The 288,358-nt window shown below is 41.1% G+C and overlaps 4 protein-coding genes, 1 long non-coding RNA gene, 1 other non-coding gene and 1 pseudogene across 11 annotated transcripts; 3 read left to right on the plus strand and 4 right to left on the minus strand.

The window, feature by feature from the left end:
- Nucleotides 1–16,821: 16,821 nt before the first annotated feature.
- Nucleotides 16,822–34,069, minus strand: MSMO1 (methylsterol monooxygenase 1). Of its 4 annotated transcripts, none has more exons than XM_066386964.1 (7): nucleotides 33,944–34,069; nucleotides 30,984–31,039; nucleotides 28,674–28,959; nucleotides 23,726–23,874; nucleotides 22,472–22,598; nucleotides 20,344–20,498; nucleotides 16,822–17,926 (listed from the first exon to the last, which is right to left on the minus strand). In XM_066386964.1, the coding sequence occupies exons 3-7, from the start codon at nucleotides 28,926–28,928 to the stop codon at nucleotides 17,734–17,736; spliced, it is 879 nt and encodes a 292-aa protein (XP_066243061.1). In that variant the 5' UTR covers nucleotides 28,929–28,959; nucleotides 30,984–31,039; nucleotides 33,944–34,069; the 3' UTR covers nucleotides 16,822–17,733. The 4 variants fall into 4 exon arrangements, with proteins under 4 accessions (XP_066243061.1, XP_066243069.1, XP_066243084.1 ...); XM_066386972.1 differs by having other exon boundaries at nucleotides 33,952–34,065; XM_066386987.1 differs by lacking the exon at nucleotides 33,944–34,069 and adding an exon at nucleotides 33,623–33,705.
- A 342-nt stretch (nucleotides 34,070–34,411) lies between these two features.
- LOC136389147 (uncharacterized) lies at nucleotides 34,412–39,064 on the plus strand. The gene is made up of 4 exons (XR_010748277.1): nucleotides 34,412–34,693; nucleotides 34,815–34,855; nucleotides 37,886–38,088; nucleotides 38,941–39,064. It is a non-coding gene; the product is annotated as an uncharacterized lncRNA (long non-coding RNA).
- A 722-nt stretch (nucleotides 39,065–39,786) lies between these two features.
- On the minus strand, nucleotides 39,787–150,055 carry KLHL2 (kelch like family member 2). 3 transcript variants are annotated; one of them, XM_066386999.1, is made up of 15 exons: nucleotides 149,731–150,055; nucleotides 133,053–133,178; nucleotides 120,896–121,002; nucleotides 114,936–115,057; nucleotides 80,596–80,758; nucleotides 72,140–72,249; nucleotides 67,538–67,654; nucleotides 66,248–66,397; nucleotides 60,676–60,793; nucleotides 49,369–49,566; nucleotides 48,816–48,917; nucleotides 47,066–47,194; nucleotides 45,901–46,041; nucleotides 42,151–42,294; nucleotides 39,787–40,903 (listed from the first exon to the last, which is right to left on the minus strand). In XM_066386999.1, the coding sequence occupies exons 1-15, from the start codon at nucleotides 149,754–149,756 to the stop codon at nucleotides 40,875–40,877; spliced, it is 1,782 nt and encodes a 593-aa protein (XP_066243096.1). In that variant the 5' UTR covers nucleotides 149,757–150,055; the 3' UTR covers nucleotides 39,787–40,874. The 3 variants fall into 3 exon arrangements, with proteins under 3 accessions (XP_066243096.1, XP_066243106.1, XP_066243116.1); XM_066387009.1 differs by lacking the exons at nucleotides 114,936–115,057; nucleotides 120,896–121,002; nucleotides 133,053–133,178; nucleotides 149,731–150,055 and adding an exon at nucleotides 113,738–113,775; XM_066387019.1 differs by lacking the exons at nucleotides 114,936–115,057; nucleotides 120,896–121,002; nucleotides 133,053–133,178; nucleotides 149,731–150,055 and adding an exon at nucleotides 104,487–104,530.
- On the plus strand, nucleotides 65,652–65,728 carry TRNAS-AGA (transfer RNA serine (anticodon AGA)). The gene has a single exon. It is a non-coding gene; the product is annotated as a tRNA-Ser (tRNA).
- Nucleotides 150,056–219,709: 69,654 nt separating the features above from the next.
- TMEM192 (transmembrane protein 192) lies at nucleotides 219,710–248,348 on the plus strand. Its single transcript, XM_066387046.1, has 6 exons — nucleotides 219,710–219,851; nucleotides 234,622–234,768; nucleotides 238,001–238,265; nucleotides 241,219–241,353; nucleotides 246,429–246,531; nucleotides 246,873–248,348. The coding sequence occupies exons 1-6, from the start codon at nucleotides 219,825–219,827 to the stop codon at nucleotides 247,009–247,011; spliced, it is 816 nt and encodes a 271-aa protein (XP_066243143.1). The 5' UTR covers nucleotides 219,710–219,824; the 3' UTR covers nucleotides 247,012–248,348.
- Nucleotides 248,349–249,190: 842 nt separating this feature from the next.
- Nucleotides 249,191–251,113, minus strand: LOC136406820 (tripartite motif-containing protein 75-like). The gene has a single exon (XM_066387034.1). The coding sequence runs from the start codon at nucleotides 250,603–250,605 to the stop codon at nucleotides 249,199–249,201; it is 1,407 nt and encodes a 468-aa protein (XP_066243131.1). The 5' UTR covers nucleotides 250,606–251,113; the 3' UTR covers nucleotides 249,191–249,198.
- An 8,745-nt stretch (nucleotides 251,114–259,858) lies between these two features.
- Nucleotides 259,859–261,251, minus strand: LOC136388221 (tripartite motif-containing protein 75-like; annotated as a pseudogene).
- Between the last annotated feature and the right edge of the window lie 27,107 nt (nucleotides 261,252–288,358).

Below are 288,358 nucleotides of genomic sequence, written 5' to 3' on the forward strand. Positions count from 1 at the left end.
TTTGGATTCAAGAATAGCACAAATCTAAATAAATAAGTAATCCGTTGAGCATTTCCACCAAGCAGAAAAACTGGACACTGTGTACGTAATTTTTCATGTTAGACTTTTTTTTTTCTTAATTTGCTCTTTCTCCACCTAATAATGCATTGCACTGAATTAAAAAACAACAAAAAATAAAAAACATTTTCTCCTAGTATAGGACTAAATTAAATAATTTCATTGGATTAAAAAAAAAAGTCTGGTTTCCCAGTCCCTCTGAGTATCTACATTTCCCCCAACTTCACTGATTTTCTTTTTTGGATATTTTGGGGAAAGCTTCCACTATAAAGAAACGCTATGCAGTTGAATTTGAATCTAACCATGTTCCTTGTCAATGTAGGCAGAGCTAAGAATTGTATATTTTCCACTATGCCCAGTCTGTGTTTATTACATGGTCCAAAAGTTTGAAACCATAGTTATAATTATGCTTCTAAAATCAAGCCCAAAAGAGCAACCTTGGAAACCTAGAAAAAGAAAACAGACTAGCTAAAAACCAGTAACTGCAGAAGTGGAAGTTTAAGATTTCATGTTAGCAGTTTAAGGTGACCACATTCAATTGTGGCTAGGTGGGGCATATCAACTAGCAACTAACTGCACATGTAAACAACATAGTCTTCACTGAAGTCCTGTGCTGCCCTCATCTCTCTCTTTAAACAGAGGGACTGTTTTCTACTTCTTCTCAAATCTCAATTTTTGGGGTCATTTTTTATGTTGTTTTTTAATGGGTGGAATCCTATTAGCTATGTGGTCTCATGTGAGGGGTATCTCTTTGTACCTTAAAAGCTTGGTTCTCTTTTCTATAAAATGAAAGGTTCGAACTGGACTATTCATTTGTGCAATGTGCAAGTTCCCAAGCTCTCAACAATGCAGTAGGTCTGAGATGGGTTCTTGGTACTAACAAGGTTCTAGGTTTTAACATTAACACCAGGAATTTCTGACTTTGATGTTCGATTAACAAACATACTTCTAAGAAAAACTGTCTTGTGTTTTCTCAAGTCTCTTTCTGATCTAAAATGCTATGATTTTGCAAGTTTTCTCTTTGAAAAAAATTCCTGTTCATCTGGTAGGTGATAGAGCTTCCTCATTTACTACTGGGCATGCCACATACACCAAAGAATCATTTCAAAGGAATTAAAACTTGGTCTTTGAATGTCTGCGCTATTTTAGGAGTAGGTCAGCTTCACTGGAGTGTATAGTACTGTTTGTGATTTCCTAGGCAATTTTGTAAAAGGTTATATGACCATTCTGATAGCTAGATAGGAAATCTTGCATATCAATCTCTAATGCATTTAACTCTGTATACCCACAGTTAAATCTAGTAGGCAATCCATATTTTAAATTGTGCATCTGTAAGAAAGAGATCTTTTTTTCATGTCACTTCTGAACATCTGTCTGGGCATATTAAGCTCTCCAATCCTCCACTTCCTACATTACCTCTATTATTTTCAAATCCAGAAACTGGGTCTTTCTGTATCTCAAACCTTTTATTCTCTCCTTCCAAAGCCCTCTCTAAAATTCATCCACGCCACAAAAGTTCTGTAAACACATAGCTCTATATCCAGTGGTGTGCTGGTAAATATTTAACATTCAGCTTTCTGGAGGGGAGGGGGGGATACTCGATTTAGAGCATTTGCTGATTTCCATGGTGTAAATACTCCTACCATGACTGATTTCAAATTAACAATGTGGCATCGCTGAATATGGCATTGGTATGGGGGTGCATACAAATGCTTGATACTCCTCTTTTTCAAGAGGGGTGCTTGATTCTCTCCCTTTCACTTGAGTGCGGGCAAACCTTAGTGACTCGTTTCTAATGAACATAATACAGCAGCAGTGTTGGGATATATCTAACAAAATTAGGTTATAAAACGACTGCAGCTTCTATCTCCCCCTCTCTCCCTCCCTCCCTCCCTTCCTCCCTTCCCTCCTCCCTCTCCTTCTCTTACCACTTGTCCTTGGAAAGAAGTTGGCTGCCACATTGTAGAGAAGCCCATACACAGCAAAAATCTGAGACAGGCTTTTATCCAACAGCCTGAGAGGGACTGACATCCTAGTCCAGTGGTAGTCAACCTGGTCCCTACCGCCCACTAGGGGGCGTTCCAGCTTTTATGGTGGGCGGTAATGAAGTAACCAAAGTATAAATAAAAAGATTTAACTATAGTAAGTTGTTTTATAAAGATTTATTCTGCCAAACTTAGCGAAAATCTGCCATAAAGTACTTGGTAAGTAACTATTATTATATGTTTTAACTTGCTATAACTCTGCTTTATAAATTTTATAAAGTAAAGTTACTTCCCTACTTTATAAATCACCATTACTGTGGAACCGGTGGGTGGTTAGAAAATTTTACTACTAACAGAGATACAAAAGTGGGCGGTAGGTATAAAAAGGTTGACTGCCCCTGTCCTAGTCCAACAGCCTGTGATTTACTGAGGCCTGTCAACAACCATGTGAGCAGGCCTGGAAGACAATCCTTCAGCCTCAGCTTATCCTTGAGATGGCTGCATCTCTAACAGCTTGACTTATAGAGTCACTGAGGCAGAACCACCCAGCTAAGCAGCAACCAGATTCCAGAACTACAGAAACTGTTGCTTTTAGCTGCTGTGGGATAATTTGTTATGCAGCAGTAGATAACTAACACATATAGCATCTCAATAGACACAAATAATCCCAGGAACATCAACCACAATAAATAGTGGCAACATAATTAAGAAGTAATGAATTTTTTGTATTTATTGCCTTTATTCTTCATATAATTTAATTGCAAGTTTATAAAAATTTTTTATAAATAAGGCTGTATTTAACAAGTGATTCATAAAATTCCTTCAGTTTTAATAATTGGCACTTACAGGTCGGTATGAGCTGGCTCCAGCAACCCACTATATCCTTCTCTGGGCTCTGTTTCTCGTCAGCATTAGTACCTCCCTTGCGGCGTAGCCCTCCTCTGTGGTCCCATGTAGGGGCAATATTGCACTGTCATTCAGTTCTCATGAACCTTCTACTGCAGAATCAGCAGGCCAGCATGGCCACATTCCAGACCAATTGAATTCAATTTTCTGGGGATAGGGCTTGGAAATCTGCATTTGAGTAAGTTTTCCTCACACACACGCACACACCCATGGTCATTCTGAGGCACAATAACATTGGAGGAACATTGGTGGAAGAGACTGGTTTTGAAGTTTGACAGAACAATGTTTTAAGTCCAGCTGTGTTGTTTCCTGATATTGCTCAGTACGGTAACTTCTTCTGAAAATGCAGGATACTACGAGCATTCTATGAAATAGTGTCTGCATGCGGCGGGCAATGGAGAAGGGCTCAGTAGACAGAAGACATCTGTGTCCTTTTACTCCTTGCTGGGACAGACTCCTCAATCACTGTACCTCGTACTGGCCACTGCAGTGCCCACCCAGGCAGTCCTGCTTCCGATTCCTTCCTCCTGCCTTCTGAACTCAAACACCAATGCCCGCCATTCCTTGTTAGCATGGAAGAAATTCTGTCAGCCAGCCTGTATTAACTGTCTCTCTGTTCACACTCTGACGCGCACTCACAACGCCCATGTACCTGCCCAAGGCCGCGTCCACTCCCACTCACATCGCCCTCATTTCTCTCATCGTTGGGTTGTGTGCACACCAAGAATCAGTTGGGAGTGTCACCAAATTGTTCGTGCCGAACAACTTGTAGTTATGTAATTTAAAATTAGGTAAACTGACGAATACAGAATAGAAAAAAAGTTGAATGCCTTTGTAAACACTTGAATTTTTTAAATGGAATTAGGTATAGATGAGAAAACAGTGAAGGACTGAGAAAAACTCATGAAAGTCTCTCAAGATTCTGTTCTAGATTGGTTCAGAAATCCATCCCTCTACTTTAAAGAAACTGAAACTGTTATTGGTAGAAAATACATTTCGGTAAAAAATAAATTTTTTTTGGCCCTGGCCGGTTGGCTCAGTGGTAGAGCATCGGCCTGGCGTGCGGGAGTCCTGGGTTCGATTCCCGGCCAGGGCACACAGGAGAGGCGCCCATCTGCTTCTCTACTCCTCCCCCTCTCTTTCCTCTCTGTCTCTCTCTTCCCCTCCCGCAGCCAAGGCTCCACTAGAGCAAGGTTTGCCTGGGCGCTGAGGATGGCTCTGTGGCCTCTGCTTCAGGCGCTAGAATGGCTCTGATTGCGGCAGAGCGACCCCCCAAGAGCACCCCCCCCCCCGGTGGGCATGCCGGGTGGATCCCGGTCAGGTGCATGCGGGAGTCTGACTGCCTCCCCGTTTCCAGCTTTGGAAAAATACAAAAAAATAAAAAATAAAATAAAATAAAAAATAAAAAATTTTTTAAAGGCCCTGTTCTTACAACTAACCACCAACCAATGGATGAGTATATGCTTATGGTTTAAGTTCAAATAAATTATTAAAATTGTGCTTAGATAGTCCATGTTTTTTTATTCTCTTGTTTTCACTGATTTTTTTCATTAACCAACCCCACTACCTCTTCTAATTATATCAGTTAAGAAGAGGGTGAATATCTACCATAGTAGACAGGTAAATGCTATACATTTACCTGTACCAATACTCTGTATCCCAGTGGCCACCCCATTCTTACTAGCTTTCCAGCCATACTGTCCAACAGAAATATAACATAACTCATATATTTAATTGAAAATTTTGTAATAGCTATGTTAAAAAAGTAAAAAGGAACAGGTAAAATTAATTTTAATAATAAATCTGGCTTAACCCAATATATCCCCTAAATATTATTATTTTAACTTGTGATCAATATAAAATGTATTCATAGAATATCTTTTTATGCAAAGTCTTTAAAATATCTGTTGTGTGACATACATCATAATACATCGGCACAGTTCAGACTAGCCATATTTCAAGTGCTCAACAGACACTGGTGACTAGTGACAACTGTATTGGACAGCTAACAAATCTTGCTGTTCTTATATTCCTATTTTTGAAATGGTTCCTTCTGCTTTATCTTCACAGTTAGTACCTTAGTCCAGGCGCTAGTTATCTCTTGCCCGGACTATGGCAACATCTTGCCCTGGAGATTACTCCTCTCTATCACTGGTTAAAACCACCTTCTCCAACATTCACCTTCATTACACTGTCTACCTTCCTGTGATGTCCATCATTGAATGGATCCAAACCAGAGCCATGATCCTCTTCTTCAGAGAATTTCATTAGCGAGCCTTAGGGAATCTTACTTCTTGTATCTCTTCCTGCTTCTTTCACAAGGCCACGGACACCTTGCCCAGGGCAGCCAGATTCACCCTGGCCATCTGACTCCCAAGCTTTATTTGTCCCGAGTCCAGGACCTGAGAGGTCAAGCGATTTCTTCAAATTTCTGTACCCCCATTCCCCAAACTACAGCCATGTTCATGTCTATGTGATCCTTACCTCCTAAGCTGTCTTTCCTCTTCCCAAGGCCACTCTTACTCCCTCCACCCTATTCCTATGCTCCTTTTCTCCACCCAGCAGTCTTACTCTCTCCTACACTTTCAGGTTGTCTTTCTCTTCTTGCATTCCTCCCTTGGCACAATTCTGTCTTACTATTTTGTTTGTTTGTTGGTATTTTTCTGAAATGAGAATCAAAGAGAGAGAGAGACAGACTCCCGCATGCACCCGACCAGGATCCACCTGGCATGCCCACCAGGGGGCGTGCTCTGCCCATCTGGGCTGTTGCTTGGTTGCAACTGAAACCATTCTAGCACCTGAGGCGGAGGCCATGGAGCCAGCCTCAGCGCCCGGGCCAACTTTGCTCCAATAGAGCCTTGGCTGTGGGCGGGTAAGAGAGAGATAGAGAGAAAAGGGAGAGGGGGAAGGGTGGAGAAGCAGATGGGTGCTTCTCCTGTGTGCCCTGACCAAGAATCGAACGCAGGACATCCAACACCAGGCCGACGCTCTACCACTGAGCCAACCGGCAAGGGCCTCTCCTACCATCATGATAAATAAAACAGAAATTCTCACTTGAGTTCACTTTCCTCATTAGTTATCATCCAAACACCTCAACTTTCTCACCTCTCATTCACTATTTTACTCAACTTTTACGCTATAGATTCTACTCATTGACCTTTCTGGGGCTTCTTCAGGGCCCTATACTTGGCCTTTAGTTCTACTCCATCCTCATATTTTGGCTCACAGTTTCAATTATTACCTCTCTGCTCCATGTCTGCAGCTCCCAAGATTCAGAGTCCTATACACGTCCATCCCACTGAGAGAGAGCAGCCTGACCTGTGTGTTTGCCTCCATAGCCTGGCACAGTGAGAGGCACAGCTAGTCCTATGGGTTCAATGAGCTTGCAGATGAATGAATGAATCAGTAAGATCTGCTACCAACTCCTTTCTAACCGTGGCACTGACTTTTCCCCATGTTTCTAATGCTCTGTTTCCTCAACAAGCTCCTCTGCTCCCACAGTCTCCTGCAGGACCCCTTTCCCAACAGGACGCAACACCACTTTCCTCTTCACTCATCAACCACATCTGCCAAGCTGCTTGCATGTAATATAAGCCCCTTGCCAAGTTTCTTATTTTATCTGTGTAATTATTCAATGTAGTTCCTATTTCTGTCTACATATTTTGTCTGTATTATAATTTTAAGTCTACCATGCCACAAATACAATATTCAGAAGTGGATTTTCTATTATGCTCTGACCTTGAGAAATTAAATTACTGAAATGAAAATCAAATTGCCAATTTCCATTACATAAACACCTCAAAGAATGATTGGTTTTCCCTTCAGCTACTGGAAGTTGACCAACACAGACAATGCATAACAACTTTATGATATAAAACTCTAACAATTTATAGTGCTCAGGAATATTAAATATTTTGTAGATGTACAAAATAGCACAGAAATCTTTCATTATAAAAGATAAGCATACCTTGGGCCTGGCCAGTTGGCTCAGTAGTAGAGAGTCGGCCCTGTGTGTGGAAGTCTCGTGTTTCATTCCCAGCCAGGGCACACAGGAGAGGGACCCATCTGCTTCTCCACCCTTCTGCCTTTCCCTTCTCGCTCTCTCTCTCTCTCTCTTCCCCTCTTGCAGCCAAGGCTCCATTGGAGCCAAGTTGGCCCCGGGGCTGAGGATGGCTCCAAGGCCTCCGCCTTAGGCACTAGAATGGCTCAGATTGCTGAGGAGCAACACCCCAGATGGGCAGAGCATCGCCCCCTGGTGGGCATGCCGGGTGGATCCCAGTCGGGTACATGTGGGGAGTCTGTCTCTCTGTCTCCCTGCTTCTTACTTCAGAAAAATACAACAAAACAAAACAAAATCCTTATCTATTATGTTACTTTTTCCTGGGGAGTTTTTCTTTTTAACTTATTCATTTTACAGAGGAGAGAGAGAAGTGGGGGAAGAGAAAGAAACATCAACTCCCATATGTGCCTTGACCGGGCTAGCCCAGGGTTTCGAACCAGTGACCTCAGCATTCCAGGTTGATGCTTTATCCACTGGCACCACCACAGATCAGGCTTATGTTACTTTTCAACCTGTGATCTTTCTTGTACCTTTTTTAATCTCAAGTGTCCAAGAAAGAAAGCTATTTTATATAACCTACAAGACATCAAAGTGAAAATCTCTTATTTGTAAAAGCTGCTCATTTCCTTGTAAGGTTACAAAAAGATATATGTATGTAAATTCATTGTGTTCACACGTATGTGTTCAAGGGTGTCCTGCCTTGACCAACACTTTGGAAGCCTCTCTGCTTCTAGATGGACTGGCTAAGGTGCTGGTGAGATCAAAATTAAGGTTAATTAATAATTAATGTACATAAAGTAGTGATGAGGATGTAAAGTACAGCATAGGGAATATAGTCAATAATACTGTAATAACTATGTATAGTGCCAGGTGGGTACTATATAGAATTATTGGGGCAATCACTTTGTAAGTTATATAATTATCTAATCACTATGCTATATACCTAAAACCAATATAATATAATATTGAAAATCAAGGCTACTGCCACGACCCTAATCTAAGCTACCACCTTTTTCTCACATGGACCATTGCAATCGCCTCCTAACTCATCTCCCTGCTTATACACCTGCCCACCTAGACTTTATTCACACAGCAACCCATTTTCAAAATGTAAATCAGACTATATCACTCCTCTGCTTAAAACTTTCTAGCAGCTTTTCAGTGTTCACAGAATGAAGTCACAAATTCTCACTGTGGCTTTCACAGTCCTGTAGAATATGTCCCTGCCTGCCTCTCCCATCTCTCCAAGCGCCACTCTCTCAGGCTCTCAGATGCACTCCCGTGTACCAGCTGTCACAGCTCCTGCTCATTTCCTTCCTCACACTCATCACGGAATGCTGGTTCTTTACTTGTGTTGCTTTCTTTTCCTTCTAGAAAGTGAGCAACTTGAGGGTAACATATGAGATTCAGTAACTACTTGTTAAAATAATGAGATATATGTCCTAACATTTTTAAGACCACATGAATTTTATGCCTTTTAAAGATTTTAAGAAAATAACCAATATATGTCTAAAATTAAAAGAATATCATTGCTAATAGTATTAATATCTAAAATCTTTGAATGAGGCACTGTACTAACTATTGGCTTTAACTTTCCACCCTCTGACCACAGTTTATAAGTAAGAGTACTAATATTGCCCTGGCCAAATAGCTCGTTTAGTTAAAGTGTCATTCCCAAGCTCAGAGATTGCTAGTTTGATCCCCGGTCAGGGCACATACAGAAACAGGTTGATGTTCCTCTTTCTCTCTCTCTCTATCTCTGTCCCTTCCTCTCTCTCTAAAATCAATAAATAGAAAATTTTTTCAGAATCTTTTAAAAAAATTGATTCCCAGTCAGGGCACATAAAAGAATCAACCAATGAATGCATAAATAAGTGGAACAACAAATCAATGTCTATCTGCCTTCCACTCTCTCTAAAATCAATTTTAAAAATTTTAAGAAAAAAATATTTAAAGAATACCAAAATTTAGAGAGGTTAAATAGTTAATACAATTTATATGACACACAGCATTATTTCCATGGTATATTGTCAATTCATTTAGTCATTCAACAAACTTTTATTTAGCACCTACCTTATGCCAGGTACTTGGTAGTTACTTGGTGGAATGTGGTCGGCAAGGAATATAACATTGATTAGAATATACTGGTATTTCCTGCCTGACCTGTGGTGGCGCAGTGGATAAAGCGTTGACCTGGAAATGCTGAGGTCACCAGTTCGAAACCCTGGGCTTGCCTGGTCAAGGCACATATGGGAGTTGATGCTTCCAGCTCCCCCCCCCCCTTCTGTCTCTCCTCTGTCTCTCCCTCTCCTCTCTAAAATGAATAAAAATAAATAAAAAAGAATATACTGGTATTTCCTGCCAGAGAGGAGTTCAGAGCTCACTCTCCAGTATACTCAAGATTGCCCTGTCCAATGATAAGTATGTTCTTTGGCTGGAACCAATCATCGTGCATAGGAAGGTTTATTTCAATTGGGATTTAGCAGAATCGAAGTCTGGAAAAGACATGTGTTGTTGAGAAGTAACTGGTTGAGTACTTTAAAAACTTTGAAGAAATATGCAATAAACATCCTCTAACAATGGATTAAGTAATTAATTATTTCACAGATTCAGAACACACCCCACCTAGCTCCTTGTGGCAGGAAGTGTTACCAAACACACTGAGTCATTAACTCTTCCTGCTTGTGTGAAGAATTTAGGTGGGGCTGCCACACTACTCAACATTCTCATGAAGGATTCTTCCAAGTGTCCAAGTTGTTCTGTCTGGTTCCATGCCTCAACTAATATTTCGATTCTTTGACTTTGCTTCTATTTAATGTAATACCTGCAGAAACCCTAACAGCCGAACTTCTGTCCCTTCTTTAACCTAGTTTTATCTCTTCATAAGAACTGGTTTCTTATCTCCTTATCTTCTCCGAGCTGCCTCCCAACGCCTCTGCTATTTCATTGATCACTGAACTCATCTACCCTTGGATGTCTATGACTAAGCTGTGCTTGGCTGGACAGCTGGACAGCCAATAGGGCCCATGGCAACAGCACCACATAGAAAAGAGGTTCAAACGGTATCTCAAAGTGATGGGATTGTTTAGGAGAGGAAATAGAGAGCAAGTGATAGTTTATCACGAGTTCTTTGATGGAAAATAAGGCACAAATCCCCGTGATCTTCCATTCTTCCACTTCGGCTTGCCTCTCGTGCTTACCTCAGAGTTGGGCAAGCTCCCTCGTCTAAAATGCTTCAGAAATATGCCTGACCTGTGGAGGTGCTGCGGATAAAATGTCAACCTGGACGCTGAGGTTGCCGGTTCAGAACCCTGGGCTTGCCTGGTCAAGACACATATGGAAGTTGATGCTTCCTGCTCCCCCTTCTCTGTCTCCTCACTAAAATAAATAAATAAAAATAAATAAAAATAAAATGCTTCAAAAACAAACTCCAAAACCCATCATGAGCTAGCTTTATTTCTCCAACTTCTGTCACCATGGCCCCCATGGCTCCCACTCATGCAGAATGTGCGGCATTCCATACTCTTACCACCAGGTCGCATGCGGTTCCCTTTACTTGGACTACTCTTCCCTGTCTGCCCTCCTCTCCATTTCTGGGTCACTTTTGCTGTCAAGGTCTCAGATTAAACATAACTTCTTACAAGAACCTTCCCTAACATTCTCCATCAAATAAGAAAGATCCTGCTGCTATGTGATCCCAAACTCCCTTGGGCCTCTAGTCCCTTCTCAGAGCTTTTTAATAATTACTTATTTAATCAATCAAAAATCTCCCACATGCTATACATTTTGAGGGCAAGAATCATGTCTCTCATGCCCCCTAGTGTAACCTTGTGCCAAGCAGAGTTCATATACAGCTAGTGCTCGACTACGACCACAACTGGTTCCGACAGATCGGTCGTAACAGACCGGTCGTAACATGATTTGGTCGTAAGTTGAGTAGGCTATATGTACAGTACTGTGAAATGATGTTATAAAAATCTTTAAGGCATATTTTATCATAATTTCCTTTCATTATTGTTATATATCATAATTTTCTTTGTTCATTTTTTGCCATTTGTATCATCTCTACACCATTTTGTTTCTTTGTTATAACTGCTGATTGCATGGGTGCAGAACCCTTCACAGCTTCACGAATTCTTTATCTTTCAAAATCGTCAACACAGTCGAGTGTGATAACTTCGTATCACATGCGATCACATTCACTTTCTTTCTTCCTTCGTACTGCTTAATTATCTTCATTTTCGTGTCGAGATCGATGGCCTTTCTTTCCTTCTTGGCAGGCTGAGGCATAGACAAAGACAATTTCCTCTTGGTAGACATCTTGGGAGGGGTTTGATGAAAAATATCCAAGACAAAACACAAATTGCTGTATCGAGTCTGGGATAACAGTTGAAATGGTGCACGCGGAGATGGTAGTGCTGCCAGAAGCTGGTCTGCACTGTCGTATGCCCAGCTGGGCAACGCTTGCGCTGCCAGACGCAGAGCAGTCGTGGCTAACGATTGTGGTCGTAAAGTCGAATGGTTGTAAATTGCATAGGTCATAAGTCAATCAATACCTGTATAACTGAAACTAAGTAAATATTTATTGACTGAATGAATATGTAAATTTTTAAAGAGATCAAGCCATGCCCCTCAGTTGACATCTGATACTCCACCATTTAAGTGGAGCCTCAACAATTCAAACATAACTTGCTCAACATCTACGTTCCTTCAGCTGCAGTCATTTCCATAACTACAGGAAACAGCTCATGGTTATGGATGCGTGCCATTCTGAGACAAGTATTGTTCTGAGCTTGGGGAAGAACCCATCACCACTGCCTAAGTCTGTCAGTTCCCATGAAAATATACCTTGTAACCAAAGAAAACCTGGAATATAGCTGTACTGATTTTGAAGTCCTGAGTAGGTGAACTATATAGTTAGGATTTGCTTTGTTGCAACTGAACTAAATTCAAAATGGTATAATAAGAAGGAAGAATAGGGAGGGAGGGAGGATACTTATGAATTCACATAAAGAGAGCTGGCTTCTTTCTCAGTCCTTCCCAGGACTCTACCAGCCTTAGGAATCTCCAACTGTCTAGCCATCCAATCTGTGTTTGCCTCTATTCTCTTCAGTGAGAGGGACGTTTCCAGGGTCTTCTGAAGACCCTCCAGCACTCTCCCTCTCAATATTTATACATAAAATCCCAAAGAAAGATTTTGGCGTCAGCCTGGAGGACTTGCGGCAGGTGTCTATTCTCAAACTAATCACTAGAGATAAGAAAATGGGGCACTATGGTAGATTACACCTAAAAATTGAGATCCAATAGACAAGAACAAGTCAAACCTCAAACAGAATATCTATAAAGACTAGAAACACAGGTAAAGATACATTATTTCCCCAAGCACATACTCAGTGTGTAAGAAAAATATTATCTGTGTTTCCAGACTTTATAGAGTTCTTAATATACTTCTGAGACTAGAGCTGTGCTCTTAAATCATGTTTATTATATAAGTAAAGCTCAAGTATTTCTGTGTGTGTGATTTATTTTTATCTTGTCCCTTGTTTTGGAAAAGAATCACTTTGCTCAATCACCCCTTGGAAAGAATTAAACGTTAATCATTGCCAAATTCTCAGTCTGGGACTGTTCAGGCTGTAAGCAAAGCTGTAGAGTTCACAGGCCGCCATATTAAAAGGAAATATTTCTTCACAGTGAAGTCTCAAAATACTGTTGCTCCACTGACTTAATGCTTTCAGAAACAATAGTTGATACACAGTGTAAGAAATTCTAATACATAAGCTTTGTGGCTAGAAACAACATTTGGACTAACTGGTAAAATAAATTGGAATAAAATGAACATAACTTAGGAAGACCATTCACTTTGGTAAATGAAATTACCTGAAGGAAAGGCCACCTGGACAGTCAAGTTCCGGAGTGATTTTCTACTTTCAACCCAGCAGAGAAGTTCTCAGAACAGGAAAATCACTTTTAAGAGATGTTATAAAAGATGCTGCAAAGTAAAACAGGATTCATTTGGACTAAATAAAAGAGCTGACAAAATGGCTGATAAACACCATTCTAATGTAAAATTTCCAATCAAATTGAAATCATTTTAAGTTTTTGTTCTTAATAAATCTGTTAAGTTATAGTACTGTGAACTAATAGCTGTTTTAAGTTTAAATGTGCATTTGACGTTTATATTCATTTATTTTATTATCTGTATGCACTTACAGAAAAATATTTGTAAAAGCTGTGTATATCACTGGTATGTACATGGAAAAATAAGCTTCCAAGGAAATGAATAAATATCCTTTTCAAATTTTTCATTTCCTTGATAGTCCATTTGATAAAACAATAGTAATTTATTTAGAAAAAATCAAACCTCAGTTGCCTTCTTTAATTTCCAGCCTTTTGTTGCTATTGTTTCTGTTACGTGAGGTACTTTGCCTGTTTGTTTGTTTTTTGGTTTTTGTTTTTGTATTTTTCTGAAGTTGGAAACGGGGAGGCAGTCAGACAGACTCCTGCATGCAGGATCCACCCGGCATGCCCACCAGGGGGCAATGCTCTGCCCATCTGGGGCGTTGCTCTGTTGCGACCAGAGCCATTCCAGCACCTGAGGCAGAGGCCACAGAGCCATCCTCAGCGCCTGGGCTAACTTTGCTCCAATGGAGCCTTGGCTGCGGGAAGGGAAGAGAGAGACAGAGAGGAAGGAGAGGGAGAGGGGTGGAGAAGCAGATGGGCGCTTCTCCTGTGTGCCCTGGCTGGGAATCGAACCTGGGACTCCTGCACGCCAGGCCAACGCTCTACCTCTGAGCCAACTGGCCAGGGCTGCCTGTTTGTTTTTTATAGCTGTGTTTAATCCTTGAAACCTTGCAAGGTAGGCATTTATATCCCGTCTTACAAACAAGGCAACATAGTCTCAGTTAAGCATCCAGTCCAAGGTCACAAAGCCAGTCCATGTGACCAACAGCAGAGTCTAGCTCCAAACTGAGGTCTATGAAATTCATGTGCTGTTTCCTTGGGCCTCACAAAATCAAGCAAATGTCATGAGTTGGCAATTACCGTATTTCCCCATGTCTAAGACGCACCCTTTCCCCAAAAATTTGGAGTCTATAAAAACTGGATGCATCTCATACAATGGTTGTAGATTTTACGTGCATCTCCCACTTTTTCACCCTTGTTTTTGCACTCATTGTTGAAGACAGCGATTTGTCACCAGACACAGATGAGGACAAGCTAATGGACAGTGATGAGGAGTTGTGTGAATTTTATGATGAATAAAACTTGAATTCAATAACTTTATGTATATGTAATACCTGTTTTTCAAAGTTCAGGCCCCAAAATTAAGGTGCATATTATATACGGGAGCATCTTATACATGGGGAAATACAGTAGCTACTACAGCATGGTGAATTTGCTTTCCAGTGGTCTTAGCCTGAAGCCCCTTTTCGTGTGTATCATAGAAAGGAGATTCAAGTCTAGGTAGATGATAACTTTTAAGGTCCTTGACACAGAAACATTTTGAAATTTCAACAACTCTGGAAAACTTCTACTTCTTCCAAGTATCCAAGCTAACAGCAGGTAGAAAAATATCTCTCTGTATTACTGTCTTCTTTTTTTATTATTATTCATTTTAGAGGAGAGAGAGAGAGAGAGAGAGAGAGAGAGAGAGAAGTGGGGGAGGAGCAGGAAGCATCAACTCCCATATGTGCCTTGACCGGGCAAGCCCAGGGTTTCGAACCAGCAACTTCAGCATTCCAGGTCAACGCTTTATCCACTGCGCCACCACAGGTCAGGCTGTATTACTGTCTTAAAGTCTCTTAAAGTGTTAGGGAGAGAATGTGGTTTTTATTTTTTAGATTTTTTTTTTTTTTTTAGAAATAATCAAGATTCTAGCATCCTGGTCTTCTAAACAAAAAATTCTTTTTTTTTAATTTTTTACAGAGACAGAGAGTGAGTCAGAGAGAGGGATAGACAGGGACAGACAGACAGGAACGAAGAGAGATGAGAAGCATCAATCATTAGTTTTTCAATTGCACGTTGCAACACCTTACTTAGTTGTTCATTGATTGCTTTCTCATATGTGCCTTGACCATGAGCCTTCAGCAGACCGAGTAACCCCTTGCTGGAGCCAGCGACCTTGGGTTCAAGCTGGTGGGTTTTTGCTCAAACCAGATGAGCTCACACTCAAGCTGGCGACCTCGGGGTCTCGAACCTGGGTCCTCCACATCCCAGTCCAATGCTCTATCCACTGCACCATCGCCTGGCCAGGCCATACTGTTTCTTAAGGGTTGGAATGTGTTTCTCCAAAAGACAGTTAAGTCCTACATATAGCCAGCTACTATCATATTTAGTAGAGCTGCTCTACACTGGGCCTCTATGTTAAACTATTTTTGGTCACTACTAGGATTTTAACCATTTCTGGTTACTCTCTTAAATATTAGTCAAAATAGGGCTTTTCCATGTGCAACCAACAAAGCAGAGTAAAATGAGATCATTAACTTCTCTGCAATTTAGGTTTGCCAATAATTCAGCTCAAGATTATCTAACCCTTTGGGTATTAGTAGTCTACTAAAATTCTCCCGTTTTTCAGATCTATGTTGCTATTAATCCAGGTCTATAACTGTCATCCGCCATTTGTGCAGCTGAACTTTAAATGAAGACAAATTTGTTGAATCTTGGTTCTGTCATAGAACAAAGTGTTAGCTTTTTCTCCCTTTGCCTTAATCATAAATTTTATAAGCTTGCCTTCAATGGCATTATCCAAATCTGTAGTATGTCTAGAACAAGGCCATAGGCAAAGCCTTATGTCACTACACGAAACTCATTACAAGTTTAGCTAGGTTCAGTTGTTAAACCAGCTAAGAATTTAACTTTATTCCTGGTTAAAAGTATAATATATTCCTGATCAAAAGTGATCAAGGTATTCAACTTCTTAATCCGGATAGTAACTACATGGTTGTGATCAGTTATCAGTCTGTTTTTCTTTGTAAAAAAATGCACCTCAGTTAAAAATTTCTAACATAGTATTGCAAAATATTGAAAACCAGTATTGCACTCGTTCAAAACTGTGTGCAGTCGTTAGGTCACAAGTCCTTTCCCCTAATTTGCATGGCCACCCCTCCCATGGCAGATTTCTTCTTTAGAGAAACTGAACAGGAATTGAACAGAAGAGGTTCAGGACTCTCCAGATATGAGGGAAGCCCTGGGTAAGGTGGACATAAATCTGAGAACAGTGGGATTTTGGGAAAGGGCACCTACTCAACTTTGCATACTTGATTCCCAGAAACATGGCATCTGGGCATATTCTTCCCCAAACAGAAATAGGAAGCTTCTTCTCTGGAGAATCTGAACCTGAATCCAACCTACAAAAAAAGAGTCTATTGAAATGACTGACTTCCTGCCTGACCATCTAAAATGGTGTCAGTCACATTTGCAAATTCTTTCCCTCCTCAGCAATGCAATTCATTTGAACTTGGAAATAGGAGTCACTTGAGTAACAGACACCTCTCTAATTAGGAGTTTCCTTTTAACAACAGAACTATTTTAGTTCCTGTTCAAAAAGAGAAATTGATCAGAAAATGGCTCCATATTTTAAAACAATTCAGTACTACCCACATATACTAAGTTAGAACTATCAATTCCAATTTGAACTAGAATCTTGATATTTGAGAATAAGTAAGCCCTAACAGATTTAGCACTATTCTTCCATACCTTTTCTAAGCAGAGGGAAGAGCTGCTTCAATACCCTCCACCAATATAGGTCAACACAATTCCCACCACAGGCGGCCTGATAGACACACACTGAAACTGTAAAAAAGTTTAGCCAATGAAGCACTTACAAAAAATTATTTCTTTTATTACAAAACAAAATCATTTAACAATTCCTGTGCTCTTCTTATACAAATAAAAGGTGATAGCTGATGTTCAAAACTGGAAATCAGGTAATCAGACAAAAAAAAAAAACACAACAAACACCACATTTATTTTAATAGCTCAAAGTGCAAACACAAGTCAGTTCACAAAGTTTTAAGATACAATGTTAAGTGTAATAAAAACTTGATTCTCAAAAATTAAGGGGTAAATAGCAGAAATAAAGCTTCATTTTAAGAAAATTTCAAGAAACATGAAAACCTTTAGACTAAAATATTCCACTTACATCAATTTAGAAAAACCCTAATTTATAGATGCCAGTAGTACATGGGAATCCAAAGAACTTCTCAAAAAAAACCACCCCAAACCGGTCAGCTCCAGACAAGATTAGAAATTCCTGGTGCTGGCTGGTCCTGATTTTACAGCCTCGTTCACTGTATTAATTGATGTCATTCAATCTATGATATTTTGATCTTTACGCGAACTCTAAAAAATGTTTAAAGTTCAATATGAAGCTAACATCCACTTATTAAGAGTTTTTAAAATGGTAACAATATATTTAAAAGATTTAAAGACCAATTTCAACTTCAGGCTTATGGTGTTACTGGGGGAAAAGATATAGATTAATACTTCCATTACTTAAAACCTTTCTGCAAGGTTAGCTACATGGCCTTCAAAATGTCCTGTCTTATTTCTACACATACAAAACTTGAATGGAAAGCTGAAAACATTCCCACTAGGAAGAGAAAGGTTGTTATATTTTTTTAATCACTCAGCAGACAAGATCCATTTATTGCTGTTCCCCAGATGCAATGTTAGCTACTAGTTTTAATTCAGGAAAATGTGTCTCTTCAGGAAGACTTTCATAAATATTCATTCATTTTTTTTCTCAGTCTTCATCTTTTCAGTATAGGCAATAAACTGAGAGTCTGTTCCAAAAAGTCTATCCCACCACGTAAATGTTGAAGCATAGTTTCCAACGAAGTTCATGTGGTGAAAATCGTGATGCCGAGAACCAGCATAGAAAGGGATGAGGTTTAAAGGGTTGAGAGGAATATAATAACCACTGAAAGAAAAAGAACAAAAGGTTATGAAGGAATAATTTGCATTTTCACTGACAGTCATATGTTTGTCAACTAATTTCAAACATTCCACTTTACCTAAGTCACTTTATTTCTAATGTACTGCTCACAAAAATTAGGGGATATTTCAAAATGAATGAAGTGATAAAATATCCCCTAATTTTTGTGAGCAGTATATACTGACTAAAGACAAAAACTTTACAGAAAATGGTGCATATTCCAAAAAACACGTTAAGAAATTAAAAAAACTTTTAAAAGGTCTATGGAAATTATATATTATACTATCAGGGGAAGAAAGAGGGGTTATAGTAATGAATGGAGTTTGCATGAATTATTTTCCTCTTCTGTTTTAGAGGCGCTTTCTCGCCACAGCCTCTAAAGCCTATATAATGCCATATGTCTTGGAGGAAAAGTTAGATGAAATTTGTATCAAACATTAGGAAGGTTAGATCTGAGAATCACTGTGGTGCAATTTCTTTTACTTTAATCAATGACAAGTCAGAATTAAATGTACTAGAATTAATTAAAATAACAGTGTGCTTTCTGTAGTTGGAGGAAAACATATGATGTTTAAAAGAATACCATTTAGAGTATCCTCCACTATTTCTAACATATACTGTATTTCCTCAGGTATAAGACGCTCCGATGTATAAGAGGCATCTTAATTTGGGGGCCCAAAATTTGAAGAAAAAAAAATTACATAAAGTTATTAAATTCAAGTTTTAGTCATCATAAAATTCATACAACTCCTCATCACTGTCAAAACTCCCATCCATTAGCTTGTTTTCAACAATGAGCGCAAAAACAAATGCGAGAAAGTGGGAAATGCAAGTAGAAATATCTACAACCACTGTATGAGACACACCCAGTTTTAGACCCCAAATTTTCGAAAGTGTGCATCTTATACATGGGGAAATACGGTAGCTATAATCAGAATTATACCAGTGGGAATCACCTCCAGCTCTCCCTCCCTTTAGAAAGCTGAGAGGGAAAGAGGGAGAAAAGAATAATCAAAGGAAAAAAAGAATGAAAGAAACATCACTTAGAATTTATCTACAGGAGAATATTCTCTGCCTAGAATCAGAAGCATTATCTAGCTACTTAAGTGCTTTAAAAATAATTCTTAGAATTTAATATTCTGCTTTCACAGGTATAGTAAAAGTTCCAAGTCAAAATGCAATGGACATATAATTTTAAAATAATGAAAACTTAGGCCGTTAGGCATTTTAGAAGGGATTACATATAAGTAATTTACCACAAAATATCTTCCAATCAACAGAAAAGAAGCAGGTAAAATATGCATAAATATTTCTTTTATTTTTAATGTTACTTTATTGATTTTTTTTTTTAAGAGAAAGAGATACAGGAACATCTATCTGTTCCTGTATGTGCCTTGGCTGGGGATCAAATTGGCAACCTCTGTGCTTTGAGACGATGCTCCAACCAACCAAGCTATCTGTCCAGGGCTCGTAAATATTTCAAGTAGTGATTTCATCAGTGCTGGGCAGTGAGACCAGAGATAATCTTATTCTGTGAGGACTAAATGATTCAATGTCTTTTTCAAGTAAAAGTTAGGCTTAGCTTCATTACAGAAGGGTAAAGGAATTGCTCTTCCTGAATTATGGTATTGAACCAGGTCTTTAAGAATAAAGTCCACAAATAGTTTCATTTGAACAGTGTTTCGGGAAGACCTAAGCAAGGTATGAAACCCAAGAGCCATATAAATGACTGATTTTACTACAGGAAAATTAAAAACTTCAGTACTAAAAAAGAACCATCAAGAGTTAAAATTCAAATGACAAACGAAGAGAAAATATCCAGAATATTTAACAAAGAATTAGAATATGTAACAAACAAAGCTTACACAAACCAATAGCTTTTGAGACAACATCTAACAGAAAAATGGGCAAAGAACATAAAAAGGTCATTTAAAAAAGAAAAAATACCACTGGTCCATTAGCACACAAAGCGACGCAGGGCCTCCCTAGGTCCCTGGAGAAATGCACACGGATCCAGCACTGAAAACTGCACCCGCTTACTGACAAAGATGAACAAGACTGTACTACCCAGGTGTGGGGCTTGTTGGGGGAGGGAAAACATTCTTCCATATTTCTGCTGGGAATGTAAACAGGGACCCTTCTGGAAGGCAGTTTTGAGGTACCTATTAAAATTTTATTTCATTTAACCAAAATAACTTATTCTCCCTGTAAAAATAACAGCCATAGACAGGTATATAAAAATACCTGTTATTTGAACTTTTATGCAACAATTATGCTCTCTTGATTTCTCAAAAATAGCAAGATTAACTTTTCCTGTTAGTTTATTTAGATATAAAGATAATCTTATGATCATGACAATAAATTTTAAGATACCTCATACCAGAACAGAAACTATAACTCACCTGTGGACATCAATAGTTTCCATCAAACGAATGGTCACCCACGCCCAGAGAAGAACTACATGATCACATAAAAGCACGATTCCAATGAAAAATCCAGTTCCAAGAATTAGGGTTTCCAGGGGGTGTGCATATTCAGCTTCCATTCCAAATGGAGCCTAAAATAAATAGTAAGAATTCCTTAATACATTGTGATGGTTAATTTTATGCATCAGCTTGGCCAGGCTATACTGCCCAGTGGCTTGGGCAATCAGTCTGGATATTGCTGTGAAAGTATTCTTTGTTTTTTCAGATGTGGCTAACATTTAAATCAGTACACTCTGAGAAAAGGAGATTACCCTTCAATATGCCACTAGGCTTCATCCAATAGTTGAAGGCCTTGAAAGCAAAGACTAACGTTTGAGAAGGCATTCTCAAGACTGCAACATAGAAGCCATGCCTGAATTTCCAGCCTCCTGCCCTGTAGAAGCCAGACCCAACTTGATAACATCAACTTGACCTCAGTTTCCAACCTTCAGACTTGCCAGCCCCCACAATCATATGACCCAATTCCTTAAAATAAATTTGTGTGTGTGTATGTGTATCCCTTACTCTTTCTTTTTTTTCTGGAGAACCATAATACATAGATATTCTAACTTATTTATGAATCTAGTTTTATAAAATTGTATTTCTATATGTAATGACAATATATTTAACCATACAGATGTAAACATTAAAAGTAATTCTCAGTAAAAAATATCTTTTAGTTCCTACCAAACATCAAAAGGTCAAATAAGGATGTCCTTAAAAATATCTTAATGTCTTTGATAGTTTAAGATAAAGGCACTGAATTGACTTGAACTCGAATTTTGGTTTATACATCTGAATTTGTTCTGCTAGGGAAGGGATGCTTGATTTAGAATCCCATGTAATCAGGATCAATGAAGAACATAGAACCAATCTGACAAATCTACATCAAAAGCAGTCTGATAAAAAGTTTCTAAGACTCATAAATACAGAGAACAAACTGCTAGTTGCCAGAGGGGAGGGGGTTAGGAAACTGGGTGAAAAAAATGAAGGGACTGAGAAGTACAGACTGGTAGTTACAGAATAGCCATGGCGTTATGAAGCACAGCATAGGGAATATACCCAATCACACTGTACTAATGATATGGTACCAGCTGGGCACTGGAAACATCAGGGAGGACACTTTGTGAAGTATGTGATTGTCTAACCACTGCTCAGTATACCAAAAACTAATACAAAATAATATTAAATGTAAACTATAATTAAAAATAATTTTTTTTAAATCAGTACTTTTGTGGGAGTCAGCAATGTGGTGGAAATGTTAAAACTAAGTTGATAACTGTTGTAGAAGTTTAAGGACTAAAGGTTTATTGGTTTGAAAGTTCCATTTAAACAACGTTAAAACCACTATAGTTTCTATCAAACTGCCAGTAATCAACTCTGTCAGGATAGTGCTCTAGCCACAAAGATGAGAGTCTGAACTATTTCATGTAATATTTTTCTTTCAGGTCTCAATTTGCCTCAAAATTAAGATACAAAAGAAAATCTTTAGAACTAGCTATGTGTGCGTAGGTGTGTAAGAAATGTTCTTAATAATCATACCAAAGGAAAAAGAAGTAAGTATCACCAATTATTTTAAATGCCCTGGAGATTAAAATTGACATTCTGCCTCTAATAGAAAAAAGAAATAGGGCCCTGGCCGGTTGGCTCAGCGGTAGAGCGTCGGCCTAGCGTGCGGAGGACCCGGGTTCGATTCCCGGCCAGGGCACACAGGAGAAGCGCCCATTTGCTTCTCCACCCCTCCGCCGCGCTTTCCTCTCTGTCTCTCTCTTCCCCTCCCGCAGCCAAGGCTCCATTGGAGCAAAGATGGCCCGGGCGCTGGGGATGGCTCTGTGGCCTCTGCCCCAGGCGCTAGAGTGGCTCTGGTCGCAATATGGCGACACCCAGGATGGGCAGAGCATCACCCCCTGGTGGGCAGAGCGTCGCCCCATGGTGGGCGTGCCGGGTGGATCCCGGTCGGGCGCATGCGGGAGTCTGTCTGACTGTCTCTCCCCGTTTCCAGCTTCAGAAAAATGAAAAAAAAAAAAAAAAGAAAAAAGAAAAAAGAAATAGAATTCTAACTTACCTGAAACTCATGATGAACTTTGTGAATATATTTATATATTTTTCTGTGGTGTAAGAGCCTATGTAGGAAATAGTGCCAGGTATCCTCTATCACCGCACAACCAAAGCATCTTGCCAAGAGCATGTACCTTTAAGAGGAAAATACTGTCGTGAGTATAAAACGCAGTCTAGACTTTTACTTGGGATCACTGCTTGAGACATTACATAAAAAACCAAGTATCTCAACACTGCTAGATACAAGGTGGTCATATGGTACCACCCAGAAGAAAAGTTGAATATATTGACCACTATATCAATTCCAACTTTTTTTTTCTTTGATTCACTCATAGGTATAAAATCAGAGTTAAGAAACAAAATTTAAAACCTCTAAAAAAAGAATAATATTGATGAAAAACTTGAATTAAGATTAATAATAGTCAGTGGTAGAGCGTTGGCCAATGTGTGAAAGTCCCGGGTTTGATTCCAGGCTAGGGCACTCAGGAGAAGCGCCCATCTGCTTCTCCAACCTTCCCCCTCTTCTTTCTATCTCGCTCCCCCTCCCCCCCCCCCCTGCAGCCAAGGCTCCATGGGAGCAAAGCTAGCCCGGGCACTGAGGATGGCTCCATGGCCTCTATCTCAGGCGCTAGAATGGCTCCGATTGCAGCAGGGCAACAGCCCAAATGAGCCGAGCACTGCCCCCTGGGGGGCATGCCGAGTGGATCCTGGTTGGGGCACATGCAGGAGTCTGTCTGTCTGCCCCCCCTTCTCACTTTGGAAAAATACAAAAATAAAAAGATTAATAATAGTAAAATCACTTTTTTCTGCCAAAGGTTAAATGTAAGTGCAATGGACAGAAAATATTCTGTTCACAAATAAACACATATACAGAAACTCTTCTATATGTTGAATATTATATATTATAAGGTACATATGTATATATTGATGTTTGTATTTAAGTCAGGAACACATAGTTGAATACAAATATTATTGAATACAAATACCTATGCTTAGAAAATATATATTTGTATCTAAATAGACACAATTTTTATAAACCTCACAAATGAGTCTCTCATTGTTTTCTAATATAAAGTATTACACTAAAATAGAGAAAGACCTAAAAATTGGACCATTTTAAATTTATCCTATGGTTTACATCTCTACATTTTATTTACTTCCAAAGTTTAGAACAAATATACATTAATCAAATGAAGGAAAAAGATAAACATTAAGGATATTTTAAGTGCTTAGCAAATCATGACTGATTTAATCTACATACCATCTTGGCATTCTTTCCCAACCATAAGGAATATTGAAATACTCTGTAAAATAGTAAGTTCCACAAATCAAAGGAAGCTGGATACAAAAGTGATTAAAGAGAAGTACTTTAAAGCATTTCCATTGGTTTTCCAATGTTTCTGTTTTATCCTATGGAGAAAAAGCACAAATACTTAGTATTATTCTGTTATCAGTAGGTTAGCCGGATATTCAGAAGTCCCTAATTTTTTACTGATGTTTAATGAGACCTTAATTCTATGTTACTTAATTCTGCTTTGTGAATTCTATATTCATTACCATGTTACAGTAACTAAGGCCCAGGAATCACAACATTCTCCCCTTCTAAATTCTTGACAACTACCATCATGAATTTAGAAGAAATCGTTAACAGAAAAAAACCCCGGCAAAACACAAACATAAGATCTCAAACCAAAGAAGCACCACAGAATGAATAGCTCTCCAGTCTTGCTGCCCAGAGGTCATTCATTTCTTTTATCAGAAATGTCAGAGAAGAAATGTGTTAGTGAAGATTACAAGCTGGATCTCCAACTCTTGAAGCAGTTGTCTCAGCAGCATTGGAGGCCTTCATTACACAGGTAAATCAATGCTCCCAAATATTTTGCAGTATTTATTCCTAGAAATTAGTGCATTTTTGTCCATATACAATAACAGAATTATAAACTCTCTGAGCTGAAGAACTTCAGAGATGTGTCTGGTGGTTCCCAAAGAACAGAGAGCTAGTACCCACAGTTCAGAGACTAAAGTCAAAATGAGCAAAGTGAGATAGATGAAGGTAGTTAAATGTTCATTTACACTGCATCAGAATACCAACTAGCTTAGCAAGCCATATTTAAAAAAGCTAAACTTACTCAATTTAAAGTGCTATCCTTATATAAGAAAAAATGTTTTGGGTTTTATAAAAAGATGGTGATAATAAATAAATAATTATTGCTTTTTGTTAAATGTTCTTACTTAAAAATTTAGAAATCTGGCCTGACCTGTGGTGGTGCAGTGGATAAAGTGTCGACCTGGAAATGCTGAGGTCGCCGGTTCGAAACCCTGGCCTTGCCTGGTCAAGGCACATATGGGAGTTGATGCTTCCAGCTCCTCCCTCCCTTCTCTCTCTCTGTCTCTCTCTCCTCTCTAAAATGAATAAATAAAATAAAAAAATAAAAATAAAAAGAAGTAATTAAAAAAAAATTTAGAAATCTGATGAAATTTCTTCAACTGAACCACACTATCTCAAGTATGGGAACTACCACAACAGAAGCCCAAAGAGGTTCACTACCTTACGCAGAATCACAGTTAGTAGCAGAACTGGGACTAAGATCTAGGCCTCCAGTGCTGTTCCTTAAATTCTTTAATAAGAGTAATCTTACTAAACCAAAAAAAAAAAAAAAAAAAAAAAAAAAAGGAAAAGCATTAAATAGAATCAATCCAAAGACAGGCAGTCTCTGATAACAGGGATACCACTAACACATAAAATGGGGAAATCAAATAATTTATAACTATCTTTTCTTTTTTGTATTTTTCTGAAGTGAGAAGCAGGGAGGCAGCGAGACAGACTCCGCCATGTGCCCAACCAGGATCCACCTGCATGCCCACTAGCAGGTGGTGCTTGGCCCCTCTGGGGCATTGCTCTGCTGCAATTGGAGCCATCCTCAGCGCCCAGGCCAACTTTGCTCCAATGGAGCCTTGGCTGCAGGAGGCGAAGAGACAGAGAGGAAGGAGAGGGGGAAGGGTGGAGAAGCAGATGGGCACTTCTTCTGTGTGCCCTGACCAGGAATCGAACCGGACACTTCCACACGCCAGGCCAACGCTCTACCACTGAGCCAACCAGCCAGGGCCTATCTTTCTATTTCTATTTTGAGCATTATCACTCTAATCCTCCAAAACTTTCAGTCTGTGATTAGGGACAAAATAAATGAGATTCTGGCTTGGGCCAGCAACGGCATGGCTTCCCACAGAGACTACGTTTAACACACTTTCAATATCCTTGCTAGAATCTGATTCCTATGAAGCGCAGAAATTAACACAAAAATTAGTCAGCTATAATTAATAAAGTCACATGCTATACTGTTTTAAGTGTACACAAATTAGTTTAAAAGATGTTAATCAAAACTCATACCTAGAGTAACAGCCAAGTTTACCATTTTACTTTTATATATAACTGCATCCTCATATGAAGGAATACCATTATTAGGCCATAGACTTGAGAAAAAATGTTTTTGATAGATGATAGCTAGATAGAGATACACCTTTAAGGAAAATTCCTAAAGAATTATTGAGACCTTGTAAAATGAAATGGTACCTACAATGTCTACTTTATTACTAGCTTATGCCTATAAATTTCCCCCATCAGTATGCATGTGCATTAACTGTGCACTCTCTACTCTCTTTGAAAGCAGACAGTCTTTAGTGCTATCTCATCACCAACAGCAACTTCTGCCTGTACCCACAATGTTGCAGGGTATCTGCCTTCAAAATTCATAAACCTGTAATTACTTGCAGTGACTTCTTTACTTGTTTTTAAATCCCTATATATTATAAAAACTTGTACTGATTTACCATTACAATTTATTTTTGTATCAACAAGTTCAAAGCAAAACCTTTAATAGGTTGTAAAACTCAAAGGAAGACATGCAGTGGATAGTCTTGAAACCACACTACCCAGCCCTTTAATCTGTTTATAAATAACTACAAGTAACTATGTAGGTAATTGCTTGTCCTTTCTTTCGCAGTAACTATGTAGGTGATTGCTTGTCCTTTCTTTCGCAGTAACTATGTAGGTGATTGCTTGTCCTTTCTTTCGCAGTAACTATGTAAATGACTGCTTGTCCTTTCTTTCGCAGTAACTATGTAGGTGACTGCTTGTCCTTTCTTTCGCAGTAACTATGTAGGTGATTGCTTGTCCTTTCTTTCGCAGTAACTATGTAGGTGATTGCTTGTCCTTTCTTTCGCAGTAACTATGTAAATGACTGCTTGTCCTTTCTTTCGCAGTAACTATGTAGGTGATTGCTTGTCCTTTCTTTCGCAGTAACTATGTAGGTGATTGCTTGTCCTTTCTTTCGCAGTAACTATGTAGGTGATTGCTTGTCCTTTCTTTCGCAGTAACTATGTAGGTGATTGCTTGTCCTTTCTTTAGCAGTAACTATGTAAATGACTGCTTGTCCTTTCTTTCACAGTAACTATGTAGATGACTGCTTGTCCTTCATGATACTATACTTTATTTTCAAACCACTCATACAACACTGACTTAAAAAAAGATCCCCCTCTCTTTGAAAAGCTTAACACCTCTGACCAATGATTTGACCACAGAGGGCAGAGGACAAGAATACTCTGGTCTGGCCAACTATACAATGAATCAGCCATATAAGCAAATCAGTGGGTGACACAGGGCAGCCTAAATCAACCCAAACACGTATGAGAATTTAAGACACCCAAACGGAATTGTCCCTTTCAAGGCAGTGCCTTTTATGCAAAGCATTTTAGAACTTGTGTCCTTAATTTAGGGTAACAGGATACTCTCTTTTGGGCCTCATTCTTTTATTCCCTCCCCCTTTCCCCTTTGTCTTTCCCTCCTTTGGCTTGGAAGTCCAAGGCACCTGACCCTCTGTGCACTATCCCCAGAGAAGATCAGTCCTGGCTTCAAGGGAGGCTCACTGGGAGAGAGCCGAGATTGTGAGAGAGGAAGTGTGTCCTGACTGCCACACGCCAGAGACTTAGTGCAAATTAGTCTCCATAGATGAACACTCAAGATGTCTACTTTCTGCCAAGGCTGTGTGTACTCGAGCTTGGTTTGGCATGACTTTTAGAATAGTAAACAGTAAGCATTAGAAACCACCACGGCTGCACCAGCTGCGATAAATCCTCTCTCTCAAATAAGCTAGTCCAGATTCTTTCCTGGGAGCTATCAAACTCCTAGTAGAGGTCACTATTTTCCCTATGTTCAAACTAAGAGGCACTGCACAAACCTCTATACTTTGTCATGCATAGTGGGCTGTCAAAGAACATTTAGTGCTCTGAAAAAAACACCTAGGAAAAAGGAGCATCGTCAGGAGCTGAACTGAACTACAATAATAGTACCCACAAAACCCCATAACTTTCCTTTCCAATTAGTTTAAAAATTAAACTTACAAACCCAAATTAGAGAAACATCACATCTACTTAAAGCAAACTTAACAAATTATTCTTGAAACATTATCAATAATGATCAAAGAGTGTGCTATCCAATACTGTAGCAACTAGCAGCAAGTGACTACTGAATACTGTAAATATGGCTAATCTAAATTGAGATGGGCTAAAATTAGTGTAAAATACACACTGGATTTTAAAGACATGATGAAAATAACATAAAATGCCTCATTAAAGACGTTTGTTTTTGTTTTCTTAAGTGAGAAAAGGAAAGAGAGAAACAGACAGGAAGGGAGATGGAAAGCATCAATTCTTCGATCCAGCACCTTAGTTGTTCATTGATTGCTTTCTCATATGTGCCTTGAGGCTCAAGCTAACAACCACAGGATCATGTCAATGATCATGCTCAAGCAGGTGACCCCACGCTCAAGCTAGTGAGCCTGTGCTCAGGCCAGCGGACCTTGGGGTTTTGAACCTGGGTCCTTAGCATCCCAGGTTGACACTACTACTGCACTACCACTGGTCTGGCTCTCATTAAGTACTTTTTAATTCTGATTAAGTACTTCAATTCTGATTACTTGTTGAAATGGTAACAGTGAAGATTTACTGTGTTAAGTAAAATATATTATAAAATTAATTTTCCTATTTCTTTTAACCTTTTTATGTATTCTACTAGAAAATTTAAAGTTACATATGTGGCTTAATTATATTTCTGTTGACAGCCCTTACACAAAGTCTCTCAAAACAAAGTAACAATTACTCTAAAAATATACAACACTAATGATAATATTCCATTGAGAGTCCATCATACTCACCTTTTGAATTTTGTACTTTTTCATGTAAGGTATAAACTGAAACAAAAATCCAGGTAGAGAGAACAAGAAATAAATGGCCTCGTGAACTATCAGAGATCCCCATGTTGCAATCTGAAACTTTGTATAATTGTCCAACATATAGTTCCAGGCATTCTTAAGTGGTTCTTGCAGAGGATTCTCGGGTAAAAGTGAATCTACATACTCCACAGCCAAGGATGCGGAACTAAAGATGCTGACACTCTCGTTTGTTGCCATTTTTCAAATCTCTGAACAGGGCTTTATAGTTCTGTAAACATAAATAAGTACATAAATAAATAGGCAAGAATGCAAGCTAAACAAAGAAATAGTTTTAAAATACATCTTTGATCATTTTAAAAATAAAAATTACTGAAGGAGCACCAATATCTCAAGTCTTAAACATGTAGTTAAAAAAATTTACTGGGTATTATCACTGCATCCATTTGTAGATTCTAATTTTAAAGCCACATGTTAACTTTCAAGAGCAGGATCAAAGAGAACAGTGGATAAAGAATTTCATGCTATCCTTAAGAGACTTTTCAGTGTGGTCTCCAAGGAAAAACTTATCATTTCAATGAGCAATAATGAAGTTTAAAAGTGTCTCTTAACACAAAAAAAACTTGCAAAGAAAGAGCCTGCCAAATATGACTACATAAAAATTAAATACTTCTGACTGGGGATGGAAAAAATAATTAAAAATAAAGTCAAAAATTAAATGAAAAACTGGAAAAATATTTCTAATACTTATGACAGAGGACTACAAAGTGTGCTGTGGGAAAAGCCTAAAAACCCAACAGTAGAATGACAAAGGCCAGTCATACTTGATTCACAGAAAAATAAATGCAAATGCTCACTAAACAAATAAGCAGTTCAATTTGACTCATTAATAAAACACACCCTAAAACAAGTCTTTATGTTCCACCCAATATTAGTAAGGATAACAGTTTGGAGAAACAGGTATCGTCATACATTGTTGATGGGGCAGAAAGGGGGGTGGAGAAGGGGGGTGGGTCGGGGTGAGGAAGAAATTAGTACTTCTTCAAGGGGAAAAAAAATCACAGTATCTATCACAATTCAAAATAAATATGCCTTTTGACCCAGTAATTTTCTCACTGAAGTAAGTGTACAAAGACAGATACATCAAGACTAAGAAGAAAGCACTGATTACAAAACAATGATTAGAAACAATCAACTAATTAGAAAACAAAGAAGAAGAAATATAAAAGTAAACAGAAAATCACAAGAAATGAGTTAATAAATTCTAAGTCCTTCCACAGAAAATTACACAGACACCCATACAGATACACACACACATACACACACACACACACACACAGAGGGAGAAAATGCACGGAAGGATACACAGGAAACAATTTAGAGAGGTGTTTAGGAAAAGGGATCAAGAGGTAAGGGGGTCTGTGTGCACGCCCATATGCACACACAGTGAGGGGTTGTTATGAATGAGAGGAGAAAATTTTACTTATGTTATACCTTCTTACAATTTTTTTCATGAGCATGTTTTACCTATATAATAAATGAGTATAAGATACCAAATCAGAAAATACAGAAACTTATGAAGAATCTCTCCTAAAAATGTTCGCTGCTGCTTCTGATCTATGAATTACAATGGATTGACCACTCAAAAAACAAGTATTTGAAGCCTCAAAAGCAATGCTTCCCCTACTTCAATTTACCTGTTAAACCATTCCTCATAGAGAGTAATATTGGGCAGCTTAGCCAACTTCCTCAGGTCTAAATTTGCTTTGCATCCTTATTCTTTTGTCTGACTAATTCTCAAATGAGTCACACCATGGAGACTACGTAAGGTGTTACATCTGTGCATCCTCAAAATGTCTCTTCACTCACTACTCATGCTCGTCTCTAAGACTGAGTAGGCCTGTGTTCTTACCTTACCTCATTGACAACTGTCCATTATTCACTTTACTTTTCTTACCTCTTCTTTCCCTCTTCACTGAGTCTATCCTCCCTCAAGTTTAAAAACATAAGTCAAGTCTTCCCCTCCGGAAGAAAGCTTTTCTAACCTCTATCACCTGCCCCCCAAGCCACTGTCCCATTTCTCTTTCTTTGAACCAACCAACTTCTTTCTCTAAGAGATCAATATAAAGCCTGACTGCTTAACTCGCACCCACACAACTCACTCAACTACCTGCAATCTACCTTCCCATTCACACGATCTTCAAAGATTTTCTAAATTACAAAGTAAGTTATCCCTATCCTCACCTTTCATGAGATCATTAACAAATTTGATAATGTTAAACCAAAACCACTTACCAGCTGTGTGACCTTGAGCAAGTTATTTAACTTCTCGGAACTTCAGTTTTTATCATCTGCAAAATATAAAGAACAATAGTAACTAGATCAGGGGTCGGGAACCTATGGCTCACGAGCCAGATGTGGCTCTTTTGATAGCTGCATCTGGCTTGCAGACACATCTTTAATAACAAAAATAATAACGTTAAAAATATAAAACATTCTTATGTATTACAATCCATTCATTTCCTACCGCTCATGTTCATGGTTGCGGGTGGCTGGAGCCAATCACAGCTGTCCTCCAGGAAAACACCAAATTTTTATTGGATAATGCGTAATGTACACGGGTCGTTGTATGGTTCTCATGGAATTACATTTTAAAATATGTGGCATTCATGGCTCTCTCAGCCAAAAAGGTTCCCGACTCCTGCACTAGATAGTGGGAATCTTTTCCCAATGTCAAATCACCACTATGTACACTTTAAATATCTTATAGTTTTATCTGTCAATTATACCTCAGTAATACTGAAAAAGATAAAAAGAGTTAACAACAGTTTTTCCAATGAGTCCAAGAAAAAATGTATATGAAGCATTTAACACAGGACCTGACACACAGAATTCTAAGAAGCTAACAACTATTGAGCATTTTCTATGTGCCAGGAACTGGATTCTAAGTGTGCTACATGCTCTCTCTGCTATAGACTTTAGTCCTTACCACACTTTCACGAGATAGGTACTTTTTAAAAATATACATTTCATAACCTCAACCAACATAGGTTCTTCTATTTTTTTATTATTTTTTTATTTATTTTTATTTTTTTACAGGGACAGAGGGAGAGTCAGAGAGAGGGATAGATAGGGACAGACAGATAGAAACGGAGAGAGATGAGAATCATCAATCATCAGTTTTTCGTTGCAACACCTTAGTTGTTCATTGATTGCTTTTTCACATGTGCCTTGACCGTGGGGCTACAGCAGACCAAGCAACCCCTTGCTCGAGCCAGCGACCTTGGGTCCAAGCTGGTGAGCTTTTTGCTTAAGCCAGATGAGCCTGCGCTCAAGCTGGTGACCTCCAGGTCTCGAACCTGGGTCCTCCATATCACAGTCTGACGCTCTATCCACTGCGCCACTGCCTGGTCAGGCAAGGTAGGTACTTTTATTATCCCCATTTTCTAAATGAAAAACTCAGGTTTAGAAAGAGCACACAACTTTCCCAAGTTACAAAAATGCTAAGGGGGAAGTCTATGCTCTCAGCCATTATGCTATACTTTAATCATAAATACTAACGCACACAATAAATATTATAGTAAGAGAAGAACAATTCCTACAGTTTGCCCAAGACTCCGGAAAAAGTATTCTATACCTTTTCATATTTTCTATTTACTCTCCAGTAACTACACTCAGCTTTCTATTCTCATCACCACACTGAATTTACTCTTACTAAAATCACTAAGGACTTCCTAACTGCCAAATCCAACAAACATTCTTTTGCATTTATTTTACTTAGCCAATCTGAAAGATTTGATACTTCTCTCCTTGAAATACTTTCCTTCTTTGGTTCCTGTACCTCACATGAATTCACTCTTGACCTAATCTGTGCTACCAGCTGCAGCCACCATGCTAGCTAGCTTCTGCCCTCACCCGACTTCAAAAAACATAAAATCCAGAAGGAATACAAAGAAGCAACCAGACTATCAAAAAAGTATGTAATGAGAACAATAAAGGGTTGGAAACAGAGTGCTTTGAGAACAAAGAGGACCAGAAAGAAATCCTAGAGAAAGAAACTATCTAAACTGGACCTGGAACATGATGGGAGAAAACCAGATTAAAAGAGAGTAAAGTAGGGTGTGGTGGGAGGAATACAAGGATGTTGTGAGTAGAGGGGACTTCAGATCTAAAGACTCAACCAGGACATGAGAAAGGATACAGTACTCTCTAATTTAGTATGTCTGTGGTAAAGCTATTAAGAAATAAAGACCTCACAGTTGAAGCTAGAGTTTGCCAATGATGCTGTCTTTACTTTTTTTCTAGTAATCTGGCAATTCCAGATTACCTTGGGTGTTCTTAACTATTTCCTGTTTTTAAAATCTGTTTAATGTTCACAATCTGTATTTCCAGCCCTCTCCCCTAAACTCCGGGTTCTAATTATCTACTGGCTAGCTCCAATTAGTTCAGAAGCACATAAAACTCAACATGCCCAAAAGTTCACCAACTGCTCCTCACAATCCTGCCCAAATACTCCCTACCTCCTTTAATACCTAATTTTGTGAACTGCACTTTCTCCTTAGACATCTTTAAGGAATGTTTTCAGTCTCTCCTACCTCTGCTAACTTGGTAGCCTTCCAACTCTCAATGGAGATACACCTGGTTTAATGAAGATTCAGGACTTGACTCTCCATACACAAGGGAGGGAAATGGGCAAATTGCTGCCAATTGAACAAAAGCAAAAAGTAGAAAATAAAGAGGGGGGGAAGGCAAAGCAGTGAATTTTCTTCTGTTTTTCTCCTCCACGGACAACCTGATTTAAACACCTGCTGCCTAGTCTCTGCCCGCGGACACAGCATCCCCTTGCCGGCCCTGTCCTCCTCTAACTCCTACCCATCCTTCAGAAGCCTCCCCTTAGACGCCCCTCCCAACACCACTACCCCCACCGCACATACACAATAGATCTGATCTCCCCTGTAACGCTCCTCTTTTGTAAAACTTTCATCACTCTATCATCCTGTGCTGTAACTATCGTCCAATACGTCCAGCGTCCAGATGGCTGTAAATTTAAAAGACAAGAAACAAGCCCGGACCCAGTCCCATCACTAAAGAATGCACAGCCTTTTCCCTCCCGCCGCTCGCCGTCCTCACGCTGGGTAAGGGTGCCCCCATCCGGCCCCGAGCGCACATCCACGCCCGACCCCGCTCCCCTGAACCCCGCCGCCCTCAATCCTGCGGAGCTCGGGGCCGAAGCCCGCACGCTGCCCCTTCCTCACCTACGAACCTGTCCTCCGGCCCCTTCACCGGGACGCTCGGACGGAGACTACCGCTCACCGTAACACAAAAACTAAGCCAGGTGACGCGACCTGGGAACCCACTTCTCTTGGCTCGAGGGAGATGAAGCCGGCTTCTTCTGTTGTTATTGGCTTACGAGGGCTCCCGCCCCGCCTTCTCGGCTCTGTGATTGGTCTGTGTGGCGCCGTGAGACTTGCACAACCGAATCACCGGCGGTGCCAGCCATTGGCTCCCCGGATGGAGTGAGGATAGTGAGACCGAGACGACCAGTCAGTGATTGGTTCCGCAGCGCACCTGGGGGCGGGGCAGCGAGATGGAGCGTGATGTCGTGACGGGGCGCGGACGGATCCCTCTACGCTGTGCGTGAGGAGTCAGTGGCCTTGGAGAAACTTGGGTTCTTCTTGGACTTTGGCTGGCACAGGCACCAGCACCATCGAGGGAAAAAAAAAAAGAGTACCAGGGTACATACAGCCCGTGCTTTTAAGATGTAGACCTGGGAGCACATACATGGTCAAAACCCGGGGAGATAATAGTATGAGTTTTAAAATCTGTTCTGATGGTCTTTGTTTACGTGCAGACAGACAGCCTTCCTCTGGTCTACCCTGGATGTAGGTCATTCTCCTGTGCTCCAGCAGTGGTGGGGTTCGCGGGTTCCCACCGGTTGGGCAGGACCGATATTGTTCCGCAAACCCATTGTAAAAATGGCACTTGTAATCAGAGTTCTCTCCAAGGTGGGTACCTGGGAGTTGCCCGGTGTGGAAACCACAAATTTACACCCCTTACTCCTTTTTAATGTTCATCTGTGCAACAGCGTATTCTAAGCACTCGTGGTAATGTTCATTCCGTCCATAGGTGAAGAGTTGCAAGTGAGGACACCAATCAAGAAGCAATATGTAAATATCTTAAATAACAGATATTTTATTGTATTTTGTCAGGTATTATTTTTTCATTACTATTTTAAACCATAACAATCTAGTTTTCTGTACCTTTTTTTTTTATGTAAGTATTAAATGCATGTAATAATAAACTACGTTTCAGCCCTGGCGGCCTAGCTCAGCAGTAGAGTCCGCCGGTGTGTAGAGGTCCCAGGTTCCATCCCAGTGAGGGCACACAGGAGAAGCGCCCATCTGCTTCTCCACCCTTCCCCCTCTCCTTCCTCTCTGTCTCTCTCTTCCCCTCCCGCAGCCAAGGCTCCATTGAAGCAAAGTTGGCCCAGGTGCTAAGGATGGCTCCATGGCCTCCACCTCAGGCACCAGAATGGCTCCGGTTGCTCCCAACGCCCAAGATGGGCAAAGCATCGCCCCCTGGTGGGCATGCCAGGTGAATCCCGGTTTGGTGCATGCAGGAGTCTCTCTGCCTCCCCGCTTCTGACTTCAGAAAAGTACAAATAATAATAATAAAAAACTACCTTTCAGTATAAATATTTTCAGTACTTAAAATGGTCATTAGGGCCTAGAACTGGTTGTTAAATTATTTGAATCTCACCACTGGTCCCCAGCCCAAGTATCATAAACCCCTAAATATGAAAGATGGAGAATTTCAAACACAGCCTATCTGCTGCAACAATCCAGAGTGAGTTACTGTTACCCCCATCTGGCGGGTGAGAAAGCCCATCTCAGGTTTGGAAAGTGATCTGACAGCAACCAGTGGCTGCTCCTGTCCCTGGAGGTTGCCATCCCTGCATAGGACAGCAAGCTCCAGGGGAGGGGGCAGGGGGTTGGAATACTTTTAATTTTGTCTACAGCTCTAGCCTCATCTCAGCCTTCTCTCAATTCTAAAATACTGCATTCTAGGGTATAACAGTAGTGTGCAGATGGTGTGATAGATCTGAACTTAAACTTTCACTTCAAGAGTGCCTTCTTAAAATTCGCACAAGGACACCATTTGGGCTGTATATAGAATTACAGTATAATAAAATAATGTTCCTCTCCCAGTATGGTCAAACTGGCTCTTCTGCCTGAAATAACCATCTCCTCTGCTACCCCTTAATCCAGGTACCATCTACTTGAGGAAGTTCTCTCTTGAGAGATGTCTGTCCTTAGGTACAGTGACCTCTAATCACTCTTTTTACTGCCCCGTGTCTAAAAGCCACATTCTCTGTAAAGTTCCACTACAGAACGGCCACATCAAATGAAGAGAAACGGGATCTGTCCCTCAGGTGATCAGCAGAGCCCTGTTTTTAGGAGGCCTATGCATAGGGAAGGCGAGTCCTGGTGGACACTGTGCTGCACCAACTTGGTCCCCTGCTTCAGGACTCAAGTACATGTGCAGTTGCTGATTGTTAGCAAAGAGTCACCTATCCCCATGGCCACACCCCCTTTCTGGGCCAGCCTGAGTCCAGTGATAGGCTGGTTGAAGTTGGAGTATCGAGGCCCAGCCCCTCCCCCCCAGTTCAGGACTACTGCTCAAGGCCAGTCCAGCTCCACACTCCCCCCACCATTGACTGGGGTTGTGGGTACAATTGCACTGCCGCTCACTTTTCCCTGTGCCCAAACCTCGTGCCCTTTGTCAAGTAGTGTTAAAAGCATGCACTGTGGAGTCAGACTTACCAGGCTTTGTCACTTAGCAGTATACTCCTGAATAAGATACTTCTCAAAGTCTTACCTAATTTTCAGTAAAACAGCTATTATAGTACCTACATTTCAATTATTGTGTTATGACAATTAAATATGATCATGTACTAAGGCCCTTTGCGCCGTATCTGGAATACAAGAAGTGCTCAGTAAATGCTGCTGATTATTTCTGGCTTAGACTCCTACCACAGTAGATACATTTTCTAAATCAGAGCAGGTATATGTATGGGGAGGGGTCAAATTACTTTAAGTCTTGGAGATTGAGAGCTGAGAGGAAATAGAGATATGGCAGCTCAACTCACTTATTTCCCTACAATGAAGAAATAGGAGGTTCAGAAACAACCATAGAGGTAATTTACTGAGGGTCCTCTATTTCGAACACATTAATATACATATCTTTCAGACTCCACAATAAATTTTTGACATAGATACTAGTGTTACTTTACAGAAGACAAAATAAGGGACAGAGGTTAAGTAATGTGTTTCAAGTTACAATAAACAGGTGATACAGAGTGAAATGTGGAGTCGGAGTTATCTGATTCCTGTACCCATGTACTTTCCAATAGGTCACACGGCTTTGTTTTTCCCTTAAGAGTCCTGAAGCCAGGATTAGAAATTTAGAATCTTGATTCAAAGTGTGACTCTGTTCTTCCCTATAGACTGCTCTCAAAAATGAGACAGTGGCAGCCATACAGGTCAGTAGGAGGTAAAGTAAGAGTCTTATTAGCAAATCTCTATGTAAGATTACACTATCCTTTTACCTAATAAAATAAGTCTCACACAAACATTAAGTTGAGATGATAAATATCTGGGTGCTCATGTTATCTATTCAATATAAAGGATGATAATGAACAGCAGGGATCATAGGCCAGAGTTCATAAACAATGAGATGAGAGCTGAAAGTATCCTGGCAGCATACACACTACCCACTATAACCCTCTCCACCACTGCTTTCAGCCAAGTTTCTTCATGATGCAGGTACTTGGATCTAGCCTTGAACTCTGCTCAAATCCGGTGCTGTTTCCTTGCCAGGATGTCTAAGACAACTCTTTGCTTTAACTTCTGACCTCTTTTTGTGTGCAGTAACAGAAGTCAGGAATGCTTTTAAATACCTTTAAAACAAAAACAAACCTAAGCTGTTTCAAACTGGAAAGACACAGGCTGGTGCAGGGCAAGGGGGTATATTCGTAGCTGCTGAAATCATAGAATCCAGCTAATGACAAGTCTTAGCAAACTATTTTATCCTATAGCTATTAAAGCTTGAAAGAAAAAGAGGTATTTGACATGCTTAGTATTTGAGACTTTGGTACCTGAATGGATCCTATTTTAAGAAAACCTTAAATTTTTTAGCTACATCTTTGGTTCACGGAGAGTTGTATGGCACATTCATTCATGTTTTGGAAGTGATCAGGAAAGATAACACCGGACACTTTTCTCAGTGTGCCTATCAAACAGCTAGCAGGGCTCCAAGTTCATCAGATCCTCAACATGTCTGCTGATATCAATGGACATGCCTGGAGCCACACGACAGGAGAAGTTCATGTTTTCATAAGGTGAGCGTAGGCGTTTTTCATTTTCTGATTACATTCTTCACATTTCCACATACAGTGGAAAAGTCAACAAAATATTAAATGTGGTTCCATGTTAATTGAAAATAAATTAGCGGTTACCTAGGGCTGCTGGTTTGGGGGTAAATAGGGAGTAAGCACTGAGGAGTATGGGGTTTCTCGGAGGGATGATGAAATGTTCTAAAATCAACTGTGGTCGCAGTTCTGGAATACACCAAAACCACTGAACTGTACACCTTAAATGGATGAACTGTATGGTATGTGAATTATATCTCAATAAAGCTATTGTAATTTTTTTTAATGGCCCAAATAAAAAAATTAGAGGAAAAATTTAATGTACTGTAGTTGAGGTGGTAAGGATTATGAGTGATCAAATTCTACTTTCCTGTATTTTCCAGTTATGGTGTGTGTATTACTTTTATAAGGAGAAAATAAACCTGTTTTAAAAGCAAAAAACAAAAAAAAGATATAACCTCAGATAATTAGTTGACCTGCTGAATTATTTAGTATTATCTAAGTGGTACTGAAATTTTTATGTGGAAAATGAAGATCTGGGTCTTGGCATACTTGATATTGGTTTGTGAATATCTGAAACAATTGATCAACAGGTTATTTCTTGTGGTCTCAGGTCAGTAACAGAGGAGAGAATTTTTGCATTCTTGTCAATTGTGCTAGGTTCTAGTTCAGACTGTGTAGGTGTGCTTAAAGGTGAGGGAGCTTTGGAACAGTTGTAATTAAGTTCCTTTGGGGGTTAGAATATGTTCTGTGAAGCACTCCTCTCTTCCTACTCCAAACACCTCTGTAATTGACTGAATGTTAATGTCTCCCCAAATTTAGGCATAATCCCCAAGGCAACAGTATGAGGAAGTGGGATCCCATGAATGGGATTAGTGCTCTTATGAAAGTGACCACAGAGAGACCCATCAGCCGTGTGAAGCAGTGAAAAGGCAGTCTATGAAACAGGAAGCAGGTTCTCACTAGACACTGAATCTGCTGGTCCTTGATCCTGAAATTCTCAGCTTCCAAAAACTGTGAGAAATAAAATTTGTGTTGTTATATAAAAAATAAAATAAATATGGCTCTACCTTAAGTGTGAATAGTCTATATTAAATAGGAATTGTATCAGAGGTATAATTCCTCCAATGGTTCTGGCAACAGCTCATGCTTTTCAATGCCTCTCCTGAGGAACAGCCACCGTATCCCGTCACCTCCTGTCCTCCTCCTTCCCTTCTCTGCCCATCTTGTGTCCAGCATCTCAGCTGTCCTTACTCCCAACTCCCATTTCCTCAATTCCTGTTATTTTGTAATCACAATTTTATTTCTCAGTTGCTTTAGAGGAGATATGTTTTTCTTTGACTTACTTTTTGGTCCCGTGATATCTGTGTTATCTTTATCTTGTGTACTGTCCATATTAGGGACAGAGGATTATATATACTCTTTGTATTTCACCAATCCTTGGGAGATTTTCCTCGATGGAGGAGGTAACTTTTTCTTGGAGAACAATGTTCAGTGACTTCAGTTATTGATTTAATAAGCCTGCCTTAGAAGTTACTTTGGCAGCAAATTAAAAATATTGATTTGTGAAGTTAGAAAATGAAAATTTTAAAAAAGAACAGAAAAACTGAACAGGCAACTTTCTTAATATCAAACTAAATAGATAAAAATCAAGGATAATGTAAAACAAATAATATACAAACTTTTATTCAAAGATAATTCCAGAAAGACATGTTTTGGTCATTTTTAAAGTGAGATTAATTAAAAATCTCAGAAAAATTTTATCTGATCAACGCACATGTATACTCACAGAAAGTTCTCTCTTCTGTAATAGCAGCTAAATTTATACACACAGGAAAAATTCTTAAGACCATGCAAATTCAGTTGAATTCCATACATTCATTATATTCATCAAAAACCTGCAGTAATGATCATGCCAAGTGTTACTTTAAGAAAAAATTAAAAATACACACCAAAACATAACCAAGATTAAACCAAAGGAAATAATAAATAAGCATAATTTACAATTTATTTTAAAAAGTTTGGCATCACACATATTCAAGTGTGTTACACCATGTTCATTCCTCTGAAGTGGCATTTTAAAGTGTTAAGTAAGCATTGTTAAATATCAAAAAATACAACTCTTTACAATGTAGTACTGGCATAATTCAAAGTACTGTGCCAATTATAAATAGTATAATCAAGTTTCAAACATCTTTTCAAACATATTTAAAGGAAAGCATATAGACACACAGTTATATGCACACCATTTATTATACTCATGTAATCAAAGATATTTTATAAAAGCAAACAGTTTTATCCCTCAACTAGTTCATATACTTACATAGAATTTAATACCTGTTCAAAGATTTTCAGTTCCCATGTATACAGATTTTCAGAAGAAGGAATAAAGATAAAATTTAATCTTACAACAACACATTACTTTATCCTCCTTCACAAAATAATTCATAATCATTCAAGGCTGATAACTAGTCTTTGTGAAAGCAATTGTAGTCTAAAGACTACAGAGTAGGTACTGCAGTCCAAGTTTCTTATTAAAATTCAGTCAGCTGCTGCTCATTGCAGAAAAAGCCTACATGGTGCTTCTACCAAAAATAATCTTCGGAATCTGAGGCCTATAAAGGCAGACAATCTTATCTTCTGCGGAGACTTAAAGTGCAGCTGCAAGTGGAGAAGTGCTAGATTCTCAGTCACTTCAGAAATACTTGTTGAAGTCTGTTTCTCATGTATAAATACGCTAAAAATGTCCTTTAGGCTCATAATGGTTTATCAATAACTGTGACCCCTGAGCAAAGAAATGAAGAAATAAAACAAGTTATAGCCAGCATTCTGTATATCTGAGAAAATACTGAATTCTTTATTTTATTACTGAAGCAATAGGCACTGAATGAATCATGCTGTATCAAAAGTAGCATCATTTTAACTAAATGACAGTGAAATGCGTTTAGTTATAGACCAAAATATCAGACTGTTTAATCCAGAATTACCCTTTTGGTCTTTGCAATTACAATGAAGGAATAATAATTTTACTCAGGAAATACTAAAATCCACCTAATACTCAAAGGGGCCCAGAGAAACTTTTATGGGAGATATTTTCATTATCATGATTGTGATGATGATTTCATGGGTTTGTACAAATTTCAAAACTAATAAAATTATATGCTTAAATGTATGCTATTTATTTCATGTCAGTTATATCAATGAAACTGCTAAAAAAAACTTCTGCCCTGGCCCTGGCCGGTTGGCTCAGTGGTAGAGCGTTGACCTGGCGTGCGGGAGTCCCAGGTTCGATTCCCCGCCAGGGCACACAGGAGAAGCGCCCATCTGCTTCTCCACCCCTCCCCCTCTCCTTCCTCTCTGTCTCTCCCACAACCAAGGCTCCATAGGAGCAAAGTTAGCTCGGGTGCTAAGGATGGCTCTGTGGCCTCTGCCTCAGGCACTAGAATGGCTCTGGTTGCAACAGAGCGAGGCCCCAGATGGGCAGAGCATCGCCCCCTGGTGGGCGTGCCGGGTGGATCCCGGTTGGGCGCATGCGGGTGTCTGTCTGACTGCCTCCCCGTTTCCAACTTCAGAAAAATACCAAAAAAAAAAACTTTTGCCCTCATTTTCAGCCATGTTATTCCTGGATTCTATTGAATATAGTCCTATTAGATGTTGTTGGATGATACATAAACAATAGTGATGGTTAATTAGTATGCACTTCTTTTTTCTTCATAATTAGATCAATAGTAGAATGCTATTAAAACATTCTAATATTTAAAGCAATATAAATATCTATTGTCATAATAATATGTAACATACACTTTTAAAAACTCATCATTATTTTTATTAAAGAGAATTACCATTTCCCTTACTAGGAGGATAGACCTAGATATTGATATTTCCCTTACTAGGAGGATAGACCTAGATATTGATAATGATATTTTATAATTCAACCAGTGCTATGCTTAAGTAAGAAAAGTTATAACAGAAAAACATTCTTGATGTAAAAATCATAATGCTGTAAGACTAAGAAAATCAGACAACTATTACCTGCATAACTTCTCCCTGTGCTCATGCAAGATGACACAACTGTCCATTTATCAGTTGTTGGGTTATAATATTCTACTGACGCCAAGTTACAGGAACCATCATCTCCTCCAACTACATATAACAGACCATTGACGGAACAAACTCCTTCAAAAAAATCAGAGAGATAAACAATTGTTTTAAATATGTGGATGACTATGAATATCCCTACACATATTTGGTGAGGTGATCCAGAGACACTTCCTTGAAGGGGACAAGAATAGACAGTAAACAGGGAAGGAATTCTTTTTTATATGTGAGAGTCTAATATCACTTCTAAACTCCTACTGGTGTCACTATGCAGTAGTTGTTTTACTTATTTTTTTTTAGATTTTTTTTTTTTTTTACTTACTGATTTTTGGAGAGAGGGGAGACACACAGAGAGAAAGGGAAACTGAGAAAGAGGAGGGGGAGAAGCGGAAAGCATCTATTCATATCATAGTAGTTACTTCCTGTATGTGCCTTGACTAGACAAGCCTGAGGATTCGAACCGGTGACCTCACAGTTCCAGGTTGATGCTTCATCCACGGTGCCACCATAGGCCAGGCAGTAGTTGCTTTATTTTTGCATTACTTTATTAAATCTTCACAACAACCTTACTTTATAGGTTAACTATCTTAATCTTTATTTTATTTTTAAAAAAATAGAAAAATTAAAGGTCAAATAAGTTTAATAACTCTCCCAAAGTCAACTTCTTAGGGAAACCTAAGAAAAACGATATTTTAATAGAAGACAAAAATGATTCTGAATTTTAATTATTATACTAACTGGTTCACTATTTTATCTCCTTCAAAAGGGGAGAATAATATTATTTCATTATTATTAGAGTAATGACTGTTTCTTTTGCAAAAATTCAAACAATCTAGAAAAGTGTGAAGAAGAAAAGATCACCTCTAATCCTATATTGCTTAGAATAATGACAATGAAATTGTGATCTCTACTCCTGCTATTTTCTATGGATATATACTCAGACACTTCTTTTTTAACCCCAAAGGAGCTCATAATACACATGCAATTTTATCACTCACCCACTCCTACCAAACAATATACCTTGGACATCTCCCCTAGCTCATATAGATCTACATAATTTTAACCAACTGCATAGTATTCCATGTATAATACCATAATTTATTAAGTGTCTTTGATGGACATCAGAGTAATTTTTTTACTTATATTGTTATTTTTAGGTTTTATCAATGCAAAAATTTCTTAGTGTATATGTGTGTGAGAGAGGAGGGGAGGCAGAAAAAGACTCCTGCATGCACCCTGACTGGGATCCACCCAGCAAACCCACTAAGGGGTGATGCTCTGCCTATCTGGGGCATTGCTCCATTGCTCAGCAACCCAGCTCTTCTATCAATGCTCTTATCAATGATGTTGAAATGAACAAGGATACCGCTTTCATATTTTTTGCATACTTGCGAAACTATTAATATAAACTTTTACCAAAAAATGCTGAGTTAAAAGATAAACATTTATTTCTATATTTTTATAAAAGCATATTTAATAATTTTAAACAAAATTCAGAGCTATTATGAATTAGTATTAGAGGACATCAAAAAATCCAAAAGGATGCTGTCACACACTGATCTCTATAGTTTGTTGATAGTTTTATTGGCATAATTAACAGATGTTTGCAGATTTTTAACAGAACAAAATAATGAGCCAACTCTATACTCTATATACAGAATTACTTTTTATTGATTGATTTTTAAAAGACAGAGAGGAAGTGGGTGGAGGAAAGGGAGAGGGAGAGAAGGGGGAGAGGTGAGGGAGGGGTAGAGGGGGAAAGGAAGGAGAGGGGGGAGAGAGAGAGACAGACATCATTTGCTCTTCCACTTAGTTATGTACTCATTGGTTGCTTCTTGTATGTGCCCTGACCACTAGGGATGAGGGATCAAATCCACAACCTTGGCATTTCAGCAGCACTTATTTATTTTTTAAAGATTTTATTTATTGATTTTAGAGAGAGGAGAAAGAGAGAAAAAGGGGGGGAGGTGGAGGAGCAGGAAGCATCAACTCGTAGTACTTGCTTCTTGTATGTGCTTTGACCGGGCAAGTACAGGGTTTTGAACTGGGGACCTCAGCACTCCAGGTCAATGCTCTATTTACTGTGTTACCATAGGTCAAGTGCTATATACAGCAATTAAAAGTGCATTAGCAATAGTATCTTCTATGCAAAAGGAGTGGGTCTTCCCTATTCAAACTCAACTGTGTTACTATTCTAGTCTCTTGACAAGGAGCAAATTCATACCATTTTAAAGTAGTTCAAATACTTGAAAAGCAAGAGCAGGGCAATGCTTGCTCTCTCTATATAAATTAACTCTTTATTCTTCTAGCAGCAATCAACTTATTTTTACCTGAAAATAAAACATGATAGAAGAAAAAAATAAAGTTTTCCCCATCTTCAGGAAAATAATAATGAAAGTTCAAACTGCAAGCCAATTTCCTAATGCAGGGAAGGCACACGCACATATTACTGTGACTTTTCTAACTTGATATGTATGTACCAAGCTCAAGTGTGCATTCTATGGGGGCCCAGATTTGTGGGTTTTACAATGCTTCCGGACTGTGTATAACTGAGAGGTTTCTAGGACTTCACCAATGCAACTGACTGACTGAGGTGCAAGTTCACGAAGAATTAATTATAAATTCTGTTCTGGTCTAATACATTCCTTGCAGTCCAATGTATTTAGTTTCCTGAACAGATTAAAAAGAGCATTTGGGGGGACATGGGGCATGCATCTTGCAACATCACCCAATGGTGTACAGAGATTGTAAGAATTACCAGGAACTTACTTTGGACTATGGGAAATGGCATGAAGATAATGGCATTTTAAAGAAGAAAAACACTTCCTGAAAGACTACACTGCTTACAAAAATTGGGAGATATTTCAAAGTGAATATAAAGTGATAAAAAAAGAAGCATTTGATTTCTTTTTAATTAAACAAGAACATCAGAAAAGCAAACAAGTCAAGGAAAGTTGTTTGATTATGCTAATGAGATGCAAAACCAAGTTTTATTTCACTGATGAAATGCACTATACAAAAGGCTTAAAGTACTGGAGGATCTGCACGTTCCCTGATCTCTTCATTTTTGTGAGCAGTGTAATTAGCTATCATGAATCTACTTTCAATTCCCATTTCCCTTCCATGGATCTTCTTTTCAAGTAGTTAGTGTCCTAATCTTGAAGACCTCAGCTTTCTTAAAATTCTTTGTTGTTTCCGCTTTTCTATTTCCTAGAAATCCTGAACTGGATTACATGAGGGTTAGCTTCTTTGGGCTTCCCCTCCAGATTCAGATAAACACTAGCTTTTTAATCTGGTATAAATATTTACTCAATTTGATTAAATTTCCTAAAAACTAGGATCTCTAGTACATGATATATGGTAAGCACTTAAAAAGATTTATGGTAAGAATGAATTAATTCAAGTATCAAATAAAAAGGGCTCTTCTAGTTTAGTTTCTACATTCATCACCCAAGACAGCCACTAGGAGAAACTGTACAGTAACTGACGTATCCCAACAACCTGCTATGTTCCAGACACTATACTAAGCATTCACTGTGGAGGATTATTATATGAGATTCTGCCTTTAAAGATCTGGTCTATTAGAGAACATAGAACAGTAAAAGAACAAAGGAAATACACAGTGATACATAAAACTGTATATACAATTCATATAAATGTTACAACTGTAAACTAGACAGATACCTGCATTTCTTCTGCACATGTTCATATCTGCCACCTGCCTCCAGGTATTGGTGGTGGGATCATAGACTTCAACACTTTTTCGTACTAAAGGGCCATCATGACCCCCTACAGCATACAGTAAGTTGTTTAACACACCAACGCCTATAAAACAAAGAACCAAACTATAGCAGAGTAAAAGGGACAAAGATCTTATACTAGGGTTTATTCAAACAAACTTGTAACTAAAACTTTTGAAATTATTATTCACTGTAAAAGTAAGTGTATATATTTTTAATATAAGAAAGTGGATATTAATGTGTAGAATCTAAGAAAGGGAAATGAATAGAACAGACAAATGAGAATCTCAGTAAGAACTATTATTCTGAAAAAAAAAAAGGTAGGTCAAATAGAATAAAAGTAATGAGCAGGTAAAACACATAGAGAGGGAAGGCCATTAACATGATCCTTTTGCAAACAACTTTCATAAAAGCAAGCCAGTACTGTGGAGGAGAGACTGCTCCCTGATGTGACTGATTCTGGGCCTTCCAGCCAGAACAGAGATTACTTCTTCTAAATTCCCTCAGGGACTACTGACCCTCCCACCACCCCAAGTGTGTGGGCTGCTGGGACAGTCTTCTCCCTACCCCAGGCAAGCAGGTTAGGCATTTTCTCCTTATCTGGGCGGTCACGCCCCAGTGCTGCCCTGTCCTATACCACCCCTTAGTGCCTGCCATGTGGCAGGAGGGACCCCGTCCTCTTGCTGCAGCTCGAGACACAGCTGGTATGTAAGCTCCCTCAATAAACTCATAATGTAATGCTGAAGTTTGCAGCCTCTTTCTTTGGTCTCTCAACCCTGGGAAATTTTACTAAGTATTAAAGCACAAAATTTCTAAGAAATGAATATGAAGAGATGTGATTATTAAGCAAGTTCCTCAATTAGCACTAAAAACAAAAAACAGGGGTGTCAAACAATGTAAGTAACTAAATGAAACAGAGAAGTCTTTATGTACAGCACTTAGAAATTTTACCAAGTGGAATTAGTGCAGCTACCAACCACTACCCGAGTAATTCAAAAAACATTTTAATAGTGTTGTTAGAGTCAGTACGTATTTTCTGAGAACATAAAGGGATATCATTCCTTTCTGTCATTTTCATACTTCAATTGCTAGATGAGATTCCTATTCACCTGCTCCACTCCGCCTGGTACTCATTTCTGCTATATAGGTCCACTCGTTCGTTGTAGCGTTATAGCATTCCACCGTGCTCAGACACTGACGTGAAGCTCCGTCATAGCCCCCTACAGCATACAGCAAGCCTGAACATGGAACCACAAAGCCACATTCAGAAAAAGCTAGTTTTTCAAGACAGAACATAATATATTTTCCTCCATGGTAGCAGTTTCCCTTTAAAGTGTTACTGATTTTTACACACTATTAAAATCTTGGCTAATGGTGATATATAGAGTTACCAAATCACATTATGAAGATTGGCAGGGTATATGTGATGATATTAATTTAACATTTGCGTCAATAATCTGCCTGACAGAACAGAAAGTACATTCATTATATCTTTGGATAACTCTATTGGTAAGTGAACAACACCCTGGAAGAAAAAAATTAAATATTAAAGTTATCCTAATACACTTTTTTAAAAAGTTAAACCAATTAGTAACTGTACAATGAAATAATATTTGCCAATAAAAAGAAATTAGTTACCAGTAAATGCTACAGCAAAAATGAACCCTGAAAACATTATGCTAAGTCTAGAAGCCAGTCACAAAGGACCACATACTGTATAATTTCATAAATATGAAATGTCAAGAAATGTAAAACTTATATAGAGAAAGAAAGTAGAGCAGTGCTTGCTGATGGCTAAGGGGAGCAGACCTGCTTTTTTAGGATAATAATGTTCTAAATTGAATTCTAATGGATGCAGGCTGAATTGTACACTATAAATGGATAAATTGTATGACATGTAATTTATCTTTCAAGAAAACTGTTAAAGAAAAAAGTTAGTGTAGAGAATTATACCCACAGTGGGGAGGGCAGGGAAATCCACAAATTTACCCAAACAAAAAAAGGAAAAAGGAAAAAAAAAAATCATACCAAAAATACTTATAGCCTTTCTTAAAACTCTGCTAGGGGACAAAATAGAATATAAATAAATAATTATTGCAACCTATCCCTTCAATGTTAAACAGCCCTTCACCAAATATAAAATTTTGTGTATATGCCATCTAATTTGTTCCCCAAACAACTGCTTTAATATTGGTTAACAGTTTTATATAGTTTACACATGCAGAGAGAGAAAGGAGGAAAGAAGACAGGAGAGAAGGAGGGAGAGAAAGAGTAAGAGAAGGGGAGAGGTCCTGGCTGGCTGGATCAATGGTAGAGTGTCTGCCTACGTATGGACATCCCAGGTTCAATTCCCAGTCAGGGCACGAGGAAAAGCAACCATCTGCTTCTCCACTCCTGTCCTTCTCCTTTCTGTCTCTCTCTTCCCCTTCTGCAGCCATGGCTCGGTTGGAGCAAGTTGGCCCCGGGAGCTGAGGATGGCTCCATGGCCTCGCCTCGGACGCTAAATAGCTCAGTTGCTGAGCAATGGAGCAACAGCCCCAGATTGGCAGAGCATTGCCCAGTAGGAGGCTTGCCAGGTGGATCTTGGTCAGGGCGCATGCAGGAGTCTGTCTCTGCCTCCCCTCTTCTCACTTAAGAAAAAAAAGGGGGGGGGGATAGAGTGAGAGAAGGAGGGCCTTATATGGGTTAGTTTATATAGACAAGCTAATTTTTTAAAGAGATTAATAACTACTACATTCCCTTTTTAAATGGTCACTTGCCCATTTAGAAAACTCGTGTTTAGATTACTAGAAGAACCACTCCTAACAAGCAGCTACATGTACCTAGAAATGTTCACCTGCAGGAATCATCAGCACCTACCTCCAACAACACCAACTCCAACACTGCTCCTCCTCGTATTCATGGGAGCCACGTGAAACCACTCATTAGACTTTATGTTATATGCTTCCACAGATGATAAACCTGTAATGAAGCACAAAGCTCTTCATTTCCTCCTCCAGAAAAAAATGTAAGCTGATTGTTCCTCTACATATATATATATATATATATATATATATATATTAACAGCAAACAATACTTCAGGTGTGTTAAAATTATGAGAAAAATGATAGAATGTAAACACATTGATTAAGTGCAATAGGAATAATTTCTTTTCCAGAGGGCTCCTATCCAAGCACTGACACATACTAGCTTTCTAAATTTAGTAAGATGATGGATGCTGCTGCTTAAGAAGGAAAATTTATATACTTACCACTCTTATATCACTTAAAAGGAATTCTTGATGGAATTTTATTTATCTTTTTACCTATTAAAACACTGATGTGTCCCCTAATAGTACCAAGATTTGTTCTAGAAACATGATCACTATGTTAATTCTAACAGCAATGTGAAAAATAAATGATAAGGAAATCACCTGTACTCCCATCAAAGCCTCCCACAGCATATAATAGTCCATTTAATACAGCAGCCCCCAAAGTGCTTCTCCGGTCTCGCATGTTAGCAACGCTGGTCCACTGATCTTTCACGGGGTCGTAGGAATCTACAGTGCGGACTCGTAAGGAACCATTAAAGCCACCAACAGCAAAGACTAGCCCGGCCATATAGACCATCCCTGCAAAAGAAAGACAGCAGTTAATGACGAATATAAGACCAAATTACCACCATTACCTAAAGACTGCTTTCCAATATGTCTACAGCTGTTGTCATTACATACGGTATTCTTAAGAGAATCCTAACTGAACAGGTCCTAAGTCATTAGCACGACTGTAATGACTCAACTGTCCTCCTTTCTAAGATTATTAAAAAACGCAGTGGCATGAGCTGAAGTCCTGTTTTGACTCTGGGCTTCTTCAAAGACTTATTCACAGAATTAAATAGTGAGCCAACTCCTCTAATCCATGTATTACTGCCCTGGCTTTCAATTTTGAATCTTCTACTCTACATGTTTCTATTTAATTTGCATAACGTGTTCCCAGTTTGTCGTTTTAGTGGGCTATCCCAGGAGTCAGTAAAGTACATCCTGCAGGCTGTTTTTATAGAAAATGTGAGTTAAGAATGGTTTTTACATTTAAGTGGTTATAAAACAATAAAAATTTTTAAAAAAGGAATGTTATGTGACACACAAAAAGTTAAATGAAATTCAAATTTCAGCATCCATAAATAAAGTTTTATTAGAACACAGCCCCATCCATTTATTTGTGTAGTGTCTCTGGCCATTTTCATAGCACAGTGGCATTTTAGTAAGTGTAACAGAGACCATATAACCCACAAAGCCTTAAACTATTTACTCTCTGATTCTTTAAGAAAAAGTGTGCTGACCCCAAGGCAAATGAGATGTCAGGTGATCCCCAGACAGAGAAATACATTGCTAGACTAAGGTTTCAACCACCTTTTCAGTTTCCAGTTGTCCTGGGAGAAGCTCATCTCCCCATCCACTCTGCTTTCACGTTTCCAGCCCCAGTGAAAGTGCACATTCTCTACGAGGCCTTCCCCAAACCACTTTTGCCTGAAGGGATTATCTGTAGCACCTGAACCCCTAGAGCAAATATAACTATTTTAAGATTAATAAATCTTATATGGTCTGCAATATCATTGCTTTAAATTGTTCAAGTTTTTGTTGTCTTAAATTCTGTCACGTTTCTGTTCCTGGCCCAGCTTGAGCGCAGGCACGGGCCTCACAGTTCTCTGAGTCCCGGTGGAGAACCCAGGAATCACAGCTCAAAGTGTTGGACCAGCTTGGTGTTTCCCCTCCTGTCAACAGGCAGGGTGTGTGCCACTACCCCTCCTGTCTTACACTCTGATGCTTATCCCCCAGCCCCAGCTGTTCATATGGACAGCATCAAGACTCTTTCCAGGCCCAGTGGAGCTGCCTGTGTTGGCAGCTTCCTGTCAGGGAAGGGAATGACTTTTAGTCCCTGGTTCGATCAGGAAATGAATCCTTAGGCTGTTTCTGGTCGTTTGAGAGTGTCTGCCTACGTAAATTGGGCAATGCGCAATTTACGTAGGCAGAGAACTAGCAAATGTTTAAGGATAACCAGTTGACTTCCTGAGCACCCCCAAAAGCAGGAAGTGTGGTAGATCTCTCGGGAGAGCCTGGGGCCAATGAGCAGTGATGTAACAAGCAGCATATTTCAGCACAAAAATGTTCTAGATCCAAAATCATAGTAACCCTGGGGAATGTTCACTGTGGAATCTGAGGCACTGAAATGTTCGTTTTATTTTCTCTACAAACAAAACAAAAATCTATCACATCTTGGTGACAGTATGGTATGTTTACCAAGTGACAAGGAAGAAGAAAATAAATTAATGTATGATGTGAGATTTCCCCAGAAACACTCTGGATGGAGAACGGTTTCAACTAAATGAAGTGATCACTCCCCAAACTTACAGGAAACCAAAGCTCCCAGAAGTTAGAGTGGTTTGGCCAAGATTGCAGTTAGCTAAAGGACAGCAGCTACAATATAAAGCGGGTGGAATGTGAAGGTATCTTTATTCATGAAAAGTGCAGTTTGGAATGGATCTAGTTCAATGACTTATGGTGCGATAAAAAAGAAATAGATTCCTGAAACCAAGAATCAGATTGAATTAATAAACCACTTATAACTACCAGGAAAGATTCCACAGCCAACAGTAAGCATAAAGATAAAATATGTAAGAATAAACTTACCAAGAAACATACAGAACCATATGAAGAAATAAAATACATGAGTGCTATGACTACTAGTCCTATAACTAATCCCATCACATATCCAAAACATATTATAAAGCACAGTAATTAAAACTATTCTGGGCCCTGGCTGGTTGGCTCAGCGGTAGAGCATCAGTCCGGTGTGTGGAAGTCCCAGGTTCGATTTCTGGCCAGGGCACACAGGAGAAGCTCCCATCTGCTACTCCACCCTTGCCTTCTCCTATCTCTCTAACTCTCTCTTCCCCTCCCACAGCCAGGGCTCCATTGGAGCAAAGTTGGCCCCCGGCGCTGAGGATAGCTGCATGACCTCCATCTCAGGCATTAGAATGGCTCTGATTGCAGTGGAGCAACAGCCTAGAGGGGCAGAGCATCGCCCCCTGGTGGGCATTCTGGGTGGATTCCAGTTGGGTGCATGTGGGAGTCTGTCTGCCTCCCTGCTGCTTCTCACTTTGGAAAAATACAAAAAAAAACCCCACAAAAATAAACTGTTCTGTTTTGATGCATGAGGCAAAACAAACCAATAGAACAGGACAGAAAATTTAGAATAAAACCAAGCAAATGTAGAAATTTATTATATGATAAAGACAGCATTTCAAACGAGTGAAGGGAGGCAGACTAGCTTAGTCAACAAAAAGTGTTGGGACAACTGACTCATTATTAAAAAATAAAATCCCCATCTTACTTCTTATGTCAAAATAAGGTCCAGATATTTTTGACATAAATATAAAAAAATACAACTGTAAAGATAGTAAAAAACTCATATTTTTAATGAATTTTAATGGTATGGGGGAGAAACCTGGCAGATACTACTTTAACCAAATAATCAAGATTAACATCGAGGAATTCCAAGATGGCAGTGGAGTAAGCAGACATACAAACTGCCACCTCTCAGGACCAAATTGGATTACAAATTAATTTAAAAACAATCATCGTGAAAAACCAACTTTGGATTAAAAGAACAGGACTCCAAAACCAAGGAACACAGAAGAAACCACACCGAGACCGGAAGGAAGTATGGGGATGCAGTGGGTGTTGCCTTGCTCCCAGGAGGGAGGGGCAGCTGAGGGCCCAGAGAAACTCTCATGGTGGGATGAGAGACCCTGAGAGGCGGGGGTCCTCAGCCCCAGGACCGGAGCCCCAGCCTAGAGACCCAGAAACTATAAGAGACAACCTGACAGCATTGAGTGGGGAAAAGAGCAGGATTTCTGTCTACGGGAAACAGCTTGCATAGAAACAGAAGCAGCCTTAAAGGGCCAGAGCAGAAAATCTCATTCAGAGCCACTTACTTGGGGCTCCGGGGGTGAGGAGAACTGAGATGACTGATCTTGCATAAGTAGAGTGGGAGGATTGAGGCACAGGGACACAAATGGTGATGGAGAAAATACCTGTACTGAGTCATTCTCCAAAACTGAAGTGGCCATGTGTAGGGGGAGGAGCACCCCCTCCATCGAGCACAAGCCTAGCAAAAGGCCAACTGACCCACCCCCAGAAACCTCTCCAGCTCCAATCAGTGCAAAAGGCCTTTTGGAAAAGAGGAAGTAAAGAGGAGGGGCAGTGACTCAGGTTTCTGGAGAGACCTGAGCTACACCACCCCCTTCTGATATGGAGAACATGCCCCACCCCTGGAAAGTACCTGGGCAGACCACACCTTCTGGTTCTCAGAGGTCACGCCTACCGCATTCCTGTGGACTTACCATACAGAAAAAAAAAGGCCTTCACAGAGTTTTAATGGGGGCCAAAGAGCAAGATACGCCCACTACCTTCTTCCTAATCACAGAAGTTCTCTGCTGGGCTCAGCAAACAAACAGTAGGGTAATTAAGACTTTTATGCAGCTCACCTTGTTAGGGAGAATTAAAATCCGAGCAACCAGCAGAAGCTGAGGGATTAAGCCCTGGAGGAGGGGTCGCATTCCATATACTAACCTCAGCTGCCCTAACCCAACAAGCTTGCAATCAGCACACAGAAAAAATGGGAAGACAGAGAAATGCAATCCAAATGAATCAACAAGAGAAATCCCCAGAAAAATAACTGAATGAGATGGAAGTAACTAAATTACAAAATGCAGAGTTTAAAATAATGATTGTTAGGATGCTTAAGGATCTTAGAGCTACAACGAATGGACATAATGAGCACTTAAAGAAAGAAATAGCAAACATCAAAAAGGACACTGAAATTATAAAAAAGAATCAATCAGAAATGACAATTACAATATCAGAAATTAAGACTATACTAGAAGGAATCAACAGCAGGCTGGATGAAGCAGAGGATCAAATCAGCGACTTAGAGGACAGGATCAATGAAAACACAGAAACAGAGCAGCAAAAAGAAAAGAGGATCAAAGAGTCTGAGAAAGTCTAAGAGGGTTCTGTGACAACATGAAGATAAATAACATCCGCATCATAGGGGTTCCTAAAGGAGAAGAGAAAGAACAAGGGATAGAGAACCTGACTGAAGAAATCATAGCTGAAAACTTCCCTAAATTGATGAAGGAAAAAGTCACACAAGTTCAAGAAGCACAGACAATCCCATTTAAAGAGGAACCCAAAGAGACCTACACCTTCACATCATAATTAAATACCAAAGTTAAGAGATAAAGAAAAAATACTAAAAGCTACAAGAGAAAAGCAGTCAACCACTACAAAGGAGCCCTCATAAGGATGACATCTGACTTCTCAATAGAAACACTTGAATCCAGAAGGGAATGCAAGAAATAATCAAAGTCATGCAAAACAAAAGCCTACAAACAAGACTTCTTAATTCAGCAAGGCTATCGTTTAAAATTGAAGGAGAAATAAAAAGCTTTCCAGACCCCCCCCAAAAAAAACACTCAAGGAATTCATTACAACCAAACCAATGATGCAAGAAATGTTAAGGGGCCTGTCATAAAGAGAACAAAAGAAAAAAAATCTAGAACAAGAGAAATGTAAATTTAAGAAATAAAATGGTAATAACCAACTACATATCAATAATCACCTTAAATGTAAATGGATTAAATGCTCCAATCAAAAGACATAGAGTAGCTGTGTGGATAAGAAAACAGGACCTATATATATGCTGTTTACAAGAGGCCCACCTCAAAACAAAAGATACACATAGACTGAAAGTGAAGATATGGAAAAAAATATTTCATGAAAATGGAAATGAAAAAAAAGCTGGGGTAGCAATACTTAATCTGCCAAAATAGACTTTAAAACAAAGGCTATATAGTAAGAGATAAAGAAGGTCACTACATAATGATAAAGGGAGCAACCCAAAAGGAAGATATAAACATTATAAATATCTATGCACCTAATATAGGAGCACCTAAATATATAAAGCAGATTTTGATGGACATAAAGGGCGAGATCAACAATACTATAATAGAAGGGGATTTTAATACCCCACTAACATCAATGGGTAGATTCTCAAGAAAGAAAATCAACAAAGAAACAGCAGCCTTAAAGGACATACTAGATAACTAGATTTAGTAGATATCTTCAGAACCTTTCACCCTAAAGCAGTAGAATATACATTCTTTTCAAGTGCTCATGGTACATTCTCTAGGATAGACCACATGTTAGGACACAAAACAAGTCTCAAATTTAAGAAGATTGAAATCATATCAAGCATATTCTCTGATCACAATGGCATGAAACTAGAAATCAACTACAATAGAAAAACTGAAAAATACTCAAACACTTGGAAACTAAATAGCATGTTATTAAATAACAAATGGGTTAACAATGAGATCAAGAAAGAAATAAAAAATTTTCTTGAAACAGATGAAAATGAACATACAACTCAAAATTTATGGGACACAGCAAAAGTAGCCCTAAGAGGGAAAGATCATAGCATTACAGCATACCTTAAGAAGAAAAAGCTCAAATAAACAACTTAACCCTGCATCTAAAAGAACTAGAAAAAGAACAGCAAGTAAAGGCCAGAGGAAGTAGAAGGAAGGACATAATAAAGATCAGAGCAAAAATAAATGACACAGAGGCTAAAAAAACCAATACAGAAGATCAGTGAAACCAAGAGCTGGTTCTTTGAAAAGGTAAACAAGATTGATGAACCTTTAACCAGACTCACCAAGGAAAGAAGGGAGAGGACTCAAATAAAATTAGAAATGAGAGTGGAGAAGTAACACTGACACAGCAGAAATACAAAGGATTGTAAGAAAATACTATGAAGAACTATATGCCAAAAAATTAGACAACCTAAATGAAATGGACAAATTGACTTGAAACATATAATCTTTCAAAAATCAATCTGGAAGAATCAGAAAACCTAAATAGACCGATTAAAACAAATGAGATTGAAACAGTTATCAAAAAACTCCCAACCAGCAAAAGTCCTGAGCCAGATGACTTCACAGGTGAATTCTACCAAATATTCAAAGAACTAACTCCTAGCCTTCTCAAGTTATTTCAAAAAATTCAAGAGGAAGGAAGACTTCCAAGCTGCTCTGATGAGGCGAGCATAATCCTCATTCCAAAGCCAAGCAAAGACACTACAAAAAAAGAAAACTATAGGTGAATATCCCTGATGAACTTAGATGCTAAAATTCTCAACAAAATATTAGCAAACCAAATCCAGCAATACATGAACAAAATCATATATCATAATCAAGTAGGATTTATTCTGGGGAGGCAAGGCTGGTACAATATTCACAAATCAGTCAATGTGATTCATCACATAAACAAAAGGAAGGAGGCCCTGGCCGGTTGGCTCAGTGGTAGAGCGTCAGCCTAGCGTGCAGAGGACCCGGGTTCGATTCCCGGCCAGGGCACACAGGAGAAGCGCCCATTTGCTTCTCCACCCCTCCGCCGCGCTTTCCTCTCTGTCTCTCTCTTCCCCTCCCGCAGCTAAGGCTCCATTGGAGCAAAGATGGCCTGGGCGCTGGGGATGGCTCTGTGACCTCTGCCTCAGGCACTAGAGTGGCTCTGGTCGCAACATGGCGACGCCCCGGAGGGGCAGAGCATCGCCCCCTGGTGGGCAGAGCGTCGCCCCATGGTGGGCGTGCCGGGTGGATCCCGGTCGGGCACATGCGGGAGTCTGTCTGACTGTCTCTCCCTGTTTCCAGCTTCAGAAAAATGAAAAAAAACAAACAAAAGGAAGGAGAAAAATTCCATGATAATATAATCAGATGCAGAAAAAGCATTTGATAAAATCCAGCACCCAATTATGATCAAAACTCCCAGCAAAGTGGGAATACAGGGAACATACCTCAACATGATAAAGGCCATCTATGACAAACCCACAGCCAATATCATAATCAATGGGCAAAAATTAAAAGCAATTCCTTTAAGATCAGGAACAAGGCAGGGTGCCCCCTTTCATCACTCTTATTCAACATAGTTCTGGAAGTCCTAGCCATAGCAATCTGACAAGAATAAAAAATAAAAGGCATCCAAATTGAAAAAGTAGTAAAACTATCATTATTTGCTGATGATATGATACTGTACATGGGAAACCCTGAAGTCTCAGTCAAAAAACTACGGGACCTGATAAATGAAATCAGCAAGGTGGCAGGATATAAAATTAATACTCAGAAATCAGAGGCATTTTTATACACCAACAATGAACTGTCTGAAAGAGAAATTAAGAAAACAACCCCATTCACTATTGCAACACAAAAAAAATAAAGTACCTAAGAATAAATTTAACCAAAGAGGTTAAAGACTTGTGCTCAGAAAATTATAAAAGATTGAAAAAAGAAATCAAGGAAGATACAAACAAGTGGAAGCATATATCGTGTTCATGGATAGGAAGAATAAACATCATCAAAATGTCTATATTACCCAAAGCAATTTATAAATTCAATGCAATTCCTATTAAAATACCAATGGCATACATCAAAAATATAGAACAAAATTCCAAAAATTTATATGGAACCAAAACAGAACATGAATAGCCTCAGCAATCTTAAAAAAGAAGAATAAAGTGGGTGGTGTCAAACTTCCTGATATCAAGTTATACTACAAGGCCATTGCACTCAAAACAGTTTGGTACTGGCATAAGAACAGGCATATAGATCAATGGAACAGAACCCAGAAATAAACCACCTTTATGGACAACTGGTATTTGACAATGGAGATAAGAGCATACAATGGAGTAAAGACAGTCTCTTTAACAATTGGTGTTGGGAAAACTGGACAGGTCCTTGCAAAAAGAAGAAACTAGACCACCAACTTACACCATTCACAAAAATAAACTCAAAATGGATAAAAGACTTAAATATAAGTCGTGAAACCATAATCATATTGGAAGAAAACATAGGCAGTAAGCTCTCCAACATCTCTCACAGCAGTATATTTGCTGATTTATCTCCACAGGCAAGTGAAATAAAGGACAGGATGAACAAATGGGACTATATCTAATTAAAAAGCTTTTGCACAGCTAAAGACAATATGAACAAAATAAAAAGACAAACTACACAATGGGAGAACATATTCGACAATACGTCTGATAAGGGGTTAGCCAAAATTTATAAAGAACTTGTAATACTCAACACCAGGAAGGTAAACAATCCAATCAAAAAATGGGCAAAAGAAATGAATAGATACTTCTCCAAAGAGGACATACAGGTGGCCAATAGGCAGATGAAAAAATGTTCAACATCACTAATTATTAGAGAAATGCAAATTAAAACCACAATGAGATATCACCTCACACCAGTCAGAATGGTGCTCATTAACAAAACAACACAGAGTAAGTGCTGGCGAGGATGTGGAGAAAAGGGAACCCTCCTGCACTGCTGGTGGGAAGGCAGACTGGTGTAGCCACTGTGGAAAACAGTATGGAGATTCCTCAAAAAATTAAAAATCAAACTGCCTTTTGACCCAGCCATCCCACTTTTAGGAATATATCCTAAGAACACCATAGCACTGATCCAAAAGAAGAAATGCACCCCCATGTTTATGGCAGCATTGTTCACAATAGCCAAGACATGGAAGTAGCCCAAGTGTCCGTCAGTGGACGAGTGGATTAAAAGGCTGTGGTACATATTCACAATGGAATACTACACGGCTGTGAAAAAGAAGGCAATCTTACCTTTTGTGACAACATAGATGGGCCTGGAAACTATTATGTTAAGTGAAATAAGCCAGACAGAGAAAGAAAAAATATCATATGACCTCACTCATTTGAGGAATCCAATGAACAATGTGAACTGAGGAACAGAATAGAGGCAGAGGCGGGATCAAAGGGACCAGAGGGAAAGCGGTCAGAGGGAAAGGGGATGAGAGGATGGGATCAGAGAAGGGAAAGAGATTAGTGAAATTATATATACATAACACAGTGTTATAGAGAACAGGACAGCAAATCCTGGAGGGAAGGGGGGAAGGTGTTGGGGGGAGGGGACAAGAAGGTGTCGAGGGGAACATAGGGGTGTGGGGGGATATAATCAGTGGGACATTTGAATCTATGTAAACACAATAAATTAAAATCAATAAAAAAAAAAAAGATCAACATCACCAGAAATAATCATAATAATCTCAGCCTAATCATAAGAAACTACCAAACCCCAAATTGAAAGACATTCTTCGAAATACCAGACCAAGTACTATTCAAAAGAATCAAGGGCATGAACAAGGAAAGACTGAGACAGTGTCATAGATCAGAAGAGACTAAGAAAATAAGACCACAAAATGCAATGTGAGATCCTCAAACAATATGAACATGTAAAATATGAAGTCTATAGTTTAGTTAACAGTAATATACCAGTACTGATTTCTTAGTTTTGATAACTGTTTCATATTTAGTAAGACAAGGTAAGTGTACCAGAACTCAATGTACTATCTTTACAACTCTTCTGTAAGTGTAAAATCACTTCAACATAAAAAGTTTTTTAAAACATGTTTTTAAAAAACACAAATAATTTTGGAGTAAGGCTTTTCTACACAAGAAATAAATCCTTAAGTCTAAAGACAAAATTCTGATGTATTGGGCTTCATAAAATGATAAAAATTTTTACAAGGCAAAAATAACAAGGCACAAGAAAAAAGGTTAATACAAATAAATATTCACAGCACATATGACAAACAAAAAGGCTACTTTTCTTAACATATAAATATATGTCAAAGCAGTTAAGACGATATAACAAAAAAGGCAAAGATCATGAGCTAACAATTCAGAAAGATGTTTAACTTTCATCAAAATAAAAGAAGTACAAAGTAGAATGAAATCACATTTTTAATCTACCAGATTGGCGAGACTCAAAATATTTAATTACAAGGTGTTGGGAATGTACGGAAACTGGCATCTTCATATTTTAATGTTAATATAGTAACTGGTGTATCCTCTTAGGATATATTTTAAATTACTAATTCCAGTTACAGAGTTGTATTATAATGTATTAGAATATCTACACAATAACATATGTATAAGAAATTCATATGTAGCACTGTAACATATTTGAAACAATTCTGATGTTCAACTAAAAACCAATAACAATTTTACTACATACAGACCCCCTCAAAAAAAATATTAGCCAGCTCTTAAAGAATGAGGTAACTCTATGCTAAGCTAAAATGCAACAATCTCCAAGATGTATTGTTAAAATACTACCATGATAGAAATGTTCCATTATACTTAGAACTCATTTTGCCATGGGAGCTATATATAATGAACAGACCCAAGTTTGAGCCCCAGGAAGAATTCTTAAGAGTTTGCAATTGCCTTTTTCTGATTGCAGTTTTGCTAAATAAGGTCTATTTTAACAAATGTTTATTAAATGGATGCCTGAAAGAAGGCAACTGTGGCTTACAGCTAAGTTTGGGATCTTAGAACTAAAGGTCCCAACCTAAATTAATTAAGGTCGGTAAAAGTAATCAAGAAAATATTCAGCAAATATCTCTTAAACTAGAGAATCAGAAAGATCTATAACGATTAAGACAGCAGTTCTCCCCATCAATGAGTTATACGAAGCTCCTGAATCACTCTTTAACGACCTAGCCAGTTTATCAAAGCTTTTCTAATAAAGATTCTTCTAATTAGTACAGTAAGACCTGAGAGAGAAGATCCCAATGACCCAGCTGCCGGGAACTGCTTACCTGCCCTGCATCTCCTGGAAGGCAGTTCTGCTACTTGGTGCCACCTTTCTTCTTTAAAGTCGTAGCATTCCACACTTCTGATAGCCTTTGGTGCTTGGCCCCCAACCACCACCATCAACTGGAAGGGCAGAAATGGAAGCACTTGAACAAATGACCATGCACATTCAGGGATTTAAAATGTCTCACAAGGACAGTGATGTGGAGAGTGTTAGGATGACGATGGGAGGGCGAGCTGGGGGTAGACAACCACCCAACCAACACTTAATAAACATCAACAAAGGGGGCACAGGTTAGAACTACAATTCTATTCTGTAGCACATTTAGTCAAAAATAAGGATTTCAGAAACTAAAATAAGTTTCTGATCCTTCAAGCAAAAGCAATATTTAAGCCAAAAAACAGCAGGCAGTCAGCACTGGCAAGGCTGCAGTATGTCACAGGGCTTGCTATAAACCAGGTCCTGGCTTTGTAATGATCAGGGATTAGATTTCCACAATTTAGGAGAACACACACAGAAGGGAAATTTATGTTAGTGTGTAGGTGAGGTGAAAAAAGACAATAAGGTATTAAAAACAAAGATCAAAGAAGGGAAAAAAGCTATTGAAAAGGGAGGAGAAAATGAACTGCAATTCACAAGAGAGCACAGATTCCTGGATGACAAGTAAAGACACCTCCCTTGATGCCCACAAATAAATTGAAAGGACAGATAATGGAGATACTAGAAATCATAATGAATGAATGCACAACAGTCTAGTACTAAGAATAAATGAGGTCTGCACATTTCTTCAATTCAACTAGTCCAATAACAATTTACTCAGGGCCTATCATCTCTACTTGTCCAGAACTGTGCTAGGTGTTATACACAAGAAATGTAAGACATGTTCTCTACCCCCAGCAGAGCTTACAGATCTCAGGAAACAAGCAAGACCCAAAAAGTAATTCAAGAACAATACACAATTATATATGACCAAAAAGCTACATGATTACTATAGACAGTAATTGCTACTTCTGATCAGAAAATGAAATCTTGCCATCCTTCAGTGAAAGCTTCCAGGAGGGGGTGGAACCTTGTGAGACGGATAGAATTTAGTAGTTAATGTCTTTGTCCTTTACTGAGTACAAAAAGGCACTCTTTGGCAACACTGAGAACACAGCCTTCAAATCAAAACACAAAAGTTAATGATGTCATGTATGGAATGTTGTAAAGAATGGCAGAGGACCTTGGGGAAAAGATAAGGTGATGATAAAAAGAACAGGTGTTCAAAAGAAACAAAAAAATACAAACAGAAGATGAAATCACTCACGCACGCAAAAAAGGGAGGTTTGCAACCTTAACTGAGCAATGACCTACCTGAACTTAGAACTACAGAAAGATGTGTAAATAGAAAACATCATTCCCAAATCAGAGTAAATCCCAAGTTTCCTAAAAAAGCAGCCTATTTTAGTCATTTATTAACTGGAGAATAGAAGGAATTTTAAAGATCTTAAAAGGAAGACTGAACATAGACCAATTATATGATCCCCCGCCCATATCTGCCACATTCCTGTGTTGAATGAAAGTAAATAAAAGAATTAACAAAGAAAATCTACAACACCCTCCCATCCTGTCACCAAAAGGAAAAGAAAAATCACAGAAGTAAAATGCACAGTAAGACAAACCCTGTTTCTAGGGATTTACTAAGATCTATCTGTATTTAAACTTCTAACCTCTGCCTGGTGGTAAGACAGCTGACGAGACTTGGTCAACATCTCTGAAGATCAACTAAAAAGAAATTCTGAAGGGAAAACTTTTCAAAATAATTCTTGAAATATAATATTGCTTGATTAGAATACATGATTCTCAAGCTTTCAGTCTCATGATTCCCATGTAACAGTTCACTTTTGCAACATCAAAACGAGGATGGAAGGGGAAATGTGCTACCTCAGTCCAGAGGATGGTAGTCATACCTGCTCTTAAGAGAAGAAAACTGAGGCAGGGGCCTCCAGGCATCAGAGATAACGGGGACAAGAAGAGTGTTTAACGGGAAGACAGGAAAGCAGGGATATTTGCATGAGATCAAGAACTGCTAAAAACCACTGTTCTACTACCATCAAGAGGTTATCATGACTCTGACACCCCAATTATTTGTAAAATACACCTGATCTTATTGAAAAGCAACAGACTAATTATGCTAATATAAAGGAATAGAAAACTTGGAAGACCTTTCATATGGAAAAGTTAAATGTGACCTATTTAAGGAAGGCAAGGGGTGAGGAGTTAAATTCAAGTGACTATCCTGAAATGTAGGTTAATTAAACTTTATTCTTTTGTTTTCTTCACCTAGTAAATATTAGTTTTAAAATTCCCCCCTAAAAAAATTCAAATTCCATAATTTTCCAATTGCAAATCTCAATATTCTCAGTAAAACATAATAAATATATACACATAAATAATATAATAACATTTGTAAAAATACAGATTCTAAAGATAAAAAGCTAATAATAAAGTACAGTAGCAAAACATAGTTTTTCATCATAATGCCCAAATCCAAAGAATGCCTTCTACAATCCCAACACTGTCTACTGAAGATGCAAAACTAATGTTTGAGATGTAAAAAGAATCATTCATGCAAATTAGTAGGTGTTCACAGAATTAGAGCCTAATGCGAAAAGTACTAAGTCATTGTTGTGGTAGAAATATTATCAAAATGCTGTAACACTTTCCTCAGCACTAAGGCCACATTTTATCTAATCCAACTTATCATTACTATGAAAAAATGCATTACTATGAAATATGAAAGCCTAAGAAATTAATCTTTGTTTCATTCTTACCTACATACTTAGAATCACTCTTGAATATAACCCTCTAAAATGACAAACAGTGCTGTTCAAAGAGCACCTAATACAGGCACCTTTTCAAAAGTGTGTGTAGACAAATGAACTTTGAGAAGGATCCTGCAAATGCAACGTCACAGCAACAGCATGGTTCGCTATTCACTGCCACTCTGCTGCTCCTGTCCCCAGCCACCCTGACAGAGCAGAACAAAGAGACCCTTCATGGAGGAGCATCCCCACCACAGATCTAAGCTGCAGAACTGAGAAATCCACGGGTATAATACAGCTGACAGCTGCAAGGGCCACTTCAAAGCTACAACCAAAGAAGCCCAGAAATGACATCAACTTAACAGATGATCCTCACTCTATGAAGGAGAAAATAAAATAACCTGATAAGATTTTTCCAAGAACTTTAGAGGGTTAGAAGAACTTCAGAAGTGACACATTTATTCTAGAAATTAAAAAAGAATTGGTTTTCACCCCAAAGTCTCTGCAGCATAGCTAACAATAGATTAGCTAAAGATTCCAGAAGAGGGAATATGTAAGATTCTTGAGACCTTTTACAAAGATGAACTGTTTAAAGTAGTAAAAATAAAACAAACTATTTAGAAGGAAGTTGAAAAGACTAGTATATAAAAGAAATGGTCATTTAAATAAACTAAGACTATGAACACTTTTTATAAATTTATTTTTTGTAAGAGCAAAAACTGACACCAAATAATGTGGACAAATATGAAGCAATGAAGACTTATAAAGATGGCTATTTATAAAAGCAGGTAAAAGGGTATTTGGAAAATGTAAACATTTATTAAATCAGCAGACCCAGATGGCATGCAGACTAAGGTGTTAAGGGAACTAGCTAATGTACTTACTGAGCCACTTACAATTATTTTTGAAAAATCTTGGAGAACTGAGGAGAGATCAGAAAATTTAAAAAACGCAAATACCAATTTTCGAAATGGTAGGAAGTGAATGCCTTGTAAATACCTTTAAAAGTGATAATAGTAAAAATTTAGAATATTTTGAAAAAAGCATTCGAACTTCTAGGATCCAACAAAATGGTGAGTAGCACACAGAGGGATGTTTTAAAAAATCATGCCAAATTAGGATCTATTTCATCCTGAAGTTCATCAGACATTATTTGCCAAATCACTTCTTTTTGGCTTAGGTAATAAACATAATCATATGGACTGAAATTTTCTATAAATGGACTGTCAGTGAGTGGATATTTCTAATGCAATGTCACCAGGGAAAGTGTTGAGGTCCATTCTAAATTAAAGTATTCACTAATTATCTAGAAAAAGGAGTAAATAGCACACTGGCAAAATATGCTGTTAGTTCTAAATTGAGAACTGTTGTTAACACTGGGAAAACGGGGAAAAACACACATAGTGATATAGATCTGAAGTAATTAAAAATGTAGATCCAAAAATAAAACTTGAAAACAAACACTAAATAAAAACATTAAAGTGAAAGAATTCAAAAGACACAATTTAATGGAAAGGCTCGAGTAATAACTAAAGATGAGGTAAGAAAACAATGGATAACAGAGTAATTCTTATTTCTTAATCCATCATTGCCCCCAACACATACAAGAGCTAAAAATAAATATATAAATAAAAGCATTATCATGGATCATTCTGATTAGACCATACACAACATGGACCTTAGAGTGTTGGCCTTCTAACACCGCAAAAAAGAGAAGGAATTGCAAACAGCGAGACAGAAATGAGGTATTATTCCACAAGGAAAATTAAAACAGTAAAACATGAATGTCTTCAACTAAAAATATAAAAGTAGAATATGAATACTTCCACAAAAAAAATATGAACAGTGGAGATCTGGAAAAAGTCATATGGGAATTCCACACTTAAATGGCTGTATATGATGTGTGGATGAACCATCAAATAGCACACCACAGGGCACAGGACAGAACTAAACTAAACAAGCCAGTTTATCATATTTACTTCTAATATGTAATTCTGTGAAATTACTTGGTTTTACGAATTATCCAACCCACATAGCTTACAGAGAAATCTTTCTACCTAACCTGCTTTTCCGTTCTACTACAACCAGAGCTAACAAAACTGAGAAGGGACAAATATCAGCTGCCTTCTAGTGCAGAAGAGTGACATCATGTGGCTTATAAAAAAAAGAAAAAATGGCCCTGGCTGGTTGGCTCAGTGGTAGAGCGTCGGCCTAGAGTGCAAGGAGTCCCGGGTTCGATTCCCGGCCAGGGCACACAGGAGAGGCGCCCATCTGCTTCTCCACCCCTCCCCCTCTCCTTCCTCTCTGTCTCTCTCTTCCCCTCCCGCAGCGAGGCTCCATTGGAGCAAAGATGGCCCGGGTGCTGGGGATGGCTCCTTGGCCTCTGCCCCGGGCGCTAGAGTGGCTCTGGTTGCAACGGAGCGATGCCCCGGAGGGGCAGAGCATCGCCCCCTGGTGGGCGTGCCAGGTGGATCCCGGTCGGGAGCATGCGGAAGTCTGTCTGACTGTCTCTCCCGGTTTCCAGTTTCGGAAAAATACAAAAACAAAAAAAAAAAGAGTTGAAATGAAAAAAAAAGAAAAAATCCCACCCTCTCAGAGACAAAATTAATAGAGAAGTTGAATTATCTATACAGAAATGAATTCCTAGGTACAATGCCTGTTGCAAGGAAACTAAAACAGTAAAGCATGGACATTCAAATGAGTAAAAATATTAACAGTCTCACTAAGAGCCTTTCAGATGAGGTAATAACAAGTATGAACAACAGATCCTACTTTGGGAAGGTTCATGGGTGTCCTCAGTCGGGTCCGTACACTCTTCATTAATATACGCTGCTCTGTTGGCAGCAAATGATACTTCATGGCTTCAATGAGGTAATCTTTGCAAGCACTGCTGTTCTTGACCAATGCTTCCTCTTCCACCCTCTGTGAGAAGAAATCACACAACCCCATAAGGGGACAGCTATTTGGTAATAAAACTGACAAGAAACAGTAGTAAAGAGGAGGACAAAAGAGGGAACTATCCTCTCTAATTCAGCCTAAAAGTTATAGTTAGAATATCACTGAGAGAAAAATAGGCCCTGGCCAGTTGGCTCAGTGGTAGAGCATTGGCCCGGTGTATGGAAGTCCCGGGTTTGATTCCCAGTCAGGGCACACAGGAGAAGCGTCCATCTGCTTCTCCACCCTTCTCCCTCTCCTTTCTCTCTATCTCTCTCTTCCCATCCTGCAGCCAAGGTTCCATTGGAGCAAAGTTGGCCTGGGCACTGAGGATGGCTCCATGGCCTCCGCCTCAGGCGCTAGAATGGCTCCAGCCACAATGAAGCAATATCCCAGATGGGCAGAGCATCGCCCCCTGGTGGGCATACCAGGTGAATCTTGGTCAGGCGAATGCGGGAGTTTGTCTGCCTCCCTGCTTCTAACTTCCAAAAAAAATACAAAAAATAAAATAAAATAAAAATAAAAAGAATATCACTGAGAGAAAAATAAATGGAGCCAAAAAAATGCTCAAGTATCTGGCCTGCAGAGAAAAACATATATAAGTAATAAAGAACTGTGATGAAAATTATATACTTCAATATCAGCTATAGAATAAACTTTAGATGTTATATCCACCCATTTCTTATCTTTAAACATAAAGCCAAGTAGTAGAAAAACAAGAAAATTAATTTAAACAAGTCCTTCAGGGGTTTGGAACGGAAGCAATTCTAATAAATTAGAGACAACCTTTTTCAACCTGAAGATGACAAAATATCCAAAAATTAAATTCAAAATATACTGTGCCTACACCACAAGGTCTTGTCATGCAGGCACTGAAATGACCACAAATACCACCTTGCTGGGCTCTGGGACTTGCTTAGTAAGAAATAAGGGGAAACAAATATCCTAGAATGGGGACAGCCTAACAGAGAACAGCTGCCAAGGACGGCAGGTGCCTTTGCTGCCCTCTGCCCCGTGTCCCATGGGTCTGTATCCTGTAACTCTGACCATTTTGTAACAGAACTCTACATGTGGTTAGCCCAGTGACATGGTACTGTGTGTATTCACACGTTCTGCGTATGCTTTTACCTGAACTAAATATTCCCGTGGGAGCAAAGGTAACCGTACATGTTCCATCAGCCGAGCCATAAATTCCTGCCTTACATCCTTGTCATGGTTCACCCAAGCTATTACTGCTTCAAATACCTTGTGGAAAATATGGGGAAAAGGAAAATAAGTAATGAGTTATGTACCAAGGCAACTGAATAAAATATGATGAGACTGTATCTCATAACATAACTTTTGCAAAACATCTAATACAACCCATGGCTCAATTTTTTTCAACATTTTGACTTGTGATACACAGGTAGTGTCTGGGTTATGAATGAGATAGGTTCTGTAGGTTTAAAAATGCTTAAGTATTTATATGCACAAAAGGTAAAAATACTATGTTAAAACAAGTATTGTCTGAGTTGAATTTAATAGGTAAATGTACCTGTTCCAACTTACATACGAAAGCAACTTAAGAGCAAACCTACAGAACCGATTGGATTTGCAACCTGGGTCTGTTCTGAAAAAGCCATTCACTCAATCTCTTTCCTTTTTTCATTTGGCATTTTGTAAATATTTTATTTTCTGAGATATAATTGACAGGTGACAACTGTATAAATTTAAAGTATACAATCTTAAGGTATTGATTTGATATCTTTATATATTGCAAAATGATTACCACCATAGCTCTTAGTTCTCTATCATGTCACATAATTAGCCTATCTTTTTTGTGGTGAGAACATTCAAGATATACTCTCTTAGAAACTTTCAAGTATATAATACAGTATTGTTAACTATAATTACCATGTTGTAAATTAGATCCCCAGAACTTTTTGTTTTATGAATGAAGTTTGTACACTTTAAGCAACATCTCCTCATTTCACCTCCCACCCCAACCCCTTGTAACCTTCCTCTACTATTTCTATGAGTTAAGTTGCGTAGTATTTAGATTTAGCCCTGGCTGGTTGGCTCAGTGGTAGAGTGTCAGCCTGGCAGTGGAAGTCCCAGGTTCAGTTCCCAGTCAGGGCACACAAGAGAAGAGACCACCTGCTTCTCCACCCCTTCCCCCACGCCCCCACAGCCATAGCTCGACTGGTTTGAGTGCATCAGCCCAAAGCACCAAGGATGGCTCCACAGAGCCACCACCTCAGGCACTAAAAACAGCTCAGTTGCGAACATGGCCCCAGATGGGCAGAGCATTGGCCCCAGACAGGGGTTGCCAAGGTAGGTCCTGGTCAGGGTGCATGTGGGAGTCTGTCTCTCTATCTCCCCTCCTCTCACTTTGAAAAGAGAAAAAAAATATTTAGATTACATATACAAGTAATATCATACAGTGTTCATCTTTCTCTGTGTGATTTATTTCACTTAGCATAACATTCTCAAGGTCCATCCATGTTGTTACAAAAGGCAGTATTTCCTTTTTTCTCATTGTTAAACAATATTCCATTGTAATATATACACCACATCTTCTTTATCCATTCATTTGCTGATGGACAAGTTGTTCCCATTATCTTGGCTATTATGGATAATGCTTCAGTGAATATCGGAGTGCAAATAACCCTTCAAGATCCTGCTTCGTTTCCTTTTGCTATGTACCCAGAAGTGGGATTGCCGAACCATATGGTAGTTCTACTTCTAATTTCATAGGTACTTTAACAGCACTTTTAGTACTTTTATAGATTTAGTGAGTACTTTTTATTTGGTATCTACTAAACATTTCACCAAGTACATTATCTTATCTTCCAGAATTTGAGTGGTAGCTGTGATAATCTGATGATGTATGATCTAATTCACTGTTGATAACCTTTCTAAATTGAACTTGGTTCTATTTGCCTAGATTTAAAACTCAATTCCCTTTAGAATAAAGCACCCAAAATAATAAATCAAAGTGATATTCTGGGATGAAAAATATGTATCCTTATAAACAACTCAACTTTGACTTTTTCTCTAAGTTTACAAACAAATGTTGGACCATACGCTTCTAAATTGACAGTCTGCAGAATAGATTAAAACTCCCTTTCTCACAATAGCAGAATATATTAAAATGTATTATTTTGAATTTTTTAAAAAAGGCATCCAACTTACAACATATACCAATGAAAAAGCTAATAAACTAATATTAAGACAGGATTTGACTACATAATTTCCTTCCAGACTGATGAATATATAACCAAATAATCTTCAAAGAGTTGTAGAAAATGTCTGATATATAAATGGTTACTGGAAGCAAAAAATAGGTTATTTTGATGCAGGGATAGAGCAAAAAACTAAAAGCAATCTACATTATAATTAACATGGGCTGCCTTTACTTTACTTCATTCAGTCAACAAATATTACCAAGTAGCTCTATGTGCCAGATGCAGGAATGAAGAGGAGCCTGTCAATTCTATCTACTGTTTCTTGGCTCCATCTTTTCTTCTCCACCCATTTCTACCATCCTCTGTCAGATCCTATTGCTCAGGATATGACTTCAACATCCTCCTACTTTACCACCACCCCACTTTCAGTCCATTCTGCACACCGCCACTGTGACAGCTAGTCTCCACAGATGGCCCCCTAATAAACGACATCTCCTGGTACCCACACCTTATGAGGTAACCTCTCACAGGGAATCTAAGCTGGCCTTGTACAACCAATAGAATGTGGTGAAAGTGGTATTGTGTAACTTCTGACCTTTTGGTTTTCACTCTGCTCTCTTGAAATGCTCACTTGAGGGAAGCCAGATATTACATAAGAAGTTTGATTATTTGAGATCACTGTACTACAAGAAATCCAACCTCTTCACAGAGCAAAAGAAGCGTGGAGGGAGAGAAGAGGGGAAGAGGGAAAGACAGAGAGAGATACCAACTAACCCCCAGCCCAGGAACCACACAAGTGAGTGAAAGAGCCTCCCTGGATATTCCAGACACAAGTCACAAAGTACAGAAGGGCTAAAGCCTCAGATATATGGCTCCAGTAGAATCATGCCATTCAAACCAGCCCAGTTAAAGCCCCCGACAATGTAGAGGAGGGACAATCTGTCCCTATACGCCCTGCATGAATTGTGCCACTGAGTTGTGAGCATAATGGTTACTGTTTAATGTCACTACATTATAGGGTGGCTTATTATGCAGCAACAGAAAATGAGAAGAGCCTTCATGACATTTCTATAATGCAGGTATGATGATGGTATTCTCCTATTGCTTAAAAGCTTTTAGAGGTTCTTCAACACTAGGATGAAGTCAATTTTCTTTAATATGGCCAAGGAGACATTTACATTTTATTGTTATCTTCCTCTTATCTCCTAGCACTCTGTCAAACATAGTCTAAACTCTAATCACACTGAACTAACTCCATGCAAGTATTCTTTCGCCCCTCTTCAGACCTACATGTTCCATTCTCTCCACCTGAAATGCACTTCCCATTCCCACTCATCCCTATTTCCATGGCAAACTTATACTCATTTTTTTTTAAAACCTGGGTCATGTATCTGGGCCAACCTAAACTCCCATTCCCATCCCCATCACAGGAATGATTAAATGCTCCTACAGTATCCTCTACAGCAGTGTTTTTCAACCACTGGTCCGCAAAAGAGTTAACCACCCTGTTGTATGAAGATTATAGACCCAATGATCAGAGTTGAATTCACTTATGCTCAGGGTGATTTCTGCCTTAGAGGTCCACAAAATAATTCTCTTTATTTTCTCTAGTCCCCAAGTGTAAAAAGGTTGAAGCCACTGCTCTACAGCATTCTATACTCATTTATCCTACTGGTTGCCCCTCTAATCTATGAGTAAAGGATTCTCTTCTATTAATGTCCTTGTGCCTAAGCCTCTATGGCAGTGTCTGGTATACAGTAGGCACTCAATACATGTCTATTAAACATGAACAGAAATGCCTTCCTTTCCTCTGCATTTCTAGAGTGCCAAGATCTTCTAGAGTGTCAAGATTATACATCTCATAACCAATTTTCAGACTTTTCATATGGTAAGTATTAGAGTAAATATGCCTTTCTGTCCTCAGGTGGAATGAAAATCCTTAAGGAACAGAACTAAAGTTTACACAACTTTACGTGCCAAGTACACAAAGGAGAAACTCCAGCTTTATTTCCTCCCAAAGTTTTTCCCCCTTATTCTCATGGGCTACAAAACCTACCCGAAGGGGAAAAACCCACTAAGAGAAGCTGCTCCCTTCACCTCTGTGAAAGGTGCAGGCGGCTGACAAAGGCTGCCCAAAGCATGGAGAGACCGAAGGAGAGAAGCAGCTGAAGCAGCCACACAGCACTGTGAAGGGAGGGCAGAGCCCTGGTGCAGCTGGGTGTGAGGAACAGGAGACCAGTCTAAAGGAAGAGGTGACCAAACACGTTCAGTCTGGAAGCAGCCGAACTTTGCTGCCCAGGGTGTGCAATTTCTTGCTGTGGAGGTCAAGTGCAAAACTCTGATGTCTAACAGTTTATGAAACCTCCTACGGGAGTGAAGAAACAGTCATTTACAGCCAATCAACAAGTCAACAACTTCCAGACCAAAGATCACTGGCTGGCACTACAAATACAGAATCACAAAGTTACAAAACAAAGTGAAATAAAGTGAAGAGAAATACTACATCACTGTACACTGGGGAATACACACACACACACACACACACACACACACACACACTTACCTTCTCTTCTGAGGATATGGTAAGTTTGTCACTTGAGATTAAGCTGCACACTTGCTCAATGCCGAGATTGAGAAATTCTTCACTAAGTACGACGTCTGCAAAATGTTGCTCTGTGTGGGGTTAAAAAGAAAATCGATTAATACCAACATCCCATTATCACAGATTCAAACTGCTTTGCTTAAAAAAAAAAGAGACTTTTCTTAATCTAACCCAATAATATGAAAAAGAACTGTACTTCCTCAAGGCAAATGATCTCATGATGGGTGCCAAGCCCCTTCAATGAGAAGCGGATAGTCTCTTCAACAAGTAATGTTGGGAAAACTGGATATCTACATGCAAAAGAATGGAGGAGGGCTCTTAACTTGATTTTAACTGATGACCTATGAACTTCATGAACTTGAATATCCTAACCTCTTCCCAGATTCAGGAAGTTGTCAACCATTACTTCTTTAAATAAGCTTTGTGCCCCCCTTCTATTTGTAGAACTCAGTGATTCACAAATTGGTCCTTTTGATGGGATCCCATAGGTCTTGTAGGCTTTCTTACTGTTTTTCCATCATTTTTCTTTGTTTGCTCTGACTGCATAGTTTCATAGTTCCTGTCTTCAACCAAAGCAATTTTTTGCATCATCCAGTCTGCAACTGATGCTCTCTAGGGCATCTTTATTTCACTCACTGAATTCTTCAGCTCCAGCTGAAGAAACTGTTGGGTTCCTTTTTTATGATTTCTTGTCTTTGTTAAACTTCTCTTTTTGTTCATGTATTGTTTTTCTAATTTTGTTAAACTGTCTTTCTATGTTTTCTTGTAGTTCACTGAATTTCCATAAAATAGCTACTTTGAATTCTTTATTGGGGAAATCATAGATCTCCTCATCTTTGGGTGCAGTTACTGGAATATTATGGTGATCATGTTGTGTTATACATCCTTCATTTATGCTCCTTGAAGTTTTGCAATGCTGTATTTGCATTTAAAGTAGAGGTCACCTCCTCCAGTCTTCACTAACTGCCTTCGGCAGAGAGGTGCCTTCCAACAGCCTTGCAAGAGGTGCTAAAACGTTCCTCTGGGATTCAGTTCATTCATCTCTCTCAAAACGTGGAACCTGAAAATGAGCTCAATTTCCATAGATATGGCCTGATCTGGGCAGAACAAAATGTGATAATCACTATACCTCTTTTGGGACACAATTACATTATTGATTTCTGTTAAATATACTATCAACTAAAACCTGAACATCTTTGGATTGGTTTGGGCAATAGAAGCCTAATACTTGTCACAAAGCTGAGATAAGAAATTCTTCCCTTTCAGTGAATGAACTCTTATTCAGCTTACCATACAGTCAAAATTAGCAGCTACTGCCTAGAGGAAATAAATACACACACTAAAATGTACCTACAAAGCAATGACCTAAAATGTAATGCTAACAGTCAGGTCATCTTGGCATTAGTCTGTTCTACTTAACACCAGGGTCAATCCCCACATCCACAATCTTGCTTCAGTCAACCCCTATCTTCCTTACCCCAGTTCTCACTCTGTTACAACCTCATTGTAAAACAATCTATTGTTTCCACTCCTTTCAATCATGTTAACAGCATGAGTTTCTAGCACAGAACTCTCACTGTGACATTAGCAATTGGCCTTTAATGGTTTACAGCTGCCACTGAGTAAAGCCAACCTAGTCTACTGGCATTCAACTATCAGTTCCATCTCTCTGAATAAGTCCCATAACTGCAATAGGACATAATTCCCAGTGGCACAGACTGTGCCATAAATGCATTAAACACAGAGATTGTACATATATATAATATACATATCCATTCTTCCTTATGTTTCTCTTTACTCTCTAGAGCTGTTGAACTTTCCTGTTTGCTTCCCTCCTATAAATAAAATAAGCTTATCAAGTAATGAAAGACAATCACTAAGATTTCTCACATCAAGTCTAGAGATCATGTCTCTCATTCCAAATTAAGCCCAATGAATTCAACAACAGAAGTCCAAAATTTTGCTTGTTCTGTTTTCTTTATACCACGTGAAAAGGTACAAATACTCTATTTGATTTCTAAGCAACAAGCACCTTTTGATCAAATTAAATGTCAGATAGGATCCCTATAATTCCTCTGTACTCCACCTAGATTCCTATCTGAAAGGTGAGGGTAAGTGAATAAATAACAGTATTTTGTATTTTAGACCTACAAACAGTTCACCTTTGAGAGACCAAATATTTTTGGAAAAATAAAAATATCTCTGGGTCTTCATTTTCCTAATTAATAAAATGGAATGTCAGACTAAATAAATGCTAAGGTTCCCTACAAGTGCTACCACTATAATTCTTTGATTCTGAATGTTGTTAGTTTCTAGGGGGAAAGATTTCCATATATATCTCCAGCAGTTCCATCAGCACAGACAATTTTGGTGAAACCTGAAAACAGCTCACTCATCTCAGCTGGGAAAGCTGTCAACAAAGAAGATCAGAGAGATTGCATACAGTCTGCTAGGGCATAAAGGAGGACTATAATGAATGCAGAATATAAAAATGATTAATTCTTTTAAAAAGTGTCATTTAAGTTGGCATGAATTCAACCAAGAAGTGCTATACATCAAATGCTTTCACAATTCTCCACAGAAAGAACTTTCTGTATCAGTCAATTAACATTGCAAGAGAGCCTTGAATAATCAGCATCTATTTATTCTTTGGTATGCACATCACATAGTCAAGACTAGTAATATTATTAAAACCACTCTTTCAACACAAGCTTCTTTTGAGAGGGCAGCTTTCAAAATCATGAGCTTGTTTTGACAGATGTTTACCTCCAGCAATGATTCCTAGCCTGTTATAGAAAGTGGGCGAATGATTGAAGTAAACTGATTGCAGAAGAAAGTGTTATGAGAACTGCTTTTAGAGAGAATAAGGCATAATCTGAACACACCAAATTTGGATGTGAGTTGACTACTGCTAGTCTGTCAAGACCCTGTAAGCAGAGGTTAACTTGTATGGAGCCTGTTATCACCCGCAGCAGTTCGGGCAATGCCAGGCACGTAAGAAGGTAGCTCTGAAATGACCGAGCACTGGGCCTCGGCTGAGCGGCCGAGAGATAAGCTAGAAAAACTGGCATCAGAGAGCACAGATTTAGGAAGAAACACAAGCACAGGTGAAGGCAGGAATACAGTCAGTGTAAAAGATCAGACCAAATACCAACAAGGTTCTTCGTGCCCTGGAATTGTGGCCTAAGGTGGCAAGCGGGTTTACGGAGGAAACGGTGGTTACAAGGAACTCTGAAAGGGGGTGGAAGGGGGTCTCAAGGGAGCCAACAGTTCAGATTTGGAAGCTGCTGGTGGCAGGGGAAATCAATGTAGCAGCGAAAGGCAATCCAAGTGTCAAAGACAGAAGTACGTCGGAGGCCTTGACAGAAAATGGGCTGCAGAGGGAACGGGGCAGACTGAGAACCAGCCAGCCAGCACAGAAGCGAGGACGGGGACAATGACAGAACAAAAATCTGGAAGAGACACCCTTGTACCCACCTGTCCAGTGAGTCAAGGGGAATGGTCCCTTAAAGAAGTTTGCCCCCAACAGGCAGGTTTGGGGGGAAAACAAAGTTTCATTTTAACGCAAAGGGAAAGACCGCACATAAAATGCGATCAGTGTGCAAGCAGAGGAGAGTCCAGAACAGAGCAGTGTGGAGCGCCAGGACAGGCCTGGGGTGTACAGACAGACAGCGGGGCTAGAGCAAGAAGAGCACGGGAAGTAAGCTGGAAGCACGCGGGAGGGACGGAGAAGAGGACTTCCTCGCAGGGAGCTGTCCGAGGAACGCTGAGCGTCTGCCAGCCCCACGTTCTCTTCACTTGGAGAGCTCAGAACTCTGAGAACTCCAGCTGGAAAATGATGCTACAAATTTCTCCAAAGGTCAACTAGATCTGACACTGAGTAGCTTATCAAATTTTAGTGTGGAGAGTGGTGAGATACAGGAATGACTAAGAATCTGAAACTATTATTTCCTTTAAATTTATCTGAAATTCTTACAATTCAACCCTTGGCAACTTTTGTTTGTCAATGAGGCAAGTTAAAGAAAACTCATATTTCAAGTCAAAATTAAAATCTAACTTTGCAAAGAGTTTTTGCTGAGACAAGTAAATGCATCTAACCTGTTAAGTTCAGTTTTTAGCTATTTTTAGCCTGGTGAAATGCTAAAAATAAAAACAAATACCTTAATGATTTGGGAAATGGTTAAAAGATGTATGTCACCCAAAACACAGAAGTAAGAGTCCACACACCAGCTTTCTCCAAACAAGTCCATGGTGTTAAGGTATGATAATTTCAGTTTCAGGTATGAAGCAAAAAATCATTCCATACAGCTTTTTAGCTAAGAAAATAATCACTCAAGAGCATAGCAAAGGTTAACTATAGTTCAGGACAGCATGCCTCCATGCAGGTCATTTCCCCGGCTGGCCTGGCAGCCCAGGGGGGCACGGGAATCAGCTGCTCAGGGCACATGCCCTGGCTGGGCCGCACGTGGTGGGAAAGGCTGGGACTGTCAGCAGGAGTCTGAAGCCACAAGAGCTCATCAGAATGGGCAGCACAGGTTCCACATTCTCCCTGCTCAGACTTTCTACCCTCCTCCCTCAGTCTCTCCAATTTTTACTTTATCTAAAGATGGTGTATTATGAAAACGAAGCATGGATTCAGAGATTTCCACAGAATACCTTTATTCTTTCCTCACACTTCTCCAATTTAATTATAACGAATAGCAGAAAGCTCATTTCCAATCTGCGAGAGAAAGGAAGCACAGCCAGAATCTGCCGTGAGTTTTCGGAGGTTGAGGAGAGCTCCAGGCCCCGCGTACAGTTGCATGTGGGCTCAGAGAGGAAGCAGCCTGAGGCGACACAGGCTCTTTTCTTTCCGTCGTGTTGGTCCCTCAGCTCCCTTCTCTTCCCCTCTCTCCCTGTCTGTAGGTATGTATGAACTCTTATCTTGCTCTTTAGTTCTTCCTTCCCTTCTTTCTTGCCTAGACACACCTGTCACAGGCTCTACTTAGCTGACCGCCTGTGACAGGGAAAAGAAAAAAAAATTAACTTTCTGTATTGCCACCGTCCCCCTTCACTCTCCCAGATCTTGTTACATGCTCTATGATTTGAAGTTGAGAGTAATTTAGGAGTCTGGGTAGATTTTCTAAACACATCATGTGCCTGGATTGTAAAAAGAAAGGAAGGAGGGAAGCAGGGAACGAAAAGAGAAAGGAGGAAGAGAGGGAGAGAGGGGGGAAGGGGCGAAGGGACTAAAACACAATTATTTGTTTATGGCAGAAAAAGAGAATCACAGACATTTTCCTGCATGCTCTCTTCACCTCTCCATCTCTTATTTGCTTAAGATATAAACAATAATCAGACACTTTCACTATGAAGAACTGGCTTTTAATATTATAGGGGTTATTTATTTTAGAAAGTCTGCTGAACTAGTTATCAATAAACCAAAGATACAGAAATATTAATAGATTCGTTATATACAGTTGGTCACTGAAATTTTACGTGTTTAAAATTATAAGGATGAAATATACAGATGAAACAGTACAACAGAATTCCTTGAAAATGATACGAGGATGCAAAAACTCATCCTGCTGTAGACTTATGATTTGTGCCCTTTTCCCATATGTATATTAGATTTCATTTAAAAGTTTACATATGAAAAAGCAGTAACAGAGGAGGAAAATGTAAAGAGGGGTGTAGAGGAGAGATTATCCATGAGTTGACAACTCAAAATTGGATGATGAGTATTTTTTGTGTTCTAATTTCTCATAACAAAAGAAATGATAAAATATTGCTTGTAAATTTAAGAAACTCAAGCAAATTTAAGATTCAGAAGCATGGTATAATAGCAGTACATCCTTTAAGACTAGACTTTGATTTAAAAGAGTACAATTAAAAATGAAAAACCAATATTCCTTATAATTTTACTGAAAGTGACAATAATTTTTCCACGATAAATTCTTTCCATAATTACAAAGAAGAACTCTACAAACTAAGATATGGAGGCATTCTAACTTTGGTGGAAAATTGTTCATATTTTGTAGTATACTATAATAATCTCAGATTTTAAATAAAAGAAATAACAAAATCTAATCATTTCCTAAAAGCACAGTAAATGAGCTATTTCTGATAGTGTAACACTATGAGTTCTAGTAGATCATGTAAACTATGAATGGATATCTTTTGCATTAATCCTGCTTTATTTATCCTCTTTCCAGTCTCTCTCCCTATCTCTTAAGAGTCTGTAACATTTATCAAGCACTTTGGAGACAACTAGCAGCCCCCCAAAAATATAACGTTAAATAATGAATGCTTTATGCAGAAAATAACTATCAAAACATACATACTCTTCCTTGGTTTTCCTAATATAAATTATTTAAAACCGGCACATTATGTCTAGCAGTTAATGGATCTTAGGGATTTAGAAGAAATATTTTCTGTTTAGCTGAAGAACAGAATTGGTTGTGTAGGAACACATCAATGGATTCAAATTTGGCTTTGTTTTTTCTTAAAATGCTTCATTCTACTCAAAAAAGATTACATGAGGATCATTACACATTATAGGCATACTTAAACTTACTAAAGGGTTTGTGTTCTCAAAGTTCATCCATAAATAAGCTTTCTGGAACTCATCACATTTTCCTACTGAAACAATTTTATAAAGGGGAGTTAGGCCAATCGGGCCACCCTATAGAAATCTATAAAGCTCAAATTCACTGAGCCTATTATTTTACTACAGCACTGTGTTTTTTTAGTTTTTGTTTTCAACTAACCACCTGATACCACTGTTTCTTTGATAAGTACGACAAATTCTGAGAAGACTTCTTCCAATGGTCTGCATGCACATGCATACACCTTTCCCCAGGTTTATGTGCCAAACTGTCCCTCGCTCATCAGAGCAAACACAATGGGACAAAGTTTAAACAAAGGGCTCTTCTATTTGAGGCTGAAAGAAGTAAGGTTACAGAGTTTATTAAGGGACAGTGGACAAGGAAGGTCCTATAGTCATTGTCCCTAGTGGGTCTCACAGACACAGAGGACTTACGGTGGACTGTAACTTCCACATGGTTTACCTTCCAGAAAGATGGTCTTTAAAAAATAGAAACTTCCTAATAGTCACTTTTAACACATTGAGTAGTATGAACATTCATGTACATCCTTGAAGGTTCAAGAAAAAACTCACTACTCAAGGGTTAATATATATTTTTAATGTTTATAAACTCAAAGCAAAATAAATTTTTGGTTACTTTTGTGTACTTCCGCTATATCCAAAGTTATAACAAGAGTCTCTCCATCACAGCTGGAGAGATGGGGTCCTACAGAGCAACCAAGTTATGGTTTCCTTGACAACAACATACATGGAGAGGATGCCAGGACAAGATCCTGGAAATCACTGCCTAAGGAGAAGACTGCCTATATTAGATCATCTTTTCTACTCCACCCCAAAGCATCTAGATTTCAAGATTGTTTTCATGAATTCAAGAGAAGGGTATAAAAAGTAACAGAGATGTCTGACCACGTCGTGGTGCAGTAGATAGAGAGCATCCAACTGGAACACAGAGGACCCAGGGTCGAAACCCCGAGGTTACTGGCTTGAGTAGAGGCTCAGCAGCTTGAGCACGGGGTTATCAGCTTGAGAGTAGAATCATAGACATGACCCCATGGTTGCTGGCCTGAGCCCAAAGGTTGCTGGCTTGAAGCCCAAGGTCACTGGCTTGAGCAAGGAGTCACTCGCTCTACTGTAGCCCCCTAGTCAAGGCACATCTGAGAAAGCAATCAGTGAACAATGAAGGTACCACAACGAAGAATTGATACTTCTCATCTCTCTCCCTTCCTGTCTGTCTGTCCCTGTCTGTACACTCCCTCTCTCTTGCTAAAAAAAAAAAAAAAAAAAAAAAAAAAAAAAAAAATCACAGAGATAAAATGACTTCATTTCATAAGCAAACACTTTCTTATATGACTATTTTTTAAAATTTTTACTTACTGATTTGAGAGAGAAAGAAAAACATCAATTTGTTATTCCATTTATTTATGCATTCCTTGGTTCATTCCTATATGTGCCCTGACTGGGGATTGAACCTGTGGCCTTGTAGTATCGGGATGTTGCGCTAATCAACTGAGTTGCCTAGCCAGGACCCTTACATGATTATTAATTTGAAAATCTGAAATAAAAATAACATGGATTCAATACTTGCATAAGTCTAGCTATTCTATTAGGCCCAATACCAATTTATAGTTGCTGTTTTTTAAGATCATTATTTTATAAGCAAGCTTCAATTATACAGTGCTACCATTATAACCTTTTAAAAGTACTGTATATTTATAAAGTCCAAATGCAGAAACAGGACATTACTTCCCAGAAATCACCATTGATTCATTTCAGAACCCAAGATTTCCAGATCCCTCCTGGTCTCTAATTCAGCAGAGGTCTATTAACTTGCCTGCATAGGTGTTGGCCTTGTTCAGCAGGTCAGTACACGCATGCATATCAGCAAAAGCCCGGATTCCTAAGCAGTTGACAGGGTGAAGCTGAGATTCCAAAAATTCACAGCAAGTCTTCTTCACATCCTGCAACTGTAATAGACCAGCGGCTGGGAGAAGCACCTGCAACACACAAGCAAGCATGGTCAGGCAACACTGGAAAAACACTGTCACTGTTGCTTCTACGCAGGGCACAAGAGGTCCAGCCAAGCCCACGATCGGCCTCTGGACCCTCACATAGAAAAGTAATGCAACAATTATTTGCAAAAGAGAGTGATGTCTTTTCACATTCCCCATAATTTCTATGGAACCTTTCAAAGGTCACTTCTTAGTCATAAGAGTATAAGAGAAATTAGATATTAGATTTAATGGTTCTTTCGATAAGCATAAAGAAAATGTTCCTTTGAATTTTAAAATTGTAAGTTGTTAGGATGCTAGGGGGTGCTATAGTTGAGTGAAAATGATTGGCTCCCTCAGTCTGAGCAGTCATAAGCTGCAGTGTCTTGTGGAGCAGCGGTGAGTCCAGAGTGATACATACTGTAACAAAGTCTCGTTTTATTCTTCCACTGTTTGAACAACACAACAAACTGCTTTCCTTTGGGGATAGAACAGTTATAAATTCAACAGTCATTAGCTATAAGCAGAGAAGTGTCTCTAGAATGTAATACACGTGCTAAAAAGGAAATCATAAAAAATAATTGCCTAATAACTTTTTTAATTTGTGTTCTTATTTGAATAACTCTAAGACATTTCCTTTAATTACAGGTTATTCTATGGGATTTAGCCAGTATGTTCACTATAAATACTACATCCAACACTACAACTGCTTCCCAAATAGGTCAATAATAAAAACATTTTTCCTTGTAAGTGAATTAGTACAGTGCTATGTGTTCTTTTTGTTTTGGGGTTTTTTTTAAGCAAGAGAGACAGAGAGAGGGACAGATAGGGACAGAGATAAAAAAAGGGAGAGACATGAGAAGCACCAATTCTTCGATGCAGCACCTTAGTTGTTCATTGATTGCTTTCTCATATGTGCCTTGACCAGCAGGCTACAGTCAAGTCAGTGATCCCTTGCTCAAGCCAGCGACCTTGGGTTCAAGCCAGCGACCTTTGGGCTCAAGCCAGCAACCATGGGGTCATGTCTATGATCCCATGCTCAAGCCAGTGACCCTGCACTCAAGCTGGTGAGCCCGCACTCACGCCAGATGAGCCTGCACTCAGGCTGGTGACATCAGAGTTTCAAACCTGGGTCCTCTGTGTCTCAGGCCAACGCTCTATCCACTGTGCCACCACCTGGTCAGGCGTACATGGCTATGTTAAGGGCCAAAGTTGAAAATCAAATTTAGGAGGAACACTTTATAAAAAGAAGTTCTCAAATATCTGCTATTCTTTTATAAAAGCCAAAACAAAAAAAAAAAGAAGTCTCAACTATTAGAACAATGGTCAATTTGAGAAAAGAGCATGTTAGTATAAAAAAAAAAAACAGGCCCTGGCCAGTAGGCTCAGTGGTAGAGCGTCAGCCTGGCGTGCAGGAGTCCCGGGTTCGATTCCCGGCCAGGGCACACAAGAGAGGCGCCCATCTGCTTCTCTACCCCTCCCCCTTTCCTTCCTCTCTGTCTCTCTCTTCCCCTCCCACAGCCAGGGCTCCACTGGAGCAAGGCTGGCCTGGGCGCTGAGGATGGCTCTATGGCCTCTGCCTCAGGCGCTAGAATGGCTCTGGTCGCAACCGAGCAACGCCCCAGATGGGCAGATGGGCAGAGCATCGCCCCCTGGTGGGCATGCCGGGTGGATCCCGGTCGGGCGCATGCGGGAGTCTGTCTGACTCCCCGTTTCCAACTTCAGAAAAATACAAAAAAAAAAAACCCAGAAAACCTGAGTTCCTTTAGTAGTTAACTTTCATATAGGTCAATCTGTAGCCCAAAGAGAGTAAAGAAGTAGTAGTTTTGAATCTTTTACAATTTGTTAAATCTATGTAAGAAGTCCTAAATGAGGATGGGAAAGCGCATCGTGTTTTTCTGTAACACAACAACTCTATTTCCTTAAAGAAATCACAGACACTTTCACTCTCAGAGCCACAGGCTGTGCACATGTCAATATTACAATCATATGGTCATGAAGTAAGCACAAAGAGGATAATTTGTGTTTCAGTCCAATGTCAGGAACTAATTTTATTTCTTTAACATAGAAACAGTACCTAGAGATAATGCCTTTTCCTTCTGAAATTAATAAAAATAAAGTACAAATAACGCTGTTCACAACCAAACATATTGTATAATATGTATAATGTGTTTCATTATACATTTAGTATAATATGTATAGTGTGTTTCATTATGTTATGAGAATGAATCTCCATGGAAGACTTTAGTTGCAAATTGGAGGATATTCTACACTGGTATAATTGTGCTCTGAAGCAACATAAAGTACATTCCACGATGCAGCCATTTAATTCAGCAAATGAAGACTGTTAAGAAAGTGGTCTTCAGTGTAAGATTCAATCTCTGCACAAATAGTGATGACTGCCCACCTAATCAGCATTTTCCCAGAGACAACACCGTGCAGTAGTGTAGGACTCAAATTGTTTGGTAATCCATAAAGACAGATAGAGGGAAACATGTAGCTGCTGCAGACCAGCGAGGTTCGTAATTCTAGGTCTTGAGTGAGAACGGTGCGGAATTAAGAAAACAGACTCATTAAGAAAAAAGGATGGGATCAGGAGGCCTCTTCAATGCTGCCGGCAATATCCAAGTGCCCCTAGCCCCAGTTTGCTTTATTATATAGCCATGTGCAAATCAAGAAAGTCCTTGATAGGAAGTTACACATCTGAGGCAAAAAACAGGAATTCTCCCAAGGCATAGACAGGAATCCTCCCACCATGCATAAGCCAAATCAACCAACCTCTGAACAAACAAAGAGTGAGAGGAAGGGCAGCATGTAAATTGCTTCCAGCAACTTAAGCAAGCAAGTGAAGTGAGTGCAAATACTCAGCATCATAGCCAGTATGGAGGGGGAGGGGGAGAACTTGGCCTTTTGCTAAGCCTCAAATTTACAAAGGCTTTTGGCCACTTGCAGTCTACAACATATCTCCCTTTTCTTTTTTATTTTTAATTTGTGTGCTGAGATTTGCACTCATCTGATTTCCTAGTTTCCCAGATTCTAATTTGAAGACAGACTAAAAAAATACAGAATAAACACAAAATTAGTATAGCCAAAGCTAACAGATACCCAAACATGTATTTTAATACATTACAGGGATTAAAGCTTTTAAGGAAATTCTTAGCCAATATAACAGGATCTATAAAAGAGTCTTTGCTGTTTTGAATGTCCTTAACATGTTTACCAAGTCCATGCTGACACATCATCATTCTGCATTCCCTGCAAATGCAACCCAACCCCAGTTCAGTCCATTAAGAGCTGTCACAAGGAGCAGGAGTCCAGAAAAAGTCCGCATGGCTCTGGAATTGTTGTCACATTTCTGTACTTTGCAGCTTGCATCCAAGTCCCAATAACCGCTGCTTCTAGCTAGTAATGATTCAGGTCGACTGGAAAAGCCATCTACAGATATGTATGGAGATGGAGCTTCCGTTTTCTTCAAAACTGGAGAGATGAACCCAGGGGGCCTTTCCTTGGAGCTTTACAGCCGTGGGGTGGTGAGGAGAACCTTGGGATACACTAAGCTGGGTGGCAGAGGTAAATTCGTAACAGAAGTTGGCAAAAAAAGGAGAAAAAGAGCTCTAAATTAGGAGTAGGTCCCAGCCTAAAATATGAATGTGGCATTGAGGCAAGAGGAGTAAAGGAGATAAACAAAGCAGCAGAAAATTGGACTAACAACACCCACAACAGAGGTGTTCAAGGGATGAATAAAAACCTGAATATTCAGGCAAGACATAGTAAGTGGTCCTTGGGTCCATAAGAAATGAGATCAGTTACCTGCTACTTGGAAGAAATACCCTAGGCTCGTCCACAGTGATGTGAGATGGGGCCAACAGCACTGGGCACCTTCAGCCTTCAGTAGCAAGTCCCAGCAGGCTGAGCAAGGTTAGGTCACAGGTGGCTGGAGCAGGACTGGAAGAGACTGAACCCTCCCTTAGAGGATTGAGGGGGCAGTTTAACTTCTAGTGTCCCTTTTTCCCCACAGCAAAGGCATGTAAGCCTAGCAGGCTTTAGCTCAATGACCTTCCTTTCCACTATTGAAGCAGGCCCCAGATGGAGTCCTAGGAGGCACCTTCGGGGCACTGGAGCCTTTAAGGGCATATACCAAGAGCTGGTATTTCACCTGATCTCTTTTGGGCTTTTGTCTGCCTCTTGGTCATTATAGACCTTAAAAGCTAGGCTCAGGCCCTGGCCGGTTGGCAAAGCGGTAGAGCGTCGGCCTGGCGTGCGGGGGACCCGGGTTCGATTCCCGGCCAGGGCGCATAGGAGAAGCGCCCATTTGCTTCTCCACCCCCCCCCCTCCTTCCTCTCTGTCTCTCTCTTCCCCTCCCGCAGCCAAGGCTCCATTGGAGCAAAGATGGCCCAGGTGCAGGGGATGGCTCCTTGGCCTCTGCCCCAGGCGCTAGAGTGGCTTTGGTCGCGGCAGAGCGACGCCCCGGAGGGGCAGAGCATCGCCCCCTGGTGGGCAGAGCATCGCCCCTGGTGGGCGTGCCAGGTGGATCCCGGTCGGGCGCATGCGGGAGTCTGTCTGACTGTCTCTCCCTGTTTCCAGCTTCAGAAAAGAAAAAAAAAAAAAAAAAAAAAAGCCATGCTCAGAAGATCTCGCTGAAGGGTTTGAGGGTTCTCATCCACCTATATAAACTTTTTCCATATATCTGGAACTATTTAGAAAAAGACAAAACAGTGTTTTAGCTAGATCAAATAAAAGAGGGTAGAAGTTTGCAGGAGAAAGAGGTTTGGTGTCTCTTGTACATCAGCATTCAAAAGAAATTTTTTAAAGTAAAAAGAGCATGATAAGGTAGATTTGCAGGAGTTCCAGGATATGACTCCCCCTTTTATATATTTTTTTAAATTGACCTTAAATATTTGCTGGGTACACTTTAATAATACCTTGTCTTTAAAGATTATAAGAAATAACTGTTAATTTGAAAGGTTTGACAAAATATAGTAAATGCTTTTCCTACATATGTAGAAGTATTGTCAGTTTTAATCAGTTTAGGAAGTCCAATAATAGAAAATAGAAAATGCATACAGACAATGAGCTATAACATGCTTAGCAGCCTCTCCTGTTCTGACAGAGGCTACTATAAATCCAGAATAAGTATCCACTGTAACATGGACAAAGGACTGTTTGCAAAATGAAGGTATATGAGTAACATCCATTTGCCAAAGTTGTCCTGGTAGAAGTCCTTGAGGGTTAACTCCAAACGAAGGGACAGATTGTAGTATAGGACACTATGGACAGGATTTAACATTCTGCCGTGCTTCTTCCCAAGAAAGTTGAAACTGTTTACACAGGACTGCAGCGTTCTGGTGATGAATAGTATGAGACTGGATTGCTTGATCTGTCATGGTTGCTCCAAAAATTTTCTTTTGGGTAGCTTGATCAACAAGGGCATTCCCTTGTGCTAAAGCTCCAGGGAGCATGGAGTGAGCTCGAGTATGTCCTACAAAACATGGAGCTCTATGTTGACATACAAGTCTTTGAAGAAGGAGGAACTGCTGAAATAGTTCCTCATCAGCAGCTGTCCCTAAGACAGCAGTCTCTATAGTGGAAACAACCATAAGTAAATTATTTGCTGTCTGTATACAGATTAAAGGAGGAACATGGCAAATGCTGAAAAACCATGATAATGGCATGTAATTCTACTCTTTGAGCTGATTTTAAGGCAACTGTCTCAGTATAACCTTGTCCATCAATTATTAAGCCTGCTATTCCTGAGCTGGACACATCAGTAAAGACTGTATAGGTGCTTCAGAAATGGGCTCATTAACAATTGTTTTAGGAAAGACAAATGAAGTAATGAAAATTGAACTATATTATCAGCTGGGTAGTAAGTCAATTTGGCCTGTAAAATCTGCAAAAGCAATTTGCCATTTAGTGGAAGTTTCCCAGAGCCATTGTTGTTGCTTCTTTGAAAAAGGAACAACAATAATTTGAGGCTCAAAACCTGTAAGCTGTAAGAGTAGCCTATGCCCCTTGATAATCAAGGAGGCGACAAGATCAAAATACAGAGATAAAACTTTCTTAGGAGTAACAGCTAAATGAATGCATTCAATAGGATCCCGTTGGAGTATATAACTCGAGGGACAAATTAGTAAGGCAATTGATTCTTCAGGATTTATGTGTTTTAGTTGTGCTTGTTGCAAGGCTTTTTCTACAAGCCTTAAAGCTTGCTGTCCCGCAGCTATAAGTAGCCAACGAGAAGCTGGTTCAGCCAAGCCTCTAAGAATATCAAAAAGTGGCTTCAGTTCCCGGTAGTTAATTTCCAGGAAGGTCTGTCTAAGCCAATTAATATCTCCTAATAATTTCTGGAAATTGTTTAAAATTTGCAAATAATCTGTCCTGATTTCTAATTTTTGTGGGCGAATCTATTGTCCCTCAATAATCTGTCCTAAATAAGAGAAAGGTAAAGATTGCTGTACCTTTTCAGGAGCTATATAAAGTCCTGATTCTTCTTTATCTGGATGAGCAATAAGAATATTATCCATGCCCTGGCTGGTTGGCTCAGTGGTAGAGCGTCAGCCTGGCGTGCAGGAGTCCCAGGTTCGATTCCTGGCCAGGGCACACAGGAGAAGTGCCCATCTGCTTCTCCACCCCTCCCCCTCTCCTTCCTCTCTTCCCCTCCCGCAGCCAAGGCTCCATTGGAGCAAAGTTTGCCTGGGCGCTGAGGATGGCTCTGTGGCCTCTGCCTCAGGCGCTAGAATGGCTCTAATTGTGGCAGAGCGATGCCCCAGATAGGCAGAGCATCGCCCCCTGGTGGGCATGCCGGGTGAATCCCGGTCGGGCACATGCGTGAGCCTGTCTGACTGCCTCCCCGTTTCCAACTTCAGAAAAATACAAAAAAAAAAAAAAAAGAATATCATCCATATAATGAATTATGTATGCCTTAAGTTGAGCAACATATTTTTGGCACAAGATAGGACTGTTAGCCATACCTGAGGCAAAACTCTCCACTGGTATCACTCCACTGGAGCCTGGAAATTAAGTGAAGGAACACTGAATGCAAAACACTTGCAATCAAATTAGTACAACCACTATGGAAGAAAGTATGGTGGTTCCTCAAAAATTGAAAATAGAACTACCATATGACCCAGCAATCCCTCTACTGGGTATATACCCACATAATTCAAAAACACTGGATGTAAAGACACATGCAGCCCCATGTTCATTGCACTGTGTGGCCAAGACAGGGAAACAATCAAAAAGCCCTTCAATAGATGGCTGGATAAAGAAGATGTGGTACATATATACTATGGAATACTACTCAGCCATAAGAAATGATGACATCGGATCATTCACAACAAAATGGATGGATCTTGATAACATTATACAGAGTGAAATAAGTGAATCAGAAAAACCTTAAGAACTGCATGACTCCATACTTAGGTGGGACATAAAAACGAGACTAAGAGACATGGACAAGAGTGTGGTGGTTACGGGGGTGGGGGGGAGGGAAGAAGAGGGGGGAGGGGAAGGGCACAAAGAAAACCAGATAGAAGGTGACAGAGGACAATTTTACTTTGGGTTATGGGTATGCAACATAATTGAATGACAAGATAACCTGGAGATGTTTGAACATATGTACCCTGATTCATTAATGTCACCCCATTAAAATTAATTTTAAAAAACCACTTGCAATCATGAGGGCTTAAAGGAATAGTAAAAAAGCAATCCTTCAAGTCAATAATTACAAGGTGAAAATTCCATGGAATGGCAGTAGGAGAAGGGAGTCCTAGCTGGAGAGGACCCATAATTTTCATAGTCTTATTTATTGCTCTCAAATCTTGTAATAGCCTCCAGTTTCCTGATTTCTTTTTAATAACAAATATAGGCGTATTCCATGGGCGTATTAGAAGGTTCAATGTGCCTAAGCTGTAACAACTCTTGTACCAATCGAGCAGCTGCCTTAAAGTTTCTCTTGAGAAAGGGGCCATTGGTCTACTCATACAGGATTATCTGATTTCCAAGTAATTGGGTCTGCACAATGCATTATTGGGGTAGCAGAGCTACCAAGGCCCCTATGCTAAATTTTGATATCCTAATCCACGCCTTCTGGTATTGGGTGCCACTTCTATGGAGGTGAGAATTCCCCGCTGTTCTTTCCCTAATCCCTTAATGGGCAAAAATCCCTGATCAAGCATCTGAGTACTGACTAAACTATCATATTAGGACTGACAAGCAACACTCCCATATTTTTCAAAACACCTCTACTCCACAAATTAACTGGCAATCCAGGGAGCACATAAGGTTGAAAAAGTCCAGAATGACCTTCTTTATCTTCCCACTGTAGAAAACTAGAGCTTTGTTGAGGGGATTTACTCTGCCCTATACCTTGTAATTCTGTGGCTGCTGCATAAGTGGGCCAGGAAGGAGGCCAATGTAGCTTAGCAATAACAGATACATCAGCTCCAGTATCTAATAGTCCTTTAAATTTATGCCCATGTATTGTTAGTTCCATTTCAGGGTGTTCCTGACATAATTTTTGAATCCAATTGGCAAAATCAGTGGAGCTGAATCCTCGATTTTCTCGGGGTCCTTTTTGCAAGGTTTGGCCTGAGAAGCAGAATTAGCATTCTTATATTATTCTTCTAACTGCCTGAAGCAGCCTGAGATAAATCCTTGAAATGACTTATTAGGGCCCTCCTTAATTTTGCTCAATTCCTTTGTTTTACCTACCTGAGTATAGCCTTACACATAAACAAGACAATTTTTGCACAAAAACACAAGTATAACATATAACTTTGATTAATCCTAATACTTGAATTGCTATTTGGCTCCTAACTCTGAACACACCTCATAATGCACTCACCAAATTAGTAAGTCTTAAGGATCTACATTCTATTCTATTTAAATTTAAATGAGCGCTCCTTAAAAGTTCTAAAATCACTTTATTTTTTCAATATTAAAGCCAGCATTTCCCATCTTTGCATGCAAGAAATCAATTCAGGACTCAAAAATACACATTTAGACATTAAACAAAGACTTCACATACAGTCATACAAATCAAGAGTGAAAGCCGGGATTTTAGAGATTAGAACGTGGCCTGCTTGATCTTACATAGGGCTATTTTAAAAAGGATAAATACTAAACAGAAATCTCTCTCGAAAAATCTCAAGATGGCCGTATGAGATTTCTGTTTGGCAATCATCCAAACAGGCGCCCCCTTTGCCCTCTTTCCAGGCAAAGAATAAGAAAGAAACAAAATGATAGTTCAGAAGATTGTAGTTAAAACATTAAAGAAAATCAGACCATAACAGGAAAAGCTGTAACTTTCCTAACACCTGAGTCTCCTATCCATTCTCAAATTCTATAGTTGCTGTAACTGGTGGCTCAGGTTGACTATGCTGAGATTTCTCCCCTACCCAAACTTCAGCTGAGCGGCAGACTAAGCAGCCGGAGAGAACCAAAGACAGCCACACTGTCCTGTGTTCCCCGGCCCTCAAGTCCCTGTTTGGGTGCCACTTGCCGCGACCAGCGTGGTTCATAATTCTGGGTCTTGAGTGAAAATGGTGCAGAATTAAGAAAACAGACTCATTAAGAAAAAAGGATATGATCAGGAGGCCTCTTCAATGCTGCTGGCAATATCCGAGTGCCTCATAGCCCCAGTTTGCTTTATTATATAACCATATGCAAATCCTTGATATGAAGTTACACATCTGAGGCAAAAAACAGGAACTCTCCCAAGAAATAAACAGGAATCCCCCTACCATGCATAGCCAAATCAACCAACATCTGAACAAAGAGTGAGAGGAAGGGCATGTAAATTGCTTCCAGCAACTTAAGCAAGCAAGTGAAGTGGGTGCAAATACTCAGCATCAAAGCCAATATGGAGGTGGAGGGGGGAGAACTTAGCCTTTTGCTAAGCCTCAAATTTACGAAGGCTTTTTGCCACTTGCAGTCTACAACAGTGGCTGAGCAGAAACAGGTTCATTCATGCATTGTTGGTGGGAGTGTACACAGGAGTAGGCAAAAGTAGGTTTACAGTGCTGATAGGAAAGTTTATCCTTGAATTTTTATTTTTTTTTGTTTTATTTTCCATACAAATTGTAAACCTACTTTTCCCATCCCATATTGGTTCAACCTCCATGAAGAGCAATCTGTCTATTTCAAAATGACAAATACCCATACCCTCCGACCCAGCAACCTGAGTTATAGATACACTAATATATGCGCAAAATCTCACATGTACAAGACAATCATTATCGCATTATTGTAGGTAATAGAAGTCAGAAAAAAGCTTAAATGTCTATCATAAAGATACTGCTTATAATAATCTATTCAGTGGACTGACTACTCTGCAGTCATTAAAAAGACTAAGAAAACTATATGAATGGGATAATTTCTAAGAGATTCTTAAGTGAAAAAAATCAGTGATCAGTTCATACTATACACATACACATATTCCATCTAAAAAAAAGCAGCTTTAACTGGCTTTACAATTTCTTATTTTGCTTAATATCAATTTTATCACTGCCAAATCCAGATCTACCTTATCAAAAGACTGAGTTGTTGGTTTTTTTCTTCTTTTTTCCAAGTGAGAGGAGAAGAGATAGACAGGCTCCCACATGCGCCTGACCGGGATCCACCCGGCAACCCCCGTCTGGAGCTGATCTTCTGCCCATGTAGGGCAATGCTCACAACTGAACTATTCTCAGCACCTGGGGCCCATGTGATAGAGAAGGAGAAGGGAAAGGAGGGAGGGGGAAGGGTTAAGAAGCAGACGGTAGCTTCTCCTGTGTGCCTTGACCGGGAATTGAACCTGGGACATCCACACACCAGGCTCTCTCTCTCTCTCTCTACCACTGAGTCAACTGGCCAGGGCCTAAATTTCATAAAATTGTAGACTCTCAGATCTGGAAAGGATAAAACAAGTCAGGTAATCCAGGAATATAAGCTATTTTAACTGTAGTTGACACAGCTAGAAATTCATATAATTTTTACTGATGAAAATGATGAGTCAAGCACTCCATGCTTGGCAAACATACATTAAATATACCTTAAATCAGGGGTCCCCAAACTTTTTACACAGGGGGCCAGTTCACTGTCCCTCAGACAGTTGGAGAGCCGGACTATAAAAAAACTATGAACAAATCCCTATGCACACTGCACATATCTTATTTTAAAGTAAAAAAACAAAACGGGAACAAATACAATATTTAAAATAAAGAACAAGTAAATTTAAATCAACAAACTGACCAATATTTCAGTGGGAACTATGCTCCTCTCACTGACCACCAATGAAAGAGGTACCCTTCCAGAAGTGCGGGGGCCGGATAAATGGCCTAAGGGGGCCGCATGTGGCCCGCGGGCCATAGTTTGGGGACCCCTGCCTTAAATGTTAGTCAAATGTATAAAAACAAATTTATTCATTGTTTTCTATTGTCACTAAATCCTTCAAAGATGCCCCAGTTTTATGATGCAAATTTACTATCACTAAACTTCAACAGCTTGTAATTATGAAATTAATTATATACATCTTCAAAAACAACTAATAATTGGCCCAGGCTTACTAACTTGACCCCTGGTGACCATCGGTCACTTATGATGAAAACAGGAAAGCAGAAAGGGCTACACCAACTTTCTAGATTATTGTGTGTATTATTGGATAGCCAGCTTAAATAAAAAAGTAAAAAATGCTCCAAATTCAAGATGACCCATATCCCACAATCAGAACCACTCAAAACAGCTGGAAGTCTATGAGCTGGATGCCTTGGGTTCCAATCAAATCAAACCTCCTAACTGTATGATGAAGAAACCAAACACTACAGGGACAAAAGACTTGACCAACTTATATAGCAGGTCAGTGGAAAGCTAGGGCTATAATCAAATTCACTAACTCTTTGTTCTATTATTTGTTTCATTATCTTGAGTCCCTTCTCAAGATGCAGAAAAAAAGAAATGCTGTCTGAGTTCTAAATCTCCAATATTGTTCTTTCAGCAAAAATAATCAAGATAATAATCACTTCAACAACACATTCTTATAGTTGTTTCCATTTACCGAGTAATTACGGTGTCAGGCAGTGTGTGAAGCACTTGACAGGTCATAATATCTCAATATTCCCACTATATACAAGTGAATACAGAGGTTTGCAGCAGTTGGGTAATTTGCCCATGGTCACATACGTGGTATGGGACAGGTAGAGTCTGCCATGAGCACAGTATTAACCAAAGTGGACACGATGCTCTTAGATGACACACAGACATCCTTATGTTAATAGGGATGTTTTTACAGTTGCCTTCTATTTATTTTAACAATATAAATTATTTCTTAAGCAAATTAAGCAAAAATTGAGTCATTGCAAAGCAAAACATTATTTAATAATATCAACAGTAGAGAATATAGCAAAATCATGGAGGTAACATACAAATACTGAACTTTAGAAAGGCCTGATTTGGGAGATCAGATTTAGTATTCTAATCTTTCAGTATCTGATCTCATTCAGATTCCTGTGGTTTTTACATATCACTGACCAGAAAAAATGGGCTTGACTCTGGGGCTAACCCCGTCCCTTACTTTGTCCAAAGTGGATAAACTGCACGATTAGTGACAAATGTAGGAAATGCCTCACAACGTAAAGAGGTGGTTTCTTAATTTTCTATTTAGGTCACAAAAAATATCTTAGCATTGTAACCAAGAGGTCTAAACAATAAAAAAAAATTTTTTAAGAGGTCCAAAGAATAAATTTATGTCTTTAAAACTAATTTTTCTGAGTTCTTTAGAGCAAAGAAGCAGTTGAAAATGTGCTGCTTCTTATCTGAGGTAGAATTATACTGATACTATACTATAAACACCCAACCACACAGCATTATGACCTAATGGAAAATTTCTGTTGGCTTCATTTTCCATACGCTTCACTGGTATTAACCCTGAGACTGATGAAAACTGCTTAAGGCACTCTACAATACTGAAGTGTATTCCAAACCATCAAAAGAAAAGCAATTCTATGTGCTATATATTCTGAGTGTTAATGACATATTCTAAGAATTTCAAAGTGATTGATCCCACATAATGTGCATACTGAGGGAGGGCCACATTCCAAAAGCTAAAACATACCCTTGGGTTTGTTGAGCCCAGAGCGAAAACATAAAGCAAGCTGTCTGTCTTAGGCCCTGCTGTCACCTCTGCTTCCTGCAGCCTCCTCCCTACATGGTTCTTCTTTAGTTCTACTCCATGGCCCAAGAGCCTCCACTAGGCCCTGCTGTTCTCACCATGGCCTCGGACCCTGCCTGGTCACTGCTGACAGCATTGCTCCTCCTCGCTGTGCTCCATACACCTACCGCTGTCAGAGCTGCTCTTACGCACTGCTGTCAGAGCTGCTCTTACGCATTTGCTCCCAGGTTTACTGCCTCTCTCCCTGCAGAATATCTGCTCCGGGACAGCAGGCTCACATCTTTTACTCCCTGTTGCATCCTCAGGTACTAGACAAATATCCAGGTGCCTAAGAAACAAATCAACTTGAGTATAAATTAAATGTTACTCTCATGAATGTTTGTATCTTAAGAGATACAATTTTGGATGTCCTTTGACCCAGAAGCACAGATTCCTAAAATGTATCCGTACCAGACTCTGTGTCCTACTGCAAAACTGCTCACAGATGCACATAAACAGAGAAAGTATTAGAAAAAATACTGCAATTGTTAATAGGGATTATCTATGGATAGTGGTAGGATAAGGCTTTCTATTTACTTATTTTTTTTCTAAATTTTCTATACTGAATGCATACAATTTGAATGATCACATATTATTTAAAAGAAAGTCAAGAAGAAAGGAAAGGAATGCCATTCTGGAGCTCTAGAATTCTAAACACAGAAACGGGTAAGGGGAGCTATTCACTCAGAGACCACCACTCACCATGCACCAGACTGCCTCAGCGGGGCCTGCCCTCTGAGTACTATGAGTCTCAACTGCCTTTGATCATCAAGCTAGCTTTATAGAATAAGTAAGCTCTACACATTACTCTTCTTGTTCATGTGAATAGTAATATCTCAAATACTTGGAGAAACATGAAGTAAAAGAACATGGCCAGCTAATTAAACTCAAATGCTATCATTTTGTAAAATAAAAATTATAAGTTTTCATTTAGATTTCCAACAGAAGGAGGCACATAAAAGCCTGAAAATTTTATTCTGTGGAGATGTTTTCTGCAGTGAACAATGGAGTAGAGGAAAGCTACCGATGACCAGTGAAGACAAGCAGAACACTAGACATGTAAGACACTAGAGCCAAACAAACAGCACCCGGATGACACGTTTAGACCAGCTGCATTTTAAAGCAAGATGCTTTCATCCTACTTCATGTTGTTTGACAAGCCAAATTACACATAAGATGCTTCACTTAGACAAGTACATTCCTTCTCCTTGGCTATTAGGATCAGCAGTTTATTTTCAGCTTGAGTATTTACCCCATTGGGGGAAATAATTTATACAGTAAGTCTTTTAAGTCCTGAGTCATTAGCAGTGTGTTTAGGAGAAGATGTGACCAATGGGTCTGATTGCTCCATATATAAGATTTCCAGATGTCTATGAAAACATGCAAATGTGAAACTTACAACTCACTCACTGTTAATTTAGCAGTAAGTGTGCTGCTAAAGAGAAGATTTTTATTAATTTCCAAGCTATTTTATATTCATATCAGAAGCATCAGTTTATTTAAAGGGGAAAGGCCTTGCATGTCAGTAAGGACCAGAAAAGAAACAAGGAAATAAATGCCCAAAAGGCATGAGCAAAGGGAAGAAATTATCCCCACACTTAAGCTACAATCGTCCCTTGCCATATCACAGTTGACTTTTTGCGGTCTCACTGTTTCGCGGATTTTTAAATTGCATGTATCTAATTTTGTATTGCGGATTTTTCACTATATCGTGGGATTTTGCAGTATGTGTTATATAGATATTTGTATATATTTATTATTTTAATTATTTTTGTGGTAAAAATAAGTGTGGGAAATAACAGTGTGGGAAAGGTTTATTAAAGTGTAGGGAGGGTTTATAAAGCCTTAAAATATATATAAATGAGAAAATAAATACAAGGTCGCTACTTCGTGGATTTTCGCCTATTGCGGGGGGTTCTGGAACCAAACCCCATGATAGACGAGGGGCCACTGCATTTGCTGTTGAAAAGTCGCATTATGAAATATAACCTACAACTTTCATTAGCATACATCTAAAATCTGTATTAGGCCCCCCATTTATTTTTTCTTTTTTTTTTAAGATTTTAATTTATTCATTTTAGAAAGAAGGGGCGAAGAGGAGCAGGAATCATGAACTTCCATATGTGCCTTGACCAGGCAAGCCCAGGTGACCCCAGCATTCCAGGTCAACACTTTATCCACTGCTCCACCACTGGTCAAGCTAGTCCCCAATTTATAAGTAAGTCATGTTTCATAAGTTTATTTTCTCAATTGGCTGCTTGATATTCATTACATTTACTCACAGAAACAGTATTAAAAATAGTTATAAATCACAGCATCAAGGAATAAAGTATTACTATTTGACTGCTGTGACCTCGGGGGGTACTGGGTGCAGGGAAGAAGAAAGAAGAAGGCTTCCTTCCTCTTTCTGGAATGGAGGCCTGGCTGAGTGCAGTTTTGAAACAGGAAGTGCCTGTCCTTGGCAACCTGCCACCCCATGCGCACTTCTACATCTCAGAGCCCTAACCCTTGGCCACCAAGGGCCAGCCCTCTGCTCTATGCACTCAGCTCTGATTCTCTACCCAGATCTGCCTTTTCTAATTGCTTCACATCCTCTAAACCAGTGATTTTCAACCTTTTTTGAGCCGTGGCACATTTTTTACATTTACAAAATCCTGGGGCACACCACCTACCAAAATGACACAAATGACACTCTAACACAGTACATATTAAACATATAGTTAATAATATAGTTTCTAAATGTACTTATACTCACTTAGTGTGAAACCTGGGCCTGTTTCAATGAACACAAAAGGGATATCCTGGCAGGAATGCTAGAAAGACACACACGAAGCTCTTCCTCAACAGTTCTCAGTCTCTCTCTGTTTTTAGTTTTTATCGCAGTCAAGCTTGAGAAGCTCAGCTCACATAGATATGTGGTTGAAAACAGGAGCAATGTCAAAATAGCTTTGTTGGCCAGAATGGGGAACTCCTTGGCAACAGATAACCAAAAACTGTCCAAAGGAAGATCAGCAAACTTTAGCTTTAAAGTTCGATAACATTGTGATGCATTGTATATCACTCTCTGCGGGGCCTCTTTTAAAAAGAAAAAGGTCAAATATCTATATACACCATCAGGATAGACATAACCAGCTGAGGCTGAGGCTTCATCTAGTGGTGGCAACATTTACCTCCAGTCCTGACCAGGATTAGAAATCGGGACCATGGGGAGGAGTAGCAGCTTCAACTACTCGCCATAGCCACACAATGACAAGTACTGGGCAGCCTGAGCGGGGACCTTCCTGGGTGTGGATGAGAGGCGGCCTACTATTGGTTTATCGCTAGTGGTCGGGATGAATCCTAGAAGGTGATTGGTCAGTGAGTGTTCCCTGTGCCTCCACTCTTCCTGTCACTGATAGCTGGAGGGATTGTGAGGGGAATGTTTATGTTCGGATGGAGGCAGCTGGCGGCAGGCCGGATAAATAGCCTCCGTGGGTCGTATCCGGCACGCAGGCCATAGTTTGGGGATCCATGTTTAATTTCCCCATGGCACACCTGACCATATCTCACGGCACACTAGTGTGCCGTGGCACACTGGTTGAAAAACACTGCTCTAAACACACCTACTTCCCCACCACCTCCCCACACTCCCCTATCCAAAGTTCATCCCTTAGGACAGCTACTGACAGCAGGGTCAAAAGGAACGCCATCTTATTAGTCACTCATATTAATGGTTAATAACACACCATCTTCCAGGACAAATCTCATCCAGAGGTAAAGTTTTAAGAGAAGCTCACTCTTAAACAGAATACATGTGTATTTAATGTCACTTCCAATGGTATAATAAATGGAGGGAAAAAGCAAAAACAGTATGAAAAATAAAATGGGGGGGGGGGGTGCCTGAAAAGCTACCTCTCCTATACTACTTTTATACAGCAGAGAAAGTGACCCCTTGCTCAAGCCAGCAACCTTGGCCTCAAGCCACCATTCTTTGGGCTCAAGCCAGTGAGCATGGGGTCATGTCTATGATCCCATGCTGAAGCCAGCAATCCTGTGCTCAAGCTGGATGAGCCTTTACTCAAGCCGGCAACCTCGGGGTTTTGAACCTGGGTCTTCTGTGTCCTAGTCTGATGCTCTATCCACTGCACCACTGCCTGGTCAGGCAATGCTCAATATCTTGATTTAGGTGTGGGTTAATGGGTGCATGCACTTATTAAAACTTAGTAAGTGAAATGATTATAATCTATGGTATGTAAATTATACCCCACTAGGGGGGAAAAACTGAGTGCTTTAAGCCCTCACTAAGAAATTAACCAGAGGCCAGTGGAAGGCATTTATATATTATGAAACAAAATATTTAAATGAGAAATAATCTTATTTGATAGAGTCCAAAATAAAAAAGTAAACAAAATCAAATGTACTTACATAACCAAATTTCTATAGTAATATTCATCAAGTTAATTTAAAATAGCAGCTTATGAATATGTTATAAACTTATATGTTACATAGCTATAGTTGTTTTGTACAAAAAATAAAGTTTTCATAAGTTCTGTATTCTAGATAAAGGCATAAGTACACTTAAACCAGATGATCTACAGGAGCACATTAATTTTATTAACCTGACAACAGGATTAAGACATCAAGGTCCAGCCTGACCAAGCAGTGGCACAGTGGATGGAGTGTCAGCCTGGGATGCAGAGGACCCAGGCTCGAAACCCCGAGGTTGCCAGCTTGAGCGCGGGCTCATCTGGTTTGAGCATGGCTCACCAGCTTAAGCCCAAGGTCACTGGTTTGAGCAAGGGGTTACTCGGTCTGCTGTAGACCTTCCCCATCCCCCACCCCCATCAAGGCACATAGAAAAAAGCAGTCAATGAACAACTAAGATGCTGCAACAAAGAATGGATGCTTTTCATCTCTCTCCCTTCCTGTCTGTCCCTATCTGTCCCTCTCTGTCTTATTGTCTCTCTCTCTTAAAAAAAAAGGACATCAAGGTCCAAAGGTAATAATATTTTTACAAATTGTCAAGAATGCTACTAGCATTTACAAAGCCTTTGGCTGATCTTAAAACAAATATGCAAGAACCACAGATCATTTAACAAATCTAGACTCTCATCACCTAAACAGGTTTGGAGAGGGGGATTTCGAACACTGACAAGAAGCCCGATGACACAAACACGCTATCCCTCTCCGGCGCCATACCTAAACAATATCAAGAGCAAAGATCCAGAAAAAAACCCACCTAATAAAGACTTTGGTGTATTTCTTCCCTCACCCCTGCTCTACTCACTGCCATGTTGCTATAATATGTCATAATCAGGATAGGCATTTTTTTATTCAGCAAGATGACTTTTTTTTTTTTTCATTTTTCCGAAGCTGGAAACGGGGAGGCAGTCAGACAGACTCCCGCATGCGCCCGACTGGGATCCACCTGGCATGCCCACCAGGGGGCGATGCCCTGCCCCTCTGGGGTGTCGCTCTGTTGCATCCAGAGCCATTCTAGCACCTGAGGCAGAGGCCACAGAGCCATCCCCAGCGCCCGGGCCATCTTTGCTCCAATGGAGCCTCGCTGCGGGAGGGGAAGAGAGAGACAGAGAGGAAGGAGAGGGGGAGGGTGGAGAAGCAAATGGGCACCTCTCCTGTGTGCCCTGGCCGGGAATCGAACCCGGGACTCCTGCACGCCAGGCCGATGCTCTACCGCTGAGCCAACTGGCCAGGGCTTCAGCAAGATGACTTTTATGTACCACATAAACCTACTTAAAACGTGAATTGCAAAACTGACTCAACTGTGTGAACATCTTCAAGATTACACATTCAAACAATATAAAACCTCAAGTAACTTAATTACTAATGCTTCTGAAGTACCTAGCTTTCCTTTAAACATAAATTCAAAAAACCATTTCAAGTTTGATGACCATCAAGTTTAATAAGCTTCTAGATTTTCTTAAACTAGCTGACCTCAATGACATCTTCCATACTACATTTTAAGTAACAAGATATTCATATGTTCTGTACTCCTACCTTATATAGAGTAAAAGATCATTTACCTGGCATGACTGGAGAATGAAAGTTCTAGTCAAATACATATTTTGATTCAAATTATTAGGCTTACAACCATTAACATCACACAACAAGGAGACTCAGTTGCCCCTGCAGGACCTTATCAAACCTGAATTTGTCACTCATCCTTGAACATTTTACTTTGAACTGCATGCTACCCTCAGTTTTAAAAATATTGATTGTTTACTCCTTGTATCGGTCCTCCTTTTCTGGCCCCATTTATTTCTGACTCAGCCTCAATCACAGACAGGTCCTACCGTGTCTCACCTCTTCATAAACGAGTTATCTAATGAGCGATGTTCCAAAAGTTCCTACATAAGAGAAAACAGAATTAACCCTTTTATACAGACAACAAAATGAGGCCCAGAGTTCAGGAATTTGGACAAAGACACATGGTGTTTAACTAGCAAAGCCAAGATTCAAAACCAGTCTAAGTCTATACTCTATGTATACACTCTGTTCCTCATTTGTTTGTTTTTATAGCATGAGGACCTAGCATAGGATTTAGCAGATACTTCACCAATGTCTATTTAACTGATAAGGTGACTTCAAAATCCATTTTTCAGATAAGTATCCATCCAATAGGAATCTCATGTCAGTGTTTAGGTAGATGATGCAAAAACGCAGGAAGCAAAAGCACTCTTTGCCAGTCTCTGCTCACCTGATCACCCGATTAACCAGCTCTCCCCATGCTGCCTGTACAGCGCGCGCTCTAATATGCTGGCGCACTGCTGCCCTCCACCTGAGTCGCACTTTACCAACTCATACGTGTTGGATTGGCTCCCTAATCTGTTTATGACACTTGCACTTGTTATTGAAATTACATAATTTAAATAAATATGTGTAACACAATAAAATGTGAGTAGTAAAAGAGCTGTTTCTATGAAGACTAAATTGATTACTTTAGAATCACTTGACCAATATTTTTTTAATTTTATTTATTCATTTTTAGAGAGGAGAGAGAGAGACAGAGAGGGAGAGAGAGGAGAGAGAGACAGAGAGAGAGAAGGGGGGAGGAACTGGAAGCATCAACTCCCATATGTGCCTTGACCAGGCAAGTCCAGAGTTTCGAACCGGTGACCTCAGCATTTCCAGGTCGACGCTTTATCCACTGCGCCACCACAGGTCAGGCTTGACCAATTTATTAATGCAAGAAAATTTTTTCTTCAAATTAGATGAGGGAAGAATAAAAGAGAAATTGTATAATTTGAAGATGACTTCGCACTGAGATTTCTTTTTAAGTGTCTCAGTTCTTGCTGTACTTAAAAAAAAAACAACTGGAGGCCCTGGCCGGTTGGCTCAGTGGTAGAGTGTCGGCCTGGTGTGCAGAAGTCCCGGGTTCGATTCCCGGCCAGGGCACACAGGAGAGGCGCCCATCTGCTTCTCCACCCTCCCCCTCTCCTTCCTCTCTGTCTCTCTCTTCCCCTCCCGCAGCCAAGGCTACACTGGAGCAAGGACAGCCCGGGCGCTGGGGAATGCTCCTTGGCCTCTGCCCCAGGCGCTGGAGTGGCTCTGGTTGCAACAGAGCGACGCCCCAGAGGGGCAGAGCATAGCCCCTGGTGGGCGTGCCGGGTGGATCCCGGTCGGGCGCATGCGGGAGTCTGTCTGACTGTCTCTCCCCGTTTCCAGCTTCACAAAAAAAAAAAAAAACAACCAAAAAAAAAACCTGGAAAATGAGAATTGATGCGTCATAATAACATATGTGCAAGAAAGAGCACGTGGCTCTCCAAGCAGCTGACCATGCTTAGTTTTACAACAAAAGACTGGATACAATTGTATGATTACATGTTTTAGGCTAAATAAAATATTTAGAGTGTACAATACATATATTCTTTTTAATGGCTTCTTCACTTTAACAGCCTCTTTTGATTAAGTGGTCAATCATATAAATAAGCCTTCTACCATGGAAGCTCCACCCTGTGATGCCTCATTTTAGGAATGACTCATGGGTAGAATACTTTACAACTACATACTGCTAGCACTTCCTGTCTAAAGCAACAACAAAAATCCCTGTCCTACACCATAAAATGGATACCTTCTGTTGAATTTTCTAATGCACTGAGATTGTGTTAAACATTGTTGTGTGTTATCAAAAATTAATTTTAGGCCCTGGCTGGTTGGCTCAGCGGTAGAGCGTCGGCCTGGCGTGCAGGGGACCCGGGTTCGATTCCCGGCCAGGGCACACAGGAGACACGCCCATTTGCTTCTCCACCACCCCCCTCCTTCCTCTCTGTCTCTCTCTTCCCCTCCCGCAGCCAAGGCTCCATTGGAGCAAAGATGGCCCGGGTGCTGGGGATGGCTCCTTGGCCTCTGCCCCAGGCACTAGAGTAGCTCTGGTCGCGGCAGAGCGACGCCCCGGAGGGGCAGAGCATCGCCCCCTGGTGGGCAGAGCATCGCCCCTGGTGGGTGTGCCGGGTGGATCCCGGTCGGGCGCATGCGTGAGTCTGTCTGACTGTCTCTCCCCGTTTCCAGCTTCAGAAAAATACAAAAAAAAAAATAATAATTTTAAAGGTCTCTTAAAAATTCTCATTTAAATTCTGTTCCTTTTCTAAAAGGATGAGATTTTCTATCTCAAATTTCAATTTATGTAACACATAAGTTTCATCCATTCAGAATTATTAGATGCTTATTAAAATATTCTGAGATGACAAAAGTTCTAATGATAGAACCAGAGGCTGAAGACTGCTAACATTTAGGAATAAGAGCATCTCCTTACATTTGTCATTGTCTAGTAACATCTTTACCTTTGTTTTTCATACTGACATCAAGTGAAATGCTCTTCCCTACTTTTAGCAAGCCAAAACAAATACCCAAAAGCTGAGAAGTAAAAATGTATGCAACAAAACACAGATTTAGCAATAAAGTAAACATTTTAAAAACATACAAGCTCCTTTAGGCTTTCCCAAAAATGTTAATTAGCACATCAAATGAAGAAGAGTAAATCTTCAATAATTTCTGGATAATATAAATACTTTTTATAAACTCTTTTTAAGCAACACTAGTTAATTACAACTTAATAGTTGATGTGTAATGTTGAACTAATTGCTTCACCTTTCTGAGCTTCCTCATTTGCAAAATGGAGTAATACCTCTCTAATTTCATAGTGAATATGTAAAACTGTCTAGCACATGGTTGAAAATAAAGCCATGGGAAACCCCCTCCTATGTACATAAAGCCAAGTACTCTTAATAGTTGGAGAAGTGAAGAAACAACAAGGTACATAAATTCAAAGTGAATGCACAGCTTGTATACGCCTACCTGCACTTGACTCTGGAGAGGATGCAGTTTTTCGTCAGATTCTCAAAGGAGTTCATAACCCCAGCAAGTGTTTGGCTTTATTTTCTCTGTTCCCAGATTCATAAAGTTTATAAAATTTGACTGCAAACTCTAGACATAAGCTAAATTTAAATTACTCAAGAACAACAAGGAAAAGTTCCATTAAAAGCATGGTTATGGTGAGGGATGGATTCGGGGCGACACTAGAATCTTTGTAAACACAATAAATGAAAATCAATAAAAAATATAAAAAAAATAAAAGCATGGTTATGGTAAGGTAGATATACTCTTTTTATTTCTCTTTAAAAAAAATAAACAAACAAATTCACTTGGTTCAAATTATTTCCCAGCCTTGCTGGAAATAAAATACCTAAGTTCAAAACCAAAGTTTAAAAACCTAAACAACAGCAACACACACACACAAACAGGGAAACCTTAACAGCCAAGAATTAAAAAGCCCAATTACCATATTTTTCACTACATAAGACACACCTGACCATAATACGCATCTAGGGTTTTAAGAAGGAAAATAAGAAAAAAAAAAATTCTGAACAAAATGGTGTATTAAAATATTTAACAAAATATACCACAGTAATATTTCAACCATGTAAACTCAACAACAGTATTAACAACCATTAGCACCGTTATTAACAAATGAGAAGAGACTTTAATGTTCAAATACTCTTCTAGTTGTCCGGGAACCCGTAGCAGCTAAAAAAAAGTGAGATTCGCTCCATAAGACGCATGGGCATTCTCCCCTCTAATTTTGGGGGAAAAAGGTGTGTCTTATGGAGCAAAAAATACTGTACTTCTGTAATACAGTAACAACTGTTCATTCTTTGGAGTTAATTTTTCAAATTACTTCATTCCCTCATTCTCATTCTGACTCAAAGTTAACAACCTTCACTTCAAACAGGGGGTATACACACATACTTGAATGTGTAAAATGAGGACTGTAAGGTATCATGGAGGGACCCTGAACGAGGAATCAGGAAAGCGGCGTTGTGGTCCTGCTCTGTCACTGACTGACTCTCACACAGCTGGACCTCAGCATGCTGCGGTGCTATAATTCCACATAAAAACAGAGAATCCCAAAGTAAAGGACTAAGACACCTGCTATCCTAAAACTGTACTTTATTATTAAAACAAACTTACAAAAGAGAGATCACCTGACAAGAGATTTGATCCTAGAGCTAATGAGAAACTATATCTAAAATGATAAAGCTTTGACTTACAGCCAGTTCTGCCCCCACTGTCAGCACACTCAAGGCAGAAGTACTCAGAGCTGGCCTTCCGCTGGGGCCAATCCAAACTGCAGCTTAATACGAATAAGACTGCAGATACCTCCCACCACACTGCTCCTTTCCTTAAGGTGAACAGCATTTACAAAAAAGATTTATAGAGAGATGAACATATTGATAGATAAATCCTTATTTGTATTTCATTGAAAAATACTTGTTATGGAAAAAGCAGCTTGATTTATTGATTTTGTTTCCAAACTGCCTTTTCCAAAACAAGTACTTTTTTCAATACAATATAAAATAATGCTTTACATACCAAGAACCCCTATGCTGAAGAGACATTCCTTTTCCTAACAACATAAAATTATATTACTGTTAAGTAGAGCAAATGCAACTCTTTAAATGTATTCCTGTAACAGTTACACAGTATACACAAAAGGAGATTAGCATAGCAAGTTTTCTGAAAGGGTATGATGACTAACTAGTATTTCAGGACTAGAACGTGACACTTATTAAAAGAAACATGGGAGGCATCTTCCACCACAACTACTACAAACAGCATTCAGGGCTGAATTATCACCATCTAGTCTACTAGGCCTACAGCATCCTCTCCAATGCCCCCCATGCAGTATACTGCGTGAATGAAAGAAACCAATCAGTAATTCATTTGTTAAAGGTCAGATATAGAACACAATGAGCCTGAATACGTGGTGGCACAGTGGATAGAGCATCAGACTGGGACATGGAGGATCCAGGTACAAAACCCTGAGGTCACTGGCTTGAGCACAGGTTCATCCGGCTTGAGCGTGGGCTCACCAGATTGAGCGCGGGGTCGCTGGTTTGAGTATGGGATCATAGACATGACCCCATGGTCACTGGCTTGAAGCCCAAAGTCACTGGCTTGAGCCCAAGGTTGCTGGCTTTAGCACGGGGTCACTCACTCTGCTGCAGCCCCCCTACCCATCAAGGCACATATGAGAAAGCAATCAATGAACAACTAAGGTGCCACAAAGAACTGATGTTTCTCATCTCTTTCCCTTCCTGTCTGTCCCTCTCTCTGACTCTCTGTCAAAAAAATACAACACAATGAGGCCCATGCACTCAAATTACTAAAAAGGAGGAGCAAAAATAAACCGAACATAAGGTCTTGCTGAAAATACACCATAGAATCCAGCAAATTGCGTAACTATACAGAAAAGATCAGACTGATATGACACGTCAGTACCACCATTACATGACGTGTACCAAAAACTTTCCCATGTTAAAAAATATGTTGGAGATGACGTCAGAGTAATGGCGGGGTAGGAAGCGATACCGATAATCTCCCCCAAAACTCAACAAGATCTTCAACCAGAAACAGAAAAACCTATACTTGGAGCTTCCAGATGCTTCGCAATACACCCAAAGGTATGATTGAGTGAAAAATTGGCTAAATATATAACCAAACCCCGAAGGAAATAGGGAGTAAGAAATGCTCCGCCTTCCTCACTAACCTAAACAGGGCGGCTTTCTCTGGTAACTGTGAATATAGAAACTGAGGCGGGCAAAGGGGGTGAATACAAACGGCCGAACCAGGCCGTGGCACGGAGATCCAAGCCGAGGAAAATCTGATCCTGTGGCAACCCGGGCAATACAAGCTAACACTCGCGCCAAACCCAAACAAAGAAAGACAAGCGGCGCGGCCATTTTACCCGGTCTCCTGGCTGGTGCGCAGTTAGTGGGCGAGAGATTTCTTCCTAGGCCCCGGGAGTCAGTGCCCGTGTTGCCCCACGGAGAGGCAGGGTCAGAGGCCTTTCTGTGGGCCGAGGGCAGAGTCTCTGGGCAGCCCCAGCGCCCTGGGAAAGCCACGCACGGGAGGGAGTGAGAACTAATTCCAATGGTGGAGATTTTCCTTGCCGAGGGTGTTTCACTCAGAGGGAAAGCGGCCGGCCTCATATCCTGGTTTGCGCGCGCAGATAAGGAGTGAGCGATTCCTCCGAGTGCCTCGGCAGTGCGCGCCCGTGTCATCGCACAGAGGAGCAGAGTCAGGGACCTTTGTGTGGGCCAAAGCGGAATCTCGGGCCGCCCCAGCGCCTTGCAAAAGCCGCGCACGGGGACGGAGTGAGACTCAATTCCAACGCTGCAACTTTTCCCTGCGGTCGGGGGTTTCACTCAGAGCGTGAGACTGCTGGCCGGATATCCTGGTCTGCGCGCGCAGCCAGTGAGTGAGAGTTTTCTCCAAGCGCCCCGGAAGTGGGCACCCGCTTGTGTTACCGGACAGAGTGGCAGAGCCAGAGGTCTGTGAGTGGGTGGAAAGCCCACCTGATTATGCTAGCAGCTCTGACTGACTGAGCCTTACCCAGAGCCCTGTGCTGAGTGGAAATAGAGTGGGGAGTTGCCAGCTCTTTGAGCCTCTTACTATCCAGGCAGAGGCAGCAGCAACCCCATAGCTGGATTATCAGGCTACTAATTGAGGAAGGAAAGACTAGGAGAAAGGCTCCAGGAACACGGACTCTCTCACTGTCGGAGCCTATAAATGCTAATAGCCTCGACTGCCAACGAGACTAAAGCACAATACATGACATTGCCATAGAGACTTATCAACTGCAAACCTCCACCTGAGCGTGCCAAAGGGGCAAAACCCGGGGTACAGAGTCACCGACCAGGAAGAGGGAGAGAAAAGAAAAAGCAAGAAGATAACCTCTCAAAATCAAGAATAATCTGCAGACTTTATAACCTATCCCATTTTATTATATTTGTTCGTTTGTTTCTCTTATCTTCATTCTTGATACTTTTTTTTTTCCTCCTCCAATTTGGCCGATTAACTCTCTACCGGTCTTACTCTCTCCTCTCCTTGAACTACACTACCCATAAGTGTTACATGTCCCATTATCTTTTCTCTTCTCTTCCTTTCTCTCTATGAGGGTTGCACTCCAAAACCCTTAACTCTCTCTCTCTTTCTCTCCTTTCTTTTTTATTCTTTTAGTGGTTCCCTCTTTTTTTTTCTCTCTCTCTCTCTCTTTCTTTTCTCCCTCTATATTAGTTTCTTCCTTTTTCCTTTACATCTCCTCTCATTCAAACCTCAATAACAAACAAATTATCTTATCTGGGACTCAAACTTATGTTTGTGGCATTTTGGGGGTTTTTTACTTCACCTTTTTAACTCACTAGCAGTGCTCCCATCCCTGGCTCTCCATATTATCTAGTTCTTGTTCCACTAAATACAATAGTAATTTTTTAATTTGTCCCCCCATTTTTCCGTTTTCCTCTTAATCCTCTCATCATAACTCTTAGACAACCAACACCTAAAAGCAAATCATTTTATTCTTGACCCAAATTTTTTCCTTATTTGCTTTTTGTGGGTCCATACGCTCTTTTTTTTTCTTTTTTCTTTCTTTTTTTTTTTTTTTTTTTTTTTTTGCCCCTTTATTACTTTTCCCCAATTCAGGCCCTCCATCACAGGCATTGTTTGTTATAATTCACAGTCCACCACAAGATTTTATCAAGAAAGAGGGGAGAGGAGAGGAGAGGAAAAAAGGAGGGGGGGAATAATTTCCTTTTTTTTTTTTTTTTTTTTTTTTTTAAATTTTTATTTTATTTTTTATTTTATTAATTATTAATTTTTTTTTAAAAAAAAAAATCTTTTCGATTTTTTTTTTATTATTTTTTTAAACTTTTTATTCTTTATTAAATCTCATTAATACTATCAACAAAACCACCCTCAGATGCCATTAAGGAAGAGAAAATCGAATATCATGGATACAAAAGAAAGAGAGGTAACACAGCTAGATGAGGAAAAATCTATGGAGAAAAAATTTAATATATTGGAAACCTTGGAGCTAAATGACAGAGAATTCAAGATAGAAATCCTAAAAATCCTCCGAGATATACAAGAAAACACAGAAAGGCAATTTAGGGAGCTCAGAAAACAACTCAATGAACACAAAGAATATATGTCCAAGGAAATTGAAACTATAAAAACAAATCAAACAGAGATGAAAAACTCAATTCACGAGCTGAAAAACGAAGTAACAAGCTTAGCTAATAGAACAGGTCAGATAGAAGAGAGGATTAGTGAAATAGAAGACAAGCAACTTGAGGCACAACAGAAAGAAGAAGAAAGAGACTCAAAAATTAAAAAAAATGAGATAGCCCTACAAGAATTATCTGACTCCATCAAAAAGAATAACATAAGAATAATAGGTATATCAGAGGGAGAAGAGAGAGAAAATGGAATGGAGAACATACTCAAACAAATAATAGATGAGAACTTCCCAAGCCTGTGGAAAGAACTAAAGCCTCAAGTTCAAGAAGCAAACAGAACTCCAAGTTTTCTTAACCCTAACAAACCTACTCCAAGGCATATCATAATGAAATTGACACAAACCAACAGCAAAGAAAAAATTCTCAAGGCAGCCAGGGAAAAGAAGAATACAACATATAAAGGAAGGCCCATTAGATTATCATCAGATTTCTCAGCAGAAACTCTACAAGCTAGAAGAGAGTGGACCCCAATATTTAAAGTCCTGAAAGAGAGGAACTTTCAGCCACGAATACTATACCCATCAAAGCTATCCTTCAAATATGAAGGAGAAATAAAAACATTCACAGATACAGAAAAGATGAGGGAATTTATCATCAGAAAACCCCCACTCCAGGAATTACTAAAGGGGGTTCTCCAATCAGATACAAAGAACAAAAAAAAAACAGAGCCACAAGTAAAAGCTCCAAGAAGAACACAATAAAACCAAATTTAAACTGTGACAACAACAAAAAGAAAGAGGGGGAGAAGATGGAGATTAACAGTAGCAAAGGACGATGGAGTGCAAAAGTACTCACAAAATAGTTTGCTACAATGAACAGGGTAGGGACCCTTTTCATTACTCAAAGGTAACCACCATTGAAAAAACCACCACAGAAGCACATGAGATAAAAAAGATAGCAACAGAGGAAAGATGTATGGAATACAACCAAATAAAAACAAAAGATAGAAAAACAAAAGAGAAGGATCAAACAAGACACAAAACTAACAGAAAGCAAGATATAAAATGGCAATAGGGAACTCACAAGTATCAATAATTACACTAAATGTAAACGGATTAAACTCACCAATAAAAAGGCACAGAGTAGCAGAATGGATTAAAAAAGAAAATCCAACTGTATGCTGCCTACAGGAAACTCATCTAAGTAACAAGGATAAAAACAAATTCAAAGTGAAAGGCTGGAAAACAATACTCCAAGCAAATAACATCCAAAAAAAAGCAGGTGTAGCAATACTCATATCGGATAATGCTGACTACAAGACAGCAAAAGTACTCAGAGACAAAAATGGCCATTTCATAATGGCTAAGGGGACACTGAATCAAGAAGACATAACAATTCTTAATATATATGCACCAAACCAAGGAGCACCAAAATATATAAGACAGCTACTTATTGATCTTAAAACAAAAACTGACAAAAATACAATCATACTTGGAGACCTCAATACACCGCTGACGGCTCTAGATCGGTCATCCAAACAGAGAATCAACAAAGACATAGTGGCCTTAAACAAAACACTAGAGCACCTGGATATGATAGACATCTACAGGACATTTCATCCCAAAGTGACTGAGTATACATTTTTCTCCAGTGTACATGGATCATTCTCAAGAATTGACCATATGTTGGGCCACAAAAACAACATCAGCAAATTCAGAAAAATTGAAGTTGTACCAAGCATATTTTCTGATCATAAAGCCTTGAAACTAGAATTCAACTGCAAAAAAGAGGAAAAAAATCCCAAAAAAATGTGGAAACTAAACAACATACTTTTAAAAAATGAATGGGTCAAAGAAGAAATAAGTGCAGAGATCAAAAGATATATACAGACTAATGAAAATGACAATACGACATATCAGAATCTATGGGATGCAGCAAAAGCAGTGATAAGAGGGAAGTTCATATCACTTCAGGCATATATGAACAAACAAGAGAGAGCCCAAGTGAACCACTTAACTTCCCACCTTAAGGAACTAGAAAAAGAAGAACAAAGACAACCCAAAACCAGCCGAAGAAAGGAGATAATAAAAATCAGAGCAGAAATAAATGAATTAGAGAACAGAAAAACTATAGAAAAAATTAATAGAACAAGGAGCTGGTTCTTTGAAAAGATCAACAAAATTGACAAACCCTTGGCAAGACTTACCAAGGAAAAAAGAGAAAGAACTCATATAAACAAAATCCAAAATGAAAGAGGAGAAATCACCACGGACACCGTAGATATACAAAGAATTATTGTAGAATACTATGAAAAACTTTATGCTACTAAATTCAACAACCTAGAAGAAATGGATAAATTCCTAGAAAAATACAACCTTCCTAGACTGAGTCAAGAAGAAGCAGAAAGCCTAAACAGACCTATCAGTAGAGAAGAAATAGAAAAAACCATTAAAAACCTCCCCAAAAATAAAAGTCCAGGCCCTGACGGCTATACCAGCGAATTTTATCAAACATTCAAAGAAGACTTGGTTCCTATTCTACTCAAAGTCTTCCAAAAAATTGAAGAAGAAGCAATACTTCCAAACACATTTTACGAAGCCAACATAACCCTCATACCAAAACCGGGAAAGGATGGCACAAAAAAAGAAAACTACAGACCAATATCTCTAATGAATACAGATGCTAAAATACTAAACAAAATACTAGCAAATCGAATACAACAACATATTAAAAAAATAATACATCATGATCAAGTGGGATTCATCCCAGAATCTCAAGGATGGTTCAACATACGTAAAACGGTTAATGTAATACACCATATCAACAAAACAAAGAACAAAAACCACATGATCTTATCAATAGACGCAGAAAAGGCTTTCGATAAAATACAACACAATTTTATGTTTAAGACTCTCAACAAAATGGGTATAGAAGGAAAATATCTCAACATGATAAAGGCCATATATGATAAACCGTCAGCTAACATCATATTAAATGGCACTAAACTGAAGGCTTTCCCCCTTAAATCAGGAACAAGACAGGGTTGTCCACTCTCTCCACTCTTATTTAATGTGGTACTAGAGGTTCTAGCCAGAGCAATCAGACAAGACAAAGAAATAAAAGGCATCCATATCGGAAAAGAAGAAGTAAAGGTATCACTTTTTGCAGATGATATGATACTATACATCGAAAACCCCAAAGAATCCACAAAAAGACTACTAGAAACAATAAACCAATACAGTAAGGTCGCAGGATACAAAATTAACATACAGAAGTCAATAGCCTTTCTATATACCAACAATGAAACAACTGAGAAGGAACTCAAAAGAATAATCCCCTTCACGATTGCAACAAAAAAAATAAAATACTTAGGAATAAACATAACAAAGAATGTAAAGGACTTATATAATGAAAACTATAAACCATTGTTAAGGGAAATCGAAAAAGATATAATTAGATGGAAGAATATACCTTGTTCTTGGCTAGGAAGAATAAATATAATCAAGATGGCTATATTACCCAAAGCAATTTACAAATTTAATGCAATTCCCATCAAACTTCCAATGACATTTTTTAAAGAAATAGAGCAAAAAATCATCAGATTTATATGGAACTATAAAAAACCCCGAATAGCCAAAGCAATTCTAAAGAAAAAGAATGAAGCTGGGGGCATTTCAATACCTGACTTCAAACTCTATTATAGGGCCACGACAATCAAAACAGCATGGTATTGGCAGAAAAATAGACACTCAGACCAATGGAACAGAATAGAAAGTCCAGAAATAAAACCACATATATATAGTCAAATAATTTTTGATAAAGGGGCCAACAACACAGAATGGAGAAAAGAAAGCCTCTTCAATAAATGGTGCTGGGAAAACTGGAAAGCCACATGCAAAAGAATGAAACTGGACTACAGTCTCTCCCCCTGTACAAAAATTAACTCAAAATGGATCAAAGATCTAAACATAAGACCTGAAACAATTAAGTACATAGAAGAAGACATAGGTACTCAACTCAGGGACCTGGGTTTTAAAGAGCATTTTATGAATTTGACTCCAATGGCAAGAGAAGTGAAGGCAAAAATTAATGAATGGGACTACATCAGACTAAGAAGTTTTTGCTCAGCAAGAGAAACTGATAACAAAATAAACAGAAAGCCAACTAAATGGGAAATGATTTTTTCAAACAACAGCTCAGATAAGGGCCTAATATCCAAAATATACAAAGAACTCATAAAACTCAACAACAAACAAACAAACAATCCAATAAAAAAATGGGAAGAGGATATGAATAGACACTTCTCCCAGGAAGAAATACAAATGGCCAACAGATATATGAAAAGATGCTCATCTTCTTTAGCTATTAGAGAAATGCAAATCAAAACGGCAATGAGATACCACCTCACACCTGTTCGATTAGCTGTTATTAGCAAGTCAGGTAACAGCAAATGTTGGAGAGGCTGTGGAGAAAAAGGAACCCTCATACACTGTTGGTGGGAATGTAAAGTAGTACAACCATTATGGAAGAAAGTATGGTGGTTCCTCAAAAAACTGAAAATAGAACTACCTTATGACCCAGCAATCCCTCTACTGGGTATATATCCCAAAAACTCAGAAACATTGATACGTAAAGACACATGCAGCCCCATGTTTATTGCAGCATTGTTCACAGTGGCCAGGACATGGAAACAACCAAAAAGCCCATCAATAGATGACTGGATAAAGAAGATGTGGCACATATACACTATGGAATACTACTCAGCCATAAGAAATGATGACATCGGAACATTTACAGCAAAATGGTGGGATCTTGATAACATGATACGAAGCGAAATAAGTAAATCAGAAAAAAACAGGAACTGTATTATTCCATACGTAGGTGGGACATAATAGTGAAACTAAGAGACATTTATAAGAGTGTGGTGGTTACGGGGGGGAGGGGGGAATGGCAGAGGGATAGGGGGTGGGGAGGGGCACAAAGAAAACAAGATAGAAGGTGACAGAGGACAATCTGACTTTGGGTGGTGGGTATGCAACATAATTGAACGACAAGATAACCTGGACTTGTTATCTTTGAATATATGTATCCTGATTTATTGATGTCACCCCATTAAAAAAATAAAATTATAAAAAAAATAAAAAAAAAAATAAAAAAATAAAAAAAAAGAAAGTGCTATCTAAAAAAAAAAAAAAAAAAAAAAAAAAATATGTTCACCTAGCACCTGATTCACAATTTTATACGTGACTTCAATATCAACCAAGGTTTTTCAAATGCCTTACCTCACAAGCAACACTTCCAGGCAAAGGTTAATGAGGCCATCTGGGAAAGATTAGCACTGCTAATATTTCAGCTCTAATAATAGCAGGTCTTAAGTCCAAGTGCAAAGATTCAGTCCCCACATTCAAATAGGTTCTAGCACATTTCAACTAATTACAAGAGAAAAGATTGAACCTATATTCTTCTATCTGTGCAAGTAGAATTTAGAGATTATTTCTTAAGAAGTTAGTCCTAAATCTTTTTGTGGTCCTTAAAACACAGTTTGCCTGCTGGAAGGAGTATAAATAAAAACTTTTAGGTGGCAATTTGGCGTAGCCCTCAAAAATTAAAATACTTATGTACCCTTTGCCCCATCAATTACATCTTGAAAATCTATCCCATGAAATTTTTGGATGCAAATGTAAAAACGTTGATGCACTTCAGCACTTTGTAATGGTGAAAAATTGTATATGCTGATGAACACACAGGGTACCACACAAAGGAGTGAGCTGGACCCCTATTGTATCGATGTGTAAAGAACTCGAAGACACTTCATTCAGGGAAAAAAGCAAGTGGCACAACAACAGGTATAGCAAAAATATACTTATGTCAAGAAAACAGTGTGTGTGTGTGTGTCAGGCTACCCTCCAAGGAAAGAGAGGATCAATGTGTGTGGGTTGGGCCAGGTGTGAAGGGAAGGGCAATTTTAAAGACAAACCTTCACTTTATACTCCATATACGTTATGTATTACTGAAACATTTATAGCATGTAGATAAACATTTGTTCTTTATAGAAAGAAAGATGCAATGTCTAATTTTAGTTAAACTCTAGAAGCACTCAAAGAGAATGCTAAAATGATAAAAGAAATAAAGGCTATTCGTAGTCACAGACGTCCTTTGTAGACTTGAGCCTTTAAGGGAATAAAGACAAACGTGGGCAGCATCAATCAGTAGTTCTAAGTGAGTATGACAGTGTTTTCATAAAAGAACACGCATATGTAGAGAATGAAAGGATGTTTATCTTAGAAATAGAAGAATATAAACATACTGAAATCAAAAACACTATTAAAAAGATATAATCATTCCAAATGTCTCTTAGAAATACAGTTTTAACAACAAATTCTATTACTTCAATACAAAATGTATTCTGGATGGCTATATGCTTTTGACTTAAATGCTGGAACGTATGAAGTGCTAAAGGGTGTGCGGTGTTCATCTTACCTGTACATTTTCTTCTGTAACCTGGATTTCTGCAGTGTAAACATAATCAATCAGCATCCTCAGGGTCCAGCCATCTACCTCTTTTATTCGAACTCTCTTTGCTCGGCTCTCACTCATCTCACCTGAAACACAAAGGAGTAGGGTTGATGCTACAGCAAGACACAGTTGCAGAAATATCAATGCCAAGTGAGACAAATCCATTCTCTTACCACTCAGTGTTCTCCGTAGGCAACTGATCAGCCCCTTTTTGCAGGCTTAAAACATTCCCCTACCTGCCCAAAAAGCTTACCTGAGCAAACCTTAAAATGTACTTTTGTCACCACTTGTACCTGAAAAGTCACATTCCAGCAATGAACATGTCATAGGTACAACTCATGACCCTGTCATAGGTTCAGCACCTGGTGCTGTCCATGGTTTTTTGGGTTTTGTTTTCATTTTCCCATTCTGAGCAGTTGTTTTCTTTTTGGATTTCTATTCATGACCAGAAGAGTAACAATGCTACCCCTCTGGGCTAATAGCAATGAGTACTTGCTAAGGAGGACCATTCAGTTAGCAACGTCTCTCCAATAAGCACACCAGTGTGTGGGTTGGGAAGGGAAGGGCAATTTTAAAGACGAACCTTCACTTTCTACTCTATATACGTTATGTATTACTGAAAAACTCACCTACAGGTTATGGGAGATTAAAAACAAGGGCCAAGAAAGATCCTCTGCATATTCCCTATTTTCTTTCCTTTTTTTTAGCACTTTATTTTTTTTAATTTTTAATTTTTTAAATTTTATTGATTTTTTAGTTAGAGGGGGAAGAGAGAAGGGGGAGAAGCAGGAAGCATAAACTTGTAGTAATCCTGTAATTGCCTTGACCAGACAAGCCCAGGGTTTAGAACTGGTGATCTCAGTGCTCCAGGTCAACAGTATATCCCCTACACCACAGGTCAGACATTCCCCATTTTGTAAGAGATGATCATGGGGAAACAAGAGTAGGGTTGCCCTGTGACACTGTAACCCCTTCCGGCTATCCACTGAGCAAGAGGATATAAATAACCATGGTATAGGGCAGAATGGAAATATGCAATGGTCTACTTGTTGGCCTTCACTATATATATATATATATATATATATATATATATATATATATATATATATATATATATTTATTTTTTTTTTGTAATTTTCTGAAGCCGGAAACGGGGAGGCAGTCAGACAGACTCCTGCATGCGCCCGACCGGGATCCACCCGGCATGCCTACCAGGGGGCGATGCTCTGCCCATCTGGGGTGTTGCTCTGTCGCAACCAGAGCCATTCTAGCACCTGAGGCAGAGGCCACAGAGCCATCCTCAGCGCCCGGGTCAACTTTGCTCCAATGGAGCCTTGGCTGCGGGAAGGGAAGAGAGAGACAAAGAGGAAGGAGAAGGGGAGGGGTGGAGAAGCAGATGGGCGCTTCCCCTGTGTGCCCTGGCTGGGAATCGAACCCGGGACTCCTGCACGCCAGGCCGACGCTCTACCACTGAGCCAACTGGCTAGGGCCCCCTTCACTATATATATATATTTTTTTGTATTTTTCTGAAGCTGGAAACGGGGAGAGACAGTCAGACAGACTCCCGCATGCACCCAACCGGGTTCCACCTGGCACGCCCACCAGGGGTGACGCTCTGCCCACCAGGGGGCGATGCTCTGCCCCTCCGGGGCGTCGCTCTGCCGCGACCAGAGCCACTCTAGCGCCTGGAGCAGAGGCCATGGAGCCATCCCCAGCGCCCGGGCCATCTTTGCTCCAATGGAGCCTTGGCTGCGGGAGGGGAAGAGAGAGACAGAGAGGAAGGAGGGGGTGGGGGTGGAGAAGCAAATGGGCGCTTCTCCTATGTGCCCTGGCCGGGTATCGAACCCGGGTCCCCTGCACGCCAGGCCGACGCTCTACCGCTGAGCCAACCGGCCAGGGCTATATTTTTTATAATAAACTTTCACAGGGCTTCAGACCAAGAAAACAGACAATGGAACTCATATTCCAGCAAATCTTAAATGAATATAGTATGTACACTAAACCATCCCAGTGGTTGGCAAACTTATTAGTCAGCAGAGCCAAATATCAATAGTACAACGATTGAAATTTCTTTTGAGAGCCAAAGTTTTTAAACTTAAACTATATAGGTAGGTACATTCCTTATCGAGATAGCTCCTGCACGTGGTATTTTGTGGAAGAGCCACACTCAAGGGGCCAAAGAGCTGCATGTGGCTCACGAGCCACAGTTTGCCAACCACTGAACCATATTCTCTTTATCTAATCTCTGCTAAACTGTTGACTATTAAACGTATTCAGAAGAAAACATATAAAGGTTATCAGATAGATAAACAGCATCTATTACTGGAGAACCATAGAAGTCTTGCATGTTGAAAAGATGCTCAACATCATTAGTTAATAGGGAAGCGTAAATTAAAACTATAAGAAATGTGGCCCTGGCCTATTGGCTCAGTGGTAGAGTGTTGGCCTGGCATTTGAATATCCCAGGTTCTATTCCCGATCAGGGCACACAGGAGAAGTGCCCATCTTCTTCTCCACCCCTCCCCCTCTTACTGCTCTCTCTCTCTCTCCCCCCTCTCCTCCTCTCCTGCAGCCAAGACTGGATCAGAGCAAGTTGGCCCCAGGCACTGAGGATGGCACTATGGCCTCCACCTTAGGCACTAAAAAATGGCTCCAGTTGCAATGGACCAAGGGCCTCAGATGGGCAGAGCATTGCCCCCTAGTGGGCTTGTTGAGTAGATCCTGGTCAGGGTGCATGTGGGAGTCTGTCTCTGCCTCTCACTAAATAAAAAAATAAAATAATAAAATAAAATAAACTATAAGAAATGCCATTTCATACCCATTAAAATGACTACAATAAAAAAAATAAAAAAAAAAGACTGAGCCTGACCAGGCAGTGGTGCAGTGGATAGAGCGCTAGACTGGGATGTGAAGGACCTAGGTTTGAGACCCTGAGGTCACCAGCTTGAGCACAGGTTCATCTGGTTTGAGCAGGACTCATCAGCCTGAGCCCAAGGTTGCTGGCTCAAGCAAGGAGTCACTCCGTCTGCTGTAGCCCCCTCCCCCCGTCAAGGCACATATGAGAAACCAATCAATGAACAACTAAGGAACTGCAACGAAGAATTGTTTCTCATCTCTCTCCCTTCCTGTCTCTCTGTCCCTATCTGTCCCTCTCTCTGACTCTCTCTGTCTCTGCCACCAAAAAAAAAAAAAAAAAGACTGAGAGTAACAAGTGTAAGCAAGAAAGTTTGAGAAATGGGAACCCTTGTGTACTGTCGGTCAGAAAATAAACTGGTACTACGACCATTATAAACAAAAGGACAGCAGTTTTCTTAAAAGTTAAATATAAATTTACTGTATGACACAGCAATCCTACTCCTATATATCTACCCCCATGAGAAATAAAAATATTTGTCCAAAGAACTACACAAAGGTTCACAGCAATGTTATTCCTAACAGCCAGAACCTGGCAACTATCCAAATGTCCATCAACTAGCAAATGGATAGTCAAAATGTGATATATTCACACCATGGAGCCTATTTAGCAATGAACTGATGGTACATACTGTGACAGGAATAAACTTCAAAAATATTATGTAGAAATAAAAATAAATTGATTTATGGTGATGATAGTACCATTCAGTAAATTTACTAAAAGTGATTAAACTCTATGCTTGAAATGGGTAAATTTTATTTTATGTAAAATATACCTTAATACAATTGTAAAACAAAAGAAAAACACACACACACACACACAATAGAGGTTCTCAATTCACATTTTATGTGTGCCAGAAAATAACAACACAGTGTCCTTATTATTTTGCATTGACGTTAGCACATGGCAATCTAAAATTTGACCAAGTATTCTCAGGCAGAAACAGGCTGAACTGCAAGAAGTACCCCCTGCCAGTTAACTGAGACACACTAGGGATGCTTGTAGACTCAAAATGTCTTCAGGGTCTGCCACTCATGTTGTGAGGCAAAGCTCACATATTCGGAAACTGTATGTCAGCTAATACATGAAGAGTTGAGCCCCAGTGAACAAAGAAACAAAAAAGAGGGAAACTGAAGATCAGATTATAAAGGAAACAGAAGAAAGAAGAAAATATAAGAACTCCCAACTCTAGCAACTATGTCTCTGGATATCAAAGGCTCAGAAAGTATTGCCTTTTGAGGAAAAAGGAAAGTAACCTTAAGTTAATCACTTCATTTTTATAGTGTGGAAAATAATATATCAAAAAAGTCTAGTCTAAGACTTTCTCAGTCTTCTATTCTTACAGAATATAAAGACATTTAGGAATTGAGAGTAAAAATATTAATAACCATGATAATTACTGCCAACATTAACTGAGCACTTTCCACGTGCCGAGTAAAGTGCTAAGAAATTCACATACATGATCTCATTTAATCTCTACAAAAATCGTAAGAAATGAGTGATATCATCAAGATTTTGCAGATGGAGAACCTGAGCACAGATTGATAAAGTTATACAGTGTAAAGCACAGACTGACAAAGTGATTGATGATTCCAAAGGTCCAGTAATTCTGACAGGGAAGTAGCACTAGCAGTGTCATCTGAAGCAAGGCCACTCATAGAGGACAGCACTTTACTAGGGAATTCCTAAATTAAGTGAACACATTCCAAATCAAATCTTCTTACACCTGAAGATTCTGCTCAGAAATGTATTCAGGAGTAACAAATAAGATGTAAACCAAGAGACTGAAGGAACCCCAAAACAGAAAAGTCTAACTAGTCCACTTTATTAGTACTGCCTTCTCAAATCACCCAGTGAAGGTATCTTCCCATATCACTATCCAGCCTGCCTCACAGCCCCTCTGCACTCTGGATTATTCTGGCTAATCCAACAGTCCGGATTATTTAACTCAGTTCAGGAACAGCAAGACTGCAAAAGCCTGAAAAGGAGGTGACCTCGAGATTGCTACTCCCAAAACACTGAGTCCATTCTCTCCACCTGGCCTCCTGCACTTGTCTTCATCTATGTAAACGCTTTATACCCCCAGTTTTCAGGAAACATCCGATCTCCCTCTCAGTACTGCCCATCACAGTCCTCCCCAACTGTATCACTGCTCTGGGCACCCAGGTCTTCCATACACTATTACGTATTTAACTGTGCACGGCCCATCTCCCCAACACACAACAGCTACTGGCGCAGAGAGCACTCTCACGTTGCTCTGTATCCTTGCAAGTATACAGCAAAATGTTAACCACAGGAATTAAGTAATGGTTTCTAAAGCTTGAATAATTTTATATTTGTGCTTTTTTGTACAACGACATTTGTATTTATAAGTATTTTATTTTTCCTACCAGTACTCTAAGATTATAAACTCACTATTTAAACAGATTAACTTTATTTCTCTGTAGTGTGTTATATGTTTAAAGGCTTTTTTAAGAATGAGGCTAAAGACTTCAACTGTGGCAGATACAAATTACTTTTTTCCAGAAGTACTAATACTATTCTATTAAGTTTTTATAGTTACCTAAGTATACACCCTATTTTCATATACGTAGCTCCAAATCAAAGATTAAATAAACATCTCTTTGTTCACTGTAAACACCTAAGACTAATGTAAAAATCATTTGAAAAAAACGTAACACAGTACAAGCTTTTCTTTTGCCAAAATAATGAAGTACCAAAATCTGCTATAAATGGCAAGAAGGTAAACTAAATCAATATATGCAAATACAAATGTAAAGGGGACAATGGAGTATAAAATTGTTGGTATGTGTATGCAATATACACATACACGCAACATGATTGCAACAATGAAAACAAAGATGAGAAATCTGGAATGAAGTAAGAGAGTTTCCTTGCATTACAATGCTTAATTTCATAAAAGTAAAATATTAATTAGAAAACACAGGAAGAAAGGCTCAAATCTGTATACATTAAAAAAAAACACACCCATAACTAAAATACTTCATACCTGTAAACATGGCATGAAAATAAGGACTGCAGGAGGCCAGCACCACTCTATGAGCAGAGATCTCCATGTCTTCAGCCACAATTGTGACGTCACACAGCAAATTCTGACTGATTATGAAGCAGAGAGAAAAGATATGTTAATCGTACCAATAATAAATATCCTGAGCATTTTAAGCAAAAATATTACAGTAGAAGCTCCCTTTTTTCTAAAGTTAAGACTAAAAACTACCACCCTTTAGAACAGGATTCCTAAACAAAAAGTACTTAGAAATGTCATGACAAAGGCCCACCATGCCTGGACCCTTACTCAGAATCTCACCTTCGTTTAGCAGAAAAATATTTCCAACCTTGATTACTGATTTCTCAACCTAAAGGAAATTACTGGCAGCAATTATAGTCTATCAATGGGCTGCACGAGGAGAGGGTGCCTGAATTAAGAATAGCAGAAATGGCAAACGGCGGTATGACATTAAGATGAAAACAGGATAAAACATATGCAGAAACCTAAACTGGGTTGAAGTAACAAAAAAATAGATATTTAAAATAACCGTGGGTCATCAAATAAAAGTGAAATTATATTCAATTTCATGCACTACTTAAAAACATTTAGGCATTTGAAGCTTAACTTAATTCTATTATTTTACCAATGTGAAATATTTCATTCCTCAAGGCCAGAAAATACTTCCACATATAAAATTAAAAAGCATTTTTTTACCCTAAACCATTATTTTACCTTAAACAAACCATTATTCAGTAAACAAACCTCCAATTCTAAACTATCCATTTTGAATCATTCATAAATACATGGGAAACATTTTTACATGCTATGCAAGCTGCTAGGTGAGATTCTCCAGTTAAATAAAAATGTGTTTTTGGCAAAAAAAAAAAAAAAAGAGGTTGTTGATGCTTATTCCAGTACAAAGCAAGAAGGTGCTGACTCTAAACTGACCTCCCACAGTCAGGTCATCGATGGCGGAAACAGGTGTGGTGAAACCAAGTCCTTTCAACACACTTCAAATACCCGAACACTGAATGTACGTGTATAGCATACATAGGCCACACGTGGCCCTGCCTCTACTACTCTGCCTACTTCCTCCAAGAGTGGTCTGACTGCTTCTGTAAGTTTCTAGTAAGTTATAAGCAACATTTTCACAAGAGTTGAACCAAGTCCTGGAAGTTCTCCACTTTTCCACACTGCTTATAAACTTCTTTCTATGGAGTTCATACCAAAACTTTTCCAAGATCCTGCTGGCATCTATTTTCCCTCCAGCCTAAGAGACACTGTAAGAAACATCACTGCACTCCAGTGCCGGTGAGGGCTGCAGGCCTGGGCCTCCCTGGAGATGAGCTTGCTATGCCCCTTATACTGCAGCGCCGCTCCTGCATGGTGCCCACCTAACGGCTCACGATGCTGTGAGAGACATCAGGCAGGCCCCACGTTAGAGTCATAAGAAGTGGCACGATGCTTCATTAATCTGTCATTTCTCCACATCACTACCTTGTGATTCCTCTGTCAGTGAAAAGAACTGACAATGTCTACCATCTGCTCTGAGAACATAAAACCACTCTGCAATTCTATGAATTCCATGGGTTCACAAATAACCAGGGTGAGAAAAGTCAGCAGTTTTCAGGAGGGTACTACTATGCTTCCCCCAAAATAAGACAGTGTCTTATATTAATTTTTTGCTCCTAAAGACGCAGTAGGTCTTATTTTCAGGGGATGTCTTATTTTTCTGTGAACAAGAATTCACATTTATTCTTGGACCAAAAAAAATCAACATTTATTAATATACTGTAGTCATTGCATCACAAGTATCAGCATAACCAGCCAAACTCTGAATTCCATCAAAAGAATTTCTTGTGACTCTATTTCCATGTACAACAATCTACCCTGTTTCCCCGAAAAGAAGACAGTGTCTTATATTAATTTTTGCTTCTAAAGACATGCTAGGTTTTATTTTCAGGGGAGGTCTTATATTTCTAAGCTTGAAAAAAATCGCACTAGGTCTTATTTTCGGGGATGTCTTATTTTGGGGGAAACAGGGTATGCAATAGCTTTACTTGCATGTATTATCTTATTTAGACCCCACCACGATCTTATGAGATAAGTACGATTGTGATTTTTTTGTCCCAAAAATGTACAGTTGGGGAAGCCAATGTTACAGAGAAATAACTAGCCTAAAGACCCTGCATGTAGCAACCGCAGGATTCAAATCCACAGTCTAGCTCCAAAGGTCTGTTAACCACTATACAAAACCATCTAAATTTGTGTGGTTTTAAAAAACAGGAAATAGAAAGTGTAAATTATAACTGGATAAACTATAAGTAACAACAATGTATTATTTCAGTGGTCCCCAACCCCCAGACCACAGACCGGTACCAGTCCATTGGCCATTTGGTACCGGTCCGCAGAGAAAGAATAAATAACTTACATTATTGCCGTTTTATTTATATTTAAGTTTGAATGATGTTTTATTTTTAAAAAATGACCAGATTCCCTCTGTTACATCTGTCTAAGACTCACTCTTGACACTTGTCTCGGTCACGTGATACATTTATCCATCCCACCCTAAAGGCCAGTCTGACCGTGAAAATATTTTCTGACATTAAACCGGTATTTTCTGACATTAAACCGGTCCATGGCCCAAAAAAGGTTGGGGACCACTGTATTATTTGTCATTACTATATACTAAAAACTATTCTTTAAAGTTCTGTATATAGTTATAAAATGCTGAATTTTAGTGGGTTTTTAGCAGTATCTCTACAAGAATATTTAGAAAAAAGTTTATCTGCTTATTCAACTGGCACTGCAGGATCATCTCTGCCCAAGGTGACTAGCAGAAAGGACTAACGATCAAATATTACAGTATCAAATGGAAAATGCCACTGTAAACATGCTATTGGAATAGGAGAGCATATACATTAGACTGGGGAGGGGGTCAGAGAAGGCTTTCTGCACCTGCTGAATGTAAGTTGAGTTCTAAAAACAAGTAAATGTTACTGAACGAGAGCACTCCAAACAGATAGAACAGAATGTGCTGTCGCATGGAGACCTGTGGAACAAGAAGTATGGTGTGACAGAGGGCGTGAGCACGGGAGAGAAGGGGGACGGGATGGCTTTTGGCAGAGCTGCACAAGTCTCCCGAGAGAGTCATCTGCATATTCCCCCTGTGACCAGAGGATCTGGACACAACTCAAACACAGTCAAGTGCATCTTCATGCCTGTTTTCCTTTTGTCAGTAATCTCTCTTAGCGCTCTAGTTTCAAGATGGAACTTAAGTGGAATTACACTGAAACACCTCAAAATCACATAATTAATTATATTCAGCTTCAATTACAACTACTCATTGATCCAAACCTTGTAGTATAACGCCTGCTGGGTGTCATATAATTAACTTGGTCTTACTGGCTTATTAGCTGACGTTAGTTAACTAACAAAGTAAAAGCATTTCCAAACTAGTAGCTCTGACCTGGGCGAGGTCACATGGAGCCTAAGAGCCACACTGCAAATCAAAGGCATACTTAGTCTTAGTGTTCAGTTTTTTTTATCTTTTTGTCTCCAGTTAATAGCAGATTTTAAAAGAGCACTCAAAGACCAGAGAGATCTGACCAACCTTCTTATCTTTCAGCTAGTTTGTGTCTACCAAGTCTAGCCCTGACTTCTTTCCAAATGCGCATACTCATAAGCTGAATGACTTCGGGGTGAGAAGAAAGGGGATAAAAACAAAAAGTCTGGCAATAAAAATAAGAGAAAAGTTGTTCTTATTTTTCTCGGCCCATACCGATCTATATGGTAAGGTTTTGAGTTGATGTTCCTGTTACTTGAGATCTGATGAGGGAATGGCCTGCAGAAGGAAAAGACTTTAAGAATAATGAGATAGCCTGACCTGTAGGGGTACTGTAGATAAAGCCTCGACCTGGAATGCTGAGGTCACTAGTTCGAAGCCCTGGGCTTGCTTGGTCAAGGCACATGCAAAAAACTATCAATGAACAACTAAAGTAAAGCAACTATGAGTTGATACTTCTCACTCTCCCCCTCCCCCCTCCGCCCTCTAAAATTAATAAATAAAATCTAAAAGAAAAGAGAGAGAATAATGAGACAAAGTGCATTTATTCATTCATTCACTTAGTAAATATCCAGAGTAGCTATTATATGGCAAGCACTATGTCTGTCAGTTTACCACAATAAACAAGACAGCCCTTGACAGCAAGGAATTTACAGTCAAACAGGGAAAAAAGATGTGCTAACAGGAAACCACAACATGGACCTATGACTATTAAGATGGCGCAAGTGTGGGCTGCTTGGGAACACACAGAGAGGCCAAGCCTAACTTTACGGAGGCTTTGGAAAGAAGATGCTTCTAAGCTCAAATCTGATGAACAGGAGTTACACAGACCTTATGTAAAACTCAGATGGCACAGGAAATGAATAGGCACCCCATCACCTAAATGAAATGACATCACGACAATGGGTCCTTCGCAGGAAAAAAACTACTTTGAAAATTAATAAATCATGCCTGAACATACCGAGACATTCTTTGGTTTTCTGATATAAAATGAATGAATTCTTAAGACTGGAAAAACTGTTGCTGTTGTGTATGTATCTTCATAAAGTAGAAATGTGCCACCAGCCTCCGGATATCAAAAATAATTAGAAGTCACATGAAACAAGAATTTACTTTCTCCTAGAAGTGGGGGTGGTGGGCAGATGACAATGGCGTCTGTCCGCCTTTCTTCCTTGGGCGCCAGGGAAAATCTGGAGGCACTTCCTGCCACATGGCGTGGAATTGAAGTCATAACTGATGTGCCAGACTGGTGAGATGCGCTGTGAGTCAGAGTCCACAGGGCAAACACAAGCCACCGCCTAGGAATGGGCCCAAGGCATCTTAGAACAGCCTCAGATGTTAGGACAAAGAAATAAGGCAAGATACTAAAAAGGGGGGGCTGGCAAGAGGTCAGAAGCCAAGGAAATTAAAATTAAAAGCTGATCATGAAGGAGAAGTGAGCCAGATGTGGTGCTGCTGTTCAGGACACAGAGCATCATCAAGTACTGGCCCCGAGGCGGGGTACTTACTGCTGACTTAAATCAGTCATAGTTAACCAAACCTCCTATAACTGACAATGTCTTTTACCAGACAATGCAGATGCAACCTGGCTAAAATATCAATTATCTTGAAGAACAGAACTCAGCAGGCACATATGGGAGTTGATGTTTCCCTGCTCCTCCCTCCTTCTCTCTCTCTCTAAAATGAATAAAGTCTAAAAAAAAAAAAGGAGCCTGACCTGTGGTGGCACAGTGGATAAAGCGTTGACCTGGAAATGCTGAGGTCGCCGGTTCAAAACCCAGGGCTTGCCTGGTCAAGGCACATATGGGAGTTGATGCTTCCAGCTCCTCCCCCCTTCTCTCTCTCCTCTCTCTCCCTTTCTGTCTCTCTCTCTCTCTCTCCTCTCTAAAAATGAATAAATAAAATTAAAAAAAAAAAAGGAACAGAATTCCAGGACAAGTGCCACAACTGTCTTCCTTCGTTTTCTTAAAACCATGATGGTTTGAATTTGAATTTCGGTGGCAGTTCAGCACAAGGAAAACCCAGATGTTTGGTTTAAAAAGATCCACTACACTAAGAGTCTTGAAGAACAGCACAGCCTCAAAAAATCTGCACCCACTGAGACTTTCAAACAGGAAGCAGGAAACAGTGACAGTCAACTGAGAAAGTTGCAGGAAAACCTACTCCAGTAGATGACTGAGAAACTGCTGTAGACTAGTAAAGGGCCCCAGAATAAAGAACCTAGCATTCTTTCCAGATGGAATCAAAACAGCAGAATAACAGTGAAAATTGACAAAACGGCCCGGCCAGGCGGTGGCGCAGTTGACTGCGCATCGGACTGGGACAAGAAGGACCCAGGTTCAAAACCTTGAATTCATAGGCTTGAGCACAAGCTCATCCGCTTGAGCGTGAGCTCACCAGATTCAGCTTGAGCGTGGGGTCGCTGGCTTGAGCAACAGGGTCTCTGGCTTGATCAACAGGGTCACTCCCTCAGCTGGAGGCCCCCCCCCGCCCAATCAAGGCACAGATGAGAAAGCAATCAATGAACAACTAAGGAGTTGCAATAAAGAATTGATGCTTCTCATCTCTCTCTCTTCCTGTTTGTCCCTATCTCAGATAGACAGGGAGGCAGACAGAGAGGGAGGCAGACAGGGAGGGAGGGAGGGAGGAAATTGACAAAAAAAAAGCCACAAGAAGACCTGGGGGAAAACTTGTTTTTGACTATCTGTATAAAAGGGAAGGTAACAGCTCCTGATTGGAGTACTTGCTGACAGGAGAAAATGAAAAGAGTTTTTAGAAATAAAGTGAAAGGAGATATTAGGGACAGAAAAAAGATGATGGGGAGGGAACAGAGTAGAGAGGTGAGAAAGTTAAAAAATTTGAAGGGAAACTAATGCAGAGGTGAGTTCCTAAACATGTGAGCAGAAAGCAGGACGACCTGGTAGAAAATGTAGAATATGTACAAAGGAAACCCTCATTAAAAGCTTTCCAAAGAACTTGATGAAATAAATCACAAAGTAGATACTCTTAGCTACAAAATTATTTAAAAATAAGCCAAACTAAGATTTTCTAGTGTCCTGTTCTAAGATGGGACACTGAGGCTCACCCTGAAGCAGCACAGTATCTCTCACATGCTAACTATTCAGCAACGTGAAGACAAAGAATAAGAAGTTGAGTTAGTAAATTCATTGACTACCATCCATCCTTCATATTCTTTGTAATGTTTAATGATTCTGTCCATGCTCAATAAACATCATTTAAAAAGGTCAATCCTGACTGCTCAAGAATCACTGTAAATTACCCGTTACATCGAGACTATAAATTTCAAAATATCCCTTAAACTTTCTAAACAAACAAGCCCACTTGATTTGGGTGCTCTATCCAACTGTTCTGTCTTCAAGGAATGTTTTGGATTCTATTCTAGCATATACATGAAAACAAAAGAAACTGATAGTGTTTTGTTATAGAAAAATACATATACTAGAGCAATTAGAACATTCCCATCCTATATAATTTCCTAAAGTCTTTGTAAAAACACTGATATAAAGCACCTGACCAGGCGGTGGCACAGTGGATAGAGCGTCGGACTGGGATGCAGAGGACCCAGGTTCGAGACCCCGAGGTCGCCAGCTTGAGCGTGGGCTCATCTGGTTTGAGCAAAAGCCCACCAACTTGAACCCAAGGTCGCTGGCTCCAGCAAGGGGTTACTCGGTCTGCTGAAGGCCCGTGGTCAAGGCACATATGAGAAAGCAGTCAATGAACAACTAAGGTGTTGCAACACGCAATGAAAAACTAATGATTGATGCTTCTCATCTCTCTCCGTTCCTGTCTGTCTGTCCCTGTCTATCTCTCTCTCTGACTCACTCTCTGTCTCTGTAAAAAATAAATAAATTAATTAAATTTAAAAAAAACACAAACACTGATATAAAGCTATGAAAAGAAAGGTAGGCTCACTAAAGTTTCTTGTTTAATTCACTTGCCATCTAAGCAACAAATTCCAAATAACCGAAGAGCTAGAACTTAAATTTTTCATAGATGTACCACAGATAATTTAATCCTAGTAGTGGTCTGGGTCCACAACGTCTGAAAGTCCTGGGGGGAAAATACAATAAGCACTCCTTTGAGAGAATGTAAGAACTGCTATTATAACTGAATGACTAAACATCTGTGGCTTCTGTATGATCTATAGGAAAACATTTTAATAGCTTCATATGATCTATCCTTACTGAAAACTTCCAACTCCTAAATATAACTTAATGATGAAAATTATTTTCCTTCTACACAAATAATAGGTTGGCTCCCACTAATATTCATTGAAATTTTTAAAGCTCAAGTACAGCCTATCCCATATCCTAGAAAACAGAAATTATGGGTTTAATTTAAAATTTATTTTAAAGGCAAAATACTACCTTTGACAGGTCCTTTGCTAGTCACCTCAAAAAAGCTCATAGTATAATGTTCTCAATAAAACTTGTATTGGATTCAGTCTGCTTCTTTGCTCCTCCATCAACCAAATACAATGTGTAGCATAATAAGCTCTCTGTAAAGATCCAATAGCCTGACTTAAAAAATGTGTTTTGAAAAACTTCTCCACCCACCATCCATGTTTGGGAGATTTTTTTTTTTAAGGTGAGAGGAGGGGAGACAGTGAGGCAGACTCCTGCATGTGCCCCGACCGGGATCCACCTGACAACCCCATCTAGAGCCGATCCTCAAGTACCAAGCTATTTTTAGCACCTGAGGATGATGTACTCCAACAGAGCCTATTCTCAGTGCCTGGGGCCACACTCAATCCAATCAAACCACTGGCTGTGGGAAGGGAAAAAGGAGAGAAGGGGGAGAGTAGATGGTTGCTCAAAGAGCTGAATTTGCCACTAGAAATTATTGCTATACTAGACCTATCCTTTTACTACACTGCCAGGCTGTTCCTCTGACATCATTATTGTCACAATGCTACTACTACCTTTTCAAACATATTCACTGATTCCCACTGCCCACAGGCTTAGGGTCAAAGTCACCATGCCATTTTAATCTGCCACATTCTGTCCTTCTCTTGCTTCCTAACTTTTTCTACAGACTTTCCAGTATTAATTCTTGATTCACTTTATCCAGTAGGTTATGTTTACTCCCTCTCTAGCTCATGCAATTATCCAGACCAGGAACTGCCTTTCCTCTCCTATCCTTTGTGTGAATTCCACTTACTACAGTCTTGTCAGGCCCAGCTGAAACCATCTCTGCGGGTCATTGTGGATTTCTCCTAGGAGAATACTTTTTAGCACCCACATTTTGCATACAACCTCCCACCATCTCACCCTCTTCCCTGACATCTTCTCCAGTAATCTAGATGCTTGAAGGGCATGGGGCAAGTCTGATAGAGTTTTGGCTCCTACACAGCCTTCTGAGCATGCTAATTGATTTCAAAGGAGAATGAGTACTTACAAATACTTGCTGAATACATTGTTTAGAAGTGATTGCAGCCTGACCTGTGGTGGCACAGTAGACAAAGCATAGACCTGGAATGCTGAGGTCACTGGTTTGAAATCCTGGGTTCGCCCAGTCAAAACACATACAAGAACCAACGACTATGAGTTGATGCTTCCTGCTCCTCCTCCCTCTTTCTCTCTCTCTCTAAAGTCAATAAAAAAAATCTTTAAAAATAATAATAATAGCCTGACCAGGCGGTGGCACAGTGGACAGAGCATCAGATTGAGACACGGAGGACCCAGGTTCGAAGCCCCGAGGTCACCAGTTTGAGCATGGGATCATAGACATAACTCCATAGTCACTGGCTTGAGCCCAAAGGTCACTGGCTTGAAGCCCAAGGTCACTGGCTTGACAAGCAAGGGGTCACTTGGTCTGCTGTGGCTCCCCGTCAAGGCACATATGAGAAAGCAATCAATGAACAACTAAGGAGCTGCAACAAAGAATTGATTCTTCTCATCTCTCTCCCTTCCTGTCTATGCCTACCTGTCCCTCTCTGTTTCTCCGTCACAATAAATAAAATAAAAGTAATAATAATAAAGTGATTGTACAATTTATAAACCAAATAATTTGAAGTTATTCAAGTTCATGTTGGGCTGGGACAGAGAGCTATATTTGGGTCTCCTGTCTAAAAAAAAAAAAAATAGTTTAAAGAAAATGTCACATTCCTTTTTTTTATAAACTATATTAATTCTACAGCTCAAACCTTACAAAACTGTCCTGCACTCCCACAGCCACACTTTACACTAACTATAACTGGAAGAAAAGTGACTTTTACTCCTCAAATTTCACTTCCATCAGCCAAAAGTTCCTAACCACTCTCCGGCACACCAGTTAGAGAGGCCGACCAAGAGCAAGTGGGGAGAACGAGGAAGTTCTCCCTTCCCAGAAGTCAGGAAACCGCACTCAGCTACCCTTTCCTGGCAGCAGGAAGTTTATGCAAGGACAGGAAGTAAGAAGTGATTTTTCAGCTGTACAAAGAATAAGCCTCTTCAGAGATTTATTTTTTAAGAATTACTCAAATTTTTAGAGAATTATTCAAATTCACTAAAAAAAGGGTGAGAAGGGAATGGGATTAACTACCAAAAAAAGTGGGGGGCAGGGAGAGCTTCTAATAAATCCCAAAGAGAGTTCATTTTTTAAAACACTAGCAGTTGACTTCATTAAAACAATCCTGGCTATCCATGAGGCAGCCAACACTCTCCAGCTATTCAAAGGTCATTCTTTGCTCTGAAAATCAGCATTAACTAACTGCTGGTGACACACTAGCTCCTGAAATGGTGCAACACAAAGAACAAGGAGGTACTATTTCACAGCCATACAGTTCACGCTCAAAGTAAAACAAGGGAACAGAGGCTAGAGCTAAACGATCCTAGGACAAGGCATGGACATCACATGGCCTGCAGGTAAGCAGGTAAAAATTGCCTAGGCTCCAAGAATGTTAGAGCTGTAGTGAACTTGACTTTCAGTTCCACTTAGTAACCACTGCATTATACACTCTGATAATTATTATTGCAGCGTGATTAAAATAATGAAACAGCATGGTCAGACCTGCTGGGTAATCCCAAAGACTAAATGAAAATCTACTTATTACAAATGTTGTCACAGCAAGACTAGGAAGCAGATCAAACATGTGATATATTCAGTTTAACCTTCTCTTATTCCTTTCTCTCCAATCCACGCTCTACCCAGAAGCCAGCATGTTCTTTTTAAATATAAATCTGATCATGTCACATCCTTGCTTAAAACTCCTCAGTGGCTTCCTCCATGGCAATTCCTGATAAAGACCAAATGTGTAAGGCCCAAAGAACGCTGGCCCTCACCTACCCCCGCAGCCTCCTCTCTTGCCATGACCCCCTGGCCAGCTGCGCCCCAGCCAGCCCTCAGTCCTCCGGTGAGGCCAGCTCCCTCCCACCAGACTTGAGCAAGCCGTCCCCCAGCTGGAGCACCAGCTGGAGCCCCGTTCTCTAATCTCCCACCCCATCTGGACTTCACTGCCTTACCTCTGTTTCTTTTCAGATCTCAGCACAATTATTCCGATATAGCAGGGTAGCCTTCCTTCATACCCCTGTTCTCTGTCTCCACAGCCCTCCTTAGAGCACTTATTGCCATTGAAATTACTTCTGTGATTCTCTGATCGATTAATGCCTGCTTTCTGCAGTCAACCATAAGCCCCATGAGGACAGCAACCATGTCTGTTTTGGCTCACCACTGTATTTCTATCACCAGCAGATCAATATTTACTGACTCTTTAATTTAATTAAAGAACAAATGAATAAACAAATGATGAACCTATGGGTGAGCTCTTGGGAAGACACAGCACAGAAACATTAAGGGAAAGTTTAAGTCACTCCCTTTTTAGTCCAAGATTTTAAATATATGTAGAGTACGTTAACATAGGGAATGATGAGAAGAAAATACGTCTTTCAAAAAATACTAAGAAAACAAAAAATACTGTTCATACATACATTAGTCTTAGTCTTTTAATTAAAAAAAGAAACAAATATTTCAATCCACTACTCATATTTCAATCCACTTTTTAAAGTCACTCTTTTCATTACAGCAACAGGCTGGTCCCCCAAATTACTACCACCACCACCACCAAAGAGAGAGTTACATTTTTCTCTGTCTACAAGTTTTCTTTCCATATTCTTTTTAATAACAAGTCAGAAACCCCAGACCAGTGCTGTCCAATAGAGATACATAATGCAAATCACAATTTTCTGGTAATTACATTAATTTCAATAATTCTATTATACCCAAAATATCAATATATTATCATTTCAAAGTACAATTGATATTTTAAAAGCTTGTTAATAAGTCTTTTACATTATTATTATTTTTTGTATTAAATCTTGGAAATCCATTATGTATTTTCCACTTCCAGAACATCTCAGTTCATAACAGCCACATGTGGCTAGGGGCTACCATATTGAATAACTTCATCTTATACCATCCACACTTCTGATCAATTTATTTGCTCTTTCTGCCTTTAAAACACTTGCAGGAAAAGATTTTAATGTTTTCTGTATCAACCAAAGAAACTATGAGGCAAGAGGCATACATTTACTATAAACAAATGAAAAGTAAAGGAAGACACTCATGTTTACATGAATGTTAATGTAATGATACCTTCTTAATTCGTTCATGACTTTAAAGGCTTTCTTCATATGCCAAGGATTCACTGTCACTGGGCAGTGTTTTTCAGTATTATCATCTTTTGAATCGAGAGGCTTCTGATGACCCTGCTTTGTGCATCTGTACGTAAGAAAACAAAAAACAGAAAAAGATCTATTAAAGATAATTTAGTTCAGGCTTATCAGGCTGCAAGAGATAAAATAAATGCCCCCTACCAACACTTATTTATAGGGCGTCTCATAGTATATCCCAATGTAAGATTAACCCTTTGAGTTGTGAGTTTCTTTTCATGCTCGCTGACCCCCAGGAGTGAGTTTTTTTTTCAAAAAATGAAATGAGTTCCAGTTACAGTTTTATTAACTTAAAATCATGTTTGTTTGATAACCAATTTATGGAAACAAGAAGAATATACATTTGCCTTTTTTTTTTTTTTGTATTTTTCTGAAGTTGGAAATGGGGAGGCAGTCAGACAGACTCCCGCATGCGCCCAACCGGGATCCACCCAGCATGCCCACCAGGGGGCGATGCTCTGCCCATCTGGGGCGTTGCTCTGTTGCGACCAGAGCCATTCTAGCGCCCGAGGCAGAATACCATGGAGCCATCCTCAGTGCCCGGGCCAACTTTGCTCCAATGGAGCCTTGGCTGCGGGAGGGGAAGAGAGAGACAGAGAGGAAGGAGAGGGGGAGGGGTGGAGAAGCAAATGGGCGCTTCTCCTGTGTACCCTGGCCGGGAATCAAACCCAGGACTCCTGCACGCCAGGCCGACGCTCTACCACTGAGCCAACCAGCCAGGGCCTACATTTGCCTTTTTTTAATGTTGCCTTACACATTTTTAAAATAAATCGTTGTACTCTGGATGGTCAGGAGGCACAAGGACGCACATGAACGTTCGTACTACTCAAAGGGTTTAAGGCACAATTCAGAACACTTTCTGATGGTCACTATGATTTTAACAAAAAAGTGGGTAATTAACTCCCTTGTGTCAAAGCTCTGTCAAAGAGGAAAATCAAAAATTCAGTAAACGTGGTTCAGCAGACACCTCCAAATAAAAGTACTAAGAAATGTTCTCCTCTGGTGGAAATGAACCTGCTCTTACAATCTGCTATAGTCATAGACTATTTACAAACCAAGACAGATCCAGGTTCATATTACACAAATTTCAGAAACTTAGCATCTGATTTGAATTCAGCTCTCTACTTGTAAGGTTATTGATCCTATATACAATTCTGGACCTACTCTATCAAGACATTAACAATGTTAGCTACAGTTTATTGAGTACTGACTAGATGGCATCCACTATGCTAAGTAGTTTTCTTTTGCTATTTGCTTAGTGCTCACAACTCTGTGAGCTAATTACTATTATTATCCCCACTTAACAGATGAAAAGATTGAGGCAAAAATAATTTGGGTAACTTGGTAAATGATATATCTGGGTAAGAGGCCTGTCTGACTCTCCAGCTCATTCTTTTCATTATGGTTTGATACTGTTTCCCACATTTAGCAATAAATATTTGACTTCATATTTAAATTTATAACTGTTAAGATAAATGGCTATATTGGTATTACTGTATAAATTATTCTTGCAAGAGGTGGAGGTCAAAAAGTAGCAAACAGAGCAGGGCATCATGAGGGGGAGGTGTAATTAACTATAATAGACACAAGGAAACTTGATAAAATGGATGTGCAATTCTAGAAATTTACTAAAAATCACTGAATTGTACAATTATATAGATTTTTTTTTTTTTTTTACAGAGACAGAGAGAGGGATAGACAGACAGGAATGGAGAGAGATGAGAAACATCAATCATCAGTTTTTTGTTGCGACACCTTAGTTGTTCATTGATTGCTTTCTCATATGTGCCTTGACTGGGGGGCTAGAGCAGACTGAGTGACCCCTTGCTCAAGCCAGTGACCTTGGGTCCAAACTGGTGAGCTTTGCTCAAACCAGATGAGCCCACACTCAAGCTGGCAACCTCGGGGTCTCGAACCTGCGTCCTCCGCATCCCAGCCCGATGCTCTATCCACTGCGCCACCGCCTGGTCAGGCTATATAGATAAATTTTGTGGCATGTAAATTATACCTCAATAAATCCACTAAGTAAAAAAATCATCATACCAAATTAAAAAATCATACTTGCATATATTTCATACAAGAACAGGCAAACATCATTAGCTATTGTTATATTTCTCTTCATACCTCTTTTTTTCCTGACCCATTTCTGAAAGGCTGATTCATTTTTTAAATAATTATCTTTCATTTTTTCAATAATTATCTTTCAACAAATATATTTTGAGTGCTATCTCTATTCTAGGCACTTGGAATCCATCAATGAACACAACAAAGATCCCTGTCCTCATAGAGCTTGGGGTCGTGAGGGGGTGGGGAGGATAAACATAACTAATAATTGAAGTAGATGGCACATTAGAAAATGATAAGAGCTAGGGCCGAAAGAAAAAGGGCAAGGTAAAGAGAGTCAGGAGTATGCAAGTAAGACCCGGGCTGCAGGAGCAGGGCAAGGGGAGTGCAGACCATGGACGCCCTGCAGGACGCTGTAAGGACTCTGGCTTTTACCTGGAGTGAAATGGGGAAGCACTGCAGAAGAGGATCACAATCCAACTTATGTTTTCACAGGATCACATTGGCTGCTGGTTGGGTATAGTCTATACGTGTCAAAGCTGAAAGGGGGGAAGCTATTTAGGAGAGAAATGCAGTAGGAGGTGAAAGTCCCTCAGAGCAGGGGAGCAGCAGTAGAGAAAGGAGCAGTGATGAGAAGTGGCTTGGTTTCGATACAGTTTAAAGGTAGTGCCAACACAATCTGTTCACAGACTTGAAGATTTGTTCACATGTGGCATGTCAGAGAGAGTCAGAACAACTCCACGGTTTCTGGCCTGAGCAAGTGGAAGGACTGAGTTCTTGTTAATTGAATGGGAAAGGCTGCAAGTAGAACCAGTTTGGGGAAAGGAGATCAAGAGTTCAGTTTTATACATGTTGGTTTTAAGATATCAGGTCTTAAAGTAAAGAAATCAAAAAGCTATCAGATGGATATGGAGCCTAGAATTAGAGAGAAAAATCTAGCTGCAGCCAGCAATATGAAAATCACTGATCACCTCAACCAGCGATTTTCAACCTCTTTCATCTCATGGCACACATAGACTAAATACTAAAATTCTGAAGCACACCAAAAAATGCATTTTTGTCAATCTGACAAAAAAAAAATAGGTATAATCTTGATTCATTCATACTGGACGGCTATTGTTGTGTTGGCTGTTGTCATTTTTTTATTTGACAATCTAAGGGAAAAGAGGTCAGTGTCCCTGACTAAACAGTCAGATATTGTGTTTATTTTTTTTATTGAATGTATTGGGGGTGACACTGGTTAACAAAATTATACAGGTTTCAGGTGCACAATTCCACAACACACCATCTGTACATTGTCCTATGTGTTCATCACCCCAAGTAAAGTCTCCATTCATCACAATTCTTGCGGCACACCGGTTGAAAATCACTGGTGTAGATGGTACATGAAGCCATGCAACTGAGGCAAACATTAAAGTAACCTCCAACATTAACCACGTAAGTTATCCTCGCTCATTCCCACACCCCCCAAAATCCACACTGAGACAGCTGATTATTCCAGAGCTTGCCCACTAGAAGTGATCATCAGTCTTGCTTCCCACCACGTGAAAGTTTTTATGGGAGCCTTACAAATGCCTTAGTGCCCTGGTCGGCAAACTGCGGCTCACGAGCCACATGCGGCTCTTTGGCCCCTTGAGTGTGGCTCTTCCACAAAATACCATGTGCAGGTGCTACATCGATAAGGAATCTACCTACCTATATAGTTTAAGTTTTAAAAATTTGGCTCTCAAAAGAAATTTCAATCACTGTACTATTGATAATTGGCTCTGTTGAGTAATGAGTTTGCCGACCACTGGTTAGTGCAAGGCATTGCCTCCAGTGGGTGAGCCCACAGCTAGAGTGGGAGAACAGAAGAGTGCACTCTGCTCCGTGGCCTCTAGTATGTGTGTGTCTGTGTGTATGTAGAGAGATGAGTTATACCTGGCCTAGGAAAAAGAACTAGTAAGCCTAGAAGTCCAAAGATGGCAGAACATCTAGATCTGGTGGAGGAGACTGGTGAAACACTTTATGGTTTAAGACATATTCTCATACTGCCATTTCCCACCATTCTTTCATAAAGAAAACAGTAGGAAAAAGGAGAGACCATGTAGATGTATGCAACCTACACAAATTGCCTGACCATGTAGCACTGAATGTCCACATATATGGCGATTGAATAATATTTCTATTTGCTTCTAGTTTAAAAACTTAAGAGTTGCCTGACCAGGCGGTGGCGCAGTGGATAGAGCGTCGGACTGGGATGCGGAGGACCCAGGTTCGAGACCTCGAGGTTGCCAGTTTGAGCGTGGGCTCATCTGGCTTGAGCAAAAAGCTCATCAGCGTGGACCCAAGGTCATTGGCTTGAGCACGGGGTTACTCGGTCTGCTGAGGGCCCGCGGTCAAGGCACATATGAGAGAGCAATCAATGAACAACTAAGGTGTCGCAACAAAAAACTAGTGATTGATGTTTCTCATCTCTTTCCATTCCTGTCTGTCCCTATCTATCCCTCTCTCTGACTCTCTCTCTGTCCCTGTAAAAAAAAAAACAAAAAACAAAAAACAAAAAAAAACAAAAAACTTAAGAGTTTACAACAGAGAGAAAATATAATGTTGAGGATTAGCAAACTATCATAGAAGGCTCTTCAGAAAATGCTCAGAATAGAAGTGAAAGCAACTCTGCCCTAGAAAAAATACCATTGAGTCAAAAATGTTTATATCTGCTTAAGAAATTAGAAATTAAAACTTCTTGCAATAGAGAATTAACTGTAAGACAGTTACCACACAACTGTCAATATCTTTATTGGTTTCTCAAAGCCAATAGCTTTCTTAAAGCTATTTTCAGCTCCCACTTCTTTTATGTACTCTAGAAACTCTGCAAAGAAAAGACTTTCAAAGGCTTAAAAGGAATAAGTAAGAAATAACATTAAAAATTTTAAAGTGTTCTCTGTGCTGACAGCCACTTATAACTGCAGCACCCTGCCGCACAGGTCTACATTTACAACAGCAAAGCCCTTTCCATAATTTTCCATTTCCTATGTGGTTTTGTGTTAGATGGTCTCTCTTTCAGAAGCAGAAATGAGTAACAGAAAATTACACTTCATGTTTAAAACTACAGATGTGGAAAATGAACATATACTAGGAAGCAGCTAAGTGGAGATTCCTACCCTGTAAGTGCAGAGTCACATCTTGTCCCTGCTTCCCTTTGAAGCAAAGAGCCAGCTAATCCTTTTCCAGAAAAGTTCTTCATTCTGAAAACTGTCATCCTGGAAAAGCTTGAGATACTTTTCCAACATTTTTCACTTTTAAGTGTTTTCCTAACTCTACATTCCATAACCAGTCTTAAAATTATCCAACGGTTAATTGTTACAAACATATACTAAAATAGTTGAGACTTCTAAGGGTTTGTTTCCCAGCACACTACTATGCTGTGTAATCCATCATTCTAACACCTTCTTTCAATGACTGGCTTTCCACAAATTCCTAGCTGTGGGCAAGGGTGGCTTGTCAGACCAGGTAACTTTCTTTTTTAATTTTAATTTTTTAATTAGAAAATTAAAGTCAATGAGTGACATTGATCAATGAGAGTCTATACATTTTAGGTAAACATTTCTATAGCATTTGAACATGTTGATTATGTTGTGTGCAGCACCCATATGGGTTTTTTGTTTGTTTTGTTTTTTGGGGTTTTTTTTTTTGTATTTTTCCAAAGTTAGAAGCAGGGAGGCAGTCAGACATACTCCTGCATGCGCCAGAGCGGGATCCACCCAGCATGCCCACCAGGGGGCAATGCTCTGCCCATCTGGGGTGTGGCTCTGTTGCTGCCAGAGCCATTCTAGCCCCTGAGGTGGAGGCCATGGAACTGTCCTTGGTGCCAGGGCCAACTTTGCTCCAATGGAGCCCTGGCTGTGGGAGGAGAAGAGAGAGACAGAGAGGAAGGAGAGGGGGAGGGTGGAGAAGCAGATGGGCGCTACTCCTGTGTGCCCTGACCAGGAATCGAACCCAACAGTTCCACATGCTGGGCCAATGCTCTATCACTGAGCCAACCGCCAGGGCTATATTTTTTTTTAATTAAAAAATTAAATTTAGCCCTGGCCGGTTGGTTCAGTGGTAGAGCGTCGGCCTGGCGTGCAGAATTCCCGGTTCGATTACCGGCCAGGGCACACAGGAGAAGCGCCCATCTGCTTCTCCACCCCTCCCCCTCTCCTTCCTCTGTGTCTCTCTCTTCCCCTCCCGCAGCCGAGGCTCCATTGGAGCAAAAGATGGCCCAGGTGCTGGGATGGCTCCTTGGCCTCTGCCCCAGGCGCTAGAGTGGCTCTGGTCGCGACAGAGCAACGCCCGGGATGGGCAGAGCATCGCCCCCTGATGGGCAGAGCATCGCCCCCTGGTGGGCGTGGCGGGTGGATCCCGGTCGGGCACATGCGGGAGTCAGTCTGTCTCTCCCCGTTTCCAGCTTCAGAAAAATACCCCCCCCCCAAAAATTTAATTTGATGGGGCCAGGTAACTTTCTAACTCTGGTTAAGAATATTACTGACAATAACTGAATTCTCCAAGAAGAGCAAATAGAGACTGGGCTGTCCCTTTCAAAGAGTTAAGACTCTACAACCAAGCAAAGGTTTGAACCTACTGCAAATATTTTGAGGACACCTTAAAAATTAGATACAGTATTAAAAACCGGTACATCATTTGCTTGGGAACAGTATTTTCCAATGGAGGGCGACAGAGGAATCAAAATGACCCAAGCAAGTTTCTCTTTCTTCTTTTCTTTTTTAATATTTATTGATTGATTTTAGAGAGAGAGGGAAGGAGGGAGGGGGAAAACAAGAGGGGGAAAGTGGGAGGAAGGAGAGGAGTAGGAGGGAGGGGGTGAAAGAAAAAGAGAGAGAGAGAGAGAGAGAGAGACATCAATTTGTTGTTCCACTTATTTATGCATTCATTGGTAGATTCCCGTATATGCCTTGACTGAGGATTGAATCCACAACCTTGGTGTATCAGGACCATGTTCTAACCAACTGAGCTGCCCGACCAGGGCCCAAGCAATTTCTTCAAACTACACTTAACCATCCCTCTTCACATGAAGATTCAGAAAAGCCCTTTTTATAGGACTAAGTATATCAGAATGTCAGTTATCTCCAGAGTAGGGGTGAAAGGAGGCTATGTATAATTTTTTTAAGTGATGTAATATGCCCCACCACCCACTTAACTCCCACTCTGGGACAATCATCTCAGATTGAGAACAAACACTAGAAAAGATGGGTTGGTTATGTTTTTAATATTTTCTGGTAGAAACAATGCTGTAATTCATATGAAAGATGCAGCTGCAAAATTTAACAGGGGAGCAGACATTTTCCCATTCAGAATCCAAATACTTAGCCCCTGGGTGGCCCCAACTCTCGTCTCCCTTCTGCCTGTTCACCTCAAAAGCTGCAAGACTCCCCTGCCTGCAATGAGTCACCCACCATTACTCAGAAATTTCTGCCAAATTCACATCAGCAGCTGTTGTTTTCAAAGTCACCATCCATGCTGTATAACTCTGAAGTTTCTCCAATTACTTTAAAATATCGCTTTGATTTTTCTCTGCTGTCTTCCTAGCTAAACTTGCATTCAGAAGCTGGTTATCGTACTAACATCTCCCCCACACACAAGTCCAGATATCAGAAGCAGAAAGTCAACCATACTAATATTTTGTTACATCGCTGTACAGTTTCCTAACAAAATACTCTCACATCTTTGATCTCAACCAAATAACTACAATATTCCTTACAAGCTGCAAAAGTAGAGAGCTTTCTCATTGGAAACATGTCGGTTTGTGGTAGAGATGTGGTTTCAGTTTTTAAAATCAGCTAAAAGCAAAGAGATATATATGCTCAGCAAATTTTCTTCAAATGTTTGGAATTTAAATATTTTTAGGTCCAAAACCAGTAGACTAACTGTAAACTATAAACATATGGTAATGTTACCAGATAAATATGGCTTTTAAAATTTTAATATCTGCCATACAGACATGTAAGACTTGAATTGTACTTTCAGTGTATAAACTGAGTATGAGGCATCTTGTGAGATTCAAAAAATCCTGTCCTGTCATAGAATACCTCACAGACAGCATCATAATAATGCCACTGAATGCATCAGTCCAGTACATATATCTTTAAAAGTTATGCTTCCGATTTCCCAAAGCTGGAAAGGAAATGTCTAGAAATGCCTGATGTTACTAAAATGGATTAGCAGTTAAAGCAGAACACTGACCCTATCGGTGGACAGAGAAGCGGTATTACATGCCATCCCTCTTCAGCTCTCTGGGACTTGGCTGCGTGGCTTTCTGTTACACGAGTGGGGAAACTTCGGCAGGAGGCAGTAGTTGGGATGTCTGAGGTGGAGAGGTTGATGGAAGGTGGAGTATAATTGCTCTCAGATAGTAGAACAATAGAGCTGCACAGAGCTCTGCTTCAGTTCAACTCGGCTCTCTCCCTCTTTCCCTCCCACCTACACGGCAAACAGACTATCAGGCACTTTTTGTCCCCGACACTGACTATTACCAGGAAAGAAACCAGAGTAAAAGTATGTCTTATGCGAGATCATTCTCATTTTAAAGAGTGAGTATGTTATAAACAACTTACAAGCACTATCAGAGTGGGATATTTGTGAGGCGCTAAAAGAGGAGGTTGACAATCCATTTCAAACATTTCCATATCTTTTATCACTCATATTTCTGACCTTTCTTTTGCCACTTGTCCTAGTATTGCCATGGCGTGGCTGGTAAGAGAGGGCAGCAGTCTGATTTGGAGATTCAGTTGACTGGGCTACATTTCCCACTGCTTGAATGCAAAGGCACTAGAAGAGGACCAGAATCAGCTGGAATCCTGCCTGTGCCAAACACTAACCAACTGACCCTGGATTACTTACTTAGCCTCTCTGGGCTTCAGACAGTTTAATTATAAAATAAGGTTTCGTTAGTCCACAAATATGTCTGATATATATGTGACATGGAAGTCAAAGACAGTAACATCTCACCTACTAGCTAGCCTCAGGGAGCTATCCAAGCACTAAATACTATACGAATGTAAGTACAGAGTTCAGAAGAAAAATGTATGTTGAAGTTAGGAGATAAACTGAATATGGAGATGTATTTTATGGATTTTATTGGTCTTTCTCATCTTTAATTGCAACAGCAATTAAAATTATTAGTAACAGCCCAAACCCCCACCACTGGTAATAAATCAAGTGGGTAAGCGCTGTCTGTCTACATGCCCACTATGGGAGGGATAGAAAGCAGGCTGAACACAGGAGCCTTCTCCAGTTTCCATCTAACTGGGGAGGCACAGCTGAAACCACAGGGGAAAGGCACAGTTAGTACACAGGTACAAGATTACAGGCTACTGACTATAAACACTACCAGAATGCAAAAGGAGCTGGAATGAGAGCTGGGAACTGGAAAGACTTGGTGAAGGAAATGGAGCTCCAACTGTTGGGAGAACTCCAAGTTGTTTTAACTAGGGGCACGAGAGAAAAAGGCTGGAGACTCCCGGCTTGTGATAAGGCAGACCCTGAACATATAAGACATAGCCAAAATGATGATGGGCTGGGACTGTCTGGCTAGCATACCTGGTATTGGTAAGGACTCTAAGATGTTGGGGGTTCAAATAGTAGGTGGGCTGAAAAGTGAGGAGGGAAAACAGATCTCAATAGCAGAAAAAAATCCAGGTATCAAGTGATAAAATCTGTTTATCAAAGTAGTAGCAGTCAGAATGAACACTTGAAACCAAGGCTCTACAGTTCCTGGGAGCCGATAAGATGTGGAGGATGATAATAGAGAGAAATCAAAGATCACTCCAAGGCTTTGGGTGGAATGAGTATTCCACTGAATAAGTGAAGATGTTATAAAGGGAAATCAGTTTGAGAACAATAAGTATGAACTCGGTTTTAGAAATGTTGACTCTGAGATATAAGCTAATAGCAGATGTTCTGTAAGATGCTCAAAACTCAAGTTTGAAGCAAAGCTCTTGAGCCCAGTCTTAAGATATAGATGAAGACACAACTTAGTGATTAATATGTAGTTGACTGAAAGAACTGGCCAAGGCCTGTATCTATGAGGAAAGGCTACTGCCAACAACAGAAGCCACATGCCTGACCAGGCAGTGGCGCAGTGAACAAGAGCGTCGTCGGACTGGGATGCAGATGATCCAGGTTCGAGACCCCGAGGTCACCAGGTTGAGCGCGGGCTTATCTGGTTTCAGCAAAAGCTCACCAGCTTGGACCCAAGGTCGCTGGCTCGAGCAAGGGGTTACTCGGTCTGCTGAAGGCCCACGGTCAAGGCACATATGAGAAAGCAATCAATGAACAACTAAGGTGTCACAACAAAAAACTGATGATTGATGTTTCTCATCTCTCTCCGTTCCTGTCTGTCTGTCCCTATCTATCCCTCTCTCTGACTCTTTTAATTTTTAAAAAAATTTAAAAAAATAAAACCAGAAGCCACAGAAGACAAAAAAGTGATAAACAGAGATTAGAGACCCAGTTTCTCCTCTATGATAAGCTTGGGAAAGTAATTATACCTCTGAAAAAAGATTATATAAGAGACTTACACTATAAACAGGCTGTTGACAAGATTAAATGAGATTAACAAAATAAATAAAGTCACATTTAGCAACTTAAAAACTAGAGGAGAAAACTAAGAAAACGTAGTGTCATGGAAAGCAAAGTCTTGTTTTCAAGGCAGAATGAATGAAAAGAACTGGTCCAAAAAATACTTTAGCAAATGCCAAGAGTCTGAAATGAAGAAAGTACATAAGACAAAGTATATTACCTGCCACAGCAGTTGTGTTATATATTCGTTTACTATCAGTTTCAACCATGAGGAAAGGATTTTGTTTTGTTTTCTGAGATATTCTCAAAGCCTCGTCATAGAAGACACCCAACAAAAATGAACAAAAAACCTGCACTCCCTCATTATGAATAATAGATACATTTAAAATTCAGGAGAAGTCTATTAAAAAAACACATCTGAAAGGCAATTTTCATTCTCTGTATGACCTTGATTTTAAGAAAAAAGTTGAATTGTTTTCATAAACACTCCTAGTGCAGTTCCATAACAGCCATGAGTGAATAAATTTAGAGTCAGCGTGACAAAAGCACACTTACTAATATTTATTAAATGCCTACTATAAATGCATTTAAAAATATAAATTAGAAACAAGAGATTTTGGGGGTATTTGGTGGGAGGAGAAGGACTGATTTCCCAGCATTAGAAAATTTTAAGACTACAGTACTACATAAATGCTACCTATTCTAGAATCCACTTCTCAAGTTCCCAAACGCAGTTCAAAATTTTCTTTATATACTATATGACACTTCCTTCAACACACACAGATTCATAAATCTTCTTTCAACATTACCCTGTGAGCCATTATTGTTCCTAAATATTTTGAAGGTCTTAGTCTAGATTATTGCGGAAGTTCACCAATGATTTGAGAGATGCTCAATTTACTTAGGGCTAGTTAAACAAAAAACTAGCTAAACTTTTATAACAAGTGGGCTATAAAAATCAAACAAATGGATACCGGGACAATGGCAAGGTTCCAAATTCACAGGAACTGAATCTTAGAATTAGAAAGAGTGTTAAAGGTAATTTTGTCCAGTGGATCACAAATGTTAGGCTTCGATGAACTTTTTAACTGATCTGTGACAAAATAAGGGCAATGTAGTATGTTTTCATAAAGCTAAATTTATTCCACTTAAGAATTATCCTTTATTCTGAGATTATGTCCCTATTTGAATTGGGAAGGGGCACTAAAATGTCCTTCCTTTTACACAAAGATGATAGTTTGTAATTAGTTTATTATCAATAATTTCTTTGCTTGGCAAAACAAAAAACTTAACCATTCTATGTTGCAGTGGTCCCCAACCTTTTTCGGGCCACAGACCGGTTTAATGTCAGAAAATATTTTCACAGACTGGCCTTTAGGGTGGGACGGATAAATGTATCACGTGACCGAGACAAGCGTCAAGAGTGAGTCTTAGACGGATGTAACAGAGGGAATCTGGTCATTTTTTTAAAATAAGACATCGTTCAGACTTAAATATAAATAAAACGGAAATAATGTAAGTTATTTATTCTTTCTCTGCGGACCGGTACCAAATGGCCCAAGGACCGGTACCAGTCCGTGGCCCAGGGTTTGGGGGACCACTGCTATGTTGGACTTCAATTTTACAAGTCAGTAAAATCCAAAAATCTGAGAACTTCAGCTCTAACCCATCCAATCTTCTACTGCTTAAATCCCTTAGAACACACTCAACAAGATGTCAGCCTATACTTGAACACTTCTGACACTCATGAGTTCTCCGGAATTGACTTAAAAAAAGATATGGTTGTATCTGAAGCATGCTTGCTTAGCTTTGAGAAGGAAAAGCAAAAATACAAGGCCTGTAGAGTGAAAATCAACTTGTGACAGAGGAGCCAATAGGAAAACAAAGGCTGTTCAGTGAGGGGAGGTCGAAGGATGAACTCTGTCCTATACCTACTAGTCTTCCCTTAACAATTATGAAAATCCTTATTTTAAAAATAACTCTAGGCCCTGGCCGGTTGGCTCAGCGGTAGAGCGTTGGCCTGGCGTGCAGGAGTCCCGGGTTCGATTCCCGGCCAGGGCACACAGGAGAAGCGCCCATCTGCTTCTCCACCCCTCCCCCTCTCCTTCCTCTCTGTCTCTCTCTTCCCCTCCCGCAGCCGAGGCTCCATTGGAGCAAAGTTTGCACGGGCACTGAGGATGGCTCTGTGGCCTCTGCCTCAGGCGCTGGAGTGGCTCTGGATGCAACAGAGCGAAGCCCCAGATGGGCAGAGCATCGCCTCCTGATGGGCATGCCGGGTGGATCCCAGTAGGGTGCATGCGGGAGTCTGTCTGACTGCCTCCCCGTTTCCAGCTTCGGAAAAATGAAAAAAAAAAAAAAAGAAAAAAAAATAACTCTAAATGCTAGAATATATAAAACATTCCTGAGGTCAGGGCTTATTAATTTATACTTACTTTTGTATATCTCAGTTTACACACTGAAATTCCTTTACTAATTTACATCTAATTTTTAGTTTCACACCTTTCAGATTCAGAAGCACATGTCCCATGGTCTTAACGTCATCCAGACCTCAAAATGCAACAGCATCTAAATACCACATGTACTCAAGGATGCAAAAACAAAACAAACAAACAAACAAAAATAAGCAGAGATAGTAAAGCTCAATGACAATCAATATGAGAATCAAAAAGGATGAGGAGTAGAAAAAGAAGAGATCAAAACCTAATTTCAACAAGCCCATACTGAAGGAATAAGGGGGCACAGTCACCTCCATTCCTCAAAGACAATATGCTAACAGGCTGAAAGGGAACAAGGTAGGGCTTGAGAGCAATGTAAAACTGACCGTCAAAAAAGCAGTATGAGCATAAGCACCACACAGTACCAGACAAAGAAACAGGCATTCAAATACCTGCAGAATAAATTAATTAATAAAAGACACTCGCATCAAGAGGATCTGAGTCCCTGCTTCCTACCACATCACCCAAGGCACTTTAAGTCCACGTCAAACATCTTTCTTTGCCTTCAAGCTCAGGCTACAGCCCTGGCCAGGTAGCTCAGTTGGTTGGAACACTGTCCCAATATACTAAGGTTGCTGGTTCAATCCCCAATCAGGGCACACAAAGGGATCAACCAATGAATGCATGGCTAGGTGAAACAAAAAGTTGATCTCTCTTTCTCTCCCCCCTCTCTTTTTCCTTCTCTCCCCGCTCTCTAAAATCCATAAATTTAAAAAAAAATTAATTTTAAAAAAGAAAAGTTCCAGCTACAAATCTAACCTTATGAAAAGCTGAGCCCTCCCAATGACTTGCACTGGCCTCTGTCCTAGTCTAGCTCTAGCCCAGTGAGGCCGAAAGAAGCTATTTCCCAAAGACATTGCCTACATTTCTCAAATCCAGCACCCATGATTCAAAGTAGAAGGAAAAAAACAAGTTAGTGCGCATAGAAGCAAAAAGTCCAAAGGGTGTAAAGGAAAACTATTTCTAACCTACAGAAAGGTAAATAACACTCAGCTCTGGAATGAGAATTAATCCTAGATAAACCAAGTGACAATAAAACCTACTTGTATTTATTAAGTGAACAGAAACAGTGCAAAAACCTCACCAACTCTAGCCACCCGTGATTAAAAGAAGCTTTAACAATCTTTCATTGCCTGACCAGGCGGTGGCGCAGTGGATCAAGTGCTGGCCTGGGATGCCGAGGACCCAGGTTCAAACCGCACGGTTGCTGGCTTGAGCGCGGGCTCACCGGCTTGAGCACAGGGTCACTGGCTTGACTGTGGGGTCATAGACATGACCCCATGGTCGCTGGCTTGAAGCCCAAGGTCACTGGCTTGAGCAATGGGTCACTAGCTCTGCTGGAGCCCCCAGGTCAAGGCACATATGAGAAAGCAATCAATGAACAACTAAGGAGCCACAACGAAGAACTGAGCTTCTTCTCATCTCTCTCCCTTCCTGTCTGTCTCTCTTGCAAAAAAAAACAAACAAAAAAATACAACTCTTTCATCACTGCTGGCATGCCAGGCTTTCCATTACCTCTCTGCCTGTCATTGTTCCAGCACTATCAAAGGAGTCTCAATACCAAAGAATTGTGCTAGACACCAAAACTATGATTAGCTGATCTTTCCTAGACTCCACATCAATATATGCATGCACCCATCTATTTCATTTTTTTCTTTTATTTCAATTAAAGCTTACACTCAATATTGTTTTGTATTAATTTCAGGTGTACAGCACAAGTGGCTAGGCAATCATATACTTTACAAAGTGTACCCCCCCTGTCATTCATAATTATTTCTGTTTAAATCATTGTCTGTGTCTCTAGTCCCTTCCTCCAGAGCCTCCTTGTCCACACCCTTTTTTTCACCTGCACTCTAAGATCTCCTTGCTCTTTCCCTGTTTCCCTCTGCTTGAAAAGTAAAAAGGGATTGCAGAGAATTGATACAAAGGGAACAGGGTTTCTACATATAACATGCCTATATGGTATACTGAACATACTATATGCTGTCCAAATACAGTTAGCATTTTCTGCCTTAAGTGCCCCTGAGCCTGGATACAACTAGCGCTGGTGCTGTGCTCACACTGCTGATATTAACAATCAATCCACCATCATGTTTCCGAGGAGTCAGGAGCCTTTCGGAACCTGCTAAAGAACAAAACCAGATCACAAAGCCCTCAAAGCCACAGTGACATGAAGCAAGTCAGCTCTCGGCAACACAGATGGGTCAACTCAAGAGTCTTATCACCTACTCCTAGCTTCCGCCATCACCTGTCCCACTCAAGCTAAAAATTCCATAAGGCACCTATAGAAATTGTAGTTCCAGAATCCTATTAGCTCTCTAGAGGGACTCAACATCAAAAAATTATTCAGCTCAAGTCTAATATCCATATTTTGGTTGGAACGCTATGAAATAACCCCAAGAGGATGGTGCGGCACAACTGCCACGGAGTGAAGATAGCCAAATCTAAGTAAAAAACGATAAGACTCTGAATAAACTCATGAAAAGGTAAGCTTGTTCTTCAGAATGAGGCGTGTCTGCATCCCGAAAACTCAGCTTCAAAGGGCTCTTGTTCCAGAAAATAAGCAACAACAACAACAAAAAGGGATCTTGTTCCTTCATCAACATTACACTAAGGAAAGCAAATCAAAATAGAAAATTCTAAAACTCGGAGGTTTATAGTTTTTTACCATAATGTTAAAAAAAACCCACTTATCGTCAATAATGCAATATCTTCAACATCTTCCATATAATTGTTCAGCTGTTATTATTTCTGAAAAGTAATTTTCTTGCAGGTAATCTTGAATGTATCTGGGTACCAAGGAAAAAGACACCTGTGCCTGGCAGGTCGCTACGCTACTCATTTGCCCAGGGTACCAAGGAAACAGAAGATACTCTGATTTTTGGATACAATTTTCTGCAGCGCCAGGTAAAAGAGGTCACATCCCCTAACAGCCGCGGCTCATTCAGTGATGTAAATGTTCCTCAATTAATTTTACTAGAAATTCGGAGAAGTAAGCAACCTAAGATAAATTCATTTCGACGCCGGGCGTCTGGTACTCTCCAGTATTCTCCCCCCCCCCCCCCCCCCAACAGACTCTCGTGCATCATATCCCCATCCTTGGAAAGTGGCCGGCCAACTGGGCACCAGCAGCCCATGCATCCCAGGGAGGTAGACAGAGGATGGGCAGTCTCCAAGCACAGCCCATCCCAATGTCCTCTTCGCCTGGGATCGGGAAGACCCTGCCCGGGAAAGCCCGGGCAGCGTTTTCAGTCCTCGCCTGGCCACGCTGAGTTTCCGTCCGCGTCCGCCTCGGGACTGCGGAAACCGCGCCTCGTCACGCCCCGCAGCTCCCACCTCCCGCCGCCCCCAGCGGCGGCTGCCCGACCGCTCCGGCGTCCAGCGCCGGCGAGCTCCGGGCGACTGTCCCCGAGCAGCGCCCGCGGCCGGCGCCACGCGCCGCAACGGCGCGCCGATCCGCAGCGGCACAGCCCGCTCACTCACGCGGGAGGCAGCGGCGGCGTCTCCATTGTGGCTCCTCTCGGGCTTCAGAACGGAGGCACCGACCGCCGCCGCCACCACCATTCCAGCCGCGGACGCCGGCACTGCCCGCCCGCCGAGCCACGTTCCATCCGCCCCGGAGGGGGCGCCGCACGCCTCACCGAGCGCCACCACCTGCGGCGGCGGCCCCCGCGGCCATGGCCCGCTCGGCCGGGCGCGCTCCGTCTGACTGTGCGGCTCCCGCGCTCGCCTGAGTGCGGGGCGGCGGCGACTGCGGGACGGGCGGGCGCGCGGGTCCGGCCACTTCCGGGTTCGGCCCCGCCGGCGCCGACGCTCTGACGGGACAGCGGTGCGGCCTCCCGCGGCGGCCGCGGACCCCTCCCTCGGCGCCTCCCCTTCCTCCCGCTGCTGCTGCCGCCGCCGCCGAGGCTGCTGCTGTGCCAGAGCCGGCGGGCGTGCCCAGACGCGGCCCGCGGGCGGGCGGGGGCGACGGCGCCTGCAGTGGGGTCTGTGGGCCCCCCGGGCGGGGCAGCTAGGAAACTGGAGGAGGGTGTTGTCTGTGCAGGAAACGGGCGCCCGAAAGCACAGCATAATAGTGCTCGCTAGTCACGGGCTGCTCTGCTTCACAGGCTTGTTCACATTATTCTCTTCCGATTTTAGCCTATGCCCAGGGGAGATGAAAAGAATAAGTATAACCAACCAATTCCTTTACAAATGGTGACACTAAGGCAAGAAGAAATGAATTAGCCTATCTAATGTCCCAAACAAAAAGCTGGGCCTCCTTCCTCGGTCAGGGATAGGACAGAACAAAACCAGGGCTGCGCGTCCGTGGAGCTGTCCATCTGGACCGATAAGAGAGACAAGGAACGATGCTTACTATAAAGAAAAACACTCAGGGTGAAGAGATGGGATGCTATTTTAGGAGGGGTCAGGGAAGGCCTCTCAAAAGATAGCATTCAAACCGAAATAGAATAAAATGAATCCTGAGTAATGCAGAGAGATTCAGGGCATAGGGAAGAGCAGTGCAGAGACTCCTATGCGAAATCGTGCCTGGCTGGTTGAGGAACGGGAAGGAGAACAATGTAGCAGGTGGTTCTGCCAGTGTGCCCGCTGGACAGCAGTAGCATCTGAGAACTTGTTAGAAATGCGACTTCTCCAAGCTCACTTCAGATCTACTGAATCTGAAACTCTGGGGATGGGGTCCAGCAGTCTGTGCTGTAACAAGCCTTCCAGGTAATACTGATGATGGCCGCTCAGGTTGGAGAAGTCTGGTGTAGCTGAAGCAGAGGGAGAACAGAAGAAGGTGTGAGTAGATGATGTGATAGATCACACAGGCTTGTAGGTCACCCTAAAGGATTTGGTTTTCACTAAGAAGGGAAGCAACTGGAAAATTGTGAGCAGCTTGGATATGATCTTTGAAAGGATGACTTTGCTATGATTTTTTTTTAATTATTGATTTTTATAGAGAGAGGAAGAGGGAGAAAGAGAGAGAGAAATATCAACCTGGTGTTCTATTTATTCATACCGACATTGGTTAATTCTTATATGTTCCCTGACCTGGGATCGAACCTGTAACCTTGGCATGTAGGGAGGACGCTCCAACCAACTACCTGCAGCGATTTGTTTTAAATTATTCTACAACAAAAAAGAGGAAAGAGAATAGAAGAAAGAAAATAGGCAGAATGTTGATCTTTGATGCTGAGTGATGAATACATGGGGGTGATCACCATTTTTGTGTATTTATGTGCATGTTTCAAAAGACATAATTTTTTTAAGTGACTAGTTGCTATGTGGGCAACATATGTAGGGAAGCAAGAGAGCAAGCAAGATTAGCCCAGTGGGATGAAAAATAAGGATGGCCTGGAGTCAAGTCAGGGTGATGGGGAGAAGTGGTAAGATTCTGATTCTGCTTAAAAGCTAAAGCACACAAGAACTGCTGGTGGATTAGATATAAATAGAAAGAGCAGAGTCAAAGATAATCCCAAGGGTTTTGGTCTGGGATACTGGGAGAGTGGAGTTGACATTTACTACGATTGGGAAGATAGAGAAGAAACAGATTTGGTGTTTGGGGGGAGGGGGTCTGTAAACTCTGATTTGAACATAGTAAGTCTGAGTTGCCTGTTAAACACCCATGTAAAGATAGGTGTAGACGGATACATGTAATTGGGTTGGACTGAAATGTAGGTTGTCAGCATACAGATGGTATTTAAAGCCATGGGACTAGTTGAGATCAACCAGCTAATGTAGCTGGAGAAAAAAAAAAGAGGATCAAGAAATGAGCCCTGGAGCACTCCAACAGTAAGACAGTAAGGTGAGGATGGTTCAGCAAAGGAGACAGAAGGAGCAGCCAGAGGGTCAGGAGAAGTGTCTTGATAGCTTAGGCTTAAATTTAATCAAGCATCTCATCTAAGAATCTTGAAGCCATTTGAAAATGTTAATTAATCTACACTGAGCTTTTGTTCTTTTCTGAGAGGACAATCAGAAAACCTCTGGCCTTCAGACAGAAGCAGACCTGCCTAAGATTCATAACAATTCCTAAGGCCAAAGTTTCCATTTTCATCTTTGTGTGGGCCAAGTAACTTAACAAAACTGGTGCTGGGCCAGATGCAGCCTCAGCACTTACCCCTGTCTCACCATCCGCAACGAAAATGCTTGTCAGGAGGAACAAAAATCCATCTGTGAGGGATCAATTTTTAATTCATCTTCCTTTGCATGTCAGTTTCATCATTTTCTCAAGTGAAGAACACAAAAGATGGCCCTAGCCGGTTTGCTCAGTGGTAGAGCATCGGCCTGACATGTGACTGCCTCCCGGCTTCTAACTTTGGAAAAATAAAAAAATTTTTAGAAAGATTAAAGGATTAGAAATATGGTAGATACCAAAGTACACCAAAAAGTTTTTATATTTGTTTCCTTTAGCATGAGAATTGATTGGACATGTACGGGTATTTGACCTCTTCCTGCTCATGTTATAAGTTCTACTCATCTAAAGTTTACCTCAGGTTATTCTTTAGATGAGCTCTTCGCTCCCCATTTAGGAATGAGATCTTAGACAAGCCCATCTAGCCTGACCAGGTGGTGGTGCAGTGAATAGAGCGTCGGACTGGGATGTGGAAGGACCCAGGTTCGAGACCCCGAGGTTGCCAGCTTGAGCACGGGCTCATCTGGCTTGAGCCAAAAAAAAGCTCACCAGCTTGGACCCAAGGTCGCTGGCTCGAGCAAGGGCTTACTCGGTCTGCTGAAGGCCCGCAGTCAAGGCACATATGAGAAAGCAATCAATGAACAACTAAGGAGTCCCAACGAAAAACTGATGATTGATGCTTCTCATCTCTCTCCACTCCTGTCTGTCTGTCCCTATCTATCCCTCTCTCTGTCCCTGTAAAAAAAATAATAAAGAAAAGCCCATCTAACCTGACAAGGCTGTGGCACAATGGATAGAGCATTGGACTGGGATGCAGAGGACCCAGGTTCGAAACCTGAGGTCCCCAGTTTGAGCACGGGCTCATCTGGCTTGAGCACGGAGTCACTGGCTTGAGTGTGGAGTCAAAAACATGACCCAGTGGTCACTGGCTTGAGCCCAAAGGTCATGGGCTTAAAGCACAAGGTCGCTAGCTTGAGCCCAAGGTCACTGGCTTGAGCAAAGGGTCACTCACTCTGCTGGAGCCCCTCCAGTCAAGGCACATATAAGAAAGTAATCATTGAACAACTAAGGAGCTGCAACGCAGAATTAATGCTTCTCATCTCTTTCCCTTCCTGTCTGTCCCTATCTGTCCCTCTCTCTGACTCTCTCTCTGCCTCTGTCAAAGAAAAAAAATCTGTGAAATGGTACACAATCCCTTAGTCAAATTAATAGCCATAACCTAAAGCTAATGTAAGTAACCAGAATATCACTTGTAAAGAAAATGGAAGCACACAGAGGAAAACGTCTATGACAGTAGCTGGTGGCAAAAATGACTTAATTGAGTTGAAATCAGATGTTGCAACAGAACTACATGACATGACATGACAGGCACAAACAGATCACATGACAAGAATCTGGGAACTGAGAATTGTTCCTGTAAAGAAAAGACCATTTTACCAAAAAACATAAAAGATCCTGTTTTTATAATTCCTTCCAGTATAAGAAATAGCAAATATGAAAGCATCACTCATTCTAATAAGGGTATTAAAGAAGATGGAGGCCTTCTAAAAGGTCTTCTGTCCTTAAGAACTAGTCTAGCCTGACCTGTGGTGGCACAGTGGATAAAGCGTCAACCTGGAACCCTGAAGTCGCCGGTTCGAATCCCTGGGCTTGCCTGGTCAAGGCATATAGGGGAGTTGCTGCTTCCTGCTCCTCCCCCCCCCCTTCTCTCTCTCTCTCCTCTCTCTCTAGAAATGAATAAATAAATCTGAAAAAAGATATTAAAAATATTTTTAAAAACTAGTCTAAAATGATTACTTCAATTTTTCTAACTTTAAGATTTTTTTGCTTTTATTTTTTGATTTGGAAGCAGCTTAGTGTACATAATATATTATGAAGCATTTCAAAATATTCTTGTGAGACTGTGCTATCTAACAAATGGACCTATCAATACACTAAAGAATTTATTACAGGCTTTGTGGTATTAAATGAGGTGATGAAAGTCTTCTGCTGCAGAAGAATAGAGAATCTTTAACTGAAAGAGTCCTTCATTTCTTTGAGTTTAGTTTACTCTATAAATGCTTGCTTCTTTGTTTTCATTGTCTTTAAGATACCCACCTTACTTCTGGCATAGCACACCTGTCCTTTTTCCTATATCAGCGGTTCCTGGAGAAATGAAAGCAAACTGTTTGCTGCAAAGTTTAAATGGAAATCTGTTGGAAGTATTGGTACAGGAAGTATCCAAAAATAGCCTTCACACTAATGTATATCAGGTAAGCAGTTTCTCTGTGCTTTTTTAAGAAAAGGAAATTTACTTAATCTATTTTTATTTGTATATAGTTATATGGTATCTATTTATATAGTCTGGTAATATAACATCTCATTATAAAATTATCTAGAATCAAATATTTTTCTACATAGTCAGCAGTGCTGGGAGGAAGAAAAAACAAGTAAAAATTCTGGATAAATAATGGGAAGCATCATTAGCTTGTTGCCATTCATCTCAAGTTATGCACACGTACACACACAAACTTCTACACACAGCTTCTGTTTGTACACCACAGCTGTTAATAGCATGGACTTTAAGTAAAATTGTGAAATATTGGCTCTTTGGTATTATCACTTTCCCTGGTATTTTCCCTTTTTTTCTCCTTGTAACCCTCACCATCTGCAGGTCTTCAGTGTCCTCCATTCATCTTTTCAGTCAAACATCTTCTCAATCAAACTGAAATAAACTAACAGAATGATTAGTGGATTACACTTTAATATAATGGCTTTAATATAATAGGATAACTTTCCTTGGTATTATTTTAGCGAAATAATATCTTTTCTTTTTCTTTAGAAATAGACAGGGACAGATAGACAGGAAAGGAGAGAGATGAGAAGCATCAGCTCTTCATTGTGGCACCTTAGTTGTTCATTGATTGCTTTCTCATATGTGCCTTGACCGGGGGCTCCAGCCAAACCAGTGACCCCCTGCTCAAGCTAGTGTGACCTTGGGCTCAAGCCAGAGACCCTGGGCTTCAAGTCAGAGACTTTTGGGCTTAAGCCAGCAATCATGGGGTCATGTCCACAATCCCACACTCAAGCTGGCGACCCTGCACTCAAGCTGGTGAGCCTGTGCTCAAGCCGGCGACCTGGGGGCCTCAACCCTGGGTGCTCTGCATCCGAGACCTATGCTCTATCCACTGCACCACCACCTGGTCAGGTGCCAAATAATATCTTTATACCCAATCCCCTATTATCCTTCCTCCTAGAATCTATTCCAGTGCTTTGTGTACTACTCTAATTTTAACATTTTTACAATGAAATGTGATATTGAAATGTGTCTTTTTCATTGATAGAAGTATTACTGTATTTCCATTAATGAAAAAGAATGATTTGCTATAATAAAGGACAATGCTGAGAGAGGAGATGAAACTCTAGACCTTTTGAGAACAGACTTCTAGGAGTTTGTATTATTTATCCAGATTGTTCACATGGTGACATGAAAATATAAGTATTAAAGGTCCACATAAATCCTAAAATCTGAGCTCAGCCCAAGTCTTGCAATTATTTTTGCAAGTAAGGATTCTTTGCCGAGATTACCTTTCTGGTTCTTAATCTGGTGCTAGTCAGCTTCTGGATGCAGAGAAGCATGTTTAATGCAGGTATAAGTGGTTAGTCAATTCCTCAGGCATCCATATTTCTTTATTTTCCTTGTTAAGATCTTGGTAATGATCCAACTCAAGAAATAGAGTTGAATCCAGGCTGCATATGTATGAGAAGTATTCATTGAACTAAAGTTGAACCTAAGCTGCCATTTTGAAGTCTTTGTTAAAAGCCAACTAAAATTAAATCAAGAGAAAAATATTCCTACTCACATTTTCTGAGGCAAAGTGATTCAAGCCAATCTTCATTGTACTATACTTAGGTATTATATCAACTTGGTTCTATGCCAGATGTGGAAAATACTAACCACCCTATTTTAAGTTGCAACTGCCCCCTGTACCCTCCGTGCTCTCTAAACTCCTTTTCTGGTCTATTGCTCCCCAAAGCACTTATCCCAATTTGACAAACTATGTGTTTTACTTACTTATTTCATTTATTGTCTGTCTCATCCCTTGGCATGTAAGTCTCATGAAGGCATGGATTTTAGTCTATTTGGTCACTACTGTCTCCCCAGGGCTTAGAAAAGTACTGGCACGTAGTATGCATGCAACAAATACTATTGAGTGAATCAGATCAGCTGGCACAATTTATTGTACACACCAACCAAAACATTTATGGCCAGGAACACACATTCTAATTAAAATTCACACAATGTGCATTTTAACAGCTGTATACTACATCTGTATATTAATTTTATTGTTATTTTAATTTTGGAAGCATAAGATCAATGCTTCAGACATGAGAAATAAATCCAATAAATTAAATCAAATTAATTTTTAAAAATATCAGACAACAAAGTGTTCACAAATAAGATAAATATAAATATTATACTTACTTGAGCACTTGAGAAAGAGAAAGGCTTATAGTGGCAAAAGAGAATATGTTCAGTGGACTATACGAAAGGATTTAAAGAAATGATTCCAAGAACAGGGTAATAAGAAATAAAGCCGAGATGTTAAGGTTAAGGTCAGATTCTAGAAATCCTTGAATGGATTTTAGTCTTTATATGAAGTAAATAGACAAGTAAGGGAGCAGTGTGTGTGTGGTCCGGAAGCAGAATAAACAAATCTGCTCTTAAGACTTTAAACTAGCACTGGTATGCAAAATTAATGATAGGTGGGAGAGACTAGAAATAGGAATATTAGTTGGGAAACTATTACAAGAGTTCTTGTGTGAGATGATAAGGTGAAGTACCATTAACCCTTGAACAATATGAGATTAAGGGCACTGACTCCCATCAGAAATCTACATATAACTTGTGACTCTCCCAAAACTTTACTAATAGCCTACTGTTGAACTTACCGATAACATAGTTTAATAACACATATTTTGTTTGCTATATGTATTATACACTGTATTCTTACAATAAAGTAAGCTACAGAAAAGAAAATGTTATTTAGAAAATCATAAAGGAGAAAAATACTTACAATACTGTACAAATTTATTGAAGAAAATCCACATATATAAACAACCCCTGTTGCTGTTCAAGGTCAACTGTATTGTGCTATAAGTGAAAAAGAAAAGGCCAGAGCCCTGGCCAGTTGGCTCAGTGGTAGAGCATCAGCCAGGCATGTGGAAGTCCTGGGTTTGATTTCTGGTCAGGGCACACAGGAGAAGTGACCATCGGCTTCTCCACCCCTCCCCCTTCTTTCCTCTCTCTCTTCTCTCTCTCCCTATCTCTCTCTTCCTCTCATGCAGCCATGGCTTAAACAGTTTGAGCAAGTTGGCCCCGGACGCTGAGGATGGCTCCATGGCCTCGCCTCCGGTGCTAAAATAACTCGGTTGCTGAGCAACAGAGCAACGGCCCCAGATGGTCAGAGCATTGCCCCATAGTGGGCTTGCCAGGTAGATCTGGGTTGGGAAACATGCTTGAGTCTGTCTCTCTGCCTCCCCGCTTCTCACTTAAGAATTTAAATAAAATTTTACAAAGGCCAAATGGCAAAGATGGATAAGCATGACTTGATGACTAATTTGATATGGGGGCAAGGAATATGAGGTAGTCAAATATCCCAAGGCTTTGAACCTGAGAGTATGATGATTGAATTGATAAAAAGAAGAAAGTCACATAGGATAGATAATGATGTGTATGGTATTAGGCCTGCAGAGTTTGCAGTAATAGCAAAATATGTGAATAAAATGTCCAGCAGGAAGTTGTAAATAAGCCAAGACAAGGATGCTTGGTACAAAGATAGGATCATTCATAAAGTTATTGACCCCTGAAGACTCTGATAATGCAGCTTTCTGTGGTGTGCTGTTCTGTTACAATACATAAACTCTCCTCTGTAACCTCCACCTTTCTCTCTGCATAGGTTGGCTGGAATGCAAGTGTTGCTTTCTTCAAGTTTTAAAATTAAGCAAATAATAAAAGATTATATTGTTACAGTAAAAATTCAAACCATAAAGTGAAAGGACCCACTGACCTCTTCCCAGTCCCCTCCCAAGAGATACCACATGTTTCTGTGTGTATCTTTTCAAATATTTGTCTGTGCAATTACATACATATGGAGGACATATAGAAACGCATGGGTTTGTATTTGTTTGTTTTACATGAGTGGAATCATGTGGTATGGTGCCATCAGCCCATTAGCAGCTGCTAAGGAAGCAGCAGTGCCAATTTGCTGTAGCTGTGGGGAGCCCAGGCAGGGAGAGTGTGGCTGCCAGTTGCCAATACCTCCAGGATTCTAACTGCTACTCATTTCAGGGAAGGTTTGGAACACCAGAAGTTTGGCTGATACATCAGATTCAATATGACCCTGCCAGGCAGATACTCCAGTGCATCTCAGTGCCACAGACCATTTCCCCTCCCTTCTCACCAAACCAGACACTTGCTTTTGGATATCTTGATTTTATTCTAATCCTTAAGGAGCAAGATTCAAAGTCACTACTTCTCTTTAAATTGGTTCTGAAACAATGGGTTTACATTCTCAGAAATCCATAGTATTTCTAGATTCTCTGTTTTTTCAGATCTTTTGTTTCCATCTGTACTTTCTCCTCTCCATAATATTTCATTTCCGGTGACCTTGTCCAAGAAGAAGGCTTTCTTTTGAAAGCTCAGGGTATGAGGAAGATGAAGAACTGGGTTGTGGTGGATATCTGTTTATTGTATGTCTCTCAAAAGCTGCTGATCAGCGGTAGAGCGTCAGCCTGGCGTGCGGGGGACCCGGGTTCGATTCCCAGCCAGGGCACATAGGAGAAGCGCCCATTTGCTTCTCCACCCCCACCCCCTCCTTCCTCTCTGTCTCTCTCTTCCCCTCCCGCAGCCAAGGCTCCATTGGAGCAAAGATGGCCCGGGCGCTGGGGATGGCTCCTCGGCCTCTGCCCCAGGTGCTAGAGAGGCTCTGGTCACGGCAGAGCAACGCCCCAGAGGGGCAGAGCATCGCCCCCTGGTGGGCAGAGCATCCGCCCCTGGTGGGCGTGCCTGGTGGATCCTGGTCGGGCGCATGCAGGAGTCTGTCTGACTGTCTCTCCCCGTTTCCAGCTTCAGAAAAAATACAAAAAAAAAAAAAAAAAAAGCTGCTGAAATTTTATTGTTTTGTGTTTTAGTTCCTTGTTAAACCTTCTTAAAACCATAGTAATTATATGCCTACTTGTAATGACTTACTTTAAAGCATATTTAAATATTGCAGCAATATGCATTTTATTTAGCACAATCCATTTTTAAAGTTCTAACTGTGGTAAGCTATCTATGTTCATAATTATAGTTTATTTGAATGTGCAGTATTTTTGGATCAGTGAAGTACCATACTTTGAGGGGGTGGAAGAAAAATAATCTATGTATTTTTAAATGAACTAAAGTTTATTTTAATGTTCAGTGTCTAAGATAATTTTAAAATTCATTGGTTCTATTTTATAACATAAGCTGTGAGCAAAAATATCTTTATACAATCAAGTCTCACTAAAGTGGTTTTCAAAATCCATGTCACATGGCCACCACTAACTACCTTGGTAATTGTGGTGATTAAATCATATTTGAGAGATATTTCTCTTATACTGAATTTCATCCCCCCAAAATTTTGTAAGTTGGTAGAGGTGTCTTTTAAGGACCAGTTGAAAGTTATTTATATTTCATCAATAACTAGGTATAGCTGTGTTATTAGAAAAGTATGCTGAAGTCACTGAAAACTTACCAGGTACATTTACTCGATTTCATATGAGAATGTGACTGATTCTAAAGTGACTCAGGAAATGTTTCAAAACTTTCTTCAGTTACCCATCCCACACTTTTACAGTTCTTTCCAAGATTTAGCACCTAGCACTGCGTTGGCTTTGGAGAAAGATTCAAAAAATAACCTGCCTAAGAGCAGCTTCTCCACCCCGAGCAAACAAGATATACATATCTAAAATGATGAGGAAATATGTACATGTGTGGAAAGATCACTTTAGAGGGGGGGTTATCCCAGAAACACTTTGTGGAAGAGGTAGAATTTGATTTGGGCTGTAGAAGACTAATAGGATTTAGATTAGTAGAGAGAAGAAAGGGAGAAGGATTTCTCCTCATGTAGGGAAGGAAAAAAATACATCGTGTAGCTGGCAGAAATTATAGGTCTGCCCTAACTGGAGTTGAAAAGTAGTAGGTGAGGTTGGAGAGGTAAGTCAAGGTGTTTTCCCAGGGGACTTCCAGTGCCTAGATGAGAATAGTTTGAAACTGATTAATCAACTAGAAGACACTGAGGCTTTTAAACAAGAAAATAAAATATGCAAGCATTACTTTAGTGAGATTTATCCAACTGAAGTGGACAGACCAAGTTGGGAGAATTTAGAAGGAAGAGCATTCATTAAGGAGACTTTACACATGCATCAAAAGTTTTAAGAAATAGATGTGTCTTCTGACACAGCAATTCCACTTCTAGGAATTTTTTTTTTTTCACTTCTAAAATTTATCTGAAAGAAGTAATCAGCCTCGGCTTGAGTGTGGGCTCAAAAGCTTGAGCGCAGGGTCGCTGGCTTGAGCATGGGATCATAGACATGACTCCATGGTCACTGGCTTGAGCCTAAAGGTCGCTGGCTTGAAGCTCAAGGTCACTGGCTTGAGCAAGGGGTCACTTGCTCTGCTGTAGCCCCCCCCCCATCAAGGCACATACGAGAAAGCACTCAGTGAACAACTAAGGAACCGCAATGAAGAATTGATGCTTCTCATCTCTCTCCCTTCCTGTCTGTCCCTCTCTCTCTCACTCATTCTCTCTTGTAAAAAAGGAAAGAAAGAAAGAAAGAAAGAAAGAAAGAAAGAAAGAAAGAAAGAAAGAAAGAAAGAAAGAAAGAAAGAAAGAAAGAAAATTATAGATGCACACAATGGGTCAGCTACCAGAACATTTAATACAGTATTTAAAGAACAATAAATTGGAAATATAAATTGAATAATAAATGACTTGCAAATTACTAGTATAATACCACTATGTGATGGACTATTATGGAACCATTAAAATTGATACATTGTAAGAATATTTAAAGTCATAAAAAGAAGACATACTATTGAAAGCAAAACTTACAAAATACTGTGTATAGTATGATCCTATACATGCAAAAGTGGGTGGAAAAGTTGTGTGTGCATCTATGTGTAACTAACTCAATTGAACAAATACAACACATTTCAATTGCCTAGAAAATGCAGTCTTTGTCCTTTTAAACATTATTCTTTTGTGTTGTTTTTTCCTGTTATAAGATGAAGTGTGGAATCCATCACTCTTAGATAATAACAAATTCTTCAGCCATTTAAAGTCCTAAAAAGCTACAACTAAGTCTTAAGTGATAGTAAAATTTCAAGCTTAACTTTCTGTTAATTTTTCTTCCCTCACCAACTTTGACTACTTCAGTCTGACATTTTATAGTGGGACAGTGAGGTGGGGGTGAGATCCCTCTGCAATTCTCCCTAGACTTAGGATGGCTCATCAGAAAATTTGAATTCTAGAACCATCTCTATACCCAGATTAGTAAATTAGTCACTCCAATTTTCTATTCCCTCATGTGAGAAATGGAACTAATAATACTTGGCCTACATGCCTCTTCAGTATATTGTGAACATCAAATTATATCGTAGAAGCAGAATTATTTTTGCAGAGTTAAAACGTGTTTTATTAGTGTTTTATCAAATACAACCCACTAGACCGGAAACCCGAAAACCAAATGCCTACAGGAGGCCAGGAAAGTAACTTAAAAGACCTAATCAGGTCTGGTGTGAGGTGATAAATAGCAACTGGCAACTGACCCAAATGTTGGGGTGGGAAAGTTGGTGAACTGAGAGAAAGAGCTTATGCCCAGGAAGAGTAAACAGATATTCCTCAGATCTGAGCTGCTTGTGCCTTATAGAAATTTAGGCCATGTTGCCCGATCCTCTGATATTTCAAGAGAAGACAAAAATTCTGATTTTTCTGTGATATCTTTTGATTTTCTACTGTTGACAACTGATCTAAATATGAAACACCACATAGACCAACAATGTGTGAGTTGAACTAATAATCAATAAAGACTAGATTTGGTCCCCAGGACATCAACTCATAATTCTGCACTAGACTATAAACAATTTGAAGGCGGAGATCTTCATTTTTCTCTGTGTGGTCTCAAAATTTTATACAACATCTGACATATTTAGTACTTACTAAATGCTGGTAAAATTATGGATGCATGCTGCTAAATTGAAACACTGTTTTTGCAGGTGAAGATGTCAAATAACTCATACCATTTTGTGGCCTTTCTGTGTTCTTAATAGATGCAAATTTAATTGTAGCAATCCTTCTTTTTGTTTTTCCGAACTGGTCAGAGTAGGGGAAAGAAAGCTAAAGGAATAGATGCAAATAAGAGACTAATGTGAGCAAAGAGATACGTTGTAAATAAATACAATCATAAGGTATTCAGTTATTTCTGGTTCTCGCTTAATCTGTTGTGAGGAGGTCAGATGGGTCCGTTGGAAGTGGGTGGGTTTAGCTAACTGAAGAAGCACAGGAGAAGAGAAGCACCTGTTTTAGGGGTTGTGGATACTTGCCATGGGGCAGTGGCTAGTCAAAGAAAACTTCCTAAGAATATGATGCTATCTCATTCAACAAGTGATTTAATTCAACAAATATCCACTCAAGTTTACTATGGAATAATACATCAGCAAACAAAGGCGTCCAGTAGTTGTGGAATTTATATTTTGGTTAGGGAGACAAGCAATGAACATAATAAGTTAGAAAATTCTAAGTTATATAAGATGTTAGAAGGTTGATGGTCAGTTTTATGTGCCAGGTGGCTAGGCTATACCCCTTAGTTACACAAACACTAACCCAGGTATTGCTGTGAAGGTTATCCTAGGTAACCTGGGTAGGCCCTATCCTGTCAATTGAGAGACCTCGAGAGTAAGGCTTTCCTAAAGAATGAGAAATTCCATCTGTGGACTGCAGCTTTAGTTCTTGTGGGCAAGTTCTAGCCTGCCCCTCCTGACAGCCTGCCCCGTGGATTTTGGACTCACCTAGCTGGCCCTCACAGTTGCATAGGCTGGTTCTTTTACCAAATTAAAGGGGTTTGCTTGCCTGTGTGCATTAAAGCCCAATCAAATGCAAACTGGAATATACAGCAAAGAAAGTAAAGGAAATACACCAAACCCAGAGGCACAGGTGAGCTGTCACTCTAAGACCTGGCTCCCTAATGGCTTCTAGGAGGTGGGTTAAATAGGGGAGAAATCATTCTTCATGGGGGAGTTAGGGTTGTGGTCTCTATTGATTGGTTAGCACTAGGGTAGGGGTAGTTGATCACTGCTACTGGCCCTGATGTCAAGCCATGGCAACACTGTCTAGTTCACAAGGGTGTGGTCAGTGGAGTTGGTCAACTTTTCTGGGTCTGAAGCTGAAACACAACTGAGGCCTAGATGTTATCTTTGGTTTGACAGAAACTCTGTCTCTGTGGTCAACAGACCCAAGGCTTTGTTTTGAAGATTATTGGCTCCTGACCAGAAACTCATCGTCCCAAGGGCTTAATGATTAAGGGAATAGACGTGCAAGGGAGAGGGAGGTAAGTGAGTCAGGATGCTCCTATTCTGGACAAGCCAGTTTGAATCAAAAGAAAAGGAGAAAAGGTCAGATTAAAGAAATGAGGTTTCTGTGTGCTTACAGTTCCTTGCTCCAGAGACTATGCTCTTAACCACTAAGCTCTACATGAAGAAAAGCCAGGTGAGTGAGACCAGAGGGTTGAGTGCTGGGTCTTGAAAGCTCTCAAGGCCTGGTGCTCCAGATCAGGGCAGACTGCGACAGTAGGTGTAGGCAGCTCTGGGTGGAGGACTTGTGGGTTGGAATTCCTGGAAAAAGATAGAAAAACTTCAGCCAAGGAATAAAGTCAGAAGGTATGAACAAAGCCTGCTTTGCCTGAAGTCTAGACTTCAGAGAGAGCTTCAGGAATTGTTTAATGCCCAGTGTGGCCTCTTTGATTGCAGGTGACGATGGAAAAATGTGGTCAAAGATGTCACAACAACTTTTCCTATATCCTTATATTGGATTGTAGCATTTCTAAGTCACCTACTTACAAACATCTTTGGGTCTTCTCACTAAGATTGATAGATTAAATGTGATAACTTTATAGTTTATTGTACTGAATCTTTTCTACCATTATTTTTCTTGTTTATATCCCAAAGGAAAAACAATAAATAATACTGGATTTATTTTATAAACAGAAAGCTCCTAGATTCCCTGTAAAGACAAGTGTTTTGGACCAAATAAATTTGACTATCAAACTTCTCTTTTTTTTTGGAATTTTATTTTTATTTTTCACTTTTTTGTGAAAGAGAGAGAGAGAGAGAGAGAGAGAGAGACAGGAAGGGAAATAGATGAGAAGCATCAACTCATAGTTGAGTTACTTTACTTGTTCATTGATTGCTTCTCATATGTGCCTTGACTGGTGGGTTCAAGCTGAGCAAATGGCCTCTTGCAACCTTGGGCTCAAGCCAGTGACCTTGGGCTTCAAGCTACCAGGCCCATGCTCAAGCTGTCGACCTCAAGCTTTCCAACCTGAGACCTCAGCATCCCAAGTCAACACTATCCACTGCACCACCACGGGTCAGGCGTGGAAATCTTTTAAAGTTTTTATCTAACAATGCTTAAAAACAGTTTGTAGTGTTATAATAAGTTGATGTTTTAAAATAGTCTTGAACAACAAAAAAGAGAAATGGAGTTAGGGTCACAGGGTGGGAGAAACCAAACCCTGAACCAAACTGCCGAAAGCAGATAGAAGCATAAAGAGACAGATGTCAGCCTCTGGAATCCAACACTGAAGGCCAAGAAAATGGAGTGTAAAAACAGAGTGTTATATAATTTGCTACAGACAAACTAGAAGTGAACTTTGCATCTTTGAGGTGAAGTACACCTGAGAAAAATGATGCCTAGTTTTATAGCAATTTATGTGGAATCATGGGCATCTTAGCAGAAGTAAAATTCAGTTTTCCTCCTTTTTTGTGAGGGTGTGGATGTATGTGAAAACTGAGAATAGTGAGTGTGCTGAAATAACAGTGAGCAGCTTTGAGCAGCCTCTGAGTGTATTTATAGATATCAAGCACACGAAACACGCCCACGTCATACACCCTCTCCCCAGGAATCCAGGATGTGTGAAGAAGAAGAATACAAGGTGTACATTTGGCGGTCTGTACCACACGTGGGGTGTGCTAGGCGTAGTAACTTTAAAATCCTTGATAGTACCTGACCAGTATTTTATCAGAACCATCAAATGACTGGAAGGGTTGTAGACAGAATTGTTTTAAATGGAAGATATTTCTTTTTTCAAACGTTGGTACTGACAGAATCTCTCAAGGTCAAGACATATCCATCCACCTCAGGTGAAAGGGTTACTACAGGATGGCAAAGGGTTAGAAGTCTTCCTTTTATTCCATACAGTTCTCTACCATTACTCTTAACAATAAACTATATTGTTTTCATGATTGCAAAAACTTTATTTTAAAAAAATCATAGGCTCCTTAGCTGGATTGTCAGTTGGTTAGAGCATCATCCCCAATATGCAAAGGTTGTGGGTTCGATCCCAGGTCAGGGCACATACAGGAACAGATCAGTGTTTCTTCCTCTCTCTCTAAAATCAATCAATACTTTTCTTCGAAGTTTTAAAAAAAAAAAATAGGCTGTCTAGACAGAGCTGTCTGGCTCTGTTACTGTGAAACATAGGGAGCGTTACAGAGGGAACGGGTACTTCGGTCAGAGGGGCAATTCCCCAGTGCCCTGTGCCTTGAAGGTTTGGGAATAAAATCGTTCAACTCTGGGACCAGATTTCAACCAATACGTTCAATACCATGTTTTATTGCACTTCACATTGTGTGGTTTTCACATTTAAGGCAAGAACCTCCACCAGCAAAAAAGATTACCACTCGTAATCTGGAACCAGACCCTCAGTGTCTCCAGAGTATGCCTGTAAGAGTCTCTTGGCATAAAAATACAGGGTCTCTGGCGGCCTTTTGATTTGTCATCTTTAGAGGCAATGGAGACATACCTCATGTACCAGAAAAGTCATCACTTTTTCCCTCACCAGAAAAAAAAAAGGAGGGGGGAAGAAATTGCAGTGAGAACCAGGCTTAGAACAGACAGTACAAAAAAGATTGAGGGCATCTGCTTTGCTGTCACCAATTTCATAAAGTGCAAAGAACAGGGAAGATTGGCAGCCTCAGAAATCCTTAATATGAGAGAGAACGTAGGCACATGCTTTCCTTTTCTGGACCAGAGTTCTCAGAGGTTTGAACGCAGCAGACACGGAGCTGCTACCCACCTACCCTGCGCTGCTGAGTGCTGCAGGGAGTGCACGGCAAACGCACAGCTCCTGCCTCAAGGAGCTGATGACTTGACCATTGTCTTTGCTGTCCTGACTTGGTAGCAACTAAAACCACCCTCCCACTTCTTGCAATTAGGTCCACTGGTTTCTTTTATTTTGTTTTGGTTTCTCACTGTTTCTACAAGCTTCTCCAGCTATTTGATGAGTGGTGGACTTCAAACCCGTTCTTTCTTGCTTTTAATTTATCAATTACTTACTGTACACCAGACTGATTTGGCTCTGTGACATCTAGCACCATCACACTAACAGGTTTCAGTTGCATCTGTTACTATTTGATTAACTGTCACTCAGAGAGGAAACAGGGAAAAGTTGAAGTCACCTCGCTTGTGGTCTACCATAGGTCCCCAGAATTTCTCTCTTTACTTTTTATCAATCACAGCATGGAGCTAGTAGAATGCTCTGATATGGAACCTTAAATAATCCAGAGCCTGTATTCACAGGGACAGGAGAGCCAAAACAATTTATGAAGAATTAAAAGAATTTATGAAGGTTTTTTATTGACAAGAAGGAAAAGAGGATGATGCCAATTGCACACGTCATTGTTTTTGTGTTCTTTTCCCTCCAGCGAGAGAACACCCTGCAGGCAACACCTTTCCCAGCCTGGACACACATCAGCTGTGCTCTTCCAGGTGAGCCTGTCTCTCTTCAAGCTTAAGCAGCCTTTGCTGAGAAACAGCCCAAGCCCAGGACAGGAAAGCAGAGTAAGTGAAGGGGAACAGAATATGCCATTCAAAAATATGCCGTTTTGGCATGTTAATTTGAAATCAAGTTCCTTGGGAAACAGCAGGTGCAGGAAGAACACGCTGACCCTCCTTGGTCCCTCTGAAAGCAGACAAGTGGGGGCATTCTTATCACCAGATACAGGGAATTTAGGGCGGAGCAGGCTGTCTGCACAAACCTGTTACTTCCCTAATAATTTACTGCCCCAAGCCCACACTTCTTTGTCTTGTCAGTTCTTCACAAAGTTCTAGTTTCTTTGTCTAAAAGGGTATAAAAGCGGCCCTGGCCAGTTTGCCCAGTGATAGAGCGTCGGCCTGGCGTGTAGGAGTCCCGGGTTCAATTCCTGGCCAGGGCACACAGGAGATGCGCCCATCTGCTTCTCCCCCCTTCCCACTCTCCTTCCTCTTTGTCTCTCTCTTCCCCTCCCGCAGGCAAGGCTCTATTGGAGCAAAGTTGGCCCAGGCGCTGAGGATGGCTCCGTGGCCTCTGCTTCGGGGCACTAGAATGGCTCTGGATGCAACAGAGCAACACCCCAGATGGGCAGAGCATCGCCCCCTGGTGGGCATGCTGGGTGGATCCCGGTCGGATCCCGGTCAGGCTCATGCGGGAGTCTGTCTGACTGCCTCCCTATTTCCAACTTCAGAAAAATACAAAAAAAAGGGGGGGGGGGTATAAAAGCTACCTGCTTTGGGCCTGACCTGTGGTGGTGCAGTGGATAAAGCATCAACCTGGAACGCTGAGGTTGCTGGTTCATGACCCTGCACTTGTCTGGTCAAGGCACATACGGGAATTGATGCTTCCTGCTCCTCCCCCTTCTCTCTCTCTCTCTCTCTCTCTCCCCTCTAAATTGAATAAATTAAAAAAAAATTTTTTTTAAGCTACCTGCTTTAGTAACTTCTTTGAGTCTCATACTTTTATGGGCTCTTCTTGTACATACAAAATTAAATGTTTTTCTCCTGTTAATCTGTCTTATGTCAATTTAATTATTAGATCAGCCCAAGAACCTAGAGGGGAAGAAGGGAAAGTGTTCCTTTCCTGCATAAGCCAGGTCAAAGGAAATGAAATAACACCAAACTGTTGTTCTTTCCAATTCAGACAGAGTTCAGGAGTCCGTAGAAATTCAGAGGTGAAAGAGACCGCTTTTAGCTAGGAAAAACAAGAGAGGAGTAACCAAAGGAGGCGGCTTCTGAACCGAACCTTAAAGCATAGGTGGAGTTTCCATGGCAGAGATGATGGATGGGGAACAGTAACGTCCCGCTTCTGCCATGGTGTCAGCTTGTAAATCCATCTCCCTGAGCTCTGGTGTCTTTCTCTATAAAATGAGGACTTGAGGATCTGGAAGGTTTCCCCCCAGCCCATCTCTTGTACTGGCCTGCAGCACAGACTTGGATTGAACTTTGGCTAATACAATGTTTGCATGGATCTTGACCAAGATCTTTCCCACTCACCTCTCTTATGCCCCTTTTTATCTTTCCCTGTTTCCTCCCATTCCTACTCTTTGAATAATAATGCAGTAATCACAGCTTACATAAGTATATTTGTCAGCCTTTGCTGTGATTGTGCTGCATATAAACCACCCCGCAGTTGACTGGCTTCTGACATTAATTCTCAGGCGCACAGGTTTCTGGGGTAGCTGCTCCAGCTTGGACTTTGCCGAGTGATTCTGCTCCACACACACACCCCCAACCTTAGTAGCCTCTAGTTTATTCTCATTATCACTTCTAGAGAAAGCTTCCAATCCTGATCTTTGTCTATGCCATCTCCCAACACCTTGCTTAAATGGAAAAAGATACAGAGAAAGAGTAATTAGCTAAATCAATCCAAAGCCCACAAAATTTTCCAGAATCTTGTTTCATGTTGAATTGAATATTCTAGAAATAGCTCAAATCAAACCATAAGGAACTGCCATCTGGACTGCCTTCTACAAGGATTATACACATGGCACAATTACCATTCTTATATGATAAAAGTATTAATAAGGATTCCAGTAATATCTTATTATTTTTTAAAGATTTTATTTATTCATTTTAGAGAGAAGAGAGGGAGATAAGGGGGGGATGAGCAGAAAGCATCACCTCCCATATGTGCCTTGACTGGGCAAGCCCAGGGTTTCGAGCAGGTGACCTCAGCGTTCCAGGTTGAGGCTTTATCCACTGCGCCACCACAGGTCAGACCCAGTAATATCTTATTAAATAAACCTAGTATTTAAGAATATGGAGCAATTCTAGCATGGCAATATCACAACCTTTGTGCTTTCTCTAAAGAAAGTGTTTACTAAATAAATTATTAATGGAAAAAAAATCCGGAAGGACCTATTAACCTTTCTCAGGAAGTTCTGTCAAGTGACAACATTTATGTGCATGTAAATGATGAACAAATTCAAAACAATATTTATTTGTTTGTTAAAACAGATCCAGGAGAAGCTCTCCTTGAAAGTTTGGTGGGAATTATCCCATTTTCCAAAAGAGATTTAAAATACAAACTTGTAGATCTGAAAAAGAACTTTATAGATCAGACTTTAAATCACTTGAGTCTATCAGATAATTATTCTAAATTAGTTTTCACTATATTAAGCACTTTTACCCACCTACTAATGATTTTTAAAAAAGCATTTGAGGAGGTATAACAAATGTAGAATTACTATGGAAATTTTAATCCAGATAAGTCAGCCTCCCAAACAAACCTAATTTCATGGTGACCACATTGTACCACACTGGAACCCAGTTTTCTGCCTGAAAAGAAAAGCCATGAGAAAAAGGTCATGAGAGCCTAACCAGGCAATGGCACAGTGGATAGAGCTTCAGACTGGGACACAGAAGACCCAGGTTCAAAACCTCGAGGTCTCCAGCTTGAACATGGGCTCACCAGCTTGAGCCCAAAGGTCGCTGGCTTGACGCCCAAGGTCTCTGGCTTAAACCCAAGGTCACTTGCTTGAGCAAGGGGTCACTCACTCTGCTTTAGCCCCCCCCTCCCAGTCACATATGAGAAAGCAATCAATAGTCTATGGCCATACCACCTGAATGTGCCCAATCTCCTCTGATCTCAGAAGCCCAAGCAGGGTTGGGCCTGGTTAGTACTTGGATGGGAGAAAGCAATCGATAAACAACTAAGGTGCCAAAACGAGAATTGATGTTTCTCATCTCTCTCTCCCTTCCCTGTCTGTCTGTCCCTATCTGTCCCTCTCTCTGTCTCTCTCTCTGTTTCTGTCACACACACAAAAAAAAAGTCATGAGAAAACACACAAAAGATATGAGCATTATCCTTCCAGGAGTGGTTCTGCTTATATGTTAAAATGTTTTCCTCACCTGACCTATGGAGGTGCAGTGGATAAAGCATCGACCAGGAATGCTGAGGTTGCCAGTTAGAAACTCCAGGCTTGCCTGGTCAAGGCACATACAGGAAGCAATATGAGTGATGCTCCCCACTTCTCCCCACCCATTCTCTCTCTTTCTCTCCTCTCTCTAAAATTAATAAATAAAATCTTTTTAAAAAAATGTCTTCCTCCATGGGATATAGGTGAACGTCCCTGTTTGTTCTTCAGAGAGTGTATTTCTCTAACAGCTCAATGTAATTATGGTGTAGCAAATGGTCAGAGCATGAAAGCTATATGCCTGCCATGCTGCTTGCCTCCAAATAATATATGCTTTTGACTACTATTTGTGTTCCAGTTTCTGGCAGCAATAGACTTGTTACCTTCAAATGTTAAATCTCCAAGCATTGTAGTGAACAGCATTTTTATTAATTTCTGTGCCTTCAATTTCATAGTGATTCATTGTCAGTGATTCTGAGTTTCTTCACAAACTTAAAAGTGAAGTAAATTTTTCTTAATTTTCTCTCTCTCTCTTCCAGAGCTCTAGAACTATTAATTGGTTTTGGCTTTGGTTTTGTTTCTTCCTTATTACCAAGGTTTCCCTCATTACTTTCCCAGTCACCTTTAGACCTAATCAAAAACCTTAAACTTTAGGAATTGCCACTTGACAAGAATTATGCTTATCTGTTTCAGTTCTGAAACACAATGCCAAATATTTCAACCTAACTCAGGTTTTAATCAAGCTAATCAAGTCACGGACTGAGCCTTCCAAATTCACAGCTTGCTCATGAACCAGACAAGTATGGGATGGGGGAGGAAACTGGAACATTCTGGGTACTGTGTGATCCCCCCATTCCCTCTGTCACCTCTTTACCAAGACCATTTTCTGAAGGCTAAATGATCAGCTCTTTTAAACCCTCCTTCCTTTATAGTAATTTTCAGTATTCATTAGTGCTTCTCAATCTTTTTTGCCCTATATACCTGATTTTTACCTTATATAGTATTATTTGAAAAATCAGAGTGTTTCCCCCAAGATATAAAATTATAACACTGAATTCTTTTCCAATCACCCCCACCTAGAGATTGTCACCCATCCCTGAGGAGTGATGGGGACAGAGCTTGACTCTTCACTCTCCCACACGGCCCTCTTTGACAATCACTGGTTCAAGTGCACTGCTCCTTGGAATTTGTTAGTAAATCTGCAAAAAAAAAAAAAAAATCTAAAGAGTAAGTCATTATTGTAGTAGATATTTCAAATGCATTAAATTAAGAGTTAGAGCTATAAACAGTGAATTATTGGTGCCTGGGGGAAATGTCCCAGTCTCTATGAGGTTCTACAGTTGGTACCAGAACCCTGTGATTATCACTGTAGGTTTTGTAGGTAGTGAAAACTAGCAGCCCACGATGATCCTTGTGCTTTGAATCATGCTAAACATAATTTAGAAAGCTGTTTGACTAGTTTGTTTGTATGAGAGAGAGAGAGAGAGGAAGAGATGAGAAGCATCAACTTGAAGTTGCATCACTTTTTGTTGCTCCCTGATTGCTTCTTGTATGTGCCTTGACCGGGGGTGGGGGCTCAAGCTGAGCCAGTGACCCCTTGCTCAAACCAGCGACCTTGGGATCATGCGGAGGATCCTGCACTCAAGCCACCCCCTCCCAAAAGAGCTAAGTGGGACAGACCTTCTAGAAATAAAGAGTTTTGTCCAAAGTAAACAGTGTAACAGTGCAACTGGAAATAAAATTCAAGACAGCACAGCCTAAAATGTCTCAATCAAATTTGACTCAATATATATATATATAGTGTCAAGGAGGCTTGTTTAAGACAGTTTTCTTTAGAGTATGCCTGTTGGCATCATTACATGGGAAAAAAATCACTCCTAAATAAGTATATGTGAAAATGTATAAGAAATATAAAGCATACATTTATTGCTTCCAATATTCGGGGATCTTGCCTAATAGTTGCTGCTGTTCAGACATCTTGAGGTCAGGGAACAAAAGACTGAATCTATTTCTAAATCTGTTCCATTCCTTCTGGAACATAATACCCTCTTGAAATATATTTGATAGTTCAATTACTAAGCCTTGTTTCTTTGCCAGAAATATGTTTCTGGCAATAGTGTGCAATGTTTGGCTTTGTTCCGATACTAACTATATTTTGGCCTCTGACTGCAGATGTTTAAGTTTCCTTTATGGGAGTCAATGGTGCTTTACAATGATGCCTTTCCAGACCTGGTGATATATCGTTTTTATATATTTTACCACGGAATATGTGCAAATTCAGGAGATATAGATTTCTGAATAATGAATGTAACTTTTGAGTATAATTGTAATATTTTGCTGGTAAAATGTTTTAAAGGGTTGCCTAGATGCTATGTGAACTATTTGAGGCCATATTATTGGGTATTGAATTATCCAATTCTATATGAACCAGATTGTTTCTAGTCTACTAACTACATCTGAATATCATACCTCCTCTAGCCACTGAGCTTTTTTTACATTTCTCTTTAGGACTGAGGGTGTTTTAGGGGAGAAATGTTTATTTGTTTGTTTTTTGTTGTTGTTGTTTTTACAGAGACAGAGAGAGAGTCAGAGAGAGGGATAGACAGGGACAGACAGACAGGAATGAAGAGATGAGACGCATCAATCATTAGTTTTTTGTTGCGCATTGCGACACCTTAGTTGTTCATTGATTGCTTTCTCTTATGTGCCTTGACCACGGGCCTTCAGCAGACCGAGTAACACCTTGCTCGAGCCAGCGACCTTGGGTCCAAGCTGGTGAGCTTTTGCTCAAACCAGATGAGCCTGTGCTCAAGCTGGTGGCCTTGGGGTCTCAAACCTGAGTCCTCGGCATCCCAGTCCAACGCTCTATCGACTGTGCCACCGCCTGGTCAGGCAGGAGAAATGTTTTTGACCGTATTGCTACTCCCATATCTTTCCTGGACTGCTAACACATGCATTGCCATGCTGAAAGAAACTGCATTCAGGGTCAATATATTTAAACAAGATTACTGTCTTTGAAATGATTTATACTCATTATAAACAAAATTCTCACATAACAGAAAAGTAAAAAGAGGAAAATAAAAATATGCCTAAATCCCATCACCAGAAAAAACATCTGATAGTGCAGTCAACATCCTCCGGACATTTCTGTGTGCACATGTCCACATTTGTACATGAATGCAGTTTTACATAAATGAAATCACACTGTATATGCTATCTGAAACAAGCTACTTTACTTTTAGTCAATTATGTGTCCCAGGCACCTTTCTATTTCCATCAATAAAGAGTCTTGTTTTTCAGGCTGCAGTGTATTCCACAGAATCCATGCACCATTATTTACTTATCTAGGCTGTTTCTGAATTTCTATTATAAACAAAGCCACAATGAGCATCCTTCAATTACATCCATTCTCACTTTTTCATTTATTTCTTCTGGATACATATGTGGGGGTTTTGGGTCATTTTATGCATATTGCCAAACTATTCTCTGGAAATATTGTAACAATTTACATTCCCACAAATAAGATATGAATGTATCCATTTCCTGAAACCATGGTCAACTCCAAATTTTATTAACTTTTTAAATATTTGTCAATTGGACCATAAAATGATATTTCATTGATATTTTATTTGGCTAGTCTTTTATTTCAAATAAGGTTAAACACCTATGCTTACTAATCATTTGAATTTCTTCTGTTTGTAAATTTTCTGTCTTATTCTTTTGTACCCTTTCATTTATCTTCCTTCATATATATTATATGTATTTTTTAGTCCTTAGCCCTTTATTATGCATCCTTGTAAAACAGTTTTTCAATTTCTCATCTGTCCTTCTCTCTCCTTTATAGGGTAAGTAGTGAGTTCATTATTTTTGTTTGGTTGTTACCAATACGAAAGTTTAAAAAGTCAAAGTTATAAATCTTATCTTTTTTGTCTCTTGAATTTTTGTGGCATAGTTTAAAAGGATTGCCACATCCCAAAGGGAAATTTTTTTTTCCCTAGTACTTCCAATGTTTCATCTGTCACACTCACATCTGTTATCCATCTAGAAAGTATTTACATATAAGAAGTTGAAATCATGATGTTTTGTTTTTTCCAGATGACTGACCTGTTGTCCCCAACCCTTACAGAATGCTTTCTTTTTAAAACCATTTATTTGAAATGCTATCTTTATCATATAAATTAATATGCACAGATATATCCAGCATAGTGATTAAACCAAAGTATTTGGAATCAGACCTCAATAAAGTTTGATCATCTTGCTTGTTCAAGTTTTCTTATGTAATTTACACTTTTGTTGCTTTGAAATTGATGTGTTGTCTGTCAGTACATTTTATAACTAGATATTTCCTGTCTATAAACCAACTATTATTTTTGTATGTATAGTTTTAAATTGCCTGCAAAAATGATATTTTTGCTTCTTCCCTTCTAGTTCTTTTTTTCTCCCCCTTCTAGTTCTTATTTAACTCATTGGCTTAATATATTAGCAGAACCTCTATTATACTATGGATTCCAAAGACTTAAGGAAATATTCGTCTAATTGTACTTTACTAAGTGTTTTCATTGGAAATTGATGTTAAATTTTATTAAATACACTTTTGGCATCAATCAATATGATCATACAGTTTCTCTCTTTTGACTTAGTAATACAGTGAATTTTATTAATAATGTTTTGTAAGCTACAAGCTACATTTTCACTTCTGGGATAAATCCCACTTGGTCATAGAGTAGCAGTCTTTAAATGTACATGTGGATTTTGTTTAAGATCTACAAAGTTATTTTTGCATTTATAATTTGATTGTAAACAATGTATCTTAACAGTCCCATTTTTTAGTCCTACTTCAAGTAGTCATTTTGAAGTTAATTAATTTATATATGTGTTATAAAATAAAAATACTATCACATGTGAATTTACCCCTAAAGAGTGAAATAGTCTATATGAATTTGCTTAAACAATGGTTTAATTACATTAAAATTTAAAACCATAAGTCTACACCCAAGGTAATTGAAACACATGGCCACCCAGAAAAGTGTACACAAATGTGCCTCGCATTATTCACAATAGCCAAAAACTGGAAACAACCCAAATGTTCACCAGTTAATGACTGAATAAACAAAATGTGTTATATCTGTACAATGAAATATTATTCAGAAATAATAAGAAATTAAATACTGGTACATGCTACAACATAAACAAAAATCTTAAAGACGTTATGTAAGAAGCCAGTCACAAAAGGACACCATTGTATGATTGCATTTATATACAATGTCCAAAATATGCAAATCTAGAAAATAGAGTAGTGGTCACTAGGGGCTGGGGAAGTAGAGGATGAGAGGTGACTACTAACGGGTATGAGGTTTCTTCTGAGGATGATGAAAATATTCTGAAGTTCAATAGTAGCGATGGCTGCACAACTCTGTGAGATTATGCTGAATGTCATTGAATTCTGTGCTTTTAAAGGCTGAATTTTATTACATGTGTATTATATCTCAAAAAAGTATTTTAAAAAAAGAATTGTGTGGCCCTGGCTGGTTGGCTCAGTGGTAGAGTGTCGGCCTGGCGTGCAGGAGTCCCGGGTTCGATTCCCAGCCAGGGCACACAGGAGAAGCGCCCATCTGCTTCTCCACCCCTTCCCCTCTCCTTCCTCTCTGTCTCCCTCTCTTCCCCTCCCGCAGCCAAGGCTCCATTGGAGCAAAGTTGGCCCGGGCGCTGAAGATGGCTCTATGGCCTCTGCCTCAGGCACTAGAATGGCTCTGGATGCAACAGAGCGACGCCCCAGAGGGGCAGAGCATCGCCCCCTGGTGGGCATGCCGGGTGGATCCCGGTCAGGCACATGTGGGAGTCTGTCTGACTGCCTCCCCGTTTCCAGCTTCGGAAAAATGCAAAAAAAAAAAAAAAAAAAAAAGAATTGTGTGAAGGAAAAAGTATTGAAGCTGCAGATAGGAAGGAATTATTTACTCTATTTACTTTATTTTTCCTCTTTCCAAAGGCTAGCCCACATATTTTTAAAACTGTTAAAAGCTTGCCTTGCTGTAAGAGGAACAGAGAACACTCTAAATCTCTTGACTAAGGCAGACTGAGAAATTACAAGGTGCCCAGCCACCAACCATAAACCTGTACTAGTTTAATTTTAGATAGTTTAATTCTCCTGGTCTACATAATTTTGCTAACAAATGGCTTTACATTTTAGAAAATATAAATTTTAAACACATTTTCACAAATCTGGCTGACTCTTGGTGTCTTTCAGCTCTTACTACAAGGGTAGTGACAAATCTCCCGGGAGTGGGTTGGCAGGTGGGCAGGTCGGTGGGAAGCATCTACCAAGGACAAAAAGGAGGAAGGAGTATAGGAGAACCATGATGTGTTTGTCAGAGAAGGGTGCTCTAATGCATAACATTTTTTCCAGGCTTAATATTCTTCTTGGAAAAGCTACAGTCCTATTCTCAAGGCCCAGACCATCCCAAGGCACCTGATTCTCACTGCAAACCCTGAAAGACCACATCAACTCATGTGAGACACCAATCAAGACCCATGTTATTCTTTGACTGTTGTTGCTGTCTGAAGAGGTCCTGTTGTTTTGTGTGATCAGTCAGTCAGGTCTGGTCTAGGGATCTTTCAGGAAAATGTAATCAAATGTGTGTTTAATACTCCATTCCCAATTCAGTAAGGTGTGATAATGAACACTGGCTAATTTGGAAATTATAGTACTATAGAGTACACTACCACTGATTTCAGTTCTCACAGAGGAAAAATTCTACTACTTTGTTTGCCCTCACCTGCAATCCCTGTAGATGCAGCCATATGTCCTTGAGAAATTTGGATTTAATTTCTGAAATACCATTTTAAAGGGTTTATTATTTAATAGCTGCTTGGGCTGGATATCTGCATTACAAGTATGCTCTGAGAAACAAATCACACATAAACGGTGTTTGCTTTTTATTAACAGAACAGTACTATACCACTAATGTTTCCACTGCTAGTGGTAGTATTGGTAGAATGAAATTATGTAGGGGTAGACATGTCCTTGCCCAATGTACTTGGAATCTATTACTTAAACTTGTAAAAAAGAGAGGTTGTATTCCTGATTATCAATCTAATAAGGAGTTGCTAGAGTATTTATTATCATAACAAGTATCCCAAAGGAGGAAAATGTTATAAACAATGTCTTCCAGGGTTAGGTCACTATTTATTCACTATAAGTGGACAAAAACTTTAACCATGTGACCCAGCAATTCTACTCCTGGGTATATACCCAAAAGAACAGAAAAAAGAAACTAAAAAAAATGCTGGTGTGCAACCATTCATAGTACTATTACACTCAGTAGGCAAAAGGAGGAAAACAACCCAAATCTCCATGTGAATGGATAAACCAAATGTGGTACAATGGAATATTACTCAACTGCAGCAAGAAATAAAATTCTGATATATGTTACAACATGGATGAAACTTGAAAATATTATGCTAAGTGAAATAAGCCAGACACAAAAGCATAAGTATTTCATAATTTCACTTCTATAAGGTTCCTAGAATAGGCAAAATCACAGTGACAGAAAGTAAAATCAAGGGTAGCAGGAGCTAGCAGACAGAAGGGGACGAGGTGTTATTATTTAATAGATACAGGTGTTATTATTTGTAATGATGAAAAAGTTCTGGAAATGAATGGTGGTCATAGTTGCAGAACATTGTGAATGTACTTTATATCAATGAATTATACACTTAAAAATGAGTAAAATGGTAAATTTTATGTTATATCTATGTTACCACACACAAAAAAAATCACAAGTGCAGAGAACAGAGATTCAAAAGTATGAAGTGACTTGCCTGAGGCTCCCTCACTAACACTTGGGGGAACTGGGATTCAAACCCACTCAACTGGCGCCAGAGCAGGAACTTTTAGCACTGCCCATGCTGTGTCCGTCCTCTGGTTCACAGTATGAGAACTGAAATGAGGCAGAAAGATGTATTCTTTGACCTCAGCTGGGAAAGAGGACATTGGGCAACTCAAGTTTTTCCAGGTTCTGCGCATGACTGAATAGCTGTACCAAGTGCCGTAGATATTGATTTTGGGGTTACAAACAAATTTTAGCAAATAGGCAAATTCTCAAATTCAGAATCTAAGAATAATGAGAATTGATGTATTTACAAAATTGTATGTTAAAGCTTGGCAGGTTTGGGAAGTGATCTCCCAAAGAGATGAGTACAGATGTGGAGTGAAGTGCAGTCTCATTCTGGCTTTACTCGGTTGGACTTCTTCAGCACTCCTGGAAAACATATCAAACAACTTTTATACTTCATCTTGTTAAAATGCAGATCCTGGGCCTTGGCAGAGGCTCAAGTGATATAGGATTGAACCAAGGAATCTTTATTTTTTAAAAGCAGGCTCAAGTGAGAGAAATAGAGAGAAGGACAAACAAGGAGAGAGATGAGAAGCATCAATTTCTTCATTGAGGCACCTTAGTTGTTCATTGATTGCTTTCTCATGTGTGCCTTGACCGGGGGCGTCCAACTGAGCCAGTGACACTTTGCACAAGCCAGTGACCTTGGACTCAAGCCAGAGACCTTAAACTCAAGCCAGTGATCTTGGGGTCATGTCTATGATCTCACGCTCAAGCCAGTGACCCTATGCTCAAGTTGGTGAGTCCAAGCTCAAGCCAGCAACCTTGAGGTTCTGAACCTGAGTCTTCAGCCCAGGTCAATGCTCTATCCACTACAACAGCACCTGGTCAAGTTCAAGTGATTTCATTTTGTAAAGAAAATACATAGAAATTCTAAATCTAGGTCTGCCTGTTGCAGATACACTACAGCCAAAGACCACCAGTAACACATCTGCTAGTCAAACAAATGTGAGTATATTGGCTGGAATCATTGCACTATGGAGATCACACTCCATGTGGGAACTATGGGGGCATCTCACTAAGAGTTAGAAGAAACTTCCTATGGGAATTTGGCTTGTGTTAGAGATTTGTAGGGAGGGTTCAAAAAAGCAGGCATTTGCCATGGATTGGGTACTGTCAGAAAGTAACAGCAATGTTATGGTAGGAACCTCAATTATTTTTATCTGGAAGACAGGAGGAATGAAGTGGGGTTGAAGCTACAACTGGTAAAGAACCAGAAGTCACTCAGCTAGGACAGGGCATTTGATCGTTTTTATGATGTCACAGTGACCTTGTTTTTTGTTGAGCTCAGACTCAATTACAAAGTGGCCTTTTTTTGTTTCACTTCGTCACCGACACAGAGAGACCTCGTCTAATATTGGTACTCTAGGAGATTGTTTATACTTAACAAGAGAACATCATGGCCTAGCTCTGAGTGCCATCAACTCTAAGGCCCAGTCGGCAGTACCAAGCCAGCTCCCAGCTGTGAAAGGTTGCTTTTCTCTTTTTCGCTCTTGGATATCAAATGTTTATTCTGTTCCCTCCTGCTTCATGGTCCCCTCACCCTCCTCCCATCCTATTTTTGTCAGTATTTTACCAGATTCAAGTTCAGCACTGCAGACACCGGAAGGAACGGCCCTTGCTCACCATTCCTTTCACAAGCAGTTTGTGTAATATATGCATAAAATGTCCCCTACTTGGGTGGATACCACCTCCTATATTTCCTGCTAGTACTTTCATGCAATAGAGAAAAATGCCCTCCGGACACCCACAGTAAAAGTAAGGTGATACTTTAAGTTTCTATCTCAAGGGAAGAAATTTTTGTCTTTTACATAGTCCTTGGCATATCATAAATGTTAAGCCAATGTGAAATCGGGTATGATGGTGATCTTGGGGAGGAAAGGGAGAAGGCAGTGGTATTAGAAGGAGTCAGAGGTGTTTAATCTCACTCAGAGTTCTCAGAAAATCTATAACCACCTCTAACAGCTCTAAATGTGTTGCAGTAAAAAGATATGAATTTAGTGATCATAAGGTCATTAAGAAAACCAAAACATGTACTTTAGACTTTTGAGAAATGCAGAATCCACTAGTTTTTTTAAATCTTAAGATGTCCAAATTGAATTTTCTGCTATTTCTGGATCTGCCTTGTACATGATGGCTAAAGCTGATGACTTTGCTTGGCAATGCAAATGGTTGGTAAGACCTAGATCTTCAGAAATGGGGTGGTGCTTACCATAAATATGCTAATTGTTACCAACTGTAAATGCTTAACCTCTCAGAATGCTTTTACTTCTTCAGAATTTAGGGAGTAAAATATCAAATCAAATGCGATTTGCCCATTGAAAATATTTGTCCTTATCATATATGTGAGCAACGTTCCCCACTATTTTATCAAAAAATTTAATAAAATCTTTTGAATTATTTCTATAAACCAAGTCTCTGATGGTTCAAAATAACAAATGGAAGGTTTTAGTGCCTAAAAAAGAAAATCTACTTTTACCAAAAAGAAAAAGTAAAGAATTGGGATGAAACTAGCCCAAGGGAAAAAGAGAAATCACTTAACTTGCCAAAAAAGGAAGCTCTGGACAATCTATTTATAGTAGCTCTTCAAACTTCAGGTGATCTTAGTTTCTCTCTGAAAAAATACCCTCTTTCAAAAGAAAAAAATCATATTTCCAAATGTAGAATACCTCATTACTCCTTTACTATCGTTACCTCTTAATTTTCCTATATGTCATAGAAACAGAAAATGTCTAGAAAGAGAAATATCATAAACGTACAGAGAATCTTCTAAATTTTTTTGAGGCTAGATTTATTCCAATCTTGATAGTCACACTGAAGCACATGATTACTCTACAAATGATCCCAGTAAAAAATGTGCTTTAAGTTCTTTACTGGTGTGTTGACAATATATACCAGTTCAATAAAACACTTTTATGAAATAGACCGAGACAGGGCAAATGCAAGTGTGTTTTAGTTTTGTATCAAAAGCCAAAATGAGAGAATTGACTACTTACAACATTTAAAAATGAAGTATTTACCTTAATTGTTTTCTAATCTCCATAAGTGGAAGGTTGGAAATATATTCCTTTTATTCTATTTGCCTTTGTCCCATTTTAGAGATAGGTGTACAAGGAAAGGTAAGAAGTTTAGTCATCAAGCTTTCATTTTAGGAAAAACAAGTTTAAAGAGAGTGTATGTGGGCCTGACCAGGCGGTGGCACAGTGGATAGAGCGTCAGACTGGGATGCGGAAGACCCAGGTTTGAGACCCCGAGGTCGCCAGCTTGAGCGTGGGCTCATCTGGTTTGAGCAAAAATTCACCAGCTTGGACCCAAGGTCGCTGGCTCCAGCAAGGGGTTGCTTGGTCTGCTGAAGGCCCGCGGTCAAGGCACATATGAGAAAGCTATCAATGAACAACTAAGGTGTCGCAATGCGCAACGAAAAAACTAATGATTGATGCTTCTCATCTCTCCGTTCCTGTCTGTCTGTCCCTGTCTATCCCTCACTCTGACTCTCTCTCTGTCTCTGTAAAAAAATAAAATAAAATAAATAAAAATAATTAATTTAAGAGAGTGTAGGTGGGTCTGGAAATGAATATGCACAGAGCTACCTCGGCTGGGTACACAGAAGTAGGGTTTGTGGAAACATTGGAAAACATGGTTCTGTCTGGCTTCTGCCCAGTTTTCCAACCATACTCAGACTTGGTCTCTGTCCCTCTGAGCCTTTAAGGTCCTAAGCCTTTTAGCTTTCATACAACAAACTAGAGTTCAGGTACTTTGTTGTTGAAATATATGTGAATGTGAACATGTGACTCTAATCTACAACCATTATCTTCCTGGCTTTGAAAGTAAGGTGAGTTGTTTATGTGATCATTTAAAAAGGCAAAATCGCCTGACCAGGCGGTGGCGCAGTGGATAGAGCATCGGACTGGGATGCGGAAGGACCCAGGTTCGAGACCCCGAGGTTGCCAACTTGAGCGCGGGCTCATCTGGCTTGAACAAAAAAATAAATTAAAAAAAGCTCACCAGCTTGGACCCAAGGTCGCTGGCTTGAGCAAGGGGTTACTCAGTCTATTGAAGGCCTGTGGTTAAGGCACATATGAGAAAGCAATCAATGAACAACTAAGATGTTGTAATGAAAAACTGATAAAAAAAACTGATAATTGATGCTTCTCATCTCTCTCTGTTCCTATCTATCCCTCTCTCTGACTCTCTCTGTCCCTGTAAAAATATAAATAAATAAAATGGTGAAATCTCTGTTGACTTGACTTGGTGAACAACAATCAAGAATAATACAAAAGGGCTTGACCAGGTGGTGGCAGTAAATAGAATGTGGGTGGTGGCAGTGGATAGAATGTGGGCCTGGTTTCCTGACCTGTGGTGGCGCAGTGGATAAAACGTCAACCTAGAATGCTGAGGTTGCTGGTTCAAAACCCTGGGCTTGCCTGGTTAAGGCACATATGGGAGTTGATGCTTCCTGTTCCTCCCTGCCCCCCCCCTCATTCTCTCTCCTCTCTAAAAATTAATTTAAAAAAAAGTAAAAAAAAAAAAAAAAAAGTAAAAAAAAAATTTGTAAAAAAAAAAAAAAGAATGTGGGCCTGGGACACAGACGACTCAGGTCAAAATCCCAAGGTCACTGGCTTGAGTGCGGGCTCACCAGCTTGAGCATGGCGTCACCAGCTTGAGCACAGAGTGGGATCACAAACATGACCCCATGGTCGCTGGTTTGAGCCCAAAAGTCTCTGGCTTGAAGCCCAAGGTCACTGGCTTGAACCCAAGGTCTCTGGCTTGAGCAAGGGGACACAGGTGCAGCTGGAGCCCCCTGGTCAAGACACATATGAGAAAGCAATCAATGAACAACTACCATGAGTTGATGTTTCTCATCTCTCTCCCTTCCTGTCTGTCTGTCCCTGCCTGTCTCTTGCTCTGTCTCTCTCTTTAAAAAAAAGAATAATAGAAAAGGAAAAATATCTTAATTAAGAGAGTAGAAGAATGAAAAGCTGCTTCAATTTCATGAACATATTGTTGGAATTTATATGGACATAGACAATTTATATATGTTTATGAAATTAAGCCAGTTTTTCTTCAAGACATACATCTGCAACACTTTCTGAGAGCAGACATGTTCTGAAATAGCACAATCACGAGAGTGGCATTTAGGTGTGTTCTCTGTCAGGGTTAACACACTCCAATCTTACTCAGTCTGTTCATGTGTTTAATTGCCTTCTGTTATTATTTTTTATGCAAGAAATCCATCCAGGGTCCAGTGAATTGGAGCAATTATGTTTGATTTGCATTCCTTCATATGAGAACAGAGCCTACAAATTGCAACGAAGTCTATCCTTCACCTGCACTTTCAATTATCTGCCTCAGACCACATACACAAGCAGAATAGAGGGCTTAGGTCATTGTTCAGATAAACCAAGCCCCCCCCCCCAATATCTTTGAGGAGAAAAGTATATTTTCTGAAATACAATACGATGCCCTGACGAGACAGCTCATTTGGTTAGAGCATCATCTTGAAGTGCAGAGGTTACCAGTTCAATCCCTGGGTGGGCATGTGTAGGAACAGATGTTTCTGTCTCTCTCCCTTCCTCTCTCTAAAATCAATAAAAACAAACATTTCTTTAAAATGAGATAAAAGCCTGACCCGGCAGTGGCGCAGTGGGTAAAGCGTCGGACTGGGATGCGGAAGACCCAGATTCGAGACCCTAAGGTCGCCAGCTTGAGCGCAGGCTCATCTGGTTTGAGCAAAAAGCTCACCAGCTTGAGCCCAAGGTCGCTGGCTCAAGCAAGGGTTTACTCAGTCTGCTGAAGGCCTGCGGTCAAGGCACATATGAGAAAGCAATCAATGAACAACTAAGGTGTTGCAACACACAACAAAAAACTAATGATTGATGCTTCTCATCTCTCCGTTCCTGTCTGTCTGTCCCTGTCTATTCCTCTCTCTGACTCTCTCTCTGTCTCTGTAAAAGGAAAAATAAAAAAAAATAAAAATAAAATGAGATAAAAAATAAAATAAAGTGTTAATATGATTGCTTATTTACACCGGCTGGTTCTAAGTATGCATTTTATTCTCCATTGTTCATAAACAATCACTCAGCACTTCTCTTAGGTATTTAATATTCATGTGATAATATGTGAGGGACAGTAGCCATGAAAATGAAAACAGTGGTTAGAACTACATAGAAAAGTCTGAATCAAATTGAACTCAGTCTTAATATTTGGAGAATCATTGTCATGGTAACCAAGTAGCAGGACCACTCATTTCCCAAGACAACTAAATGGTATGGAAGTGTCAATGTACTGCAGCCAGACTTTTAAAACAAGCATTTTTGTGTTTCTGGATTTTATTTAGTTCACATATTCAAGACTAGATGGTCTTTTCTTTCTTTTTTCACTTGTTAACTCGGATAGCTGTACAGTAATGTTGGCTTTCCTCCCACTCTCCACTCGGTTCCCCCTGGGGTTGGCCCAGTAGGCTACCCACATCAGCTCCCAGGAGGCTCCAGGAAAGTGGTTCTGGGTCGGCTCAGAAAATGCCCAGAGCTTCTCATGGGTCAGAGTTCCTTCTCTGCAGAGATGCTGGGTTTATTTTTGTTTTCTCACAATTTTTTTTCAATAGTTACATATGTTTATTTCCAAAACATTATTTATACTCATGCTCATATTTTATTGTCAGTTTTACCCCACAATTTAACTCCTCGCTCTATCATCACTTCCTAAACTTATTTATTTGATATAATCGTTATATTTTGTCTCTTTGTAAGAAAAGATCTACTTTGGGTTTACATTATAAATCCAAAGTTTACATTATATATAACTTTTCCCCCCTCCTTATCTCTTATTTAGATTTGCTTTCCTGTCCTCCTGTCAGTTTGACTGGGCTAAGGGATGTTCAGATAGCTGATAAAACATAATTTCTGGGTGTGTCTGTGAGTGTGTCTCTGGAAGAGATCAGCATCTGAATCAGTAGACAAAGTTAAGCAGATCACCCTCAACAATGCAAGTGGGCATCATCTAATCCTTGGAGAATCTGAATAGGACTAAAAGGTGGAGGAAGGGTGAATTTGTTCTCTCTGCTTGAACTGGGACATTCATCTCCTGCCCTCAGACATCAGTGCTCCTGGTTCTTGGGCTTTTGGAATCAGACTAGGACTATCACTCTCCCTCATTCTCAGGCCTTCAGACTTGGATTGAATCACACCACCAGCTTTCCTGGTTCTCTGGCTTGCAGAGGGCAGACTGTAGGACTTCTTGGCCTCTATAACCACGTAAACCAATTCTTATTTCATATATATACATATATAAATCTCCTATTGATTCTGTTTCTCTGGATAGCCTTGACAGAGATCCATAAAACTCTAACAGTGGTGGTTACCTCTGGAAAGGGAGTTAAGAATGAGAACTGGGTTCATAGAAACCCCAAAATATTACCCTATAAACTTCTGTATTGTGTGGACCTTTTGCAATGAGAATTTATTTGTGCACTATTTTTGCAATTTTAAAAAGAGAGAGGGTAAAAAAAATAATAAACAGCATGCAACTGCTGTGAAACCAGCAAAATTTTGACAGATGGTCTGTCAGAACTACCAGAGGGGAAAATGCAAGCATTGGAAAAATAACAGAGAAAAAAATGTCAGGGAAATATTTTCAGTTAATTAACAGTAAGAAAGAGAAGGAAGAGAGAGAGAGAAAAATAATCTAAATAATTAGAATCTAAAACTAAAGCAGGAGATCTGAGAGATCTTAAAGAGCTGTTCACCATGGCCACAGCCCATTACATCTGTGATTTATGAAGATCATTTTGTCAAAATGAGGGCATCATGAGTCTTCCTTACAGCTCTATTTCAGAGAGACTGGAAGGCATCGTTTCATTTCAACACCCAAGAGGAAACGACCATGAGCCAAGAGAGATTTAAATATCCTCAGAGACAGACTTTTGCTTGCCAGATTTTAAGGAGCCAACGTTACTTGTCATGATGAACCAAGATGCTGAGCAGAGAACAGATTCTCAAGTAAAAGGCAGGGCCCAAGCAGAGTGGCATCTGCAAATCAGGTGTTTTTATTCAAGAAGTGTATGTTTTTTACTTTAAAAAACTTAAATTAGAAAATTATTTGGTACGTCCTTCTTCAGTCCAAATCAGATCGCATCGAAGGGAGACCGCACAGGGTTCTGGATATTTAGCTGTCCGTGTCACTGAGCTCCCTTTGTCTTACAACATTACCAGTTTATAAAAACACTTTCTCATGCGTTATCTCCGTGGTTTCACAGCAAAATGTGTAGGGCTAGTACTATTGATCTTATTTTATACGTGGGGAAACGGCTCAAAGCAGTAGCTCCAGCAAGGTCACCTCTGTGAATGGCACAGCTGGGATGCAAAGCCATGACTGCTGACACTCGTCTTCCATGATCGCTCAGCCAGAGGTCATTAGAGTATTTGATCTTTCCTTGAACAATATTTGTGTGCTAGTACAGGAGAAAGAAAGTAGGTAGTTTTGGATAGAGTACAGGAACTAAGAAAATAATACAAAATAAGCTTGGGGAAGCATGTAAAGAAGGAAAAGAATGAACAGTCTTGATTTCGCTGGGGGCTATTTATCTGTTAGGATTAAGCATACCAAATGCCATGGTAGACCTTTGAAAAGAAGAGCCATGATGAAAACAGTGTTTATGGGAAATTATTTGAAGGATTCTACATAAGAGGAAATTGAAAAAATGGTGTATTAAAAGCAATGAGAGTGGGGTTGTATAGCAAAACATTACAAGAATCAGAAATATCAAGCATGGAAGATTCCCAAGGCCCTGGAAAGAAAAACCATGCGAATTGTGAATGAAGAATGAAGAATAAGTCAAGATATACACCAAAATTTTATATCAATTGTACCAGAGTGATAGTGATACTATTGTAGTAACAGATGGAACGTTGAGAGGGTGGGTAAAGAGGACTCAGCCCAGCCTGACCTGTGGTAGCACAGTGGATAAAGCGTCAACCTGGAACGCTGAGGTTACTGGTTCGAAACCCTGGGCTTGCCTGGTCAAGGCACATACAGGAATCAACTACTACAAGTTGATACTCCCTGCTTCTCACCTTTCCCCCCTTTTTTGCTCTCTCTCTCTCTCCCCCCCTCCCTAAAAATCAATAAATAAAATCTAAAAAAAAAAGAGGGCCTTGCCCATTACTGATATGTAAAGCTTTAAGTGTCAATATACCAAGGGAAACTCTAAAAGGAGTTGGTGGTATAAATCTGGAATAAGTGAGAGATGAGTGAGTGCTAGAGCTGTAAAACTGAAAGTCATTTAGTTAGTTAGGTGATCATGACAATCAGAAGAATAGGGAATTGCCCAGGCATACGAAACACTGGAGGGGTTCACCCAGTAGTAGCCAAAAAAGGGAACTCCAGCCAGGCAGAAGGGATCTAGCAGATAGGGAAGATTTCAGCAAGCAGAGCATCAGCCATAGTAGGAGTGGTATTAATATCTTTGTATCATTCAAAAAACAGCTGCAGCCTGACCTGTGGTGGCACAGTGGGTAAAAGCGTCAACCTGGAACGCTGAGGTTGCTGGTTCAAAACCCCAGGCTTGCCTGGTCAAGGCACATATGGGAGTTGATGCTTTCTGCTCCTCCCTCTGTTCATTCTATTTCTTTCCTCTCTCTGTCTCTTTCTCTCTCTGTGTCTCCTCTCTCTAAAAAAATGAATAAATAAAATGTAAAAAAAAAACAACAAAAAAAACCAGTTGCACAGTATTCTATTATGTTGCTAAAGCCTTAGTTTACTTAGCTATGCCTGACTTGCGGTGGCGCAGTAGATAAAGGATCTACCTGGAATTCTGAGGTTGCAGGTTCAAAACCCCGGGCTTGCCTGATCAAGACACATATGGGAGATGATCCCTTCTGCTCCTCTCCCCCTTCTCTCTCTCTCTCATACTCTCTCTCTCCCCCTCCCCTCTTTAAAATGAATAAATAATAAAAGAAATTTTTTAAAGTAAAATTTACTTAGTCATTTAATTATTTTATAGTTGATATTTTGATTATTTTTTCTTCTCTTTGATCTTCATTCATTGAGACAATGTCATAATAAACATACGTGTATATATTTGTGTGTGTTTGGAGGATAAATTCCTTTTTTAAAACTTAAAAGAAACAGCCTGACCAGGCAGGCAGTGGCACAGTGGATAGAATGTTGGACTGGGACATGGAGGACCCAGGTTTGAAACCCCAAAGTCACTGGCTTGAGCACAAGCTCATTTGGCTTGAGCACGGGCTCACCAGCTTGAGTGTGGGGTTGCTGGCTTGAGCGTGGGATCATAGACATAACCCTATGGTTGCTGGCTTGAGCCCAAGGTCACTGGCTTGAGTAAGGGGTCACTCGCTCTGCTATAGCCCCCAGGTCAAGGCACATATGAGAAAGCAATCAATGAACAACTAAGGAGCCACAATGAAGAACTGATGCTTCTTATCTCTCTCCCTTCCAGTCTACCCATCTGTCCCTCTCTCTGACTCTCTCTCTGTCTCTATCACAAAAAAAAAAAAACTTAAAGGAAACAAAAAACAACCTACTTGATACAGACAGCCTAATTTACCTCTAGAAAGTTTGTGCTGATTTTCACTGCATCAGCAGAGCCTAACAGTGCCCATTTCAACACGTCTGCATCAATAATAAATAATGATCATTTTCTTAAATGTATTCCTGACCAAACCAATGGTTTTTTGTTTTATTTTTTAATATATATATATATATATTATTAATGAGGTTGCACACTTATCAAGTTCTTACTGGTCATTTGTTTTTCATAGAATTTTTAAATGTCCCTTTTAAGGCAAAATATGACCATTACATAAGCCTATTTTCAAGTGCTATTACTAGAATCCCAGAAATAATACTTTCTGCAAAATCTTAAGAAGACTTTGTTCTATTTCCATTCAAGCTTATAGCTGAGTAACAGAAACATTTGGCTTCAACTCCCAATAGCTCTTCATTATTTAAATGATGAGATGGAAAACTCTTGCGGACATCTGAGACCGTATCAGTAACAGAGCCTTTGCTATCTTCTCCTGAACGCTGTTTTCTAATAAGTCGTTGCTGCAGTTCATTGAAAGGCTAGGTTGAATAGACCCTATGTTGCATATTTTACTTCTGTGTGTAATTAAGCGCTACCACTCTCTTCATGAAATAAGACATTGCACATCAGCAGTGTCGACTGTAATTTTCAAACAAGGAAGTGGGTATTTTTCTTTCCACAAGGCTAGTGGTGTTAAGGGTAGGGAACTGTAGGGATTTCAAGGAGAAACCACCCTATTTGGAGACCACAGAGATTGTTATAGTGAAACCATATTTGATTGCCCAACTTTCTCTTCTTCTGGAACTCTTTCCTGCTCATCTTACCCTAGAAATCTATCTAAATTATAACCAATAGACCGGTTCTGCTGTGGAGAACTGTCCAAAACTAGGCCATTCCCAATCCTTGGGAATTGGAAAACCCTCTTGCCAGGTGGTTGGACTTGTATAGTCTAATAAAAATTTGAGCTGTTTAGGCAGCCAGGTTTTCTGCCATGTGGAATCAGAGAAAGCTGGTCAGCATGTAAAGGTAGCTGATGAGAAATGGTACAAACTACAGTGTGTCCGTAAAGTCATGGTGCACTTTTGACCGGTCACAGGAAAGCAACAAAAGACGATAGAAATGTGAAATCTGCACCAAATAAAAGGAAAACCCTCCCAGGTTCTGTAGGATGGTGTGGCAGCATGTGCGCATGCGCAGATGATGACATACCACCGTGTATACGGCGGAGCAGCCCACGGCCATGCCAGTCGAGATGTGGACAGTACAGGGGAAAGTTCAGTGTGTTCTGTAGCTCGCTAAATTCGAATCCGTGACCAAAGTGCAACATGAATACCGGTGCGTTTATAACGAAGCGCCACCACATAGGAATAACATTACTCGATGGGATAAGCAGTTGAAGGAAACCGGCAGTTTGGTGGAGAAACCCCATTCTGGTAGGCCATCAGTCAGTGACGAGTCTGTAGAGGCTATACGGGATAGCTACCTAAGGAGCCCTAAAAAATCTGTGCATGAGCCCACATCGGACTGCACTGAATAGGTATGAAACTGGGAGAATTTTCCTTTTATTTATTTTATTTCACATTTCTATCGTCTTTTTTTTTTTTTTTGTATTTTTCCGAAGTTGGAAACGGGAAGGCAGTCAGGCAGACTCCCGCATGCGCCTGACCGGGATCCACCCGGCACGCCCACCAGGGGGCGATGCTCTGCCCATCTGGGGCATTCCTCTGTTGTGACCAGAGCCATTCCAGCACCTGAGGCAGAGGCCATAGAGCCATCCTCAGTGCCCGGGCCAACTTTGCTCCAATGGAGCCTTGGCTGCAGGTGGGGAAGAGAGAGACAGAGAGGAAGGAGAGGGGGAGGGGTGGAGAAGCAGATGGGCGCTTCTCCTGTGTGCCCTGGCTGGGAATCGAACCCGGGACTCCTGCACGCCAGGCTGATGCTCTACCACTGAGCCAACCGGCCAGTTGCTTTCCTGTGACCAGTCAAAAGTGCACCATAACTTTACGGACACACTGTATTTCCTTGGTTTATAAGCATGCTGCAGGCTCTAGTTGCAGTCCACTGGCATGTGTTCCTGCCTATAGCTTTACAATATATTCTCTCAAATGCTCTCCATCTCTCTCCCTCCTTCCGTTTCCCTCTCACTCACTCCCTTTCCCACTCTCTCCTTCTCCTTCTCCACCTCCCTCTCCACCTTCCTTTCCATCTCTCTTCTTAGTTCAAGCTAGGGTTGGGTTCCACTGCTTACAGACAAGAGAATTATAATTAATACAACCCAAATCCCATTTTTCCACCCTACCTAAAAATAAAAAGCATGCTAATTATTTTAAACTGCTGAGAAAGGATGTATTTTCTCACCTTCTGTCCTTATCCCATCCGCTTGCTTTTCTTTATCCGCTTGCTTTTCTTTTTTAAAAAAAAAGTTTTATTGATTTTCAAATCAGTTTGAAGGAGAAAAGGGAGGAGAGAGAAAGAAAGAGAGAGAGAGAGAGAGAGAGAGAGAGAGAGAGGAAGAACAGGAACATAGATTGGTTCTTGTCTGTGCCGTGACTGGGGACTGAACTGGCAGCCTCTGTGCTTCAAGGCAATTCTCTAACCAACTGAGCTAACCAGCAGGGAAAATTTTTTCTTTTTTTCTTTTTCTTTTTCTTTTTTTTAGAGAGGAGAGAGAGAGAGAGAGAAAGAGAGAGAGAGAGAGAGGCAGAGAAGGGGCAGGAAATATCAACTCCTATATGTGCCTTGACCAGGTAAGCCCAGGGTTTCGAACTGGCGACCTCAGTGTTCAAGGCCGACATCTACTGCGCCACCACAGGCCAGGCGTTTTTGTTTGTTTGTTTGTTTTTACAGAGACAGAGAGTCAGAGAGAGGGATAGACAGGGACAGACAGACAGGAACGAAGAGATGAGAAGCATCAATCATCAGTTTTTCGTTGTGACACCTTAGTTGTTCATTGATTGCTTTCTCATATGTGCCTTGACTGGGGGGCTACAGCAGACTGAGTAACCCCTTGCTCAAGCCAGTGACCTTGGCTCCAAGCTGGTGAGCTTTGCTCAATCCAGATGAACCCACGCTCAAGCTGGCGACCTCGGGGTCTCGAACCTGGGTCCTCTGCATCCCAGTCCAATGCTCTATCCACTGCGCCACCACCTGGTCAGCTAGCTTGCTTTTCTTTAACAGAGAAAAATACTTGCAACTTGTTATCACACTGTTCTGGTAAATGTAATCACTTTAATTGTAAATGTGATCAATTAAGTTAGAAAATGTAATCAATTTAATCGTAGAAAGATATTATTATATGATTGCCTTGAATATTTCTCTTACTCAAGAAGAACTCTAAATCAATGAACAACTAAAGTACCACAATGAAAAATTGATGCTTCTCATCTCTCTTCCTTCCTGTCTCTCTGTCCCTATCTGTCCCTCTCTCTGACTCTCTCTGTCTCTGTAAATAAAAATAAATAAATAAATAAATAATTCTAAATCTTCTAAAGGGCGTTCAAATTAATTATTTTTCTAGGCACAGTGTTATGAAGCAAAGTAGGCATGTTCTGAGACATACTCCTGAAAGAATTTCCTATTCAAAAACAGTTTCCCATTTAGGGTAATGAAAACATTATGGAATTTGATAGTGCTTATAGTTGTACAACCTTATAAATATGTTCTTAAAAACCACTGAAATATGTATTTTAAATAGTGAACTTCATGGTATGTGAATTAAATCTTAATAAAAATTAAGAAAAATAAACAACAACAAAACCCTGGCCATAGTGCATAATACATGTTTAAATTAGAAGATGATGTAATAAAATTTAATTTCTTGATGCTATAATACAGAAAAAATATCTCTCCCGAACTGTTATGCCAAAATTCCTCTAATTCCATTCTTAGAGAAACCAATCCTTTAGGATGGCATTGTCACTTCTGGACACCCTTATCAATAAGCAAATACATTTTACAGAGGTATATATAAAAGAAACTATTGCCTGACCAGGTGGTAGCACAGTGGATAGAGCATTGGACTGGGATGCAGAGGACCCAGGTTCGAAACCTCAAGGTTGCCGACTTGAGCTCAAGCTCACCAGCTTGAGTGAGTGGTTGCTGGCTTGAGCATGGGATCATAGACATGACCCCATGGTCACTAGCTTGAGCCCAAAGGTTGCTGCTTGAGCAAGGGGTCACTCGTTCTGCTGTAGCCCCCCATCAAGGCACATATGAGAAAGCAATCACTAAACAACTAAGGAGCTACAACAAAGAATTGATGCTTCTCATCTCTTTCCCTTCCAATCTGTCTGTCTCTATCTGTCCCTGTCTCTGACTTTTTCTCTCTCTCTGGCAAAAAAAAAAAAAAAAAAAAAAAAGCCTAACCTATGGTGACACAGTGGATAAAACACTGACCTGGACTGCTGAGGGCGCCAGTTTGATACCCTGAGCTTGCCTGGTCAAGGCACATATGAGAAGCAACTACTATGAGTTGATACTTGCCACTCCTCTCCCCCTTTCCTGTTCTTTCTCTTCTCTCTAAAATCAATAAATAAAATCTTAATATATATATAGTATATTTAAAAGCAGGTTTCATTAATCTTTTAAAATTAAATAAAATGGTATTAATGTTTCCATCCAAGATTATGGAAACTGAGGTTACAACCCTATAGTAGTAGTAAAATAAATTGCAGAAAGATCCCAAATTTAAAGTAAAATTTAAGGAAGCAAATGGATTTAGTTAATTATCCCCTCTCGCTAGTAATTCTCCTTTCAATGTAAGACTTGGGGGTTCTAGGTTTTGTGTCATCACAGCAATTCTAAGGCATATTGCCTTACATGCCTTGTCCAGATGCCCTGGCTCATCACGATTCTGTGTGAATTCTGAGGGTATAGATCCAGAATCTCCCAGACTAAAGTGAACTCTGATTCTTTGCTCTTGTTACCTCAATACCACGGGAAGGGCTTTTGACTTTATTCAGAGTGAGATGGCAAGCCCTTTGAGCATTTGAACAGAGGAGTGTCATGATTTTATTTTTGATTTTCACAGATCACTCTGACCAATGTGTAAAAATAGATAGGGCTGAGGATAAGGATTGAAACAGGGAAACTAATTAGAAATCCATTGAAACAGTCCAGGTGAGAATAATAGTTTAGATTAGGGAGACGGTAGAGGAGATAGTGGGAAATAGTTGTTTTTTTAAAAATATATATTTAACAATGTGATTATAAAACAATACATACTGAGGTAGAAAAATTGGACAATATAAATAAGAAATACAAATAGCTCCTTTATTCCCTCACTGTTACCAGTTTGGTGTACTTACTCTGGATTTGATATTTTAGAACAGGGATTTTTTTTAAAGATTTTATTTATTATAGAAAAGAGAGAGAGAAGGGAGGAGGAGCAGGAAGCATCAACTGTCATATGTGCTTTGACCAGGAAAGCCCAGGGTTTTGAACCGGCAACCTCAGCGTTCCAGGTCAATTCTTTATCCATTGCACCACCAAAGGTCAAGCGGGACAGGGAATTTTTTTTTTCTTTTTATGAACTTTTTTTTTTAGATTTTATTTATTCATTTTAGAGATGGGAGGGGGGGAGAGAGAGAGAGAGAGAGAAGAGGGGAGGAGCAGGAAGCATCAACTCCCATATGTGCCTTGACCAGGCAAGCCCAGGGTTTCGAACTGGCGACCTCAGCATTTCCAGGTCGACGCTTTATCCACTGCGCCACCACAGGTCAGGCAGGACAGGGAATTTTTAATCTCCACTTTGTTCCCAACTTTTTACTTTGAAAATCTTCATGCCTCAAGAAAAGTCAAAAGTGCCCTGGCCAGGTGGCTCAGTTGATTAGCGCATCACCCCAAAGCACGGAGGTTGCTGGTTCCGATTCCTGGTCAGGGCACACACAGGAATAGTTCAATGTTCCTGTCTGTCTGTCTTTTCCTGCCTCTCTCAAAAAAGCAAAACAAAATGTATCCACTACCTATATCTTCAATTGTTACATTTTACCACATATACACTTCCTTTTTTCCCCCCTGAGGCATTTGAAAGTAAGTTGTTGCAGATATCGTATCAATTCACTATTAAATACATTGGCATGCATCTTTAAATATAAGGACATTCTCTGACATAGCAACATTATCATTATCTCACTTAAGAAAGTCAATATTAATTCAGTAAAATCTGCATTGCATGTCTTATCAGTATGTTTTATTACAGATTCTAAGTGCTTTCCCTTATTTCTTTTTTTTTAAACACCGTTTTTCCGTTTTAACTATATATTTACTGACCGTCTCATTGATAAACATTAGTTTTTTCTTTTTTTTTTTTAATTTTGTATGTTTATTTTATTAATTTTAGGGAGAGAGGCAGGGAGAGAGAGAGGCAGAGACAGGAACATCAATCTGCTCCTGTATGTGCTCTGACTAGGGATCGAACTGGCAACCTCTGTGCTTTGGGGCGATGCTCTTCTAGCCAACCAAGCTATCCAGCCACGCACTTTTCTTATTTCTGTTGCTCATCTTTTTTTTGTGTGTGTATTTTTCCTAAGTTGGAAACAGGGAGGCAGTCAGACAGACTCCCGCATGCGCCCCACCGGGATCCACCCAGCATGCCCACCAGGGGGCGATGCTCTGCCCATCTGGGGCGTCGCTCTGCCGCAATCAGAGCCACTCTAGCGCCTGAGGCAGAGGCCACAGAGCCATTCTCAGCGCCCGGGCAAACCTTGCTCCAATGGAGCCTTGGCTGCAGGAGGGGAAGAGACAGAGAGGAAGGAGAGAGGGAGGGGTGGAGAAGCAGATGGGCGCTTCTCCTGTGTGCCCTGGTGGGGAATCGAACCTGGGACTCCCGCACGCCAGGCCGACGCTCTACCACTGAGCCAACCGGCCAGGGCCAGTTGCTCATCTTTGAAGGTAGAATTTTAATCATTTATCTAGCTGGCTAGCTAGACCAAGGCAACTGTATACTGGGGGAGGTAAAAATAAAAAAATAAAGAGGCTGGCCTAGAGCATGGGAACCTGGAAGCCTGTCAGAAGGGCATCTCTCAGAGTTCAGCATTCTTTCCCCTGAGCTAATCTCAACTGCTCTCCTCCAGGCTGTGGGCTAGAGCTTTGTTTAGAGATCCTTCCTTCCCTTCTTCTTGCTCTCCTTCCTTCGTTTTCTCTTTCATCAATTCTTACTGTGCACTAATGCATTTTATTTGTACTTCACCAAATTCTAACTTCAGCACCAAGGTCTGAAAAAAATATATACATACATACACACATACATATGTATATACATACATACATACATACATACATATATATATTACAAGTAGAACCACTAGGATTTGCTGATGGCTTTATTACGGGCTATCTCCAAGTTTGTTGGCCTTAGAAACTGGTTGAAAGGTAGTTTTTCTATTTAATAATGTGGAGAAGTCCATGAAGAGAAAGGTAGAGAATCAGAGACTTTTTATTTTTTGAGATTTTAATTTTGACATACCCTTAGACATTAAGCAACAATATGAAGTAGACATTTAAATATATGAATCTGTAATTTATAGGCAAGGCACCTTGATATTCTTCTTCCTCCTTCCACCATGTTCTCAAAGATTTAACTCACATTAAGCTACAAATTACGGTGAAATTTATATATACCCTCCTACTAGAAATAGTCTAATTTCATAGTCTAATAAGGGACAAAGTGTTATGCCATTTTCTGGTGGTAAAATTTCAGAAATTTATATTACTCCAATTTAGAGTGAATAAAAAGGGCATCTGAGTGCTGCTTGGGTTGTACCTCATAAGTAGGTGTTTATAGTACTTTATAGTCAGTCCTCATGATAATCTCAGTGTTCGAGAAGTAGACACCCTTATAAAAATGTCAATGAGTACTTTGACCTTTACCACTTTGTGAAAGAAATTTCATAGATTAAATATGTTCTTAGATTAAACAGATAGTTGGTAAAAAATCATGCTTAAACTCACTATCTTTTGCTCATTGAATGAAATTAGTTACTTAATATGAATAAAGGAGAGAGGTAGCTAATATTTTCACAGGCTGAAACTTTATCAGGAAATACATAAAGACACAAAAATCACAACACCAGATCAGAATATGTAAATAAATATGTTTTGCCCTGGTCGGATAGCTCAGTTGGTTGGAGCATCATCCCAAAGCGCAGAGATTGCTGTTTCAATCCCTAGTCAGGGCACATACAGGAGCGAATCGATGTTCCTGTCTCTTCCTCCTCTCTCTCTAAAGTCAATACAATATGGCCCGGGCTGGTTGGTTCAGTGGTAGAGCGTTGGCCTAGCGTGTGGATGTCCTGGGTTTGATTCCCAGCCAGGGCACACAGGAGAAGTGCCCATCTGCTTCTTCACCCCTCCCCCTCTCCTTCCTCTCTACCTCTCTCTTCCCCTCTGGCAACCAAGGCTCCATGGGAGCAAAGTTGGCCCGGGCACTGAGGATGGCTTCATGGCCTCCGCCTCAGGCGTTAGAATGGCTCCGGTTGCAATGGAGCAAGGACCCCAGATGGGCAGAGCATCGCCCCCTAGTGTGTATGATGGGTAGATCCCAGTTGGGCACATGCAGGAGTCTGTCTCTCTGCCTCCCTGATTCTCATTTCAGAAAAAAAAATAAATAAATAAAAATAAAAATAAATAAATAAAGTCAATATAATAAACATTTTTTTAAATGTTTTAAAGTCAGATTTCTTAACATGCAAAAAAGTTGCAAGTTTTTTTTTATAAAGTATACTTAATCGTATTTCTCAATAGCTCAATTAAGTTTCTGTAATTGAGCCCTGGCCGGTTGGCTCAGTGGTAGAGCGTCGGCCTGGCGTGCAGAAGTCCTGGGTTCGATTCCTGGCCAGGGCACACAGGAGAAGCTCCCATCTGCTTCTCCACCCCTCCTCCTCTCCTTCCTCTCTCTCTCTCTCTTCCCCTCCCGCAGCTGAGGCTCCAGTGGAGCAAAGATGGTCCGGGCGCTGGGGATGGCTCCTTGGCCTCTGCCCCAGGCACTAGAGTGGCTCTGGTCGCAACAGAGCGACGCCCCGGAGGGGCAGAGCATCGCCCCCTGGTGGGCAGAGCGTCGCCCCCTGGTGGGCGTGCCGGGTGGGTCCCAGTCGGGCCCATGCGGGAGACTGTCTGACTGTCTCTCCCCGTTTCCGGCTTCAGAAAAATACAGAAAAAAAAAAAGTTTCTGTAATTGGGTTTATATCTGGGAAGAAAGAAGGGGACTTTCTCCAAAATAGTCCCATAGTAAACATTGCTGGGACCACTCTTATTTTATTTTTATGTTGTTTGTTACTCCCAAATATTCTTCAAAATAAAAGTCCTTATTATATCTTGCACTAAATTTAGAGTTGTGCTTAACTAGCATGACTAAGACAATACTTTACAAAATATACTACACATACACTATATTCACCTAATTGATCTCTACAACAACCTTTTGGAGCAAGTGTTATTAATATCCCCATTTGCAAATGAGAAAATTGAGGCTCAGAAAAGTTGAATGACGTACCTAAGATTACATGATTAATTGGTAGTTTTAAACTAGGCTATCGTCTAGCTCTTCAGATTCCACATCATGTTGCTTCTCTTCCTTTTTCCTCTTCCCAAACCACAATACCCACTCAAATCTGACCTGTTTTTCTCTTCCTTGAAACATGAACCTTTCTATCAACAGGGGTCTTTTCAAGAATGGACTGCCCTTGCCAAGAGTGAAATGACAATCAAATGCTTTTTATGAGCCTGACAGAAACAGAAAGAACTTGTCTGTGTATCATTTGTCCCTCTTTCTCCCTTATTTCCTTCTACCTGCAAATACTATACAGATCTCTGTTTTAAGCATATTTTTATCTATCTCATTAAACAGTTATTATAGTTGTTTTAAAAAAACATTTAATTTTTTTCTATTGATTTGAGAGAGAGAGAGAAGTATCAATCCATTCCACTTAGTTGTACATTCATTGATTGCTTCTTGTGTGTGCCCTGACTGGGGATTGAACCCTCAACCTTGGTGCACTGGGACAACACTCTATCCACTGAGCTACCCAGCCAGGGCCTATTATAACTGCTTTAAAGTCATTTTAAATCAACGTCTAGGTCATTGACCTCTGTTGATTGTCTTTCCCTTGCGAATAGCTTATTTTCCAGGTTCTTTGCATATGTCAAGTATTATATTATATCATGGACATTGTAGATGTTATATTGTAGCAACTCTGGATTCTATTATATTTCTCTGAGGAATGTTGACAGTTTTGTTTTAGCACACAATCAACTTAATTAGACTCCATACAAACTTTATCTCACCTATGGTAGGTGGCAGCTAACTACCTAAAACTTGGTGGTTTAAAATAATAAGTATTAGACTAAGAAGTTTTTGCTCAGCAAGAGAAACTGACAACAACTAAATGGGAAATGATATTTTCAAACAACAACTCAGATAAGGGCCTAATATCCAAAATATACAAAGAACTCATAAAACTCAACAACAAACAAACAAACAATCCAATAAAAAATGGGAAGAGGACATGAACAGACACTTCTCTCAGGAAGAAATACAAATGGCCAACAGATATATGAAAAGATGCTCATCTTCATTAGTTATTAGAGAAATGCAAATCAAAACTACAATGAGATACCACCTCAAACCTGTTAGATTAGCTATTATTAACAAGACAGGTAATAGCAAATGTTGGAGAGGCTGTGGAGAAAAAGGAACCCTCATACACTGTTGGTGGGAATGTAAAGTAGTACAACCATTATGAAAGAAAGTATGGTGGTTCCTCAAAAAACTGAAAATAGAACTACCTTATGACCCAGCAATCCCTCTACTGGGTATATACCCCAAAAACTCAGAAACATTGATATGTAAAGACACATGCAGCCCCATGTTCATTGCAGCATTGTTCACAGTGGCCAAGACATGGAAACAACCAAAAAGCCCTTCAATAGAAGACTGGATAAAGAAGATGTGGCACATATACACTATGGAATATTACTCAGCCATAAGAAATGATGACATCGGATCATTTACAACAAAATGGTGGGATCTTGATAACATTATACGAAGTGAAATAAGTAAATCAGAAAAAACCAAGAACTGCATTATTCCATACGTAGGTGGGACATAAAAACGAGACTAATTCCCCCTTTAATCTATATACAGACAGCAAATATTTACTTATGGTGTTTCCACTATAAAGACTGCGGTCTTGCCCTGGCTGGTTGGCTCAGCGGTAGAGCGTCGGCCTAGCGTGCGGAGGACCCGGGTTCGATTCCCGGCCAGGGCACATAGGAGAAGCGCCCATTTGCTTCTCCACCCCTCCGCCGCGCTTTCCTCTCTGTCTCTCTCTTCCCCTCCCGCAGCCAAGGCTCCATTGGAGCAAAGATGGCCCGGGCGCTGGGAATGGCTCTGTGGCCTCTGCCTCAGGCGCTAGAGTGGCTCTGGTCGCAGCATGGCGACGCCCAGGATGGGCAGAGCATCGCCCCCTGGTGGGCAGAGCGTCGCCCCATGTGGGCGTGCCGGGTGGATCCCGGTCGGGCGCATGCGGGAGTCTGTCTGACTGTCTCTCCCTGTTTCCAGCTTCAGAAAAATGAAAAAAAAAAAAAAAAGACTGCGGCCTTAGAGACAAATGCTGATGAACTATTTCAGCACTTCCTCCTTCTTCAAAGACTTGTATGTCAACATAGAGCTCCATGTTTTATAGGACATACTCGAGCTCACTCCATGCTCCCTGGAGCTTTAGCACAAGGGAATGCCCTTGTTGATCAAGCTACCCAAAAGAAAATTATTTGGAGCAACCATGACAGATCGAGCAATTCAGTCTCATACTATTCATCACCAGAACACTGCAGCCCTGTGTAAACAGTTTCAACTTTCTCGGGAAGCAGCACGGCAGATTGGGAAATCCTGTCCAAGGGGTCCTATACTACAATCTGTCCCTTCATTTGGAGTTAACCCTCAAGGACCCCTACCAGGACAACTTTGGCAAATGGATGTTACTCATATATCTTCATTTGGCAAACAGTCCTATGCCCACGTTATAGTGGATACATATTCTGGATTTATAGTAACCTCTGTCAGAACAGGAGAGGCTGCTAAGCATGTTATAGCTCATTGTCTGTATGCATTGTTCTATTATTGGATTTCCTAAACTGGTTAAACTGACAATGCTCCTGCATATGGAGCAAAAGCATTTACTGTATTTTTTCAAACCTTTCGAATTAGGTGTATTTCTTAGAATCTTTAAAGTCAAGGTATTATTAAAGTGTACCCAGCAAATATTTTAAGGTCAATTTAAAAAAACTTAAAAAGGGGCAGTCATCCTGGAACTCCTACGGGTCTACCATACCATGCTTTTTACTTAAAAAAATTTTTAATTTCTTTTGAATGCTGATGAACAGAAGACGCCAAATCTTTTTCTCCTGCAAACTACTACCTTCTTTATTTGATCCAGCTAATAACACTGTTTTGTCTTTTTCCAAATAGCTCCAGATATATGGAAAAGATTTATATAGGCGGATGGGGATCCTCAAACCCCTCAGCGAGATCTTCTGAGCATGGCCTTTAAGATACCTAGAGGCAGAAAAAGCCCAATAGAGATCAGGGGAACTACCAGCTTTTAGGATACGCCCTTAAAGGCTCCAACACCCCAAAGGGGTCTAATAGGATGCCATCTGGGTCCTGCTTCAATAGTGGAAAGGAAGGTCATTGAGCTAAATCCTGCCAGACTTACATGCCTCTGCTGTGAGAAACAGGGACACTGGAAGGTAGGCTTCCTCCTCGCTCCTCTAAGGTAGGGTTCAGTCTCTTCCAGCCCTGCTTCAGCCACCTATGACCTAAACTTGCCCAGAATGCTGGGGTTTGCCACTAAAGGCTGAAGGTGCCCAGGGCGGTCGGCCCCATCTATGACACTGTGGACAAGCCTAGGGTATTTCTTCCAAGAAGCAGGTAAACTGATCTCATTTGCACAAGGGCCACTTAACTATGTCTTGCCTGAATAGTCAGGTTTTTTATTCTTCCCTCGAAGATCTCTGTTGTGGGTGTTGATAGTCCTATTTTCTGCTGCTTTGTTTAATATATAGTGTTTCCTTTATTCCTCCTACCTCAATGCCCCACTCATATTTCAGGCTGGGACCTACTTTTTTTTTATTTTTTAATTTTTTTTATTTATTCATTTTAGAGAGGAGAGGGAGAGACAGAGAGAGAGAAGGGGGGAGGAGCTGGAAGCATCAACTCCCATATGTTCCTTGACCAGGCAAGCCCAGGGTTTCGAACCGGTGACCTCAGCACTTCCAGGTCGACGCTTTATCCCACTGCACCACCACAGGTCAGGCCTGGGACCTACTCTTAATTTAGAGCTCTCTTTCCCCCTTTTGCCAACTTCTATTATGAATCTACCTTCGCCACCCAGCTTAGTGTATCCCAAGGTTCTCTTTACCAAGCCACAGTCGAGAACTCCATGGAAAAGCAACCTGGTCTCATCTCTCCAGGCAGAGGAGAACAGAAGCTCTATCTCCACTCATGCTGCAGATGGCTTTTCCAGTCTACCAGTCTGAATCATTACCAGCTAGAAGCAGCGGTCATTGGGACTTGGACGTGAGCTGCAAAGTATAGAATTGTGACAACAATTCCAGTGCCATGCGAACTTTTCCTGGATGTGGACTTTTCCTGGACTCTTGCTCCTTGGGACAGCTTCTAACAGACTGAACTGAGGTTGGGGTGCATTTATCAGGGATTTGGCATGGTGTTGGGGCCAACTTGGACTTGGTGAACATGTTAAGGACACTACTCTTTTACGGATTCTTGCTGTATTGGCCAAGAGTTTGCTTAAAGGATTTAATCACTGTAAAAAATAAAATAGAAGACTGGATAAAGAAGATGTGGCACATATACACCATGGTATACTATTCAGCCATAAGAAATGATGACATTGGATCACTTACAACAAAATGGTGGGATCTTGATAACATTATATGGAGTGAAATAAGTAAATCAGAAAGAAACAAGAACTGCAGGATTCCACACATTGGTGGGACATAAAAACGAGACTAAGAGACATGGACAGAGTGTGGTGGTTATGGGGGGCGGGGGGAGGGAAGGAGGGAGAGAGAGAGGGGGAAAGGGAGGAGCACAAAGAAAACTAGATAGAAGGTGACGGAGGACAATCTGACTTTGGGTGATGGGTATGAAACATAATTGAATGACAAGATAACCTGGACATGTTTTTTTTAAATATATGTACCCTGATTTATTGATGTCACCCCATTAAAATTAATAAAAATTTATTTATTTAAAAAAAAAAACGAGACTAAGAGACATTGATAAGAGTGTGGTGGTTACGGGCAGGGGGGGGGGAGAGGAGGAAGAGGAAAAGGGGGAGGGGGAGGGGCACAAAGGAAACTAGATAGAAGGTGATGGAGGGCAATCTGACTTTGGGTGATGGGTATGCAACATAATTGATTGACAAGATAACCTGGACATGTTTTCTTTGACATATGTACCCTGACTTATTGATGTCACCCTAGTAAAATTAATAATAAATAAATAAATAAATAAATAAAATAACAAGTATTTATTTGTTCACAATTCTGCAGTTAGGGCTGGATTTAACTGGGTTGTTCTCCATGCAGTGTTGGATGCAGCCATCTGGGGCTTGAATGAGATTGAAAGTCCAAAATAGCTTCACTCATATACCTAACACCATTCCTCTCCTCTCTTGTCCTCCTTCTAACCTTTTGATATCATTTGTCCCACTCTCCACCTTCCATTAGTATCTTATTTATCCTCATTTCTCTTTGACTGATTCAACTTGACCACCATTTGTTGCATGTTCAATTCTGGGCTGAACGTGATGGAGTATACCTTAGAGCAGTGGTCCCCAGACCCCGGGCTGCGGACCAGTACCGGTCCGTGGGCCATTTGGTACCGGTCCGCAGAGAAAGAATAAATAACTCACATTATTTACGTTTTATTTATATTTAAGTATGAGCGATATTTTATTTTTTAATAAATGTTTTATTTTTTAAATGACCAGATTCCGGCCCTGGCCGGTTGGCTCAGCGGTAGAGCGTTGGCCTGGCGTGCGGGGGGACCCGGGTTCGATTCCCGGCCAGGGCACATAGGAGAAGCGCCCATTTGCTTCTCCACCCCCCCCCCCCTCCTTCCTCTCTGTCTCTCTCTTCCCCTCCCGCAGCCAAGGCTCCATTGGAGCAAAGATGGCCCGGGTGCTGGGGATGGCTCCTTGGCCTCTGCCCCAGGTGCTAGAGTGACTCTGGTCGCGGCAGAGCGACGCCCCCTGGTGGGCAGAGCGTCGCCCCTGGTGGGCGTGCCGGGTGGATCCCGGGTCGGGCGCATGCGGGAGTCTGTCTGACTGCCTCTCCCCGTTTCCAGCTTCAGAAAAAGAAAAAAAAAATTCAAAAAAAAAAAATACAAAAAAAAAATGACCAGATTCCCTCTGTTACATCTGTCTAAGACTCACTCTTTATGCTTGTCTCGGTCACGTGGTACATTTATCCATCCCACCCTAAAGGCCAGTCCGTGAAAATATTTTCTGACATTAAACTGGTCCGTGGCCCAAAAAAGGTTGGGGACCACTGCCTTAGACTGTCTGAGGTTTAGTTGGAGAGGATGACATATAACCATGAAACTTCAGAAGCAAAAGAGAACATTTTCAATACCTGCCTGCTATGTCAACTTTGCTTCTGACTGATTTCATCACTCTTATTTAGCTAATGGAGCTATGTACTTGAAACAGCCACCAAAATTGCTAAAGATGTCTGCAACACGCATCAAATACCCACATGACCTTCAGACACTCAGATGTAGCAGGAAAACAGTGGTGGAGAATGAAATATATTCTAATAATAATCAGTTATATGGTGTCACATATACTTGAGTTTACACCTTGGTGTGGCTGTGGGACTTTGGTCAAGTCACCTGGTTTATCTGAGCCTTGGTTTTCTTTTCTATAAAATGACCATAATATCACTTACCTCATATGGTTACATGATTTAATGAGAAAAGTTTTCTAAGACAACAACAAAACACCTAACATATCGTGGGCATTGAATAAACATTAATCTCCTTTACCTGATCTCCTCCTTGGGAAAGCAAAAATAAAGATACTCAATATCTCTTCTCAAACTCACAGTTAAAGAATTTTAATTATGTTACCTGGCTTCCCGTCCCTGCCATCTGCTCAAAAAAGGAGTATCCATGTCTACAGCAACAGCTTAATGGAGTACTTAAGAGCCTGACCTTAGCAATGATGATGATGATGATAGCTGAAGCCCATTAGTTAAGGTCTCACATTTAAAATTCTGTCTTTGGCTATTCAGGTACGTCAACCTCCTAGCACAATGCCTAACGTTATTCCAATAATAGCCACTTATTTAGTATCCACTAACAAAGTTCTCTTTACATGTTAGCAAAAGGAAACAAATATCTATCTTTAAATGCATAGCCAGAAACACTAAAATCTTTGTATCTTTTGATGAGTAAGATTTTGCCTCTGAGTGCGCCGTCTCCATCTTGATAATAGAGGAACAGCACCACTCAGTGGGCTTGATAAGAACTGCACCTCCAAGTGCAAGTGGGGTTTGAGGGAAACTTAAAACCAAATTGTTTCGCTATTATGAGACAAGTCCTTTTCTTACAGCTTCTAGAGGGCTTGCAGTCCCCCAAAGCATTGCGATGGGCACTCCACCCTGCCCCAATCTCATTGCTTGCTCCCAGGGAAGAGCAATCAGTGTGGAGTAGGGGTAGTGGTGTGGAAGTGAAATAGGAAAGGATGACGAGGTGGAGATTTCTGAGTTTGTTCAGAAGAAATACTTTCATAACCTGCTTGAGGAGGAAGGGCCTGCACAAGCAACAAGAGATGTAAGCTGAATGGATATGCATGAAGCAAGGAGAAACCTTTTTTCTTTTCTATGCTGAGAAGGAGAGAAAAGCAGAGGAGAGGAAAGGGCTGAGCCAGTAGGACAACAGAAAGCCCTACACTTCCCCAAAGCTTCAGAACATTGTACAGAATTCACAAACACCTGGTGTCAATGGGCTTTTCATAGAACTCAGAGAGGGGAGACAGACAAGGAGATTCCAGCTAATATCTGAGTTTCTTCTGAAAGCCTCATCTCCTTAAGCTGACCCTCTCTTCCTTTGGAGGGGTGGGTGACAATAACAAGTGACAAGTCACTTCACCAGTCTCTGACTAGACCCTAACTTCTCAATCCCTTTGCCTCTCTATTAGAGAAGTACAGTATTGACTAAAAAAGCAGCCCTCGAATTCTAGACAACTGACTGCCCAAGGGCATAAAAGCAAAGTTATAAAACAGGGTGGGAATTACCATTCTGTCTTTGGGAGAAAATGAACTGAAGTATCATTATGTTATTTTTCAAAACAACACTCTGAATTTAGCTTTGGTGCCATCTGATCTTCTGCCAAGGAAAAACATCTAATCAGGGTGATTGAGCAAAGTGTTTTCTACCTGCTATGATGATGCTGAACTTAATCAAAAAGCATTTATTAAGTACTTAATTACATGCAGTGCTGCACTGGATGCCACAGAGAGAACTGTGTGTACCTGGCCCCTCCTCCCCAGCCAATTACAGTCTAGAGAAGTGGGGGTTCAGGGGGGTCAGGAAGGAAGCTCAATTTTCATGAGTTCCTCATTTGTGCCAAGTCCCTTGTGGGGACTCAACATGTGATTTGATACTGTCACCTTAGAAGATGAGTACCATTTTATAGGTAAGTAAAGTGAGGCTCAGAGGGGTAAGCTGTAGAATTGGAATTCAAGGTGACAAGTCTCTTTCCCCTGTACCATGTTGCCTCTGGGAGGGCAGACTGCCATGGGAAAATGTGCTCAGAATAGAATAACACATTCTTCCAAGCATTCAGGGATGGAAGACAGAGATAATATATGTCGTATAAACTGGGATGAAAGGAAGTATGTCTTGCAGACATTCTGAAAAAGACTTTTAATTCAGACCCTAAAATTTGATGCAAACATTTTGCTAATTATCTCAGGCTTGAGGTGCACCATAAAGCAGGGCCTGAGAAGTAGTTGCCCTTTTCTTCCAACCCCTTTTCCCCATTTAGAGATTCTGAGATTGTCCTCAGGGTTGAAAGCTTACTCTGTACTTCAGAGTGAATCTGCCACAGACGCCAGGGGCATTCTGGAAGTAAAGCTGGAAGGTTATGGCAAGATCCACAGCAGACCTACCCAAATGAGATACCCACTGCTGTAGCAGCCTGGCAGCGTGCTGAAGACCCAGCCAAGGATCCCGTCACCATGTAGACATTTGCTCAGTGCCTGGTATAGGTCTGCCACTCACTCTCAGAATGCAGTGTCTGAGTGTTTGGTGCCTCCCCTGCCCTGCCTTGGACACCTTACACTATTCGTTTCATTTCCCTGAGCCCCTACCAGCCCTGTTGGTGTTTCACATACATCTTATTATCCATATGTTGATGTAATTAATACAGAGCCTGTATGACTGCCCAATCCAATGCCCCTCGGGCCTCATACTTCTCACCTCAACTTTTACAAGTGCTCTTTTCTGTTCTTCCTCCGTTTCTCTCATCTCTCCTCTCCCTCCCCGTATCTCTCCTTCCACCATATCCTTCTTGCTCTATTTATGTCACACCCCCACCTTCTATTAGTATCTTATTTTTATGCCTTTCCCTTCATTTCTCTTTGACTGAGTTCAATTCAGTGACCATTTGCTGAGTGTCCATTTCTGGGCTGTGTGTGATGCATTACCCCTTAAAGTGTCTGTAGTTTGGAGAATAATGCATAACCATGAAACTCTTAGTGATGACAGGAAATAATTATTATTGAAAATCAGTTAAAAAATGGTGTGAACTAGGATCTACTGTATTTCCCCATGTATAAGATGCTCCAATGTATAAGACATACCTTAATTTTGGGACCCAAAATTTGAAAAAAAAAATGTATTACATAAAATATTGAATTCAAGTTTTATTCATCACAAAATTCATACAACCTCTCATCACTGTCAAACTCAAATCATTAGCTTGTCCTCATCTGTGTCTGATAACAAATCACTGTCTTCAACAATGAGTGCAAAAACAAGCACAAAAAAAGTGGGAAATGCAAGTAAAAAAGTCTTCAACCACTGTCTAAGACGCACCCAGTTTTTAGACCCCAAGTTTTTCAAAAAAAAGGTGCATCTTACACATGGAGAAATACTGTAAATAGATGAAAAAGGCTTTGTCTTCTTACAAGCTTCTAAACCCTGAATATCTGGCTTAACCTTTGCCCATTTCTCACTTACTGAAGGATAAAGGTCAATTAAAAATGTGAAAAGTGGCCCTGGCCGGTTTGCTCAGTGGTAGAGCATCGGCCTGGCGTGCAGGAGTCCCGGGTTTGATTCCCGGCCAGGGCACACAGGAGAAGCGCCCATCTGCTTCTCCACCCCTCCCCCTCTCCTTCCTCTCTGTCTCTCTCTTCCCCTCCCGCAGCGAGGCTCCATTGGAGCAAAGATGGCCCGGGCGCTGGGAATGGCTCCTTGGCCTCTGCCCCAGGTGCTAGAGTGGCTCTGGTTGCAACAGAGCGACACCCTGGAGGGGCAGAGCATCGCCCCCTGGTGGGCAGAGCGTTGCCCCCTGGTGGGCGTGCCGGGTGGATCCCGGTCTGGTGCATGCAGGAGTCTGTCTGACTGTCTCTCCCCGTTTCTAGCTTCAGAAAAATACAAAAAAAAAAAAAAAATGTGAAAAGTGCCCTGGCCAGTTGGCTCAGTGGTAGAGCGTCGGCCTGGCGTGCAGGAGTCCGGGGTTTGATTCCCGGCCAGGGCACACAGGAGAAGCGCCCATCTGCTTCTCCACCCTTCCCCTTCTCCTTCCTTTCTTCTCTCCCCCTCCCGCAGCCAAGGCTCCATTGGAGCAAAGTTGGCCTGGGCGCTGAGGATGGCTCCATGGCCTCTGCCTCAGGCGCTAGAATGGCTCTAGTTGCAACAGAGCAACGCCCAGATGGGCAGAGCATCGCCCCCTGGTGGGCATGCCGGGTGGATCCCGATCGGGCGCATGCGGGAGTCTGTCTGACAAAAAAAAAAAAGTGAAAAGTATGAGAAAAGGAAATCAATTTTAAAAAATTCAGGGTTGTTAGAGCATATCAGATCTTGCTCTCTGGCATATGTGGTCAGTTTGGCTCAAATAAACTCTTACCAATTTTTTTTCTTAATTCAGAACCATTACTATCACTTACGTGGCTGAAGAAAGGCTGCATTGGGGAAGAAGGAACTGGCACATTGCTACCTTTTCAAGTGTGTTAAGGAGTGGACAGAGATTATTTCTGATGAACAAAGTCAGTCTTTTTCCTTGAGTCACGACACTGCTCAGTTCTGAGCAAACCTTTCCTGTCTGACTGCCCATGTCTGCAGTCCTGAGAAATTCCTCCCGCATTTCTGTTGATGTTTGTTTTCCTTATTTCTTTATTTTTCTTTATGTCTTCAGTTACAATTCCCAACTTTGGTTCAATATATATAACTCAAAAACCAAGTATGTTTTAGGCATATAGATTATGAGGTGGATTGTAAAGTCATTTATCCCCCATTTTATTTCTTTTGGCTCCTTTCCAAAGACACATAGAGAGACAACTTCATCTCTTAAATCTAAATCCTATACGCCTTGTTGGATTTTTTTTTTTTTTTTACAGAAACAGAGAATCAGAGAGAGGGACAGACAGACAGAAATGAAGAGAGATGAGAAGCATCAATCATCAGTTTTTCCTTGCAACACCTTCGTTGTTCATTGATTGCTTTCTCATATGTGCCTTGACTGTGGGCCTTCAGCAGACTGAGTAACCCCTTGCTCGAGCCAGCGACCTTGGGTCCAAGCTGATGAGCTTTGCTCAAACCAGATAATCCTGCACTCAAGCTGGCAACCTCGGGGTCTCGAACCTGGGTCCTCCGCATCCCAGTCAGATGCTCTATCCACTGTGCCACCACCTGGTCAGGTTGCCTTGTTGGATATTTATGTCTAAAAGAAAATGTTTTAACTTTCTAAAGCATGATTCTTTTCCAAACTATTTTTAATTGTAAAAATAATATACCTGTTCTAACAATACCTCTACCTGTGCACCAAGCAGCACAGTTGTACATAAAAAGGGAAGTAGAAGAATGTTTATTTAGCATTATTTTTAATATCAAATTTTTGAAAGAAAGCTAAACATCCATTATTTGATGACTGGTTAAATAAATTATGGTATCCGCCTGACCGGGCAGTGGCGCAGTGGATAGAGCGTTGGACTGGGATGCGGAAGACCCAGGTTCGAGACCCGAGGTCACCAGCTTGAGTGAGGGCTCGTCTGGTTTGAGCAAAAAGCTCACCAGCTTGAACCCAAGGTCGCTGGCTCCAGCAAGCAGTTACTCGGTCTGCTGTAGCCCCACAGTCAAGGCACATATAAGAAAGCAATCGCCCTGGCCAGTTGACTCAGTGGTAGAGCGTCAGCCTGGCGTGCAGAAGTCCTGGGTTCAATTCCCGGCCAGGGCACACAGGAGAAGCTCCCATCTGCTTCTCCACCCCTCCCCCTCTTCTTCCTCTCTGTCTCTCTCTTCCCCTCCCGCAGCAAGGCTCCATTGGAGCAAAGATGGCTCGGGCGCTGGGGATGGCTCCTTGGCTTCTGCCCCAGGCGCTGGAGTGGCTCTGGTCACAACAGAGCAACGCCCCGGAGGGGCAGAGCGTCGCCCCCTGATGGGCGTGCTGGGTGGATCCCAGTCGGGTGCATGCGGGAGTCTGTCTGACTGTCTTTCCCGGTTTCCAGCTTCAGAAAAATACACACACACAAAAAAAAGCAATCAATCAATAAACAACTAAGGTTTCACAACAAAAAACTAATGATTGATGCTTCTCATCTCTCTCCCATTCGTCTGTCTATCCCTCTCTCTGACTCTCTATCTCTGTAAAAAAAAAAATTTTTAAAAAATAAATAAATTATGGTATCCATAATTATATTATTCAACAACCTAAAAAAATGAAGTGGATCTATGCACATTATTTTTTAAAAACCCAGCTCTACAATGTAGAAAAATATTATTTTATTCATGAAAACTGTGTGCATAATAGAAAAACCATATACTTTAACATGCAAATATATGCTGTAAAAATAGTATTCAATATTTGGAAAAATGTTGGCAACGAATGCCCGCTCTTCATTGTGTAATCATGAATTACCTGCTTAATTTAAAAAAAAATTTTTTTAATTCTCTTTAAAAGGTAATGCACATGCCTGACCTGTGATGGCGCAGTGGATAAAGCGTCGACCTGGAATGCTGACTGAGGTCGCGGGTTCAAAACCTGCACTTGTCTGGTCAAGGCACATATGGGAGTTGATGCTTCCTGCTCCTCCCCCCTTTCTCTCTCTCTCTCTCTCCTCTCTAAAATGAATAAATAAAAATTTTAAAAAAATTTTTTAAAAGGTAATGCACAGTAAAAATTTCAGAGTGTGGAAAAATTTAAACTGGAAAGAAAACATTCTTCTACATCTTCAGTCCTACTCAACAGAGGTAACTAGTCCCCTGTTGGTAGATATTTACATTGTTACTGTTTTTAATAAAGAGGAAGTTTTAGAAGTGATGTTGCATCAAATGCCCATTAACAAATACCTTTCTCACTTCTTTTTAGTATAACTGCAGGAAAAAATCCTACAGTCTTGTATGAATGTTTACCACACTCTTGAGGAATGAGGGAAGAGTATCCAGCTTTATTTCCTGCCAAATAGCTAGCTGGTTTTCCCAACGTCATTCACTAAATAATCCATCAGTTGGGCAGTACTTACAAAAGAAATATAAAGTTCAAGTTGAAAAAGGTTAAAACCACTTTACTCCTAGAAGTGTTACATTCACAAGCCAAGACTCAGACTCGGTATAGTGAGTTTCCTGAAAGATGTGAAGCCCGCTTTATTCAGAACTGAATCAGAGCCGGTTTAGGGAGCTACTGATCAGCAAGGTCTCTGACACTTGCTTCTAATAAGGTTTTCTACTCATATCCATTGCTGAAATCTGTAAATACGTCATGGAAATTAGAATCTTTATTCTGCTCGTGCCCATCTACTGGTGTTTTGAGCTAAAAATGGAAACCCTAAATTCTACCGCTGTTTCAATTTATGCATGGAGCTATGCCTACAAACAAAACTTAAGGAAGGACGGAAAAAGTTAACATTCTAGAAAGGAGAAAGTGGAGGGCGAAAATAGTTAAATTCTTGGACTTGGGAGGCACCCTTTAATGCCCAAGTCTCTGGCCAATAGCAGACTTGAGCGGACAAGGCGGGAATTCCCAGAAACCAGAGTCCTAGTCGCAGCGGCGGCGCACAGGTTCGTTCCTCAGGGCAGAGCACGCCCCTCTCTACCTCAGCCAATCGGAAGTGAGGAGGCGGAGCCCGAGGACGGCTAGAGGCGGGGCTGGCGCAGGATAGGGGTGTGGCTGACCTGGGGGCGGGCAGGTCCCTAAAGGTGGCGATTTTCCTGGGCCCACGGCGCCTAGGAACAGGTAGAGAGGCCGGGCTGGCCTGGGCTCCGGCCTCAAACGTCGGGACATGGCGACAGGGGGCAGGCTGGAGGATGTGAGTGCACAAAAGTGGCGGGCGGCTGGCCCCGGAACCCCTCTCTTCCTATACGGGGCGCGCTGGGCGGAGACTGCTCGGAGAAGCCATCCTCATCGCGTCCGGGCGCGGCGGGAGGCGGTGCTGTTTGCGCAGGGCTGGCCCTGGGCGCGGGCCGTAGAAGGGACCAGGGCGGCTGGGTCCGCGATCGCCGGCGCGGGTCTTACTTCCCCCTGCCTCCGCTAGGGTGGGCTGCTGGGCCGGGGGTCCCAGGCGGGCGCCCCACGTGCAGTGCGCGTCCGTGATCCCGGAACTGAGCTTCACGTGATGCGCGGCTGGCCTGACAGCCCTGGCTCCCCGCGGGCCTCTGGGCGCCGGGCCGCTGCGCTCCCCTCTGTCGAACCTGGGGCGCGGGGCGCATCTACCCGCCGTGTGGGTCCCCCCCCCCCAACTTTGGCTCTAGAGAGCTGTGGATCTTGAAGCCACTGCTAAACAGGCCAGCCGCCGGCGTCCCACAGGCAGACCTGTCGCTGTCATCACCCGGAAACCGCCACTGGAGGAAAACAATGTGATATTTTAAATCTAGGCATGGTAGGAATGGAAGGGTGTTTAAGTCTCCTTTCTTAGATGTATCCAAACTAGATTACTAAAAATAAACAGTGGCCTATTTTACAGTGTATATAGTACGGAGTGGTAGCACAATTGCAAAAATCTTTGCTTAAGTATAGTAAAACATTTTTAGGGGAAATATATTTCTGTCCAGAATTAAATGGGTTGCTCTACTGGCATAAAATAAAATTGTTGCCTTGAAAAATGCAAAGTTGAGAGTTACGTTAAGGCACTAATTTGGATTAATAAATTAATAGAAATATTACTGGGATGCTATCACTGAATGAGGTGCATCAGGCAAGACACATGAAACACAGTTCCAGCCCTAGAAGAGCTTAGATCCTTTGGTAAAAACGGACCACAGTTAAATTATCTTGACTAAAGACCAAAAAATTTCTAGTAAGACTAAAAACTCTTTTTCCTCCCAGTGGAGAAAATGGAACACTGTAAAACCTGGTAGTAGAGACTTAAATATAATATTTAAAGAAAAATCAATTATTTCTAAAGGGTGAGGATGATGACTTGGCAATGTATGGTAAAAATGAGTTATCTAAGTAAAATAAGAGACTTAGAAAACTGCTGCGGTAAGTGCTTCTTAGTTGATGCTAAGTTACCCCAGGGTTCTTGGATCTATGGCTTTTAGCTTTAGAACAAGTACAATCCTAGAAATCTGTTTCACCAACGATTACATAGCTAAATCACTCTTGATCTGAGCAAGATGCCTGCTTTGGTACTTTGTAGATATGAATTCTACTATTCAGTAAAAAGCTAAAGATTATGTGCCATGTCATAGGCCCAGACACTTCAGTAACTTAGAAGAGGCAAAGACTTTTTAGTTAAGGTCAATTGTTTGCAAGCAGTGAAACAAACTCTGGCTGGTTTAAGGAAGATAGGGATTTATTAGCAATACGGTAGTTGAGCACCAAGGCCTCAGAAGGAACTCAGCAAGGGTGGCTCATGTCCTTTTGGAGTCTGCCCTGGAATGAATCTGCCTCAGCGGTGGTCTCCCTTTGCTCTGCTGCTCGCAGAGAGTTGGATAGCCCAATCTCTGGTTCCACGACCATTCCTAGGCCAGAGGACAGTCGAGTATTGAAAGATGTTTCCATTGAGACTTAATGCAGAGGTAAATGGTGGGTTCCCAAAGGACATACAGTTATTGTCACCTAAGAAGAAGGAAGAGATATGATATGGGCAGAAACAACAGATACGTTCTATAGGTAGTAATGTAGTTATTAATAGTGGAAATGAGCCTGACTAGGCGGTGGCACAGTGGATAGAGCATCAGACTGGGATGCAGAAGACCCAGGTTCAAGACCCCGAGGTCACCAGCTTGAGCGCGGACTCATCTGGTTTGAGCAGAAGCCCACCAGCATGAACCCAAGGTTGCTGGCTCCAGCAAGGGGTTACTCGGTCTGCTGAAGGCCCGCTGTCAAGGCACATACGAGAAAGCAATCAATGAACAACTAAGGTATTGCAACGCGCAATGAAAAACTAATGATTGATGCTTCTCATCTCTCTCCATTTCTGTCTGTCTGTCCCTGTCTATCCCTCTGACTCACTGTCTCTGTAAAAAAAAAAAAAATAATGGAAATGAAATTAATTTGGATTTTAGGAGGCCTCTTCCCTTCACCTTTCACTTGCAGATGGTGAGTTAGAGAATGATGATATGCTGTTTGTATGGTTTTACTATATTTCCTGTAGGGTCTATTAGACAACGTATTTAACATAGCCATCAATGCCTAACCTGTGGTGGTGCAGTGGATAAACCGTCGACCTGGAACGCTGAGGTTGCAAGTTCTAAACCTTAGCTTCCTTTGTCAAGGCACATATGGGAGTTGATGCTTCCTGCTCCTTCCCCCTTCTCTCTCTCTCTCTCTGTCCCTCTTTCTTTCTCTCTCTTCTCTAAAATAAATAAAATCTTTTTTAAATGCATTGTATTCACTGAACATCTAATGAGCAATAGACCAAATTGTGGGCCCTGACAGGGAAAACAACAGAAGGCAGCACAAGAAATATTCCAAATTAATATTAAGGGCAGTTTGTTTTACAGGAGTTTGAAAGTAGGAAGAAAACACTTGGCTGGTCAAGTTTTATAGAGAACATAAGTTTTGGTTGGGACCCTAAAAGGTGAGTTGGATTCTGAAAAAGATAATAGATATATTTGTGGGCACTCCAGAAAGCTCATTTAGGCTAGAGGAGAAGAGCCTAAAACAGTAGTGGGAGATAAAGCACAGCGGATCCTCGAGTAACACTGATGAGGTGCCTTAGGAATTTAACACCTGTTTACATCGATTAGCTGTGGTAAAACTGGTTTCTTTATATGCTGTTTTACTTAAAATCATAGAACCTAATGTTAAGTGAGGACTTACTGTAGGTTCTTGTCTTAAGTTCACTTTTTTTTTTTTTTTTTTTTGTATTTTTCCAAAGCTGGAAACGGGGAGGCAGTCAGACAGACTCCCGCATGCGACCGACCAGGATCCACCAGACATGCCCACTAGGGGGCGATGCTCTGCCCATCTGGGGCGTGGCTCTGCCACAATCAGAGCCATTCTAGCGCCTGAGGCAGAGGCCACAGAGCCATCCTCAGCGCCCAGGCAAACTTTGCTCCAGTGGAGCCTTGGCTGCGGGAGGGGAAGAGAGAGACAGAGAGGAAGGAGAGGGGGAGGGGGGGAGAAGCAGATGGGCGCTTCTCCTGTGTGCCCTGGCCAGGAATCGAACCTGGGACTCCTGCACGCCAGGCCGACGCTCTACCACTGAGCCAACCAGCCAGGGCTTTGTCTTAAGTTCTCAGTACTAACTTTGTTTATATCTAAAACCCAGCTCTACAATGTAGAAAAGTAGTATTACTTTACTCAGGAAAACTGTACGTGTAATAGAAAAGCCATATACTTTAACATGCAAATATAAAATATATGCCAAGAAGGTGGGCAGTCTTTGATTCAGTCCACACACACATTAAACCCCTGCTATATATCAGGTGCTACAGGCACAAAAAAATCTAATCTAATCCAGAGTCCCACCCTTATGAAGCACACCTATTCCAATATTCCAACAACTTTTGTGCTTAGTGTTGTAAGCTGTATTAGAGGTGTGTGTGAGTCCACTGAAACCGATTCAGAAATGACATGTTAGTTATAACTGTCTTCTATTTATTCTAAGGGTTAAAAAGACACATGGGAGGTATACATACAGTAGACCCACATCAAACTTGTAGAGATAAAAACTACAGTGTCAGATGAGAAGGGCAGTAGGAACAGCACTGAGGCATCAGAAGGCAGGATTTGGGCTGGGACAAGTACTTGACCAGTGGGGAAGACCACAGAGAGGCACAGAGGTTGAAAGGGTGGCCCGAGAGATGGGAACAAGGAGCCGTTGGCATCAAGAGGGATGGAGGGAGATGGTGAGAAGCATATCCTGAAAAGCAGCTTAGCAATGGATTGTTTGGACTTTGTCCTAAGGCTAGTGGGGAAGTACCCAGGGTTTGGGGAAGAGAAACATGAATGTGCCTTTTGGAAGAATTCTGATGGGAGTGAAAGAGGTTAGTTACTAAGGTCTGCAGGTTGGATGGTTACCAGCAAAGGCCATGAAAATGATGAGATCCTGGACTGAGAGAATATGGAGGTAAAACAGATTTAAGAGTTAAAATGGTAATGAATCTTGTATTATATGGTAATGCATATTAATTATATCATGAATGTTATGGTAATGAATATTCTTATAGGGAGCAAAGGAAAAGCAAGAATGAGGTAATAGTGGCTCATGCTTATTGATTGCTCACTCTGTACCAGCAGTGTTGAAAGCAGTTTTATTGCGGTAACTTATTTAATCTTCCCAACAAAGTCATGAAGCAGGTGATGAGGAAACTGAGGCACAGAAGGACAGAGTAGCTTGCCCACAGCTAGAAAGCAGTAGAACTTTTATTCAAACCCAGGCAGTTTATCTTAGGAGCATGCCCTTAACCACTGCACTTTACTGCCCTCTGGTCAGAGTTTATTGTCCCTACAGCTTTTGATAATCTCTCCTGATTATGATGCTACCTTAACTGAGTTAGGGAACACTGCAGGGTCAGGTTTGGAACATTCAGTACTCATCACATGTTCACTGAGGATCCACCATGAGTCACTGCTGGGGGCTAGCCTTACAAAGACATAAGAAGTGGGGCAACAGTGGGTCTCATAGAGGCTACTGGGAAAGACAAACAGGGTAGTATGATAGAGGAGGTAAGCAACAGATGCTTGGGAGGACATGGTGGGGTGGCGTGATTCAGATGCTCGGCTGCTCAGAAAGGCCACCTGTGGCCCCAGCTGAGCCCAGAAGGCTGCACAGACATTAGCTAAGGGGAAGAGCTGTGGAAGCTAGGACATCTGCAGACTGAGAAAGAGCTAGAGGCAACGGAGTCTTGAAGAGAACAGAAATAATCAGAATCACACCATGAGTTGTGGCAAACTAAATGGGACACTGCTAAGCACTGAATACTTAAAAATTGCAGAGCAGCATGGAATGCCTGAGATTAGAAATCACGGAGCCCAGCCCAGATTGGTTCATGCCCCGTCCTATATAATCCTAGTGCCCAAGAGCCATCTCAGCCCACCCTCCACCCCTTCCAAAGGAAAGAGCCCTTATCCTCTGCCTCCTACTCCTATTTTCACTTCCCTTTTGCACATCGTTTCATTTCCCTCTCATTTTAGAGCAGCTAGTTAACCTAATCTGTTACATTATCTGTGCTATTCATTCCCTAAATTACTTCCCTATAGTGTCCCCTGCACTACATTCTGTTGTATGTGTTTAGTTTTGTGTGCCTTTACCCTAACCTTCCTAATGAAAATGTGATCTTTTAGACTGTGTCTTTTGTTCTTTTATCTTGGGCAAAGCGCCTAATATCTAACTGTCTTCAGTGAGAATCCGAGACTGAGCTTATTTTATGCACCAGAGCCTGGAAAGTACTGTTCCTGTCAAGACAGTACCTTTAAACATGACTGATTAGGTTTTTAAGTTGCAGCTGAATTTTTATGACTACTTCAGTGACATTGCAAGTAGTTGCTTTCATTGAGAATCTGACATCTACAAACTAGTCTCCTCAAAGGTCTATCAGAGATGTTTCTATTAGTACTTTAAAACATTTCTATCATACGGCCTGACCTGTAGTGGTGCAGTGAATAAAAGCGTTGACTTGGAAACACTGAGGTCGCCAGTTCAAAACCCTGGACCTGCCTGGTCAAGGCACATATGGGAGTTGATGCTTCCTGCTCCTCCCCCCTTTCTCTCTCTCTCTCTCTCCTCTCTAAAATGAATAAATAAAAATTTAAAAAAAATTTTTTAAAAGGTAATGCACAGTAAAAATTTCAGAGTGTGGAAAAATTTAAACTGGAAAGAAAACATTCTTCTACATCTTCAGTCCTACTCAACAGAGGTAACTAGTCCCCTGTTGGTAGATATTTACATTGTTACTGTTTTTAATAAAGAGGAAGTTTTAGAAGTGATGTTGCATCAAATGCCCATTAACAAATACCTTTCTCACTTCTTTTTAGTATAACTGCAGGAAAAAATCCTACAGTCTTGTATGAATGTTTCCCACACTCTTGAGGAATGAGGGAAGAGTATCCAGCTTTATTTCCTGCCAAATAGCTAGCTGGTTTTCCCAACGTCATTCACTAAATAATCCATCAGTTGGGCAGTACTTACAAAAGAAATATAAAGTTCAAGTTGAAAAAGGTTAAAACCACTTTACTCCTAGAAGTGTTACATTCACAAGCCAAGACTCAGACTCGGTATAGTGAGTTTCCTGAAAGAGGTGAAGCCCGCTTTATTCAGAACTGAATCAGAGCCGGTTTAGGGAGCTACTGATCAGCAAGGTCTCTGACACTTGCTTCTAATAAGGTTTTCTACTCATATCCATTGCTGAAATCTGTAAATACGTCATGGAAATTAGAATCTTTATTCTGCTCGTGCCCATCTACTGGTGTTTTGAGCTAAAAATGGAAACCCTAAATTCTACCGCTGTTTCAATTTATGCATGGAGCTATGCCTACAAACAAAACTTAAGGAAGGACGGAAAAAGTTAACATTCTAGAAAGGAGAAAGTGGAGGGCGAAAATAGTTAAATTCTTGGACTTGGGAGGCACCCTTTAATGCCCAAGTCTCTGGCCAATAGCAGACTTGAGCGGACAAGGCGGGAATTCCCAGAAACCAGAGTCCTAGTCGCAGCGGCGGCGCACAGGTTCGTTCCTCAGGGCAGAGCACGCCCCTCTCTACCTCAGCCAATCGGAAGTGAGGAGGCGGAGCCCGAGGACGGCTAGAGGCGGGGCTGGCGCAGGATAGGGGTGTGGCTGACCTGGGGGCGGGCAGGTCCCTAAAGGTGGCGATTTTCCTGGGCCCACGGCGCCTAGGAACAGGTAGAGAGGCCGGGCTGGCCTGGGCTCCGGCCTCAAACGTCGGGACATGGCGACAGGGGGCAGGCTGGAGGATGTGAGTGCACAAAAGTGGCGGGCGGCTGGCCCCGGAACCCCTCTCTTCCTATACGGGGCGCGCTGGGCGGAGACTGCTCGGAGAAGCCATCCTCATCGCGTCCGGGCGCGGCGGGAGGCGGTGCTGTTTGCGCAGGGCTGGCCCTGGGCGCGGGCCGTAGAAGGGACCAGGGCGGCTGGGTCCGCGATCGCCGGCGCGGGTCTTACTTCCCCCTGCCTCCGCTAGGGTGGGCTGCTGGGCCGGGGGTCCCAGGCGGGCGCCCCACGTGCAGTGCGCGTCCGTGATCCCGGAACTGAGCTTCACGTGATGCGCGGCTGGCCTGACAGCCCTGGCTCCCCGCGGGCCTCTGGGCGCCGGGCCGCTGCGCTCCCCTCTGTCGAACCTGGGGCGCGGGGCGCATCTACCCGCCGTGTGGGTCCCCCCCCCCCAACTTTGGCTCTAGAGAGCTGTGGATCTTGAAGCCACTGCTAAACAGGCCAGCCGCCGGCGTCCCACAGGCAGACCTGTCGCTGTCATCACCCGGAAACCGCCACTGGAGGAAAACAATGTGATATTTTAAATCTAGGCATGGTAGGAATGGAAGGGTGTTTAAGTCTCCTTTCTTAGATGTATCCAAACTAGATTACTAAAAATAAACAGTGGCCTATTTTACAGTGTATATAGTACGGAGTGGTAGCACAATTGCAAAAATCTTTGCTTAAGTATAGTAAAACATTTTTAGGGGAAATATATTTCTGTCCAGAATTAAATGGGTTGCTCTACTGGCATAAAATAAAATTGTTGCCTTGAAAAATGCAAAGTTGAGAGTTACGTTAAGGCACTAATTTGGATTAATAAATTAATAGAAATATTACTGGGATGCTATCACTGAATGAGGTGCATCAGGCAAGACACATGAAACACAGTTCCAGCCCTAGAAGAGCTTAGATCCTTTGGTAAAAACGGACCACAGTTAAATTATCTTGACTAAAGACCAAAAAATTTCTAGTAAGACTAAAAACTCTTTTTCCTCCCAGTGGAGAAAATGGAACACTGTAAAACCTGGTAGTAGAGACTTAAATATAATATTTAAAGAAAAATCAATTATTTCTAAAGGGTGAGGATGATGACTTGGCAATGTATGGTAAAAATGAGTTATCTAAGTAAAATAAGAGACTTAGAAAACTGCTGCGGTAAGTGCTTCTTAGTTGATGCTAAGTTACCCCAGGGTTCTTGGATCTATGGCTTTTAGCTTTAGAACAAGTACAATCCTAGAAATCTGTTTCACCAACGATTACATAGCTAAATCACTCTTGATCTGAGCAAGATGCCTGCTTTGGTACTTTGTAGATATGAATTCTACTATTCAGTAAAAAGCTAAAGATTATGTGCCATGTCATAGGCCCAGACACTTCAGTAACTTAGAAGAGGCAAAGACTTTTTAGTTAAGGTCAATTGTTTGCAAGCAGTGAAACAAACTCTGGCTGGTTTAAGGAAGATAGGGATTTATTAGCAATACGGTAGTTGAGCACCAAGGCCTCAGAAGGAACTCAGCAAGGGTGGCTCATGTCCTTTTGGAGTCTGCCCTGGAATGAATCTGCCTCAGCGGTGGTCTCCCTTTGCTCTGCTGCTCGCAGAGAGTTGGATAGCCCAATCTCTGGTTCCACGACCATTCCTAGGCCAGAGGACAGTCGAGTATTGAAAGATGTTTCCATTGAGACTTAATGCAGAGGTAAATGGTGGGTTCCCAAAGGACATACAGTTATTGTCACCTAAGAAGAAGGAAGAGATATGATATGGGCAGAAACAACAGATACGTTCTATAGGTAGTAATGTAGTTATTAATAGTGGAAATGAGCCTGACTAGGCGGTGGCACAGTGGATAGAGCGTCAGACTGGGATGCAGAAGACCCAGGTTCAAGACCCCGAGGTCACCAGCTTGAGCGCGGACTCATCTGGTTTGAGCAGAAGCCCACCAGCATGAACCCAAGGTTGCTGGCTCCAGCAAGGGGTTACTCGGTCTGCTGAAGGCCCGCTGTCAAGGCACATACGAGAAAGCAATCAATGAACAACTAAGGTATTGCAACGCGCAATGAAAAACTAATGATTGATGCTTCTCATCTCTCTCCATTTCTGTCTGTCTGTCCCTGTCTATCCCTCTGACTCACTGTCTCTGTAAAAAAAAAAAAATAATGGAAATGAAATTAATTTGGATTTTAGGAGGCCTCTTCCCTTCACCTTTCACTTGCAGATGGTGAGTTAGAGAATGATGATATGCTGTTTGTATGGTTTTACTATATTTCCTGTAGGGTCTATTAGACAACGTATTTAACATAGCCATCAATGCCTAACCTGTGGTGGTGCAGTGGATAAACCATCGACCTGGAACGCTGAGGTTGCCGGTTCTAAACCTTAGCTTCCTTTGTCAAGGCACATATGGGAGTTGATGCTTCCTGCTCCTTCCCCCTTCTCTCTCTCTCTCTCTGTCCCTCTTTCTTTCTCTCTCTTCTCTAAAATAAATAAAATCTTTTTTAAATGCATTGTATTCACTGAACATCTAATGAGCAATAGACCAAATTGTGGGCCCTGACAGGGAAAACAACAGAAGGCAGCACAAGAAATATTCCAAATTAATATTAAGGGCAGTTTGTTTTACAGGAGTTTGAAAGTAGGAAGAAAACACTTGGCTGGTCAAGTTTTATAGAGAACATAAGTTTTGGTTGGGACCCTAAAAGGTGAGTTGGATTCTGAAAAAGATAATAGATATATTTGTGGGCACTCCAGAAAGCTCATTTAGGCTAGAGGAGAAGAGCCTAAAACAGTAGTGGGAGATAAAGCACAGCGGATCCTCGAGTAACACTGATGAGGTGCCTTAGGAATTTAACACCTGTTTACATCGATTAGCTGTGGTAAAACTGGTTTCTTTATATGCTGTTTTACTTAAAATCATAGAACCTAATGTTAAGTGAGGACTTACTGTAGGTTCTTGTCTTAAGTTCACTTTTTTTTTTTTTTTTTTTTGTATTTTTCCAAAGCTGGAAACGGGGAGGCAGTCAGACAGACTCCCGCATGCGACCGACCAGGATCCACCAGACATGCCCACTAGGGGGCGATGCTCTGCCCATCTGGGGCGTGGCTCTGCCACAATCAGAGCCATTCTAGCGCCTGAGGCAGAGGCCACAGAGCCATCCTCAGCGCCCAGGCAAACTTTGCTCCAGTGGAGCCTTGGCTGCGGGAGGGGAAGAGAGAGACAGAGAGGAAGGAGAGGGGGAGGGGGGGAGAAGCAGATGGGCGCTTCTCCTGTGTGCCCTGGCCAGGAATCGAACCTGGGACTCCTGCACGCCAGGCCGACGCTCTACCACTGAGCCAACCAGCCAGGGCTTTGTCTTAAGTTCTCAGTACTAACTTTGTTTATATCTAAAACCCAGCTCTACAATGTAGAAAAGTAGTATTACTTTACTCAGGAAAACTGTACGTGTAATAGAAAAGCCATATACTTTAACATGCAAATATAAAATATATGCCAAGAAGGTGGGCAGTCTTTGATTCAGTCCACACACACATTAAACCCCTGCTATATATCAGGTGCTACAGGCACAAAAAAATCTAATCTAATCCAGAGTCCCACCCTTATGAAGCACACCTATTCCAATATTCCAACAACTTTTGTGCTTAGTGTTGTAAGCTGTATTAGAGGTGTGTGTGAGTCCACTGAAACCGATTCAGAAATGACATGTTAGTTATAACTGTCTTCTATTTATTCTAAGGGTTAAAAAGACACATGGGAGGTATACATACAGTAGACCCACATCAAACTTGTAGAGATAAAAACTACAGTGTCAGATGAGAAGGGCAGTAGGAACAGCACTGAGGCATCAGAAGGCAGGATTTGGGCTGGGACAAGTACTTGACCAGTGGGGAAGACCACAGAGAGGCACAGAGGTTGAAAGGGTGGCCCGAGAGATGGGAACAAGGAGCCGTTGGCATCAAGAGGGATGGAGGGAGATGGTGAGAAGCATATCCTGAAAAGCAGCTTAGCAATGGATTGTTTGGACTTTGTCCTAAGGCTAGTGGGGAAGTACCCAGGGTTTGGGGAAGAGAAACATGAATGTGCCTTTTGGAAGAATTCTGATGGGAGTGAAAGAGGTTAGTTACTAAGGTCTGCAGGTTGGATGGTTACCAGCAAAGGCCATGAAAATGATGAGATCCTGGACTGAGAGAATATGGAGGTAAAACAGATTTAAGAGTTAAAATGGTAATGAATCTTGTATTATATGGTAATGCATATTAATTATATCATGAATGTTATGGTAATGAATATTCTTATAGGGAGCAAAGGAAAAGCAAGAATGAGGTAATAGTGGCTCATGCTTATTGATTGCTCACTCTGTACCAGCAGTGTTGAAAGCAGTTTTATTGCGGTAACTTATTTAATCTTCCCAACAAAGTCATGAAGCAGGTGATGAGGAAACTGAGGCACAGAAGGACAGAGTAGCTTGCCCACAGCTAGAAAGCAGTAGAACTTTTATTCAAACCCAGGCAGTTTATCTTAGGAGCATGCCCTTAACCACTGCACTTTACTGCCCTCTGGTCAGAGTTTATTGTCCCTACAGCTTTTGATAATCTCTCCTGATTATGATGCTACCTTAACTGAGTTAGGGAACACTGCAGGGTCAGGTTTGGAACATTCAGTACTCATCACATGTTCACTGAGGATCCACCATGAGTCACTGCTGGGGGCTAGCCTTACAAAGACATAAGAAGTGGGGCAACAGTGGGTCTCATAGAGGCTACTGGGAAAGACAAACAGGGTAGTATGATAGAGGAGGTAAGCAACAGATGCTTGGGAGGACATGGTGGGGTGGCGTGATTCAGATGCTCGGCTGCTCAGAAAGGCCACCTGTGGCCCCAGCTGAGCCCAGAAGGCTGCACAGACATTAGCTAAGGGGAAGAGCTGTGGAAGCTAGGACATCTGCAGACTGAGAAAGAGCTAGAGGCAACGGAGTCTTGAAGAGAACAGAAATAATCAGAATCACACCATGAGTTGTGGCAAACTAAATGGGACACTGCTAAGCATTGAATACTTAAAAATTGCAGAGCAGCATGGAATGTCTGAGATTAGAAATCACGGAGCCCAGCCCAGATTGGTTCATGCCCCGTCCTATATAATCCTAGTGCCCAAGAGCCATCTCAGCCCACCCTCCACCCCTTCCAAAGGAAAGAGCCCTTATCCTCTGCCTCCTACTCCTATTTTCACTTCCCTTTTGCACATTGTTTCATTTCCCTCTCATTTTAGAGCAGCTAGTTAACCTAATCTGTTACATTATCTGTGCTATTCATTCCCTAAATTACTTCCCTATAGTGTCCCCTGCACTACATTCTGTTGTATGTGTTTAGTTTTGTGTGCCTTTACCCTAACCTTCCTAATGAAAATGTGATCTTTTAGACTGTGTCTTTTGTTCTTTTATCTTGGGCAAAGCGCCTAATATCTAACTGTCTTCAGTGAGAATCCGAGACTGAGCTTATTTTATGCACCAGAGCCTGGAAAGTACTGTTCCTGTCAAGACAGTACCTTTAAACATGACTGATTAGGTTTTTAAGTTGCAGCTGAATTTTTATGACTACTTCAGTGACATTGCAAGTAGTTGCTTTCATTGAGAATCTGACATCTACAAACTAGTCTCCTCAAAGGTCTATCAGAGATGTTTCTATTAGTACTTTAAAACATTTCTATCATACGGCCTGACCTGTAGTGGTGCAGTGAATAAAAGCGTTGACTTGGAAACACTGAGGTCGCCAGTTCAAAACCCTGGACCTGCCTGGTCAAGGCACATGTGGGAGTTGATGCTTCCTGCTCCTCCCCTCTTCTCTCTCTCTCCTCTCTAAAATGAATAATTTAAAAAATATTTCTAGCCTGACCTGTGGTGGCACAGTGGATAAAACGTCAACCTGGAATGCTGAGGTTGCCGGTTCAAAACCCTGGGCCTGGCCCTGGCCAGTTGGCTCAGCGGTAGAGCGTCGGCCTGGCATGGGGGGGACCCGGGTTCGATTCCCGGCCAGGGCACATAGGAGAAGCGCCCATTTGCTTATCCACCCCCCCCCCTTCCTCTCTGTCTCTCTCTTCCCCTCCCGCAGCCAAGGCTCCATTGGAGCAAAGATGGCCCGGGCGCTGGGGATAGCTCCTTGGCCTCTGCCCCAGGCACTAGAGTGGCTCTGGTCGCGGCAGAGTGACGCCCCAGAGGGGCAGAGCATCGCCCCCTGGTGGGCAGAGCATCGCCCCTGGTGGGCGTGCCGGGTAGATCCCGGTAGGGCGCATGCGGGAGTCTGTCTGTCTCTCCCCGTTTCCAGCTTCAGAAATAAAAACAAAACAAAACAAAACCAAACCCTGGGCCTGCCCGGTCAAGGCATATATGGAAGTTGATGCTTCCTGCTCCTCCCCCCCCTTTCTTTCTCTCTCTCTTCTCTAAAATGAATAAATAAAAATTAAAAAAAATATATTTCTATCATAACTGAAAGTTTAAGACCCCTTAATAAAGCCTCCACCAACTTTCCAAAATTTTATGGAGCAAAGAGACTGTTGAAGAATTGCAATCATATGTAATTATTTCATAAAATAAATAATGTTTTTTGTTTTTGTTTTTTTTTAATGAATTTTTATTAATGGTAATGGGATGACATTAATAAATCAGGGTACATATATTCAAAGAAAACATGTCTAGGTTATTTTGTCATTAGATTATGTTGCATACCCCTCGCCCAAAGTCAGATTGTCCTTCACCATCCTCTATCTAGTTCTCTGTGCCCCTCCCCCTCCCCCTAACTCTCCCCCTGTCCTCCCTCCCCCCACCCCTGGTAACCACCACACTCTTGCCATGTCTCTTAGTCTCATTTTTATGTTCCACCAATGTATGGAATCATGTAGTTCTTGTTTTTTTCTGATTTACTTATTTCACTCCTTATAATGTTATCAAGATCCCACCATTTTGCTGTAAATGATCTGATGTCATCATTTCTTATGGCTGAGTAGTATTCCATAGTGTATATGTGCCACATCTTCTTTATCCAGTCTTCTATTGAAGGGCTTTTTGGTTGTTTCCATGTCTTGGCCACTGTGAACAGTGCTGCAATGAACATGGGGCTACATGTGTCTTCACGTATCAATGTTTCTGAGGTTTTGGGGTATATACCCAGTAGAGGGATTGCTGGGTCATAAGGTAGTTCTATTTGCAGTTTTTTGAGGAACCACCATACTTTCCTCCATAATGGTTGTACTACTTTACAGTCCCACCAACAGTGAATGAGGGTTCCTTTTTCTCCACAGCTCTCCAACATTTGCTATTACCCGTCTTGTTGATAATAGCTAATCTAACAGGGGTGAGGTGGTATCTCATTGTAGTTTTGATTTGCATTTCCCTAATAACTAATGAAGCTGAGCATCTTTTCATATATCTGTTGGCCATTTATATCTCTTCCTGGGAGAAGTGTCTATTCATGTCCTCTTCCCATTTTTTTATTGGATTGTTTGTTTGTTTGTTGTTGAGTTTTATGAGTTCTTTGTAAATTTTGGATATTAGGCCCTTATCTGAGCTGTTGTTTGAAAATATCATTTCCCACTTAGTTGGCTGTCTGTTTATTTTTATATCAGTTTCTCTTGCTGAGCAAAAACTTTTTATTCTGATGTAGTCCCATTCATTTATCTTTGCCTTCATTTCTCTTGCCATTGGAGTCAAGTTCATAAAATGTTCTTTAAAACCCAGGTCCATGAGTTTAGTACCTATGTCTTCTTCTATGTACTTTATTGTTTCAGGTCTTATATTTAGGTCTTTGATCCATTTTGAATTAATTTTAGTACACGGGGACAGGCTGTAGTCGAGTTTCATTCTTTTGCATGTGGCTTTCCAGTTTTCCCAACACCATTTGTTGAAGAGACTTTCTTTTCTCCATTGTGTGTTGTTGGCCCCTTTATCAAAGAATATTTGACCATATATATGTGGTTTTATTTCTGGGCTTTCTATTCTGTTCCATTGGTCTGAGTGTCTATTTTTCTGCCAATACCATGCTGTTTTGATTATCGTGGCCCTATAATATAAAGTCAGGTATTATAATGCCCCCAGCTTCATTCTTTTTCCTTAGGATTGTTTTGGCTATTCGGGGTTTTTTATAGTTCCATATAAATCTGATGATTTTTTGTTCCATTTCTTTAACAAATCTCATAGGGATTTTGATGGGAATTGCATTAAATTTGTATATTGCTTTGGGTAATATGGCCATTTTGATTATATTTATTCTTCCTATCCAAGAACAAGGAATATTTTTCCATCTCATTGTATCTTTTTCGATTTCCCTTAACAATGCTTTGTAATTTTCATTATATAGGTCCTTTACATTCTTTGTTATGTTTATTCCTAGGTATTTTATTTTTTTTGTTGCAATCGTGAAGGGGATTATTTTTTTGAGTTCGTTTTCTAATATTTCATTGTTGGCATAGAGAAAGGCTATGGACTTCTGTATGTTAATTTTGTATCCTGCGACCTTACTGTATTGGTTTATTGTTTCTAATAATCTTTTTGTGGAGTCCTTCGGGTTTTCGATGTATAGGATCATATCATCAGCAAAAAGTGATACCTTTACTTCTTCTTTTCCGATATGGATGCCTTTTATTTCTTTGTCTTGTCTGATTGCTCTGGCCAGAACTTCTAGCACCACGTTAAATAAGAGTGGAGAGAGTGGACAACCCTGTCTTGTTCCTGATTTAAGGTAGAAAGTCCTCAGTTTTATGCCGTTTAAAATGATGTTGGCTGATGGTTTATCATATATGGCCTTTATCATGTTGAGATATTTTCCTTCTATACCCATTTTGTTGAGTCTTAAACATAAAATTGTGTTGTATTTTATCAAAAGCCTTTTCTGCATCTATTGATAAGATCATGTGGTTTTTGCTCTTTGTTTTGTTGATATGGTGTATTACGTTAACCGTTTTGCGTATGTTGAACCATCCTTGAGATTCTGGGATGAATCCCACTTGATCATGATGTATTATTTTTTTAATATGTTGTTGTATTCGGTTTGCCAGTATTTTGTTTAGAATTTTAGCATCTGTATTCATTAGAGATATTGGTCTGTAGTTTTCTTTCTTTGTGCCATCCTTGCCAGGTTTTGGTATGAGGGTTATGTTGGCCTCATAAAATGTGTTTGGAAGTATTGCTTCTTCTTCAATTTTTTGGAAGACTTTGAGTAGAATAGGAACCAAGTCTTCTTTGAATGTTTGATAGAATTCACTAGTATAACCGTCTGGGCCTGGACTTTTATTTTTGGGGAGGTTTTTAATAGTTTTTTCTATTTCCTCCCTGCTGATTGGTCTGTTTAGGCTTTCTGCTTCTTCATGACTCAGTCTAGGAAGGTTGTATTGTTCTAGGAATATATCCATTTCTTCTAGATTGTTGTATTTGGTGGCATATAATTTTTCATAGTATTCTACAATAATTCTTTGTATATCTATGATGTCTGTGGTGATCTCTCCTCTTTCATTTTGGATTTTATTTATTTGAGTCCTGTGCCTTTTTTCCTTGGTGAGTCTTGCCAAGGGTTTGTCAATTTTGTTGATCTTTTCAAAGAACCAGCTCCTTGTTTTATTGATTTTTTCTATAGTTTTTCTGTTCTCTATTTCATTTATTTCTGCTCTGATTTTTATTATCTCCTTTCTTCGGCTGGTTTTGGGTTGTCTTTGTTCTTCTTTTTCTAGTTCCTTAAGGTGTGAAGTTAAGTGGTTTACTTCGGCTCTCTCTTGTTTGTTCATATAGGCCTGAAGTGATATGAACTTTCCTCTTATTACTGCTTTTGCTGCATCCCAGAGATTCTGATATGTCGTATTTTCATTTTTATTTGTCTGTATATATCTTTTGATCTCTGCGCTTATTTCTTCTTTGACCCATTCATTTTTTAGAAGTATGTTGTTTAGTTTCCACATTTTTGTGGGTTTTTCCCCCTCTTTTTTGCAGTTGAATTCTAGTTTCAAGGCTTTATGATCAGAAAATATGCTTGGTACAATTTCAATTTTTCTAAATTTGCTGATATTGTCTTTGTGGCCCAACATATGGTCAATTCTTGAGAATGTTCCGTGTACACTAGAGAAAAATGTATACTCTGTTGCTTTGGGATCAAGTGTCCTGTAGATGTCTATCATATCCAGGTGTTCTAGTATTTCGTTTAAGGCCACTATCTCTTTATTGATTCTCTGTTTGGATGACCAATCTAGAGCCGTCAGCGGAGTATTGAGGTCTCCAAGTATGATTGTATTTTTGTTAGTTTTTGTTTTAAGGTCAATAAGTAGCTGTCTTATATATTTTGGTGCTCCTTGGTTTGGTGCATATATATTAAGGATTGTTATGTCTTCTTGATTCAGTGTCCCCTTAATCATTATAAAATGACCATTTTTGTCTCTGAGTACTTTTTCTGTCTTGTAGTCAGCATTATCAGATATGAGATTTGCTACACCTGCTTTTTTTTGGGTGTTGTTTGCTTGGAGTATTGTTTTCCAGCCTTTCACTTTGAATTTGTTTTTATCCTTGTTGCTTAGATGTGTTTCTTGTAGGCAGCATATAGTTGGATTTTCTTTTTTAATCCATTCTGCTACTCTGTGTCTTTTTATTGGTAAGTTTAATCCATTTACATTTAGTGTAATTATTGACACTTGTGGGTTCCCTACTGCCATTTTATAAATTGCTTTCTGTTAGTTTTGTATCTAGTTTGATTCTTCTCTTTTGTTTTTCTATCATTTGTTTTTGTTTGTTTGTGTTCCATACTTCTTTCCTCTGTTGCTACCTTTTTTAAGTCAAGTGTTTTTGTGGTGGTTTTTTCTAGGGTGGTTACCATTAAGTAATGAAAAGGTTACCTACCATATTCATTGTAGTACCCTATCTTATAAGTATTTCTGTACTTCATCGTCCTTTGCTACTGTTAATCTCCATCCTCTCCCCCCGTTTTTTCCTTTGTTGTCACAGTTTAAGTTTGGTTTTATTGTGTTCTTGGTGGAGCTGTTACTTGTGGTGTTGTTTTCTTTTGTTCTTTGAATCTGGTTGGAAAACCCCCTTTAGTATTTCTTGGAGTGGGGGCTTTCTGTTGATAAATTCTCTCATCTTTTCTGAATTTGTGAATGTTTTTATATCTCCTTCATACTTGAAGGATAGCTTTGATGGGTATAGTATTCGCGGCTGAAAGTTCCTCTCTTTCAGGGCTTTAAATATTGGGGTCCACTCTCTTCTAGCTTGTAGAGTTTCTGCTGAGAAAGCTGATGATAATCTAATAGGCCTTCCTTTATATGTTGTACTCTTCTTTTCCCTGGCTGCCTTGAGAATTTTTTCTTTGTCATTGGTTTGTGTCATCTTCATTATGATGTGCCTTGGAGTGGGTTTGTTGGGGTTAAGAAAACTCGGTGTTCTGTTTGCTTCTTGAATTTGAGGCTTTTTAGTTCTTTCCACAGGCTTGGGAAGTTCTCGTCTATTATTTGTTTGAGTATATTCTCCATTCCATTTTCTTTCTCTTCTCCCTCTGATATACCTATTATTCTTATGTTATTCTTTCTGATGGAGTCAGACAATTCCTGTAGGGCTTTCTCGTTTTTTATTATTTTTGAGTCTCTTTCTTCTTCTCTCTGTTGTGCCTCAAGTTGTTTGTCTTCTATTTCACTAATCCTATCTTCAATCTGGGCTGTTCTGCTAGCTAAGCTTGTTACCTCGTTTTTCAGCTCGTGAATTGAGTTTTTCATTTCTGTTTGATTTGTTTTTATAGTTTCAGTTTCCTTGGTAATATATTCTTTGTGTTCATTGAGTTGTTTTCTGATCTCCCTATATTGCCTTTCTGTGTTTTCTTGTATATCTCTGAGTATTTTTAAGATTTCTATTTTAAATTCTCTGTCATTTAGCTCCAAGGCTTCCAATATGTTAAGTCTTTTCTCCATAGATTTTTCCACATCTATTTGTGTTACCTCTCTTTCTTTTGTATCCATAATATTCGATTTCCTCTTTCTTATTGGCATCTGAGGGTGGTCTTGTTGATAGCACTAATTAGAATTAATAAAGAGTAAAAAGTAAAAAAAAAAAAAGGTAAAACACCCCACAAAAAAAAACAGTAATAATTTATTATTTCCCCCTTTTTTTCTTTCTTCTCTTTCCCTCCTCTCCCCTCCTCAGGGAAATATCGTGCCTATAATGGAGGGCCTGATTTGGGGTGAAGAGTTCAAGGGGAAAAAAAAGGGGAGTAGGGACCTACTAAATGCAAAAAAAAAAAAAAAAAAAAGGAAGAAAATCTTATACAAGCATAAGATTACTTGCTTGTGAGTGATGGTCAACTAAGAGATATAATGAGAGGGATAAGAGGGAACCAGAAAAAAGGACAAAAAAAGGAATAATAAAGAAGAAAAAAATAAAAATGATAAGTAATAATCTGTTGTATTAAGTGGAGCGAAGACTAAATACAATGGAGACCTTGGGTTGGGAGCACCCAAAATGCCACAAAAATAAACAAACAAGAAAAAAACAAAAACAAAAGCGAAAATGAAAAATAAAGCCAAAAAAAGCCTTGAGTCCCAAATTAACTAATTTGTTCATGATTGAGGATTAAATGGGATGAAAGTAAAACGAGAAAAGAAAAAACGAATAGAAAGGAAAAAATAAGAAAAAGAGAAAAATGAAGGAAGAAATAAAAAAGGAAGAGAAAAAAACAAGATAAAGCAAAACAAAATAAAACAAAAGAGGAGAGAGTGAGAGTTAAGTGTTTTGGAGTATAACCTTAAAGGAGGGTGAGGATGAAGAAGAGAAATAAAATGTAACACTTATGGGTAGTGTAGTTCAAGAAAAGGGAAGCATAAGATGGGCAGAGAATAGAAGGACCGAGGTGGAGGAAATAAAGGCAATAAGATAGAAGAAACAACAACAACAAAAAAAATTAGTGGAACAAGTTGTAAAGTCTGTGGATTTTTCTTGATTTTGAGATGTTAACTTCTTCCTTTTTCTTTTCTCTCCCTCTTCCTGGTCGGTGACTCTACCCCAGGCTCTGCCCCTGTGTCACACTTAGGTAGGGATTTGCAGTTGATGGGATTCTATGGCAATGTCATATAATTGGCTTTAGTCTTGCTGGTAGTCAAGGCTTGTTGGCGTTTGCAGGGTCCAATGATGAGAGAGTTTGCTTTCCTGGATTCTCTCTCCTAGTCCCCCCTTCCTGAATTAGCAGCCTGGTGATCCAGCTATAAGGCTGCAACTGCTTCTGCCTGGGGAGTAAGAGGCTCAAAGAGCTGGGAAATCCCCACTCTATCCCCACTCAGTGCAAGGCTTTGGGAAAGGCTCTGGCAGTCAGGGCCTCCAGTGTAATCAGGCGGGGGTGGGAGTTAATTGTTGTCAAGGTGACTGTTCAGCGCCTAGCATTCAGTTGGACCTCTCAACCCAGGCTTTCCACACTTTGTAGCCTGTTTCGGCTGGGAAGAAGAGGCACTAGTCTCTGCTTGCGACTAGTGTAGTATAGATCTTATTATCTGCCAAGTCTTTCTTGTTAGCGTTTATCCCTGAATATGGAGGCTCTATCAATCAGAAGTTGCCCCACCCCTTTAGCGAGAGGCACTAAAAAATATCACGCCTCTTGTCTTGGGTCGCTGAACTGAGAGAGATCTTATCAATTAGAACCGAGGGTGAGCAGATTTCACGGGTTAAGCTAATTTCAGTGATAGGGTCGCAGCTGTGCTCCCGAAGGTATTTCAGGCTGCCTGCGCGCGCCCCTCCCCCAACGCTTGATTGTTAGCTTGAATGGCTGGGTGAGGTGCCCCGCCCACGGAGAGAATCTCCCAAGTAGGGAATATCGCCCTGGGGCCTCTCCCGCTCCCCCCGCTGCTGGCGGCTGGGGCGCACCGGGCGCAGGATGATGGGGCACCCTGGGTGTGCGGGCCAGCAGGGCGCTCTGGGCGCGTGGAATGCCCAGGGTACACGCGCGAATGGGGTGCTCCGGGCACCGGTGGCTGGCGACTCTCACTCGCAGTGCGCGGGCCGCTGGGAACGTTAGCGGTGCTCGCTCTGCAACCGGACCGGGCGCGCCAGCGGCTGCTCGCCGCTCCGGAGTGTGGGCGGTGCTCGCTCTGCAACCAAACCGGGCGCGCACCTGCGGCTGCGGCTGCTCGCGCGGCTCCCGCTCGCGGCTGCTCACGGCTCCCAAGTGTGGGCTGACTCACCACAGGCGCACTTCCTCGCGGCTTGAATGAACGTCCCTGCGGTAGCTTCCTCCACACCCTCGTCTCTCAGATTCAAATGATAACAGTCCTTTCGCTTTCAGTTTGTGTGGAACTCCGGAATGCTCCGAGGATAAATTTTCCTGTTTCTAGTTGATAAATTTGTTGTGATTTTGGGGAGATCTGTCGGACGCGCTGCTCACGGCGCCATTTCCGTGACGTCACTCCAAAATAAATAATGTTAAATAAGTCAATATCTAAGCTTTGAGGGCTTGAAGAAAATTACTTGCTTTAATCCTCTTATATATTACCCAATTTGAAGGTAAATGAATTAAGATATCCTCTACCTGTTTTAATAATTGTTGTTTTCACCAATTTGTATACAACCTTTATCTAGAGGGGTATATTTTCAAAATTGGCTTTAGGTAAGAAGTATGTGGGGGGGGGTTTCTGTTTTGTTTTGGTTGTTTTGCCTCTAACTTGTATAATGCTTTTAAAAGCTTTATAGTTTGGTAAATTTGTTTTAGAAACATAATCCAGACAGTGGTAATGATAGCATGCTTCCTTTTTTTTGCACTCCAGGATTCCTTGGATCCAACACAGAGTGCTGAAGATGACCCCCTTCTGGACACCCAGCATCTCCCACAGTATTCATTACATGCTCATTTTAGACCCAGATTCCATCCTCTTCCTACGGTCATCATAGCAAACCTTCTCTTGTTAATACACGTAAGTAGGCTGGGAGGAACTGATCGTCTAGAGGTGACAGTCTGAAAAAACGTATGAGTTCTTTGGAGGGCAATTTGGTTATTATATCTATCAACAGTTAAATGTGTATACTTTTTCATTCCTATCTATGCTTCAAAGAATTTATTGTAGCCCTGGCCGGTTGGCTCAGTGGTAGAGCGTCGGCCTGGTGTGCAGAAGTCCCGGGTTCGATTCCCGGCCAGGGCACACAGGAGAAGCGCCCATCTGCTTCTCCACCCCTCCCCCTCTCCTTCCTCTCTGTCTCTCTCTTCCCCTCCCGCAGCGAGGCTCCATTGGAGCAAAGATGGCCCAGGCGCTGGAGATGGCTCCTTGGCCTCTGCCCCAGGTGCTAGAGTGGCTCTGGTCACGACAGAGCGAGGCCCCGGAGGGGCAGAGCGTCGCCCCCTGGTGGGCGTGCTGGGTGGATCCCGGTCGGGCGCATGCGGGAGTCTGTCTGACTGTCTATCCCCGTTTCCAGCTTCAGGGGAAAAAAAAAAAAAAAAAGAATTTATTGTAGACCTATTTGTAGTACAGTATTATCCAACTTTGTTTTTTTTTTTAAAGATAATGTTTTGTTATTCTGCAGTAGTGTTTCCCAAACTTCAGCATGGATCAGCCTTGCTGGCCGGCTTGTTGCACTACAGAGATTTTGATTAAGTTGGTATGGGGTAGGGCCCGAGAATTTGCATTTCTTACTTGGTCCCTGCTGATGCTGATGCTGGTACTGCTCTGGAAACCTCACTTTGAACAACTACTCCGCAGCTTATTTTTTTTTATCTTAACATGTAGACATCCATCCACACTAATACAGAGATTTGGTTAATTCTTTTTTTATTTTTATTTTTATTTATTCATTTTAGGGGGGGGGGAGAAGCAGGAAGCATCAACTCTCATATGTGCCTTGACCAGACAAGTGCAGGGTTTTGAACCGGCGACCTCAGAGTTCCAGGTTGATGCTTTATCCACTGCGCCACCACAGGTCAGGCTGGTTAATTTTTTTATGGCTGAATAATATGTTATTTTATAGGTGGATGTACCCTGTCAGTGTTTCTCAATGACAGATTCGCAAACCGGTCCACCAGAAATTTCATGCCTGTCCACAAAAGAGTTAACCACCCTGATGTGTTAGGAAGATTATAGGCCCAATGATCTTTTTTTTTTTATTTTTTCTTTTTTTTTTACATTTTTCCGAAGTTGGAAACAGAGAGGCAGTCAGACAGACTCCCGCATGCGCCCAACCGGGATCCACCCAGCATGCCCACCAGGGGGCGATGCTCTGCCCATCGGGGCGTTGCTCTGTTGCAGCCAGAGCCATTCTAGCACCTGAGGCAGAGGCCATGGAGCCATCCTCTGCGCCCGGGCCAACTTTGCTCCAATGGAGCCTCGGCTGCAGGAGGGGAAGAGAGAGACAGAGAGGAAGGAGAGGGGGAGGGGTGGAGAAGCAGATGGGTGCTTCTCCTGTGTGCCCTGGCTGGGACTCAAACCCAGGACTCCTGCACGCCAGGCTGACGCTCTACCACTGAGCCAACCAGCCAGGGCCGGCCCAATGATCTTAACTCAAATTCACTTATGTTCAGGGTGATTTCTGCCATAGCGGTCCCTGAAATAATTGTCCTATTTTCACCTGTCCACAAGTGTAAAACAGTTGAAAACCAGTGCCTTATATATTCAAGCATTCTACTATGGACAGACTCATGTACCTTGGGCAATTTTCAAGTTTTGCCGATGTGGGGACTACTGCAGTAAATGTTCATATTCATGGCGCTTTTTCTTCTGAGGGATAGAGTACTTAAGGCAAGGCTTCTGAGTCAAGATATTTCCAATTTTTTTTTTCTTTTTTTTCTTTTTTTGTGACAGAGACAGAGTCAGAGAGAGGGGCAGATAGGGACAGATAGGAATGAAGAGAGTTGAGAAGCATCAGTTCTTTGTTGCGGTACCTTAGTTATACATTGAATACTTTCTCATATGTGCCTTGACGGGGGGGGGGGGGGGGCCGCTACAGCAGACCAAGTGATGATCCCTTGCTCAAGCCAGTGACCTTGCGCTCAAGCTGGTGAGCCTTCCTCAAACCAGATGAACTCACGCTCAATCTGGTGACCTCGGGGTCTCGAACCTGGGTCTCAAACCTGGGTCCTCTATGTCCCACCCAGTCCGACATTCTATCCACTGAGCCACCACCTGGTCAGGCCTAATTTTTTTTTTTTTTTTTACAGAGACAGAGAGTCAGAGAGGATAGATAGGGACAGACAGACCGGTACGGAGAGAGATGAGAAGCATCAATCATTAGTTTTTCATTGCGACACCTTAGTTGTTCATTGATTGCTTTCTCATATGTGCCTTGACCACGAGCCTTCAGCAGACCAAGTAACCCCTTGCTCAAGCCAGCGACCTTGGGTCCAAGCTGCTGAGCTTTTGCTCAAACCAGATGAGCCCACGCTCAAGCTGGCGACCTTGGGGTCTCGAACCTGGGTCCTCCACATCCCAGTTCGATGCTGTATCCACTGCACCACCGCCTGGTCAGGCAGGCCAAATTATTTTTCATCAGCAGTTCTGAGACCAGTCAGCAATGTGTGAGAATCAGTGTATATTTTGGCATCAATCATTTAAATTTTTGTTAATCTAATTGGATAGTTTTTATTGTTCTCTTAACAGTGAAACTAGAAATAAGCTTTTTTAAACCATAATTTTTATTAGCTACCTTTAAGACACTAAATTCACTGTTTTTTACTCTTTTCGGTAACAAAGGAGTGGGCAGGAAACTTTAACACTAGTACTTGTTTCTGTTAAGATCAGACTTAGAGTGATTTTTATTTTATTTGTGATATTTTTTCCAAATCGTCTGCAAATTTTTCTTTAAATTTTGTTTAAAAATTTGTAAAAATGTTTTTAAACTCATTTATTTAAAAAAATGGATAGCAAAAGTTATAGGTTTAAGAGTATGTGCTGAGGTGGTGATAATGTTTATTTTTTTTTTTTTTTAGATTTTACTTACTGATTTTAGAGAGAGAAGGTGGGGGGGAACGGGAAGCATCAACTTGTAGTAGTTGCTTCTCATATGTGCCTTGGCTGGGCAAGCCCAGCATTTTAACCAGCGACCTCAGCCTTCTATTCCAGGTCAATGCTTTCATCCACTGCGCCACCAGGGGTCAGGCTGTAATAATATTTCTTAAATCCAAATACTGAATATTAAACCTACTGCTTTCCTTTCCACCAGGTTGTGTTTGTTATTTTAGCATTTTTAACAGGTGTGCTTTGTTCTTACCCCAATCCAAATGAGGACAAGTGCCCAGGAAACTACACCAACCCGCTGAAAGTTCAGACCATCATAATCCTTGGAAAAGTTATTTTGTGGATTCTGCATTTCCTTCTTGAACGCTACATTCAGTATCACCACAGCAAAGTGAGAAACCGAGGCTATAATATCATCTACCGATCGACAAGGCACCTTAAAAGACTTGCACTAATGATACACTCCACTGGTAAGCTCAGTTGTCTCTCTCAGCTTGTCTGTGACTTGGTTGAGTAACAAAAATGACAGCAGAAAGAAAATGTGAAGATTGATATTACAATAAAATCCAGCAGGCCCTTGAATAATGTTGCATTCAATCTCATTTTATTAAAATTGATGGGTGTCATAGGAATTTAAGTCTTGTTTATGTCAAGTCTATGGTCAGATTGGTTTCTTCATACGCTATTTCTCTTAAAGTTGCAGAAACCTATTCACAACCTTAAACTGAAGACTTACTGTGGATTCTCTCATTTTTGTGAGAATGGTATGTGTTGTGGCCACTAAAATTTGGATCACCTAAATGTTTTGAAGTTTTTCTTACATATACGCTTAATTTTTCTTTAAAATCTGTGTTTGTTATGGGAGAGGAGGAAATATCATTTTTCCTCTGCCCTTTCAGGTTCATGGCTAAGACCCCACTGTCTTAAAAGACAGATTAACAGGAGGAAAACACAAGTTTAATAACATGAATGCCTCCGCCTGACCAGGTGGTGGCGCAGTGGCTAGTGTTGGACTGGGATGCGGAGGACCCAGGCTCAAGACTTTTGAGGTCGCCAGCTTGAGCGCGGGCTCATCGGGTTTGAGCAAAGCTCACCAGCTTGAGCCCAAGGTCACTGACTCTAGCAAGGGGTCACTCGGTCTGCTGTAGCCCGCTGGTCAAGGCACATATGGGAAAGCAATCAATGAACAACTAAGGAACCGCCACAAAGAATTGATGTTTCTCATCTCTCTCCCTTCCTGTCTGTCCCTATTTGTTCCTCTCTCTGACTCTCTCTGCCTCTGCCACAAAAAATAAATAAATAAATAAATAAAAATAACATGAGCCTGACCTGTGGTGGTGCAGTGGATAGTGTTGACCTGGAACACTGAGGTCGCCGGTTCAAAACCCTGGGCTTGCCCAGTCAAGGCATGTATGGGAGTTGATGCTTGCTGCTCCTCCCCTCTTCTCTCTGTCTCTGTCTGTTTCTCTCTCCGTCTCTCTTCTCTAAAATGAATTAATAAATAAAAATAATTCAAAAAAATAAGAAAATTTTTAAAAAAAGATGAGAAAAACAAAACAAAACATGAAAGCCTCCTGCATACATGGGAGATACCCAGTGTAACTATGTAACTCCCCAAAATGGCCCAAGCCTCCACTTTCAATCCCATCTGCAGCTAAAGACAAAAGAAGATGTTGCGGGTGGGGGTTACCCAGAAAAGCACAGTAAACAAAGGTAAGGTTGTTAGGCAGATTTAAGTAGGTACCCTCTCCAATGATAAGAGTTTCTTGAGACTTAGAGTCATCCTTCTCTTCCTGGTACAGAGTGGGAGACAGTCTTACAAGCGGATAACTTCTTAGTTTTCAGAGCTCTTCTTGTGTCTGCTGTTTCTTAAAAATAATCAGTTTAGAATAATTATGCCAAAGAGTTATATTTGGGGTGGCATTTTCTGCCCCCCCCTCACTGTGAACATGGTGTCCATGTTTTCCTGTGTGAAATGTAGAAATTCTTCCCCTTTTCCTTGTTCATCTCAAGGAGATGTAAATGCTGCTGCTGTTTAATACTTGTAAGATAAGAAGAGGGCCTGACCTGTGGCGGTGCAGTGGATAAAGTGTCAACCTGGAATGCTGAGGTTTCCAGTTCGAAACCCTGGGCTTGCCTGGTCAAGGCACATATGGGAAACTACTACTAGGAGTTGATGCTTCCTACTCCTTACCCCCACCCATCCACACACCATTTCTCTCTCTCTCTCTCCTCTCTCTAAAATCCAATAAATAAAATATTTTTTTAAATAAAGATAAGAGGGAATTGTTTTATTTTAAATGAAGCTCAGTACTTCTCTTACAGTAAAAGAGAGACTGTTCTGTAATAAGATGCATTATCCAAAACAAGGGAAGAACAAATTATGAAGGCAAGATCAGGAATTCCACACAGGACTTAGAATACATTGCATGAGTGCCTGCTTTCTTTTACTGTTGTAGACATTTTAAAGGCTTAGTGGAATTAAACTGAACTTTTCTAGCTAGTTTTGCCATAGTGTTATTAAAGTTGCTATTATTTTAAAATACCCTCTTTGAATGTGAGTCCAGAATAAATCTTTAAACATTTTGAAACCAGATTAGAAATTAGTATTTTTCACCAGAAAAAGTTCTATAGATTTTTTTTTCTTCTGTGTTCTGTTAGTTCCAACTCCTTAAGGGCTAACTGCAAGTTCATCAGCTCTGATGTTCTCAGTGGAAGGTGGAGGACCATGCTATAGCAGAGAAAGCAGCGTTTAATAGGAATGGCTGCATCTTATTCATCCAGAAGGGGACGCCCTTTGCTGCCTGCTCCCTGAGGAAGAGCTTGTTCAACTTTTGATGTGTAGTCATCTTTCTTAGCCAGAAGATGTCACTATCACCTTTCCTTCCGGAAAACAAAACAAAAAGGCAGAAACCTGTTTTTTAACTACTGAAAGACCTTATATGCTCTATGACCAAAATAATGTTCAATCTCAAGTGACTTTCTGGAAATGGTATTTTCCTCTTTCAACTTCTTTTTTAAAAATACACTTAATATATTGATTATACAGAGAGAGGAGAGCAAGAGGTAGGGGGAACCAGAAGTATCAGCTCAGTTGCTTCACTTTAGTTGTTCAACTGCTTGTCATATGTGCCTTGACCAGGCAAGCCCAGGGTTTCTAACCGGCGACCTCAGCGTTCCCCTCAAAGGAGGGGCAGGGTTTTTTTTTATCCTTTTTTTATGTTTATTTTATTGATTTTAGAAAGGAGAGAGCAAGAGACACGAACATCAATCTGTTCTTGTATGTGCCCTGGCCGAGGATTGAATTTGGTTTTTTATCCTTTCCCGTTTTCAGTGCCACATATACACGGGTCTGGGTGCATGCCTGGTCAGGGTGTCCTGCTGGGCTCTGGCTAACACCCTGGCTGTGCTCCTCCTCCTCAGGCAACACGGCCCTTCTCCTCACACTGTGCATACAGCACTCCCTCCCGGAGCCCGGCACGTTGTATCTGGACCTCATTCTGGCCATCCTGGCGTTGGAACTCATTTGTTCCCTGACGTGTCTGCTCATCTACACAGGTGAGAAATAACAGCAAGGCTGTTCTTACAGAGACCTGCTTGAAACCCACAGCCCATTTCTCTGCAACAAGGACATTGTTCTCAAAGATTTTTCTATGTAGCTGAGAACCTGCTGACCACCTATATCTCTCATTGCTGATCACATCCAGACTTCTCTCATTTCATATCAACAGGGAGATACCAGTGAGTCACAGCTCTAAATTTGTGTCATTCACAAGTTTTTGACAATTAGAAACCTTTCCATTATTTAAAAAAAAAAAGCCCACAAATAGTTGATTCCTCAAAGGCAACTGAAATGTAAATATGGCATTTAAACTTAAAAGTAACAAACTAAAAAATAAGTTAATAAATAATTCATGCAAAACTGCAGTAAGCCCAAAATTGCTTTGGGTAAATCATTTTAAAACCCATTTGCTAATTTAGAACTATCAGAGGGTTGGTCTGTTTCTTCTCTTTTAAAACTCTCAGTGATTAAAAAATATATAAATAAAAATAAAACTCTCAGTGGTAAGATTAAAGTAAGCTTCAGATATGTTAACATGAAAAATATATGGATACTTTAACAGAAAACAATTCAAGCCCTGGAGAAACCTAGATTTCACTCCTGCTGCAGTGTTAACAGATAGGAAAATCTGTCCACAATAGTACATAGCTCACTTTGTGACACTGAGCGACAGTGGTTTTGTGACAATAAAATACCTTTTTTTGTAAGAGTTCATTTCTCTAGTTATGAAGGAGTAAGTCAAATTGATTTTAGCTTGTATTTCATTTTATTTTTTTGGCGCATCTGAGGCTCAGAGAAAAGGATTTAGACTAGTTTACAAATGTTAATTGCTGTCACATCTTAATCGACTTTTATAAAACTTTTCTGCAGTTATCAGCTAACAATTAGCCAAATTAGGTAGATTCCGTTTAAACTTCACTAAAAAAAGAAATGTATGCTACGCACTTAATTTAAATTAAGGTTAATTTTTCAGTATATAGGAAATAGCTCAATACTTCAGTGAAGTGATCCATGTGACAGAAATGAACATTGAATTACCTTGATTGATCAGTTCCATTCTGACATTATCTGTCAAGTGCTATATATGGAGTACTAATTTAGATCTGGGCATAGAATTCAATTAGCATGTTATTTTATAGTGTCTCTACAACTTTTATTTACTACAAGGAGTTAAGCCTACCGGTCCGTGGGCCCTTTGGTACTGGTCCGCAGAGAAAGAATAAATAACTTACATTTTTTGTTTTATTTATATTTAAGTCTGAACGATGTTTTATTTTTAAAAAATGACCAGATTCCCTCTGTTACATCCGTCTAAGACTCACTCTTGACGCTTGTCTCAGTCACGTGATGCATTTATCCGTCCCACCCTAAAGGCTGGTCCGTGAAAATATTTTCTGACATTAAACTGGTCTGTGGCCCAAAAAAGGTTGGGGACCACTGCTCTAGAACATAGAAGGTGACAATGATACTTCAAAGATCATATGACTGGCATGTAAAAAGGGGAAATTAATAGGGTTAAAATGTAGTTCAAGATATATTTTGCTAGGATTTACAGTGCCATTTTTAAAGGATTTTCTGTAGCATTTAAAATTAATTATGCTGGCCCTGGCCGGTTGGCTCAGCGGTAGAGCGTCGGCCTGGCGTGCGGGGGACCCGGGTTCGATTCCCGGCCAGGGCACATAGGAGAAGCGCCCATTTGCTTCTCCACCCCCACCCCCTCCTTCCTCTGTCTCTCTCTTCCCCTCCCGCAGCCAAGGCTCCATTGGAGCAAAGATGGCCCGGGCGCTGGGGATGGCTCCTTGGCCTCTGCCCCAGGCGCCAGAGTGGCTCTGGTTGTGGCAGAGTGATGCCCCAGAGGGGCAGAGCGTCGGCCCCTGGTGGGCGTGCCGGGTGGATCCCGGTCGAGCGCATGCGGGAGTCTCTCTGATTGTCTCTCCCCATTTCCAGCTTCAGAAAAAAGAAAAAAGAAAAAAATAAAATAAAAAATAAAATTAACTATGCTATAAATAAGACAGGTAATGTAACAAATACAGAAACCCAAGACCATTTACAGGGAGGCAGAGGAAGCAGATGTTCCAGGAATTCTGAGAGGAACTAATTTTTTGGGCACAATGTTAGTTACATGACTCCTAAACTTGAACAAAGAGAGACTTTTCCTTTATCACATACAATGTATTTTAGTCCTTTGTTTTCCTAAGGGAGAACTGCTCTGGTCTATAGTCAAAGACCTAGAAGCATATTTCATCTTTATTTACATTGATTTAAAATTTTATCTGAATACCTCATTAAAAATTGTCCTTTGAGGCCCTGGCCGTTTGGATCAGTGGTAGAGCATCGGCCTGCTGTGCAGAAGTCCCGGGTTTGATTCCTGGCCAGGGCACACAGGAGAAGCTCCCCATCTGCTTCTCCACCCCTCCCCCTCTCCTTCCTCTCTGTCTCTCTCTTCCCCTCCCGCAGCCAAGGCTCCACTGGAGCAGATGGTCCTGGGCTCTGAGGATGGCTCTGTGGCCTCTGCCTCAGGCGCTAGAGTGGCTCTGGTAGCAACAGAGCAACACCCTGGATGGGCAGAGCATCGCCCCCTGGTGGGTGTGCCGGGTGGATCCCGGTCTGGCGCATGCAGGAGTCCATCTGACTGCCTCCCTGTTTTCAGCTTCGAAAAAATGCAAAAAAAAAAAAATTGTCCTTTTAAATCTCAAATTAACATGCTTCCTATTTTAAGAGAGCCTGAGCCCTGGACTGATAGTTGGTTGGTTAGAGCGTTGTCCCAAGGCGCAGAGATTGCTGGTTTGGTCCCGGGTCAGGGCACACACAGGAATAGATCCATGTGCCTGTCTCTTCTTCCTCTTCCTCTCTCTCACTAAAATCAATAAATTAAAAATAAATAAATAAACCTAATAATTGGTAAGTCAGACTTGCAAAATAAATAAATTACATAGGGAAGGTTTATAATTATTATAATTATAAATTTACTTAGTATAAGGTTTCTGCAAATGCTGTTTCTTTAGAAGGTTCAGGTATGACTGTACTCTCTCCAGATCCTCAATAATATGCCTACTTTTAAAATTATAATGTTCCTTTAAACATACCATAGGCTCTGAAAGACTTAGGCAGTCGCTTCAAGAGACAAATGTTGCTTTTGTTCAGTGGTACAGTAAATTTAAGGTGGGTTCTCTGATAAATGCATTTTTCTTCTCTATACTTTAAAATATAACTAGTTTTGATAAATGTTAGTAGTAGCTCTTTAGGACATGATTCTTTGATACACTAATTGTAACCTAACTTTGATTAATTTATTTGCATTCCAAGTTGTAAGTCTCTGGAAACCAAGATGGACTCCTTTTATTTAGCACTAATTTGCTTGACTGCCAATATAAGGAAAACTAGGAAAGTAAAGTTCAAAACATTTCAAAATACTAAATTTAATGAGCTTTCCATTAATTTAAAAGTAAGCAAAAGAACCTGGAAATGCTGAGGTCACCGGTTCGAAACCCTAGGCCTGCCTGGTCAAGGCACATATGGGAGTTGATGCTTCCAGCTCCCCCCCCCCCCCCCGTCTCTCTCCTCTCTAAAATGAATAAATAAAATAAAATAAATTAAAAAAAAATAAGCAAAAGAGCCCTGGCTGGATAGCTTGGTTTGTTAAAACATCTTTCAGAAGCATCCAGTTTGCCGGTTCTAGCTCCGGTCAGGGCACAGACAGATGTCCCTGTCTCTCTCACTCCCTTCCTCTCTCTTTAGAAATCCGTAAGTAGGCAGGCCCTGGCCAGCTAGCTCAGTGGTAAAGCGTTAGCCTAGCGTGTGTAAGTCCTGGGTTCAATTCCCAGCCAGGACACACAGAAGTGCCCATCTGCTTCTCTACCCTTCCCCCTCTCCTTCCTCTCTGTCTCTCTCTTCCCCTCCCGCAGCCAAGGCTCCATTGAGCAAAGTGGGCTCCAGGCTCTGAGGATGGTTCTATGGCCTCTGCCTCAGGCACTAGGATGGCTCTGGTTGCAGCCTCACAGCATCACCCCCTAGTGGGCATGCTGGGTGGATCCCAATTGGGCGCATGTGGGAGTCTGCCTGCCTGCCTCCCTGCTTCTCACTTCAGAAAAATACAATAAAATAAAATTCAGTAAGTAAAAAAATGTTTAAATAAATACATAAATAAAAAGGAAAAAATTCAGTAAAGGCCACGGAGTTATCAGCCTTCCCAGCAGCTGGTAAAATTGTCTAGTTCATGTTCTTTACTCTTGCCAGCATGATTGTGTGGATAGGTAACTCTGATTATTAACAACTTACCTGTTCAGTTTTCTAAGCACCTAAGGAAGCAAATCTGAAATCTTAGTGTGGGGAAAAAAGGCTATCTATAAAATGGGCTCCTAACCATCCCTGCTCTTCAGAGGTGGTGAGATCCTTTCAATGGTTGCCATTTGCTCTCAGGGTAAAATCCAAATGCAGTCATGGCACACCAGCCACTCATCTTCCCTGCCCCTGTCCAGCCTCGCCTGTCTGTCCCACTCTTGCTGAGTCAGGGGCCACTTCCTAGGGCTATCCTAGCGCCTGGGCAGGCTCCCGTCTATGGTCCTTTCCATACTGCCTTGGAACGGAGGCTCATTTGCATTTTTCCCTAGACTAACTCTTTTTATAGGGTGGTGTCCACATGGAGGCTGCAGCGTCCTGCTTCCTGGGTTGGAGCCCTGTCCCCTTGTCTTTGGGCTGCACTTGATTTGACTGAAGAAAATAAAGAGCAATAAAAGCACCCACGGGGACGGGGGTGGGGCTGGGGGGGTGTTCTGAGAACTGAGAGAGTTCCATGAAAAATAGTCCACCCCTACCTTCTGTGTTTCTAGCCTTCCTCCAAAATGATACGTTATCAGTAATAACCACTGTGTTCCCAGTGAGGAGTACAAACTTGACACTTAGTAAATTTAAGATATTTGAGTACATCAGTAAACAAACCTGTTTATTCTCTTCCTGAAGCACGTTTCTGCATATTAACTTTGAAAAGAGCCAATTCATGTAATTTAAATAAATGGAAATAGAAAAAATTTTATAATTAGATAACCTGACAATAATGACTTTATTGTTTTAGTGAAGATTCGAAAATTTAATAAAGCCAAACCACAGCCTGATATACTTGAAGAAGAAAAAGTGTATGCTTACCCCAGCAATATTACTTCAGAGACTGGATTCAGGTAAGCTTTGGGGGGGGGTGTAAAAGTTGAGAGAAAGAGAATTAAGACCCCGCTCCAGAAATCTAGAAACCATTCTGCTCGGAGATTATGACTACACGTATATGTGCCTTTAGAATTAGGTTTCATGTTACTTCCTTGCAGCTGTGGTGAAACCCAGTTGAATGAAAAAGAATCTCATTTTGCCATTTTGCAGTATTGCCTTGGCTTAGATTTATTATATAGAACATGAAAGAGAAAGTGCTGAATGCAATGTTGTACTCTCCGCAGTTTTCTACTGTAGGGCCCCATATAAATGAGTATTGGTCAATATGTGTAACCCATTAAATCTTGGTTCTTTGCAGGACTATCTCAAGCCTGGAAGAGATTGTCGAGAAGCAAGGAGACATGATAGTATACCTGAAGCGACACAATGCACTGCTGAGTAAGCGGTTGCTGGCGTTGACATCCTCTGACCTCGGCTCTCATCCCAATAGACTGTGAGAGTTCAAGGTCAAGACAGCAATTGCAGAGATCCAGACTAATTCAAGGCCACCAGACAAGCTGACACAGTTTGGTTCTCCCCTGTGTGGCTGTTTAATATGTAGGGCCTGTGCATCATGTGAAAGGTGATTTGTTAGAGCCTTGAAAACTCAAGCAGAAGTGTGTTTTGCATTTTGAAATTATTTAACTTCCTGATTAGTCCTAGGACCAAAGGTGTAGTTTAAACATCTTCTGGGCCAGCCAACACATCTTACACAGGACATAAAAACCCTGTAATCATTTGGCTATTAATAGGAGTCTGACAGGCCAATGTATTTAAAACAGGGATGTGATCAAATAACTTCTTCCCTCTTTTAAACTGAGGAGGGAAGTCATTTCCTGTGATGTTTCTTCCTGTGGAGCCATATATATATATATATATATATATATATTTTAATATACTACTCACAAAAATCAGGGTATTTCAAATGAGTATGAAGCGATACAGTATCCCCTGATATTTGGGAGCAGTGTATGCTTATGTGGTATTGGATGGCAGGTTGAGCCCTGTAGCTTTTATAAAGAATTTTCTCACTGGAGACTCAAGTTTTCACTGAGTGATTTACTATGCAAACTCCGTTTTCCATTCTCCAGAAATAAGATATGAAGACTACTTGCATCCGTGTTAGACTAACCGTTACTGTCCGTTAGTTACATCTGTAACATCCTCTACTGGCAACAGCAGACTTCCTCTTTTTGCCCTTCGAGAAGTTGCCATGCGTTTCAGTATTGGCTACTCCTTTACTGGATCAGTCAAGTTCAGTGATAGGAAAGGGATCTTGTGTGGCTTTGTCTAAATAGAAAAAAAATTACACCTCTTTTAGTCTTGGATTACAGTTAAAAACATCTATTTCTTTAGATGAAATGAAGCATTTTTATCAGCAGTTCTCCTAGTGTGCCCCTTTATCAATTTGCTGTTGGCACCTTAACATGCTGCTTAGACTTTTGGTTGAAAGCTTAACATGAGAGGTGGGGATATCTGTGATCCTGTATGCTGCTAATTTATTTAATTTATTCTTAATTTTTTTTTTGGGGGGGGGAGTGCATTTAGCTGAATGATATTAGATTGAAAACCCTTAACCTAGTCACAACTTTCTGGCAAGGGATGAAGTCACTTGGTCACATCCACATTACTTATGGAGGGCAAACACCTGTTTCTTGTATACAGTTACTGTGGGGCATTCTGAGAACTTTCTACTAAAGGTAGAAGTGATAGTGTGTCACCTGCAGGCAAGACCACTGAATCCCTAAAATGACATGATTCACAAAGTAAAGCCAAATTGTATTTTTAAAACTCAGATGATCTCCAAGTTTCCTGACTTTTCTCCCTCCTTTTTCTTCTTTCCTTCCTTTTTAGTAAGTATGTCTTAAAACCATTGCTTTCTTTGGAAATCTGTCTGTGTTCTGAGAGAGTCTTTAAACTTTGCTGTCCAGTTTTCTTTTTCAAAGGAAAACACTGATGGTGGGTAATTATCTCTTATTTATTTTTAAATTGAAATTAGATCTAGTCAGTTTCTAAGGCTTATGGGATGAACTCTGGTTTACAGAGAAAAAGGTATAGTTAAAAAATACTCAGGTTCTAATGCGTTGGCTATGTGACCACCAACATTCTCTTTAAACTCAATAATGAACATTTCAAACAATGAAAGAAAATAAAAGTTAAGTACCAGAATCAGCAAAACAGAATGACCAAAGCAATTTAAATTTTAAACATGCTGTTCATCAGGCACACACTGTGCTAGCATCATGGATACAAAAATTGCTAAAAACAGACCCTGGTTTGTAGCTTACAGAGAACTAGGATTTCTAGGCTCTGGACTAAAGAGAAATACATAGTTACAGTAAGCCTCGAGGGGAGGGAAGGAGGCTTTAGGAACTGGAGGCAAACAGCTTACAGAAGATCACAAGCACAGTGGATATGCAGCAGGACGTGGGAAAAGACGTGGGAAGACTCAGGTCCCAGAGGGCCTTGATGGAATCTGTCCTGTATTGTTGAAACAAAATGAAACTTTCTTCTTGAGGGGTGCAACTGTGAAGGGAGGATGAGATTTACTGTGATAGTAATGATACCCACTGTTGTATTCATGAATACCCACCTCCCATTAAAAGAAAACAATTATTAAAGTGATCCAGCTTGTTAAAAAGTTTTCATTCACATTCTGTTGCTGTACAGATTCTGAGAGGTTTAGAGTCAGGTCCTATGTAGAAATAAGGCCTAAGGGGTCTATTAAAAGTGTCAGTGAAAGTATAGATATGAGACTTGTCAGTCATGTTATAAAATGAGATCTCACCCATCTCATAGTCCAGGAAAATGCCAATGCCTCTGGGTTTCACTTCTGACAGTCGAGGGCTTGTGCCAGCTCCCGGGGCATCATAACTATCTCCCTGCCACTGAATCCTCCAGCATCCCTGACCGGTCGATGGGTTTCTCCTCCCTTTTGTGAAAAGAGAGTCTTTGCAGACCCCAATAGCCCATTTGGACTTGTCTCCCACTTCTACCTCCCAGAAATGCCTGCCAGAGTGAAAATAGGGAAAACCCAGGACAACCGTGTTGACTGTAAATCTTTTTGGAAAATCAGGAACATTTTGTTTTCTCTTTGTATATCTCACACATTTTTTATCCTCAGAGACAATCAAGTTAGGGTGTGCCGTTTCAGGGTCTAGAATTATATCTACTCTAAATTTCTTTGTAATTTTCTGCAGAGCAGAATACTGGAAAGGAAAAGTACAGCCTTCCCTCCTTAACTGAAATGAAAAGATTGATGGGCTGAGCTCCTCAGAGTTCTTGTAAAAATTTTTAATTTGTAACAACAAGTCCACTTCCGACAGCACATTGCTCTCTACTACCTTACTTAGTAGACCCTTGAGTGTGGCACTGTACTCTGAAAATGCGGTTATATTGGTGCTGAGTTTCTTTTGAATAGCCTTTTCTTCATTAGCTAACCTTGAGAGAACTGCTTTTTGATCTTGTTCTAAAAATTGCCTCAGGTGCTCAAATTCAGAGAGTAATTCCAGCCTTTGGTGTTCTACCTTCTCTCTCAGTTCTAAGGGTTTTTTGCTTTGAATGCTTATTAATTTCTGAACGTCTGCCACCTGCTGCTTCAGGGGCTCAATGTAACTGCTGAGCCTTTGCCTATGATGAGAGGCGGCCTCCTGCATGGGCCTCACCTGGTGGCCCTCGTGGTCAGGGGGCTGAGCGCACAGGGGACACAACACCTCTAGGTCCTCCTCACAGAAGAGGGTCAGGACCTGGTTGTGCTTTCTGCATAAGTGCCTCTCTTCCTGCCGCTTCTTCTTGCTCCTGATGACCTGGAGGAGCTTGGCAATGTCAATCATCCTTTCTAGCTGGGTGTTACTCCTCAAGTGCCTCTCTTGGCATGGGTGACGGCACACTGGGCAAGGGAACCTGCCCCTTAGATCAGCCCAGGACCGTTGGATGCAGGAGCGACAGAAGTTGTGCCCACATTCGATGGTGACAGGGTCTCTCAGGTCATCCAGACAGATGGGACAGTTTACTTCTGCCTGGAGTCCTGCCAGGGCTGCTTCAACCGCCATTGGGCTGTGAAGGAGCTCCGGAACGAAGTGAGTTTTCTTTAGGAAGCTGGCTCCGCAGTGAGAAGTGGGTATGCCGGAATAGTTCGGTCCTCAGCCTGCTGGGAGTCTGTAATCAAGTCCTGCGAGTCTGCCGACCTTCTAATTCCAGCTGCCAAGAGAAGCCCTGCCCATAGCCCAGAGAAAATTAGTCAAGCTAAGCAGTTTCTCCAAAAAAAATATGTTTTTTGAGGATCTGACAACAATTATGTCTAATGTTAATTCATTCACACCAGATTTATTGATTTTAGTAAGAGGAGGAAGGGGAACAGAGAAAAAGAGAGGGTGAGAGTCAGGAACAATGAATTGTTCCTGTGTGTGCCCTGACCGGGGATGGAAAAGGCAACATTGATGCACGTTCGACCCTCTTCACAGAGTTAACCGGCCAGGGCGGAAGCTAAGCAGTTTCTTAAGAGGACAGTCGTTACCTCAAATCATTCGTTACTATGGGTGAAATGTATTTTCCTTAAAAAAAGAGAGAAAAGAAAATCTTGGATTTCAGGGGGTCCCGCCCACTACCACATTCCAATCAAACACAGACTATCCTCCTAATCCTATCGCATTCTCAGGCTTTTATCATTGCGCCCTGTCTACTCCCACCCACTGGGCCCCGCCTCCCCCCCTCCCCGGCATCCCTAGCCTTCCCTGCACTCCCCCTGGGGCTACTAGGGAAAGGAGCTAGGTTCTGGGGCAGACAGAGGTATTAAACCCAAATTAGAATAGAATACAGCCCTGGGCACAGCCACGTAAACTGAGAGAATTTACTTTACATCCTGAAGGGGTTCAAGACATGCCTCCCCCCCCCAAAAAAATACGGCATTTTGGATGCGGATTATTTTGTGCTGAAGGCAATCAAGACCCAATAGACTCAGGAAAAGCCCTTTAGCTCCTCCTTAACTGCACAAAACGAGTGTATAAATTTCCTCATTTGTCGGGGGATGGGAATGAGTTATAAAGGTAATTTACATTAGAAAGGGGGCCTCTGTAGCAGGAAAAGAGAAATTATCAGAGTTAAAACTTTTTTTTTTCTTTGTATTTTTCTGAAGTTGGAAACAGGGAGGCAGTCAGACAGACTCCCGCACGCGCCAGACCCGGATCCACCCGGCACGCCCACCAGAGGGCGATGCTCTGACGCAATCAGAGCCATTCCAGCGCCTGAGGCAGAGGCCACAGAGCCATCCTCAGCTCCTGGGCAAACGCTGCTCCAATGGAGCCTTGGCTGCGGGAGGGGAAGAGACAGACAGAGAAGAAGGAGAGGGGGAGGGGTGGAGAAGCAGATGGGCGCTTCTCCTGTGTGCCAGGCCGACGCTCCACCACTGAGCCAACCGGCCAGGGCCTAGAGTTAAAAAACTTTTTATCTAAGAAATTCACCAGCTTACCAGGACAACCTTTGTTTGCCAAACATTTCGGTCCTTTTGCCTTCCAATGAATTGCCCCCACCCCCACCCCAGAAGCCCCAGGCCCCATCCCCTTCCTGACCTCAGGACAGTGCAGAAGTCTCAATTGTCTGGCCGATGTTTGAGTCTAAAATCTTTGTGAAATTCCTGCATGTAAAAACATAATTAAAAGGTTTTGGTTTTTCTCTTGTTAATCTATTTTATGTCAATTTAATTCTTACACCAGCCATAGTATCTAAAACAGTAGAAGGGAACATTTTTCCTCCCCTACAATCCCAAACAGTTAGAATCAGGTATATAAGACCAATATTACTATAAATTTTTTTTATTTATTCTTAGAGAAGAAGGGGTAGAGAGAAACACTAACTTGCTGTTCTACTTATTTATACATTTATTGGTTGGTTCTTGTATGTGCCTTGACCAGGGATTGAGCCCACAACCTTGGTGTATGGGGATGCCACTTTAACCAACTGAGCTACCTGGACTGCGCCTCACTGTAAATATCTGTCTTAGAGAATATAGAGGAGTTAAGGAAACCCTCATCAATTTTCAGACTTGAAACATAGTATTTATGATAGTTCAGAATCCATATTTACTTTGCTTTTTCCATCCTTGCTCCTCTACAGCATAGTGTAAGGAAAAGTTTTTCCTCTACCCTGCTAGGTTCTTACCTGAGACACCCGGTACTAAAAAGACAGAAAAACAAGAGCAAAACTGAAGTTTAATAATATGTATACACTTCCTATATACATGGGAAAGACCCAGGAAAACTCAGTAACTCCCCGAAATGGCCTAAATTATCACCTTAAATATTGTCTTCAGCTAAAGACAAAAGAAAGATGGAAGAGGTGGGCGGCTATGGGAGGTTATCAAGCAAAGCAGAGTAAATAGGGTAAGGTTATTAGCACATTTAAGCGGATGCCTTCTCCATTGATAAGAAGTTTCTAGAGCTGTAGTCATCCTATCTTCTTCCTGACAGAGGGAGAAACAGCCTTACAAATGAAGATTTCCCTTATAAATGTAAATCTTCCTCACAAAAGGGCAACTTCTGCATTGTTTGAGATTCTCCTGCACCAGCGTAACAAGCAGCCAACAATTCTTACGCTAAACAGGCATATTTTGGGGTGGCACATTCTGTTCTCATTCAACAGATACATGTGCCATCAAAGCTTCATTTTGTCAAATGAGGTCCAGAAAATAACATTTAACGCAAACTGGATATAAACAAAACCAGGAAAAAATATACCGCTCACAAAAATTAGGGGATGTTTCAAATGAATATGAAGTGGTAAAATACCCCCTAATTTTTGTGAGTGGTATATTTTCAGTATTTACTAGTAAAATATCATCTCTAAATAAGTACCTAGAAGATGGTAAAACAAACAAAAAAAAAACCCTGAATTTCCCATGTAAAAAAAGAAGCAGAAAAGTAAGAGTTGTGGGGGGAAATGCAGAAACTTATTAATAATCTAAGAATTACAAACCTGCCCCTTTTACAACGCTTATTATATTGGTGAGATAGAAAAGAAATGATTCATAGCCTGTTTGGACTTTGGGAGATAGCTCTTCCAGCACTATAGACAACTTAAGTAGAAACCTTTTTTTAAGAAAACAACGCTGGCCCGACCTGTGGTGGCGCAGTGAGTAAAACGTCGACCTGGAAATGCTGAAGTCGCCGGTTCGAAACCCTGGGCTTGCCTGGTCAAGGCACATATGGGAGTTGATGCTTCCAGCTCCTCCCCCCCTTCTCTCTCTCTGTCTCTCTTTCTCTCTCTCTCTCTCTCTCTCTCTCTCTGTCTCTGTCTCTCCCTCTCCTCTCTCAAATAAATAAATAAAAAAAAGAAAAAAAGAAAACAACTGAAAACTGTTTGCTTTGCCCTTATAATTCCACTAATACTAATCCTAAAAGAAAACACGTTAAGTACAAGAAAACAGAAAAAAATAATAATAAAGAACAAAAAAAAAAACAGACCCCAAAAGAAGTTACTTATGCTAAGACCCAAGCCTTCAAACAAGAGACTTAGATTCGACTTTCCCAGATGCGGAATCTTAAATCAGTCAGAAATGGCCACATCAGCACTAGAGAGGTCGTCTGCCTGCTAGGGCCCTGCCATCCCTAAGGAACCTCGCAATAGCCCACCTGCTTTTTGCCTACAGTTTTTGCCCTCTTCTGCCTCTAAAAGCCTTTCATTTTGTACAGCTTCTCCGAACTCCTTTCCGTCTGAAGATTGGATGCTGCCTACTGAATCGTGGAATAATGCCAGTAAGATCTTTATAATTTTCTCAGTTTAAATTGTTTTTTAACACATACAATTTGAACAAATATTCAAAAATTTATGCAGACAAAAACAGCAAAATGGATATATACAAAGATGTTCTCTTTGTCACTGGTTTAAACTTCAAAAAAGTGGAAACATTGGAAATATCAATTGTCAGTACTGGCTGAATAACCTACATTACATACATGTTAAATCCGTTCTGTTCAAGAGACTACAGCAGATTTTAAAGAAAGTAGCGCTAAATGTATTAATATATAGAGGCACACAACACATTGTAGATTGACAAAGCAAGTCACTTCCCACTCCGCTCCAGTCCCACCTATTGTTTCTTCCACCCAGAGCACTGAACTAGAGAATATTCAGAATTTTGTATTTTAGCAAACAAATATGCTACGTAAATCATGTAATATGTAAAGGTCCACAGAATGATCTGGGGAACATTTCTTAAATAAACATAATTATGGAGCAGAATGCATGTGTGTTCATACCAAATGGGATCATTAAAAGGCTATAAAAGGCTTCATGTCAGGTGATCTTTTGCCAAATACATTTTGCACCAAATTTATGGAAAACTTGCTTTCCAGCACTTTGGCTTTCAGACTTGTGGGCTTTGTAGGATGACCAGGTTGACCTGGGACTAGTGTCCACCAGGCCCCTGCCTCTCCTGCCTGTTTACACGGGTGGAGGTGCAGGATTAGAATGTACCCTGGTTTCCCCAGACCCTTCACTGCGCCCACAAGACTCCCCATGGTCTGTCCCGTACCTGGCACTAAGCCCACTCTAGGCCGTCTTCATACCGAGTTCCTCCTTCACTTTCTTCCGGTTGACCTACCTCTGGCCCCAGAGCTTTTTTGGGGGGTAGGGTGGGATGTTAGAAACTTTATTTCAGTTGTCCTTAAACATTTTTGTAACACAGTACAAAGTAGGTATAACTTCTGTTTATTTACATAACCCTGTCCTCTGAAGGCAGCTTGCAAGTACCACTCTTTCTAAATTGAGATATAATCGACCCCAGGGTATTTGAACACCGCTGACCCGGAGCCCTTCAAAGCTCGCCTGCCATCCGCCAGTCTCCTTCCTTGGCTCCTCCTCTCCCTTCGGAGCTCACCCACCCTGCCATATCCGACTTGAAGGTTCCGTACCACACAAACGTGGTAGTGATTTTCTTTGAGGTCCAGATCTGTCTTCTACACTAACCACCAAAACATTAAGACTGGATCCTTCTTTTTATATTGAATCTTTAAACATTCAGCTCAGGGCCTGGCACCTAATAAAAATTCATTAAATATTCGTTGCATTAATTATAACCTCTACGGCTATGGGTAAACTACTTAATCTCTCTGAGCCGTAGTCAGCACTCAATAAGAAAGCAGGCTGGTCAGAAAAGTAAGATGAAGGCCCTCCAGGGCGTGAGAATCAGAGATACAGGCCCCATAGTTCTCATCCCTCCACTCCAACCCACACAAACATCCCTCACGAGACATCCTGTATTTCACACTCACCGTCACACCAGCACCTCTGAGGGCTTAACCACACAAGAGACATTGTTCCCCTCTAGAACAGGGTGGGATCTGCGTGTTTTTTGTTTTTGTTTGTTTTTGTTTTTTTAACAAATATTGCAGGCAATTCTGAAGAAGGCTCTTTGAGCGACCAGGGACCGTGGGACCATTATAGACGGATGTGTTTGGAACTACGCCAAACCGGAATTTGGATTCCCTAGCGAGGCACGAGTTCCCCAGGGCACCCAATACTTCGACAGAGGACCAAGCCTCTTTCCACGCTCCAGCCTCCTGTCCCCACACACTCCCAGCCCCCCCGCTTACCTGGAGCAGGGGAGCTCTGCAACACATCAACCTTCCACCGGTTCAAGAAGCCACACACAGGACCTACACCGAATACACGTGCGAGGGTGCGGCTGTGAGGACTCCAACCAGCAAAGGCAGCCCCTCCTGGAAATGGGAGGGGCGAGAGGGAGTGGGGGAAGGGGGAAGGGTGGAGGGTTTCTCCTGTAATTACAGTAAGCACTTAAGGGTCCTTGCCCTTGATCTAATAACTTTGGAGCCTTCTTCCTCATAACCGTGTAGGACTGTTTCTGTTATTATTTACATTTTTTTAAATGAGGAAACCAGCCTGACCTATGGTGGCGGCAATGGGTAAAGCGTTGACTTGAAACGCTGAGGTCGCCGGTTCAAAACCCTATGCTTGCCTGGTCAAGGCACATATGGGAGTTGATGCTTCCTGCTCCTCCCCCTTTCTCTCTCTCTCTCTCTCTCTCTCTCTCTGTCTCCTCTCTCTAAAATGAATAAATAAAATCTAAAAAAAAAGTTGATAAATATAGCTGTATCGTTATTAAAATAAATAAATAAATAAATAAATAAATAAATAAATAAATAAGAAAACCAAGAAACACAGAGGAGATGAGAAAGTCAGGAGATTTCAACCCCGAGCCTGCCAGCTGGATATCTTGTTGGAAGATCTTGACAGAAAGTTAACACTGAAGGTGCCCATATGAAGTGGTTCTAATTTTTGAGATAAACTATGTTCTTTTTATCTGCTACATATAAAACAATTCTAGCCGGGCCTGCGGTGGTGCAGTGGATCAAGCATGGACCTGGAGCGCTGAGGTCACCAGTTCAAAACCCCGGGGCTTGTCTGGTCAAGGCCTGTAATAGAGGTGTGAGTTGACACTTCCTGCTCCTCCCCACTCTACCACCACGGCCTTTCTCTCTCCCTCTTCTCTCTAAAATCAATAAGTAAAATCTTTTAAAATAAAACGAAATGCTAAAGTGATTAAGTTATTATACTAACGAGAGGTTGATTACCCTATTATCTCTACTTTGTATAGAAAACTCTACTTAAGTTTTCTTTAAAAAAAAAAGATTTTATTAATTTTTTTTCTTTTTTTAGAGAGAAAGAGAGAAATGCAGGGGCAAGGGGTGAAAGAGAGGGAAGCATTAACTCCCATATGTCCATATGTGCCTTAACCAGGCAAGCCCAAGGTTTCAAACCGGAGACCACTACAGGCAAGCTTGCATTTTCATAACAAAATTAAAAAGTGATTTAACTGTGGGAGCAAAAAGGTTTGGTAGCTGAAAAAACTTTTGTGTTTATGTGAATCCAGTATAACGTATAGTGGAATCTTATATGAAATTATACTGTTCCTTTTTCTTTTCTTTTTTTTTTAATTTAATTTTTTTTTAAATTCATTTTAGAGAGGAGAGAGAAGAGAGAGACAGGGGGGAGGAGCTGGAAGCATCAACTCCCATATGTGCCTTGACCAGGCAAGCCCAGGGTTTCGAACCGGCGACCTCAGCATTTCCAGGTCGACGCTTTATCCACTGCGCCACCACGGGTCAGGCCTTTTTTTTTTTTTTAGAGAGAGAGAGAGAAGAGGGAGAAGCAGGAAGCATCAACTCCCATATGTGCCTTGACTAGGCAAGCCCAGGGTTTCAAACCGGCAAACTCAGCGTTCCAGGTCAATGCTTTATCCACTGCACTACCACAGGTCAGGCCAGTATGTAGTATTCTTCAGCTAACCTGATAAAAGATAAATCACTAAAATGAAATCTATTATTATTGGTAAATGCTGGTAGATTACAGGCAAAAAAAAAAGTTACTAAAAAAATGCCTGACCAGGTGGTGGCTCAGTGGATAGAACGTCGGACTGGGATGCAGAGGACCTGGGGTGGAGACCCCGAGGTCGCCAGCTTGAGTGCAGGCTCATCTGGTTTGAGAAAAAGCCCACCAGCTTGAACCCAAGGTCGCTGGCTCCAGCAAGGGGTTATTCGGTCTGCTGAAGGCCCGCGGTCAAGGCACATATGAGAAAGCAATCAATGAACAACTAAGGTGTTGCAATGCGCAACAAAAAACTGATTGATGCTTCTCATCTCTCTCCGTTCCTGTCTGTCTGTCCCTGTCTATCCCTCTCTCTGACTCACTCTCTGTCTCTGTAAAAAATAAATAAATAAAAATTAAAAAAAAAAAAGTTTAGAGACTTCTTAAAAAATAAATAAAGTATGAATACTATTTACAGGCTATACTGTAAAAGCAAATACCAGTAACTAAAAGGCAAAGTGGAGGCGGGGAAGAATGAGGAAGATACAGAAGGGATAAATGGTGATGGACAGACACTCGACTTAGCATGGTGAACACACAATACGGTTTACAGATGTAGATTCTGCACCTGAAATGTGCATAATTTGGTTAACCAGTGTCACCCCAATAAATTCAATTTAAAAAATAAGTGGAACAACAAATTGATGTCTCTTTCTCTTCCTCTCTCTCTAAAAAATCAGTAAATAACAAATTTAAAAGATAATAAATAATCAATGTATATTATAAATTATAATATCAATATTTTAATTATTTATTTAATTAAACCTGAAAGTTGTTTTAAACATTCAAAATCATTGACTGTTTGTTTAATTTTGCATAATAATCTTCTATCTAGCCTGTCTTGTGGTGGCGCAGTGGATAAAGTGTCGACCTGGAACACTGAGGTCCCTGGTTCAAAACCCTGGGCTTGCCTGGTCAAGGCACATATGGGAGTTGATGCTTCCTGCTCCTCCCGCCTTTCTCTCTCTGTCTCTCTCTGTCTCTCTCTCCCTCTCTTCTCTCTAAAATGAATAAATAAAGTCTTTAAAAATAAATAGACTGCAAATATCTTTAAATGTTAGAACCAGCAGGAGAAAAGTGGCAGCCAGTTTAACCAAGTGAGGACACAAACACAGAAATCTCCCCAGTAGTGGGAAGGCAACAAGAATCTTCTGCTGACTGACCTGCTCCAAATCAAAATACAAACATTATTAGGCCCCAAATTAACCAACCAAGGCAATCTGTTATTTATGATGGATATAATAAAAGACTGACCTACGTCGGTTATTTCAAAGTATATGTGTAAATTATCTCAGTTGATTGTTATAATTACTTGGCATGATAGACAATATCCTCTATTTTTCAGGTGAGAGTTTAACTTTTTCCTAGGGGAGACATTATTATCCTGGACAGTAAACAAACCTGTCCTTTGCTTTGTATGGAGATAGTTTCTCTGTCTTCCAGCACTGTTCCCGTGAAACACTGTTCCTTGAAACAATTGTCTGAAGCACTCAGTTCCTTACCCCCTAGTAGCAGAAAGACCCACTGAAAATTTACTCCTGACAATTTTTTTCTTTGCCACCTGGAATGTGTAAGGTAATTATGAAACAAGTAAATGCATTGGTATAGGAAATAGGAAAATGTTCACAAATCTATTGCAGCTGTGAAAGTACATTTTATCCACTTCATTGTTAGTGTTAGACTTCTGGTAATATATTACAGTTAACCCCCACATCGGTTAGTTCCCATAACAACTCTACTAGTATTGAAACAAAATTTTATTTTATTGTGAAACAAAATTTAAAAAATTGAAAACAAAATAAAAACTTTCTTCATGTATGTTAAGTTGAATAAGCATTTAAAAATTTTGTTGAGGTTAGATTCCCTGATACTTACAAAATTCTATTGTCCATAAAACACGGGAAGAAAATGAAGCAGAGCCACAGTTCATCCTCTGTAATCTCTTACAGCACAGATTGTAAGAGGTTTAGGATCACATCCCATATAGAAGTAAGGCTTTAACACTTCAGAAAATGTATCCCTGAAAGAATGGATGTGAGACCTGTCATTCAAGCTGTAAAACGAAACCTGACTCAACTCATAATCTACATAGATGCCAATTCCTCTGGGCCTCTCCTTCAGCATAAGGGAGACAGGAACAGACCCTCGTGCCATATAGTCACCATTGTACAGCTGAATCATCCAACAGCTGTTCCATCCTGGCGGCCGCTGATTTCTCTTCCTGGTAAGGGAGTCTTCACAAACGCCCACGGCCCACTCAGGCTTGTCATCCACCTGGACCTCCCAGTAATGGCGGCCACAGTTAAACCCTTCGGAACCCAGGACAACTGGATCGACCATAAATCTCTTTGGATTCCAAGGAACTCTTTGCCTTTTCCTCACAAATGTCACAGACTTTTTATCCTCAAACACAAGCAGATGAGGATGTGCTGCCTCAGGATCGACAGAAAATTCTCTAAATTTTTGTATAATTTTCTGCAGAGCCAAATACTGTAGAGGAAGACTGTATTCTTCTCTCCTTAACTGGGCCCAATAGACAGCTGGGGGGGGGGGGGTGTGTGTCTCAGTCTTCCACAACGGTAGAGAACACCCTTGATATCCAACAGAAAGGTCACATCTGACATCTCATTCCTCTCTGTCATCTCATTTCATAGAGCTTTGAGGGTGGAAATGAGGCCTGAAAATTTACTTATATTTGCCCTGAGTTTTTGTTGAACGTCCTTCTCCAACTAACCTTGAGAGAGCTGCTTCCTGATCATGTTCTACAGATTGCATCACTCAAATTCAAAGACTAATTTCTGTTTCTGTTTTTCCACCTTATCTCTCAGTTCTAAGGATATTTTGCTTTGAATGCTTATTAATTTCTGAATGTCTGCCACCTGCTGCTGAGCCTTTGCCTGTGATGAAAGGCGGCCTCCTGCATGGGCCTCACCTGGTGGCCCTCGTGGTCAGGGGGCTGAGCGCACAGGGGACACAACACCTCTAGGTCCTCCTCACAGAAGAGGGTCAGGACCTGGTTGTGCTTCCCACACAAGCGCTTCTCTTCCTGCCGCTTCTTCTTGCTCCTGATGACCTGGAGGAGCTTGGCAATGTCAATCATGCTTTCTAGCTGGGTGTTACTCCTCAAGTGCCTCTCTTGGCATGGGTGATGGCACACAGGGCAAGGGAACCTGCCCCTTAGGTCAGCCCAGAACTGTTGGATGCAGAAGCGACAGAAGTTGTGCCCACATTCGATGGTGACAGGGTCTCTCAGGTCATCCAGACAGATGGGACAGTTTACTTCTGCTTGGAGTCCTGCCAGGGCTGCTTCAACCGCCATTGGCCGTGAGTGAAGGACTGGAGTGAGATGATGGGTTTTCTTTAGGAGGTTGGGCTTCATGAAGTCTCTCCACGGAGAAGCAGGTACACCCTCAGATCTCACTGTTCTTCCTGTCCTGAATGATTCGTTCTTATGAGCCCACTGGCAGCAGGTGTCCAGAGGTACTCTGTCTACCACCTCCAGCCGATCAGAGTAGTTGAATCCAAGCTCAGCAATTCTCTAGGTCAGAAAGCAGACATGTTTCAAAAGTACCTATTTGATGAGAAAATATTGTTTCATGTAAAAAAAGGCTATCATTTGTTCTGTGGTTCTCACTGCCACATTTATCCTTTTTTTAAAAATTACTTTTATTTATTCATTTTAGAGAAGAGAGACAGAGAGATAGAGAGATAGGTAGATAGAGAGAGAGAGAGAGACAGAGAAAAGGGGGGAGGAGCAGGAAGCATTAGCTCCCATATGTGCCTTGACTGGGCAAGCCCAGGGTTTTGAACCAGCGATCTCAGCATTCCAGGTCGACCCTTGATCCACTGCGCCACCACAGGTCAGGTAGCACTGCCACATTTAAAGTAAGCACTGATTTGTCTTTACCACTATAGTCCACCTAAACCCAAGTCATCTACAAGGCTGCTGAGTGGGGCTGTGGAAAGTGGATGGAGTTGAGACTGGATCACCTATATGTGGGTCAACTTCCAGCCTTAGTGACCTACCCTCAGGGAAACCTGGGGAAAGGTACTTAACATTCTTCTAGGAAATTTGGTAAACAAGAATAAAATTCCCAACTTGATTTTTTTTTAGATTTTATTTTTATTCACTTTAGAGAGGGGAGAGAGAGCGAGAGCAAGCAAGAGAGAGAGAGAGAGAGAGAGAGAAGGGGTAGGATCAGGAAGCATCAACTTCCATATGTGCCTTGACCAGGCAAGCCCGGGGTTTTGAACTGGTGACCTCAGCATTCCAGGTCTACACTTTATCCACTGCACCTCCACAGGTCAGGCCCAACTTGATTTTAATCCTGTGAGAAACCTAATGATTTGGCACTACTTAGTTTAAACTGGTTATTTTTGATAACGCTGAATTCATAATACAAGGAGACCTCGGGTTACAACAGTCGTGACATATGATGTTTCAAGTTTACAATGCTCACTCCCATAAAAACTTTAAAAAAAAATGAGATGTGAATGTTTCAGCTTATGCTGTCAGCATCATACTTTTTTTATACTCATTTTTTTTCCTGTTACTACAATACAGTTTACAGTACAGTATATTTATGTTCTTTTCTGTGGCTTAGTTGTGTTTTATGTTCTAGATTATGATTTTACAACTGTGTTAGGATAGGTAAGTGACTTAAGCTAAGGCTTGTTTCAACTTAAACAGCAAAATTCAAGTTACATCGCTATCATAGGAACAGAACTATGTTGTAACCAGAGGATCCCCTGTATATCAGTTTACTCTTTTTTTTTTTTTTTTGTATTTTTCTGAAACTGGAAACGGGGAGAGACAGTCAGACAGACTCCTGCATGCGCCTGACCGGGATCCACCCAGCACGCCCTCCAGGGGCGACGCTCTGCCCACCAGGGAGCGATGCTCTGCCCATCCTGGGCATCGCTATGTTGCGACCAGAGCCACTCTAGCGCCTGAGGCAGAGGCCAAGGAGCCATCCCCAGTGCCCAGGCCATCTTTGCTCCAATGGAGCCTTAGCTGCGGGAGGGGAAGAGAGAGACAGAGAGGAAGGAAAGGGGGAGGGGTGGAGAAGCAGATGGGCGCTTCTCCTGTGTGCCCTGGCCGGGAATCGAACCTGGGACTTCTGCACGCCAGGCCCATGCTCTACCACTGAGCCAACCGGCCAGGGCCTCATTTTTCTTTTAAGCTTCTCTCATCCAAGTACTAACCAGGCCCGACCCTGCTTAGCTTCCGAGATCAGATGAGATTGGGCGCGTTCAGGGTGGTATGGCCGTAGACTCTTTTAAGCTTCTCAACTGCAGGATATATCCATGTATGTACGGAATGTGATGGAATTTGGACTAGATTAGATATACTCCGAGAATCCTCCAAATCAAAAAACTGATTTTCCTGCCTGACCAGGCAGTGGCCTAGTGGATGGAGCATCAGACTGGGATGCAGAGGACCCAGGTTCAAAACTCCAAGGTTGCCAGCTTGAGTCCAGGGTCATTGGCTTAAGCAAGGGGTCACTAGGACTGCTGTAGCCCCCTGGTCAAGGCACATATGAGAAAGCAATCAATGAGAAACTAAGGTGCCGCAACGAAGAATTGATGCTTCTCATTTCTCTCCCTTCTGGTCTGTTTGTCCCTATCTGTCCCTCTCTCTACGTCTCTGTCACAAAAAAATAAATTAAAAAAAAAAGAATCATCTTGCCCTGGCCGGTTGGCTCAGTGGTAGAGCGTTGGCCTGGTGTGCAGGATTCCCGGGTTTGATTCCCAGCCAGGGCACACAGGAGAAGCACCCATCTGCTTCTCCACCCCTCCACCTCTCCTTCCTCTCTGTCTCTCTCTTCCCCTCCTGCAGCCAAGGCTCCATTGGAGCAAAGTTGGCCCGGGTGCTGAGGATGACTCTGTGGCCTCTGCCTCAGGCGCTAGAATGGATCTGGTTGCAACAGAGCATCTCCCCAGATGGGCAGAGCATTGCCCCTTGGTGGGCGTGCCGGGTGGATCCTGGTCGGGTGCATGCGGGAGATGCAGGAGTCTGTCTGACTGCCTCCCCATTTCCAACTTTAGAAAAATACAAAAAAAAAAAAAAATCATCTTGTAAAAACAACAACTGATTTTCCTGTGATGCTCAGAATGACTAAAATTGGAGCTCAAGGTTTTCATGTAAAATGAAACAGAAACATATACCCAAACAACTGCTCTCTGAAGTAATTGTCACTGGTGAGCTACCCACTAGTGACAATGATTTGCAGGGACAAGATAGTAAGGTGAAGAAATACAGTTTTTTCTTTGAAGCAGTTACTGATCCAAGTGGTGGCTGAACTGCTGAAAAAGCAAGTGCAGCTTTCAGTTGACTTCTCAGGATTGAGGGAACAAACTTGGAATTCAGGGCACCCCACAGAGGATGCTTCCCTGTGCCACACACTAAAAGTGGGCATCAAAAATGGGCTACCTCTCCCTGGCCGTTGGCTTAGTGGTAGAGTGTCGGCCTGGCGTGCAGAAGTCCTGGGTTCGATTCCCGGCCAGGGCACAAAGGAGAGGCGCCCATCTGCTTCTCTCCCCCTCCCCCCCTCCTTCCTCTCTGTCTCTCTCTTCCCCTCCTACAGCGAGGCTCCATTGGAGCAAAGATGGCCCGGGCGCTGGGGATGGCTCCTTGGCCTCTGCCCCAGGCGCTAGAGTGGCTCTGGTCGCGGCGGAGCGATGCCCCGGAGGGGCAGAGCATTGTCCCCTGGTGGGCAGAGCGTCGCCCCTGGTGGGCGTGCCGGGTGGATCCCGGTCGGGCGCATGTGGGAGTCTGTCTGACTGTCTCTCTCCGTTTCCAGCTTCAGAAAAATACAAAAAAAAAAAAAGGGCTACCTCTGCAGCCCTGGCCAGGTTACTCAGTTGGTTAGAGCACTGTCCTGATACACCAGGGTTGTGGGTTTAATCCCTGGTCAGGGCATATACGAGAATCAACCAATTAATGAATAAATAAGGAGAACAACAAATTGATATTTCTCTCTATATATTCCTTTTTCTCTCTCTAAAATCAATCAATAACTTTTTTTTAAATAAGCTACTCCTAAAAAACAAAACAAAACAACCCTACCCCTTAAAATGGCTATTGACTTAATCATCTCTGAACCTAATACAATAGGTTTAAGACAATCTTGGTTTGAGCGTCAGAGGTCAGAGACCCCCAAAAAGAATTTCAAAGTGGTAAAATATAAAGTGTTTATCTAGGCCCTGGCTGGTTGGCTCAGTGGTAGAGCGTCAGCCTGGCGTGCGGGAGTCCCCGGTTCAATTCCCAGCCAGGGCACACAGGAGAAGCGTCCATCTGCTTCTCCACCTCTCCCCCTCTCCTTCCTCTCTATCTCTCTCTTCCCCTCCCGCAGCCAAGGCTCCATTGGAGCAAAGTTGGCCTGGGCACTGAGGATGGCTCTGTGGCCTCTGCCCTCAGGCACTAGAATGGCTCTGATTGCGACAGAGCGACGCCCCACATGGGCAGAGCATCGCCCCCTGGTGGGCATGCCCGGTGGATCCTGGTCGGGCGCATGCAGGAGTCTGACTCTGTTTCCAACTTCAGAAAAATACAAAAAATAAAATAAAAAATAGAGAAGTCTCTGATACAAAGTCACTTATCTGAGGCATAATGGGATTCCTCATGAGAGTGCACCACCCACATCGTGCAGTAGTCAAGGGCGTGGGGAAAAGCTTAGTCTTAAAACTAAGCCTTAGGCTATAACGACCCGGCCTGCTTACAGCCTGTCCCCCACACCCAATTTATAAGAAAAAAAATTTTTTTTTAAAAATATTTAATTAATTAATTAATTAATTAATTAATTTTTTTTTTTTCTGAAGCTGGAAACGGGGAGAGACAGTCAGACAGACTCCCGCATGCGCCCGACCGACCGGGATCCACCCGGCACGCCCACCAGGGGCGACGCTCTGCCCACCAGGGGGCGTCGCTCTGCCGCGACCAGAGCCACTCTAGCACCTGGGGCAGAGACCAGAGCCACTCTAGCACCTGGGGCAGAGGCCAAGGAGCCATCCCCAGCGTCCAGGCCATCTTTGCTCCAATGGAGCCTTGCTGCGGGAGGGGAAGAAAGAGACTGAGAGGAAGGAGAGGGGGAGGGGTGGAGAAGCAAATGGGCGCTTCTCCTGTGTGCCCTGGCCAGGAATCGAACCTGGGTCCCCCACACACCAGGTCGATGCTCTACCGCTGAGCCAACCGGCCAGGGCCAAGAAAAAAAAAAATTTAAGTGTTTATCTATACAGCTGGTGAGAATGTAAGTTGGTACAACCATTTCAGAAAACAATTTTGCATTATCAAATGTGAACATAAATTTATTTTAGGATCCAGATATTCTACTCAGGTTATATACCCATCAGACATATGAACCAAAAGGGAATTTAAAAAAGTGCACCAAAGCCCATACACAAAGGTTCATGGTTGTCTGACCTGTAGTGGCACAGTGGATAAAGCATCAATCTGGCATGCTGAGGTCACTGGTTTGAAACCCTGGGCTTGCCCAGTCAAGGCACATAGAGGAAGAAACTACTACTAATTGATGCTTCCCACCTCTCCTCTCTCTCTCTCTCTCTCCTTCAAAATCAATCAATCATAATAATAATTTTAAAGGTTCTTGGCAATATTTTTTATAACAGATGGAAATAACTCAATGTCCTACAACATTTGATTGCATAAATGGATTGTGGTGTATTCATACAATCATTAATCAACAATGGAAAATGGTGATGGATGGAGACATAACTGGCTGTAACCATGTTATTTCCATGATTATCTTAGCCCCTGGCCTGATTACCTGTATAATGACTAAACTCTGCCCAAGTTTCTAGGTTCCATTAAAACTGAATTGTGCCTGACCAGGCCGTGGTGCAGTGGATAGAGTGTCGGACTGGGATGCCGAGGACCCAGGTTCGAGAGCCTGAGGTCGCCAGCTTGAGCACAGGCTCATCTGGTTTGAGCAAAAGCTCACCAGCTTGAACCCAAGGTCACTCACTGGCTCGAGCAAGGGGTTACTCGGTCTGCTGAAGGCCCGTGGTCAAGGCACATATGAGAAAGCAATCAATGAACAACTAAGGTGTCGCAACGTGCAACAAAAAACTAATGATTGATGCTTCTCATCTCTTCGTTCCTGTCTGTCTGTCCCTGTCTATCCCTCTGTCTGACTCTCTCTGTCTCTCAAAAAAAAAAACCCCAAAAAAGAAAACTGAATTGTGTTGGGCAACCTACTTATACACTCGAGTGTCTATTAACAAGTAGATAGTTAGATTAAGAAAAACCAAATCCATCCAGGATTTAAGGAGTAGGCATACCAGGGCCCCAAGGCACTAATCTCTCCACTCCCTACCTACACATAAGCCAAACCCTCCCACCCACCTATGCCCACTACACACAAACCCGCCCTCACTGAGACCTTCTGGAAGGGATTCCCCATGCAACTTCAGACCAGCACTTCTGGGTTCTTTGTCACACACAAGTATTAGTCACCTTCTTAGGTCAAGTTGTGATTGTGGTTTCTGTATTTTTAGCAAGCACTTGGATGACTTAGGACAAAGCTTTCCAAGGGACACAAACCATAATAAAAGCATGTGTTATAAAATAACCTGAATCCTGACCTGTGGTGGCGCAGTGGATAAAGTGTCGACCTGGAAATGCTGAGGTCGTCGGTTCGAAACCCTGGGCTTGCCTGGTCAAGGCACATATGGGAGTTGATGCTTCCAGCTCCTCCCCCCTCTCTCTCTCCTCTCTCTCCCTCTCTGTCTCTTTCTCTCCCCCCCCCTCTCTAAAAATGAATAAATAAAAATAAAATAAAATAACCTGAATCCAAGTTTGGATTCTCTTGTGAGGTGTGGTCTGGGCCCTGCTAGAGCATGGGCTTAGGAAAGCTAGGCTAATGCCTCCTGCAGCCACATCATCCCCGCCCCCAGCTCACCTGGAACCTACTGCTATTGGTGCAGTGGTGGGATTCAGTCAGTTTGCACTGGCAGAACCTAACTTTTTGTTGAGTTCAGTGAACTGGTTGTTAAAATGGCACTTGTAACCAGGGTTCTCTCTAAGGTGGGCACACAAATTTATGCTCCTTACTCTTTTTTGTGTGTGTGATGGAGACAGAGTCAGAGAGAGGGACAGATAGGGACAGACAGACAGGAAGGGAGAGAGAAGAGAAGCATCAATCTTCATTGTGGCACCTTAGTAGTTGTTCATTGATTGCTTTCTTATATGTGCCTTGACCGGGGGCTACAGCAGACTGAGTGACCCCTTGCTCGAGCCAGCGACCTTGGGCTCAAGCTGGTGAGCCTTACTCAAACCAGATGAGCCCGCGCTCAAGCTGGCGATTTCAGGGTCTCGAACCTGGGTCTTCTTTTTCCCAGTCCAATGCTCTATCCACTGTGCCTCCACCTGGTCAGGTGCTCCTTACTCTTTTAATGTTCATTTGCACAACAGCATATTCTTTTTTTTTTTTAAGATTTTATTTATTCATTTAGAAAGTAGGCGCAGGAAGCATCAACTCCCATATATGCCTTTGCCACGAACCAGCATGGCCAGTAATTCCAGGTCCTGAGGGAGAATGATGCGGAATTAAGAAAATAGTCTCCCAAGTGCCTTGACCAGGCAAGCCCAGGGTTTTGAATCAGATACTTCAATGTTTCAGGTCCATGCTTTATCCACTGTGCCACCACAGGTCAGGCTGCATCAGCATATTCTAATTGTGCCCATAGTAAAGTTCATTTCATCCATAGGTGAAAAAAATTGCAAGTGAGGATGCCAATCAAGAAGCAATATAGCCTGACCAGGCGGTGGTGCAGTGGATAGAGTGTCGGACTGGGATGCAGATGACCCGGGTTCGAGACCCCAAGGTCGCCAGCTTGAGTGCAGGTTCATCTGGTTTGAGGAAAAGCCCACCAGCTTGAACCCAAGGTCGCTGGCTCCAGCAAGGGGTTACTCGGTCTGCTGAAGGCCCGTGGTCAAGGCACATATGAGAAAGCAATCAATGAACAACTAAGGTGTTGCAACGCGCAATGAAAAACTAATGATTGATGCTTCTCATCTCTCTCCATTCCTGTCTGTCTGTCCCTGTCTATCCTTCTCTCTGACTCACTCTCTGTCTCTGTAAAAAATTAATTAATTAATTAATTTTTAAAAAAAGAAGCAATACAGAAATATCTTAAATAACAGTTTTATTGTTTTTGTCAGGTATTATTTAATATTTTTTCATTACTGTTACATCCCACCGAGAGAGGCCACAGCAGACACAAAGTAAATTTTATAAGTTTTATTGCAGACCTGCACAGGGACTGCAGGCAACCCATGCAAGGGAGCACTGCAGCCCCCCAAACCTGCACAGGGACTGCAGCTAACCCACACAGGGGAACACTGCAGCCCCCCAAACCTGCGCAGGGACTGCAGGCAACCCACACAAGGGAGCACTGCAGCCCCCTAAACCTGCGCAGGGACTGCAGGCAACCCACGCCTCCGAAGAGACTGGAGCACTGCAGCCAACCAAACCTGCGCAGCCAACCAACTGCGCAGGGACTGCAGCCCCCCAAACCTGCACAGGGACTGCAGCCCCGAGCTTCTAAAATGGCTCCTTTTTATAGGGTGGCTATCTAGGATGAGCAAGCATCATACAGAAGCTGATGTGGCTGTTAGTCATTGGCTAGGGAGGTCGTGCGCAGTTACGGGGGGGGGGGTATTACTCAGTGGAGAATTTCAAACATAAACTTCTGATAAGGGTCTCTGACTCAATGCAGGATGTTGCTGAACTCTTTGTTCTCAGTGTCACAGGGACCTTGTACACTCTTGGCAGCCCCAGCATGTCAGTACTCCTTGAATCTAACAATTACTATTTTAAAACTCTTTCTTATAACAAATCTAGTTTTGTGTACCTCTCTTATTGTTATTTAAGTATTAAATGCATGAAATAATAAACTACTTTTTGGTATATCATTTTATACTTAAAACGGTCATTAGGGCAGAGAATGGGTTGTTAAATTATCTGAGTCCTAGCACTGTATGGGTGCGTCTGTGAGGTGGGTCTGTGAGGACATGTGCCATCACTATTCCTGTTTCTAACCCAAGGGCTAGACCTGTGCATTTACATTTTTAGTGAGCATTTTGATGACTCAGGACAAGGCTCTAAGAGGACCCAGGATTCACAATAAACCTCATGTTTTCTTTCTTTCTGTCTTTTTTTTGTCTTTTTCTAAACCTCATGTTTTTGCCTGACCTGTGGTGGTGCAGTGAATAAAGTGTCAACCTGGAACACTAAGGTCACAGGTTCAAAATCCGGGGTTTGCCCAGTCAAGGCACATATGAGAAGCAACTACTACTACAAGTTGATGTTTCCTGCTCCTACTCCCTCTTTCTCTTTCCCTCTTTTTCTTTAAAATCAATAAATAAAATCTTTTTCTTTTTTTTTTTTTTTTACAGAGAGAGGGATAGATAGGGACAGACAGACAGGAACGGAGAGAGATGAGAAGCATCAATCATCAGTTTTTCGTTGTGACACCTTAGTTGTTCATTGATTGCCCTCTCATATGTGCCTTGACTGTGGGGCTACAGCAGACCGAGTAACCCTTTGCTCGAGCCAGTGACCTTGGGTCCAAGTTGGTGAGCTTTGCTCAAACCATATGAGCCTGTGCTCAAGCTGGCGACCTCAGGGTCTCGAACCTGGGTCTTCCGCATCCCAGTCCAACGCTCTATCCACTGTGCCACTGCCTGGTCAGGCAATAAATAAAATCTTTTAAAAAAACTAATTCTTTTTAAGTAAGCCGAATCCCATAAGGAATATAGTCAATAACGCCATACAACTATGTATGGTGTCAAGTATACTATACGTACAGGGATCACTTCATAAAATATCTATGTCTAATCAAAATGCTGTACACCTGGAATTAATATATATAATATTGCATGTCAACTGTAATTGAAAAATAAAAATAGCCTGACCTGTGGTGGCACAGTGGATAAAGCGTTGACCTGGACTGCTGAGGTTGCCGGTTCGAAACCCTGGGCTTTCCCGGTCAAGGCACATACGGGAGTTGATGCTTCTTGCTCCTCCCCCCCCTTCTCTCTCTCTTTCTCTCTCTCCTATAAAAATGAATAAATAAAGAAAAATAAATAAAAAAAGAAAAATAAACAAATTAAATAAACCAAACATGAGTTTGGATTCCTCTTCAAGGTACATGATCTCAGCCTGTCTCAGCTGGGCACAGAGCAGGTGCTCAGGAAGTCACGGTGCCCATGTGGTCCGGACTCATCGGAGCAGCTGGCCCTGGCTGGGTCAATAAGTTTGGTCCTGAGGCCTGTCTCCCAAAGGGGTCTTTGAAGCCAGTCTGACACCAGTCTGTGTGGTTGGTGATGTGTCCCTGACATATATATATATACCACTAAGAGAGTGAAGCTATTAGGACCCAGACCAGAACTGCTAGAGACTGGTGGCTCCCTCCCCACATAGGACAGGCTGGGCCAGGGTTCAGGGGAGAGTAGGTAGGCAGTTAAACAGCACTGAGCAGAACAAGGACGATGGGTCAGGTACAGAAGATCAACAAAGCAATGATGATAGGCTAAGCTTCAGTTGTGCTTCAGCTCCAGTGCAGAAAAGCAGCAAAACCAGACCAGAGACTCCATGCCTGACCTGAGGACCAGCTGCATTGACTAAGGACCCCACCCTGGTGCCAATCAATCAGTGGAGACCATGAGGACCCTGAAAGGGCACACCTGGAAAGCTGCCAAATATTCTATTCAGATCCTCTGGAGGGACCGCCCCTAAAGTCTCCAACCTAAAACCCCTGTAAGAGGAGGACCCAGCACATTCTCCCTCCCAGGATCACGCTCACACCTTTCCCTTCCCTTCCCCCCAGGCATTTTCTCTCTTTCTCCTAGGCTCCCTTCTTTGCCTCTGTAACTTGTTTCCTAAAGCCAACATCCTCTACCTCTGTGACTTGCTAAATAAACTTTCTCTTGTATTTTGTGTCTTGACTCTGAATTCTTTCCTAACCAGAACTCAAGTACTGTGGTAGCTGAACCAAGGGCGGGTCTGACCCCCCTTTTTCCCCCACCCCCCATCCCTCCGACACCTGGTGGCCACAAGCAAACAAGGGGATATTTTAGAGATGCTGATTGGTGGGGAAAAGGCTCTCCTGTGGTTCAATCAGGCCAGGGCACCCAAGGGTGCTTTCGTTAGTAGGCATGATTTCATTTGCACCTTTGCAATCCTCCCTTGATTTTCTCAGCGGCATTAATCCCATCTTTCCTGTTGAGGAAATTGAAATCTGAAAGGCTGAGTGAGGCCTGTTCTTTTTCTCCCCCAGGAATGAGTAACTCGGGTCCCCCAGTTTCCCCCTCACTTCAGGGTGTGCAGTCTCAGCACCGTGCAAGCACAAGGGCAGGAGGACTTGACCGCTTAGTTTCAGAAGTCTGGGTTCAGCCCATCCCTTGCTTCCTGCATCCTCACAACAAGCTGTAACCTGTTCCCATGACTATAGAATCACCCCACCCTAGAGACGAGCAGTTTGTAGAGACTTACTCTGGTCTTGCCTGGCATACAGGATGGGAAACTGTGACTTTCCTGCCAAGAAGACAGTTGTGCAGCTGATGATGATTCAGATTCCAGAATCGTTGTCTCTAGGAAATGAAGGCACTGTGGGGAAAGAAATCTGGGAGAAAAATTGCACCCCAGGAAGCCCCAGGGCCAGCAAGCAGTAGTGCCTGGGATGTAGTGGCCTCTGAGCATCCACTGCCCCTGTTTCCTGTTTGTGCCCCACAGCGTTGGTGCAGCAGCAATAAGAATAACCCTGATCTGCCTGACCAGGCAGTGGCGCAGTGGATAGAGCGTCGGACTGGGGGACTGGGATGCGGAGGACCCAGGTTCGAGACCCTGAGGTCGCCAGCTTGAGCGCGGGCTCATCTGGTTTGAGCAAAGCTCAACAGCTTGGACCTAAGGTTGCTGGCTCGAGTAAGGGGTCACTCAGTCTGCTATAGCCCCCCGGTCAAGGCACATATGAGAAAGCAATCAATGAACAACTAAGGTGTCGCAACAAAAAACTAATGATTGATGCTTCTCATCTCTCTCTGTTTCTGTCTGTCTGTCCCTATCTATCCCTCTCTCTGACTCTCTTTCTGTCTCTGAAAAAAATAAAAAAATAAAAAAAGAATAACCCTGATCTCTCCAATCCTCCACCACACCCCATCCTTATCCAGATCTCTACCGAGTCTGAGTCCAAGTTCCCAGCATGACCATCTTCACCTGACTAGACTGCATTGTCTCAGGTAATTTACTCTCATTTACTCTACCTCATCCTTTTTATTTCCTACATGTTATCTTCTTTTTTTAAATTGCAATTTTCATGATGCTACTTAAAATAATGAATTAGTTTTCATACCTTATGGAAAAAGACAAGTCTTTGTCACATCCCAGCATCCCTGAACAGTCTGGACTTCATCTCTCTCTCTCTCTTTTTTTTTTTTTTTTTGGACTCCATCTCTTGTCAGGGCCAAGATCCACCCTCCTGCCTGCTCCCTTTACATTCAGCACATGACATCCTCTTGCCACAGGGCCTTTGCACAAGCAGCCTTCCTCCACAGCTGCTCTTATGCCCCATAAACATTGTTGTGATTGATTGGTTGATTTTAAGAGAGAGAGAGAGAGAGAGAGAGAGAGGCATCAACTTGTTCCATTTATTCATGCTGTCATCAGATGACTCCTGTATATAACCTAATGGGAATGAACCCATAACCTTGACAGTTCAGGGCAACACTCTAACCAACTGAGCTACTTAGCCAAGGCCCCAAACATGTTTTTTACTCCCTTGTTTTCTCTGCCCACTTTCTTCAGATCCCAGACTAATTGTGACTCTCTGAGAAGCATTCTCTGGGCTCTGAAATTTCTGCATCACAATTTATTTTTTAGCAGATGATTCATTAAGTGAATTGGTGACCATTAATTGATTCAAAAATTCCTTCACCTCCTTTCAAAAGTCAAATATTTTATTGTATGCTATGAATTTATGAAACAAATTATCTTTATAAAATATAAATTCAGGAATATATAAATTGATAAGTAGATAATAAAGATTGAAAAAATAGATGTGTATATGGTTAACAGCTTTCAGTCAATGACTGAGAGCTTTACTTTTCTCTGCTTTGAACTGTCCTTGGTATGTACCTGAAAAGAGTTTGGGAAATCTTTGGAAGGTCTAAAGTATGTGCAATGTAAAAAATAAGCCCTATGTTTTTCTCTATATGTATCTGTGTAAGTATAGGTAGGAGAGCTGTTATTCAAATTATAAAATGAAAACTTTTTCAAATCATAGTCCAGGAAAATGACAATCTGCTTGGATATTTTTGTATCCAATGCCACACAGGTGTAAGAACAGAGCAAGACTTGTCAGCATCCCCCTTTTGGGTAAGGCAAAGTCATAGACTCTCCGGGACAATTCCTTACAGACACCTATGGCCCATTCACCATTGCTTTTTACTTCTACCTCCCAATAATGCCTGCCAGAAACACCCTTTGAATGCTAAGAACAGCTAGCAAAAACTGAAGTTCTTGAGATTGTACAATAAAGTTTTTTCCCTAATGTCATATGTAGGGCAAAGACCCTGTGCAAATATAAACGTTAGTTAACTTTAGAGCGGGGGTTACTTGGAGACAAGAGATCTTGGAGTGTGTTAACCATAACAGGAGACTGGCCTGGGGTTACTTGAATGCAAGTGCACAGGATTCTTAGAGGAATGCCTTCAAGAACCAAATGTCCTTTGCCTAACCAGGAGGTGGCACAGTGGATAGAGCATTGGACTGGGATGTGGAAGGACCCAGGTTCGAGACCCAGAGGTCGCCAGCTTGAGCACGGGCTCATCTGGCTTGAGCAAAAACTCACCAGCTTGGACCCAGGGTCGCTGGCTCCAGCAAGGGGTTACTCAGTCTGCTGAAGGCCCATGGTCAAGGCACATATGAGAAAGCAGTCAATGAACAACTAAGGTGTTGCAATGCGCAATGAAAAACTAATGATTGATGCTTCTCATCTGTCTCCATTCCTGTCTGTCTGTCCCTGTCTATTCCTCTGACTCTCTCTCTGTCTCTGTAAAAATAAAAAAAATAAAAAATAAAAAAAGAACCAAATGTCCTTTATGATTGATAAGCTCTGAGACTCTGACTCTTCTCGTGTGTCCTTGATCATGAAGGAAACAGTAGACGTGCAAGGTTGGAGAGGAAAGGAATGGGAAAAAAGGCTTTTGTAGCCTTCTAGTTTTATCTGCTGAGATATGGCTTTTGGAACTCAATTAATATGCAGTGGCGCAGTTTCTCGGGGCTGATTCTGCCTAAGAGCTTCAGCCCTCTGCTATACTACTTTCATCTGATGTATCTTATACCTTGCAAGTCCCATAACAGTCATAACTTTTTGTCTTCTGAGGTGATAAGATTGGGGTTCTCCATTTCAATATCTAGTGTTAAGTTGACCTTAAATAGGTTGATCATTTTTTATAGGTTAAAAATATTGTTCAGGAGGACCGATACATTTTTTTAAAAAATTCATATTGAAAAGACTGCTGGGCCTGGCCTGTGGTGGTGCAGTGGATAAAGCTTTGATGTGGAATGCTGAGGTCGCAGGTTCAAATCCACCGGCTTGCCCAATCAAGGCACATAGGAGAAGCAACCAAAAAAAGTTGATGCTTTCTGCTCCTTCCCCCTGCCCATCTTTCTTTTTTTTTTTTTTAATTTTTTTTTAAATAAATTTTTATTTTAATGGGGTGACATAAATAAATCAGGGTATATACATTCAAAGAAAACATTTCCAGGTTATCTTGTCATTTAGTTCTGTTGCATACCCATCACCCGAAGAGAGATTGTCCTCCACCACCCTCCATCCAGTTCTCTCTGTACCCCTCCCCCTCCCCCTCCTTCCTCTCCCCACCCCCCGTAACCACCACACTCCCATCCATGCCTCTTAGTCTCGCTTCTATGTCCCACCAATGTATGGAATCCTGCAGTTCCTGTTTTTTTTCTGATTTGCCCATTTCACCCCACACAATGCTACCAAGACCCCACCATTCCACTGCAAGTGATCCGATGTCATCATTTCTCCTAGCTGAATAGTATACCATGATGTATATGTGCCCCATCTTCTTCATCCAATCCTCTATTTTTTTTTACAGTGATTAAAAGCCTTTAAGCAAACTCTTGGCCAATACAGCAAGAATCCCTAAAAGAGTAGTGTCCTTAACATGTTCACCAAGTCCAAGTTGGCCCCATCACCATGCCAAATCCCTGAAAAATGCAACCCAACCACAGTTCAGTCTGTTAGGAGCTGTCACAGGGAGCAGGAGTCCAGGAAGTTTCCCCACAGGAAAAGTCCGCATGGCACTGGAATTGTCACCATTCTATACTTTGCAGCTCATGTCCAAGTCCCAATGACCGCTGCTTCTAGCTGGTAATGATTCAGGTAGACTGGAAAAAGCCATTTGCAGCATGCGTGGATATGGAGCTTCTGTTCTCCTCTGCCTGGAGCGTTGAGACCAGGTTGCTTTTCCCTGGAGCTCTGTGACTGTGGCCTGGTAAAGAGAACCTTGGGATACACTAAGCTGGGTGGCAAAGGTAAATTTATGATACAAGTTGGCAAAAGGAGGAAAGAGAGCTCTAAATTAGGAGTAGGTCTCAGCCTGAAATATGAGTGGGGCATTGAGGTAGGAGGGATAAGGGAAACACTATATATTAAGCAAAGCAGCAGAAAATAGGACTATCAACACCCACAACAGAGATCTTTGAGGGAAGAATAAAAAACCTGACTATTCAGGCAAAACATAGTTAAGTGGCCCTTGTGCGAATGAGATCAATTTACCTGCTTCTTGGAAGAAATACCCTAGGCTCGTCCACAGTGTTGTAGATGGGGCCGACAGCCCTGGGCACCTTCAGCCTTCAGTGGCAAACCCCAGCTTTCTGGGCAAGGTTAGGTCATAGGTGGCTGGAGCAGGGCTGGAAGAGACTGAACCCTCCCTTAGAGGAGCGAGGAGGAAGCCCACCTTCCAGTGTCCCTGTTTCCTCACAGCAGAGGCGTGTAAGCCTGGCAGGCTTTAGCTCAATGACCTTCCTTTCCACTATTGAAGCAGGACCCAGATGGCATCCTATGAGACCCCTTTGGGGCATTGGAGCCTTTAAGGGTGTATCCTAAAAGCTGGTAGTTCCCCTGATCTCTATTGGGCTTTTTCTGCCTCTAGGTATCTTAAAGGCCATGCTCAGAAGATCTCGCTGAGGGGTTTGAGGATCCCCATCCGCCTATATAAATCTTTTCCATATATCTGGAGCTATTTGGACCCCTGCCCATCTTTCTCTCTCTCTCTCTCTCTTCCTCAATCCTCTCTTAAGAAAAAAAAAAGAAGACTGCTGTGGTGTTTAGGTGTTCATACCTGTTGTAGATACTTTCAATATCTGTAACTCCAGTTTTGACTGCACACACCTTTCTGCTATTTCAATCAGAGCTTTTTTTTACTGTTGACAAGAAGCTCTGAGAATTTTATTTGTATTCATTCAATTTTCCTTGAACAGCATTGTCTTCTACCTGTGATTTGAGAATTCCTTCTCTTTTCCTAACAAACCTTTAAATTGTTCAGACTCAGGGTAATCCCCCCTATTTGTTTCTCCACTTTCAAAAGTAATTCAAATGATTTGAAACTTGCATTTCTAACCCTTCTGCAGCGCCTTCAACCAGCTCTCTCAGGGACTCAGTGGAGCTTTTGAGCTTCCTCCTGTGACTAGCTGCAAATCAGGGGCTGATCTTTATGGTCAGAGGAGGAGACCTTGCACTGGGGACACAAGAGCTCCTGATCCTCCTCACAGAACTGGACCAGAAGCTCACGAGTGCATCTTACACAGGGGTTTCTCTTCTTGCCTTTTCCTCTTGCTACTGTTGGACAGAAGCTACTCAACAGTTAACAGTCACTTGACATATTTGGGTGTTCCTCTGTCAAGAGGCTGGGGACACAAAATAGTTATTCCAAAAATGATACTAGCATTAGATCAGTGTCCCACAACAAACAAATGAGTAGGAAGTTAGTAGATTATAAAATACTCAGAATACATACTTTAGGAGTTATTGATCCCAAAATCTTATTTCTAGGTTTTTTTTCTTTATAAAAAAGTATGTTATTCACTCCACTGCAGACTGATGGAGGTGCCTAGAACTTATAAATATTTTTACTCAATCGTTTGACATCCGATAGGGCAAAAACTTTTCCAATATTCTGATTTTGTGGAAGAAAGGGAAGGCAAGCATGGGAAAGAGATTGTTCTGCATAATTTAAAAATATATCTTTATTGGCCCTGGCCGGTTTGCTCAGTGGTAGAGCGTCGGCCTGGCGTGCAGGAGTCCCGGGTTCGATTCCCGGCCAGGGCACACAGGAGAGGCGCCCACTTGCTTCTCCACCCCTCCCCCTCTCCTTCCTCTCTGTCTCTCTCTTCCCCTCCCGCAGCGAGGCTCCATTGGAGCAAAAGATGGCCCGGGCGCTGGGGATGGCTCCTTGGCTTCTGCCCCAGGTGCTAGAGTGGCTCTTGTCGCGACAGAGCGACGCCCCAGATGGGCAGAGCATCGCCCCCTGGTGGGCAAGCCGGGTGGATCCCGGTCAGGCGCATGCGGGAGTCTGTCTGACTGCCTCCCCGTTTCCAGCTTCAGAAAAGTACCCCCCCCAAAAAAATATATATCTTTATTAATTTTTGGTGCAAGGTAATTTATGCAATACAGAAGAATATAATTTTAAAAATGAGTGTCTCTAAGTCAGTTCCAACTCAGCATTTCACTTAATTCCACCAACCCATCTCTCTTAGGAGCAAACACTCTTTATTTTTCCACACATTCTTTTTTTGTAAATTTTAGATCTGCAATAAATAAATAAATAGAGTAGAATAGAATAGTATTGTTAACACATATAATATATACCCATCCCTTAGGCTGCCCAGTGAACATGGTTGCCTTGTTTTAGTTCTTTCTATATATGCCTTCTTTTTATCTGTAACCGTTTTGCTCAAGCATTTGAAGATAAGTTTCAGACACCATGACACTTTCCCATTAAACACTTAAACTTTTTTTTTTTAATTTATTGACTTTAGATAGAGGAGAGAGAGGGAGAGAGAGAGAAGGGAGTAGAGGGGTGGGAGTAGGAATCATCAGCTGCTAGTAATTGCTTCTCCCATGAGCCCTGACCGGGCAAGCTTGGGGTTTCCAACCCACCAACTCAGCATTCCAAGTGGCCGCTTTATCCACGGCACCACCACAAGTCAGGCTAAATACTTTTGACATTCTAAAAATGAACATGTCTCCTGTAGGATCACAATATCATTATACATTTAAAAATAAAGTCATTTAAACTAGTACATAATATCAATTTTTCCAGCTGTTACAAAGCTCTTGTGTTCCTCACTCCCCTTTTTTGTTTTTCATGAGATTGATTTTTATAAAGACTTCATGCCAGTTGTCTTTTTATTAGTAGACGGATTGGTGTGGTCACAGTCTGAGAGCTTAATGGTGTAGTCCTCAGTAGAAATTCTAGCGAGCTCAGTAAGGTGATGCTAAAAAAAAAGTGAACAGTGAAAAATACAAAACTTTATCATGAAGGATAATGTCTTTTAGAAAATCCAATGATACTGGAACTATTGGGTGGAACACTTTGTAAAGTACCTAACCAATGGCCCTGGCCGGTTGGCTCAGCGGTAGAGCGTCGGCCTGGCGTGCGGGGGACCCGGGTTCGATTCCCGGCCAGGGCACATAGGAGAAGCGCCCATTTGCTTCTCCACTCCCTCCCCCTCCTTTCTCTCTGTCTCTCTCTTCCCCTCCCACAGCCAAGGCTCCATTGGAGCAGGGATGGCCCAGGCGCTGGGGATGGCTCCTTGGCCTCTGCCCCAGGCGCTGGAGTGGCTCTGGTCGCGGCAGAGCGACGCCCCGGAGGGGCAGAGCATCGCCCCCTGGTGGGCAGAGCTTCGCCCCTGGTGGGCGTGCCGGGTGGATCCCAGTCGGGCGCATGCGGGAGTCTGTCTGACTGTCTCTCCCCATTTCCAGCTTCAGATAAAAAAAAAAAAAAAAAAAAGTACCTAACCAATATGATGCAGAATTGATACAAAATAATATAGACTGTAAACTGTAATTGGAAAATAAAATTGAAAAGAAAAAGAAAACCTTATGAATCTACAGATGAATTTACTGGAATTTTAGCAAGACTATTACTATTATTATTATAAATATTATTATTGTTTAAATTATTGATTGAGCCTGACCTATGGTGGTGCAGTGGATATAGCGGCAAACTGGAACACTGAGGTCACTGGTTCAAAACGCTGGGCTTGCCTGGTCAAGGCACATGTGGGAGTTGATGCTTCCTGCTTCTCCTCCCTTCTTTTACTCCTGTTTCTCTTTCTCTCTCCTCTCTAAAACAAATAAATAAAATCTTTTTTTTTTTTTTTTACAGAGACAGAGAGTCAGAAAGAGGGATAGACAGTAAGGAACGGAGAGAGATGAGAAGCATCAATCATCAGTTTTTCGTTGCGACACTTTAGTTGTTCATTGATTGCTTTCTCATATGTGCCTTGACTGCAGGCCTTCAGCAGACCGAGTAGCCCCTTGCTTCAGCCAGCGACCTTGGGTCCAAGCTGGTGAGCTTTGCTCAAACCAGATGAGCCCGCACTCAAACTGGCGACCTCGGGGTCTCGAACCTGGGTCCTCCGCATCCCAGTCCGATGCGCTATCCACTGTGCCACCGCCTGGTCAGGCAATAAATAAAAATCTTAAAAAATTAGCTTGACCAGGCGATGGCGCAGTGGATAGCGCATCGGACTGGGGTGCTGAAGGACCCAGGTTCGAGACCCCGGGGTTGCCAGCTTGAGCGTGCGCTCATCTGGCTTGAGCAGAAAGTTCACTAGCATGGACCCAAGGTCACTGGCTCGAGTGGGGGGTTACTCAGTCTGCTGAAGGCTCTTTGTCATGGCCCATATGAGAAAGCAATCAATGAACAACTACGGTGTCACAACGAAAAACTGATGATTGATGCTTCTCATCTCTGTCCATTCCTGTCTGTCTATCCCTCTATCTGACTCTCTCTGGGTCCCTGTAAAAAATTACAAAAAAAAAAAAAATCAACCATTATAATTTTGTTTTAAAATCTTAAAAAAGTTAAATAAATTATTGATTGATTTTAGAGAGAGGAAAGAGGAGGGAGAGAAAGAGGAGAGACATCAATTTTTTTTTTTTTTTGTATTTTTCTGAAGCTGGAAACGGGGAGAGACAGTCAGACTCCCGCATGCACCCCACCGGGATCCACCCGGCACGCCCACCAGGGGCAACGCTCTGCTCACCAGGGGGCGATGCTCTGCCCCTCCGGGGCATCGCTCTGTCACGACCAGAGCCACTCTAGCGCCTGGGGCAGAGGCCAAGGAGCCACCCCAGCGTCCGGGCCATCTTTGCTCCAATGGAGCCTTGGCTGCGGGAGGGGAAGAGAGAGACAGAGAGGAAGGAGGAGGGGGTGGAGAAGCAAATGGGCGCTTCTCCTACGTGCCCTGGCCGGGAATCGAACCTGGGTCCCCCGCACGCCAGGCCGACGCTCTACCGCTGAGCCAACCGGCCAGAGCCAGAGAGACATCAATTTTTTGTTCCACTGATTTATGCATTTATTGGTTGACTTTTTTTTAGTAAGTCTGAAACCTTGGTGCATCAGGACACCATTTCAACCAACTGAGCTATGTGGCCAGGGTTTTAGCAAGATTATTGTATTAAAAAAATCAATATCCATATGTGAACAACAAGTAAGTATAACTATTGTGAGTAAAAAAAGAAAAAGAAAATGTTTAAAGTGAATCTTATACAATTGCATCAAAATGTAAAATAGCTAAGAATGAATCTAGGGTTAAATATGCAAGAGTATTAGAATCAAAGCATTAACATTACAAAGGTCTCAAACTCAATAAAAATATTTGAAAGCTTTGTAATGTAAAAGTATACCACATGCATGGATTGCAAGACAATATGGTAAAGGTGTCAATCTTCTTCAATTTGGATTAAATTTTCAGCATAATCACCAATAAAATACCCAAGGGCATTGCTTTAATAATAAAATAGGACTTTATTGTTTTGTTTAGTTATGTTCGGAGAATAAAGTAGACAGGCAAATACTTAGTGAGAAACATTAGTCTACAGGAGAGGATAACTTACAAGTTCTTCAGAAAACATCTATCATCTTTATACTATTTATACTATTTCACATTCAGTCTTTTCATTAAAGGTGGGAACACATTTAAAACTGTCCTGACCCCTCTCTGGGTAGCTCAGTTGGTTAGAGCATTGTCCAGAAGCACAGAGGTTGCCAGTTCAATTCTGAATAAGGGCACATAAAGGAATAACTTGAAGTCCCTGTCTGTCTCTCTCCCTTCTTGTCTCACTGAAACCAATGAATAAAAATTTTATTTTGGATAATAAATAAAAATTTTAAAAATTAATTTTAAAAACTATACTAAAAATATGCTGATACAGGATGAAAATATGTGAAACAAGCAGTTGTAGAATATGAAGATTGATCTCTTTTAGAGATGTACAAGAAGAATGTTCTCTATACAAACATATATGAATATAAATCACATCCAGGTTTGATTTTATCTGTATAGATTATTTAGAAGTTTCTTCAAAAAGTCATTTAGTGAAAATTCCTCTAGAAAGGCAAAAAGAGGAGAGGAAGTTGCTGTGTAATCATTCTACTATGGCATCATTTTACCTTTACAGAAGATAGTTCTGGAGTAAAGAAATTTGTGTTCTTCATTAAAGAACATTCTTATGCTGTCCTCAGAGTAGATGGTTACGGTCATGAAGAGGCCAAAACCTAACCCTTTGGCTCATTTGTTTCCCTGCTAGTGGGGGATGTGCTGTGATCTTTGTGTTCCAGGCTGCTCCACAGAGTCCACGGACAGTGAGCCCTCTTCCAGTGTGATCAGTGAATATATGGATAATTAATCTGTCAAGGAAGGCAACACACACACACACACACACACACAAACACATTAATATACAGATCCTGAAAAAGAACAAATCTGGATGTGGAGATTCAAAAGTACTGAGGAACACACAAAAAGTCAGAAGCACCAAGGGGATTTATTTAAAAACAAACAATAAATAAACTATATCTTATGCTTCTTAGAGTAAAAATTCTGATACATTTAAAGTAACCTACTTTTTTACAATGAAAAGGACAAAAATAAATGGAAGAAAACAATATTGTAAATGAAAGAAACACTTTATTCTTTGCAACAATAATACACTATAATATGATAAATGCATAATAAAAACATTTGCAATATTTTATATTGTAATTATGCTTAACATGCCTATTAATTTTTAATAATAATTGTAAGAAAAAAGTACTCATTTAGATACAAATACGTCACATCACACACAATGGATCCATTCTGCTTTCATCGAATACGAACATTTACAGATTAGTCTTCCAATATCAAAAAGGAGGACATGTAGGAGGACACTTTTTGAGGGAGGACAGAACTTACAAAAGAGGGACTGTCCTCCCTAAAGGAGGAAGATTGGTCACCTTAGATACATTTCACCCAGATAAGCCTGCTCTTGTATCTCTCCTGGCACTGCTCAGTCATACATAACCTTGTAACAGAATGAAATGCTTCCAGTCTTCAACGGCCTGCGGGCTAATAGCTCCTGCTGTAGATATGCTAATTAACTAGAGGAAAGTGCAGCCCCTGGACCGCAAAGGTGGCGGTTGTTTTTAAAAAATGTACAGGATTCTCCAAATCTGATCTCGCAATCAGCGGGAATCAACGAACCAAACGAAAACAAAGGAATTGATAAATTTCTCTCTCTTTCTTGGCTCCTTTTCCACGCCTACATGTCCAGGGCCAGCACCCACACTTTGCCCCTCCTCCCCTCCCTTAACAATAAAAGCTGCTCGGATTCCAGACGCTCTTAAAATGGATTTGAGAATTAGTTCTCCCGTATTCTAGGTCAATAAACCTGTTCTGCTCCAAACTCTGACCTATTGAATATATTTATAGAATTGGCCTGTTTGGGAGGGGGGCGCGAACCTTGGGCCTGTAACAGCCGCTCCCTCTCCTTCCTTCCGCACCCCTGCAAACTCCCCATCTCCTGAAGGAGCCGGGAAAGGAGAAGTGTTGCTACTGGGAGCTCCTCTGCTGCCTGCGGAGGATGAAAACTACAGAATGATTTTGTGAATCAAAAAAACGAAGACAAGGACAAATGCTGGAAAAACCTTTGAAAGGTAGAAGGTAATAAGACAACATCTAAAGAAACAGGCCGAGATTTTTAGGCTCTTTCATTTGAGAAAAACAAAATGAGGACTTTGCAAAATATTCAATGGACTCAAAAACCAGATCACTGATGGAATAAGAGGATGGATCAACTGCAGGAGTGAAAAGAGGTGGAAACTCAGAAGATGCCATCAGAGAGGAAGATGGGAAATGTCACCAGGGGTCAGGCACTTCCTGGACGCTGCCTACAGGATTACAAAGCCCAACTGGTCAGAATTTTTAAAAGATTTATTTATTGATTTTTAGAAAGAGAAACATGGATTTGTTGTTCCACTTATTCATTAATTCACTGGTTGATGGACCCATAACCTTGACATATCAGGGCACACTCTCGCCAACTGAGTATCCAGCCATGGCAGAACTGGTCAGATTCCGTTCATAACTTAACGGAAAACTCGGCCACTGTCTGGCTCTCTGACCCGGAAGCGGAAGACGCTCTGCTTTGCGAGAAGGGGAGGAGCCAACAGCGCCCCCTAGGCCATAAAAACGCGGCTCAGCTGCTCCCCCCGACCCAGCCGACCCAGCCGAGTCAGCGGTGAGTGCATTTCAGGCTGCGGGTGAGCGGGGCTCAAGGGAGGGCCCAAGATGAGGGGGCTAAATGAGGCCGGGACCTCCCAAAATGGGGTGTAGACTGGGGTGAGGCGGTGGGTGAAGGCGGTGATGGCGGAATTGGCCGAGTCTGAGCGGTTTGGGAGGCTGCAGTACTCACGCACGGAGGTACTCACTGGATGTTTTGGAACGGGTTTCCTGGCGGTGAAATGGATACTTTCGTGGGTTCAGAGGAAGGGGCAGTAGGGGGTGGGGCAGTTCCACCTGTAGGTGGGGACGTGTCCTGACATCTGCTGCTCCCCTGGATCACACCTGAGGGACCTGTGGGAAAGTCCCCCGGACCCCTGGTGAGGCACCCCTGCTCTGTGCCAGGCCCCGGCTCATTGCTGTTCCGTTTTCTTTTTCTTTCTTTTTTTAAATTTTTTGTTTTCATATGGACATTCAGTTATCCCAATATCACTTATTGAGAAAACTGTTCTTTCTTCATTGAAATAATTTGGCACCTTTATTGAAAGTCATTTTTTTTTTTTCCCCAGGGACAGAGAGAGAGAGTCAGATAGAGGGATAGACAGGGACAGACAGACAGGAACAGAGAGAGATGAGAAGCATCAATTATCAGTTTTTCTTTGGGACACCTTAGTTGTTCATTGATTGCTTTCTCATATGTGCCATGACCGCGGGCCTTCAGCAGACTGAGTAACTCCTTGCTCTAGCCAATGACCTTGGGTCCAAGCTGGTGAGCTCTTTGCTCAAGCCAGATGAACCCGCGCTCAAGCTGGCAACCTCAGGGTCTCGAAACTGGGTCCTCGGCATCCCAGTCCAACGCTCTATCCACTGCGCCACCGCCTGGTCAGGCTGCTGTTCCATTTTCTATTTCAATGTACTCCCTATTTAAGGTGGTGTGTGTGTGTGTATGTCTACTTAATTGAAGATTAAATATGGATAATATTAATAGGTGCATATGTTCCCTTTTATGCTGCAACAAACTGGAATTTGTTTCAGTGAAATCACCAGGTTTTTTGTGTTTCAAGGGCTTGAAAGTGAATTTGTACATTAAATACACTTTAACAGCGTTGAGACAAATAAGCAGACCTACAATTAAAAGCTCCAAATAAGGATGATGCACCACCAAGCAATTCTCAAACAAGCAGCAGACACTGATAGGGTGAAGTCGAAACTTTCTGCCTAGAGATAGACTCCAGAGCATCAGGTCCCACTAGACCGGCCCCACTGCGGGGCCAGTCCGAAGTCCAGGTGGTTATCTGTACTTCTCATCTGCTAGCTACAAATCAGAGGTCCCCACGAACCCCCTCCTTGGGTTCTCTTAATTGTTTAGTGGGGCTCACAGAACTCAAGCATTTACTTAGGTTTACTACCTTTATTATAAAGGACACAGAGAACAAGTCAGATGAATAGGCACAAAGGGAGAGATTTGGAACTATATATACTGCTCACAAACATTAGGGGATATTTTATCGCTTCATATTTATTTTGAAATATCCCCTAATCTTTGTGAGCAGTATATATTGAGGGCAGGAGTTTCTATCCCTGTGGAAAGAGAGTGTACCACCCTTTTGGCATTTGAATGTGCTCCCCAACACAGAAAGACTTCAAATCTCCTTCGATGGTTTTCATTGTTTTCACAGCAGTTAATCTCCAGTGCTCTCCGGCTCTCCCAGAATTCGGTGTGTGGGTCTGAAAGTTCTAATCTTTTCGTCAGTTAGTCTTTCTCTGGACCAGGCTGTGTGTCTGTCTTGCTACATGATATCTATCACATTATTAGCATAAACTGAGATGTGCTCAAAGGGGGCTCCTAATAACTACTAAAATACACTCCTATAACTCAGAAAATTTAAAGGTTTTAGGAGCTCTGTGTCTGAAATGAGGGACAAAGACTAAGTGTATTTCTTTTCTTTCTTTCTTTTTTTTTATTAAGTGAGAGAAAGGCAGAGAGACAAACTCCTGCATGTGCGCCTACCGGGACTTCCACATGCTGGGGTGATGTTCTACAGCTAAGCCAACCAGTCAGGGCCTGTATTTCTTGTTACATCACAGAAATGGAGGCAGATTTCACAGCGGGCGCATGGGTGCGCGACCTGGGCCCCAACTTCTGAAGGGCCCTGCAAAACCTCAACTTGACACTTCTAATGACACCAAGTTTGGTTTTATATGTGCAGTTTTAACATTGATAGTACATACTTTTTATTTCTTTAAAAATATGATTAACATGTATTTTTATTTTCCCTGTCTCTTTTTTTTTTAAGGGGCCCAATATTTTCTTCTGCACCTGGGGATTCAACCGACCTTAATCCGCCTCTGCACAGAAAAGATATGGAAATACTATCAAGACATTCTTAAGTTCTGTACCACACATTTTCCAAGATGTTCCAACCAGATGTTCCAAGAGGGTTATTTAGATTTCGGTTTATGCTGACACCAAACTGAAAGAGAAGGTGAGGGTAATTGTGTCTGTTCCATGTGTCCCTGATAGAATAGAGGATCAAAGAACCTATCCCCAGTGACACAGGTAGAGATCAGTCCTGGAATCCAACCCACATAACATAGAAGCAGATGGAATCTTTGTTCTTTTTTTTTTTTTTTTAAGAGAGACAGGCATACAGGGACACAGACAGATAGGAAGGGAGAAAGATGAGAAGCATCAATTCTTTGTTGTGGCACCTTAGTTACTCATTGATTGCTTTTTCATTTGTGCCTTGATGAGGAAGTGGGGTGTGGCTCTTCAACTGAGCCAGTGACCTCTTGCTCAAGCCAGAGACCATGGGTTCATGTCTATGATCCCACACTCAAGCCAGTGACCCTGCGCTCAAGTTGGTGAACCTGCACTCAGGCCAGCAAACTTGGGGTTTTGAAACTGGGTCCCCTGAGTCCCAGGCCTATGCTCTATCTACTACACTACCACCTGGTCAGGCGCAGATGGAATCTTAATGCCTACCTTGCCTTTTCTCAATCTCAACTTATCTCAACTTGGGAGATCTGTTGGGTGTGGATGGGAAGTGGGAACAGGGAAGGCATTCCCATCCACTGTTTGAAAGGGGAGAGGAGAAAGGGGACCAGTTTGAAACACTGTGAGGAAGAAGAGAAATGGAATGGATCTGAGAACTTTGAGATGACGGGAAAAGAGATGAAGTTTAAAGAAGAGCGTAAGAGAAACTGCCTGGTTAGACCAGAGCAGAGAATACTGAAATAGAATTCAAAAACTAAGTCTTTGGGGGAAAAAGCTCTTATTTGAAGTTCAATGAAATGTATTATTCTTTACAGCAAGGAACAACTCGTACCTTGGGGAATTGTGGATCGTCTCCGAGGAGGGTATTCTGAGGACTTGCTGCAGGGTTTTGCTTGTGTTCTTAAGGTAATTTTGGGGAAGGCACAAGGAAGGAGGGCTTTCCTGTGGATTGGGTATTCTCATGATGGTGGGTATAATTCTGGTTGAGCATCTGTATTACTTTGCTCAGGTTGCCATAACAAAATACCACAGACTGGGTGACTTAAACAACAGACATTTATTTTCTCACAGTTCCAGAGGCCAGAAGTTCAAATCAAGGTGTCAGAA

The sequence above is a fragment of the Saccopteryx leptura genome, chromosome 1, assembly GCF_036850995.1.
Source record: "Saccopteryx leptura isolate mSacLep1 chromosome 1, mSacLep1_pri_phased_curated, whole genome shotgun sequence".
Lineage (NCBI taxonomy): Eukaryota > Metazoa > Chordata > Mammalia > Chiroptera > Emballonuridae > Saccopteryx > Saccopteryx leptura.

Coding starts and splice junctions, on each gene's coding strand:
- LOC136406820 (XM_066387034.1), bottom strand. CDS start 250,605: ATGGCGGTTGAAGCAGCCCTGGCAGGACTCCAGGCAGAAGTAAACTGT.
- TMEM192 (XM_066387046.1), top strand. CDS start 219,825: ATGGCGACAGGGGGCAGGCTGGAGGAT. Junction 219,852..234,621: donor CAGGGGGCAGGCTGGAGGAT/GTGAGTGCACAA, acceptor TTTGCACTCCAG/GATTCCTTGGATCCAACACA. Junction 238,266..241,218: donor ACTAATGATACACTCCACTG/GTAAGCTCAGTT, acceptor CCTCCTCCTCAG/GCAACACGGCCCTTCTCCTC.
- MSMO1 (XM_066386964.1), bottom strand. CDS start 28,928: ATGGCAACAAACGAGAGTGTCAGCATCTTTAGTTCCGCATCCTTGGCT. Junction 23,875..28,673: donor AAAAGTACAAAATTCAAAAG/GTGAGTATGATG, acceptor TTTTCTCCATAG/GATAAAACAGAAACATTGGA. Junction 22,599..23,725: donor TGGGAAAGAATGCCAAGATG/GTATGTAGATTA, acceptor TTCCTCTTAAAG/GTACATGCTCTTGGCAAGAT.
- KLHL2 (XM_066386999.1), bottom strand. CDS start 149,756: ATGGAGACGCCGCCGCTGCCTCCCGC. Junction 115,058..120,895: donor TTTTCATGCCATGTTTACAG/GTATGAAGTATT, acceptor TTTGTGTTTCAG/GTGAGATGAGTGAGAGCCGA. Junction 80,759..114,935: donor TTACAGAAGAAAATGTACAG/GTAAGATGAACA, acceptor TGTGTGTTGCAG/GTGCTTCTCCCAGCCGCTGG.